This window comes from Ranitomeya imitator, chromosome 2 (assembly GCF_032444005.1).
Source record: "Ranitomeya imitator isolate aRanImi1 chromosome 2, aRanImi1.pri, whole genome shotgun sequence".
Lineage (NCBI taxonomy): Eukaryota > Metazoa > Chordata > Amphibia > Anura > Dendrobatidae > Ranitomeya > Ranitomeya imitator.
The window spans coordinates 643,425,947-643,714,304 of NC_091283.1; the positions used below are offsets into that span (position 1 = coordinate 643,425,947).

Genomic DNA, 288,358 nt, shown 5'->3' on the forward strand with positions numbered 1-288,358 from the left:
TAGCAAGCTGGACAGAAAAATAGCAAACTAAAGAAAAATGAGCAGGAACTTAACTTCTGCTGGGAAGACAGGTCACAAGAACGGTCCAGGAGTGAACTAGACCAATACTGGAACATTGACAGGTGGCATGGAGCAATGATCTAAGAGGAGTTAAATAGAGCAGCCAGCTAACGAATTAACCTCGTCACCTGTGGAAGGAAACTCAGAAGCAGCAGCTCCACTCACAGCCACCAGAGGAAGCCCATGGACAGAACCAGCCGAAGTACCATTCATGACCACAGGAGGGAGCTTGACAACAGAATTCACAACAGGAAACCACCTCTTAAAAGTCAGCCCGCAGGATGGACTTGAGTTCGTTAATCTCTGAATTGCATCTCCACGACATATGGAGGTATCTTCATGTTTCAGAGAAAGATTTTACTTTATTTTCTCCTAGACACAAATCGTATAGTAGAATTGACATGTTTTTGGTAAATAGTCGCTCTGTAGCTAACTGTATATCTGCATCTATAGGGCCATTTACTTAGTCCGACCATGCCCCAATTTCCCTGAAGGTTTCTGATCAGTACTCTCTGAATTGCTCCCCATGCTGGAGACTGAACCCCCCGGTTATTACTAAATCATGGGATGACTTCTGAGATTACAAAAACGCTAACAGATTACTTCTGGGAAAATGACCATGGTGAGAAGTAAATGAGGAGACATTATGGTCTACGCACAAATCTGTGCGTCATCTCATAAAAATAGCTTCCTATCAGAAAAAAATGAGAGATAAAATGCAGTCTGATCTGATCGCTCAAATTCAAAACTAGAGGAGGCAAATAAGTCTCCCATAGTCAAAACTTCAAACAAGATCTGTTATCTTAGATTTAGACTCCGCTCCCATTTAATCGGCCAATAAGAACATGACCTTAAAAAATTGAAACTATCCTTCTATGCGATGGGGGACAGAGCTAGCAAACTTTTAGCTAGACGAGTGAAGAAACAATAAATTCCATCTAAAAAATAATTTCTGAAAGGTCCCAATAATAGCCTCATCAGGAACACCATAGGAAAATGGAAATCCCTTCGCTAACTATTATAAGTCACTATATAACTTAAAAGAGGATCCCTCTACGCCACAGCCCTCCCCCTCACATATTCAAGAATTTTTTGATAGCGGTAACCTACCCTGGTTTCCCCTTCACAACTTAATAACCTTAATTTGCCCATTAATATTGCAGAAATTCATCAGGTTATCCGTCTTAGTAAATCTAATTCGTCGCCAGGTACTGATAGCCTTCTTAATGAATATTATAGGACCTTGGCACAGGTGCTTGCCCCTTTTTTGCTTAGTACATTTAACTTCTGGCAAGGAGCTCAGTCAATTGCTCCCCTCCAATCTTGAGGCCACAATTGTGACCCTCCCAAAGCCTGGCAAGCCGGCTGATACCCCTGGCAATTTCAGACCAATTTCATTACTGAACTGCGATTTGAAACTATATGCCAAATTGATAGCAATAAGACTACACATAGTCCTGCCTGGGCTAGTATCTGCAGATCAGGTGGGGTTTATCCCAGGCTGCCAGGCTAGGGATGGTACTAGATGAATGGTGGACCTTGTGGGGGTGGCGGAGCTCTCGAGGACCCCCAGTGTACTCCTGTCACTAGACGCGTAGAAGGCATTTGACAGGATGCACTGGGGCTACCTGTGGGGGTGCTGGGTAAGTTTGGGATTGAGATCCCTTTATGCTCATCTATTCTTTCTCTCTACTCAAACCCAAACACTAAGATTTTTCTTCGGGCTTTAGGTCGGAAGGGTTCTCTATCTCTAATGGAACCCACCAGGGGTGTCCTGTTTCGCCTGTAATTTTTACTCTGGTTGCGGAATTCCTAGCGGAGGCTATCAGGAGCAACCCGGGGGTGTCTGGCATTTAGGTGGTGGACTCTAACCATGTAATTGGTCTATATGCAGACGATATTATTATCACCTGCACAAATATTAAGCAATCTTTCCCGTCTATAATGTCCACTTTATTAAAAATTTTCCTCAGTTTCTTATTATAAACTTAACTCATCTAAGTCTTTAATCCTTCCAATTGGAGTCCCAACGGAATTGAGCGAAAAATTTAACAGCTACGTTACCTTTTCAGTGGGCCGAGGACAGTATTCCTTATTTAGGGATAAATCTGTCCGCTTCCCTCTCCTGGTTCAATCTAATGTACTCCCTTTACTTAGCACTCTTGAGAAAGAATTGATGAAATAAGCTCCCATAGCCCCAGGAACAGATTGATGTAAGCAGGTGCTTATGAAGTGCCCATTGCTGTGCCCTGGAGCTGTAGGTAGAAGTACTCCTTGAAAATGAAAAAACTGTGCGTCAGACCGAACTCCAGAATATCAGTAATGAAATCGACCATTGCAGGACAGTTAGTGGACATAATGAGGAAACATTTAGTTACATGTATACCATCAGAATGTTTAATGTTGGTATATAATGATTCTACATCGCAAGTGACTAGTATAATATTATCGTCAATATGTAGTCCATCAATCTTTCTTAGGAGGTTGCTGGTTTCACGAGTAAACAAAGGGAGACATTCAACCAGTCGTTGAAGTTTAGAATCAATAAATTTTCCCACATTTTCCAAAAAATTTGAATTACCCGAGACGATTGGTCTACCTGGAGGGAGCTCAAGGTTCTTATGTGTCTTCGGTAAAAGATAGAATGTAGGTATCATGGTTCCTTGATTATTAGTGCTTGGCACAGCTTCTTTGATATGGTACCAACAGTGTTGGCTTTGTTTAGGATGTTTTTGAGTTCAGAAGTGAAAGATGATAGTGGATTATATGTAAGTTTCTTATAGCACTCCTTGTTTTTTAATTGCTTGAATACTTCAGCTTCATACATTACAGTCGGCCAGGTCACAATATTGCCATCTTGTCCGCGGGTTTAATTACGTCAGCCAAATTTTTTAACTTGTCTAAGCTTTTCCTTTCTTCAAAATTTAAATTGCCATTGGTAATATGGCGGGGTATCTTTTTAAACTCTTCGCTAACAATCTTGACAAAAAGGTCAATATTAGTGCCAGTGGAAAAGGGAGTGAATTTTTTGGAGCATGGTGCAATGCCAGGTGGAATCTTACTTCCTTTGGGTACCGAATGTTCCTGAGCAAGCTCATTTAAGGACTGTAGTGCCTCCTGCTTCCGTGTCTGTTGGAATTAGATTGGAAAATATTTCTTAAACATTAAGGACCGTGCAAAAATATGCAAGTCCTTAATGGCAGAAAATGTGTCAAAATAGGAGTCAGGGCAGAAAGAGAGACCCTTACGAAGGGCCTCTAAATCTGTCTGGGAAAGAGAATGAGTACTTAAATTTATTACTAGTGATGAGCAAATATACTCGTTACTCGAGATTTCTCGAGCATGCTCGGGGGTCCTCTGAGTATTTTTTAGTGCTCGGAGATTTAGTTTTTCTTGCCGCAGCTGAATGGTTTACGTCTGTTAGCCAGCATAAGTACATGTGGGGATTCCCTAGCAACCAGGCAACCCCCACATGTACTTATGCTGGCTAAGAGATGTAAACCATTCAGCTGAGGCTAGAAAAACTAAATCTCCGAGCACTAAAAAATACTCAGAGGACCCCCAAGCATGCTCGAGAAATCTCGAGTATATTCGCTCATCACTATTAATTACCTTAAGATGATTGTCATCAGAGGAGTGGTCAGTATTGCACCTATAAGGTGATTTGCGTAAGTTCCATTTACGCTTGAACTTGTCTTTATAGGATACAGAAGAAGAAGCAGAGGCGTCCGAGTATTCGCTAAGTGATGAAATAGAAGACACAGATGCAGTTCGAATACGGGTGGGGTCCGATGTTGGAGATCTTTTCCATCTGTAGATTTTATTAATTTGTCAGTCTTTCAAAGCTCTTGCTAATTTATTGGCATGATTGTCTTGTATTTGTTTAACCCAACCATCCTATTCTTTCTCCATAGATGAAATGATGGATTGGAAATTCTCCATAGTTAATTGGGTTTTTGCCAGACTATATGTGGTTTCAAGCTGTTGGTCAATATTCACAATGCTTTTAGTATTAAGATTAATCAGTAATTCCATACATTTTTTGGAGGTGTTATTACAAACATCCTCCCAGATTTTTACAAACTCATCATCTTCAATAGGGAATGAAGGTATAACCTTAACCCATAAACCCCTAGGAATCAAATCTTTGGTAATATAGTTCGGAAGAAACTCTTTATTCTACCATAGTCATGTACGTTTATGCAAAAGGTTTTTTTTTATGGTAGAATTAAAATCAACTGATCCCTGACCACCTGAGCCATTGGTATTAGACCCACCACTACCCAACAGTTGGTTTACTGATTGGCTAAAGCACAATGAAGAATGTGGAGCTTCCTTTTGGTGCTGTGCTTGTCTTCGCTGCGGCCATAAGCAAGTGTACATTTCAATAAATTTATAAATTTACGGGGTAAAAGTGGGCTGGAGCTCCTAGAGCACCTTTAATTTAGTATGATCCTGTTCTTGATGCCAAAAGATGTAATATCATATGGAAAAGAATGAAATGCAGCACTCATACAGTTTCGAAACAGCAGTCCACTCTTTTCCCTGCATTCCTTCTCCCGTTACCTGTATGCTACTGAAATTGTCCTGGAGTATGGACTAAAGGATTTTTACTTCATGGATTTGGTGAGTTCTGCCTTTCGTTCTTTTCTACTACTGTACTATTAATTAATCCCATAATCCTAAATTAGATTGGCAAATAATAGCACTTCAATCATTGATGCTTACATGAATTACCTAATGAAGGTATGAAGTGACTAAGGAATAGGTATAAAAAAATTCTTTATTGAAACAATATTTAAAATAATTATTTTAAAACAGAAGGTGGAAAAACAGGACCTCCAAAAAATTAGGGTATGACACAATCAGATGGTAAGTACATAATGTATCTGCATTATGGGATAGTATTCTTCTGAATAATTATATGGACTTGCTAGAATGGGTGGACATAAAAATGTCTCATTACTCCCCTTTGCAGTCCTTAACAGAAAAAAGACTAGACCAAAAAAGAAGATAATCACCTCACAACAGGTATCAACAGCGATTTATTAGATATTATTACTTAGTCCAATCCAGAACAGCCTATGTCAACAACCGCTTTACATTGTAAATGTGCTTGCAAATTTGCAATATGGAAAATCTCACTATAGTGCAGAGTGTTTTCAGAAAAGGGCCACTAGATGGCAATCAAGAATTGAAGCAGATGCAGATAAATAGTGAGTACGGCAAATCCAAAACAGTGAGGATGTAATGAAACTGGTCGAAGGGTTGTGCAGTAATCAAGGAGGATTGTGTCATGCCCTGCGCCTGACGAGCGCCGTTTCGCTTTACAGCTTCTTCACCAAAGGGGGCGTGATGGAGACTAGACACTGGTGTGACCTTTTATAGCCTAAATGCCGGTGTGACGTAAATTGAGGGGCGGGGTTATAGGCGGAGTGTGTCGATGTCAGAGGTGTATCTGGCATTATTGCAGCGCATGAAGTCGGTCGGGCGCTCCCTTAGTAAAAGGGACTACTTCCGGTCCTGCGCCTTATGACAGGCGGTGGAACACACTGCGCATCATGGAGATGGCACTGTTCGGAAGTCAGGCGGAGAAACTAAACCGGCACATGCGCACCAACCAGAGTGGAGGAATAGAAGGAGTGCACATATGTAGGACACGTCAGATCTACGGTACCGCCTCCTTTTCCCTTTCAAATCTCCGTGACTTCTGGTGTTAAAGCTGACGGGAGGAGGGAGGAGAAGGACAATTAATTGGAATATGTGCGCTCAGAGTTATTGGAGAGTGATAAATTTGTATAAGCCGAGCATGTAAAAAGACAATATGAGCCGAGCATGTAAAAAGATAATATGTGTGTACACATTATTAAAAAGGGAATGTAAACTAGACATGTGGGAAAAGGAAGGAATACTTTCTAAATTTGTTCAATGAGAAGTGCTGTTATAAGGTACAAAAAGGTACTCATTATATGAAAAAGTGGTATATCGTACAGAATAAAAATATAAAGTGCTATCATGAATGTACAGGGGGGGGGAAATAATGTGTGTTGATTATCATAAATTGATTGTGAACTAATCATGTGAATGAAGTGAGGTGAAAAGGAATATTGAACCAACTAAATTATAATTATTTTAAAAGGGAGGGAAAGTGGGAAAATGGGATGGGAAGTGGAAAAATATGATATCCTACACTATAAAAATAGTGAAGTGCAATACTGCAACTATATTGAGATATATAACATATAATATATAAGTATGAAAAAGTTATGTCCATATCCTAAAATAATTAAAATACAATACAGTAATTAATATTACATGCAGGTGAATTGTCCATATGAGTCCTTATTCAACAAGATTTCTCTCTCATTCTTGTTCTTATGTTCTACTTCTCTTCAGGAGAACTCTCCAAAAGAAGGGACACCCAAGGCTGACCACGAAAAAAAATATCATATGAAAAAGAATGAAATGCAGCACTCATACAGTTGCGAAACAGCAGTCGTCCACTCTTCCCTGCATTCCTCCTCCCGTTACCTGTATGCTACTGAAAATGTCCTGGAGTATGGACTAAAGGATTTTTGGCTATTTTGGCTTCCACTAGTGCTGCAGTGTTGTAGTCCCTTACTGCTAAGCTTCTTATAAGGTCCTCACAACTGTTGCAGATGTTATATCTCTCTCTCTGTCCCCCCAGATAGGATAGGACAGACCCGTATGACTGGAGGCTTGAGGCGGTTTATAGGGACTCTATCATGCCCCAGCCTCTAAGGGGAGTCACCGTGCCTCCTGGGTGTAGGGCGGACAGGTAACATGAAATTAGCTGTCATGCCGGTCTCTGGAGCAAGGCATAAAGGTCATTACTCCCTCGGTGTTCTGGCTACCGGGATCCTGCGCCTCAGAAGGAGGCAGCCTGTGTAGAGCTGGTCCCCTTCTGGTATCCACTCCATTGCTACGACTTCTTTTTCACGCTCACTGCAATACAATTCTGCCTTCGATGTCTCTTTCTAGGAGCTGCAGCTCTGAGGGCATGCACAGCTCCGTGTCCTTCTCCCTCGATCTCTGACAGGATCCCACCCCTGTCAGGTACCAACTACCTGAGCAAAGCTCAGCCAGCAACTCCAACTCACTAAATTTCCCTACAAGTCACCAGTTTTACCAATGTGTGGAGTGACCTAATAAATAGGAGCAAGAGCTCCCCCTGGTGGCCTGGAGTGTGAAATGTGTTGCATGTTTGTGATACCTGGATGCAGTTATCCTTCTTTGCCTCCAAATGTAACACCACTCTCCCCTAGAGTAAAATGACATTACTGCAATGACCAGGACCCTGGGGTGCTGCACTCCCCCTGTTGAATCCAGTACTCCCGGGCTGGGAAAAGAAAACAACAGTTACAGGTTAGCAAAAAGATATACAATTTTTTGAATGCAATAAAACAAGTTAATATAACTGATGCTTCCCTTTATGGGAGGTGAGGACTCTTGAATGTTGCATAACAAAAACATAGATACATAGTAGGCCTACTTTTAGGAATATAAAAATTTAGCAAAACAATACATTAACTCACTATGAAATATGATTACCCTTACAGGTATACTATCTCTTAAGTGCAAATCAGGCATTTTCCCCCGCATGCCACGGCAATTAGGGATCAGCTGATGTCGCACAGTCTGAAGAAGGCAGTGGGAGATGAGTGAGAGGCGAAGATATGCACTGCGCATGCCCATGAATCCCAGCCCCGCAGTGTGAATAAATCAGAAGACATTGCGGGGCGGGATCTCGGGCAGCACGGTCGCACAGGTGCAGTCAGCCTGACATCAAATGATGTCAGAAGATGCGCAGCGCTAACTGCGCATGGCCAAGGTATAACATAACAGTGCAAGCTCCAGGACAGATTCAAACAACGCTCAGGAGGTGGCGCACGGTGCCAAGGGAGTATGAATGACAGCTGTGCCCTGTCTGATTAGGAAGGAAAGTCCCGCATCCGGGACTTTCACGGTATGAGGGGACACATTTTATAAGTGTTTAGTTCAGCGTGTGCAAGGAGCATAACTAAAAGAGCCACCTTTTCCTTGTGCAGCAATAGTGCTGCACAAGGTGACACTTTTACTTACAAACGCCTGGGGGGGACAGGTTCCCTTTAATTTCTATAGTAGTGTGTGGAGGGAGCAGGAGAAATTGCCGGATACACAGCAGGGGATCATCTGACATTACTGAACCCCAATAACATGGCAGCAAGTGTTGACTGTGCAGACAGCACTTCCGAGCAGCAACTGGCAGTGTTGGAGTCCAGGGTCAAAGCTAGAAACTGAGTGGAAAAATTGCTGCACACACAGCAGGGGAGCAGCTGGCGTTACTGAACCCCAATAACAGAGGAGCAACTGTTGACTGCAGACAGCACTTCCGGGCAGCAACTGGCGGTGTTGGAGCCCAGGGTCAATGCTAGAAACTGAGTGGAGAAATTGCCGCACACACAGCAGGGGAGCAGCTGGCGTTACTGAACCCCAATAACAGAGGAGCAACTGTTGACTGTGTAGACACCACTTCTGGGCAGCAACTGGCAGTGTTGGAGTCCAGGGTCATTGCTAGAAACTGAGTGGAGAAATTGCCGCACACAGCAGGGAGCATCTGGCGTTACTGAACCCCAATAACAGAGGAGCAACTGTTGACAGTGCAGACAGCACTTCCGGACAGCAATTGGTGGTGTTGGAGCCCAGGGTCAATGCTAGAAACTGAGTGGAGAAATTGCTGCACACACAGCAGGGAGCAGCTGGCGTTACTGAACCCCAATAACAGAGGAGCAATTGTTGACTGTGCAGACAGCACTTCCGGGCAGCAACTGGCGTTGGAGCCCTGGGATTACAGGAGAAACAGGAGTGTAGGCTGAGGCCTAGTTGGAGCAAGTTTAATATCTGATGTAATGTGAATGTGGAGGGAACAGGAGACATTGCCAGACACACACAGCAGGGGAGCAGCTGACGTTGCTGAACCCCACTAACACATGAGCTAGTGTTTTTCTCTGCAGACAGCACTTCTGAGCACCAACTGGCGGTGTTGGAGCCCAGGGATTACAGGAGAAACAGAGTGTAGGCCGAGGCCTAGTAAGAGCAAGTTTCAAATCAGTAGTAGTGTGAGTGTGGAGGTAGCAGGACCAATTGTTGGCTACACAGTTGGGGATTAGCTGACATTGCTGAACCCCCAATAACACTGCAGCAAGTGTTGACTGTTCAGACAGCACTTCCGAGCAGTAACTGACGGTGTTGGAGCCCAGGGTCAATCAGGGTGTAGACTGAGGCCTAATTTTAGCAAGTTTAATATCTGATGTAATGTGAATGTGGAGGGAGCAGGAGACATTGCCTGACACACAGCAGGGGAGCAGCTGATGCTGCTGAACCCCACTAACACAAGAAAATTTGTATCTCCCTCAAAATTATTTTGGTGCAAAAAAAAAAAAAAAACAACAACACAAACACAGAATTTCCCCAAAGTACATATATTAAACTTTTTTTATATTCATTCTAGCTAAATATAGCAATTTTATTGAGTTTCATTTCAGAGAGCTTTACAAATATTAATAATGTTGTGTTATATACATTTTTCTTAAGAATATACAAGAAAAACAAAATACTCAACATAATAATAATCTAATAATATTTGTTCTGGGTCCGTCCGTATAAAATAACTGGTCAACCAAGCACATCATCTTCTAGGGAACTTACTGTGTCTCCAATAAAAATCATATCCTTAGTGGCCAATTTTTTTTGGGAGAAATTGTTCCTTTCTCAAATATGCGATTCACCTTTCGTGTGTCCAAGCTCCTAAGCAGACCTTCCCACATGTCGGAGATTGATGAAAAACAAAGCTTTGGGAAGATATACTGAATGTTTGACCACGCCAAGGGTGGACCAAATGTCTCATTAGTATATGTGAAGAAATAATCATTTCTATCAAACGCAACAGAGGATTTGGAGTAGTAGGATTTTTATTAGGGCAATGTCACTCGCCGTCATTCTTTTCTGGCAGACCGCCTTTAATAATTGTTATCATTTGTTTATCCCAATTTTTATCAGACGTGCATTCCTCTTGTTGAATTAATAGCCATTATATTTTACCAAGCGTTTCCGCGAGAGATATGTATGGATACTAAAGGCAAAAATCCCCAAACATAAAGCTTAATATTGTACTAGCATGTATTCAACCTGTAAAATAGAATATTATTTAGGTTTTAGGGTACCTTAACATTAGCGTATCAAAGATCCGTATCATTCTTATCCATGAGTTAGAGTTTCTCCCTTGTCATCCGTGTGCTATCCATATACAATCCACTTTATTACTCAGTAGCTATTAATCTTTTACAGGACCATTTACAGTTTCCCATCTTACAGAATTGCAATGTATCAATAAAAATTGGATTCCATACTGATGACCTGCATGACATTTGATTTTTTTCTCACACCCATTAGTGTGAAAAAGCTGCAAGCTGCAATTTTGTTCTCATGCCAAATACAGATATGAAAAATCTGATTTGCGCTGCCTCATTGAATTACATTGCAATCCTATTTTTTCTTGCATTGCACTCACCCGATTTATAAGCTAATGTGAGCGAGCCCTTAGGGTGAGAACATTCTATCATACAGTAATTGCCAAAAGACTCAATACTATGTATCAACCGTCCATACTCTAGGTCATGAGTTTGATTCTTGGCATTGACAAGCTGGGTCTGAAAGCTAATTTTTTATCAATGGATTCAAGACTTTTGTGGTCTTCTTCTGATATGTCATTACTAATTCCTCATCACCTTTACCAAAACTTGTACATCCATCTTGAGAAATTGATACCACACTTGTAAATGCCTAATGAGCCACAATAGTGGATACAAAGCTAATTGAACCATCAAATTGAAGACATTTTGAACTAAGCTATTTTATGAGCAGGCATGTTCATGTTGAAGGGGTTGTTCCATTTCAAATAATGTTTGGCCCAGTCTTCAATTTGCTCCAAAAAAAATCAAACTCTGCTTTATTCACTGGTGGGTTTCCACTGTTGCACCCGATGTCCGGCAGTGGCTGTGGTGTTGACACCACGTCAAAAGTGTGGCAGACAGTCAGTGAGCTATGCTAGAGTAGACAGAATGCCCCCTTCAGAGTCACTGAGCCCATTGATTGGCTGTGGGGTTGACATCACATTACCAGTTCAATTGCCAATGCCATAAACTGAGAGCAGTGGTGGAAACTCGCCTGTTGATCATGGAAGGTGAGTTCAGCGCAGTTTGTTATTTATCAATAAATTCATCCGAGACAAACATTAACTGAAACAGAGAAACCTGTTTAGTAGAAATGGTCTCGAGTCACTTCACCTCGTTATCCTATATTCTCTTTCTGCTGCTCATATAATCTGTGATTACATAAAGGAGAGATACAAACTTGGTGCAAATCTCTAGTGCAAACTTAGACTAGACAGACTAAAAAATGCCCAAAATGTATCAACATCAAGAGTTCCTTTTATACATTTTGCTATATTTAGAGACTGTAAATCAATAGATAATACAATTTTGTACCACCGCCCTAAAGAGAGCCACCCTACAGTGCTCATTTACTGCTCAAGTGGCCATCGACTTGAGCGGGCAACCAGTTCAAAGTGCCCAATAGGAGTAAAAAAGTTAATAAAAAGTAGCTAAGGTTGTGAGCGCTCTTTAGCATGGTGGTACAAAATTGCATTATGTATTGGTTTACATCTGAGTAAAACACCAAAAACGGGTGTGGTATCAATCTGCAGCTTGAGAAGTCAATTAGCATGAGAGCAGATGCACTACACTTCATTACTATAATATTTAGAGACTGTCTAATGTCAGTTTGCACTGACTATCTCCACCACTGAGTCAGTATCAGTAGTGTAGCATATCCATGATCCGTCAAACTCAATCTGACAGGTGCCCCGTCCCTATCAAAGTGTATCAAAGTGTGTAACCCCTCCCCTCCTCCTGTCAGCCAGCTGTCCCTGAGGCTGGCTGATTTCCCCCTTTTGATATCATTTGATATACTTTAATTTGTTGCAGTTTGATATTATTCACGTATTTTGTTTTATATTTTTATACGTAGCTCGAGTTTGATTCTGTAAGCTGTGTTTTATTCACAGTGTATCCATATAGTTCAGAACTTAAAGCTGTTTATTTGTGTCTCTACACGTATTTGTTTTATATTTTTATACGTAGCTCGAGTTTGATTCTGTTAGCTGTGTTTTATTCATGTATCCATATAGTTCAGAACTTAAAGCTGTTTATTTGTGGCTCTACTGAACACTAGTACTAAATGGTGAACATTAACTAAATGTTTATTTTCACAAACAGAGAATCTGCTGTGGGTCAGAGGTTTATAACACCTAGGTCAATTGTTGTTGTATTTGCTTTCCCAATAAATGCTTATTTACACAAAACGAAAAGACAAGAAAAGTTATTGTGTCCTGTAGATGGCATCTGAGAAGTTATTTGTGTTTCAGCTGTGTTATCTGAGGGTCAGATATTTTTGTACAAATTCATGCTGTTTGGTGATCTTTGTGAAGCAGAACTTTGTTTTATAACACATTTGTGCCTGTAGATGTTATCTGTGGGTCATCGGTGTTATCTGCGGGGCAGCTGCCTGGAGGTGTTATGGTATATAATTATATCCTAGGATCTGTATTCTGCAGACTTAAAACATTTTGTGATAAATGCAACCGTTTTGTCCCCAGAAATAGCGAAACAGAGCATAAATGTAATGGTTTGCGGTGTCCTGTATGTCGCAGGCGTGTAAATAAATTCGATGCCCATCTTTGTTACATGCGGAAGTATGTAGCACAGGATGAGTCAGATTGTTATATCTTTTATGATTTTGAATGTATGCAGGAGACAGGCACGCACATCCCGAATTACATTTATGCTACAACGCTGTATGGCCACCCCTCCTGGGAGTTTGAGGGTGATACCTGTACACATGACTTTGTACAGTTCTTTACAAGCGGTAAATTTTCAGATCATACATTTATTGCCCACAATGGCGGACGATACGACGCATACTTTATTGTTAAGGAACTGATTTCTGAAAAACTACAAGTACAGTTGATAACCCAAGGTGGCCGTCTCTTGTGTGTGTCGCTACCCGATTTGTCTATAAGGTTTATAGACTCACTAAATTTTATCCCCATGAAACTCAGTAAATTACCACAGGCCATGGGCTTTTCAGGAGGCAAAGGACATTTTCCACACTTTTTCAATACCCGAGAAAACCAAAACTATGTAGGTCCCATACCTGATGTAAAATATTATGGGGTGGAGTACATGTCACCTGGTGAGAAGGTAGAGTTCCTGGAGTGGTATGAGACACAGGTAAATACAACTTTTGACTTCAAGGCCGAGCTAAAATCTTATTGCAAACAAGATGTTGAAATTTTGAGACACGCCTGCGCGATCTATAGAGAGCGTATTATGCAGATGACGCAGAAAAATGTTAAAAAATACTGTAAACGTCAAAAGCAAAGGATTGTAGTGAGCAGATGTGTTGATCCTTTTCAGCTCATCACCCTGGCCTCGGTGTGTATGACAATGTACCGGTTTAAATTTCTTCCAAAAAAGACAATCGCCATTTTACCTGGTGATAATTATCACAAGGCAAAAAAGCGCTACTCGACACCCGCTATACAGTGGCTCATGTATGTAGCCCACTCCGAGAACATCGACATACAGCACGCTTTGAGAGGCGGTGAAAACAGGTCGGAAAGTATTTTCTAGATGGTTATGCCTATGTTAGCGGCCAGCACATAGCCTTTGAATTTCAGGGGTGTTTTTACCACGGATGTCCCGTGTGCTATAATGAAAACGACACAAATAAGGTCACAAGCACGTCCTACGGCCAGTTATATTACACCTTTTTAGCTAAAAAGCGTTACTTACAGTGTTGCGGGTACACAGTAAGACTGATGTGGGAACATGAGTGGAATGAAATGGTTGAAAATGATTCTAACCTTCAAACATTTCTTCGCCAGAGGGAATTCCCCGTTCCTTTAGACCCCCGTGATGCGCTTTATGGTGGGCGAACTAACGCCATTAAGCTCTATCACCATCTGGAAGAAGGGGAGACTTTACACTACTACGATTTCACCAGTCTGTACCCCTTTGTAAACAAAACTAAAACATACCCTGTAGGCCATCCAGACATCATCTACGACAATTTTGGATTCATTAAAAAATACTTTGGCATTGCTAGAGTCAAGGTCTACCCGCCGAGAGATTTATTTTTTCCAGTTCTACCGGTAAAACTCAACAAAAAATTAATGTTTCCCCTTTGCTACACATGCGCTGCAAATTCCCAGGCAGATATTTGTGCCCACAGTGATGAAGAACGGGCGCTGACAGGCACCTGGTGCACTATAGAGCTCGAGATGGCTATAAAAAAAAAGAGTATCGGATCGCTCACATCTATGAAATATGGCATTTTCCTAAAACCACTGATGATCTGTTTGCGCCTTACATTAAATTACATCTTAAGGTACCGTCACACATAGCGACGCTGCAGCGATACCGACAACGATCCGGATCGCTGCAGCATCGCTGTTTGGTCGCTGGAGAGCTGTCACATAGACAGCTCTCCAGCGACCAACGATCCCGAGGTCCCCGGTAACCAGGGTAAACATCGGGTAACTAAGTGCAGGGCCGCGCTTAGTAACCCGATGTTTACCCTGGTTACCATCCTAAAAAGTAAAAAAACAAACGCTACATACTTACCTTCCGCTGTCTGTCCTCGGCGCTCTGCTTCTCTGGTCTGGCTGTGAGCGCCGGGCAGCCAGAAAGCAGAGCGGTGACATCACCGCTCTGCTTTCCGGCTGACCGACGCTCACAGCCAGAGCAGGAGGAGAGCACAGCGCTGGAGGACAGACAGCGGTAGGTAAGTATGTAGTGTTTGTTTTTTTACTTTTAGGATGGTAACCAGGGTAAACATCGGGTTACTAAGCGCGGCCCTGCGCTTAGTTACCCGATGTTTACCCTGGTTACCAGCGAAGACATCGCTGAATCGGTGTCACACACGCCGATTCAACGATGTCTACGGGGAGTCCAGCGACGAAATAAAGTTCTAGACTTTCTTCCCCGACCAGCGACAGCACAGCAGGGGCCTGATCGCTGCTGCCTGTCACACTGGACGATATCGCTAGCGAGGACGCTGCAACGTCACGGATCGCTAGCGATATCGTCTAGTGTGACATTACCTTTAGGGATAAGCAGGAAGCCTCTGGTTATCCTAGCTGGTGCACTGATGACGCCAAGAAACGGCAGTACATTGACTCTTTTCTTGAAAAAGAAGGTGCCCAATTACGGCCTGAAAATATAGCTGTCAATCCTGCTAAGCGACAGATCTCCAAGCTTTTCTTAAATTCTTTATGGGGAAAGTTTGCTCAGAGATCTAATCTATCATGTACCAGCATTGTTAGGGATCCAGATGAGCTTTTTAAGTATTTGTTCCTGCCTTACTATGACATTTCGATGTTACATTTCCTTGATGATGACACCGCAACCATTAACTGGAAATATGCAAAAGGCCATCACACACTCAACAAAAACACAAACATTTTTATAGCGTGTTTTACAACAGCGTATGCTCGGTTAGAGCTCTATTTGCTGCTGGACCGGCTGCAGGAGAGGTGTCTTTATCACGACACAGATTCAGTTATTTTTGTAGAGAGAGATGGTGAGTGGCAACCGCCTTTAGGCGATTACCTGGGGGAGCTGACCAGTGAAATACCCGATGGTACACACATCACAGAATTTGTATCCGCGGGCCCCAAAACTTACGGCTACAAACTCAACACCGGTAAAACTGTCTTAAAAGTTAAGGGGATAACACTAAATGTTGGTAACTCTCAATCTATTAATTTCAACAGTCTGAAAGATCTAGTTCTGGACTACCCGCGCAATTCTGCCGCAGAAACTCAGAAACGTATTGTCGTACAGCAGGCGTCCATTGTGAGAAATAAAAAGAACTGGGATATTGAAACAAGGCCATTACGCAAAACACAAAAGTGCGTTTATACAAAGCGGCGACTATTAGACGATTTCACAACATTACCTTTTGGGTATTAGTCAAGTATTGTGATGGATACGCGTCTGCAGCACCCTTTCTCTTGCATTCTAGCAGGCCCGTCTAATTCTGGAAAGAGCTATTTTGTAAAACAGCTGCTATATAATATTGAAGCTAATTTTTCTCAGAAACCTGATAATATTGTATGGTTTTATTCGAGTTGGCAAAAACTATATGATGAAATCTCTCTCTCTTTTCCCCACGCCAGATTTGTGGAGGGTCTGCCGAATACATTCGTAGATGACGAATTATTCCCACCGGAGAAGGTGAATTTGGCGATTGTTGATGATCTCATGGAGAGTGCTAGTGAGAATTGTGAGATAGAAAAAGCCTTTACCAAGTATGTGCACCACAGAAATCTCAGCATTTTCTACCTGGTGCAAAACATATTTTGTCAGGGCAAGAAAAGCCGTACGATAAATTTAAACACAAAGTACATGGTGCTTTTTAATAACCCCCGAGATAAATTACAAATTTTAACTCTAGCTCGTCAGATGTATCCCGGAAAAACACGTTTTTTCCTAGAAGCTTTTGAGGATGCCACGCGGGAGCCTTACGGGTATTTGCTTGTAGATTTGAGAGCTAATACTCCTGAGGATCTGCGTTTAAGGACTGGGTTGTTTCCACCCGCGTTGCCCGCTGTCTATGTTCAGAAGAAAAACACTTCTAAAAAGTGAATTTTATGGCATCTGAGAAGTTATTTGTGTTTCAGCTGTGTTATTTGAGGGTCAGATATTTTTGTACAAATTCATGCTGTTTGGTGATCTTTGTGAAGCAGAACTTTGTTTTATAACACATTTGTGCCTGTAGATGTTATCTGTGGGTCATCGGTGTTATCTGCGGGGCAGCTGCCTGGAGGTGTTATAGTACATAATTATATCCTAGGATCTGTACGACTACATACAGCGTGTTATGTTCATTAAAATGTTTTATTGTCGTTTGTGCCTATATATATATATATATATATATATATATATATATATATATATATATATATATATATATATAATATGACCCAATGTTACAACACAAGTAAGAAGCGGTATGTTTTATACGAATATAAATTTTATTTCTCACAATAAAACAACATCTCAAAGACATTTCAATACTATAAAAAATTCTTACAGAATATAAAAAGTAAAAACATTAAATAGTACAATGAACAATTACACTTCTTACAAAATAATTAATATAGCGTTACAAGACGAGTACAGCATTTATCTAGTACATTCTTTACATCGTGAGCCACATGGTTTGTAGCATCGGTAGAGACCTTTTTTTAGGTAGCAAAGTTCCACGTGTGGTACCTAATGACGGGGAATGTAAAGATTGAATTGTACGGGGTGCCGCCGCTAACTTCAGCGGTGTAGATACAGAGCGTGTCTCACTGTTGGTAATTTTTAATTCATCTAAAAGCTTCCTAGTAGCGGGGTTACCCACAACTGTAGACGGCATATTTAGCTCGGCCATAGCCTGCATAAATGAATCCCAACCCGGCGGTAAATTTCTACTGTTCAGAGCATGGCTCTGCGTTGTACTACGTACCAAATCCAGTAAGTTAGACCCTGGTATTACGGATCCTTTGAAAATAAATTCAGCATTATTATTCCATGCTGTGACATTTTTATTCTGCAACAGCCTGTTTAGTAAAAATTCAGCATTCTTTTTATATCTTTGGTTTATATGTCCGACAATTTCAGCGATCTCGCGCTATCTATAATTATGCTTATACCTTAGGCGTGTATTTACATGCCACTGTAATTCGCACTTTTACAGACTATATGTGGATTACAGCCGGTATACAGTAACAGCCGGCATGACTGAGTGTAATATTGTACTCAATACTGTGCAAAGGGTCTGAATACTTATGTCCGTGTGATATTTCAGTTTTTCTTTTTAATAAATTCGCAAAAAAATCTACATTTCTGTTTTGTTCAGGCATGATGGCGTGCAGGGTGTACATTAATATATATATCTCAGAATGCAGCTGAATAGTATTGCTAATTAGTCCATATAAATAGAAAATTATGTAGAAACCCAAAGTTTTGATAAGTGTATGAAAATACACCAATATTAACTATTTGTGCTATTTTAGGCGTAAATTTGGCCTATATGTATAGCAGACAGGAGTTGGGGCGATGAAATATGTGTTACAAGCGTAGTGAATTGCAGACATATTCTACAGTGTATGGCATTTTGAGAAATGTGGGGCATAACCAATTACTCATCACGGTCACTAGATGGCATAATATCATATTAATTATACATTGGGGTATACTTTTGGAAACTTACAAATTCATTGGAAATTTTTAAGCCATCATTGCTTAGGCAAATACAGAATATAAAAAGTAAAAACATTAAATAGTACAAAAATGTTTTATTGTCAGAACTAATTGGAAATAAAGATCACATTTTAAGCTAACCGCACTCACTTTACACAATCAGAAAAAAGGAAACACACTTTAAGTTAGCTAACAGCATGATGCTGACAAATGCATGTTTGCGGAATCTGAAAACAACACATACAACACACACGACAAGCATACACACACAACATACAGAGCACATACAACACATGCGACACACACAACAAACACACATAACATACAAAACACACACATCACATACAACACACACGACAAGCATACACACACACAACATACAGAACACATACAACACATGCGACACACACACAACACACACAACAAATACACATGATTTTTGCAATTTATTAATATGCGGGCCACATATAGTATTTTTTGATATCTCTTATTTCCCTGGTGTTACTTTTGTACATGTATTACTGTTTTTCTTGTTTTTGTGTAAAATCTCGGTCAGGCAGGCACGAACACACACACACACACAACACAGAACCCACACACAACAAACACACATAACATACAAAACACACACACAACACATACAACACACACGACAAGCATACACACACAACATACAGAACACATACAACACATGCGACACACACACACAACAAATACACATGATTTTTGCACTTTATTAATATGATGGCCACATATAGTATTTTTGATATCTCAAAAGGGTGTGACACATTCCCATATATTATTCCAGTTTTCTTTAATTCTACATTATTTTAGCACATATTAATTTTACAGGTGCCTGTGTTGTCTATAATTTGACTCCTTTTTATTCAAAGACATCAAACATATACAGACTTTTAAAGCTTTTTTTACATTTCTATTGGCGTCAATGAACATACATCATTACACTTCTTACAAAATAATTAATATAGCGTTAATTTACATTTCTATTGGTGTTACATTTCTATTGGCGGTACTTTTGCACATGTATTACTGGCGGCTTTAAAAATATGAATATTATCTAGTTTACTTATGTTGCAGATTATGTTACAGTATTTTATTTCCCTGGTGTTACTTTTGTACATGTATTACTGTTTTTCTTGTTTTTTTGTGTATAATCTCGTTGATGGCTTACAAAGACATTTCAATACTATAAAAATTCTTACAGAATATAAAAATGGTTTACTGGCAGTACTATACTGCGACTGGCTTATTTTTGTACAAATTCAGGCTGTTTGCTGATCCCCTTTCTGTATTTGGAAACCGTGCAATATATCTTTATAGAAATAACACTTCTGCACCCACGGGCGCTTCTTAGCCAACCAGGCATCCGGTACTCATCGGGCACTGTGAAATAATGCAAAAATACATCTGTGTGCGGCTGGCTGCATCAACATTTTGCTATTATAAGTTTATGGTTTGTAAAGAACACGCATCACATACAGAACTCACACACACACACACACACACACACAACACACAACACGCACATATGAAAAATGACAATCATTGTATGTGATTTAAAAGACTTTAGTTAGATTTATCAGGTGTGTTCTAGTTTGAAAGCCCGCAGTTCCGCGGTAATGTCAGGTGTTGGACATGCATTTAACAGTCTTTCATATGTATCGCAGAAAGATTTTAGTTCCATCTGTGCGAGTTTGCTTTGAGCGTACTGCGCAGACATGTCAGTAAACATTTTGACATGGGCAGCATCCCACGAAGGACGACCTGTGTAAGGTGTATGTACAGCAACTTTCTGCTTTCTACCTACACGGCGCCGGGATACGGCGCGTTTCTTTAGAGGTAATACAGGGGCAAAAACGCTAGAAGAGCCTGCAAGAGCAGTATCTGCAGATTGCACAGTCTGGCACACAGGTATATTGAGGGGCTCTATGGGTGACCACATACCCTCGGAGAGCTGTTCAATTGTTTTCAGGAGTAACTTGTGGTATGGCGTCTGGGCTATTGGAGGACCGTGTTATGCGGGGCCTAGCGTTCTGCGCTGCCCGTTTCTCTCTTGAAACGCTCGTATATTTCTGATGTGAAATCTTGGGGCTTGGATTCCTGGGTTATTTTGGTGCCGCGTAGCATTCATCACGATCCACAACACAGATGGGCGAAAGAGATGTTGCGCGCACCGCCGTATTAGCTCTTTGTGGTTGATTCTCTGCAGCGCCGTAATTACGCCGTTGCAAAACTCGTTGCTGAAGAGGCGACGTATCTAAAAGAAAAGATACAAGTGGCGGTTAGCCGCGAAACGGAGCAAAATTGGAAAAGCTAAACGGCGACGCATAGCTATGATCCTGCGTAATATTTGAAAAGTTAACGGGGACAGCTACCCATGAAATCATTGTAACAATATTTACATAAACCTGTATAGAGCAGTCCAGATATATACTTACAAGTATGAAGCGGGAATTGTTCCACAACAGCTCCTGATTTAACGGGCGGCGCAATGCTCAAACTCGCAGAGGCGGGAATATTCTCTTTTTCAAGCTGTATTTTCCGGGCAACTAGATTAGCGGGTGTAAGTAAAAATATAACGATTAGCGAACACAGAATTGATTTTCTACACAAAACTGCAGCATTGAGACGGTTATATATGTATATATATATATATATATATATATATATATATATATATATGTATATATATATATATATATATTTATATATATATATATATATATATATATTTTTTTTTTTTTTTTCAAAAATGAATTTTCTGACAGTTAGCTAGCAGCTGTAAGTAAATAAGAGCATTACACAAAAGTGAGAATCGCCTGTATTCCAGGTGAACAGATACCTTTTCTATTCTTGAAACACCTGCGTAACGAGCTGCCGCGTCTTTTAGGAGCATCGGGTGGCGATGAAATTGCAGGGTTCTTGACATCTATGATCTCCACGTCGGAACCCAGCGTATCGCATGGTTCGGGAACATACCAGTTTTCAGGCATATCGTGCGATGTCTCCGTGTCAGTATCTGTATGAGAAATTGCGCGTAGTTCGTGTTTACATACAAAGGATTAAAGCAACTAACATAGTATAATATAGTTTTACGGCATAAACATATTTGCGGTGTAAATTAATATAGCAAGACTTATGCCGCTATATATTAATAATTCAGTATTATATTGGTGGCTACCGCTATTATTTGTTTTATTAATTTAAGCATATATTTATTATGACATAATTTGTGTAATACAATAGATAATAGCGGCTATAGTTTTACGGCATAAACAGTATATATTAACAGATTATATATATACTAGATGGCAGCCCGATTCTAAAGAATCGGGAGTCTAGAATCCATATATACTTTATTTATTCAAATGTAAGAATAATACAATTAATAAATAATAGTAAGAAAGAACAAAAATAATAGGCAGTATATGGAGAAAACACCAAACAAAAGTTCAAAATTGGTGTGAAAATGTCACTGAACCACTTCACAACTAAATATATATAGTTTTGGTAAATGGTATTATCATTTTTTTGACGAAATTCGGCAGGAGCTTGAAGAGCAACGTCACTGGGCCCGCCTCCACGCAGTAGAAACTTGCTGTGAGGTAAAAATTCAAAAATCACACCAAAATGGCGGGCGGAGTGTGTCACAGTACGGCACGTTTCTGATTGGTCGCTCGCAGCAGGCGGCAACCAATCAGACACTGGACACTGTTGACGTCACTTATCTCCGGACATTAGCTCCGGACATTAGCTCTGGACATTAGCTCCGGACAGGAAGTTGGCACAAATTGCAGGAAGTAGTATTCTAGGCAATTATATATTATATATATATATATATATATATATATATATATATATATATATATATATATATATTAGAATGTAGAATGTAAGCCCGCAAGGCCTGGGTCCTCTGTATCAGTCCGTCATTGTTAGTTTGTTTACTGTATGTGCTATTTGTAACGTGTATGTAACCCCTTCTCATGTACAGCACCATGGAATCAGTGGTGCTATATAAATAAATAATAATTATATATATATATATATTTATATTTTAGCTTTCTTACATGTGATACATGAAAGATAAATATCTTTGTACCGTGTTACAATGAAATTTTTCCCTATCTAAAAGCAAAAAGGCGCGCCTAGTTACCCATGATGAGGTGAAGAGCAGGGCCATTATCGGTTAGCGGCTCCACGGCTTCAATGCGCTCATAATTCTGCGTTATGAAATTATTGCGCCAATCGGGCGACATACACGGCTCTTAAATAAGAAAGAATGCATGAATATATAATTAATATAAATTACTTATAATATAATGACTCAATCAGAATGAGTCAATACTCTGTACATTATACGCGTATAATACCTAATTGTGTGCGTGCAAGAAGGGGACTGCATTGATCGCGAGGGTATTGGGATTCCATCTTAAATAAATAGGGGAAAAGTTTTATCTATAACTGCTCCGCCAATAAATACAGTTTAAAACTACGTTACAAAAATATGCGTTACAGGCAATGATAATATTAGGCCGCAAATAAAACAGTAAACACTTACTTTTTCAGAGAGTAGCGCAGCTGTTCAGAGGCCCTACATTAAACACTTACTTTTTCAGAGAGTAGCGCCGCTGTTCAGAGGCCCAGAAAATGGTGTTTAAGATTCTGCTTCTCAAGCTTGGAGGAACTATCCATGTATTTAAAGAGAAATTACTACCCACCGTGACCACACCTACAGGAAAACCGCATTATACTGCACCCGTGACTAATTGCTAGCACATGTCAGATAACAATGGTGGTTATGCCCCAGCCATAAGCCTTTCTATATTAATTATGTCCCACAATTATGGTTTATACAGTAAAAACTATATTATACAGCGCTACTAAATATGCAGTTAGCTTCCAGTATAACACTAACTTATTAAACAAATAACATCCTTAATTATGGTTTAGAGATGCATAGTTAAATATAATTAAGCATTTGCGAATAATAAGACAAGTGTCTTATATACTTACATTTAGAATAGTCCTTCTTTTAGCCTAGTCTGGTTTCTGGTGGATGTGTGTTGTACTGTAGTGGTACAGTCAGGTGTATTTATCCTGAGTGTCAGAAAGCAACTCAGCTGTTAACACCCAGAAACACACCCAGTTACGCCACATCACACGCCTTCTGTTAACACCCAGAACACAGTCATACATGCAATTAATGCATGTATTAACTCAGTATTATACGCGTATAATGTACAGAGTATTGACTCATTCTGATTGAGTCATTATATTATAAGTAATTTATATTAATTATATATTCATGCATTCTTTCTTATTTAAGAGCCGTGTATGTCGCCCGATTGGCGCAATAATTTCATAACGCAGAATTATGAGCGCATTGAAGCCGTGGAGCCGCTAACTGATAATGGCCCTGCTCTTCACCTCATCATGGGTAACTAGGCGCGCCTTTTTGCTTTTAGATAGGGAAAAATTTAATTGTAACACGGTACAAAGATATTTATCTTTCATGTATCACATGTAAGAAAGCTAAATATATATATATATATATATATATATATATATATATATATATATATATTTATTATTATTATTATTTATTTATATAGCACCACTGATTCCATGGTGCTGTACATGAGAAGGGGTTACATACACGTTACAAATAGCACATACAGTAAACAAACTAACAATGACGGACTGATACAGAGGACCCAGGCCTTGCGGGCTTACACTCTACATTCTAATATATATATATATATATATACAGTCACAAGAGGTCAGTCGATCGGCACTGAACAAGCTTTCTAACATTCAGACCTCCACAAATTCTCCTTAGAGACCAGACGAGGTAAGCTTCTTCTGAAGACGGGGCGGTGCATGCACAAGACGCAGCTGAATCACCAAAACATGAGGAGATGAATGAAAGCAGCACTCACCCGTGATCTTCAATGATAATATAGTCCTTTATTGACCGTGGCTCAACATTCCCAGCTAGGAACAAGGCAGGTTACAACATGAGGAGGGAGCGGTGAGGGAGGGTGCAGAGACGAGACAGACGACGTCCAGTGGACCCGTTGAAGCGATTGTTCGCGAAACGGCCGTCGTCTGTCTCGTCTCTGCACCCTCCCTCACCGCTCCCTCCTCATGTTGTAACCTGCCTTGTTCCTAGCTGGGAATGTTGAGCCACGGTCAATAAAGGACTATATTATCATTGAAGATCACGGGTGAGTGCTGCTTTCATTCATCTCCTCATGTTTTGGTGATATATATATATATATATATATATATGTATATATATATATATATTATCTATGTTAATATATACTGTTTATGCCGTAAAACTATAGCCGCTATTATCTATTGTATTACACAAATTATGTCATAATAAATATATGCTTAAATTAATAAAACAAATAATAGCGGTAGCCACCAATATAATACTGAATTATTAATATATAGCGGCATAAGTCTTGCTATATTAATTTACACCGCAAATATGTTTATGCCGTAAAACTATATTATACTATGTCAGTTGCTTTAATCCTTTGTATGTAAACACGAACTACGCGCAATTTCTCATACAGATACTGACACGGAGACATCGCACGATATGCCTGAAAACTGGTATGTTCCCGAACCATGCGATACGCTGGGTTCCGACGTGGAGATTATAGATGTCAAGAACCCTGCAATTTCATCGCCACCCGATGCTCCTAAAAGACGCGGCAGCTCGTTACGCAGGTATTTCAAGAATAGAAAAGGTATCTGTTCACCTGGAATACAGGTGATTCTCACTTTTGTGTAATGCTCTTATTTACTTACAGCTGCTAGCTAACTGTCAGAAAATTCATTTTTGAAAAAAAAAAAAAAAAAAAAATATATATATATATATATATACATATATATATATATATATATATATATATATATATATATATATATATATATACACATATATAACCGTCTCAATGCTGCAGTTTTGTGTAGAAAATCAATTCTGTGTTCGCTAATCGTTAAATTTTTACTTACACCCGCTAATCTAGTTGCCCGGAAAATACAGCTTGAAAAAGAGAATATTCCCGCCTCTGCGAGTTTGAGCATTGCGCCGCCCGTTAAATCAGGAGCTGTTGTGGAACAATTCCCGCTTCATACTTGTAAGTATATATCTGGACTGCTCTATACAGGTTTATGTAAATATTGTTACAATGATTTCATGGGTAGCTGTCCCCGTTAACTTTTCAAATATTACGCAGGATCATAGCTATGCGTCGCCGTTTAGCTTTTCCAATTTTGCTCCGTTTCGCGGCTAACCGCCACTTGTATCTTTTCTTTTAGATACGTCGCCTCTTCAGCAACGAGTTTTGCAACGGCGTAATTACGGCGCTGCAGAGAATCAACCACAAAGAGCTAATACGGCGGTGCGCGCAACATCTCATTCGCCCATCTGTGTTGTGGATCGTGATGAATGCTACGCGGCACCAAAATAACCCGGGAATCCAAGCCCCAAGATTTCACATCAGAAATATACGAGCGTTTCAAGAGAGAAACGGGCAGCGCAGAACGCTAGGCCCCGCATAACACGGTCCTCCAATAGCCCAGACGCCATACCACAAGTTACTCCTGAAAACAATTGAACAGCTCTCCGAGGGTATGTGGTCACCCATAGAGCCCCTCAATATACCTGTGTGCCAGACTGTGCAATCTGCAGATACTGCTCTTGCAGGCTCTTCTAGCGTTTTTGCCCCTGTATTACCTCTAAAGAAACGCGCCGTCTCCCGGCGCCGTGTAGGTAGAAAGCAGAAAGTTGCTGTACATACACCTTACACAGGTCGTCCTTCGTGGGATGCTGCCCATGTCAAAATGTTTACTGACATGTCTGCGCAGCACGCTCAAAGCAAACTCGCACAGATGGAACTAAAATCTTTCTGCGATACATATGAAAGACTGTTAAATGCATGTCCAACACCTGACATTACCGCGGAACTGCGGGCTTTCAAACTAGAACACACCTGATAAATCTAACTAAAGTCTTTTAAATCACATACAATGATTGTCATTTTTCATATGTGCGTGTTGTGTATGTGTGTGTGTGTGTGTGTGTGTGTTCTGTATGTGATGCGTGTTCTTTACAAACCATAAACTTATAATAGCAAAATGTTGATGCAGCCAGCCGCACACAGATGTATTTTTGCATTATTTCACAGTGCCTGATGAGTACCGGATGCCTGGTTGGCTAAGAAGCGCCCGTGGGTGCAGAAGTGTTATTTCTATAAAGATATATTGCACGGTTTCCAAATACAGAAAGGGGATCAGCAAACAGCCTGAATTTGTACAAAAATAAGCCAGTCGCAGTATAGTACTGCCAGTAAACCATTTTTATATTCTGTAAGAATTTTTATAGTATTGAAATGTCTTTGAGATGCTGTTTTATTGTGAGAAATAAATTTTTTTTTACATTTTTACAATATCGTGTCTTTGGTTTTTTATTCATATAAAACACACCGCTTCTTACTTGCGTGTGTTGTATATATATACAGACACAAGGAGAAAATCTGGTGCACTGTGAATAAACACAGCTTACAATGCCCCTGAATTTGTACAAAAATATCTGACCCTCAGATAACACAGCTGAAACACAAATAACTTCTCAGATGCCATCTACAGGACACAATAACTTTTCTTGTCTTTTCGTTTTGTGTAAATAAGCATTTATTGGGAAAGCAAATACAACAACAATTGGCCTAGGTGTTATAAACCTCTGACCCATAGCAGTTTTTCTGTTTGTGAAAATAAACATTTAGTTAATGTTCACCATTTAGTACTAGTGTTCAGTAGAGCCACAAATAAACAGCTTTGTGTGTTATAAGTTCTGAACTATATGGATACACTATGAATAAAACACAGCTAACAGAATCAAACTCGAGCTACGTATAAAAATATAAAACAAATACGTGTAGAGACACAAATAAACAGCTTTAAGTTCTGAACTATATGGATACACTGTGAATAAAACACAGCTTACAGAATCAAACTCGAGCTACGTATAAAAACAAAATACGTGAATAATATCAAACTGCAACAAATTAAAGTATATCAAACGATATCAAAAGGGGGAAATCAAACAAGGAGGGACAGCTGAATACCAGCCGTCAGACAAGGGGAGGGGAGGGGTTACACACTTTGATACACTTTGATAGGGGCGGGGCACCTGTCAGATTGAGTTTGACGAAAGGACCCGATTATACACTACTAGTATCCAATGCTCCCAAAAGCGAGTAAGGTGAAAAGCTGCAGCTGACTACATGCCATTGCATGAAAATTGCATTTAATGAAATTCGGTCATGTTTCCATTGGCTTTGACAACAGAATAAAGTACTCTAATAATAATAATAATAATTTTTATTTATATAGCGCCAACATATTCCGCAGCACTTTACAATTACTCTACTGCACTTATAAAAAGTAATGGAAACCTTGAGTACGTAATCTCCTGTACAAGTTTTTGGGTCTAAAGAAATAATATTTTACATTACAATGAAATATCCTCTAATATACATGAAGAGTCAAGCAATTTTTATATTGAGGATTATGCAGTTTGCTTCCCATTGTTTTCTATTTGGTCCGTGTAAGGAGGAGGTGATGCAGGTGGTGGTGGTTGTGTCTGAGGAAATGTTGGGGCTGAAGTAGAAAATACAGATGGGGGCATTGAAATGACAACATCATTCTGTATCACAAACACCTAAGAAAATTAAAAAAATAAAATTAGAATGTATTATTTTCTAGTTTGCTAACACTAAAAATTTAGGGGTCACTCACACTGACATTCTTTCATATGAGAAAATCTGGCCGATTATGCCAATGACACTTGTCACAACGTCTGTCAGAGTTTGATCCTCAAGTCATCTGAGCTTGATCCTCTGCACAGGTGTGGAGAAGATGGAGAATTTAATTTATACATCTTCTCCATTTTGTCTGTGCGGATACATCTGTGTTAGGTCATCTGAGTGCAGTCCGATCTTTTACACTCATCCATAGACTTGTATGGGTCCGCGTGATCCGATTATTATCAGATGCACTCACGGCGTGTTGAGATTGTTTTCTCAAAACATTTGATAGCACTTGGCCATGTTATACAACAATGTGAGCAAACCCACCAAGTAAATCTGTCATTACATGATTACACCACCACCATGCACTAGGTAAGGCTGCTTTCACACACCAGTTTTTTGCCGTCAGGCACAATCCGTCGAATTTTGCAAAAAACGGATCCGGCAATGGTAGCCGCCGGATCCGTTTTTTTCTCATAGACTTATATTAGCACCAGATTGTGACGGATGGCATAAAGTTTCAACTTTTTTTTGAGAGATCCATCGAAAATTCGTTTTATAGCAGCAGGAAAAAACGGACATAGGAACGTTTTTTTTGTCTGTCAAAAAAACGGACAGCGATGGATGTGGCGAAAAATGGAAGAAATGTGAGGTCAAATGAAGGAACCCGGTAATGGATTAGTTTTTGTTAAAACAAATCCCTCTCCTCCCCAGATTCGAAAAATAGTCGGCAGATCCATATACTCGGATCCGGCAGAAAAAACCGGATCCTTTGCATCAGTTTTTCACATTTTGCAAAGGATCCATTTTTTCTATAATTCGCCGGATTATGCCTGACAGCAAAAAAAATTGATGTGTGAAAGCAGCCTTATTCTTCCCAAACGACACTATCAAAGTGCTTTTCTATTTTATTTTCACTTCCTTTTTGATGATGCTTCATTTAAGAATCGAAGTGCATGCTGAGATACTTAAACGAAGCATCATCAGGGGTCACAGAAAGAAGTCACTGCTGCAGCCTCTGCCCCCTTCACTGAAATGAAGTGTCATCTGTGATGCTTCTTTCAGGAGTTGAGCTAGTTACTACATGATGAGCACTGTGCGAAGTGCACAATGATAGCATAGCGCTCGCTCTCTCGCTGGCATCAGTAACAAGCTGGAAACAGCGCGTGGTCAGAATATCCGGAATGTAGGCACCAGTCACGTCACTTGTGAAGGCAGCATTGGTCTCTACAGGGCCGGCGTCATCACCCGGCGCACCCGGGCAAGTGCCGAGGCCCTGAGCAGGCAGGGGGCCCACTCGCCATCGGGGACACTGGCGCGTTATAGTGCCGACCCCCACGAGTGGACCCCCCGCCTGCTCCGGGTCCCGGCACTTGCGATACTTACCTCTCCCGGTTCCAGCGCTGCAGCGTCTTCCATCCTCTGACTGTGACGTTCAGGTCAGAGGGCGCGATGATGTCACCAGTGTGCACCCTCTGCCTGAGCAGTCGCAGCACAGAGAGCAGGAAGACGCCGACGCTGAGGAGTCCAGAGCAGTGTCAAGCAATGAGAGGTGAGTATTTCATTTTTTTTTATATTTGGAGCAATATATGGGGACCATCAGAAAGGGGCCATATATGTAGCATTATTTGGGGCTAATTCTATATGGAGCATCTTATGAGGCCAATAATATAGGGAGCATCTTATGAAGCCAATTCTATAGGGAGCATTATATGGGGCCAATTTAATATGGAGCATCTTATGGGGCCAATTCAATATGGAGCAGTATATGGGGCCAATTACATATGGAGCAGTATATGGAGCCAATAATATATGAAGCATCTTATGGGACTAATTATATATGGAGTATTTTATATGGCCAATTATATATGGAGCATTATATGGGGCCCATTATACATGGAGCATCTTATGGGGCCAATTTTTGGAGCATTATATGGGGCCCATGCTGTATGGAGTATTATATGAGGCCCATGATATATGAAGCAATAGATGGGGCCCATCATATACTGTATGGAGAATTATATGTGACTCACTATACTGTATGGAGCATTATATGGGGTCAATTCCGTATGGAGCAATATATGCAGCTCATTCCGTATGGAGTACTCTGTGGTGCCCATTATACTGTATGGAGCATTATATGAGGCTCATTATTCTCTTTGGAGCAATATATGGGGCTCATTAATCTGTATAGAGGACTATGTGGTGCGCATTGTACTGTATGGGGCCATTATACTGTATGGGGCAATATATGGGGCTCATTATTCTGTTTGGAGCAATATATGGGGCTCATTATTCTGTATAGAGGACTATACTGTCCGGTTTCTGAGCTAATGTAGAATGTACAATAGATATCACTCATGTAATGTAAGAAGTAAGTGAAATCTTTGGCATTGTACTATACCTTTACTTCTCTGCCGTTTCAGTGCATTATGAATTGTGGTATGTGTTAAAGGGGCCCACTGGGACTCTTTCGCCCAGGGCCCATGAAAACCTGGAGCTGGCCCTGGGTCTCTACACGCCAGATATTCTTACATTGCTCTTATCTTACTCTTTTGTCGTCCCATTATTCCTGATCTGAAAACAACAGACAACAAAGAGCGCTATCATTGTGCACATCGCGCTGCAACCAGCCCCGCACCTGAAAAGAGCATAACTGCAGCCTATGCCTCCTGATAATGTTTCATTTTGAGTATCCCAGCATGAACTGGGATTTCCCAACGAATCATCATAAAAAAGGAAGTGAAAAAATAGAAAAGCAGTTAGAGCATTTAGGGAAGGATATGGAATTTTTAATTCAACTATATTAGAAAACAGTTTAGATTATGGCACTAAACAGGTAGAGATTTAGGGGGAATATTATTTGGGCTTTAAACCACCCCTTTAACAGTGAATCTGTGTGTACTTTTTAGATTCTTATTAAATTTTTTACTTAAAAAACAATTCTTTAGAATGAACCATATCCTATTTAGAGAGGAAAAATCTACTCAAAGACAACAGTGATGCCTGTGGTTCATTTTTAAGATTCTTAGACAAACGTCCTCCATGAAAGTAGCTGAATAAGACATGAGAAGAAAGCAGAAAGGTGGTTGGAGGCAGAATGCTAGAGCTCCTTACCTGAGGAACTATAGAAGATGCATGATTTAAAGCGCGACATCCAAAGACTGACAAGGAAATTGACAAGCAGAACAGCAGAAGATTTGTCACAATAAGAACTGAGTCAATTAAATATCCTCCAATCTGTTAAAAAAAAAAAACATGATGAATGAGAAACCTGACATAATGATAACATGTCATTATGAAAATATCTCACAAGATGCAGTTGTCTGCAGCAATATCCTAAATAGTCAGATCCCAACTCTAGCTTACAAGGGTTTTCAAGTTTATTAAAGTGGCCTATCAGGTCAAATAAGAAAATTAGATAGTACTTAAGGCTATGGGCACACGTTGCAGATTTTGATGCGTTTCCGCAGTGTTTTTGGAGGCGCATCAAATCCGCAGTGTAGAGCACAAGCAATGTTAGGGTGGTTTCACACTTGCGTTTTTGTCTGCAGCATTTTTTGCACAAAAAAACGCATGCGTTTTTTTCCTATACTTAACATTGAAAACGCATGCGTTTTTTTGTGTACGCGTTTGGTCGCGTTTTCAATCGCATGCGTTTTTTTACTGCATGCGTTCATTTTCAAAAATGCAACTTGTAGTATTTTTGAGGCGTTTTTTGGACACAAAAAAACGAATGCGTTATCATGCGTTTTTTTTGGACCAAAAATACATTGGCGTCAATGGGGATGCATGCTTTTTTTGTACATGCGTTTGCATGCGTTTTTTTGACGCATGCGTTTTTTTAAACAAAGGTTGAATAGACTGTACATAAGGTTGTCTAGACACTGATAAGCCTCCCCCATAGCAGCAGGGTTATAAAAGGAAGGTTGGGGGAAGTTTTTGGTCACTTCTCATCAGACTCCAAAGAAGACAAGACCCTGCTCGGACGCATTGGTGGACAAGACCCAGAGCAATGTGAGTATATCCTAGCCAATGCATTTATTTTTTATTTTTTGGATCTACATGTCCTAATTTCTTCTTTTTTTTATTTCAACATGCATCAGACTGTCTTCTGCGGAGTCTTCATCTGATGAGGAGTTTGAGCCACGTCAGTCAGAAGTGGATCATGTCAGTGAGGTTAGTTTTTTGTCCTTCAGCTTGGTAAGTATTGACTGTCACATCGACACATGAGACAATTTGATTTTTTTTTTTTTTTATAGAGCACTTCAACTGAGGGACAGAGAGGGAGGGAGCAGCGGAGTCAAGGTCCGGTGGGAAGACGTCAGCGGGTATGTATACAAGGCAGACTGTCCTCATTGTAATATTCTTGAATCTTCCTTTCTGTACCCTTGATTTTCTTTTAATTTTTCTTGTATGATCCTTTTCTGAAAGTTGACTTTCATATTCCTGCCCTTTCTCATCTTCTTTTTTTTTCTTGTTTCCCAATGTGATTGAGCAAACTTATATGATTTTCTTTTACTTTTAGGTTTCACAACGGGACGATGACTGGATCGATAATGACCTCCTGATCACCCTGGTCCAGGAGCGAGTCCCGTTGTGGGACGGCCGGGATCCACAGTACGCTCCGTCGGTTGTGGAGTGAGCTGGCCCAAGCGTTGTGGGATGGCTGGGAGAATGCCCCGCCACGGGTCCGTAATGCATTTGGTAAGTATTGCACTGCAGTGTGAAGCAGCAGAAACCTTGGCCGGGCTCTCTTGACTGTGTGTGATGAAAGAAACTTTTTGGAGTTTCTGTCATCACACACAGTCAAGAGAGCACGGCCAAAAGTACTTTTTCTGACCATTATATGTTTTTGTTATTTCACAGTGGACAAAATAAGAACACGTTGGCGTTCCATGAAGGACCGCTTCAACAAGGACCTTCGTGCAGAGAAGAGTGCAGCTAGTGGTTCCGGAGCAAGGCACCGGCTCTACAAATACCACCGTGTGCTGGCCTTTTTAAGACCGGTCCTTCTCATGAGAACGTAAGTATTTCTCACATGCTTTCGGTTGTATTGCATTGACATAACCTGTAATTTTAAATTCCACAGGATGTACCGTCTTGTTATATTTTGGTATTAATTTTCTGTGTTCTTTTTTCACAGCACACACTGCACGACTGTCGCAACAGGTTCTGGAGCGGTCCTTCAGCTGGCAGCCACGGACCCGTCCCAGCCATCCAGCAGCGCAGCAGCAGGTGGGTCTTCCACACTCACTGGAGACCAGGGGGCTGGCCCATCAGGTCTTCCCCTTTCACAGTCCTCTTTCACTGCACCCATTTTTGCGGGCTCATCCCGGCAGCAACAGAGGGCTTCGGATAGGTCCCTCATGCCCGAGTTTTTGCACTTGAGCTCGGTTTTACACGAAGCAATCAAGGCTTTAGGTGACAGAATGGATGTGTCCCATAATCTCTTAGATTGCCGCATCCAGGATGTTGCCAAAAGCATTGATCAAGTTAAAGCCGACCTCCAGAAGCCAGCTCATCATTTTTTTAATCAAATACAACAGGGCATATCGGAACACCTTAGCCCTGATCTCCAGCTGAGTGTGATGCAGGCCTGCAATGTTGCTTTTGTGCAGGCTATGCAGCAGAGTTAGAGTCGTAATGTGGCGGCATATCCAACTGTGCCGTCACTGTCACGATTAACCACCATTCCTACCTCTGCTGCATACCACTGCACGGCCACCTCTATTCCCTCCACAGGTGTACTCCACTACAGCGCCAACACGATGACGAGTTCTGTTGGACATCCCACCGCCACCACCGTGACAACCGCTGCTCCGGCTTGGACCTCCTCCGCTGACACCACGATGATGCAGGACCCTGGCGTGGCTTATCGGCCCGGCCCCCTCCCGATGCAGCAGGACCCAGGCATGGCATATCGGACTGGCCCCCCCCCCCCGATGCAGCAGGACCGAGGCATTGCTTTCCGGGCAGGACACCCCCCGATGCAGCAGGACCCGGACCAGGTGTATAGGACGGCCCCCACCCCCATGCAGCAGGACCCAGGCATGGCGTATCGCACCGGCCCCCCCACGATGCAGCAGGACCAAGCCATGGCTTTCCGGGCAGGACCCACCCCGATGCCGCAGGACCCTGCCAGGGCTTTATGTTCCCCCCACCAGCAATGCAGCAGGACCCTGGGAGGGGTTTAGGTCCCCCCCCCCCCCAACGATGCACCAGGACCCTGGTATGGGCTTATGTTCCCCCCCCCCCCCCCCAACGATGCACCAGGACCCTGGGAGGGTTTAATGTTCCCCCCCAAACAATGCACCAGGACCCTGGGAGGGTTTTATGTCCCCCCCCCCCCCCAACGAGGCACCAGGACCCTGGCAGGGCTTTATCTTTCCCCCCCACTGTGATGCAGTTGGACTCTGACGTTGCCGAGCGCTCCACAATGGAGACGGACTGTGTTATTGTGGAGCCGGATCCTGACGTGTCTCCCGCCAACACTCAACATCCAATTAGCCAAAGAAGACATCCCCCTACAAAAAAAATCCAAAATAAAACCCCCAAAACACAAAAAAACAAAAAACTATGAGTATTCCTCCCCCATCACCTACCAATGTGTCTGTATTGTCTGTTGTGTCTCACCCTTCCAGTGTGTCTCAAGCCCCTCATGTTTTAAGCCCCATCCCCGAACTTCCAGACCCTTCCAGTTTTATTGCCCCTTCTCCTGCCACCTCTGCCTCCGCCACGGAGAGCCAGGCTTCAGTTCTCAACACCCCCCGGTTACGTCACTCTACCCCAAGCCGTCGCGGTACAACCCGTCGCGGTACCAAAAAATAAATTTGGTTGTTAAAACTCAATAAAAAAAAAGTTTATTTGCAACAATTATGCTTGGTTTATTGTGTCTTTCACCGCTCTCAATACACACCAATAAACTTCGCCACACACTTATTCTTTTGGCCAAAACTTATCTCCAGTAGTATAAAATACAAGACAACATCTATATGTGTTTCTTCAGTATACAGATATGAGTTGGCCAAAAAAATATTAGTTATTTCCATACTCTTATTATTGTACCTAGTGTAGTGTCACTGTACAAAGAGAAAATGGTGGAAATCAAGTTCAGTACTCAACTGAACTGGTCAGATGTCAAAATAGACACCTGACCTATTGAGTTGATTACTGCCTTGTATATTCACCATATTCTCTTATTTATATAGCACATTATGTGACAATGGTTGTCAAACTGATGGGACAATGGTTGTCACACGCTACATATCTATGCTCACCTGGCCAGGTGTAAGAAATTGTGAATTCATGAGCATGTATATGTTTATCATGAATTCATTATTTCTTACACTTGACTTGATGGGTATAGAGAGCGTGACAGTCTTGACGCAATGACGTCAAGAAGATTACCAATAAATCAACATGGTTACCAATAAATCAACATGGTTGCCATTATTAGAAGTATGCGGCCAGTGTTTTAGATCATTATTTGTAAACCAAAATAGGGAGTGCAACAAGAGGTCAATTATGATAAAAAAAAAAAAAATTACCTCATCATCTATCACCCACTCCTGGTTTTGGATTACAAAATATGATATACATATCTACTGCCCATCTGTGGTCAACCTTTGTTTATAGAGGAAAAAGATAGGAGACATGATTAACACAACCAACACTCAAGTTTATTAATTTTTAAAATTTGTATCAGTATTTAATAATTTGTAAAGATAAACATACAACAGGACATTTAAACAACATTGTCCTGCCATGACACCCGTCCAATATCGGACACAAAATAGGCCGCAAATTGGTCCCGCATAAGACCAACGGCTGCAGTTGACCGCATCGGGTGATGCTGAAAATCAGGCAATGGGTGTGAAACTGGTTCATCAAGTTCAATGTGTGGTCGCTCCTTAGCAATGAGGTAATTGTGTAGAACCACACAGGCTTTGACCACCTCGTCCACTGTTTCCACTTTTAGATTGATGGCAGTTGCAAGAATGCGCCATTTAGCAACCAGAATGCCAAAGGTGCACTCTACGGTTCTTCTGGCCCTGGTCAGTCTGTAGTTGAATATTCTTCTAGTGTGGTCCAAGTCCCTACTAGAATATGGCTTCAGGAGATTTTCACACATCTGGAAGGCCTCATCCCCAACCATAACAAATGGCAGCGGTGGGCCTTGAGTGTTGGGGAGAAGCTGTGGAGTGGGAAAATTAAAATTGTTGCCATACACACGACGGCCCATATCCGAGCTCTTAAAAGTATGGGAATCATTGCCACGGCCAAAAGCTCCAATGTCCATGGCGATGAAGCGACACTCCGCATCCGCTATTGCCATGAGAACTACCGAAAAATATTTTTTGTAGTTAAAAAACTCAGATCCGGTTCTGGCAGGTTTTATAATGCGGATGTGCTTTCCATCCACCGCCCCTATACAGTTGGGGAAATCACACACGTTGAAAAATTTTTCAGAAATTTCCCGCCACATGTCCACGGTGGGTACTGGTATAAACTCCTCACGGAGTACATTCCATAACGCACGACAAGTGTCCATAACAATTCCGGACAGGGTTGAGATTCCAAGGCGGTATTGGAAGTGGAGGGAAGATAAACTCCTGTAGCAAGAAATCTAGAAGAAAAAGAAACAAAAAAAAACATTTAAAATCGGCTCTTTTAATGGTGTGTTTAAAAAAAAAAAGAAAAGAAAAAAACAACATAAAAAACATGTCATAACCAAAAATTTGACGGTCATTGGTTTAATTTTGGAACGTACCGTAATGTCACTAACAGACGTTCCTCAGGTGGAATCGCTCTACGGAGCCGTGTGTCCTGTCGCCGTATGGATCCTTCGACACAAGACAGTAAATCCCGGAAAGATTCTTGAGACATTCTCGTGTAATCCTGGAATTTCTCCGGGTTGGCATTCAGCTCCGCATAGAGCGTGTGATATGCTCCACGGCTCTCACGCACTTCAATGATGGGGTGCCTCCAAAAACGCCGACGCTGTCTCCTCCATCTTTGGCGGTTTCGGTCTTGCTCCCAAGCAAAAACACAGGCAAGGAAAATGTTGAAGCTGAACTCCAGTTTGAAATAAAAGTTCTCCATTGAAAGATCCATCATGACACCGGAAACAGTAGCAAGCTCTGAACATTTCTGTACCCCTAGGGTCTATATATTGAGAGACAATCATATACGCCCTCTCTATTCCCATTGGTTGTGTCTGGTAACCTTTTTTTTTTGCATTTTTTTTTTTGGGGGGGGGGGAATGCTCAAAAAAACGCAAACGCATGCAAAAACGCGTGTAAACGCTGCGTTTTTTGACGCATGCGTTAAACGCGTGTGTCAAAAAAACGCAGTGTTTACACGCATCTACATGCGTTTTTGCACCATGCGTTTTTTTTTTTAAAACACATGCGTTCAAAAACGCAAGTGTGAAACCAGCCTTAGTCACTGAGAAATTGACAATTGGTGTGCACATGCTATGGAAAAACTTGTGTGGATTTGCAGCGTTTTATTTTCTGCAGCATGTCAATTCTTTTTGCGGATCTGCAGCATTTCTGCACTCATTGACTACCATTGAGTCAGGCAAATCTGCAGCAAAACCACAGGTTTAAAAAGATCTGCAGTTTTGCTGCGGAGTTGGGTGCGAGAAACGCTGCAGATAGGGAGGAGGAAGAGTGTGTGGGTGGAGTGTGAGCAGAGACTATGTGTGTGAGCGGAGACTGTGTGTTCGGAGAAGATGTGCGTGTCTGTGTGCTGGTGTTTGTGTGTATCTGTGTGTATCTGTATGCGCGGGGGTGTGGGGCTGTGTGTGTGTGTGCATGTGTGTGTGGGGCTGTGTGTGTGTAGACAGGCATCGTCCGATACTACTAGTCCCATCCAGCTATGCCTGCTACAGTGACAGCTAACACAGCTACTACTGTCCCATCATCCGGCTACTGTGTAAAAATAACACACACACATAAACATACAGTACCGTACATACAGTACATACAACATACAGTATATACTCAACATACACCTAGTCCCCGAAGCCCTCAATCACCTGTAAAAAAATAAAAATAATAAACCAACAGTATACTCCCTGATCCAATGAAATCCATATAATAACGAGTGTCTCACAACGATCCCCCCGTGGAGAGCAGTCACATTGGCAGATGTGACCGCTCTCCAGGGGCTTCGCTGATACAATGACTGCAGGTAATCCTCCACACTGTATCCTTCCACCGAGTTCAGCAGAGTTCATACTGTCACTTGCCGCATCACTACGTGGTAAAATTCTCATGCAGCAGTGCTGTAAAGTGAGAGACTGAACTCATTGAACCCTCAGTGATAACACTGCAGGAGCCATTGTGTCCTGTCACTGTGTCACTGGAGGCCTATAGAACAGTCACATCTCCTAATGTGACAGCTCTATAGGGGAGATCGTCTTCGAACACTCGTTATTAAATGGACTGCATCGGATCTGGGAGTATTTGTGTTGGATTATTTTTTCTTTTTACAGGAGATCGAGGGCGTCACAGGAATTAGGCATAACAATAAAGATGGCAAAACTGTGTTGTGTTTTATTTCATTAAAATACTTTATTCTACCTGTGTCTTTATCTAACCCTCTAACATCTATAGGATTAGTAATGGATATGTGTCTTATTGACACTTCTCCATTACTAAGCCAGCTTGATGTCACCTTACAATACAAAGGTGACATTAACCCCCTATTACCCCATATGCCACCACTACAGGGCAGTGGGAAGAGAGAGGCTAAGTGCTGGAATTGGCGCATCTTACAGCCCACGCCATTTTTTTCCAACTTTTTTTTTAATTAAACAGATATTGCTTTTAAGGCCGGGGTCACACTTGCGAGAAACTCGCACGAGTCTCTCACATCAATTCCCAGCACTGCCACCTGCACTCAGGACCGGAGTGTGCGGCTGTATGTATTTCTATGTAGCTGAAAGCTCCGGTCCGGAGTGCTGGCAGCAGTGACGGGTACTGAGGTGCAAGACTCGTACGAGTTTCTCGCAAGTGTGACCCCGGCCTAATGCAGATTGTGTGTGTGTGTCTTTATTTAACTCTCTATGTACCATTTTATTATGTTTATTACTAAACATCGGGATTGGTGTTCTCTATCTAACAATATATCTATCCATCTATCTATAAATCTATCTATAGATATTTAACTCTCTGTACCATTTTATTATGTTTATTACTAAACATCAGGCTTGGTGTAATCTATCAATATATCTATCCATCTATCTATAGATCTATCTATTATCTATCTATAGATCTATCTATCTGTGTGTGTAAACATTATTCTTTAATGAAGAGGTTGGACAAGAAATGACATCACAATTCTTATTTTTTTTGTTAAATAATAGATCTTTATTTAGCCTACAAAAATGCATAAAAATCTGCATGAAAATCAACATCAAAAACGCATAAAAAATGCATCAAATCTGCGTGGATTTTTACCTGCGTTTTCTGCCAAGAAATGCAGAATCTGCAGAAAATTCTACAGGCAAATCTGCAACGTGTGCACATACCCTAACTCCTCGATCCAGCGTCATAAGACCCCTCCGAGTTGAGCGAGTTACTACGTAACTTTAGGCTGGACAATAAGCTGACGGTCTGACAAACTACAACAATTCCAGTGATTCCAAAAGCAAAAGTTTGGACTTACAATTCTACTGCGGCACAATCTTCTTGGGTAACACCAAATGATCCCCAGGTCTACGCATGTCAGCACTAGTCCAATCACACTAAATGTTATTGTCAATATATTCATGGACAGAGATCCTTTTATCTGTAAAAGAAAAAAGTGGAAAAGTAATAAAAAAAAACAGCATATTGATGTACTGTATGATTTTTATTCTTTAATGGGAAGCCAACCCAAAGGAAGCATGTATCAGGCCCTGGCTGTACGATTTCAGCCATGTATGTTTAACTCTGAAGCACTGTCGCTTTTCAGAGAAGAACATAGTTTAATAGTCACCGGGGACCGAGCTGCACAGGAGACTAGTGAGATAGGCTGGTTCCTGATGGCTTCTCCACGCCCACTACTAGTGATTGGCAGGTCTCTCTCTGCACGCATGTATAGGGAGAGACCTGTCACTCGAGGGCAGCGGGTGGAAAGAAGCCACCGGGACTCACCTATCTGACCAGTTTATCTTCTGGCTCGGTCACCAGTGGCTATTAAAGGATGTTCTCTGAAACACCAAAGTTTTTTAGATTTAAACATACATGTCTGAAATCATGCAGCCGGTGTCTGATACATGCTTCCTTTGGGTTGTCAGGTTCCCTTTAGTATTTTTTTCATATACATAGCTTTGGGTTTTCAATTTCTGGCTATGGCTGGGATGAAAACCACTCGAGGCCTATATCTTGACAGTGACATCATGTCTCATTCACATTTAGAACTGAGATTGTAGAATTATGAACTTGGCTAAATTAAATTCCCATCTTAAGGATTCATTGCTTGTGGTGCTATGTTTCTGTAGCTTCTATTTATTTCAACAGGAGTTATGAAAACAGCATAACACAACTATTTACAACTATTAACCTTCTCCTGTGCTGGCATCCAGAATGATGAGCACGTGACCATAAGTATGTGATTTTCATACTTGCGGTCACATGCCCACTAGACATGTGAAGCCTTGCTCAAAAAGATTTTATTAAGCGAGGCAGGACACGTCTCGTTGGAATGTGGCCAGAAGTATGCAAATTGCATACCTGCCGTCAAATAAGAATCCACCGGCACCAGAGAATCGTCACAGAGTGCAGTGCATGCAATGTGAGGATTCACAAATCTTGCATCCTAAGTCTTGATAACACTTTTAGTCTTTTTGCTGATGGAAATGTTCCTTTTCACATTGCCATGGTCAACTATGTATGTATGTATCTATTCTTTGCTTGCGTCGAGAAACACGTGATGGTGTCTCCGCAGCTTCTTTACATGCATCTGCATATTTCCCATAAGGGATGGGGGCAGTGTTCTGGAATCACTGCGTTGAGAAACACGTGATGGTGTCTCCGCGGTGTTGGATGTTTTGGTCTCCCCGAGGCCAATCATCTGTGCCTTTACAACTATGTATGTTGTTTGTTTTTTTTCCACAATTTTAGATTATGAGTTATTTTTTTGTGAGACAACCTGTGTTCTTTTAGGTGCAATTTTGCCTTCTCATAAGGAAAAGATATTTTTTTATAACATATCCAAAAAAAAACCACCAACTCTGACATTCTTATTTATTCCATTTACAGATAACTATATTATACCTGTTGTTTTTATTGTTGTTATGAATAAGTAGATGATAAATGTTTTTTAATTGTGCGAGAATTTATATAAAGTACTCTGTCAGCACAGAATGACTGTTCAAACCTAGCACAGGCACTTGTCAAACCTTGAAGTACCTTCCAAATTGCTCGTTTCACATCTGTCTCCACCCTTCTTTGGCTCCATGAAGCCAAAGCTGTCAATCAAAGAAGAGGAGGTAGATAGAGGAGCTACAGGGAAAACTAGTCAGTGGGAAGGTGTGTTTAAATGTTTGGCCCCGCCCTGATTTATAGAGCACCTGTGCTTGGTTTGAACAGTCATTCTGTGCTGACAGTGTCCCTTTAACAAAGTGTATTGCAAAAACGAGACTATTGTGATTATTTTTGCACTGGTTTAAGGCAGATAAACATCTCTGGTAAAGATTCTGGTTTCCATATCACAGACCCTGAAAGCAACGGACAGAGATCAGAACTGCCGAGAAACGCTGCTCAGATCAGCATCACGTATGACCCCGAGCAAAACGGTATAATAATATAGCAAAACTAATAAATATCTCTCTTTATGAGTTTACTCACCAGGCAGATGCTAGGTTTAGCCTGAGCTGCTATTGTCAGGGATCCTGCTATGATATACTAAAAAAGGAATATTAGTAATTAAATATAATAAACTGTAAAATGGCATCATAAAGCAACATACAGAATAGGGGATCTCTATATGTGCGCGTGAGGCAAAAATGTAGCTGTCACGTAATATGTTACAGGAGAAATAAATGCTACTTAAAGGTGCCAACTCTAAAAATTGTCCCTTAAAGGGGTTGCCTTATCATCTGATAATACTAGAAAGTGCTTGGAAAAGCAAGTAGCTTTGCAAATTACCCTCTCTATCAGCGGTGACCCATCTTCTAGATAATGAGCACAGTGCTTACGAGCTTTTTGCTGTAGGGCTTGAAAGCACTCCTCTGAAGCGACCTGGCCAGGTTCAGTCCCTGTGTTCCTCCGATGCTTTCTCTGCTTGCTGAGCACACAGGTTCACTGATGTGAACTGTCAGTCAATCAGGAAGCAGGGAGGCAGAGGAGCTGGGCCATCCTGTTAAATTACCTCTAAGTACAGATGTGCAGGTACCCTTGTTCAATCTCCACAGGTGTACTCCTGTTTTCTTGTGTTAGGGTTTCCACTGTTTATGCACATCATGGGCTTTCCAATCGCGACATTGCTTCCACTATCGATTGCAGCCAATATTTGCATTCCAAAAGTCCAATGTTGCCCCTTACCTTCTGAGCCCTACCATGCCCCCAAACAGTAGTTTTCCTCCACATATGGGGTATCAACGTACTTAGAAATTGTACTACAATAAGTATGGTCCATTTCCTCCTGTTAATTTGTGAAAATGCTAATTTGGGGGCTCAGTCAACATTTTTGTAGGAAAAAGTAAAAGTTTGCTTTAATTCCTGGGAAGCACCTGAAGGATTAATAAACTTCTTGGATGTGGTTTTTTGAGTACTTTGAGAGGTGTAGTTTTTAAAATGGTGTCACTTTTGGGTATTTTCTATCACATAAGCCCCTTAAAGTCACTTCCCTAAAAAAAAAGTTGGCTTTGTATAGTCTGCTGCAAAATTAAGACATTGCTCAACTTTTTACCCTTCTAACTAAAATAAACTGTCTTTCAAAAATGATGCTGATGTAAAGTAGACATGTGGTAAATGTTATTTATTAACTATTTTGTGCAATATAACGATCTAGTCTAGGGGCATAACAATTAAAGGTTGGAAAATTGCGAAATTTTCAAAATTGTCACCAAACTTCTGACATTTTCACAAACAAACGCAAAAAATGTCAGCCTAGTTTTATCACGGACATGATGGACAATATGTCACAAAAAAAACAGTCTCCATATCACTGGGATAACTTGAAGCTTTCCAGAGTTATTAGCACATAAATTAACAATGATCAGAATTGTAACATTTGGTCTGGTCAGGAAGGTTCGGGTGTGAAGGGGTTAAATACATGTTTTTGGGGTTAAAAATCATTTTTGTATTTGGGTTTCATTAAAAATGTTGCAGCTTTTGACTTTTTTTTTGCAGATTCAACTCTGATGTGGTCTGTAGTCATAAATCAGCTGATTGGAGCTCAGAAAAACACAGATAAAAGAGATACAAACTCAAGGGATGACTCATGGATTGTCAGTTAACTCATTGTGCGGCAAAACAACAAGCAACATAGAGGCTATAGAAAGCAAATAGTGCAAACATTTTTTATGAAACCCAATTGTAAAATTATTTGTAGCCCCAAATACATACATTAAGGTAAAAAAAAACAACAACTGAATTCTGCACATTTTGCTTTCATTGATAATAGTGGCACTATAAGGATTAAATCACTGGCAAGGACACACATGATAAAAAGTACTCAGAATTTCATACTTACAATGATTGGGCCCCAGAACGGAATTCCACTGGGTAATGAAACTGAAAATGTGGTGAAAATGAGTCCAATCCCTACCATAACTTGCAGTATGGCTGCCAAAATCAGCACAATCTAAAAGTAAAAAAAAAAAACGTTAGATTTCATATTCTACCAAGCATAATTTCCATGTGTCTGGCTAGGAGCTGGGATTGATACATTGCTACACTCAACCAATGACCATTGCTAGGCTACCATTTAGTATTGTCTTAATTTTTTCCTTTGCAATAAAATGAGTCACCTGTTACTGACAAACCCATTATTTGAAGCAGGATCTCCCACTGAAAACCTAACATCAATGTGTCTCAACTCTGAAACCCCCAAGGAATAAGCTGTACTCAAAGGAGAACCAGCAACATGATATCATAGGAAGGATAAAGGAAACAGTACACAAACCGTATGGACATCTAAGGCCTCTTTCACACGTCAGTGTCTCCGGTACGTGGAGTGACAGTTTTCTCACATACCGGAGACACTGACACACGTAGACCCATTAGAATCTATGTGTTTCTGCACATGTGCATGTTTTCACACGGACTGTGTGTCCGTGTGCAAAACACGTAGACTTGTCCGTTTTTTACCGGCAGCACGGACCACAGTATGGGCAGCACACGTGCACACGGAGAACAGTGTGTACTCTCCTCCGTGTGCATGTACTGCCTGTAGAAGAGACAGCACTACAGTAAGCGCTGTCCCCCCTGCGTGTGGTGCTGAAGCCTGCATTCATTCCTTCTCCCCAGCAGCGTTCGCTGCAGAGAAGGAATGAAAAATTTATTTTTTTCCCTTAAAAATAAGTTTGTAAGTCACCAATATAGCGCATATTCATTACTGTAATGAGCGGTACCATGTAACCGCTCACACAGGACCTGCTGCCGGCGCTGAGAGCATACATCGCAGGATCTGGGTGAGTATTTCCCGGCAAGCGGGGGGCGCACAGGGGATGGGAGGCAGGTGGTGAAAAAAAAAAACCTTGATTTTTCATCCCTTCTCTCCAGCGAACGCTGCTCGGGAGAAGGAATGAATGCCGGCTTCAGCACCAAAAGCAGGGACAGCACTTAACTGTAGCGCTGTCTCCTGCACGGTCCGTGTGGTCCTCAACCGGCACACGGGCGGCACACGGCTACCGCTCGTGTGCCACACTGATGTGCCACGTGAGCACACGGACATGGATAATTCCGGTACCGATTTCTCCAGTACCGGAATTATCTGGACATGTGAAAGAGGCCTAAGGGTGCGTGTCCATGTTCCATAATGACTGTGCTTTGAACGGAGCGGAAAACCCGCTCCGCCCTAAGCGGCGCCCCCTTCTGTATGTGCGGTGATTCCGTATGTGTTCATTGCACACATCCGGAATCGCCGCACCCTATACATAGGACCCTGTTATTTACCTTGCAGCGACGGAGCGTCCCTGCGAGGTAAATAGACATGCTGCGTTCTAAAAAGATGTGCCGCATGTCTGTTAACGCAGGGCTGCCGGATGCTTGTTCGCATGCATAGTGGAGACGGGATTTCATAAAATCCCCTCCTCTATGCTGTAACTTCTGGATGCTGCGGATTGAACGCTGCGGCTGTATGCACTTCCCCTGACGAAGCTGCATCTTGCAGCGATACGCGTGGGACTTCCCCCACACTACTTTGGTTCCGGGACTATTTTCCCCTTGACCTCTTGACGGCTGACGCCACGTACTGGACCGCCTAACAAGGTGATCTTTTTTCTACATGCAGCCTCTCGGTTTTACCTTTCGGCATAGGTTCTTCCATTATTTTTTCATTGAGATGGCGTGTGAACCCTAAGTTTCTCCATGCTATTTTTTGGGCTGATATTTCTACTATAATTGTAGCCTTGCTTCCTTAAGCATAGAAGTCGCCTCTTAGATGGTTCATACTTACTTTTTGCTGTTATTCATTAGGCTTATTGGGTCCTTATAGCTAGCATCAGCTCCTTTATCTACACAGGGGCACCTCTCTACTATATGGTTTTCTGGGGACGCCCAGATTATACCTATTGCCTCATTTTGTATATTTATACAAGAATTAGCCATTTTCTGTGAATATGTGGTATTACTTGTGACACATTTTTGTGCCCTAAGGTCGTCTCTATATGCTGATTTATTATAGGACCAGTGGTGTTGTTTGTGTTTTAATATGCTGTTATTGTGTTTCCTGTCTTCTTCAGTAAATTTTGCAATTTTATAATTTTTTTATATTTTTGTATTTTCGGAGTGCACTCTATATGCATGGTTCTTTCTCTTGCTCTCTTGCTGCAAGGTAAACAGACGTGCTGCGTTCTAAAAAGACGCTCCGCATGTCTGTTAACGCAGGGCCGCCGGATGCGTGTTCGCACGCATAGTGGAGATGGGATTTCATAAAAATCCCCTCCACTGTGCTGTAACATCTGGACGCTGCAGGGTTGAACGCTGCGGCTGTATGCAGCGTTCAATCCGCAGTTAATCCGGATATATTCCTGAACGTGGACACATACCCTAAGGATATGTTTCCAAGGTCAGGAATGGCTCAGAATTTGTTCAGAATTTGACGCAGGTAAAATCTGCACCAAATCTGCATCTGAGGTCACTGGCAGGTCACCTGCATTTTTAATGCATTTCCTTACATGCATTTTTATGCGTTTTTTTTGCATGTGTTTTTGATGCCTTTTTTCATTGCATGCGTTTTTTTTTGTCGTTTTAAATAAAGCTAATTGAAATTTGGCTTCTGGGAAGGAAAAAAAAGTGATTTCCTGTTTGCAGATATATTGGGATATGTTCCCACTTTCAGTAAACGCTGCGGGTTGGACGCTGCGTACATCCACGTTTTTCATGCTTTTTTCATGCGGATTTGTGTGTGTTTTTGTAAGCTAAATAAAGATATACAAAAAGATATACAAAAGAATTGTGACGTAATTTCCTTGTCCAACCTCTTCTTTTACATACTCTATTGAAGAATAATGTTTACACACACACAGATAGATACAGTAGATAGATAGATAGATGATTGATAGATAGATAGATAGATAGATAGATAGATAGATGATAGATAATAGATAGATGGTAGATAGATAACAGATAGATAGATAGATAGATGCAATAGATAGATGATAGATATGATAGATAGATAGATGCAATAGATAGATGATAGATACTGTACGATAGATAGATAGATATCATAGATAGATGTTAGATAAATGATAGATAGGTAGATAATAGATATATCTATAGATACATCGATAATATCAAGCCCGATGTTTAGTAATAAACATTATAAAATGGTACATAAAGAGTTAGGCCGGGATCACACATGCAAGAAGCTCGGACGAGTCTCGCATCTTAATACCCGCCACTGCCGCAGGCACTCGGGAGTGGAGCATGCACCTGCATGTATTTCTATGCAGCCACAGGCTCCGCTCTCGAGTGACGGCGGCAGTGCCGGGTATTAAGATGCGAGACTCGTCCGAGTTTCTCGCATGTGTGATCCTGGCCTTAAATAAAGACACACACACGAAATCCCCGTTAGGCTGGGGTCACTCTTGCAAGAAACTTGCATGAGACTTTCACCTCAATACCCAGCACTGCCTCCAGCACTCGGGAGCGGAGTGTGCGGCTGCATGTATTTCTATGTAGCTGAACGCTCCAGACCTGAGTGCAGGCGGCAGTGCCGGGTATTGTTGCGAGAGACTCGTGCGAGTTTCTCGCAAGTATGACTCCGGCCTTAAATGCAGTGTCTGTTTAATCTAAAAAAAAATGGCGTGGGCTCTCGCGCAATTTTCTGCGCCAGAGAGGGAAAGCCAGTGACTGGGGGATCGATGTTTGCAGCCTAGGAAGGGGTCAATACTCATGGAGCTTCCCAGGCTATGAACATCAGCCCACAGCTGTATACTGAGCCTTTACTGGCTATTAAAATAGGGGGACCCCCCAAAAAATGATGTGGGGTCCCCCTATAATTAATAGCCAGAAAGACTATGCAGACAGCCGCGGGCTGATATTCATAGCCTAGAGAGGGGCCATGGATATTGGGCCCCCCTGGCTACAAATACCAGCTCCCCGCCGCCCCAGAAATGGCGCATCTGTATGATGCGCCAATTCCGGCGCTTAGCCTCTCTCTTCCCACTGCCCTGTAGTGGTGGCATATGGGGTAATAAGATGTTAATGTCACCTTTGTAAGGTGAAATTAAGCCGAATTAGTAATGGAGAGACGTCAATAAGACACCTATCCATTACTAGTCCTATAGTTGGTAAAGGGTTAATAAAACACACACGTGCAGAAAAAAGTATTTTAATTAAATAAAACCCCACAAAAAATAATAAACCAACAGTATACTCTCTGTGTCCGACGCAGTCCTTAATAATGAGTGTCCCACAATGAGTCCAGCTCTACTACATCTGGATGCCTTACATCCAGACATAACAGAGCTTGTAGATGACCACCGGAGAGAGCTCTGTGGCGATCACCTATTTGTGTATGTATGTTTGTATATTGGCCACATAGTGTATACAGTGGGGCAAAAAAGTATTTAGTCAGTCAGCAATAGTGCAAGTTCCACCACTTAAAAAGATGAGAGGCATCTGTAATTTACATCATAGGTAGACCTCAACTATGGGAGACAAACTGAGAAAAAAAAATCCAGAAAATCACATTGTCTGTTTTTTTAACATTTTATTTGCATATTATGGTGGAAAATAAGTATTTGGTCAGAAACAAACAATCAAGATTTCTGGCTCTCACAGACCTGTAACTTCTTCTTTAAGAGTCTCCTCTTTTCTCCACTCATTACCTGTAGTAATGGCACCTGTTTAAACTTGTTATCAGTATAAAAAGACACCTGTGCACACCCTCAAACAGTCTGACTCCAAACTCCACTATGGTGAAGACCAAAGAGCTGTCAAAGGACACCAGAAACAAAATTGTAGCCCTGCATCAGGCTGGGAAGACTGAATCTGCAATAGCCAACCAGCTTGGAGTGAAGAAATCAACAGTGGGAGCAATAATTAGAAAATGGAAGACATACAAGACCACTGATAATCTCCCTCGATCTGGGGCTCCACGCAAAATCCCACCCTGTGGGGTCAGAATGATCACAAGAACGGTGAGCAAAAATCCCAGAACCACGCGGGGGGACCTAGTGAATGAACTGCAGAGAGCTGGGACCAATGTAACAAGGGATACCATAAGTAACACACTACGCCACCATGGACTCAGATCCTGCAGTGCCAGACGTGTCCCACTGCTTAAGCCAGTACATGTCTGGGCCCGTCTGAAGTTTGCTAGAGAGCATTTGGATGATCCAGAGGAGTTTTGGGAGAATTTCCTATGGTCTGATGAAACCAAACTGGAACTGTTTGGTAGAAACACAACTTGTCGTGTTTGGAGGAAAAAGAATACTGAGTTGCATCCATCAAACACCATACCTACTGTAAAGCATGGTGGTGGAAACATCATGCTTTGGGGCTGTTTCTCTGCAAAGGGGCCAGGACGACTGATCCGGGTACATGAAAGAATGAATGGGGCCATGTATCGTGAGATTTTGAGTGCAAACCTCCTTCCATCAGCAAGGGCATTGAAGATGAAACGTGGCTGGGTCTTTCAACATGACAATGATCCAAAGCACACCACCAGGGCAACGAAGGAGTGGCTTCGTAAGAAGCGTTTCAAGGTCCTGGAGTGGCCTAGCCAGTCTCCAGATCTCAACCCTATAGAAAACCTTTGGAGGGAGTTGAAAGTCCGTGTTGCCAAGCGAAAAGCCAAAAACATCACTGCTCTAGAGGAGATCTGCATGGAGGAATGGGCCAACATACCAACAACAGTGTGTGGCAACCTTGTGAAGACTTACAGAAAACGTTTGACCTCTGTCATTGCCAACAAAGGATATATTACAAAGTATTGAGATGAAATTTTGTTTCTGACCAAATACTTATTTTCCACCATAATATGCAAATAAAATGTTAAAAAAACAGACAATGTGATTTTCTGGATTTTTTTTCTCAGTTTGTCTCCCATAGTTGAGGTCTACCTATGATGTAAATTACAGACGCCTCTCATATTTTTAAGTGGTGGAACTTGCACTATTGCTGACTGACTAAATACTTTTTTGCCCCACTGTATGTGCACCTGTACATAAATTTAATATAAAGGTGTGCGGGCCCTATATTTTTTTGTGCAGTACATATTGGGGGTGGTCACCTCCAGGGCTCTGCACCCTTATCCACCCATATTTCCCACGCAAGATTATAAATATGAGCTGCGCCTGGATTTCTTTCACTACTTTGTTCAGATGAGGTCTGATTTAGCACAAGAAGAGGTAGGACATTAGTGATAGGGTCCATCAATAGTTAGGTTCAACTTGACGTGGTTATATGGCTTTTGCACTCTGATCAAAGATCACCAACCAAGTACCTTATGTTCTTAACGTTAACATTAATATTGGAGTTCATGTATTCATTAATCGCAGTGAGCTGACGCACATTGTATGTATATGTTTCTAGCAAATCTCTGTCTCTGCTAAAAGATAAGGCTTCAGAATTAGGGACCGCCAAATCATCACAATTTGCTAACTTGTTCAGAAGGTTACTGCAAGAGCATTAAGATAACGTTAGGTTGCACAATCCATTGACCAATGTCAAGTCATGTGTCAAATTGAAGTGATCACATCTAGTGATGAGCGAGCGCGCTTGGCACTGCTTGATACTACTTTGAGCATCAGGGTGCTTGGGCTTTCTCGCTACTTTATCGAGTCACCCTGGTGCTCGTGCACATTGGCAGGGGATTGTCTGCCAATCATGATAAAGCTGGAACTATGTTAGCTACTGGCATTACTGTGGATGGCAGGCCACATAAGGTTATTGGGTCTATATAACGCAAGGTGACGCAATGCTTGCTACACTGTATGTAATTTCCTCACTTCCCAGTGTTATACATTTGGTTCTACTACAAGTAGGCTTTTAGATTGTCAGCTCTTTCTCCTACTGGGAATTCTGTGTGAGGCTGCCGTCATACTAGCAGTATTTGGTCAGTATTTTACATCAGTATTTGTAGCCAAAACCAGGAGTGGGTGATAAATACAGAAGTGGTGCATATGTTTCTATTATACTTTTCCTCTATTTGTTCCACTCCTGGTTTTGGCTTCCAAATACTGATGTAAAATACTGACCAAATACTGCTAGTGTGACAGCAGCCTGAAAGCGGAGGGGAGTGAATGCCCCTTCCCTGGAGATGTGGTATGGATGTGTTATGGATGTTTTCTATGAAACACAGTTTTTAAAATTCTCTCTCGGAGAAAATGGCCACGGACAGTGTCTCGCCTTGCACCACATGTGCACGTACATCCTCTTCTGGGACTAGCCTGCTAATGCGCTGCCAATCACCTTCTTTAACTGAACTGTTCTGACCCTCTGCTCTTCAATGGTTACAGTGAATGCAGCCTTCTACATCCCATCATTGTTTTGGGGTGTTTCTTCTATTTTTCGTACAGCAATAGTGGTAAGAACTTCACTTCGTGTATTCTGAGGCCATCCTCAAAGTGTCTGCCAAGATATATTGTAATCCCTTCTTTAAACTTTTGCATGACTTTGCCTTTGCACAGTACTAAGGCTTTACCAGTTTAGGAGTACCACTGTTTTTTTAATTCTACCTAAATTTATACTGAGGCCATCTTTTACATGTCTTCCAGGGTGTATTGCAATCCCTCCTTTAAATTTTTGTTAGACCTTGCACTTAGTGCATAGGCTTTACCAGTGTAGGAGTCCCATTGTTTTTAACATTCTACCAAAATGTATTCTGAGGCACTCCTCTATGTGTCTTCCAGGGTGTTTTGAAGCCCCTTCTTGAAATTTTTGGAAGCTTCTGCTCTTAGTTAATAACTTATGAGTCTAGGAGTCAAACTACCTAACAATCTTAACAGAATTTGTATGAGGCCCTCCTTTATGTCTAATACAGAATGTATTGGAGTCCCTCTTCATTCAAATTTTTGTCAGTTACTGCATTGTCAGCATAGGCTTTGTAAGTTTTAGAGTCCCTCCTTCATAAATTAAACAGAATGTGTCTCAGCATGTCACACACACACAGTAAAATGTTAAAATTATATTTACCGGAGAATGTTTTATTCAACATTGAAAGCAATGAGAAAGCATTTTTGCTTTGTTTTTGTAATACATGTGAACATAGCCTAAGGGGTGGATGAGGCGGTTTTTTTTTTTTCTTTTCAATTTTGCCTTTTATACACAAGTCATTATACAGGAAATAAATGTTTTCTAGTATTTTTTCATGTAAAATCCATTTCATCTTCTGTTTTTGATGTTTTATTTTCAGTCCATAAAAGTGACGTAATACTCTGACAACATTATTCACAACAGCTACCTGTGAGTCAGAGATGCATCCAGGCATTTTCCCCATTCTTTTTCCATTCTATTTGAGCATTGGTTCCATCCTTTTCAGTGATTTTCCTGCCGCCCAGCCTTCCTGTTAGGGTCTGCAGGAAAAATCCTCGAGTTTCCCATTGACTTCCATCAGGGTCATCTCCAGGTTTTCGTGGGCCCCAGGCAAAGCATTTCAGTGTGCCCCATTAACACATATCATGCTTCATGATGTACAGAAACGGCAGAGAAATATAGATGTTGTACAATGCCAAAGAATTTGCTTCTTACATTACATGAGTGATATCTATTGTAAATTCTACAATAGCTCAGAAACCGGACAGTATAGTACTCTATACAGTATTATGGGCACCACATAGCGCTATATACAGAATAATGAGCCCCATATATTGCTCCATACAGTTTTATGGGCACCACATAATGCTCCATACAGAATAATGAGCCCCATATATTGATCAATACAGTATTATGGGCACCACATAGTGCTCCATAGAGAATTATTAGCACCATTTATTGCTCCATATAGTAGACTGCTCAAAAAAATAAAGGGAACACTAAAATCCCACATCCTAGATATCACTGAATGAAATATTCCGGTTGTAAATCTTTATTCATTGCATAGTGGAATGTGTTGAGAACAATAAAACCTAAAATTTACCAACATAAATCACAACTAATATCCCATGGAAGTCTGGAGTTGAAATGATGCTCACAATTAAAGTGGAAAATGAGGTTACAGGCTGATGCAACTTCAGTTGAAATGCCTCAAGACAAGGAAATGATGCTCAGTAGTGTGTGCGCCCTCCACATGCCTGTATGAACTCCCCACAACACCTGGGCATGCTGCTATTGAGGTGACGGATGGTCTCCTGAGGGATCTCCTCCCAGACCTGGACTAAAGCATCTGCCAACTCCTGGACAGTCTGTGGTGAAACGTGACGTTGGTGAATGGTGCGAGACATGATGCCGAAGATTTGTTCAATCGGATTCAGGTCTGGGGAACGGGCGGGCCAGTCCATAGAGTCAATGCCTTCATCTTGCAGGAACTGCTGACACACTCCAGCCACATGAGGTCAGGCATTGTCCTGCATTGGAGGAACCCAGGGCCAACAGCACCCACATATGGTCTCACAAAGTGTCTGAGGATCTCATCTCGGTACCTAATGGCAGTCAAGCTACCTCTGGCGAGCACATGGAGGGCTGTGTGGCCCTCCAAAGAAATGCCACCCCACATCATTACTGACCCACTGCCAAAGCGGTCATGCTGAAAGATGTTGCAGGCAGCAAATCGCTCTCCATGGCATCTCCAGACTGTCACATGTGCTCAGTGTGAACGTGCTTTCATCTGTGAAGAGCACAGGGTGCCAGTGGTGAATTTACCAATCCTGGTGTTCTGTGGCAAATGCCAAGCATCCTGCACGGTGATGGGCTGTGAGCACAACCCCCATCTGTGGACGTCAGGCACTCAGACCATCCTCATGGGGTCGGTTTCTAACCATTTGTGCAGACACATGCACATTTGTGGCCTGCTGGAGGTCATGTTGCAGGGCTCTGGCAGTGCTCCTATTCCTCCTTGCACAAAGGCTGAGATAGTGGTTCTGCTGCTGGGTTGTTGCCCCCTCCACGTCTTCTGGTGTACTGGCCTGTCTCCTGGTAGCGCCTCCAGCCTCTGGACACTACGCTGACAGACACAGCAAACCTTGCCACAGCGCGCATTGATGTGCCATCCTGGATGAACTGCACTACCTGAGTCACTTGCGTGGGTTATAGAGTCCGTCTCATGATACCACGAGTGTGAAAGCACAACCAACATTTAAAATTGACCAAAACATCAGCCAGAAAGCATTGGTACTGAGATGTGGTCTGTGGTCCCCACCTGCAGAACCACTCCTTTATTGAGTGTGTCTTGATAATTGCCAATAATTTTCATCTGTTTATTCCATTTGCACAACAGCATGTGAAATTGATTGTGAAACAGTGTTGCTTCCTAAGTGGACAGTTTGATTTCACAGAAGTTTGATTTACTTGGAGTTATATTCTGCTGTTTAAGTGTTCCCTTTATTTTTTTGAGCAGTGTATTATGGGCACCGCGTAGCGCTCCATACAGAATAATGAGCCCCATATATTGCTCCATACAGTATTACGAGACCCATGTATTGCTCCACACAGTAAAATGGACCCCATATATTGCTCCATACAGAATATTGAGCCCCATATATTGCTCCATACAGTATAATCAGAATCATATATTGTTCCATACAGTATTATGAGCCCCATACAGCGCTCCATACAGTATAATTGTTCCCATATATTGCTCCACACAGAATGGTGAGCCCCATATTGCTCCGTACAGTATTATGGGCACTACATAGTGCTCCATACAGAATAATGAGCCCCATATATTGCTCCACACAATATTATGAGAACCATATATTGCTCCATACAGTATTATGAGACCCAGGTACTGCGCCACACAGTATAAAGGACCCCATGTATTGCTCCATACAGAACATTGAGCCCCATATATTGCTCCATACATTATAATCAACTTCATATATTGTTCCATACAGTATTATGAGCCCCATATAGCGCTCCATGCAGTATAATGGACCCCATGTATTGCTCCATACAAAATAAGGAGCCCCATATATTGCTGCATACAGAATAAGGAGTCCCATATATTGCTCAATACAGTATTATGAGCCAAATATAGCACTCCATACAGTATAATGGACTCCATATATTGCTCCATACAGTATAATGGGATAAAGAATAATGAACCCCATATAATGATCCATACATAATGGATTCCATATAATGCTGCATACATAATGAGCCTCATATATTGCTCTATAAGTAATGGGCCCCATATAATGTCCCATACAGTATATGATAGGCCCCATATAATGCTTCATACATAATGGACCCCATGAGAAAGATAGCGGACCAAATATTTAACTATAAATAACAAATTCAAATCAAATACAGATATATAGCAAAATATAGAAGTTAAACGCGGCCGCTACAGATCATGAATAGCAGACCATTCAGAGTGCTGAGTAAAAAACAAATATATGGAGATCAAAAATTATATATGAAGGAGATATATAAAAAATGGGAGAGACAATTATTATATGATTATAAAATACCTTTATTAAATATAATTGGTAAAAAAGTGGCACTACAAAGTGTGCCTGTACTTGGAGAAATGCTAAATACAGTATGTGCTATAAAGAAAATTAATTATCTAAATATATAGGAAAATATTTTTAATAAAACTATAGCACAAAGGAGAACGGACACAAAAAAAGGAAAATTAGAAAAAATTGTATCATAGGTAAAAACAATCACTTGGACCATGATGCGTACAACTATGCATATAGAGGCACATATATGTATGCGGATAAAGATGAGCAGCCAACACAATAAAAATCTGATGGTGTATATAGCTATAGACTAAGGGGCATATATAAATGTGCAAAAATGATACTAACAAGCAAATAGGGCAAGCAAGGTGTAGCTGTATAAAAAATATATATAAGTGATCATGTGTAATATATATTTTTATGTGTATATATATATATGTGTGCAAACTGCAACAAAAAAAGTGCATAAGTGCAAGAGAAATATATATATGTACCAGCAGCTACTATAATTGGCAGTGTTCACATAGATCTAAATACTATGTGCTCACACATAGAATAGGAATTGACCGATTGGTATGGATCGTTTTGTGGCTGGTGGATGTGAGGACGAAGCATGTAGGAAGGAATTAACTGCTGTATCTTTACGATACAAGTCCATTTCTTCTGTTCCTCTCATCGGCATCTCTCTCCTGTATATATACATCCTCCGGTTCCTCCTGTACATCACCCCCTGACGAAGGATTGTATCCGAAACGCGTGTCTGGGTGCGCTGTGCTTGGAGAAACGGACCCCTAAAGATATCTATCATACATCTAATTAATATATATTTTTCACTTGGAGCCTGGCGTTCATCACATGTGCTGTGTGAGCACATAGTATTTTTATATACATATATGTGCCTCTATATGCATGGTTGCACGCATCATGGTCCAAGAGATTAATTGTTTTTTCCTATGATACAATTTTTTCTAATTTTCCTTTTTTTGTGTCCGTTCTCCTTTGTGCTATAGTTTTATTACAAATATTTTCCTATATATTTACATAATTAATTTTCATAATGGACCCCATGTGTTGTGAATTCTGTGGTCACGAGTGGTACTGCGGCTTCTGAGTTTCCTTCCTCAGGTGATGAGGTTAAGTCGTTAGGTGCTGCTCTATTTAACTCCACCTAGTGCTTTGATCCTGGCCTCCAGTCAATGTTCTAGTATTGGTCTTGCTTCCTCCTGGATCGTTCCTGTGGCCTGTCTGCTCAGCATAAGCTAAGTTCTGCTTGTGTTACTTTTGTTGCTATATTTTCTGTCCAGCTTGCTTTTTTGGTTTTGCTTGCTTGCTGGAAGCTCTGAGACGCAGAGGGAGCACCTCCGTACCGTTAGTCGGTGCGGAGGGTCTTTTTGCCCCTCTGCGTGGTTGTTTGTAGGTTTTTGTGTTGACCGCAAAGCTATCTTTCCTATCCTCGGTCTATTCAGTAAGTCGGGCCTCACTTTGCTAAATCTATTTCATCTCTGTGTTTGTATTTTCATCTTAACTCACAGTCATTATATGTGGGGGGCTGCCTTTTCCTTTGGGGAATTTCTCTGAGGCAAGGTAGGCTTATTTTTCTATCTTCAGGCTAGCTAGTTTCTCAGGCTGTGCCGAGTTGCATAGGGAGCGTTAGGCGCAATCCACGGCTACCTCTAGTGTGGTTTGATAGGTTTAGGGATTGCGGTCAGCAGAGTTCCCACGTCTCAAAGCTCGTCCTATGTTTTGTGGTATTTGTCAGGTCACTTGTGTGCTCTGAACTTCAAGGTCCATTGTGGTTCTGAATTACCTATTCATAACACCCATGTAATGCTCCATACAGAATGGGCCCCATATAATGCTCCATACATAATGGGACCCATATAATGATCTATGCAGAATGAAGCTCCATATAATGCTCCATATATACAGTAATGTCATCGATGGTGAGTGGGTCTCCCCGCTTCGTGAGGGTCCCAGCACTGCTCAGTTTGAATAAGGAGCACTTGAGCATTTCAGTGCTCGCTCATCATTAACCCCTTTCTACCATTAGACATACTATTCCATCCATGTGGGGTGGACCCTACTTCCCAAGGACGGAATAGTACGTCCAGCGCGATCAGCCGCGCTCACGGAGGGAGCGCGGCCGGGTGTCAGCTACTTATCGCAGCTGACATCAGACACTATGTGCCAGGAGCGGTCACGGACCGCCCCGGCATATTAACCCCCGGCACACCGCGATCAAACATGATCGCGATATGCCTGCGGTGCAGGGAAGCATCGCGCAGGGAGGGGGCTCCCTGCGGGCTTCCCTGAGACCCCCACAGCAACGCGATGTGATCGCGTTGCTGCGAGGGTCTACTACCTTCCTCTCCCTGCAGGCCCCGGATCCAAAATTGCCGCGGCATCCGGGTCCTACAGGGAGGGAGGTGGCTTACCAAGTGCCTGCTCAGAGCAGGCACTTGGTAACGCTGCAGCGCTCTGAGACAGATCGGTGATCTGACAGAGTGCTGTGCAAACTGTCAGATCACTGATCTGTGATGTCCCCCCTGGGACAAAGTAAAAAAAGTTAAAAAAGAAAAATTTCCAAATGTGTAAAAAAAAAAAATCCTAAATAATGAAAAAATATGTATATATTATTCCCATAAATACATATCTTTATCTAAATAAAAAAACAAAAACAATAAAAGTACACATATTTAGTATCGCCGCGTCCGTAACGACCCGACCTATAAAACTGGCCAACTAGTTAACCCCTTCAGTAAACACCGTAAGAAAAAAAAAAAAACGAGGCAAAAAACAACGCTTTATTATCATACTGCCGAACAAAAAGTGGAGTAACACGCGATCAAAAAGACGGATATAAATAACCATGGTACCGCTGAAAGCGTCATCTTGTCCCGCAAAAAATGAGCTGCCATACAGCATCATCAGCAAAAAAACAAAAAAGTTATAGCCCTGAGAATAAAGCGATGCAAAAATAATTATTTTTTCTATAAAATAGTTTTTAACGTATAAAAGCGCCAAAACATAAAAAAATGATATAAATGAGGTATCGCTGTAATCATACTGACCCGAAGAATAAAACTGCTTTATCAATTTTACCAAACGCGGAACGGTATAAACGCCTCCCCCAAAAGAAATTCATGAATAGCTGGCTTTTGGTCATTCTGCCCCACAAAAATCAGAATAAAAAGCGATCAAAAAATGTCATGTGCCCGAAAATGTTACCAATAAAAACGTCTACTTGTCCCGCAAAAAGCAAGACCTCATATGACTCTGTGGACTCAAATATGGAAAAATTATAGCTCTCAAAATATGTTAACGCAAAAAATATTTTTTGCAATAAAAAGCGTCTTTCAGTGTGTGACGGCTGCCAATCATAAAAATCCGCTAAAAAACCCACTATAAAAGTAAATCAAACCCCCCTTCATCACCCCCTTAGTTAGGGAAAAATTAAAAAATTAAAAAAATGTATTTATTTCCATTTTCCCATTAGGGTTAGGGTTGGGGCTAGGGTTATGTTAGGGTTGGGGCTAGGGTTAGGGCTAGGGTTAAGGCTACAGTTAAAGGGAACCTGTCACCCCGTTTTTTCAGATTGAGCTATAAATACTGTTAAATAGGGCCTGCGCTGTGCGTTACTATAGTGTATGTAGTGTACCCTGATTCCCCATGTATGCTGAGAAATACATTACCAAAGTCGCCGTTTTCGCCTGTCAATCAGGCTGGTCAGGTCGGGTGGGCGTGTTCACAGCGCTCTTTTCTTCCCCAGCTTTCCGTTGGTGGCGTAGTGGTGTGCGCATGTCCAAGGTCCGAATTCCCTGCGCCCACGTGAAGACACAGCGCGCGATCTGCGCTGTCATCCCTTTCATTGGTGGGGGCGGCATCTTCCTGGGGCCGCGCGTGCGCAGATGGAGTGCTCTGCTGCACGGGGCTTCAGGAAAATGGCCGCGGGATGCCACGCGTGCGCACAAGAGATCGCGGCGGCCATTTTCCCAAAGCCGAGTTTGCATCTCGGCTTTGGGAAAATGGCCGCCGCGATCTCTTGTGTGCACGTGCGGCATCCCGCGGCCATTTTCCTGAAGCCCCGTGCAGCAGAGCACTCCATCTGCGCACGCGCGGCCCCAGGAAGATGGCCGCTCCCACCGATGAAAGGGATGACAGCGCAGATCGCGCGCTGTGTCTTCACGTGGGCGCAGGGAATTCGGACCTTGGAAATGCGCACACCACTACGCCACCAACGGAAAGCTGGGGAAGAAAAGCGCTGTGAACACGCCCACCCGACCTGGCCAGCCTGATTGACAGGCGAAAACGGCGACTTTGGTAATGTATTTCTCAGCATACATGGGGAATCAGGGTACACTACATACACTATAGTAACGCACAGCGCAGGCCCTATTTAACAGTATTTATAGGTCAATCTGAAAAAACGGGGTGACAGGTTCCCTTTAAGGTTAAGGCTACAGTTAGGGTTGGGGCTAAAGTTAGGGTTTGGATTACATTTACGGTTGGGAATAGGGTTGGGATTAGGGTTAGGGGTGTGTCTGGGTTAGAGGTGTGGTTAGCGTTACCGTTGGAATTAGGGTTAGGGGTGTGTTTTGATTAGGGTTTTAGTTATAATTGGGGGGTTTCCACTGTTTAGGCACATCAGGGGCTCTCCAAACGCGACATGGCGTCCGATCTCAATTCCAGCCAATTCTGCGTTGAAAAAGTAAAACAGTGCTCCTTCCCTTCCGAGCTCTCCCGTGTGCCCAAACAGGAGTTTACCCCAACATATAGGGTATCAGCGTACTCAGGACAAATTGGACAACAACTTTTGGGGTCCAATTTCTCCTGTTACCCTTGGGAAAATACAAAACTGGGGGCTAAAAAATAATTTTTGTGGGAAAAAAAAGATTTTTTATTTTCCCGGCTCTGCGTTATAAACTGTAGTGAAACACTTGGGGGCTCAAAGTTCTCACAACACATCTAGATAAGTTCCTTAGGGGGTCTACTTTCCAAAATGGTGTCACTTGAGGGGGGTTTCAATGTTTAGGCACATCAGTGGCTCTCCAAACGCAACATGATGTCCCATCTCAATTCCTGTCAATTTTGCAGTGAAAAGTCAAACAGCGCTCCTTCTCTTCCGAGCTCTCCCATGCGCCCAAACAGTGGTTTACCCCCACATATGGGGTATCAGCATACTCAGGACAAATTGTACAACAAATTTTTGGTTCCAATTTCTTCTCTTAGTATTGGGAAAATAAAAAATTGGGGGCGAAAAGATAATTTTTGTGAAAAAAAATGATTTTTTATTTTCACGGTTCTGCATTATAAACTTCTGTGAAGTACTTGGTGGGTCAAAGTGCTCACCACACCTCTAGATAGGTTCCTTAGGGGGTCTACTTTCCAAAATGGTGTCACTTGTGGGGGGTTTCAATGTTTAGGCAGATCAGTGGCTCTCCAAACGCAACATGGCGTCCCATCTCAATTCCAGTCAATTTTGCATTGAAAAGTCAAATGGCACTCCTTCGCTTCTAAGCTCTGTCATGCGCCCAAACAGTGGTTTACCTCCACTTATGGGGTATCGGCGTACTCAGGACAAATTGTACAACAACGTTTGGGGTCCATTTTCTCCTGTAACCCTTGGTAAAATAAAACAAATTGGAGCTGAAGTAAATTTTTTGTGAAAAAAAGTTAAATGTTAATTTTTATTTAAACATTCCAAAAATTCCTGTGAAACACCTGAAGGGTTAATAAACTTCTTGAATGTGGTTTTGAGAACCTTGAGGGGTGCAGTTTTTAGAATGGTGTCACACTTGGGTACTTTCTATCATATAGACCCCTCAAAATGTCTTCAAATGAGATGTGGTCCCTAAAATAAAATGGTGTTGTAAAAATGAGAAATTGCTGGGATAACCTTTGCTATATCTGTAACTATAACATGGATTTATGTCTTTTAACATTCTGTGACTTATGACGATAAATTGCAGAGTCATCTATCAAAAACTATGGTATGCCCTAACAGCAATTGTCACAGAAACATTTCTGGGCACCATTATATGGACTTAGGATGCCAAGTAATAAAATGCTATATACCTGCAGACATAGGCTGCCGTCACACTAGCAGTATTTGGTCAGTATTTTACATCAGTATTTGTAAGACAAAACCAGGAGTGGGTGATAAATGCAGAAGTGGTGCATGTGTTTCTATTATACTTTTCCTCTATTTGTTCCACTCCTGGTTTTGGCTCACAAATACTGATGTAAAATACTGACCAAATACTGCTAGTGTGACGGCAGCCATAGTGGTATTCTGCAGGTAAATACCTTTTTAATCATGCTCGACAGTGTACCTGGAAGAGTGGCTACCAAGAGAAAATGAAGTTATATTCTTCTTGCAGCCATCTCCTTCCAGTATTTGGGGCGGTGCAGGAACATGTAAGGCCACCTGTACACATTGAGTATTTAAGCCAAAACCAGGAGTGGAACAATCAGAGGAAAAGTATAATAGAAACACGTCACCACTTCTGTATTTCTGGTTTTGACTTACAAATACTGATGTAAAAAACTCACCAAATAATCAGCGTGTACACATAGCATTACAGTAACTACTTACATTTTAAACACCCCCCTGCAGCTTGACTGACAGCCAGCTTTGCAGCACGTGAGCACAGCGTGTGTGTGTGTGCAGCATCTGTGTGTGCGCAGTGCAGGCTGACAGTCAAAGAGAAGGAGGAGTGATTACAGTGCTCACTGTAAAGTCAATGGTGGCTGTAGCTGCTCCAGCAACTGCCCTGATAACTGAAAAGAAGTGGCTGCATGAAGAATATAACTTAATTATCTCTCTGTGGGCACTTTCCTGTAAGGCTACTTTCACACTAGCATCGGAATCTTCCCGTCGCAATGCGTCGAGCCGAGATTCCGACGCTAGCGTTTGATGCGCCGCACAACGGGTGCAGCGGATGCACTTCTCCGGCGCATCCGTTGCCCCATTGTGAGGTGCGGGGAGGTGAGGGCGGAGTTCCGGCCGCGCATGCGCGGTCGGAAAAAGCGGTCTGTCGGCAGCAAAAAAATTTACATTTAACATTTTTTGCTCCCGGCGGTCCGCCACAACACGGCGCAACCGTCGCACGACTGTTACGACGTGTGGCAATGCGTCACAATGCGTTGCTAATGTTAATCTATGGGGCAAAAACGCATCCTGCAGATAACTTTGCAGGATGCATTTTTTGCCATAAACGACGCATTGCGACATATTGCAAAAAACGCCAGTGTGAAAGTAGCCTAAGTCAGCCACAAATGTTTAAAGTCACCTACCGTGTGCCATTAATGCTGGTGTCTTTTTATAAGGTCTAACGTGATTGCTAATTATGCACTTATTTTTTAATTGCTCGTTTCGGTGAAACAATCAGTATCTTCATGGTTGAATCAGAAAAGGCATTAAGGCCCATCTGGCTACATCACAATTGTGTAGTCCAGAACTCAAAGGGGTCAACTGCAGCAATAGGTCGCATCACTTTCTTGACTTACGAGCAAGCAAAGTTTTTGTATGAGTAAAATATAAGACAGGTTGACAAGAAAGGAAAGAGTTAAGAGTCAACATCCATAGAATTCCACAATGACCGACTGTAGTCATAAGCTATAGAATCAGGTTCTGCTTTATACAATACTCCAGGATAAATGACAAACGACAGCAGCCATCTGTGCATTGGGGTAGAACATCTCATGTGACAGTATTGAATAACAGAGTTTTCAGAGCAAGATTTGTTATTGACCCTTTAAATAGATTTCCTTTAATCTGGAAAAAAAATCATTTTGGGTATGTATCATACACTAATAATAAAATTGTGATTTTTTTTTAAATAAAATAAATTACTTTTACGGCTTTTTTCTAAAAGAATAAATGTGATTCATTACTGTCACCCTGTTTCTAGGCAGGGGGCACAGGGCCTTCAGTTAAAAAATGAATAATAATGATAATAATAATAAAAGGTCAGTACATGGGCTCACAGTGGAGGTGTAACCTTTGTAACAGCAGTATTTTTCAACTTACAGGACGGGAGGCCTTAAAGATAGTGATAAACCCTGCATCACACATGGATGCCTCAGATAGTGTATCAGGTGTCAATAGATTTACTTTTAAAGGGAACCTGTCACCAGGTTTGGTTGATACGAGTTTCGGCCACTCCCCTTCAGGGCTTATATACAGCATTTTATAATGCTGTAGATAAGCCCCCGTTCTGACCGGTATGAGAAGAAAAATAACTTTTATTATACTTACCTGGTGGTGGTCCGGTCCGATGGGTGTCGCTGGTCTTGGTCTAGCACCTCCCATCTTCTTGTGATGCTGTCCTCCTGCTGTCTTCATGTGGATGATGCATCTCTGCGTCATCTGCACAGGCTCCCCGGAATCGCGCTTTGTGCGCAGGTGTACTTATCTGCCCTGTTAAGGGAAGAGCAAAGTAGTGCAGTGCACAGGCACCGGGAAAGGCCAGAGAGGCCCAGCGCCTGCGCACTACAGGACTTTGCTCTGCCCTGAACAGGGCAGATAAGTACACCTGTGCAGAAGTGCGATTCTGGGGAATAAAACATTCAAATTCAAAGAGAAAATGGAGTTTACAGGAAAAAATTGTTAATAAACATTTCCTGTATAATGACTTAGGGTACAGGGTGGGCCATTTATATGGATACACCTAAATAAAATGGGAATGGTTGGTGATATCAACTTCCTGTTTGTGGCACATTAGTATATGGGAGGGGGAAAACTTTTCAAGATGGGTGATGACCATGGCAGCCATTTTAAAGTTGGCCATTTTGGATCCAACTTTATTTTTTCCAATGGGAAGAGGGTCATGTGACACATAAAACGTATTGAGAATTTCACAAGAAAAACAATGTGCTTGGTTTTAACTTAACTTTATACTTTCATGAGTTATTTACAAGTTTATGACCACTTATAAAATGTGTTCAAACTGCTGCCCATTGTGTTGGATTGTCAATGCAACCCTCTTCTCCCACTCTTGACACACTGATGCAACACCGCAGAAGAAATGCTAGCACAGGCTTCCAGTATCCGTCGTTGTTGGAAAAAGTCTACCTCTAGTCACTAGCCTTGGCTGATGGGACTACTGCTCCCATCAGCCGATGCCTGCTGCCACTATCAATATTGAGAGCAGGCAGTGGCCAATGGGGAGTATTCATCAGTCAGCATCGGCTCTGTAAATAAATAATGAAAAAAAAATTTCTGTGGTTCCAGTATTTTTGATAACCAGCCAGACAAATCTGACAGCTGGGGGCTGCAACCCTTAGCTTTCAGCGTTAGCAAGGTTGGTTGTCAAGGATAGAGGGTTCCCTATGCTATTTTTTTTAAATTATTTAAATAAATATTTTTAAAAAATGACGTGGGTGTCCCCTCCCATTTTTGACAAGCAGCCTTGTTAATGCAGACAGCTGGGGCTGGTATTCGCAGGCAGGTAAGGGGCCATTGATATTGCCCCTCCAGCTTAAAACAGCATCCCTCAGCCTCCTAGAAAAGGCTACTAGATGTGCCAATTCTGGTGCTTTGCCCAACTCTTCCCACTTGCCCTTTAGCGGTGGCAAGTGGGGTTCATATTTGTGGGGTTGATGTCACCTTTGTTTTGTCTGGTGACATCAAGCACACGGGTTAGTAATGGAGGGGCATCTATAAGACGCCTATCCATTACTAATCCTATAGTTATATTGAAAATAAACACACAGCAAGTTTAAAGTCTTTTATTTGAAATAAAACAAAACACATTTTTACTTTTTTATTTAAAAACAACAAACACAGTTATACTCACCTGGCATCCATTCCACTGAATCCTTCATCTTCTGTAATAAAACAAAATATAAAACAACAATATCCCTCAGCTGTCCGACATTCTGTCCCATGCCGTAATCCATGTCTGGGGATAAACAGTTTTCAAACTGGATAGTGCGAACCACTGATGAATAAGCTGTTATGAGTGCAGCATCAGTGAGAGGCGGTGACCCCATCAAGGTTACCGCCAGTCACTGAGGCTGTGTTTCCAGCCGGGCGAATGAACTGTGGTGATTGTGAGAAAATAGCATAGTGAGAAAAAGTCTCACGGTGCAGATGCAAGTTCACTGCAGTTCACCGGGAGAATTTCACTGCGGTGAATTTGAACAGTGCTAAACTCGCTTCATAAAAGCTTTGCACACAGTACAAGGCCTGCCAAAAATTACAAGCAGGGCCATCCATACACCCTTAAAGCCATCAACTGGAGTGCCTCATAGAAAAAATTAAGAAAGTGTAGTTGTGGTACTTCTACACTAATAAGATCTCTGCACACAATACAAATCCAGAAAAAAAAAATAAAAGGAGGGTGATCCATACACCTTTGAAGCTACCAACTGGAGTGCCTCATGAAAAAATTAAGAAAGTGTGGTTGTGGTAATTCTATACTCATAAAGACTCTGCACAGAGTGCAATGCCATAAAAAAAATTCTAAGGAGGGGCATCCATAGACGTTTGAAGGCACCATCTGGAGTGCCAGATTCAAATATTGAAGATTAAAAACACTTTATGTGCTGCTGTCCACAGGTGGTGTGGAAAAGTTGTGTCTAATCTAGGCTTTTGTTCATTTTTATAAGTGTGAGCCTGTCAGCATTTTCTGCTGACAGGTGAAAGGGCCTGTCTGTTTTGACCCCCTTGGTGGCAATAAAAACCCGCTCAGACAATGCGCTAGCAGCAGGACAGCACAACACCTCCAAAGTATAGAGGGACAGCTCATGGCAGGTGTCCAGCTTTGAGACCCAATAGTTGAAAATTGCAGAGGAATTAGGGAATAGGCTAATTTGGTAGGCTGGGTATTGATTGACCATCTTTAAAAATGTTTCCCGCTATCAAAAATACATGGTTATCAGGCCCTGGAGGCTGGGAAAGTGTCATGAAATTGGTTCAGGCCTTTGACAGTGTACCTCTGCTTCTGCTGTACCTGATGTGTGCCTCCCTCACTTCTCCTCCTTGGTTGGACTGCCGCTAGCGTTTTGTGATGGTAATTTTTTCAACATATTTTCCACAAGGGCCTTTGGGTATAGCACCATTTTAGATGATCTCTCTGCCTCAGGAAGGAGAGTTGCAAGGTTCTCCTTGTTCAATGAGTCTGGCAGTGTGAACAACCAGTACTCTTTTTCTGGCCAAGATGAATATAACATGAAGTTCATGGGAAAGGCAGTGATACATAAAGTCAACCATATGTATCAAGCTCCCTACAGCCAACACTTCCTTGTCTCCACCATGATGATGATGCACCATCTCTTCCTCTCCCTCCTCACTCTCTTCTTCCTTTTCACCTCCTCAGCCCATTTCATAAGAGAGAAGGGATGAAGCTTGTATGTGTACTAACCTCTGTCGCGCTGAAAATCAGCTCCTTTTCCTCCTCCTACTCAGCCTCCACCTCCTCATTGTTACCCAATGTGCCCTAAGCAGATAAGATGAGGCTGGACTGTGTAGTATATCTCCTTCTCATGTCTTCTTCCATATTCACCTGATCTGCATGCAAAGCTTCATGTTTAATTGTCAGCAGCAACTGTTTAGGCACAGAAGTGGAATCGTTGCGCTCATTATGGCATAATCACCGTTCTCCATCTTTGTAGAGTGCTCAAAGTTTTGAAGAATCACACAAATGTCAGACATCCATGTCCACTCTTCAGTTGTTATGTGTGTAGGCTAACCCGAAAACCGACGGTATGTTGGAGCTAGTATTTTACAACTAGCCTCTGCTGCTCACTAAGCCTTGCCAGCATATGCAGAGTGGAGTTCCAGCGCATGGTCATGTCGCACACCACTCAGCGAGCTGGCAATTGCATGCGCTGCTTTAGCATCAGCAGCAGCTGTAGCTAACTTGAGGAAATGGGCGCTGACAGGGAGTACGCTGACCAGAAACTGACAAATCTGGGTAATTTTTCAGAAACCGCTGAACTACCAAGTTGAGCATGTGAGCCAAACATAGTATGCGTGTGAGCTTCATAGCCACCACCAGGTTATGGCCATTATCAAACATGACCATGTCTGGTTGGAGGTTCAGCAGCAAAAGCCAGAGATTTGTCTGGTCTGTTATTCCATTAATTAACTCTGCCTCTGTGTGCGGTTTGTCTCCTAGACAACTTAGCTTCAGCAGAGCCTGTTGCCACTTCGCTGAGGCAGTACTGCAGAGCTTCCAGCTTCCTGTTAATGTGGACTACATGCACTGAGATAACACATCAGAGATGGAGGATGAAGAGGAGCAGGAGGGGGGGTGCAAGAATTGGTGTAGGAGGTTGAGGAAACCTTGATAGAAGTAGTCATGGTGGGACTTCACAATGTTCATGCAGTGTGCCATCTGGGAAATGTAGCATCCCTGGCCACAAGCACTTTTCCACGTAAGTAAACAATCCCAGTAAGTGCATTGGTAAGAGCATAGGTGATGTTCCTGGACATGCGCTGGTACAATACGGGGACGCCACATAGGGACAAATAGTGGCAGCTGGGGACCGAGTACTGAAGGACTGCTAACACCATTAGTCAGTGGAAATTCTCCATTTCCACAAGCCTAAAAGGCAACATTTCCACTGCAAGCAGTCCGTTTGGGCCTGTGGGTAGATACAGCCGAATGCTGTGCTGGGAAAAGTTTTTGGAAGTGCCTGATGATAGTGCCTTAGAATGTACAAGGGAAAGCCATCTGTGACAGTGTCATGGACATTGGCAAGCACTTAGCACAGGACAAGAGGCAATGGTGTCACCCGTTGGCATCAGTTGTGGACCTAGGCATTCGGCCCACCGAGTCGGGTGGTTAGATGACGTGCCCAATCATGCTGGTGGTCATTAGGCTCTTAGTGGACAAGCTCCTGCTGATCTTGGCATGGCACAGGTTGAAAATGACTTTTTTTTGTCTCAGAACTCTCTTTAAAAAAGTCCCATGTTGAGGAACCACTAACTCTTTGATGGAGAAATTCACTAGTGCCGAGCCAAAAGTATCTTCTGAGCCCCCTAGATTGCAAGTTCAGAGTGCGACTGCCACCCCTGCATCTACTACAATCACGCCCTGTAAAATACATTCACTCATGTCCAAGCAAAGTAAACGCCCAAGCAAAATGGATATGATTTCATGAAAACTGCACTCACTGTGAGTCTAAAGACGCTGCTGAGCTGTGCGGTTTTGGTGCTTCTTTTTCTCTGGAGGCTTCTACGTGGAGTTTTAAAAAAAAGCATGTTAAAAACTGCAGGTACTTTTTAAGTGCAGAATACAAGCTTTTCTGTATTGTATAAAAACACTGCTTCGCATCTGCACCAAAAAAGCATCAATTAAGAAGGAAAAGGCATAAAATGCTGCAAAAAGGCAATAATCAGAGAAGATTATTATTGCTTAGTTTGCCGCGTACACTTACAGAAAACAAAAAACACAGTATATGTCCAATGTATGAACACGGCTTTACGGACAGAAAAAATCCAGATGTCATATAGTGAAGCTACATAAAGATGAAAAAGATATGGCTACTATGAATGAATGAAAAAATAAATAAATCCACAGGTCCCAACTAGAGATGAGTAGGACGCACAGATGACATTGCACCATCCCTGGAAACTCAAATACTGTGCCAGGGACACCAGAAGGTGAGAGATTCATGTGCCTCCTCTTCAGCCACCCGGTATCGGTGACCTGGAAGCAGCACAGGAGTCCCGTGAATCGACCTTCTCATCTCTAGTCCCAAATCTCCCGGATACAGAGAGACAGTTTCAGATTTGGGTCTATGCCCTGCAGTCTCATGCATCTACTGAAAGTCACTTACTCTCATTTCCCCTTTCACATCTCTTCCTGCCAGGTAAGAATGCAATGGTGAATGGATGTGGCTGGGGTTATGGTCATAATTTGCAGCTGTGCAAATTTTATACCAATGGAGGAAAAATGGTTTGTCCAGGACTCTGATATCTGTCACGATCAGGTGCAGCCGCAGATGCAGCCCAGTCCATAGACGCCCCCAAGCCGACCAACCTAGGAAGGCGTGGGGCGTGCGTCCCCTGGGGATGAAATACGGACTCTTTAAACCGCAGAGGGGGACCCAGGCCTACCCGAACTAGGGGAGGGCAGCGACCGGGGTTCTATGGCAGCTGAGCATGTGGACAAGGAAAGAGACACGTAGGACATGATTACACCGATACTTTAGGTATAGAGAAAGTAACATTTACTAAAGCAAAGTCACACAGTGCATAAACAAAACATGACGATGTCAGGCTCCCGATTCCACACCTCAGAAGGGTACCACCCAGTGGACCCCAAGGCACCAACGGATCACCGAGGCACAGATAGTCGGGACATCAGGACCCAGGCAGGACATCAGGGTACATGAGGACATCAGGGTACAGGCAAGACATCAGGATGCAAACAGGACATCTGGACTCAGGAAATACCTCAGGACACCAGGGAGCAGACAGGATATCAGGACATTAGGGTCCGTGGGGTCATCAAGACACAGGCAAGACATCAGGATACAGACAGGACATCTGGACCCAGGGTCACCGGCAGACATCAGACAGGAGTCGTTCGGTTCCGGACATCCGACACGACCTACAGGCACCACCAGAGTCATCAGGCTCCAAGCTCCAGACAGCCGTCATCAGGTTCCAGACTGCGGTTGTCAGGCTCCGGGCATCGGACCTAGGAAGGAACTCAAGCATGATGCTGCAAACACCGCCGTACTGGACATGAGCCAGACAGGGTTAACACCGCATGGTAGTCAGAGCACAGAGTAGTAGATGCTCAGCAGAAACACCGGTTTCAAGAGACTCAAAGTCACTGGGAGTGAGGCTCCAGATGCAGAGGGATTCCAGGAACATAATCACAGCAGACAGTTCAGAGAGGTTCAGGTACAGGCAGGTACAGGATCAAGGATTCGGGCCTGGATATACGGCCTCCAGGACAGGCGCCAGAACAGGACAAAACAGGAATCAAGGTAAGGACTTTGGTACCAAAACATAGACAGGAGAGGTCCAGGAACACAAACACACATAGCAAAGTTCAAGAGCTTTGTGAGTGTAGCTCAGTCCCCCGCCCATAGGGCAGGAGAGCTTTATATATGAGCTGCCCCTCAACAATTGGCTGGGTACACACCCCAACCCTGACAAAAGCAGGGGAGGTGTGGCCGCGCACGCCCTAAGCACAAATAGAAACCATTACAGCACACAGTGCAGGATCTGAGGCTCAGGGCATCTGGCTGAGAATGCAAGAACTGAACCACATGGAAAATCATGCACCAACTGCAAATTACCTCTCAACCCGCGGACAGCTTCAAAGAAACAAACGGACCACACATGAGGAAGGTATGCAGCAGGTCAAATACCTAAAAACCCATGTACGACGGTGCAGCAGAGCAGGGAACTGAGAAGGCTCCATTAAGGTAACAGCCAACAGTATCCCAGCTCAAATTAGGGGGAAAAGAGTAAAGGGTTAAAGCAAACATATGCATTGTCATGCCGAAAACCAGAAACAGGCAGAACGAAATGACAATATCGATTGCTTGTCGTTAGGATAGGTTATCAATAGCAGATTTGCTGGGGTCGAACACCCAGCATTCCCACCATTCAGCTGTTAACAGGTCCAATGGTAACAATAACAAACCAATGTATGAAGCTGAAACACAATAGCACTATACAATGTGCAGTAGCTGTTCTCATATACTGCAGTTCAAGCTCAGTCATGCATACTGTGCATCATTAGCATTACCAATCTACTTAATTAACACTGATCCATGGGTATGTTTCTGAATGAATCAATGAATGAATTTACAAAAATTAACTAGCTTAGGTTTTTTTATCAGACATATTGCTATTAGAGATGGGTGTATTTATTAGAGTTGAAATAAGTTCTATTAAAAAAAAATTTCAAACCTGTAGTCTACAGAATATGGATTTTTGTAATTTGCTTTGCTATATGGCTGAACTGTGGAAAACTGGCAAATGATAAAAAAAATCAAAAAGTCATTGCTCATTTCTCCAACCACCTCACTCCTTGCCATTCAGTCCACTTCTTTTTTCCTGCTGTTGTGTGCCGCATCTCTGGCATCTTCACTCTACAATGCAACTCCTAGTCGTGATCTAGGCTTTAGAGGTCATTGTGTGTCATAAGGTTTCGGCCTACGTTGTGCCATAACTTTGAGACTTTATGATGCACAGGAACATCTTAAGCCTAGTTGTGCCTGGAATTTTCGATCCAGAGTGAAGACACCAGAGATATGGCATCTGACATAGAAAGAAAGGGCCTTGAGGACCAGGAGGTGGGCAGCAAGAAGCGGGTATCCTGAGAAGTGAGCAGGGAGTATTAATTTTTAAGTATTCCACCATCTTACATTCATTATGCTCTGGGGTGTCTTAAGACCCAAGAGTAGTGATGAGCGAATATACTCGTTTTCGAGATTTCTCGAGCATGCTTGGGGGTCCTCCGAGTATTTTTTAGATTTAGTTTTTCTTGCCGCAGCTGAATGTTTTACATCTGTTAGCCAGCATAAGTACATGTGGGGGTTGCCTGGTTGCTTGGGAATCCCACATGTAATCAAGCTGGCTAAGAGATGTAAATCATTCAGCTGCGGCAAGAAAAACTAAATCTCCGAGCACTAAATAATACTCGGAGGTCCCCCGAGCGTGCTCGACAAATTTCAAGTAACGAGTATATTCGCTCATCACTACCCAAGAGCATAAAAAGAAACATTCAATTTGCAAAGAATATCTTTACCGCAAATAGAATTTCCAAGGAAAATCTACATGAGTTGAGAATTCGAATCTCACAAGATTCACTCATCTATGATTATTATATTTTAGCAATTTGTGCTGGACTAATGGGTATATCTCATTCATAATTGTCTTCTATGGTTAGTGTTAGATCTAAAAATCAAATCACTCACCCCAAGAGCCTTAGGTTTGCCTTTTAGAAAGGTTTTGTAAAAGGTTGAGGATTCTGTAATTTGAGGAATGACAGCAGCAAAGCTCCACTGCGGAGCCACGGTGGGGACCTTCCACATCTGGGCATCAGATGGACCATTATATCCAGGAGGAACTGGAGGAACATGATAAAGTGGAAAGCTATGAGGTAGAGCAGTAGGAATTGTCTCGCTGGTTAGAGCTTCATAGCTGTGCATGCCGCCTCCATTCATTGATGACATTATGAAAGCTTAATGGATAATAAAGAAGTGAAGAAAAAGGCACAAATATCATGGAAATAATCGAATGCAAGAGGAATACAATATCCCGAACTATGACAAGGAAGTAAAATAACAACTTGACATCACGCACTGATATTTTATATGTTGCTTCCCTTCCACCTAATTAGCGTTAAAGGTCTGTTCCCTGGGGATCTATTACCAGGGCACAATAACAGTTCGCCATCTGCACCCATGCTGTCATAAGTAACCGTTTCACAGAAACTAAAAGGGTTAGTGAACATTAACTCATTCTTCACGTGATGTTTTCATTACCTGTATAACATTTACAATGTGCTTCAGTGACTGAGAAGATTACTGATTTCTTCAGTGGCCCTGGTATAAGCCACACATTGATGAACATTGCTGCCTTGTAACATTGGTCTTTGAACCTTGTACACACTGCCCTGTACTGTGGATCAAAACCACCATATTGTCCACTGTACTGTGACATATTACAGAAATTTCAGAGGAATCTTGACAGTTATGGTCAAATTACATGGTACAAAAGAATAAGGCAGAGCTTACTTAGCAACTTTGGCTGCAACAAACGTGGTGTGTCCAAACATTTCGATATGTCAATTCTAAATTGTATGGTAATGTAAGTGGATGGGATTCCTCTGCAACCCACAAGTGGCAAAACATCCAAATTATTAGAATTTTTATGAATTTCATGTTGCAAAGCATCCGCAGGCACCTACATTGTGCCGTCAAGTAGCAGCTGTGACATGTGTCATGGCCAGATTTGCTGTGGAGCACAAGTCTTATGGTTATAGTGTCTAAATGAGCTACAAAGTTTTACAGTTAGGCTGAAGTCACACTAAACACATAAAAAAATCGGTCCGATTCTCACTGCCGAGAGTCACACGGGTATAATGCAAGTGTCATGCGAGTACAATCTGATTTACATCAGAATGCAGTGCGATAGCTATCCAATTGCAATGCGATTTTAACCTCTTCGTGATGCCCACGGTAGATACACTGTGTGCAGAATTATTAGGCAAGTTGCATTTTAGAGGATTATTATTGATCAACAACTATGTTCTGAATCAACCCAAATGACTCATAAATATCAAAGCTTAATATTTTTGGAAGTTGGAGTGTTTTTTTTTTTAGATTTGGCTATCTTAGGAGGATATCTGTTTGTGCAGGTAACTATAACTGTGCAGAATTATTAGGCAACTTAATAAAAACCAAATATATTCCCATCTCACTTGTTTATTTTCACCAGGTAAACCAATATAATCCCACAAAATTTAGAAATAAACATTTCTGAGATGCAAAAACAAACCCCCCCAAACTAGTGACCAATATAGCCACCTTTCTTTATGATGACACTCAACAGCCTTCCATCCATAGATTCTGTCAGTTGCTTGATCTGTTTACGATCAACATTGCGTGCAGCAGCCACAACAGCCTCCCAGACACTTTTCCGAGAGGTGAACTGGTTTCCCTCCCTGTAGAGCTCACATTTTATGAGGGACCACAGGTTCTCTATGGGGTTCAGATCAGGTGAACAAGGGGGCCATGTCATTATTTTTTCTTTTTTTAGATCTTTACTGGTTAGCCACGCTGTGGAATAGTTGGAGGCATGTGATGGTGCACTGTCCTGCGTGAAAATCATGTTTTTCTTGAACGATACCAACTTCTTTCTGTACCACTGCTTGAAGAAGTTGTCTTCCAGAAACTGGCAGTAGGTCTGGGAGTTGAGCTTCACTCCATCCTCAACCCGGAAAGGTCCCACAAGTTATTCTTTGATGATACCAGCCCCTACCAGTACCCCACCTCCACCTTGTTGGCGTCGGAGTGGAGCTCTCTGCCCTTTACTGATCCAGCCTCTGGCCCATCCATCTGGCCCATCAAGAGTCATCAGTCCATAAAACCTTTGAAAAGTCCATCTTAAGATATTTCTTGGCTCAGTCTTGATGTTTTATCTTATGTTTCATGTTCAAATGTGGTCATTTTTCAGCCTTCCTTACCTTGGCCATGTCCCTGAGTATTGCACACCTAGTGCTTTTTATTACTCCAGTAACGCAGCAGCTCTGAAATATGGCAAAACTGATGGCATCTTGGCAGCTTCACGCTTGATTTTCCTCAATACATGGGCAGTTATTTTGCGCCTTTTTTGCCCAACACGCTTCTTGCAACTCTGTTGGTTATTTGTCATGAAACGCTTGATTGTTTGGTGATCACGCTTCAAAAGTTTGACAATTTCAAGACTGCTGCATCCTTCTGCAAGACATCTCACAATTTTGGACTTTTCAGAGCCCGTCAAATCTCTCTTCTGAGTTCTGACCCATTTTGCCAAAGGAAAGGAAGTTGCCTAATAATTAAGCACACCTTATATATGGTTGTGATGTCCTTAGACAACACCCCTCCTCATTACAGAGATGCACCTCACCTGATTTACTTAATTGGTAGTTGGCTCTCAAGCCTGACGTTTATGAACGGTGGGTGGTCTAGCAGCGCTCAGCACCCCCAGGGTCCTGCAAGCGCTGTAATTCCTGAGCAGAGCAGTTGCTCTGACAGGTGACATGATCGGGACCTGATTACATCAAGTCCCAGTAATGTAAACCCTTTGCTATCTTCTAGATGCCACGATCGCGGCATTTAGAATATAGCAGAGAGACCCCTGCTATTCTCACCTCTCCGACGCCTCCTGTGATGAAATCTGATCACATTACGGGGGATCCCGCGTTTTCCCGGCAGCCAGAGGTCATGTGTTGACCTCTGGGTCTGCCAGCTACGGTGGCCTGTTAGACTCAGCCTGAGTCTAACAAGCGATTTCACTGTGTAAAACTAATAAATCTCTTGCAAGGCAGTGTATGTGTATTGCCTTGTAAGAGACCAGTGATCAGACAAATAAAAATTGAAGTCCCATAAAGGGACTAAGTAAAAGAATTTAAAAAAAAGTTAAAAAAAAAGGTTTTAAAACCATTTAAAAAAATCACAAAATAAATTAAAAAAAGAAAAAATATTTAACCAATAAATACATATATCTATTTGTAAAAACATAAAAAGTACACATATTTGGTATCGCCGAGTCCAGAAAGAGCCAACCTATAAAATGTTCACACTTGTTAACTCCTTAGTAACCCGATGTTTACCCTGGTTACCAGTGAAGACATCGCTGGATCGGCGTCACACACGCCGATCCAGCGATGTCAGCGGGAGATCCAGCGACGAAATAAAGTGCTGGACTTTCCTCAGCGACCAACGATCTCCCAGCAAGGGGCCTGATCGTTGGTCGCTGTCACACATAACGATTTCCTTAACGATATCGTTGCTACATCACAAAAAGCAACGATATCGTTAACGATATCGTTATGTGTGACGGTACCTTAAGGCTTCCCCAGTCTAGTGTTTCACTGGTTGGGCCCAGTCCTTTTGTCTGCCCTTATTCACACTGAGGTCAACATTGACACAATGTAAGGTTTTAATATTAGACAGTGTAGGACTGTCCCGATCAGAGTTACCGTGACGAGGTGGGATGGCTTTTGTACTATTTTTTTTTATCAAAAAACAGTATTACTAAAAACTCTGTGTTATTTAAATGCACTTTTGCTTTTTTACTTACATCAGGGTTTTCGTTTACTTTTTTCTCTTGTAGGTTTTAATGTTTTGTGGCCAATGTGAACATGCGTTTAACCTCTGCATGTGTACCAACTCAAGTTAAGCTCAATTTGGTGTTTTTTTCCCTCCTACTCCTCCTCCTCCAGAAGCGAAAGCTCGTCCACAGAGCGCAGTCGCACGACCACTCCATCCGCAGCTGCCAGTGTTGCACACGAGGTGTCCCATTATCGAACAGCTAGTGGAAAGCGTCAGCAGGCTATGTTAGAAATTAAGTGTTTGGGCGACAACAGACACACCGCGGAAGTACTGGCCGAGTACTTGCAGCAACAAACTCTGTCATGGCAGGGCAGTGTACATCTTGAGGCAGGCAAGGTAGTCAGTGATAACGGAAAAAATTTTATGGCTGCCATAGCCCTTTCAGAACTTAAACACATACCTTGCCTGGCTCACACCTTGAACCTGGTGGTGCAGTGCTTCCTCAAAAATTATCCGGAGTTACCAGCCCTGCTCCTGAAGGTGCAAGGACTTTGCTCCCACATCCGCCGGTCGCACGTACACTCCAGCCATATGCTGAACCATTAGCGATCGCTGAATCCTCCCCAGCACCACCAAATAATTGATGTTGCAACAAGGTGGAACTCCACACTGCACATGGTTCAGAAGCTGTGCGAACAGAGGCGTGCTGTGATTAATTTGTGGGAGGATACACATACACGGGCAGGCAGTTGGATGGCAGACATGGAGTTGTCTGGTGTGCAGTGGTCGAAGCTCCAAGACCTCTGTCAAGTCCTTCAGTGTTTTGAGGAATGCACATGGCTGGTTAGTGCAGACGACTCCATCATAAGCATGAGCATCCCACTACTGAGTCTGCTGATGCAAAGTTTCACGCACATTAAGGAGCTGGCATCTGCAGCCGAGCAGGAGGAAAGCCTTGATGACAGTCAGCGATTGTCTGCTCAGGGAACTCTCCTGGACAAGGTGGCGAACAAAGAGGAGAAGGAGGATGATGATGGGGATGAATATTTATGGGAGGAGGATGCTTCACAGGAGGCAATAGAAACTGGTGGCATTGCAAGATCAGGTACAGGGTTTTTGTGGGACACAAGTGATGTTGATTTGCAAGAAAGTGCTCCTCAACCCAGCACAAGCAGTGAATTGACACCTGGAACATTGGCCCACATGGCTGACTATGCCTTGCGTATCCTAAAAAGGGACCCCCGCATTATCAAAATGATGACCGATGACAATTAGTGGTTGGCCTGCCTCCTGGATCCATTATATAAGGAAAATTACAAAATATCATGCCACATGAGAACCTTGAGCAAATATTGGCTACCAAACAAGCAACTCTTGTAGACCGTTTGGTTCAGCCATTCCCAGCACACAGTGGCGGTGATGGTTCTCACACGAGCAGTATTGGGCAACATGGCAGAGGTGTTAGAGGTGCACAAATCCGAAGTGGCGTTGGACAGAGGGGTTTTATGACCAGGTTGTGGAGTGATTTCGCAATGACCGCTGACAAGACAGGTAGTGCTGCATCGATTCAAAGTGACAGGAGACAGCATTTGTCCAGTATGGTTACGAACTACTTTTCCTCCCTCATCAATGTTCTCCCTCACAGGTCATTCCCCTTTGATTACTGGGCATCTAAAATAGACACCTGGCCTGAATTGGCAGAATATGCATTACAGGAACTCGCTTGCCCTGCTTCTAGTGTGCTATCAGAAAGAGTCTTCAGTGCTGCTGGTTCAATACTGACCGAATAAAGGACACGTCTGGCTACCCAGAATGTTGATGATCTAACCTTCATTAAAATGAACCAATCATGGATTTCAAATTATTTTGCCCCGCCTCCTCCTGCTGACACATAGCTTGCCTGAAAAATGTCTTGCTTTTGGCCTCCCCTTACTGACTTCTCCAATTCCTCCATTTGCAGCTGCTGAATGTCCACCATAGGCCATTTTTATACCTCCCTAAATGGGCTGACTCCCCCCACAGGGCTGTGGACACCACCTGGCGCAAGCACCCGTGCGAGTGCCATTTGCCTGGACAGGTGGGTGTGCCCACTCTTGGGCGACGGCACTGGCACAGGGTCCCTCATAGTACAATGAGGTGTCTCTGACGGTGGTTGTGCACAACCAACATCAGACACACCATCGTAATATGAGGGGCCCTGTGCCAGTACTGCCACCCACGAGAGAGTGTTCCCCCCAGCTCGAACAGTGCTCTACCACTTGCAATAAAAATTTGGTCTAAAGGAAGATTTTTGTGACAGAAAAGTAAATGTTTATATTTTTCCATCCACAATGGTGTCACTTTTGGGTATTTTCTATCATATTGACCCCCCCAAACTCACTTCAAATGTGAGGTGTTCCCTAAAAAAAGTGGTTTTGTAAATTTTGTTGGAAAAATAAGAAATCACTGGTCAAATTTAACCCTTATAACTTCCTAACAAAAAACATTATGTTTCAAAAATTGTGCTGATGTAAATTATACATGTGGTAAACATTATGTTAGGGTTGGCGGAACGCACCGAATATTTTTATTAAATGAGATAGGTGTGCTCGCAACCTGGGATCCACCATGCAGGAAAGAACCGGCTGCTAAGCAAGGCGGCGAAGCAAATTTCTATAAATGAACGATGTTACTTCACAGAGCCCGTAGCAAAGAGAACGCTGTGCCCTGTTTAGCTTACCGGGGACACAGCTACTGTGTAGAGCCGACAGTGGTCATGCAGTCCAACCAACACGCAGCTCCTCTCCGGTGGAGCCGGAATTCTAATGGCTATTAGCTATCCCTAAATTCAGACATAAACTCCTCGCCGGAGGTGCCAGCATTCTAGGGGCTTATTTCAGCCGGGTCCCTGACCACACACATGACCACACTGGTGCTGAGCTCGTACATATTTGATACTAGCGCATGGCCGTGCGGTCATGAGAACCTTTTATAGCTGTAGCACCTACAGGACCTTCCAAGAAGGACCAATGGAAGGCTGCCACAGAACTTGATCAGGTACAGGACCTTCCTGGAGGACCAATGGAAGTTGCTGCAGTACCTGAGCATGTGACCCTTGATCTCCACTGAGAGATCTTACCCTGGGCATGTGGAGCCCCCCAGACACAGGGCCACGAGTTCTTGGTACCGGGCCTCTCTGGTTCGGTTCTGAAGCTGTCACGGTGGCTAGACCCGGTCCGCGACCCTGCTAAGGGGCGTCCAATAAAGGTGGTGCAGTCTGTCAGGGGTTCGTGACGCCACCTGTGGTGTTCGGTCAGGGTGACCGACGCTGCTGTGGGGTCCGCTGGGGTGATGGAATGGCAGCTGGATGGTATACCTTCCCACAGGTGAAGTATGTCCCCAGGGCTTCCCAGTAAGGTAGATGGTAATGGTTTAGGGTGCAGTCAATAACGAGGACACAGGGTTGCTGTCTCTTTACCGAAGGCTTCAGGATCCACAATCCAGAGCACGTTTAACAGGGCTATCGGAGACCAGCCGGTCCGATGGGCACATCCAGAGTTTCCTTCGCAGATGGAAATCGTTGCCTACCACTAGCGCCTGTGTGTTGTAGTCCTACCCTGCTGAGCATTCGGAATAGTCCTCACAACTGCTGTTCTCGTTCGTTCGTTCTCTACAGCTCTCTCTTTCTTTGGTTCCAGATCTTTCTAGTTCAACGTCCCCCAGGTATGTTGTGGCTAGGATGCACCCATATGACGGGAAGGCCTGGAGGTCTTCCGGGACCCTAGAGACGCCCCTCTCCCACTGATGCCCCCTATGTCTTCATAGGTGTTTAGGTGAGACAGCCAACCTATACTTAACTGTCCTGCGGAGTTTGGAGTAAGGCCTAGAGTCAGTTACTCCCGCGGTGTTCCGGCCACCGGCTACGCGCCTCAGTAGGATGTTGCCTCGGTCTCACGGCACGACTCCTACTGGTACTCCTTTGTGCTTAATCTCGTTTAGACTGTTCCACAATATCCTTCCCTTCGTGTCTCTCTCTTGGATACCGCCGTGGGGTGTGCAGGCGCGGTTCCGTTACGTTCTGTTCTGTTCGCTAGGCACCTGCCAGGTTCCTACGCCTGACAGGGACCCCCCTGTGTCTTCTCCCTGCAACACCCCCTGCCACGGGATGTTGCCTGAATCCAACCCAGTCAGCTTCTGACTAACTTCCTCCCCGACCCCTAGTTTTACCAGTGTGAGGAGTGGCCCAATAAGTAAAGCCTTTTGCTCCCCCTAGTGGCCGGAGTGTGAAGTGTAAAGTGTTCTGGTGATACCTGGTCAGGAGAACTCCTTTAGTGCCATCAGACGAACCATCACTCCCCTTAGTCGCAGAGCGTCATACTGCAACGACCAGGTCTCTGGGGCGCTGCACATGCTCAGTGTGTGCAAAGCAGGACTTAGTCCCAGAAAAGCCTGGTTGCCGCAGACCAGTGCAGGGTACAATAGCAGAGCCTGGAGAGGCAGCAGTAACCCTTTGCACAGTATCAGATTCAGTGAGATGCTGGGACCGACGTGTCTGCTGAGCAGGCTCCACTGCGGCCGATGCAGAATGGGAGACCACAGCAGACATGGATCGAGATTCCCCCTGTGCGGCGGTGGGAACTCGACTCCTAACACGTTATTTATTAACTATTTTGTGGGATATGACTCTCTGATTTAAATGCATAAAAATTAAAAGTTTGAAAATAGAAAATTTTTTTAAATTTTCGCCAAATTTCCATTTTTTTAACAAATAAACGCAAGTCATATCAAATAAATTTTACCACTATCATAAAGTACAATATGTCACAAGAAATCTCAGAACACCGGGATCCATTGAAGTGTTCTAGAGTTATGACCTCATGAAATGACCCTAGTCAGAATTGAAAAATATTGGCCCGCTCACGAAGGAAAAAAAAACCACAAAATTGAGCTTGGCTTGCAGAACTTAAACGCATGTTCACATTTGCCACAAAACATATAAAACCTACTAGAAAAGAGTGAGTTTTTAGGAATACTTTTTTAAAATAAAAAGTAGCATAAAAGCCATCCCACCACGACAAGGTAACTCTGATCGGGACAGTCCTACACTGTCTAATATTAAATGTTGATCTCAGTGTGAATAAGGCCAGACAAAAGGACTGGGCCCAACCAGTGGAACACCAGTTTGTGGAAGCCTTATATACAATTTCCAGCCCAGGATAGGGAGGCCACACCCCAGGTTGCACAGAATGCAATAATGCAAAGAAAAAAACCCACAAAAATTGGTCATGACTTGAGTTGATACACATGCAGAACTTAAACGCATGTTCATATTGGCCACAACATATATAAAACCTACAAGAGAAAAAGTGAGCAAAAAACCCTGTTGTAACTAAGTAAATTGAAAGCAAAAAGTGCATTTAAATAACACAGAGTTTTTAGCAATACTTTTTTTTATCAATAAATAGCATTCCACCATGACAAGTTAACTCTGATCGGGACAGTCCTACACTGTCTAATATTAAAACCACGAAGGCAAAAACAGGCTAGATCACGAAAGGGTTAGAATTATATTTTACATAGAGCAATTCTCTATGTTATTTACACATCATTTTCGAAGGAAATATTCTTTTAAAGATATATACAGTGGGTACGTAAAGGAGTCATACACCTTTCAATTTTTCACTCTTTGTTTCATTGAAACCATTTGGTAAATTCAAAAAAGTTCTTTTTTTTCACATTAATGAACACTCTGCAATCCATCTTGACTGAAAAAAAAAAAGAAATGTAGAAATTTTTGCAAATTTAATAAATTTGCTCAGTTTGGCTGGACGACCAGGTCTACGAACACTTCTGTGCTCTTAGAAACCTTGAGTACTGCATAGAAATTCTGCTGTAACCTTGGCCAGATCTGTGACTTGCCACAATTCTGTCTCTGAGCTCCTTGGCCAGTTCCTTTGACCTCATGATTCTCATTTAGTCTGACATGCACTGTGAGATCTTATATAGACAGGTGTGTGCCTTTCCAAATCAAGTCCTACCAGTTTATTTAAACACAGCTGGACTCCAAAGGAGGAGTAGAATAATCTCAAGGAGGATCACAAGGAAATGGACAGCATGTGACTTAAATATCAGTGTCTGAGCGAAGGGTCTGAATAATTATGACCATGTGATATTTGTTTTTCTTTTTTAATAAATTTGCAAATATTACTACATTTCTGTTTTTATCAGTCAAGATGGGGTGCAGAGTGTACATTAATGTGAAAAAATGAACTTTTTTGAATGTACCAAATGGATGCAATGAAACAAAGAGTGAAAATTTTAAAGGGGTATGAATACTTTCCATACCCACTGTATATATCTGCATTACTAATCTCGGGGCTTGTTGTCACTTGACAATACAAAGGTGACATCAACCCCATCAGCTATCACCCCACTTGCCACCGCTACAGAGCAAGTGGGAAAAGTGAGGTTAAGTGCCAGAATTGGCACTTCTTTTAGATATACCTTATCTGGGGCAGCTGAGTGCTGATGTTTTTAGCCTGAGGAGTGGGGGCACTAACCATGGCCCCTTCCTAGGCTATTAATATCAGCCCACATAGCCTGTCTGCATAGCCCTTGCCGATTATTAATTATAGGAGGACCTTACGTCATTTTTTGGGGGTCCTCCATTTTAATAGCCAGTAAAAGCTAAGTATACAGCTGTTAGCTGATATTAATAGCCTGGGAAGCTCCATGGGTATTAACCCTTCCCACGTTATAAATATCAGTCCCCAGCCATCAGCTTTCCATCTGCTGGTTAAGAATATTATGCGGGAGCCCACGCCATTTATTTTCAGAAAAATAATCTGTTAATAATTAAATACATGTACAGTAAGCTGCACATGCACTGTTCTAATTATATATGTCACAGACATCTATGTATCTATTATATGTGTATACACTTTGTGTAATCCATCTCTTCTATTCTGTCGCGTCCTGCTGTATTTTACTGCACACGGTGGCTGAGTTGCCAGCTTTTATTCTAGCTAACAAAGAAAAAAAAAAAAAATATATATATATATATATAAATATATATATACATACAGTTGTGCTCAAAAGTTTACATACCATGGCAGAATTTTTGCTTTCTTGGCCTTTTTCAGAGAATATGATTGATAACACCAAAACTTTTTCTCCACTCATGGTTAGTGGTTGGGTGAAACAGTTTTTTGTCAAACTACTGTATTTTCTCTTTTTAAATCATAATGACAACCCAAAACATCCAAATGACCCTGATCAAAAGTTCACATACCCCATTTCTTAATACCGTGTATTGCCAGGCGCCGATTGCTCTCACTGTTATTAGAGGCAGCAGGAGAAGGTTGATGGGAGCAGTAGTCCCATCAGCCGACGCCAGTGACCGGAGGTAAACTTTTTACGTCCAATCACAGCTGCGGGCTCATGCTGTCTTTTAACAGCATGGGAACCATGGCCGTCTGACTTTTACTGCTGATCAGAAGCATTGTTTGCCTCACTATCATGCACATGCACTGGATGTTTGGGGCCCCCATTCAAGTGAATGTGGTCTGGGTTCCAGTTCTGGTCCTGTTCTGATGCCCGATCCCAAACTTTTTTAACTATTCGGCAGAACCTGCCAGACTTGAACATCCAGGGGTCCACCCATCTCTATCTAGAACTAGCTGAAAAGTTAAGTTTTGCCAGCAGAAGTGGAACATAGACAGTTATCGAGAGTTAACTAAGTATGGCTGTGTGCCCACGTTGTGTTTTTTATGCGTTTCTGCCGCAGCGGATACAAAATGCTTAAAAATGCATTCCCATGCAAACCTATGGGATTCTGCAGTTGCTGTGCCCATGGTGCGGATTCTCCAGTTGCGAAATCGCATAGCGGTGAAATCCGCAGCATGTTCATTATTTCTGCAGAATCGCAGTGTAAAGTGAGCTTTTCATGTGTGGATGTTACCTGGGTCTGGAGGAGAGGAGACTCTCCTCCAGGCCCTAGGTACAATAGCCCTGTAAAAAAATAATTAAAATAAAAAATAGGGATATACTTACCTTCTGATGGCCCCCGGAGTCCTCCCGGCTCTCAGCGGTGCACGCGGCAGCTTCCATTCGCAGGGATGCATTGCGCAAACCACCTGGGTGATGTCATGGTCACGCGACAGTGACGTCACAAAGGTCCTTCGCGCAAAGCATCCCTGGGAACGGAATGTATCGGGAGCGCCGCTGAGGAGGTCGGGGGCCGTAGGAAGGGTAGAATAAACATATTTTTTATTATTTTTAACATTCTATCTTTTACTATTGATGCTGCATAGGCAGCATCAATAGTAAAAAGTTGGTCACACTTGTCAAGCACTATCAATCACACTGTCAATCACTTTTCCAAGCGATGCTTCAAATCGCTTGGAAAACGCAAGCATTCTGCAAGCTAAAAATGCTTGCAAAACGCTTGTGTTTTGTGAGAAAAACGCATGCGAATTCCGCATGCGTTTTACCCGAAGTAGGGAGTTGCAGAAATGCGGATATTTCCGAAGCATTTCGGAATGTGGGCAGATAGCCTAAGAGGACAGATCATAGTGGGTGGGCACTTTGTGAAATTCTGGATAGTTTCAGGAACAGAAAGAAGTTAGTTCAGCCTAAGAGTGAGATCAGACGAGGAAAGAAGTCAGGACACTCCTATGGTCAAGGTGATCTACACTGGAGAGTGTGTGTGTGTGTGAAGAGGAGAACAGAGAAGCAGACAGACAAAGAAGGAAAATGACTAAGGAGAAGAGCTCAAGTGGTGACTGTGGAAAGGGAGCTCTTGTTCAGCAACTTGTGAGATATCCTATGGGACTCTGGGAACACAATGTGTCATCCAAGGCTTGACAGCTAAGAAGAGACTATTCAGCGAGACTGGGGGGCACATAGAGTAAAGACACTGGCCACAGGTGCTTCATTTACTCAGTTCCTGAAAGTGCTTTAGCTAGAGAAAGTTAGAAGAGGCATCTGAAGATGTAATACTGTTGAGGGAGCTTGAAAACTCATTACTCCGCTAGTGAGAAGTTTCAACACTTGTGCGGTTGAAAAATGTTTGTTGAAGAGATGTCTCTGTACTGCAACCAAAAGAAAGATGTCTGCATCTCCTGCTGTGCTTTGTGAATCAATAAAGTGAACAGTAAAGTTAAACTTGTTTTTATACATCAATGTGGTCTCCCATTCATGGGGTTAAGGGGAACCTTGGCCATGCTAAGCATGGCAGACCATAGGGCACAAGAAGTGTTCACAGCCACAACAGCAACACATACACTGGAAACAGGCGCCTGTTTTTTATAGCACGCCGTGGTGTTGAACTCATGACACTCGAATATGACTATCACCCTAGACAACGTTACAAATGAAAGAAAAATAAATCTACAGGTCTCAACTAGAGATGAGCAGGAAACACTGATGATGTTGCATGAGCCCTGGGACGCCGGAAGGTAAGAGATTCATAAACTCCCATCGAGCCACCTGGTAGCACTGACCTAGACACTGGACTAGAGTCCCTTGAATTGATCCAATGCAGACAGTCCCAGATTTTGGTCTACACCAGAGGTGTCAAACTGCAATCCTCAAGGGCTGCAAACAGGTCATGTTTTCAGGATTTTCTTGTACTGCACAGGTGATAATTTAATCACCTACACACATAATGATTACATCACCTTGTGCAAAGCTAAGGAAATCTTGAAAACACGCATGGTTTGCCCTCGAGGAATGCAGTTTGACACCCCTGGTCTACACCCTGCAGTCTTGGGCAGCTGCTGAATTTCCATCACTGCCAGTGCCCCTCTGACATCTTCTCCAACAAGGGTAGAAAGAAATGGTAAATTTGCGCTCAACATAATTTGTCCCTCTTTCTCTTTTCCAAAATTTGTGAGGTATGTGACTTATCAGCTGCCTGCTAATTCACACTTTTCTAAGCTCCGCTGTTTTCAGAGCAGGAATGGGTGTTGAAATTCAGTCTCACAGCATGTTGCTACTAGAGCTGGGTCCCGCTCAGACCTCTTACAGTAAAACAGACTGTGCCAAGGTCCCACCCCCTCCTTTCCTACTGCTGCTCGATATTTAGACATTCATCTGGAGGCAGCACTTACTTACTTTGGGAAAACGGAAATATATTGGTCATTTTACTGCAAAGTGCCACCCCTTCCTCCCTTATGTCCTAGGTACCTGCTCTCCTATGCCTAGTTATAATAACCTGATTATATGGTGAATGAATACTTATATTGAAATTACGTATGAATAACGTATGAAATTATGATGAATAATTGAACTTTGTATCTAGGATGTCCGAATATTGACAGAGTCTTAACGTCACTTATGAATGGAATAGTATGGCAAAATAAATAGTTTTCTATTTTTTCACTTTAATGAAATTAAAGCAGTTAGTTCAACTAAAATATGTTTATTTTACAGACAATCTCTGAATTTTCTTTTCTAGAAACACTAAAAACATCAGTAGTCTGTATTTTGACACCATCTTCATTTTTGAGTATACATATTAGGTGGAGCAGGGAAGGCTGAAGTGTTTGGTGGATAGGCAGATGGAGGCCCTTGTGCCACATTCTGAATTACAAGCACCTGTAATGATAAAAGTGATAATGGGTTATTGAACAAAGGTTAGCATCCTAAATGCATAAGTTTAAAAATGCAGTACTAATGATAAAATAATAAAATACACTAAAACGTATTCAGCACTTCTTTTCCCATGTAAGCAGAAAGGCAGAACACACTACAGTCTCTTGAATAGAATAGGTCTGTTTTGCAGCACCTAATACACATTGAAGGTAGCTGTGCTGCACCACACCATTAGGGTATGTTTACACATGGCGTATTCCGAGTACTTTGATCACAGCAGACACCTGCCCCGTCCAAAGTGCTTTTGTAAGTGCGGTGATTCCGCATGTGTTCATTGAACCATGCGGAATCACCGCATCCTATACATAGAACGATGCTATTTATCTTGCAGAGACTAAGCATCTCCACAAGATAAATAGACATGCTGCTGTCTATAAAGACGCACCGCATGTGCGTATACACAGGTTTGCCATTTGTGTATTTGTACGCATAGTGGGTGTGGGATTTCATAAAATCCCCTCCACTATGCTGTAACATCTGGACGCTGTGGATTGGACGCTGCGGCTGGAGGCAGCGTCCAATCCGCAGCAAAGACGCCACTTGGAAACATACCCTAAGATGTGTTTACATCTGACCACCACCTGAGCTTGTAATAGCTGATTGGTGGTTTAGAGTATAAGATCCCTACCCATCTGATATTGATGGGATGGCCTATCCGAATGTTAAAGTACGTAATCAATATTTTCTAACTGGACAACCTCTTTAAATACTTTTGTTCCGTAGAACCACAAGTCTCGTGTAGTTGTCCATTGGTACACATTGCAGTTTAATATCAATAGCACTCTGCTTGTAACAGAATCTATTTCTAGCTTTCACTTGGATCCAAAAAGTATCGTTTCTCCTTGCAAAGAGTGACATGATGAGCATGTCGAGGTGATGAGACTTAAAGCCGCAATGCTCCTCTGGGAAATATGCAAATTGTCTCTTCAGAGAGGAAGAGAGGGTTCTAGTCCTCTTCCTCTCTGAAGAGACAAGTAGCTTTCACTTAAAACACTTACTGAGAAACTGCCACAAAAACTGCACTGTCACACAACTATAATTGCTATTTAAATGGATTTTATTACTTCACTAATTCGAAAGAGAGAGAGAAATAGAGAGACTTTTGCAGCCCTCTAGCCTTTACTGTGACCATTTTACAACAGCAATATTCGAGTCTCCATTGAGTTTTATGGGGTTTGGGTTCTGGTAAAAGTTCGGATAGAGTTCTGGTATCTGAACCAAACTTTGGACTAAAGTTCGCTTGTACCCAACAAACTCGAACTTCAATTGGTCCACTCATCCCTAGAGGTGGAGACTCTAATACACTGTTTCTCATGTGTGCATTTAAAGGGATCTGCAAAACTTGTGTGACTCAAATGTTATCCAAAAGGTTAGCATTCTGCAAAAGAAGGCTTTGTGACATTTGTGTGAGTAGCCCCATTTATATGGTAACCTTCATTTTGGCCCTTCAAATTTGATTAGTGTCACCAAAAAGTGTGAGAGAATAGTATGGTGGGGAAGTGTGAGGGAATAGTATGATAGAGAAGTGTGAGGAGACAGTATGGGAGGAAAACAGGATGAAACAGTATGGCGAGAATAGTGTGAAGAGACCTTATGGTGGAAAGTAAGGAAACAATAGGGGGAAGTGTGAGGGGACAGTATGGGGGAGCATAGGAGGAGACAGTATGGGCCAAGTGTGATGGGAAAGTATGGGGGATATGTGCAGCACGGTGGCTCTGTTTAGCACTGCAGGCTTGCAGTGCTGGAGTTGTTGGTTCAAATCCCGCCAAGGACAACATCTGCAAGGAGTTTGTATGTTCTCCCCGTATTTGCGTGGATTTCCTCCGGGCACTCCGGTTTCCTCCCACATTCCAAAGGCATACTGATAGGGAATATAGATTGTGAGCCCCAACAGGGACAGTGATGATAATGTGTGCAAACTGTAAAGTGCTGCGGAATATGTTAGTGCTATATAAAAAATAAATAAATAAAGACGGTGTGAGGGAAATGTGAATGTAGGAGGCAACAATATGGGGAAAAAAGTGTGAGAAAACAGTATGGTGGAGTGTAGTGTGAGGAGACAGTATGGTGAAAAGTGTGAGGGGACAGCATTGGGAAAAGTAGGAAGAAACTGTATGGAGGAAAACAGTGTCAGGGGACAGTAGGGGGGAAAGCAGGAGGAAATAGTATGCGAGAGAATAGTGTAAGGATATGGGAGGGAACATTATGGGGCAGAAATGTGAGGAGACAGAATGGGGAGAAAGCAAAAGGAAAGTGTGAGTTTGCAATGTTGTGGAAAGTTGAGGGGACAATATAGGGGGGAAGTGTGAGGAGACTGTGTGGTGGAAAGGGGACAGTTGTTACTGCACCCCTGGCACTGACAGCCCTAATGATGAGCTGCTGTCAGTCAGTGCCTGGAACGTGGTTCCAGCCTCCTTTCCCTATACATAGATCTGCAAACAAAACTCATGCACGGACGAGGGAATAAAGTTTTACCTCCTGGCTGAAGCTCTAAGTGTCGGCATCGGCTAGGTTCAGAACACTACTAATTTGCAGATTAACCCCATATCTGTAGGTTAATAGTATTTTTTCACATAAGTTTGCTTTAAGCTTTGTATAGGAGAGGATGCTAAATTGAATATTTGCCGTAAAACTTAGATTTCCTTCTGTTTTCAATTTATGCTTTCTCTGAAACCCAGCAGCATTTCAGAGGAAAACATACATTGCTGCAATAAAGCAGTCAGTATCTGATTCATATTGACCATGGTTTGATGACAGTAATGATGATAGGTTCCTTTTAACAGAAAATGCACACAAAACATCACTTTCAGCCTGTCCTTTACAACTAGGAAGAACAGTGTGAACACTTTGGGTTAAACCAATCAATCCTGGATTACACAAAGATAACCGAAAGAACAGAAAACCCTACTAAAATGGTAAAATCTGATTTTCAAAAAAAAAATTTAATGATTGTTTAATAAATGTTGAATCAGCTCAGGTAAAATAAAGAAACATAATCATAATTTTGTTACAACTTTTCATAGTGTCCATAGTTGGATTTGAAAAAACTGTAAATGAACATTGGAATATACTTGATCCCTGCTATTTAACTATACTGTACACTATACTACAGACTATACCTGAACAGCAAAAATAAACAAAACAATTTCTGCAGAGGAAATAAAGAATCTCCCTTCAATACCATCATTCAGAATAATACAGTTGTGATCAAAAGTTTACATACCCTAGCAGAATATTTTCTTTCTTGGCCTTTTTTCAGAGAATATGAAAGATAATGCCAAAACTTTTTCTCCACTCATGGTTAGTGGTTGGGTGAAGCCATTTATTGTCAAACTACTGTGTTTTCTCTTTTTAAATCATAATGACAACCCAAAACATCCAAATGACCATGATCAAAAGTTCATGTATCCTATTTATTAATACTGTGTATTTGCCCCTTCTAACATCAATGACAGCTTGAAGTCTTTTGTGTTAGTTGTGGATGAGGTGCTTTATTTTCTCAGATGGTAAAGCTGCCTGCTCTTCTTGGCATAAAGCCTCCAGTTCTGTAGGGGTACGAAAACTTATGAGTACAACTGTATGACTGCTGGGGGAACAACAGGCAATGCCTGCAAAAAGATCTATTTTTCTTCTGATGTTCACAAGACCCCAAGTAACAGTGACCTTTTCAAGCATTTTATTTTTACCCCAATAGTATAGGACCGTGCATTGTGCCAATTGCCAGGGCGCGATGAAGAGAAGAAACCTCAGGGCCACCAGGGGAGAAAGAAGCAAACTACATCTGGTGTATCAGATCATTATCCATGCCAGGTACATTGAAACTTGAAATGGCACCCAAAAGCGGCTAGAAAAATCGTTAATGATATTATATATACATATACTGGACTTACCTGAGGGACATTTGATGGCAATCGATCCAGGGCTCGGCCAGCAAATACAGCACTTGATACAGTCACACAGAACACCAGCAGATTCAAAAGAAGAAGGATACCCAAAACTATATATGCACCATCCTGAAAAAAAAGAGACAAACATGTCCACTTAGTACAATTGGATTATTAAAACAAGCAGAACGAGTGTTCTAAATTGTTGCAAATGATGCGCCTAGGTTTGCGTGATGCTTATAAATGCAGTATACTATGTATATATATATATATATATATAGTACAGATAGACCAAACATTTGGACACACCTTCCCATTTAAAGATTTTTCTGTATTTTCATGACTATGAAAAATGTACATTCACTCTGAAGGCATCAAAACTATGAATTAACACATGTGGAATTATATACTTAACAAAAAAGTGTGAAACAACTGAAAATATGTCTTATATTCTAGGTTCTTCAAAGTAGCCATCTTTTGCTTTGATGACTGCTTTGCACACTCTTGGCATTCTCTTGATGAGCTTCAAGAGGTAGTCACAGTGAATGGTCTTCCAACAATCTTGAAGGAGTTCCCAGAGATGCTTAGCACTTGTTGGCCCTTTTGCCTTCACTCTGCAGTCCAGCTCACCCCAAACCATCTCGATTGGGTTCAGATCTGGTGACTGTGGAGGCCAGGTCATCTGACGTAGCACCCCATCACTCTCCTACTGTCAAATAGCCCTTACACAGCCTGGAGGTGTGTTTGGGGTCATTGTTCTTGTTCTCTCTCCGCCATCTAATTTGTTACCTCTGACTATCTGTTTCCATAATTTGCAGTTTTCTCAGTAGCCAGTATACAGCAATTGATATAGTCATACCTTTATTTGTCTGTAGTGTTTTGGCTCCCTCTAGTGGTCAGAGTCATGTTCAAAGTTCTATTTTCTAATTTTTTTTTTTCCATGTCTGATTCTCCTCCCTTTTGCAAAGCATTATGGTAGCTCAGCCTACATCTCCCTCCATTTTCTTTTCACTTCCTTCAGTCTGCTTTCAAGGAAAGACGCTTCCACTTTATTCCCCTTGCAATTGCATTGCCGGTATGTCTTTATGCTTTCTGCAGGTAATTTCTGCTCTAGTATTAGCCTAGCTTAGTCAGTTGTACTCCTAGTTCAATTACTAGCCTTGTAAATGTTCATGCATAATGTCCAACATGTTTAGCATGTATTTCTGCTATACCATGCACTGATTTGTATGTATATGATTGTTTACAGTGTCTCTGCTTCAATATACTACTACGTTTAATAAAGCACAGACTCAACCACAGTCTCCATATTGGACTCCGGTATAGCGGTTTAGCTGCATGTATAGCTACATATGAGCCTGCTTCATTTAGTGAGGACAGAACAGTCCCGTTGAAAAATAAATGATGGCCCAACTAAACACAAATCGGATGGAATAGCATGCCACTGCAAGATGCTGTGGTAGCCATGCTGATTCAGTATGCCTACAGTGTCACCAGCAAAGCACCCCCACACCATCACACGTCCTCCTCCATGCTTCTCGGTGGGAACCAGGCATGTAGAGTCCATCCGTTCACCTTTTCTGTGTCGCACAAAGACATGGTGGTTGGAACCAAAGATCTGAAATTTTGACTCATCAGACCAAAGCACAGATTTCCACTGGTCTAATGTCCATTCCTTGTGTTCTTTAGCCCAAACAAGTCTCTTCTGCTTGTTGCTTGTCCTTAGCAGTGGTTTCCTAGCAGCTATTTTAGCTATTTAGTGAGGACAGAACAATTAAATGGCAACCATCCAGCTAGTGGGATTCAGTGAAACAGCAGCCATCCAGCTAGCGGGATTCAGTGAAATTTCAGCCATCCAACTAGTGGGATTCAAGTAACCAGCTACACAGAGACTAAATACAGCTACAGCAATCTCTGCACAGCCAAGCACTTTCGCAAGACACCATGTCTCAAAAATCACATAGGACAATATCTGTTACTTCTGACTCCTCAAAGACAACATCCATCAGCAGCGCGGTCGCCCTTGCCCGCGCGAATGCTGAAGCCGCCAAAATTGCGGTTACCATACTTGTTTATTATTGCAGTGAGGGCGCACTCGCAATAGGCATCTTACTATTTACTATTGTGCAAGAGCCCACAATTTATACCCAGGTGTGCAGTATACACCGCAGGGGGCGAGTAGGGGAGCAGCCCACGTATTAGGTAGCAAGTAGTGTTGAGCGATGCTTTCCGATATTTGAAAGTATCGGTATCGGATGGTATCGGCCGATACCGGCAAAATATCGGATCTCGCCGATACCGAGTTCCGATACCAATACAAGTCAATGGGACACAAATATTGGAATGTATCCTCGATGGTTCCCAGGGTCTGAAGGAGAGGAAACTCTCCTTCAGGCCCTGGGATCCATATTAATGTAAAAAATAAAGAATAAAAATAAAAAATATGGCTATACTCACCCCTCCGAAGAACCCTGGCTGTCACCGCTGCAAGCATCCGCCTCCGTTCCTGAGAATTGCAGAGAGTGAAGGACCTTCGATGACGTCGCGGTCAGGTGACCGGTCACCTGACCGCTCACGTGACCGCTCACCTGACCGTGACGTCTCCGAAGGTCCTTCACTCACTACAGTCTCAGGAACGGAGGCGGATGCTCGCAGTGGTGACAGCCAGGGTTCGCCGGAGGGGTGAGTATATCCATATTTTTTATTTTTATTCTTTATTTTTTACATTAATATGGATCCCAGGGCCTGAAGGAGAGTTTCCTCTCCTCCAGACCCTTGGAACCACACGCACCGCACACTCCGATACCGATTTCCGATATCACAAAAATATCGGAACTCGGTATCGGAATTCCGATACAGCAAGTATCGGCCGATACGATACGGAATGCTCAACACTAGTAGCAAGTAGTTATACTCCGGGCACTTGTAGCGCAGTATTTTACATTCAATCAGTTTATTTTTACCTCGGCAGAGTGGGCACAGGTCTGCCTAAATAGCTGCAGCACTTGGGCCTCCTTCCAGTGTAGCACCAGTGTGTTCCATTATTGTTCTATAAGCAGAAGAGACTTGTTTAGGATAAAGAACACAAGGAATGGACATTAGACCAGAGAAAATCTGTGCTTTGGTCTGATGAGTCCAAATTTGAGATCTTTGGTTCCAACCACCGTGTCTTTGTGCGACACAGAAAAGGTGAACGGATGGACTCTACATGCTTGGTTCCCACCGTGAAGCATGGAGGAGGAGGTGTGATGGTGTGGGGGTGCTTTGCTGGTGACACTGTTGGGGATTTATTCAAAACTAGATGGTGGCCCGATTCTAATGCATCGGGTATTCTAGAATATGCATGTCCACGTTGTATATTGCACAGCCCATTTGGTATATTGCCCAGCCACGTAGTATATTGCCCAACCACGTAGTATATTTCCCAGCCACGTAGTATATTGCCCAGCCATGTAGTATATTGCCCAGCTACGTAGTATATTGCCCAGCTACGTAGTATATTGCCCAGTGACGTAGTATATTGCCCAGTCACGTAGTATATTGCTCAGCCACATAGTATATTGCTCAGTCACGTAGTATATTGCCCAGTCACGTAGTATATTGCCCAGGTACGTAGAATATTGCCCAGCTATGTAGTATATTGCCCAGTCACGTAGTATATTGCCCAGTGACGTAGTATATTGCCCAGCCTCATAGTATATTGCCCTGTCACGTAGTATATTGCCCAGTGACGTAGTATATTGCCCAGTTACGTAGTATATTGCCCAGTGACGTAGTATATTGCCCAGTCACGTAGTATATTGCCCAGTCACGCAGTATATTGCCCAGCCACGTAGTATATTGCCCAGTCACGTAGCATATTGCCCAGTGACGTAGTATATTGCCCAGCCTCATAGTATATTGCCCTGTCACGTAGTATATTGCCCAGTGACGTAGTATATTGCCCAGTTACGTAGTATATTGCCCAGTGACGTAGTATATTGCCCAGTGATGTAGTATATTGCCCAGCCACATAGTATATTGCCCAGTCACATAGTATATTGCACAGCGACGTAGTATACAGCACAGAGCCACATAGTATACAGCACAGACACATAGTATACTGCCCAGTCACGTAGTATATTGGCCAGTCACGTAGTATATTGCCCAGCTACATAGTATATTGCCCAGCCACGTATGTAACAGGTTAAAAAATAAAAAATAAACATATACTCACCTTGCGAGGGCCCTTGTAGTCCTGTCGCCTGTGTGCGGTGCATGTGGCAGCTTCCGGTCCCAGGGTTGGTATGAGCGCAGGACCAACCCTGGTGATGATGTTGCGGTCACATGACCGTGACGTCATAGCAGGTCCTTCTCGCATAACATTCTGAGCACCGGAACCTGCCGCTTGCACTGCCGAGGACAGCGCACATCGGAGGGTGAGAATAACATTTCTTTTTTATTATTATTATTTGTAACATTAGATCTTTTTACTATTGATGCTGCATACGCAGCATTAATAGTAAAAAGTTGGTCACACAGGGATAATAGCTGTGTAACCGGAGTGCGTTACACCACGCTTCGGTAACGCTGGCATTAACCCTGTGTGAGGGCTGACTGGAGGGGAGTATGGAGCGGGCACTGACTGTGGGGAGGAAGGAGCGGCCATATTGCCGCCGGACTGTGTCCATCGCTGATTGGTCGTGGCAATGGTCGTGGGCGTTTTGCCACGACCAATCAGCGACTTGGATTCCATGACAGACAGAGGTCGCGACTAATGAATATCTGAGCCAGACAGAAAGACAGAAGGACAGACGGAAGTGACCCTTAGAAAATTATATAGTAGATTGAAGGCATACTGAACCAGCATGGCTACACAGCATCTTGCAGCGGCATGCTATTCCATCCGGTTTGTGTTTAGTTGGACCATCATTTATTTTTCAACAGGACAATGACCCCAAACACACATCCAGGCTGTGTAAGGGCTATTTGACCTAGAAGGAGAGTAATGGGATTCTGCACCAGATGACCTGGCCTCCACAGTCACCAGACCTGAACCCAATCGAGATGGTTTGGGGTGAGCTGGACCGCAGAGTGAAGGCAAAAGGGCCAACAAGTGCTAAGCATCTCTGGGAACTCCTTCAAGATTGTTGGAAGACCATTCCCGGTGACTTCCTCTTGAAGCTCATCAAGAGAATGCCAAGAGTGTGCAAAGCAGTCATCAAAGCAAAAGGTGGCTACTTTGAAGAACCTAGAAAATAAGACATAATTTCAGTTGTTTCACACTTTTTTGTTAACCCTTTATCTACCAATGTCCTTTTTTTGGGACGCCTAATCTTTTGCTTCTAGCAACTAAGCTTTTATAATTTTTATAATTAGGTCCATTTTTTTGTGTTGTGTTTGTGAAATGAATGTTTTTAAAATGGGAAATCATGTCATTGTCATTTTTAATTGAATATTGTGAGGCCCTTTTCTGAAAAATCCGTATTTGTAAAAATTTGGCAAATTATGTTTCTAATTCTTTAGGACCCAAAACCATAAAAATCTGTCATTTAAAAAAAATGAAAATTGCTAATTTGGCAAGTAATGGGTTAAGTATATAATTCCACATGTGTTCATTCATAGTTTTGATGCCTTCAGTGAGAATGTACAATTTTCATAGACATAAAAATACAGAAAAATCTTTAATTGAGAAGGTGTCCAAACTTTTGGTCTGTACTGTATATATACAGTATATATACAGTATATATATATATATATATATACTGTATATATATATATATATATATATATATACCGTATATACTCGAGTATAAGCCGAGATTTTCAGCCCATTTTTTTGGGCTGAAAGTCCCCCTCTCGGCTTATACTCGAGTCATACCTGGGGGTCGGCACGGGAGGGGGAGCGGGGGCTGTGTAATTATACTTACCTGCTCCCGGCATGGTCCCTGCAGTCCCTGCTTCTTCCAATGCTGCATCTTCTTCCTGTATTGAGTGGTCACATGGCACCGCTCATATACAGTAATGAATATGCGGCTCCACCCACCATAGAGGTGGAGCCACATATTCATTACTGTATATGAGCGGTGACGCTGCCCGCTCTATACAGGAAGAAGATGCAGCGCCGGGGAAGAAGCAGGGACGCAGCACCAGGACTAGGTAAGTATACGGGGAGGGGGAGCGCTGCGCTGCGCGATAGTCACCTGCTCCTCGGTCCCGGTGTCGCTCTGTCTTCAGCAGTGACGCTCAGGTGAGAGGGCGCGGTGACGTAGTCAGTGCGCGCCCTCTGCTGAGCGTCAGTGCCGAAGATGGAGCCACACGAGGAGCAGGTGACAGTGCCGGGGTCCTGAGCGAAGAGAAGTGAGTATGTGATTTTTTTTTTATGGCAGCCACAGCATATGGGGCAAGTGGCTGTGCAGAGCATCTTATGGGGCCTGTTGTGAATTCTGTTGTCGGGCTCCCTCCTGTGGTCATGAATGGTACTTCGGCTGGTTCTGTCCATGGACTTCCTCTGGTGGGTGTTTCTGAGTTTCCTTCCACAGGTGACGAGGTTAATTCGTTAGCTGGCTGCTCTATTTAATTCCACTTAGATCTTTGCTCCATGCCACCTGTCAATGTTCCAGTATTGGGCTAGTTCACTCCTGGATCGTTCTTGTGACCTGTCTTCCCAGCAGAAGCTAAGTTCCAGCTTGTATTTCTTTGGTTTGCTATTTTTCTGTCCAGCTTGCTATTTTTATTGTTGTTTTGCTTGCTGGAAGCTCTGGGACGCAGAGGGAGCGCCTCCACACCGTGAGTCGGTGCGGAGGGTCTTTTTGCGCCCTCTGCGTGGTCTTTTTGTAGGTTTTTGTGCTGACCGCAAAGTAACCTTTCCTATCCTCTTTCTGTTCAGTAAGTCGGGCCTCACTTTGCTAAATCTATTTCATCTCTGTGTTTGTATTTTCATCTTTACTCACAGTCATTATATGTGGGGGGCTGCCTTTTCCTTTGGGGAATTTCTCTGAGGCAAGGTAGGCTTTATTTTTCTATCTAAGGACTAGCTAGTTCCTTAGGCTGTGCCGAGTTGCATAGGGAGTGTTAGGCGCAATCCACGGCTATTTCTAGTGTGTTTGATAAGATTAGGGATTGCGGTCAGCAGAGTTCCCATGTCCCAGAGCTGGTCCTTTATTATCAGTAACTATCAGGTCATTCCGTGTGCTCTTAACCACCAGGTCCATTATTGTCCTGACCACCAGGTCAAAACAGTACAGGTGGCCCAAAGTACTAATGCTTCTCAATAGAGGGATAAGAGAAGTTCTGAGACCATTTTTTTTTCTTTGCACTGTGTTTTGTCTCTTTTCCCCTTTACCTCTGGGTGGTTAAGGACTCAGGTGTAAACATGGACATTCAAGGTCTGTCCTCTTGGATGGATAATCTCACTACAAGGGTACAAAACATTCAAGATTTTGTGGTTCAGAATCCGATGTCAGAGCCTAGGATTCCAATTCCTGATTTGTTTTTTGGTGATAGATCTAAGTTCTTGAATTTCAAAAATAATTGTAAATTGTTTCTTGCCTTAAAACCTCGCTCCTCAGGTGACCCTGTTCAACAAGTAAAGATCATTATTTCTTTGTTATGTGGTGACCCTCAAGACTGGGCATTTTCCCTTGCGCCAGGAGATCCGGCATTGCGTGATGTTGATGCGTTTTTCCTGGCGCTTGGATTGCTTTATGACGAACCTAATTCAGTGGATCAGTGTTGTGAATTCTGTGGCTGAATTAATTCCTGTGGTCACAAGTGGTACTGCAGCTTCTGGGCTTCCTCCCTCAGGTGTTCTGGTGAGCTCGTTGGCTGCCTTGTTATTTAACTCCACCTGATTCTGTCTTCCTTGCTCCTTGTCAATGTTCCAGTGTTGGATCTGAGCTTCTGGATCTTTCCTGTGGCCTGCTGCTCTGCTTAGATAAGTGCTTCTTTGCTTTTGTTGCTGTTTTTTCTGTCCAGCTTGTCTATTCGTTTTTGCTGGAAGCTCTGAGACGCAAAGGGTGTACCGCCATGTCGTTAGTTTGGCACGGTGGGTCTTTTTGCCCCCTTTGCGTGGTTTTTTGCTTTAGGGTTTTTTGTAGACTGCAAAGTTCCCTTTGCTATCCTCGCTCTATCTAGTATATCGGGCCTCACTTTGCTGAATCTATTTCATCCCTACGTTTTGTCTTTTCATCTTGCTAACAGTCATTATATGTGGGGGGCTGCCTTTTCCTTTGGGGTATTTCTCTGAGGCAAGTCAGGCTTGTATTTCTATCTTCAGGCTAGTCAGCTCCTCAGGCTGTGCCGAGTTGCATAGGTAGTGTCAGGCGCAATCCACAGCTGCCTTTAGTTGTGTGTAGGATAGGTTCAGGTATTGCGGTCTACAGAGATTCCACGTCTCAGAGCTCGTTCTATTGTTTTTGGGTTATTGTCAGATCACTGTATGTGCTCTGATTACTGGCACACTGTGTTACTGGATTGCCTTCATAACAGTACAAGGAGCCAAACTAATGATTCTCAATAGAGGGAAAAAAGAAGTTCTGACATCATTTTTTTTTCTCAGCTCTGTGTTCAGTCTTTTTTTTCCCCTAGACATTAGGGTGCTTCAGGACACAGCTGTGGACATGGATATTCAGGCTCTGTGCTCTTCAATGGATAATCTCGTTATAAATGTACAAAAGATTCAAGATACAATTGATCAGAAATCTATGCTAGAACCAAGAATTCCTATTCCTGATTTGTTTTTTGGTGATAGAACTAAGTTTCTGAGCTTCAAAAATAATTGTAAGCTATTTCTGGCCTTGAAACCTCATTCTTCTGGTAATTCAGTTCAACAGGTTTTGATTATTATTTCTTTTTTGCGCGGCGACCCTCAGGACTGGGCATTTTCTCTTGCGCCAGGAGACCCTGCATTGAGTGGTGTCGATGCGTTTTTCCTGGCGCTCGGATTGCTGTACGATGAGCCTAATTCAGTGGATCAGGCTGAGAAAAATTTGCTGGCTTTGTGCCAGGGTCAGGATGATATAGAAGTATATTGTCAGAAATTTAGGAAGTGGTCAGTACTCACTCTGTGGAATGAATCTGCGCTGGCAGCTTTGTTCAGAAAGGGTCTCTCTGAGGCTCTTAAGGATGTCATGGTGGGTTTTCCTATGACTGCTGGTTTGAATGAGTCTATGTCTTTGGCCATTCAGATCGGTCGTCGCTTGCGCGAGCGTAAATCTGTGCACCATCTGGCGGTATTGTCTGAGATTAAACCTGAGCCTATGCAGTGCGATAGGACTATGACCAGAGTTGAACGGCAAGAACACAGATGTCTGAATGGGCTGTGTTTCTACTGTGGTAATTCCACTCATGCTATTTCTGATTGTCCTAAGCGCACTAAGCGGTTCGATAGGTCTGCCGTCATTGGTACTGTACAGTCCAAATTCCTTCTGTCCATTACCTTGATATGCTCTTTGTCATCGTATTCTGTCATGGCGTTTGTGGATTCAGGCGCTGCCCTGAATCTGATGGATTTGGATTATGCTAAACGTTGTGGGTTTTTCTTGGAGCCTTTGCGGTGTCCTATTCCGTTGAGAGGAATTGATGCTACACCTTTGGCCAAGAATAAACCTCAGTACTGGGCCCAGCTGACCATGTGCATGGCTCCTGCACATCAGGAAGTTATTCGCTTTCTGGTGCTACATAATCTGCATGATGTGGTCGTGTTGGGGTTGCCATGGCTACAAACCCATAATCCAGTATTGGATTGGAACTCTATGTCGGTATCCAGCTGGGGTTGTCAGGGGGTACATGGTGATGTTCCATTTTTGTCTATTTCGTCATCCACTCCTTCTGAGGTCCCAGAGTTCTTGTCTGATTATCAGGATGTATTTGAAGAGCCCAAGTCCGATGCCCTACCTCCGCATAGGGATTGTGATTGTGCTATCAATTTGATTCCTGGTAGTAAATTCCCTAAAGGTCGTTTATTTAATTTATCCGTGCCTGAACACACCGCTATGCGCAGTTATGTGAAGGAGTCCCTGGAGAAGGGACATATTCGCCCATCGTCATCACCACTGGGAGCAGGGTTCTTTTTTGTAGCCAAGAAGGATGGTTCGCTGAGACCGTGTATTGATTACCGCCTTCTTAATAAGATCACTGTTAAGTTTCAGTATCCCTTGCCATTGTTATCTGACTTGTTTGCTCGGATTAAGGGGGCTAGTTGGTTCACAAAGATAGATCTTCGTGGTGCGTATAATCTGGTGAGAATCAGGCAGGGAGATGAATGGAAAACGGCATTTAATACGCCCGAGGGTCATTTTGAGTATCTAGTGATGCCGTTCGGACTTGCCAATGCTCCATCTGTTTTTCAGTCTTTTATGCATGACATCTTCCGTGAGTATCTGGATAAATTCCTGATTGTTTACTTGGATGACATTTTGATCTTCTCAGATGATTGGGAGTCTCATGTGAAGCAGGTCAGAATGGTTTTCCAGGTCCTGCGTGCTAATTCTTTGTTCGTGAAGGGATCAAAGTGTCTCTTCGGTGTGCAGAAAGTTTCATTTTTGGGGTTCATCTTTTCCCCTTCTACTATCGAGATGGATCCGGTTAAGGTCCAAGCCATCCAGGATTGGACTCAGCCGACATCTCTGAAAAGTCTGCAAAAGTTCCTGGGCTTTGCTAATTTTTATCGTCGCTTCATCTGTAATTTTTCTAGCATTGCCAAACCATTGACCGATTTGACCAAGAAGGGTGCTGATTTGGTTAATTGGTCTTCTGCTGCCGTGGAAGCTTTTCAGGAGTTGAAGCGTCGTTTTTGTTCTGCCCCTGTGTTGTGTCAACCAGATGTTTCTCTTCCGTTCCAGGTCGAGGTTGATGCTTCTGAGATTGGAGCAGGGGCGGTTTTGTCACAGAGAGCTTCTGGTTGCTCAGTGTTGAAACCATGTGCTTTCTTTTCCAGAAAGTTTTCTGCTGCTGAGCGTAATTATGATGTGGGCAACCGAGAGTTGCTGGCCATGAAGTGGGCATTCGAGGAGTGGCGTCATTGGCTTGAAGGAGCTAAGCATCGCGTGGTGGTATTGACTGATCATAAGAACCTTACTTATCTCGAGTCTGCCAAGCGCTTGAATCCTAGACAGGCCCGTTGGTCGTTATTTTTTGCTCGCTTCGATTTTGTGATTTCGTACCTTCCGGGCTCTAAAAATGTGAAGGCGGATGCTCTGTCTAGGAGTTTTGTGCCCAACTAACCGGGTTTATCTGAGCCGGCGAGTATCCTCAAGGAAGGAGTCATTGTGTCTGCCATCTCCCCTGATTTGCGGCGAGTGTTGCAAAAATTTCAGGCGAATAAACCTGATCGTTGTCCGGCGGAGAAACTGTTCGTCCCTGATAGGTGGACTAGTAAAGTTATCTCTGAACTTCATTGTTCGGTCTTGGCTGGTCATCCTGGAATCTTTGGTACCAGAGAGTTAGTGGCTAGATCCTTCTGGTGGCCATCTCTGTCACGGGATGTACGTACTTTTGTGCAGTCCTGTGGGATTTGTGCTAGGGCTAAGCCCTGCTGTTCACGTGCCAGTGGGTTGCTTTTGCCCTTGCCGGTCCCAAAGAGGCCTTGGACACATATTTCGATGGATTTCATTTCTGACCTTCCCATTTCTCAAAAGATGTCAGTCATTTGGGTGGTCTGTGATCGCTTTTCTAAAATGGTCCATCTGGTGCCCTTGGTTAAATTGCCTTCCTCCTCTGATTTGGTGCCTTTGTTCTTCCAGCATGTGGTTCGTTTGCATGGCATTCCTGAGAATATTGTTTCTGACAGAGGTTCCCAGTTTGTTTCAAGGTTCTGGCGAGCCTTTTGTGGTAGGATGGGCATTGACCTATCTTTTTCCTCGGCTTTCCATCCTCAGACTAATGGCCAGACCGAACGAACCAATCAGACCTTGGAAACATATCTGAGATGTTTTGTTTCTGCAGACCAGGATGATTGGGTGTCCTTTTTGCCGTTGGCTGAGTTCGCCCTTAATAATCGGGCCAGCTCGGCTACCTTGGTCTCTCCATTTTTCTGCAATTCTGGGTTCCATCCTCGTTTCTCTTCAGGACAGGTTGAGTCTTCGGACTGTCCTGGTGTGGATTCTGTGGTGGACAGGTTGCAGCAGATCTGGACTCAGGTAGTGGACAATTTGACCTTGTCCCAGGAGAAGGCTCAACTTTTCGCTAATCGCAGACGCCGTGTGGGTCCCTGACTTCGTGTTGGGGATCTGGTTTGGTTATCTTCTCGTCATATTCCTATGAAGGTTTCCTCTCCTAAATTTAAACCTCGTTTTATTGGTCCGTATAGGATTTCTGAGATTCTCAATCCTGTGTCCTTTCGTCTGACCCTCCCGGACTCCTTTTCCATACATAATGTATTCCATAGGTCGTTGTTGCGGAGATACGTGGCACCTATGGTTCCATCTGTTGAGCCTCCTGCCCCTGTTTTGGTGGAGGGGGAATTGGAGTATATTGTGGAGAAAATTTTGGATTCTCGTGTCTCTAGACGGAAACTCCAGTATCTGGTTAAATGGAAGGGTTATGCTCAGGAAGATAATTCCTGGGTTTTTGCCTCTGATGTCCATGCTCCAGATCTTGTTCGTGCCTTTCATGTGGCTCATCCTGGTCAGCATGGGGGCTCTGGTGAGGGTTCGGTGACCCCTCCTCAAGGGGGGGGGTACTGTTGTGAATTCTGTGGCTGAATTCATTCCTGTGGTCACAAGTGGTACTGCAGCTTCTGGGCTTCCTCCCTCAGGTGTTCTGGTGAGCTCATTGGCTGCCTTGTTATTTAACTCCACCTGATTCTGTCTTCCTTGCTCCTTGTCAATGTTCCAGTGTTGGATCTGAGCTTCTGGATCTTTCCTGTGGCCTGCTGCTCTGCTTAGATAAGTGCTTCTTTGCTTTTGTTGCTGTTTTTTCTGTCCAGCTTGTCTATTTGTTTTTGCTGGAAGCTCTGAGACGCAAAGGGTGTACCGCCGTGTCGTTAGTTCGGCACGGTGGGTCTTTTTGCCCCCTTTGCGTGGTTTTTTGCTTTAGGGTTTTTTGTAGACTGCAAAGTTCCCTTTGCTATCCTCGCTCTATCTAGTATATCGGGCCTCACTTTGCTGAATCTATTTCATCCCTACGTTTTGTCTTTTCATCTTGCTAACAGTCATTATATGTGGGGGGCTGCCTTTTCCTTTGGGGTATTTCTCTGAGGCAAGTCAGGCTTGTATTTCTATCTTCAGGCTAGTCAGCTCCTCAGGCTGTGCCGAGTTGCATAGGTAGTGTCAGGCGCAATCAACAGCTGCCTTTAGTTGTGTGTAGGATAGGTTCAGGTATTGCGGTCTACAGAGATTCCACGTCTCAGAGCTCGTTCTATTGTTTTTGGGTTATTGTCAGATCACTGTATGTGCTCTGATTACTGGCACACTGTGTTACTGGATTGCCTTCATAACAGATCAGGCAGAGAAAATCTTGCTGGCTCTGTGTCAGGGTCAGGATGAAGCGGAGATATATTGTCAGAAGTTTAGAAAGTGGTCTGTGCTCACTCAGTGGAATGAATGTGCCCTGGCAGCAATCTTCAGAAAGGGTCTCTCTGAAGCCCTTAAGGATGTCATGGTGGGATTTCCCATGCCTGCTGGTCTGAATGAGTCTATGTCCTTGGCCATTCAGATCGATCGACGCTTGCGTGAGCGTAAAGCTGTGCACCATTTGGCGGTACTATCTGAGCATGGGCCTGAGCCTATGCAATGTGATAGGACTTTGACCAGAGCTGAACGGCAAGAACACAGACGTCGGAATGGGCTATGTTTTTACTGTGGTGATTCCACTCATGCTATCTCCGATTGTCCTAAGCGCACTAAGGCTACGTTCAGACTAGCGTTGTGCGCCGCTGCGTCGGCGGCACAACGCACGCAAAAACGTGGCAAAACGCACACAAAAACGCTGCGTTTTGCGACGCGTGCGTCGTTTTTTGCCGAAAATCGGACGCAAGAAAAATGCAACTTGTTGCATTTTCTTGGTCCAACGCTTGCGGCAAAAAAGACGCATGAGTCGCAAAACGCAACAAACAAAAACGCATGCGTCCCCCATGTTAAACATAGGGGCGCATGACGCGTGCGTCGCCGCTGCGTCGCCCGACGCTAACCCGACGCACACTAGCACAACGCTAGTCTGAACGTAGCCTTAGCGGTTCTTTAGGTCTGCCACCATTGGTACGGTACAGTCTAAATTTCTATTGTCCGTTACTCTGATTTGCTCTTTGTCATCCTATTCTGTTATGCCATTTGTGGATTCAGGCGCTGCCCTGAATTTGATGGACTTGGAGTATGCTAGGCGCTGTGGTTTTTTCTTGGAGCCCTTGCAGTATCCTATTCCATTGAGAGGAATTGATGCTACGCCTTTGGCCAAGAATAAGCCTCAGTACTGGACCCAATTGACCATGTGCATGGCTCCTGCACATCAGGAGGATATCCACTTTCTGGTGTTGCATAATCTGCATGATGTGGTCGTTTTGGGGTTGCCATGGCTACAGGTTCATAATCCAGTATTGGACTGGAAATCTATGTCTGTGTCCAGCTGGGGTTGCCAAGGGGGTACATGGTGATGTTCCATTTTTGTCTATTTCGTCTTCCACTCCTTCTGAAGTTCCAGAGTTTTTGTCGGATTATCGGGATGTATTTGATGAGCCCAAAGCCAGTGCCCTACCTCTTCATAGGGATTGCGATTGTGCAATTAATTTGATTCCTGGTAGTAAGTTTCCTAAGGGCCGATTGTTCAATTTATCTGTGCCAGAACACGCCGCTATGCGGAGTTATATGAAGGAATCCTTGGAGAAAGGCCATATTCGCCCGTCATCATCACCGTTAGGAGCAGGGTTCTTTTTTGTGGCCAAGAAGGATGGTTCTTTGAGACCTTGTATTGATTACCGCCTTCTTAATAAAATTACAGTCAAATTTCAGTATCCTTTGCCGTTGCTGTCTGATTTGTTTGCTCGTATTAAAGGGGCTAGTTGGTTCACCAAGATAGATCTTCGAGGGGCGTATAATCTTGTGCGTATTAAACAAGGCGATGAATGGAAAACAGCATTTAATACGCCCGAGGGCCATTTTGAGTACCTGGTTATGCCATTCGGGCTTTCCAATGCTCCATCAGTATTTCAGTCCTTTATGCATGACATCTTCCGAGAGTACCTGGATAAATTCCTGATTGTGTATTTGGATGATATTTTGGTCTTTTCGGATGATTGGGAGTCTCATGTGAAGCAGGTCAGAATGGTGTTCCAGGTCTTTTGTGCAAATTCCTTGTTTGTGAAGGGGTCAAAGTGTCTCTTTGGAGTTCAGAAGGTTTCATTTTTGGGGTTCATTTTTTCCCCTTCTACTATCGAGATGGACCCTGTTAAAGTCCAGGCCATTTACGATTGGACTCAGCCGACATCTGTGAAGAGCCTGCAGAAGTTCCTGGGCTTTGCTAATTTTTATCGGCGCTTCATCGCTAATTTTTCTACTGTTGCTAAACCGTTGACTAATTTGACCAAGAAGGGTGCTGATGTGGTCAATTGGTCTTCTGCAGCTGTAGTCTTTTCAGGAGTTGAAGCGTCGTTTTTCTTCTGCCCCTGTGTTGTGCCAGCCAGATGTTTCGCTCCCGTTTCAGGTTGAGGTTGATGCTTCTGAGATTGGAGCAGGGGCTGTTTTGTCGCAAAGAAGTTCTGATGGCTCGGTGATGAAGCCATGTGCTTTCTTTTCTAGAAAGTTTTCGCCTGCTGAGCGTAATTATGATGTTGGTAATCGTGAGTTGTTGGCCATGAAGTGGGCATTCGAGGAGTGGCGTCATTGGCTTGAAGGAGCCAAGCATCGCGTGGTGGTCTTGACAGATCACAAGAATTTGACTTATCTTGAGTCTGCCAAACGGTTGAATCCGAGACAGGCTCGATGGTCATTATTTTTCTCCCGTTTTGATTTTGTGGTTTCGTACCTTCCTGGGCTCTAAGAATTTGAAGGCTGATGCCCTGTCAAGGAGTTTTGTGCCTGACTCTCCGGGTGTTCCTGAGCCGGCGGGTATTCTCAAAGAGGGGGTAATTTTGTCTGCCATCTCCCCTGATTTGCAGCGGGTGCTGCAAAAATTTCAGCCTGATAGACCTGACCGTTGCCCAGCGGAGAAACTGTTTGTCCCTGATAGATGGACTAGTAGAGTTATCTCTGAATTTCATTGTTCAGTGTTGGCTGGGCATCCTGGAATCTTTGGTACCAGAGATTTGGTGGCTAGATCCTTTTGGTGGCCGTCTTTGTCATGGGATGTGCGTTCTTTTGTGCAGTCCTGTGGGACTTGTGCTCGGGCTAAGCCCTGCTGTTTTCGTGCCAGTGGGTTGCTTTTGCCCTTGCCGGTCCCAAAGAGGCCCTGGACGCATATTTCTATGGATTTTATTTCGGATCTCCCCGTCTCTCAAAAGATGTCGGTCATTTGGGTGGTTTGTGATCTCTTTTCTAAGATGGTCCATTTGGTACCTTTGTCTAAATTGCCTTCCTCCTCTGATTTGGTGCCATTATTTTTCCAGCATGTGGTTCGTTTACATGGTATCCCGTAGAACATAGTTTCTGACAGAGGTTCCCAGTTTGTTTCGAGGTTTTGGCGATCCTTTTGTGCAAGGATGGGCATTGATTTGTCTTTTTCCTCGGCTTTCCATCCTCAGACAAATGGCCAAACCGAACGAACTAATCAAACTTTGGAAACATATCTGAGATGCTTTGTTTCTGCTGATCAGGATGATTGGGTGTCCTTTTTGCCGTTGGCTGAGTTCGCCCTTAATAATCGGGCCAGCTCGGCTACTTTGGTTTCGCCGTTTTTCTGCAATTCTGGTTTCCATCCTCATTTCTCTTCAGGGCAGGTTGAGTCTTCGGACTGTCCTGGTGTAGATACTGTGGTGGATAGGTTGCAGCAGATTTGGACTCATGTGGTGGACAATTTGACATTGTCCCAGGAGAAGGCTCAACGTTTCGCTAACCGCCGGCGCTGTGTGGGTCCCCGACTTCGTGTTGGGGATTTGGTTTGGTTGTCGTCTCGTTATAATAATAATAATAATAATCTTTATTTTTATATAGCGCTAACATATTCCGCAGCGCTTTACAGTTTGCACACATTATCATCACTGTCCCCGATTGGGCTCACAATCTAGAATTCCTATCAGTATGTCTTTGGAATGTGGGAGGAAACCGGAGTGCCCGGAGGAAACCCACGCAAACACGGAGAGAACATACAAACTCTTTGCAGATGTTGTCCTGGGTGGGATTAGAACCCAGGACCCCAGCGCTGCAAGGCTGTAGTGCTAACCACTGCGCCACCGTGCTGCCCCTCGTTATGTTCCTATGAAGGTTTCCTCTCCTAAGTTTAAGCCTCGTTTCATTGGTCCATATAAGATTTCTGAGGTTATCAATCCTGTGTCATTTCGTTTTGCCCTTCCTGCTTCTTTTGCCATCCATAATGTGTTCCATAGGTCGTTGTTGCAGAGATACGTGGTGCCTGTGGTTCCATCCGTTGATCCTACTGCCCCGGTGTTGGTTGAGGGGGAGTTGGAGTATGTGGTGGAGAAGATTTTGAATTCTCTTGTTTCGAGACGGAAACTCCAGTACCTGGTCAAGTGGAAGGGTTATGGTCAGGAAGATAATTCCTGGGTTTTTGCCTCTGATGTTCATGCTGCCGATCTGGTTCGTGCCTTTCATTTGGCTCATCCTGGTCGGCCTGGGGGCTCTGGTGAGGGTTCGGTGACCCCTCCTCAAGGGGGGGGTACTGTTGTGAATTCTGTTGTCGGGCTCCCTCCTGTGGTCATGAATGGTACTTCGGCTGGTTCTGTCCATGGACTTCCTCTGGTGGGTGTTTCTGAGTTTCCTTCCACAGGTGACGAGGTTAATTCGTTAGCTGGCTGCTCTATTTAACTCCACTTAGATCTTTGCTCCATGCCACCTGTCAATGTTCCAGTATTGGTCTAGTTCACTCCTGGATCGTTCTTGTGACCTGTCTTCCCAGCAGAAGCTAAGTTCCAGCTTGTATTTCTTTGGTTTGCTATTTTTCTGTCCAGCTTGCTATTTTTATTGTTGTCTTGCTTGCTGGAAGCTCTGGGACGCAGAGGGAGCGCCTCCGCACCGTGAGTCGGTGCGGAGGGTCTTTTTGCGCCCTCTGCGTGGTCTTTTTGTAGGTTTTTGTGCTGACCGCAAAGTAACCTTTCCTATCCTCAGTCTGTTCAGTAAGTCGGGCCTCACTTTGCTAAATCTATTTCATCTCTGTGTTTGTATTTTCATCTTTACTCACAGTCATTGTATGTGGGGGGCTGTCTTTTCCTTTGGGGAATTTCTCTGAGGCAAGGTAGGCTTCATTTTTCTATCTCAGGGCTAGCTAGTTCCTTAGGCTGTGCCGAGTTGCATAGGGAGCGTTAGGCGCAATCCACGGCTATTTCTAGTGTGTTTGATAGGATTAGGGATTGCGGTCAGCAGAGTTCCCACGTCCCAGAGCTTGTCCTTTATTATTAGTAACTATCAGGTCATTCCGTGTGCTCTTAACCACCAGGTCCATTATTGTCCTGACCACCAGGTCAAAACAGTACAGGTGGCCCAAAGTACTAATGCTTCTCAATAGAGGGATAAGAGAAGTTCTGAGACCATTTTTTTTTTCTTTGCACTGTGTTTTGTCTCTCTTTTCCCCTTTACCTCTGGGTGGTTCAGGACTCAGGTGTAAACATGGACATTCAAGGTCTGTCCTCTTGGATGGATAATCTCACTACAAGGGTACAAAACATTCAAGATTTTGTGGTTCAGAATCCGATGTCACAGTCTAGGATTCCAATTCCTGATTTGTTTTTTGGTGATAGATCTAAGTTCTTGAATTTCAAAAATAATTGTAAATTGTTTCTTGCCTTAAAACCTCGCTCCCACGTCCCAGAGCTCGTCCTTTATTATCAGTAACTATCAGGTCATTCCGTGTGCTCTTAACCACCAGGTCCATTATTGTCCTGACCACCAGGTCATAACAGGGGCCATACTTGTGCAGCACTATATGGGGCAAGTGGCTGTGCAGAGCATCTTATGGGGCCATACTTGTGCAGCATTATATGGGGCAAGTGGCTGTGCAGAGCATCTTATGGGGCCATACTTGTGCAGCATTATATGGGGCAAGTGGCTGTGCAGAGCATCTTATGGGGCCATACTTGTGCAGCACTATATGGGGCAAGTGGCTGTGCAGAGCATCTTATGGGGCCATACTTGTGCAGCACTATATGGGGCAAGTGGCTGTGCAGAGCATCGTATAGGGCCATACTTGTGCAGCACTATATGGGGCAAGTGGCTGTGCAGAGCATCGTATAGAGCCATACTTGTGCAGCACTATATGGGGCAAGTGGCTGTGCAGAGCATCTTATGGGGCCATAACACTTGTGCAGCACTATATGGGGCAAGTGGCTGTGCAGAGCATCTTATGGGGCCATAACACTTGTGCAGCATTATATGGGGCAAGTAGCTGTGCAGAGCATCTTATGGGGCCATAACACTTGTGCAGCATTATATGGGGCAAGTGGCTGTGCAGAGCATATGTATGAGGCCATAATGCTTGTGCAGCACTATATGGGGCAAGTGGCTGTACGGAGCACTATAATGGGGCCATAACACTTGTGCAGCATTATATGGGGCAAGTGGCTGTGCAGAGCATCTTATGGGGACATACTTGTGCAGCACTATATGGGGCAAGTGGCTGTGCAGAGCATCGTATAGGGCCATACTTGTGCAGCACTATATGGGGCAAGTGGCTGTGCAGAGCATCATATAGGGCCATACTTGTGCAGCATTATATGGGGCAAGTGGCTGTGCAGAGCATCTTATGGGGCCATAACACTTGTGCAGCATTATATGGGGCAAGTAGCTGTGCAGAGCATCTTATGAGGCCATAACACTTGTGCAGCATTATATAGGGCAAGTGGCTGTGCAGAGCATCTGTATGAGGCCATAATGCTTGTGCAGCGCTATATGGGGCAAGTGGCTGTACGGAGCACTATAATGGGGCCATAACACTTGTGCAGCATTATATGGGGCAAGTGGCTGTGCAGAGCATCTTATGGGGACATACTTGTGCAGCACTATATGGGGCAAGTGGCTGTGCAGAGCATCGTATAGGGCCATACTTGTGCAGCACTATATGGGGCAAGTGGCTGTGCAGAGCATCTGTATGAGGCCATAATGCTTGTGCAGCACTATATGGGGCAAGTGGCTGTACGGAGCACTATAATGGGGCCATAACACTTGTGCAGCATTATATGGGGCAAGTGGCTGTGCAGAGCATCTTATGGGGACATACTTGTGCAGCATTATATGGGGCAAGTAGCTGTGCAGAGCATCTTATGGGGCCATACTTGTGCAGCATTATATGGGGCAAGTGGCTGTGCAGAGCATCTTATGGGGCCATACTTGTGCAGCACTATATGGGGCAAGTGGCTGTGCAGAGCATCTTATGGGGCCATACTTGTGCGGCACTATATGGGGCAAGTGGCTGTGCGGAGCATCTTATGGGGCCATACTTGTGCAGCACTATATGGGGCAAGTGGCTGTGCAGAGCATCTTATGGGGCCATACTTGTGCAGCACTATATGGGGCAAGTAGCTGTGCAGAGCATCTTATGGGGCCATAACACTTGTGCAGCATTATATGGGGCAAGTGGCTGTGCAGAGCATCTGTATGAGGCCATAATGCTTGTGCAGCACTATATGGGGCAAGTGGCTGTACGGAGCACTATAATGGGGCCATAACACTTGTGCAGCATTATATGGGGCAAGTGGCTGTGCAGAGCATCTGTATGAGGCCATAATGCTTGTGCAGCACTATATGGGGCAAGTGGCTGTACGGAGCACTATAATGGGGCCATAACACTTGTGCAGCATTATATGGGGCAAGTAGCTGTGTGGAACATCTGTCTGGGGCCATAACGCTTTTGCAGCACTATATGGAGCAAGTGGCTGTACGGAGCATCTTATGGGGCCATAACACTTGTGCAGCACTATAAGGGGCAAGTGACTGTACGGAGCATCTTATGGGGCCATAACGCTTGTGCAGCATTATATTGGGCAAATATCTCTATGGAGCATCTTATGAGGCCCTTATTACCCTTTATGCAGCATTATATGGGGCATATCTTAATATGGAGCATCTTATGGGGCCATAATGAACTTTATGGAGCATTATATGAGGCTCCTGATTCAATATGGATATTCAAAAACACTTAACCTACTGATGTCTCAATTAATTTTACTTTTATTGGTATCTATTTTTACTTTTGAAATTCACCGGTAGTTGCTGCATTTTTCACCCTAGGCTTATACTCGAGTCATTAAGTTTTCACAGTTTTTTGTGGCAAAATTAGGGGGGTCGGCTTATACTCGCATCGGCTTATACTCGAGTATATACGGTATATACTGTACATATTCCCATCACTGTAGTTATATATGTAAGTACCAAACAATACACAGGAATTGGCCAGTTTGTCAAATAAGTACCTTACTTTTATAAGGATAGTCTATGTAACTGTCAGTTCAAATTTGTTTGTTCAGTACTTGTATAAATGTTGACAAACGCAATGTTCCACAGCATTTTTTTTGTAAATATATTTTAACAATTCTATGAGCAAAGGAAAAAGGAAAAATAACAGCTTACCGGAGATCGATAATAGTAATCACACCCATAATAATAATCACAGTATACGACAAAGAAATCCAATATATTAATGATTATTGCAGCGATGGTAAATATGACTGATACGATGTTCAAACCAAAAGACGCTTTAACCTGAATGAGGGAAAGAAACAACAAAATAATGATAAATACATGGTAGTTTAACATTCTTAGAATAACTGCAATAGACCATCTTACTCCATGGTAGCATTTTAGAATCTTGTTATACATCTTACATCTTCCTATACATCATTCAAAAAAAGTATCTTGTGTTATTATGAGCTCTGCATTGTATTAACACATGCAAAGATATATGCAAAATGCATCACACATGATTTCCTCTGTTTATATCAAGGTTATGCATTATGCTACATAATGTTACTTTTCCCCTGCCATGAACTGTTAACTACGTAGTATTGTTCGGTAGCATATGCATAGTCAGATAATAAAAAGGGTAATCTGGGCTGTCGACTGGTCTGATTCATAGAATCATAAAATGTTAGAGTCGGAAGGGACCTCCAGGATCATCTGGTCTAAGCCCTATCTCAATGTAGGATTCACTAAACCATCCCAGACAAATGTCTGTCCAGCCTCTGCTTGAAGACTTCCATTGAAGGAGAACTCACCACTAGGGTTGAGCGAAACGGATCATTCATTTTTAAAAGTCGCCGACTTTGGGCAAAGTCGGGTTTCATGAAACCCGATCCGACCCTTGTGTGGGGTCGGCCATGCGGTACGCGACTTTCGCGCCAAAGTCGCGTTTCAATGACGCGAAAAGCGCCATTTCTCAGCCAATGAAGGTGGACGCAGAGTGTGGGCAGCGTGATGACATAGGTCTCAGTCCCCACCATCTTAGAGAAGGGCATTGCAGTGATTGGCTTGCTGTCTGCGGCGTCACAGGGGCTATAAAGGGGCGTTCCAGCCGACCGCCATCTTACTGCTGCTGATCTGAGCCTAGGGAGAGGTTGCTGCCGCTTCGTCAGAAGCAGGGATAGCGTTAGGCAGGGTCCATTAACCACCAAAGCGCTGTAGCTCATTGGGCTGCCCTAGAAGGCTCCCTGATAGCTGCATTGCTGTGTGTACGCCGCTGTGCAAACCAACTGCTTTTTTCAAAGCACAAATCCTGTTGTTCCTTCCTTTCTGCACAGCTATCTTGTTTGTTTGTCCACACTTTTTATTTCATTTGTGCATCAGTCCACTCCTTATTGCTGCCTGCCATACCTGGCTGAGATTACTGCAGGGAGATAGTAATTGTAGGACAGTCCCTGTTTTTTTTTTTTTTTGTGGGAGATTAAGATTGGCATTTCTGCTAGAGTGCCATCCCTGTGTGTGCCATCTCTCTCACATAGTGGGCCATAGAACTCCTTTTCCTTTTTCTGTTTTTTTTTGTGGGGTTTATAAATTCTCCCTGATAAAAAAATACAGTGGGAGATTAATATTGGCCTTTGGGCTTCTGTGCCAGTCCTGAGTGTGCCATCTCTCTCTCAAATAGTGGGCCATAGAAAGCCTATTAATTTTTTTTTTATTGGGTTTCTAAATACTCCCAGAAAAAATAAAAAAAAATCAGTGGGAGATTAATATTGCCCTTTCTGCTTGTGTGCCACTCCTGACTCCTGGGTGTGCCATCTCTCTCTTTCAAATAGTGGGCACTGGGCCATAGAAAGCCTATTTTTTTGTATTGTGTTTCTAAATTCTCCCTGAAAAAAATCAAAAAGAAATCAGTGGGAGATTAATATTGCCCTTTCTGCTTGTGTGCCACTCCTGACTCCTGGGTGTGCCATCTCTCTCTCTCAAATAGTGGGCCATAGAAAGCCTATTTTTTTTTTATTGTGTTTCTAAAGTCTCCCTGAAAAAAAAAAAATCAGTGGGAGATTAATATTGCCCTTTCTGCTTGTGTGCCAGTCTTGACTCCTGGGTGTGCCATCTCTCTCTCTCAAATAGTGGGCAGTGGGCCATAGAAAGGCTATTTTTTTTAATTTGGTTTCTAAATTCTCCCTGAAAAAATCATTTTATTTTATTTGGTTCCTAAATTCTTCCTGAAAAAATCATTTTATTTTATTTGGTTTCTAAATTCTTCCTGAAAAAATCATTTTATTTTATTTGGTTTCTAAAGTCTCCCTGAAAAAAAAAAAATCAGTGGGAGATTAATATTGCCCTTTCTGCTTGTGTGCCAGTCTTGAATCCTGGGTGTGCCATCTCTCTCTCTCAAATAGTGGGCAGTGGGCCATAGAAAGGCTATTTTTTTTTTTATTTGGTTTCTAAATTCTCCATGAAAAAAATCATTTTATTTTATTTGGTTTCTAAATTCTTCCTGAAAAAATCATTTTATTTTATTTGGTTTCTAAAGTCTCCCTGAAAAAAAAAAAAATCAGTGGGAGATTAATTATGCCCTTTCTGCTTGTGTGCCAGTCTTGAATCCTGGGTGTGCCATCTCTCTCTCTCAAATAGTGGGCACTGGGCCATAGAAAGGCTATTTTTTTTATTTGGTTTCTAAATTCTCCCTGAAAAAATTTAAAAAGAAATCAGTGGGAGATTAATATTGCCCTTTCTGCTTGTGTGCCACTCCTGACTCCTGGGTGTGCCATCTCTCTCTTTCAAATAGTGGGCACTGGGCCATAGAAAGCCTATTTTTTTTATTGTGTTTCTAAAGTCTCCCTGAAAAAAAAAATCAGTTGGAGATTAATATTGCCCTTTCTGTTTGTGTGCCAGTCTTGACTCCTGGGTGTGCCATCTCTCTCTCTCAAATAGTGGGCAGTGGGCCATAGAAAGACTTTTTTTTTTTTATTTGGTTTCTAAATTCTCCCTGAAAAAATCATTTTAATTTATTTGGTTTCTAATTCTTCCTGAAAAAATCATTTCATTATATCAAGGTTATGCATTATGCTACATAATGTTACTTTTCCCCTGCCATGAACTGTTAACTACGTAGTATTGTTCGGTAGCATATGCATAGTCAGATAATAAAAAGGGTAATCTGGGCTGTCGACTGGTCTGATTCATAGAATCATAATATGTTAGAGTCGGAAGGGACCTCCAGGATCATCTGGTCTAAGCCCTATCTCAATGTAGGATTCACTAAACCATCCCAGACAAATGTCTGTCCAGCCTCTGCTTGAAGACTTCCATTGAAGGAGAACTCACCACTAGGGTTGAGCGAAACGGATCGTTCATTTTTAAAAGTCGCCGACTTTTGGCAAAGTCGGGTTTCATGAAACCTGATCCGACCCTTGTGTGGGGTCGGCCATGCGGTACGCGACTTTCGCGCCAAAGTCGCGTTTCAATGACGCGAAAAGCGCCATTTCTCAGCCAATGAAGATGGACGCAGAGTGTGGGCAGCGTGATGACATAGGTCTCAGTCCCCACCATCTTAGAGAAGGGCATTGCAGTGATTGGCTTGCTGTCTGCGGCGTCACAGGGGCTATAAAGGGGCGTTCCAGCCGACCGCCATCTTACTGCTGCTGATCTGAGCCTAGGGAGAGGTTGCTGCCGCTTCGTCAGAAGCAGGGATAGCGTTAGGCAGGGTCCATTAACCACCAAACCGCTTGTGCTGTAGCGATTTCCACTGTCCAACACCACCTTTTGTTTGCAGGGACAGTGGAAGCTACATTTTTTTTCCTCAGCGCTGTAGCTCATTGGGCTGCCCTAGAAGGCTCCCTGATAGCTGCATTGCTGTGTGTACGCCGCTGTGCAAACCAACTGCTTTTTTCAAAGCACAAATCCTGTTGTTCCTTCCTTTCTGCACAGCTATCTTGTTTGTTTGTCCACACTTTTTATTTCATTTGTGCATCAGTCCACTCCTTATTGCTGCCTGCCATACCTGGCTGAGATTACTGCAGGGAGATAGTAATTGTAGGACAGTCCCTGTTTTTTTTTTTTTTGTGGGAGATTAAGATTGGCATTTCTGCTAGAGTGCCATCCCTGTGTGTGCCATCTCTCTCACATAGTGGGCCATAGAAAGCCTTTTCCTTTTTCTGTTTTTTTTTGTGGGGTTTATAAATTCTCCCTGATAAAAAAAATACAGTGGGAGATTAATATTGGCCTTTGGGCTTCTGTGCCAGTCCTGAGTGTGCCATCTCTCTCTCAAATAGTGGGCCATAGAAAGCCTATTAATTTTTTTTTATTGGGTTTCTAAATACTCCCAGAAAAAATAAAAAAAAATCAGTGGGAGATTAATATTGCCCTTTCTGCTTGTGTGCCACTCCTGACTCCTGGGTGTGCCATCTCTCTCTCTCAAATAGTGGGCCATAGAAAGACTATTTTTTTTTTATTGTGTTTCTAAATTCTCCCTGAAAAAATCAAAAAGAAATCAGTGGGAGATTAATATTGCCCTTTCTGCTTGTGTGCCACTCCTGACTCCTGGGTGTGCCATCTCTCTCTCTCAAATAGTGGGCCATAGAAAGCCTATTTTTTTTTTATTGTGTTTCTAAATTCTCCCTGAAAAAAAAAAAAAATCAGTGGGAGATTAATATTGCCCTTTCTGCTTGTGTGCCAGTCTTGACTCCTGGGTGTGCCATCTCTCTCTCTCAAATAGTGGGCACTGGGCCATAGAAAGGCTATTTTTTTTAATTTGGTTTCTAAATTCTCCCTGAAAAAATCATTTTATTTTATTTGGTTTCTAAATTCTTCCTGAAAAAATCATTTTATTTTATTTTGTTTCTAAAGTCTCCCTGAAAAAAAAAAAATCAGTGGGAGATTAATATTGCCCTTTCTGCTTGTGTGCCAGTCTTGACTCCTGGGTGTGCCATCTCTCTCTCTCAAATAGTGGGCAGTGGGCCATAGAAAGGCTATTTTTTTTTTATTTGGTTTCTAAATTCTCCCTGAAAAAATCATTTTATTTTATTTGGTTTCTAAATTCTTTCTGAAAATATCATTTTATTTTATTTTGTTTCTAAAGTCTCCCTGAAAAAAAAAATCAGTGGGAGATTAATATTGCCCTTTCTGCTTGTGTGACAGTCTTGACTCCTGGGTGTGCCATCTCTCTCTCTCTCAAATAGTGGGCACTGGGCCATAGAAAGGCTATTTTTTTTTAATTTGGTTTCTAAATTCTCCCTGAAAAAATCATTTTATTTTATTTGGTTTCTAAATTCTTCCTGAAAAAATCATTTTATTTTATTTTGTTTCTAAAGTCTCCCTGAAAAAAAAAAAAAATCAGTGGGAGATTAATATTGCCCTTTCTGCTTGCGTGCCAGTCTTGAATCTTGGGTGTGCCATCTCTCTCTCTCTCGAACAGTGGGCACTGGGCCATAGAAAGGCTATTTTTTTTTTATTTGGTTTCTAAATTCTCCCTGAAAAAATCATTTTATTTTATTTGGTTTCTAAATTCTTCCTGAAAATATCATTTTATTTTATTTTGTTTCTAAAGTCTCCCTGAAAAAAAAAAAAAAAATCAGTGGGAGATTAATATTGCCCTTTCTGCTTGTGTGCCAGTCTTGACTCCTGGGTGTGCCATCTCTCTCTCTCTCAAATAGTGGGCACTGGGCCATAGAAAGCCTATTTTGTTTTATTTGGTTTCTAAATTCTCCCTGAACATATAAAAAAAAAAAGTGGGAGATCAATATTGACATTTCTGCTTGAGTGACAGTCCTGCGTGTGTGGCATCTCTCTCATTTGGTGCCACCGAAAACAGAGTGTGTAACATTGTGCCTGATTTTCCTTGCGGTCTCACCCACCTGTAAAGGGATATCTAAATCATACTGAAGTTATAGCTCACCGTGTAAGTTGTTTGACAGCAACAAATACCATTACTTTGGTTACGTTTTTAAAACAATAAGGAAGTCTGGTGGAAGAGGTCGTGGCCGTGGGCGTTCATTGTCAGCTGGTAATGATGGTAGTGGTAGTGGAGCATCAGGTGGTCGTGGGAAAAAAAATATTGCACCTAAGCCTGGAGCTGTGGAGCCAGGTTCGTCGTCTGGCTACAGAAGGCCTCGAACGCTCCCTTTTCTGGGAGTAGGAAAACCGCTTTTAAAGCCGGAGCAGCAAGAGCAAGTTTTGGCTTACCTTGCTGACTCAGCCTCTAGCTCTTTTGCCTCCTCTTTTGAAACTGGTAAATGTAAAAGCAGCGTCGTTAGTGGATGTTCACGGTCAGGGACAAGTCGCTTCCTTGTCCTCTTCAGCAAAAACAACAACAGAGAAGGATGCAGCAGGCGACACAACGGGTTACTCCATGGAGCTCTTTACACATACCGTCCCTGGCTTAGAAAGTGAAGCAGTTAACAGGCCATGCCCATTACAAGTTGAATCTGACATGGAGTGCACTGATGCACAGCCACAGCCAGACTACTATGCTGGTCCTTTGACTCAGACCACAACATTGCTCTCGCAGGGTACTGATCCAGAATCAGACCCTGATGAGACTATGTTGCCCCGTCACGAACGGTCTACCACCGACTTACACGGTGACACAGACGAAGTTGCGCACGAGCTAGAAGAGGAGGGTATAGATGACCCAGTTGTTGACCCCGATTGGCAGCCATTGGGGGAACAGGGTGCAGGCGGCAGTAGTTCTGAAGCGGAGGAGGAGGGGCCGCAGCAGGCATCAACATTGCAACAGGTTCCATCTGCCGGGCCCGTAGATGGGACAAAACGCGTGGCAAAGCCAAAAACTGTTGGAGGACAGCGTGTCCATCCGGTTAAAGCTCAGTCTGCAATGCCTGAAAAGGGATCCGAGGCTCGAAAGAGTGCAGTCTGGCATTTTTTTAAACAACATCCAATTGATCTGCACAAAGTCATCTGTCAAAAATGTTCAACTACCTTAAGCAGAGGGCAGAATCTGAAAAGTCTGAATACAAGTTGCATGTATAGACATTTATCCACCATGCATTTGCAAGCCTGGACTAACTACCAAACGTCCCTTAAGGTTGTAGCACCCTCGGCCAATGAAGCTACTCACCAATGCTACATCCCTGCCGTCACTGTAAGGCCACCATTTTCCGCACCACCTGCAGTATCTGTGCAGATTTCTTTGCCAGGCCAAAGCAGTCAGGGTCAGGGAATCACCAGTTTCATAGTAGGAAACACTGCATCTAGGGCACAGGCGGAAACAATACCATCTCCAACCGTCTCTCAGTCTGCCATGTCCACCGGCACACCCGCTAGTTCCACGATCTCCAGCTCTCCAGTCCAGCTCACCCTACATGAGACTCTGGTTAGAAAAAGGAAGTACTTATCCTCGCATCCGCGTACACAGGGTTTGAACACCCACATAGCTAGACTAATCTCATTAGAGATGATGCCCTACCGGTTAGTTGAAAGTGAAGCTTTCAAAGCCCTGATGGACTACGCTGTACCACGCTACGAGCTACCCAGTCGACACTTCTTTTCGAGAAAAGCCATCCCAGCCCTCCACCAGCATGTTAAAGAGCGCATCGTCCATGCACTCAGGCAATCTGTGAGTACAAAGGTGCACCTGACAACAGATGCATGGACCAGTAGGCATGGCCAGGGACGTTACGTGTCCATCACGGCACACCGGGTGAATGTGGTGGATGCAGGGTCCACAGGGGACAGCAATTTCGGGACAGTTCTGCCTAGCCCACGGTCTAGGAAACAGTTGGCTGTAGGCGTTGGCACCCCCTCCTCCTCGTCCTCCTGCAGAAGCGAGAGCTCGTCCACAGATCGCAGTCGCCCAATCACTCCATCCGCAGCTGCCACTGTTGCACACCAGTTGTCCCATTATGGAGCAGCTACTGGCAAGCGTCAGCAGGCTGTATTGGCTATGAAGTGTTTGGGCGACAACAGACACACCGCGGAAGTTCTGTCCGAGTTCTTGCAGAAAGAAACGCAGTCGTGGCTGGGCACAGTAGATCTTGAGGCAGGCAAGGTAGTGAGTGATAACGGAAGGAATTTCATGGCTGCCATCTCCCTTTCCCAACTGAAACACATTCCTTGCCTGGCTCACACCTTAATCCTGGTGGTGCAGTGCTTCCTGTAAACGTATCCGGGGTTATCCGACCTGCTCCTCAAAGTGCGCGGACTTTGCTCACATATCCGCCGTTCGCCCGTACACTCCAGCCGTATGCAGACCTATCAGCGGTCTTTGAACCTTCCCCAGCATCGCCTAATCATAGACGTTACAACAAGGTGGAACTCAACACTGCACATGCTTCAGAGACTGTGCGAACAGAGGCGGGCTGTTATGTTTTTGTGGGAGGATACGCATACACGGGCAGGCAGTAGGATGGCAGACATGGAGTTGTCAGGTGTGCAGTGGTCGAAGATACAAGACACGTGTCAAGTCCTTCAGTGTTTTGAGGAATGCACACGGCTGGTTAGTGCAGACAACGCCATAATAAGCATGAGCATCCCCCTAATGCATCTGCTGATGCAAAGTTTGACGCACATAAAAAATCAGGCGTCTGCAGCAGAGGAAGAGGAAAGCCTTGATGACAGTCAGCCATTGTCTGGTCAGGGCAGTGTACAGGACGAGGTAGCGGGCGAAGAGGAGGAGGACGAGGAGGATGATGGGGATGAGTATATTTTTAATGAGGAAGCTTTTCCGGGGCCACTGGAAATTGGTGGCGTGGCAAGGCCGGGATCTGGTTTTTTGAGGGACACAAGTGACGTAGATTTGCCTGAAACTGCCCCTCAACCAAGCACAACCGCTGATTTGACAACTGGAAGTTTGGCCCACATGGCGGATTATGCCTTACGTATCCTCAAAAGGGACACACGCATTACTAAAATGATGAACGATGACGATTACTGGTTGGCCTGCCTCCTTGATCCTCGCTATAAAGGCAAATTGCAAAATATTATGCCACATGACCGACTCTTGTTGACCGTTTGCTTCAGGCATTCCCAGCACACAGCGCCCGTGATCATTCTCACACGAGCAGCAGGGGGCAGCAGAACAGAAGTGTTAGAGGTGCAGAAATCCGAAGTAGCGTTGGACAGAGGGGTTTTCTGACCAGGTTGTGGAGTGATTTTGCTATGACCGCAGACAGGACAGGTACTGCTGCATCAATTCAAAGTGACAGGAGACAACATTTGTCCAGTATGGTTACTAACTATTTTTCATCACTTATCGATGTTCTACCTCAACCGTCATTCCCATTTGATTACTGGGCATCCAAATTAGACACCTGGCCAGAATTGTCAGAATATGCATTGCAGGAGCTTGCTTGCCTGGCAGCTAGTGTCCTATCAGAAAGAGTATTCAGTGCTGCAGGTTCAATATTAATCGAAAAAAGGACTCGTCTGACCACCCAAAATGTTGATGATCTAACCTTCATTAAAATGAACCACAACTGGATTTCGAATTCTTTTGCCCCACCTTGCCCGGCCGACACCTAGCTTTCCTATGAAAAGTTATTGCCTGTGGACTACTCTGAATGACTTTACCAATCTCGTAATTTTCAGCACCTGATTGTCCAGCATACGACATGTTTACACCTCCCTAAATGGCCAAACTCCCCACACGGGGCCGTGGTATCGCCACTTGGCGCAAGCACCCGTGAGAGTGCTGTTTGTCTGAAGAGGTGGGTGTGCCTGCTTTTGGTCTACGGCACTGCCACTGGGTCCCTCATGGTACAATAAAGTGTCTCTGGCGGTGGTGGTGCGCACCCAACGTCAGACACACTGTTGTAACATGAGGGGCCCTGGTCATGTACCGTCGGCCACAAGAGAGTTCACCCACCCCCAGCACAAACATTGCTCTACCACTTGCACAATTATCTCTCACAGTTACACCTATGTTTAGTCTATGCGCTGACATCTGTAAATTACTGCCACTGACAATACCATTGTGTTGACATGTATGATGGTACTTAACATAGTCAGGGGCAGTGTCCTATATTTACCCAAGTAAATACTTTGTGCAAAATTACTAGGTCTGAAACTACGCAGAGGAGCCCAACCCTGTACCTAATGATTGCACCCTTTTGGTTTTTCTTTTTGTTGTAATGCGAGACATTAACATGTATTGATTTTTTGGGACTACTAACTGGCAGATACTCATTACAATCGGCCGCCGCTGACAACACCAATGGTGCCCACTGCCTGTGTACCCCTGCAAGAGAATTCAAAGTGCCTACAGCCCAATTTTATTATGTTAGGCCTTCGAAGCCTGTCTGCGGTCCCTCCTTCCACTAGGCCTCCACTGACCTGTCTACTGCTGCCCGTGTACCCCTGGAACCAATGTTAAAATGCCCACAGCCCTAATTTATTATGTTAGGCCTTCGAAGCCTGTCTGCGGTCCCTCCTTCCACTAAGCCTCCACTGACCTGTCTACTGCTGCCCGTACACCCCTGGAACCAATTCTAAAGTGCCAACAGCCATATTTTATTATGTTAGGCCTTCGAAGTCTGTCTGCGGTCCGTTCTTTCTACTACTCCTCCACTGACCAGACCACTGCTGCCCGTGTACCCCTGGAACCTATTTTAAAGTGCCTACAGCCCAATTTTATTATGTTAGGCCTTCGAAGCCTGTCTGCGGTCCCTCCTTCCACTAGGCCTCCACTGACCTGTCTACTGCTGCCCGTGTACCCCTGGAACCAATGTTAAAATGCCCACAGCCCTAATTTATTATGTTAGGCCTTCGAAGCCTGTCTGCGGTCCCTCCTTCCACTAGGCCTCCACTGACCGGTCTACTGCTGCCCGTGTACCCCTGGAACCAATTATAAAGTGCCTACAGCCCAATTTTATTATGTTAGGCCTTCAAAGCCTGTCTGCGGTCCCTTCTTTCTACTACTCCTCCACTAAGCAGACCACTGCTGCCCGTGTACCCCTGGAACCTATTTTAAAGTGCCTACAGCCCAATTTTATTATGTTAGGCCTTCGAAGCCTGTTTGCGGTCCCTCCTTCCACTAGGCCTCCACTGACCTGTCTACTGCTGCCCGTGTACCCCTGGAACCAATGTTAAAGTGCCCACAGCCCTAATTTATTATGTTAGGCCTTCGAAGCCTGTCTGCGGTCCCTCCTTCCACTAGGCCTCCACTGACCAGTCTACTGCTGCCCGTGTACCCCTGGAACCAATGTTAAAGTGCCCACAGCCCTAATTTATTATGTTAGGCCTTCGAAGCCTGTCTGCGGTCCCTCCTTCCACTAGGCCTCCACTGACCAGTCTACTGCTGCCCGTGTACCCCTGGAACCAATGTTAAAGTGCCCACAGCCCTAATTTATTATGTTAGGCCTTCGAAGCCTGTCTGCGGTCCTTCCTTCCAATAGTTCTCCACTGACCAGACCAATGCTGGCCGTGTACCCCTGGAACCCAGCTGAAAGTGCATGGAGCCTCCTTTTTTTCTTTGTTTTATATTTAGAAAGCCCAGATGAACTACGCTGTACCACGGTTCAAGCTACCCAGTCGACATTTCTTTTGCGAGAAAAGCCATCCCAGCCCTCCACCGTCATGAAAAAGTCTGCATTGTCATAGCACTCAGGCAATCAAACAGTAGAAAGGTGCACCTGACAAGAGACGCATGGACCAGTAGGCATGTCCACAAAAAGTTACGTGTCCATTACGGTGCACTGGGTTAATGTGCTGGATGCATGGTCCACAGGGGACAGCCTACAAAGTCTGTCTGCAGTCCCTAATTCAAATTGTCCTCCGCTGACCACACCACTGCTGCACGTGTACCCCTGGAACCAATTTTAAAGTGCCTACAACCTAATTTTGTTATGTTAGGCCTACTACGCCTGTCTGCGGTCCCTCCTTCCAATACTCATCCACTGACCACACCACTGCTGCCCGTGGACCCCTGGAACCTATTTTTAATTGCATAGAGCATCCTTTTTTTAATAGTAGGCGTACAAAGTCTGTCTGCGGTCCACTATTGAAATTGTCCTCCACTGCCCAGAGCAATGATGCCTGTGTACCCCTGTAACCTTTTTTAAACTGCAGTGAGACACATTTTTGGTTTAAGGCCTACTACCTGTGTCTGTCTGCGCCACTCAATACAGCTGTCCTCCTTTGAAAAAAGCAGAGCGTCAATAGTCTTGTTTTCAGCCTCTAGGAATTTTAAAACTGCATTGGGGCTACTACTTTGGTAGGGCCTACTAACGGTGTCTGCCGCCCCAAGGTGTGCCCCAGGTTTCCTCTCCATTGCTTCGATCTTCCTACTCTCGTTTAGTAGTTGTTGCAAACTACACTGCATTAGGCCTACAAATTGGGTATGGGGTGTAGAGAGACGGTGTGTTACACTCCAAGGTGTTCCCCAGGTTTCGTCCACATTGCTTCGATCTTCCTACTTTCATTTAGTAGTTGTTGAAAACTACACTGCATTAGGCCTACAAATTGGGTATGGGGTGTAGAGAGACGGTGTGTTACACTCCAAGGTGTTCCCCAGGTTTCGTCCACATTGCTTCGATCTTCCTACTCTCGTTTAGTAGTTGTTGGAAACTACACTGCATTAGGCCTACAAATTGGGTATGGGGTGTAGAGACGGTGTGTCCCACTCCAAGGTGTTCCCCAGGTTTCCTCGCCATTGCTTCGGTCTTCCGACTCTCGTTTAGTAGTTGTTGCAAACTACACTGCATTAGGCCTACAAATTGGGTATGGGGTGTAGAGAGACGGTGTGTTACACTCCAAGGTGTTCCCCAGGTTTCGTCCACATTGCTTCGATCTTCCTACTCTCGTTTAGTAGTTGTTGAAAACTACACTGCATTAGGCCTAAAGTTGGGTCTGGGTTGTAGAGACGGTGTCCTCCGCTCCAAGGTGTTCTCCAGGTTGCCTCTCCATTGCTTCAATCTTCATGCTCGTGTTAAGTAGTTGTTGAAACAACACTACATTATGCCTACAAGTTGGGTCTGGGTCATAGAGACGGTGTCTTCTGCTCCAAGGTGTTCTCCAGGTTGCCTCTCCATAGCTTCGATCTTCTAGCTCTCGTTAAGTAGTTGTTGAAACAACACTGCATTAGGCCTACAAGTTGGGTCTGGGTTGTAGAGACGGTGTCTTCCGCTCCAAGGTGTTCTCCAGGTTTCCTCTCCATTGCTTCAATCTTAATGCTCTCATTTAGTAGTTGTTGGAAACTACACTGCATTAGGCCTACACATTTGGTATGGGGTGTAGAGACGGTGTGTTCCACTCCAAGGTGTTCCCCAGGTTTCCTCTCCATTGCTTCAATCTTAATGCTCTCGTTTAGTAGTTGTTGGAAACTACACTGCATTAGGCCTACACATTTGGTATGGGGTGTAGAGACGGTGTGTTCCACTCCAAGGTGTTCTCCAGGTTGCCTTTCCTGAGCTTCTATCTTCAGGCTCTTGTTAAATAGTTGTTAAATGGAACAACTGTATTTGGCGTACTAGTTGGTTTGGGGCCTACTAACAGTGTCTGCCGCTCCTTGCTGTTCTCCTGGTTTCCTGTCCTGAAATTCCATTTTCAGGCTCTCGTTAAGTAGTTGTTAATGTTAGACTGCATTTGGCCTACTAGTTGGGTTGGGGCCTACTATCGGTGTCTGCCACTCCTTGCTGTTCTCCTCCACTGAACAAAGCTGTGCCGCCTGTTTACTACTGTTGCCAATTTTGAACTGCATTTCGACTACTTACTGATTTGGGCCTACTCTCTGTGTCAGCCTCTCATTCCAGTTGTCCTCCACTGCAATGCCCCCTGGTTAGTCCTGTGTTACCAATTTTGAACTGCATTTAGCCCACTTTATTCTTTGGGCCTATATCTGTGTTTCCTCCTCATCCTGCCCATTGCCCAGCCAGTGATAGATGAGTCTGCTGGTACATTGACCCATAACGCTACATTCCCCGTGCACGCTACACAGCAAGATTGTGACCCTGCTGAAAGTCAGGTTCCTCTTCCCGCATACCATACCACTTTACACGGGGACAAAGAGGAAGGTGCAGATGAAAGTGCAGGTTCCTTCATCAGGTGGGGGGAGGAATACTAGTTGGCGACGTCACTGGCACAGGGCCTCTCATAGTACGCAAAAGTGTTGCTGCCGGTGGGAGGCGCCCCCGCCGTGCAAACACACCGCTGTACTTTGAGGGGCCCTGTGCCAGTGCCAATGCCAAAGAGTGGGCCCCCCCTGCTTGCTCAGGATCACAGCACTTGCAAAGTTGAAATTCTTACCTCTCCCTGCTCCACTGCCGTGACGTGGTCCAGATGTCCTGGGCCCACTAATTACTTGAACCAGCCCTACCCCGCACAACTTTAGCCAAATGACCCCCAATTTCAAATGCCTTCCACTTATTATAAGCTAAATTACGATTGACAAGCTTCTGTAACAAGAATGGATGTTTTTGCCATTAAAATGGGCAGTGTAGGTGTTTTCCTGGCCTCCACTCACTGCCGACTATGCTCCCCCATTGACTTGCATTGGGTTTCGTGTTTCGGTCGATACCCGACTTTTCGCGATAATCGGCCGATTCCACTCGACTCGACTTTTAAGATAGTCGGGTTTCGCGAAACACGGCTCGACTCTAAAAAGGTCAAGGTCGCTCAACCCTACTCACCACCTCTCGTGGCAGCCTGTTCCACTCAATGATCACTCTCACTGTCAACAAGTTTTTTCTAATATCTAATCTGTATCTTCTCCCTCTCAGTTTCATTCCATTGCTTCTCATGTTTCCATGTGCAAATGAGAACAAGGATGATCCCACTACACTGACATCCCTTCAAATGTTTGTAGACAGCTATTAAGTCTAAACAAAAGCAAAACGTTCCCAGATCCTTTAATCATTCCTCATATGACATACTTTGCAGTCTACTCACCATATTCTCAGCTCTTTTCTGAATGTGCTCCAGTGTTAGGATTTGAACCTGTGACTTTTTGTTTGTTAGTCTGTTCCTTTGCTTGAGGAGCTATTCAAAACTTGCTTGACTTCTGTCTGAAACCATATCAACTTCGTCTGGATAGAGGTCATCACTGCCCTGTTGATTTGTCCCCACCCTGACTGAGCTTGATTGGACCTGTTATATATACCTGGCCCTGTGCAGCATCCTGTTGCTGAGTATTTTGTGTGCTCAGTCTAACTGAGTGAAGCAATCTCTGAGCTCCTGGTTGGAAGGAGTCTTGCTGGCATTTCTCTGTTTCTTACTGATATTCTGCTGGTACTACCCTGAACTCTTGCTGCTCATACTGACTTTGTGCACGTGTAATACAGGCCTGCCCTTGCTCGGGCAGGTGCCTGCATCTGCGGATATATTGAACTATCACTACCATATATTGCATCTCCAGAGGTCTTTCCACGGTCTGTTCACGTGTATACATCTGCTTCGGCCACTGACCTTCAGTCCTGTATCGCTAGTAATGTGACAGGATACTCAGCCCAAAAATGGAGGCTGCTGGCGCAGAAACTATGGAGACACATGTCACAAAACTGCAGGGGCAATGCTCAATCTGCACCCCAACAGATGAATGGAAAAGCACAGATGGACGCAATTATTATACAAAACGACCATAATGTCCAGAATCTCCAACAAATAGTGTTGAGCGATACCGTCCGATACTTGAAAGTATCGGTATCGGATAGTATCGGCCGATACCCGAAAAATATCGGATATCGCCGATACCGATATCCGATACCAATACAAGTCAATGGGACACCAAGTATCGGAAGGTATTCTGATGGTTCCCAGGGTCTGAAGGAGAGGAAACTCTCCTTCAGGCCCTGGGATCCATAGGGATGTGTAAAATAAAGAATTAAAATAAAAAATATTGATATATTCACCTCTCCGGCGGCCCCTGGACATCACGCTGGTAACCGGCAGGCTTCTTTGTTTAAAATGAGCGCCTTTAGGACCTGCGAATGACGTCGCGGCTTCTGATTGGTCACGTGCCGCTCATGTGACCGCCACGCGACCAATCAGAAGCCGCGACGTCATTCGCAGGTCCTTAATTCCTAGAATTAGGAGTTTAGTGAATGAGAATGACGTTGCGGCTTCTGATTGGTCGCGTGGCGGTCACATGAGCGGCACGCGACCAATCAGAAGCCGCGACGTCATTCGCAGGTCCTAAAGGCGCTCATTTTAAACAAAGAAGCCTGCCGGTTACCAGCGTGATGTCCAGGGGCCGCCGGAGAGGTGAATATATCAATATTTTTTATTTTAATTCTTTATTTTACACATCCCTATGGAACCGATACCCGATACCACAAAAGTATCGGATCTCGGTATCGGAATTCCGATACCGCAAGTATCGGCCGATACCCGATACTTGCGGTATCGGAATGCTCAACACTACCAACAAACTATCCAAGATCTGCAGAATACGGTACAGGTGTTGACTGTCTGAATTACACAGCTAGAAGGACAAGCTTCCGTCTCAGGGTCTGACAGGCCCCCCAAATTGCCACTATTTCGTTTTGGGGGTGATCGAGATAAGTTTCATGGATTTTTGAACCAATGCTATCTGTTCTTCGATACACTTCCTAATCAGTTCCCGACTGATAGGTCAAAGGTGTAATTTGTTAACCCACAAAGCGATCGCTTGGGCTAATCCTCTGATTGAGACTAGGGATGCACGTTTAGGCAATTTGAGTTTATCCGGGCAATGCAGCAGATGTTTGATGACCCAAATCGTGCAGCTACAGCTGAATCAACGTTGCTGGCATTACGACAAGGCAAACGTCCCATCACAGATTATGCTATGGAGTATAGGAGGTGGGCCGTCGACACTGAATGGAATAATGCAGCAAAAGTAACCTTCTTTAAAAGAGGACTTTCTAGTGAAGTAATGGACGAACTTTCCCATGGAGAGACCCCTTCAGATTTGGACGATTTCATCAAACATTGCATCCGGATTGATACCCGTCTGTCTGAAATACGAGAGAAGAGAAGAGAAGAGAAGTGGACTTCCATGAATCGCTCAACTAACTCATATAACCATCCCCTGCCATCGGTCATCAAAGAAGTGCCTAGCCGGAATTCCCGGGAGACAAAATCAGAGCCAATGCAAGTAGACGCCATCCAGAGGCGAGCGAGTGCAGAACGAAGACAGCAAAGATTTAAAGAGAATCTATGTCTGTGCTGCGGGGAAGCAGGACTTTTTCTCATTAACTTTCCAAGTCGTCCCACAAGCCGTTCACGAAAAATGGTGGTGGCCATAATGGACCCTGATTAGAGTTGAGCGACCTTGACCTTTTTAGAGTCGAGCCGGGTTTCGCGAAACCCGACTATCTCAAAAGTCGGGTCGAGTGAAATCGGCCGATTATGACGTAAAGTCGGGATCGACCGAAACACGAAACCCAATGCAAGTCAATGGGGCAGCATAGTCGGCAGTGAGTGGGGGCCAGGAAAACACCTAGAGTGCCCATTTTAATGTCAAAACCATCCATTCTTCTTAATGAAGCTTGTCAAGCGTAATTTACCTTATAATAATTGGAAGGCATTTGAAATTGGGGGTCATTTGGCTAAAGTTGTGTGGGGTAGGGCTGGTTCAAGTAATTAGTGGGCCCAGGAAATCTGGACCACGTCACGGCAGTGGAGCAGGGAGAGGTAAGTATTTCAACTTTGCAAGTGCTGTGATCCTGAGCAAGCAGGGGGGGCCCACTTGTTGGCATTGGCACTGGCACAGGGCCCCTCAAAGTACAGCGGTGTGTTTGCACGGCGGGGGCGCCTCCCACCGGCAGCAACACTTTTGCGTACTATGAGAGGCCCTGTGCCAGTGACGTCGCCAACTAGTATTCCTCCCCCCACCTGATGAAGGAACCTGCACTTTCATCTGCACCTTCCTCTTTGTCCCCGTGTAAGGTGGTATGGTATGCGGGAAGAGCAACCTGACTTTCAGCAGGGTCACAATGTTGTTGTGTAGCATGCAGGGGGAATGTTGCGTTATGGGTCAATGTACCAGCAGACTCATCTATCACTGGCTGGGCAATGGGCACGATGAAGTGGAAACACAGATATAGGCCCAAAGAATAAAGTGGGCTAAATGCAGTTCAAAATTGGTAACACAGGAATAACCAGGGGGCATTGCAGTGGAGGACAACTGGAATGAGAGGCTGACACAGAGAGTAGGGCCAAATCAGTAAGTAGTCGAAATGCAGTTCAAAATTGGCAACCGTAGTAAACAGGCGGCACAGCTTTGTTCAGTGGAGGAGAACAGCAAGGAGTGGCAGACACCGATAGTAGGCCCCAACCCAACTAGTAGGCCAAATGCAGTCTAACATTAACAACTACTTAACGAGAGCCTGAAAATGGAATTTCAGGACAGGAAACCAGGAGAACAGCAAGGAGCGGCAGACACCGATAGTAGGCCCCAAACCAACTAGTACGCCAAATGCAGTTGTTCCATTTAACCACAATTTAATGAGAGCCTGAAGATAGAAGCTCAGGAAAGGCAACCTGGGGAACACCTTGGAGTGTAACACACCATCTCTCTCCACCCCATACCCATTTTGTAGGCCTAATGCAGTGTACTTTTCTACAACTACTAAACGAGAGTCGGAAGACTGAAGCAATGGCAAGGAAACCTGGGGAACACCTTGGAGTGTAACACACCATCTCTCTCCACCCCATACCCAATTTGTAGGCCTAATGCAGTGTAGTTTCCAAGAACTACTAAGCGAGAGCCGGAAGATCGAAGCTCAGGAAAGGCAACCTGGGGAACACCTTGGAGTGTAACACACCCTCTTTCTACACCCCATACCCAATTTGAAGGCCTAATGCAGTGTAGTTTCCAAGAACTACTAAACGAGAGCCGGAAGATCGAAGCTCAGGAAAGGCAACCTGGGGAACACCTTGGAGTGGAACACACCATCTCTCTCCACCCCATACCCAATTTGTAGGCCTAATGCAGTGTAGTTTCCAAGAACTACTAAACGAGAGCCGGAAGATCGAAGCTCAGGAAAGGCAACCTGGGGAACACCTTGGAGTGTAACACACCCTCTCTCTACACCCCATACCCAATTTGAAGGCCTAATGCAGTGTAGTTTCCAAGAACTACTAAACGAGAGCCGGAAGATCGAAGCTCAGGAAAGGCAACCTGGGGAACACCTTGGAGTGTAACACACCATCTCTCTACACCCCATACCCAATTTGAAGGCCTAATGCAGCGTAGTTTCCAACAACTACTAAACGAGAGCCGGAAGATCGAAGCTCAGGAAAGGCAACCTGGGGAACACCTTGGAGTGTAACACAACGTCTCTCTACACCACGGAAGGGCTGATTCTTAGGAAGGAAGGCTGTTGGAAATAAGCATTGCGCGTCCGAGGGTGATTATATTCTTATTAGGTATATACTCACCCTCGGACGCGCCCTGCTTCTTTATTTGGAATGAATGTTTATTTGCAATGTGGTGTTGACTTTCTCTATTATTTTGGTAATTAATGATTTTATTATTTTCATTGTTTTGCATCTTCTCGGCAATAATATAAAGAAGACGCGACAGGACAACACTCGGTGGATGCCATATCTGTGTTTTCAATTTAAAAAACCTTTCAGTTAACTACTTGCAGGAGAAAGTAATTGTAGCTGGTGGCCATTTTTAGTACTGTACCAGATTTTAGTTGTGTGTTTGTTTTTAATGTTAAAATGTCTGCATTTGATATCTCACCAGTATTTTCTTTTTTATAAGCAAAATACTTTTTTTTTTATTTTATGATGTTGGTTCAAGGGGTACACGGGCAGCAGTAGACAGGTCAGTGGAGGCCTAGTGGAAGGAGGGACCGCAGACAGGCTTCGAAGCCCTAACATAATAAATTGGGCTGCCTGTAGGCAATGTAAAATTGGTTCCAGGGGAACACGGGCAGCAGTAGACAGGTCAGTGGAGGCCTAGAGGAAGGAGGGAAGAAGAGGGGACGGGAAGAAAAACATTAGACTCGTACAAAGACGACCCAGGAAAACATACTCAGAAGGGAGGTAAGAACATTTCTAAAACAATCCACAGTGAGGAGATTGGAACAAAACAAAATCCTCTAAACTGCATGCTCGCAAACGCCAGAAGCCTGACAAACAAGATGGAAGAACTAGAAGCAGAAATATCTACAGGTAACTTTGACATAGTGGGAATAACCGAGACATGGTTAGATGAAAGCTATGACTGGGCAGTTAACTTACAGGGTTACAGTCTGTTTAGAAAGGATCGTAAAAATCGGAGAGGAGGAGGGGTTTGTCTCTATGTAAAGTCTTGTCTAAAGTCCACTTTAAGGGAGGATATTAGCGAAGGGAATGAAGATGTCGAGTCCATATGGGTTGAAATTCATGGAGGGAAAAATGGTAACAAAATTCTCATTGGGGTCTGTTACAAACCCCCAAATATAACAGAAAGCATGGAAAGTCTACTTCTAAAGCAGATAGATGAAGCTGCAACCCATAATGAGGTCCTGGTTATGGGGGACTTTAACTACCCGGATATTAACTGGGAAACAGAAACCTGTGAAACCCATAAAGGCAACAGGTTTCTGCTAATAACCAAGAAAAATTATCTTTCACAATTGGTGCAGAATCCAACCAGAGGAGCAGCACTTTTAGACCTAATACTATCTAATAGACCTGACAGAATAACAAATCTGCAGGTGGTTGGGCATTTAGGAAATAGCGACCACAATATTGTGCAGTTTCACCTGTCTTTCACTAGGGGGACTTGTCAGGGAGTCACAAAAACATTGAACTTTAGGAAGGCAAAGTTTGAACAGCTTAGCGATGCCCTTAATCTGGTAGACTGGGACAATATCCTCAGAAATGAGAATACAGATAATAAATGGGAAATGTTTAAGAACATCCTAAATAGGCAGTGTAAGCGGTTTATACCTTGTGAGAATAAAAGGACTAGAAATAGGAAAAACCCAATGTGGCTAAACAAAGAAGTAAGACAGGCAATTAACAGTAAAAAGAAAGCATTTGCACTACTAAAGCAGGATGGCACCATTGAAGCTCTAAAAAACTATAGGGAGAAAAATACTTTATCTAAAAAACTAATTAAAGCTGCCAAAAAGGAAACAGAGAAGCACATTGCTAAGGAGAGTAAAACTAATCCCAAACTGTTCTTCAACTATATCAATAGTAAAAGAATAAAAACTGAAAATGTAGGCCCCTTAAAAAATAGTGAGGAAAGAATGGTAGTAGATGACGAGGAAAAAGCTAACATATTAAACACCTTCTTCTCCACGGTATTCACGGTGGAAAATGAAATGCTAGGTGAAATCCCAAGAAACAATGAAAACCCTATATTAAGGGTCACCAATCTAACCCAAGAAGAGGTGCGAAACCGGCTAAATAAGATTAAAATAGATAAATCTCCGGGTCCGGATGGCATACACCCACGAGTACTAAGGGAACTAAGTAATGTAATAGATAAACCATTATTTCTTATTTTTAGGGACTCTATAGCGACAGGGTCTGTTCCGCAGGACTGGCGCATAGCAAATGTGGTGCCAATATTCAAAAAGGGCTCTAAAAGTGAACCTGGAAATTATAGGCCAGTAAGTCTAACCTCTATTGTTGGTAAAATATTTGAAGGGTTTCTGAGGGATGTTATTCTGGATTATCTCAATGAGAATAACTGTTTAACTCCATATCAGCATGGGTTTATGAGAAATCGCTCCTGTCAAACCAATCTAATCAATTTTTATGAAGAGGTAAGCTATAGGCTGGACCACGGTGAGTCATTGGACGTGGTATATCTCGATTTTTCCAAAGCGTTTGATACCGTGCCGCACAAGAGGTTGGTACACAAAATGAGAATGCTTGGTCTGGGGGAAAATGTGTGTAAATGGGTTAGTAACTGGCTTAGTGATAGAAAGCAGAGGGTGGTTATAAATGGTATAGTCTCTAACTGGGTCGCTGTGACCAGTGGGGTACCGCAGGGGTCAGTATTGGGACCTGTTCTCTTCAACATATTCATTAATGATCTGGTAGAAGGTTTACACAGTAAAATATCGATATTTGCAGATGATACAAAACTATGTAAAGCAGTTAATACAAGAGAAGATAGTATTCTGCTACAGATGGATCTGGATAAGTTGGAAACTTGGGCTGAAAGGTGGCAGATGAGGTTTAACAATGATAAATGTAAGGTTATACACATGGGAAGAAGGAATCAATATCACCATTACACACTGAACGGGAAACCACTGGGTAAATCTGACAGGGAGAAGGACTTGGGGATCCTAGTTAATGATAAACTTACCTGGAGCAGCCAGTGCCAGGCAGCAGCTGCCAAGGCAAACAGGATCATGGGGTGCATTAAAAGAGGTCTGGATACACATGATGAGAGCATTATACTGCCTCTGTACAAATCCCTAGTTAGACCGCACATGGAGTACTGTGTCCAGTTTTGGGCACCGGTGCTCAGGAAGGATATAATGGAACTAGAGAGAGTACAAAGGAGGGCAACAAAATTAATAAAGGGGATGGGAGAACTACAATACCCAGATAGATTAGCGAAATTAGGATTATTTAGTCTAGAAAAAAGACGACTGAGGGGCGATCTAATAACCATGTATAAGTATATAAGGGGACAATACAAATATCTCGCTGAGGATCTGTTTATACCAAGGAAGGTGACGGGCACAAGGGGGCATTCTTTGCGTCTGGAGGAGAGAAGGTTTTTCCACCAACATAGAAGAGGATTCTTTACTGTTAGGGCAGTGAGAATCTGGAATTGCTTGCCTGAGGAGGTGGTGATGGCGAACTCAGTCGAGGGGTTCAAGAGAGGCCTGGATGTCTTCCTGGAGCAGAACAATATTGTATCATACAATTATTAGGTTCTGTAAAAGGACGTAGATCTGGGGATTTATTATGACGGAATATAGGCTGAACTGGATGGACAAATGTCTTTTTTCGGCCTTACTAACTATGTTACTATGTTACTTTAGATGCGCCAATGTTTCCCCCATACCAAATTTGTAGGCCTAATGCAGTGTAGTTTCCAACAACTACTAAACGAGAGCCGGAATATCGAAGCTCAGGAAAGGCAACCTGGGGAACACCTTGGAGTGTAACACACCCTCTCTCTACACCCCATACCCAATTTGAAGGCCTAATGCAGTGTAGTTTCCAAGAACTACTAAACGAGAGCCGGAAGATCGAAGCTCAGGAAAGGCAACCTGGGGAACACCTTGGAGTGGAACACACCATCTCTCTACACCCCATACCCAATTTGAAGGCCTAATGCAGCGTAGTTTCCAACAACTACTAAACGAGAGCCGGAAGATCGAAGCTCAGGAAAGGCAACCTGGGGAACACCTTGGAGTGTAACACACCCTCTCTCTACACCCCATACCCAATTTGAAGGCCTAATGCAGCGTAGTTTCCAACAACTACTAAACGAGAGCCGGAAGATCGAAGCTCAGGAAAGGCAACCTGGGGAACACCTTGGAGTGTAACAAACCCTCTCTCTACACCCCATACCCAATTTGTAGGCCTAATGCAGCGTAGTTTCAGACAACTACTAAACGAGAGCATGAAGATCGAAGCTCAGGAAAGGCAACCTGGGGAACACCTTGGAGTGTAACACACCCTCTCTCTACACCCCATACCCAATTTGAAGGCCTAATGCAGTGTAGTTTCCAAGAACTACTAAACGAGAGTCGGAAGATCGAAGCTCAGGAAAGGCAACCTGGGGAACACCTTGGAGTGGAACACACCATCTCTCTACACCCCATACCCAATTTGAAGGCCTAATGCAGCGTAGTTTCCAACAACTACTAAACGAGAGCATGATGATCGAAGCATTGGCGAGGAAACCTGGGGAACAACTTGGAGTGGAACACACCATCTCTCTACACCCCATACCCAATTTGAAGGCCTAATGCAGCGTAGTTTCCAACAACTACTAAACGAGAGCCGGAAGATCGAAGCTCAGGAAAGGCAACCTGGGGAACACCTTGGAGTGTAACACAACGTCTCTCTACACCACGGAAGGGCTGATTCTTAGGAAGGAAGGCTGTTGGAAATAAGCATTGCGCGTCCGAGGGTGATTATATTCTTATTAGGTATATACTCACCCTCGGACGCGCCCTGCTTCTTTATTTGGAATGAATGTTTATTTGCAATGTGGTGTTGACTTTCTCTATTATTTTGGTAATTAATGATTTTATTATTTTCATTGTTTTGCATCTTCTCGGCAATAATATAAAGAAGACGCGACAGGACAACACTCGGTGGATGCCATATCTGTGTTTTCAATTTAAAAAACCTTTCAGTTAACTACTTGCAGGAGAAAGTAATTGTAGCTGGTGGCCATTTTTAGTACTGTACCAGATTTTAGTTGTGTGTTTGTTTTTAATGTTAAAATGTCTGCATTTGATATCTCTCCAGTATTTTCTTTTTTATAAGCAAAATACTTATTTTTATATTTTCTGATGTTGGTTCCAGGGGTACACGGGCAGCAGTGGTGTGGTCAGTGGAGGCCTAGTGGAAGGAGTGACCGCAGACAGGCATCGAAGGCCTAAAATAATAACACATGGCTGTAGGCAATTTTAAATTGGTTCCAGGGGTACACGGGCAGCAGTGGTGTGGTCAGTGGAGGCCTAGTGGAAGGAGTGACCACAGACAGGCATCGAAGGCCTAAAATAATAACACATGGCTGTAGGCAATTTTAAATTGGTTCCAGGGGTACACTGGCAGCAGTGGTGTGGTCAGTGGAGGCCTAGTGGAAGGAGTGACCACAGACAGGCATCGAAGGCCTAAAATAATAACACATGGCTGTAGGCAATTTTAAATTGGTTCCAGGGGTACACGGGCAGCAGTGCAATGGTCAGTGTAGTTGTAGTTGAAAGAATGGACCGCAGACAGGCATCGAAGGCCTAAAATAAAAAAATTGGGCTGGCTGTAGGCAATTTTAAATTGGTTCCAGGGGTACACGGGCAGCAGTGGTGTGGTCAGTGGAGGCCTAGTGGAAGGAGTGACCACAGACAGGCATCGAAGGCCTAAAATAATAACACATGGCTGTAGGCAATTTTAAATTGGTTCCAGGGGTACACGGGCAGCAGTAGTGTGGTCAGTGGAGGCCTAGTGGAAGGAGTGACCGCAGACAGGCATCGAAGGCCTAAAATAATAACACATGGCTGTAGGCAATTTTAAATTGGTTCCAGGGGTACACGGGCAGCAGTGCCCTGGTCAGTGTAGTAGTAGTTGAAAGAATGGACCGCAGACAGGCATCGAAGGCCTAAAATAAAAAAATTGGGCTGGCTGTAGGCAATTTTAAATTGGTTCCAGGGGTACACGGGCAGCAGTGGTGTGGTCAGTGGAGGCCTAGTGGAAGGAGTGACCGCAGACAGGCATCGAAGGCCTAAAATAATAACACGTGGCTGTAGGCAATTTTAAATTGGTTCCAGGGGTACACGGGCAGCAGTGCCCTGGTCAGTGTAGTAGTAGTTGAAAGAATGGACCGCAGACAGGCATCGAAGGCCTAAAATAAAAAAATTGGGCTGGATGTAGGCAATTTTAAATTGGTTCCAGGGGTACACGGGCAGCAGTGGTGTGGTCAGTGGAGGCCTAGTGGAAGGAGTGACGACAGACAGGCATCGAAGGCCTAAAATAATAACACATGGCTGTAGGCAATTTTAAATTGGTTCCAGGGGTACACGGGCAGCAGTGCCCTGGTCAGTGTAGTAGTAGTTGAAAGAATGGACCGCAGACAGGCATTGAAGGCCTAAAATAAAAAAATTGGGCTGGCTGTAGGCAATTTTAAATTGGTTCCAGGGGTACACGGGCAGCAGTGGTGTGGTCAGTGGAGGCCTAGTGGAAGGAGTGACCGCAGACAGGCATCGAAGGCCTAAAATAATAACACATGGCTGTAGGCAATTTTAAATTGGTTCCAGGGGTACACGGGCAGCAGTGGTGTGGTCAGTGGAGGCCTAGTGGAAGGAGTGACCGCAGACAGGCATCGAAGGCCTAAAATAATAACACATGGCTGTAGGCAATTTTAAATTGGTTCCAGGGGTACACGGGCAGCAGTGCCCTGGTCAGTGTAGTAGTAGTTGAAAGAATGGACCGCAGACAGGCATCGAAGGCCTAAAATAAAAAAATTGGGCTGGCTGTAGGCAATTTTAAATTGGTTCCAGGGGTACACGGGCAGCAGTGGTGTGGTCAGTGGAGGCCTAGTGGAAGGAGTGACCGCAGACAGGCATCGAAGGCCTAAAATAATAACACGTGGCTGTAGGCAATTTTAAATTGGTTCCAGGGGTACACGGGCAGCAGTGGTGTGGTCAGTGGAGGCCTAGTGGAAGGAGTGACCACAGACAGGCATCGAAGGCCTAAAATAATAACACATGGCTGTAGGCAATTTTAAATTGGTTCCAGGGGTACACGGGCAGCAGTGCCCTGGTCAGTGTAGTAGTAGTTGAAAGAATGGACCACAGACAGGCATCGAAGGCTTAAAATAATAACACATGGCTGTAGGCAATTTTAAATTGGTTCCAGGGGTACACGGGCAGCAGTGGTGTGGTCAGTGGAGGTCTAGTGGAAGGAGTGACCACAGACAGGCATCGAAGGCCTAACATAACAAAAATGTCAATACAATGGTATTGTCAGTGGCAGGCATTGAAGGATGTCAGCGCATAGACTAAACATTGGTGGAGCTGTGAGATAATTTTGCAAGTGGTAGAGCACTGTTTGAGCTGGGGTGGGGGGAAACTGTCTTGTGGCCGGCGGTACAGGCCCAGGGCCCCTCATATTACAACGGTGTGTCTGACGTTGGGTGCGCACCACCACCGCCAGAGACACTTTATTGTACTAGGAGGGACCCAGTGGCAGTGCCGTCGACCAAAAGCGGGCTCACCCACCTCTTCAGACAAACTGCACTCTCACGGGTGCTGTCGCCAAGTGTCGATACCACGGCCCCGTGTGGGGAGTTTGGCCATTTAGTGAGGTGTAAACATGTCGTATGCTGGACAATCAGGTGCTGAAAATTACGAGATTGGAAAAGGCATTCAGAATAGTCCACAGGCAAGACCTTTTCATAGGAAAGCTAGGTGTCAGCCGGGCAAGGTGGGGCAAAAGATTTCGAAATCCAGTTGTGGTTCATTTTAATGAAGGTTAGATCATCTACATTTTGGGTAGCCAGACGAGTCCTTTTTTCTGTTAGTATTGAACCTGCAGCACTGAATACTCTTTCTGATAGGACACTAGCTGCCGGGCAAGCAAGCTCCTGCAATGCATATTCTGCCAATTCTGGCCAGGTGTCTAATTTTGATGCCCAGTAATCAAATGGGAATGACGGTTGAGGGAGAACATCGATAAGGGATGAAAAATAGTTTGTAACCATACTGGACAAATGTTGTCTCCTGTCACTTTGAATTGATGCTGCAGTACCTGTCCTGTCTGCGGTCATAGCAAAATCACTCCACAACCTGGTCAGAAAACCCCTCTGGCCAACGCCACTTCTGATTTCTGCCCCTCTAACTCCTCTGGTCTGCTGGCCCCTGCAGCTCGTGTGAGAACGATCACGGGCGCTGTGTGCAGGGAATGCCAGAAGCAAACGGTCAACAAGAGTTGATTGTTTGGTTGCTAATATTAGTTCCAAGTTCTCATGTGGCATTATATTTTGCAATTTGCCTTTATAGCGAGGATCAAGGAGGCAGGCCAACCAGTAATCGTCATCATTCATCATTTTAGTTATGCGTGTGTCCCTTTTGAGGATACGTAAGGCATAATCCGCCATGTGGGCCAAAGTTCCAGTTCTCAAATCTGCGGTTGTGCTTGGTTGAGGGGCAGTTTCAGGCAAATCCATGTCACTTGTGTCCCTCAAAAAACCAGAACCCGGCCTTGCCGCGCCACCAATTTCCAGTGGCCCCGGAAAAGCTTCCTCATTAAAAATATAATCATCCCCATCATCCTCCTCGTCCTCCTCCTCCTCTTCGCCCGCTACCTCGTCCTGTACACTGCCCTGGCCAGACAATGGCTGACTGTCATCAAGGCTTTCCTCTTCCTCAGCTGCAGACGCCTGATCCTTTATGTGCGTCAAACTTTGCATCAGCAGACGCATTAGGGGGATGCTCATGCTTATTATGGCGTTGTCTGCACTAACCAGCCGTGTGCATTCCTCAAAACACTGAAGGACTTGACACATGTCTTGAATCTTCGACCACTGCACACCTGACAACTCCATGTCTGCCATCCTACTGCCTGCCCGTGTATGTGTATCCTCCCACAAAAACATAACAGCCCGCCTCTGTTCACACAGTCTCTGAAGCATGTGCAGTGTTGAGTTCCACCTTGTTGCAACGTCTATGATTAGGCGATGCTAGGGAAGGTTCAAAGAACGCTGATAGGTCTGCATACGGCTGGAGTGTACGGGCGAACGGCGGATATGTGAGCAAAGTCCACGCACTTTGAGGAGCAGGTCGGATAACCCCGGATAACTTTTCAGGAAGCACTGCACCACCAGGTTTAAGGTGTGAGCCAGGCAAGGAATGTGTTTCAGTTGGGAAAGGGAGATGGCAGCCATGAAATTCCTTCCGTTATCACTCACTACCTTGCCTGCCTCAAGATCTACAGTGCCCAGCCACGACTGCGTTTCTTTCTGCAAGAACTCGGACAGAACTTCCGCGGTGTGTCTGTTGTCGCCCAAACACTTCATAGCCAATACAGCCTGCTGACGTTTGCCAGTAGCTGCCCCATAATGGGAGACCTGGTGTGCAACAGTGGCAGCTGCGGATGGAGTGGTTGTGCGACTGCGGTCTGTGGACGAGCTCTCGCTTCTGCAGGAGGACGAAGAGGAGGAGGAGGGGGTGCGAACGGCTACAGCCAATTGTTTCCTAGACCGTGGGCTAGGCAGAACTGTCCCAAACTTGCTGTCCCCTGTGGACCCTGCATCCACCACATTTACCCAGTGTGCCGTGATGGACACGTAACGTCCCTGGCCATGCCTACTGGTCCATGCATCTGTTGTCAGGTGCACCTTTGTGCTCACAGATTGCCTGAGTGCATGGACGATGCGCTCTTTAACATGCTGGTGGAGGGCTGGGATGGCTCTTCTGGAAAAAAAGTGTCGACTGGGTAGCTCGTAGCGTGGTACAGCGTAGTCCATCAGGGCTTTGAAAGCTTTGCTTTCAACTAACCGGTAGGGCATCATCTCTAACGAGATTAGTCTAGCTATGTGTGCGTTCAAACCCTGTGTACGCGGATGCGAGGCTAAGTACTTCCTTTTTCTAACCATAGTCTCATGTAGGGTGAGCTGGACTGGAGAGCTGGAGATCGTGGAACTAGCGGGGGTGCCGGTGGACATGGCAGACTGAGAGACGGTGGGAGATGGTATTGTTGCCACCGGTGCCCTAGATGCAGTGTTTCCTACTACGAAACTGGTGATTCCCTGACCCTGACGGCTTTGGCCTGGCAAAGAAACCTGCACAGATACTGCAGGTGGTGCGGAAAATGGTGGCCCTACACTGCCGGAAGGGATGTTGCGTTGCTGACTAGCTTCATTGGCCGAGAGTGCTACAACCTTAAGGGACGTTTGGTAGTTAGTCCAGGCTTGCAAATGCATGGTGGTTAAATGTCTATGCATGCAACTTGTATTGAGACTTTTCAGATTCTGTCCTCTGCTTAAGGTAGTTGAACATTTTTGACAGATGACTTTGCGCTGATCAATTGGATGTTGTTTAAAAAAATGCCAGACTGCACTCTTTCTAGCATCGGATACCTTTTCAGGCATTGCAGACTGAGCTTTAACCGGATGGCCACGCTGTCCTCCAACAGGTTTTAGCTTTGCCACGCGTTTTGGGCAAGATACGGGCCCGGCAGATTGAACCTGTTGCGATGTTGATGCCTGCTGCGGCCCCTCCTCCTCCGCTTCAGAACTGCTGCCGCCTGCACCCTGTTCCCCCAATGGCTGCCAATCGGGGTCAAGAACTGGGTCATCTATTACCTCTTCTTGTAGCTCGTGTGCAACTTCGTCTGTGTCACCGTGTCGGTCGGTGGTATAGCGTTCGTGATGGGGCAACATAGTCTCATCAGGGTCTGATTCTTGATCAGCACCCTGCGAGGGCAATGTTGTGGTCTGAGTCAAAGGACCAGCATAGTAGTCTGGCTGTGGCTGTGCATCAGTGCACTCCATGTCAGATTCAACTTGTAATGGGCATGGACTGTTAACTGCTTCACTTTCTAAGCCAGGGACGGTATGTGTAAAGAGCTCCATGGAGTAACCCGTTGTGTCGCCTGCTGCATTCTTCTCTGTTGTTGTTTTTGCTGAAGAGGACAAGGAAGCGACTTGTCCCTGACCATGAACATCCACTAACGACGCGCTGCTTTGACATTTACCAGTTTCACGAGAGGAGGCAAAAGAGCTACAGGCTGAGTCAGCAAGATAAGCCAAAACTTGCTCTTGCTGCTCCGGCTTTAAAAGCGGTTTTCCTACTCCCAGAAAAGGGAGCGTTCGAGGCCTTGTGTAGCCAGACGACGAACCTGGCTCCACAGCTCCAGACTTAGGTGCAATATTTTTTTTCCCACGACCAGCTGATGCTCCACCACTACCACTACCCTCATTACCAGCTGACAATGAACGCCCCCGGCCACGACCTCTTCCACCAGACTTCCTCATTGTTTTAAAAACGTTACCAAACGAACGGTATTTGTTGCTGTCACACAACTTACACGGTGAGCTATAACTTCAGTATGATTTAGCTACCCCTTTACAGGTGGGTGAGACCACAACGAAAATCAGCCACAATGTTACACACTCTGTTGTTGTTGGCAACAAATGAGATGGCACACACGCAGGACTGTCACTGAAGCGCAAATGTAAATATTTATCTCCCACTGATTTGTGTTTGTTTTTTTTAAAAGGGAGACTTCAGAAAAAATAAAAATTAAAAAAAAATTATTTTTTACAGAAGAATTTATAAAACAAATAAAATGAAATGATTGTTTCAGGGAGAATTTAGGAAAAAAAAAAAAAAAAAGGCTTTGTAGGGCCCACTGAGTGAGAGAGGACGCACACAGGAGTCAGGAGTGGCACACAAGCCCAGAGGCCAATATTAATCTCCCACCGATTGATTTAGTTATTTTTTTTGGTAGATTTTGGAACCCAAATCAAGCAAAAAAATTAATAGGCTTTCTATGGCCCACAATTGGGGAGAGAGAGATGGCACACCCAGGAGTCAAGACTGGCACACAAGCAGAAGGGGCAATATGAATCTCCCACAGATTTTTTTTTTTTTTTTCAGGGAGACTTGAGAGAAAAAAAAATACAAAAAAAATGATTTTTTTCAGGAATAATTTAGAAACCAAAGAAAATAAAATGATTGTTTCAGGGAGAATTTAGAAAACAAATAAAACAAAAAATAGGCTTTCTAGGGCCCACTGAGTGACAGATGACGCACACAGGAGTCAGGAGTGGCACACAAGCCCAGAGGCCAATATTAATCTCCCACTGATTGATTTAGTGATTTTTTTTGGTAGATTTTGGAACCCAAATCAAGCAAAAAAATTAATAGGCTTTCTATGGCCCACAATTGGGGGGAGAGAGAGAGATGGCACACCCAGGAGTCAAGACTGGCACACAAGCAGAAGGGGCAATATGAATCTCCCACAGATTTTTTTTTTTTTTTTTTTTTTCAGGGAGACTTGAGAGAAAAAAAAAATACAAAAAAAATGATTTTTTTCAGGAATAATTTAGAAACCAAAGAAAATAAAATGATTGTTTCAGGGAGAATTTAGAAAACAAATAAAACAAAAAATAGGCTTTCTAGGGCCCACTGAGTGACAGATGACGCACACAGGAGTCAGGAGTGGCACACAAGCCCAGAGGCCAATATTAATCTCCCACTGATTGATTTAGTGATTTTTTTTGGTAGATTTTGGAACCCAAATCAAGCAAAAAAATTAATAGGCTTTCTATGGCCCACAATTGGGGAGAGAGAGAGAGATGGCACACCCAGGAGTCAAGACTGGCACACAAGCAGAAGGGGCAATATGAATCTCCCACAGATTTTTTTTTTTTTTTTCAGGGAGACTTGAGAGAAAAAAAAATACAAAAAAAATGATTTTTTTCAGGAATAATTTAGAAACCAAAGAAAATAAAATGATTGTTTCAGGGAGAATTTAGAAAACAAATAAAACAAAAAATAGGCTTTCTAGGGCCCACTGAGTGAGAGATGACGCACACAGGAGTCAGGAGTGGCACACAAGCCCAGAGGCCAATATTAATCTCCCACTGATTGATTTAGTGATTTTTTTTGGTAGATTTTGGAACCCAAATCAAGCAAAAAAATTAATAGGCTTTCTATGGCCCACAATTGGGGAGAGAGAGAGAGATGGCACACCCAGGAGTCAAGACTGGCACACAAGCAGAAGGGGCAATATGAATCTCCCACAGATTTTTTTTTTTTCAGGGAGACTTGAGAGAAAAAAAAATACAAAAAAAATGATTTTTTTCAGGAATAATTTAGAAACCAAAGAAAATAAAATGATTGTTTCAGGGAGAATTTAGAAAACAAATAAAACAAAAAATAGGCTTTCTAGGGCCCACTGAGTGACAGATGACGCACACAGGAGTCAGGAGTGGCACACAAGCCCAGAGGCCAATATTAATCTCCCACTGATTGATTTAGTGATTTTTTTTGGTAGATTTTGGAACCCAAATCAAGCAAAAAAATTAATAGGCTTTCTATGGCCCACTATTTGTGAGAGAGATGGCACGCTCAGGACTGGCACACAAGCCCAGAGGCCAATATTAATCTCCCATTTTTTTTTTTTTCAAGGGAAAATTTATAAACCCAATAAAAAAAATAATAATAAATAGGCTTTCTATGGCCCACTATCTGAGAGAGAGAGATGGCACGCTTAGGACTGGCACACAAGCCCAAAGCCCAATATTAATCTCCCACTGATTGATTGATTGATTTTTTCAGGTAGAATTATGAACCCAAATCAACCAAAAAAATAAATAGGCTTTCTATGGCCCACTATTTGTGAGAGAGATGGCACGCTCAGGACTGGCACACAAGCCCAGAGGCCAATATTAATCTCCCACTTTTTTTTTTTTTCCAGGGAAAATTTATAAACCCAATAAAATAATAAAAAAATAGGCTTTCTATGGCCCACTATCTGAGAGAGAGAGAGATGGCACGCTTAGGACTGGCACACAAGCCCAAAGGCCAATATTAATCTCCCACTGATTGATTTATTGATTTTTTCAGGTAGAATTTAGAACCCAAATCAAGCAAAAAAATTAATAGGCTTTCTATGGCCCACTGAGTGAGAGATGGCACACACAGGAGTAAGGAGTGGCACACAAGCCCTGAGGCCAATATTTTTCTCCCACTGATTGATGTTGTGATTTTTTCTGGTAGATTTTGGAACCCAAATCAAGCAAAAAAATAAATAGGCTTTCTATGGCCCACTGAGTGAGAGATGACACAGACAGAGATGGCACTCTAGCAGAAATGTCAATCTTAATCTCCCACAAAAAAAAAAAAAAAAAAAGGAACTGTCCTTCAGTTACTATCTCCCTGCAGTAATCTCAGCCAGGTATGGCAGGCAGCAATAAGGAGTGGACTGATGCACAAATTAAATAAAAAGTGTGGACAAACAAACAAGATAGCTGTGCAGAAAGGAAGGAACAAGAGGATTTGTGCTTTGAAAAAAGCAGTTGGTTTGCACAGCGGCGTACACACAGCAATGCAGCTATCAGGGAGCCTTCTAGGGCAGCCCAATGAGCTACAGCGCTGAGAAAAAAAAAAAAAAAAAGGAGCTTCCACTGTCCCTGCACACCGAAGGTGGTGTTGGGCAGTGGAAATCGCTACAGCACAAGCGGTTTTGTGGTTAATGGACCCTGCCTAACGCTATCCCTGCTTCTGACAAAGCGGCAGCAACCTCTCCCTAAGCTCAGATCAGCAGCAGTAACATGGCGGTCGGCGGGAACGCCCCTTTATAGCCCCTGTGACGCCGCAGACAGCAAGCCAATCACTGCAATGCCCTTCTCTAAGATGGTGGGGACCAGGACCTATGTCATCACGCTGCCCACACTCTGCGTTTACCTTCATTGGCTGAGAAATGGCGCTTTTCGCGTCATTGAAACGCGACTTTGGCGCGAAAGTCGCGTACCGCATGGCCGACCACGCACAGGGGTCGGATCGGGTTTCATGAAACTCGACTTCGCCAAAAGTCGGCGACTTTTGAAAATGTTCAACCCGTTTCGCTCAACCCTAACCCTGACTCCTCCGACGAGGAGTCTTTCATTTCAGAGACTGATTATGCTAAGGATGATATCCAGTCCATATCATCCATAGCTGCACATGTTAGGAAAGAGAGCCGAGAATCCCATTATTTTGTAACTATCAAACTGAAGGTTAACTCACTGTGGATCACCGCATCAGCTATGATCGATTCTGGGGCTAGCGGGACTTTCATGGATTCTGCGCTTGCTCAAAAACATGGCATAGAGGTGCAGAAAAGACGTTCACCTATTGTGATTGAGACAGTAGATGGATCTCCACTGAATTCGGGGCCAGTGGACAAGGAGACAGGACTCTTGGAGATTTATATTGAGCCACAGCACCGCGAGATGTTGACATTCCTAATTATTTCTTCCCCACATTTTCCCATTATTTTAGGTCTGCCCCGGTTACAGAAGCAAAATCCTAGTATCGATTTGGAGATGAAAAAGATCAGTTTCCACCTTAATGGACGTCCGGGTGGAAGTTCCAAGTGAGTCAACATTAGAAACAGCCCAGAATTCAGAATTACCTCAGCTACCAGCAGTGTATGAAGATTTTCTAGATGTCTGTGACAAGAGGGGAGCGGATACACATCCCCCTCATCGACTATACGACTGCCCAATAGAGCTACTCCCGGGGGCGGCTATACCTTTTGGAACTATCTACTCTCTAGCAGGTCCTGAACTAAAGGCTCTCAAAGAATTTATTGAACAAAATATAAACAAAAAATTCATTCGTCCATCATCCTCGCCCGCTGGAGCTCCTACATTCTTCGTTAAAAAGAAGGATGGAACACTTCGGCCAGTAGTGGACTACAGGGAGCTTAATAAAGTCATGATTAAAAATCGTTGTCCCATACTGTTGATCCCGGAACTCCTAGAAAAGATGCAATGTGCGAAGATCTTCACTAAGTTAGATTTACGTGGGGCATATAACTTAGTACGTTTAAGACCTGGGGATGAGTGGAAAACAGCTTTCCATACCCGATATGGACACTTTGAGAGTCTAGTGATGCCCTTCGGACTTTGCAATGCTCCAGCTACCTTCCAGCACTTGGTAAATGATATTTTCCGAGACCTGTTGGACCAGTTCATGGTCGTTTATGTAGACGACATTTTGATTTTTTCGAACTGTGTGGAAGAACATCAGACGCACGTAAGACGAGTGCTAGAATGTTTAAGAGAGAATTCATTGTATATTAAATTGGAAAAATGTGAATTCCATCAAGAAGAGATCCAGTTCTTGGGATACGTCATTTCACCTCAAGGATTACGGATGGATGCTAAGAAAACGCAAGCTATCACCGAGTGGCCTATCCCTAAAAATGTGAAAGAAGTCCAGCGTTTTGTGGGGTTCGCCAACTTTTACAGACATTTTATTAAAAAATTTTCAGAAATTGTGGCACCCATTATGCAACTGACAAAAAAAAGGAGTAAATTTCATATTGGCTCCCCAGGCGCAAGAAGCATTCTCTCGTTTAAAAATGAAATTCACGACGGCTCTTATATAATGCCATCCTGACCCAGAATTGGCATTTATCATCGAGGTGGATGCCTCAGACTGTGCTATCCTCTCTCAGAGGACAGGGGAAAAGAAGTTGCTGCATCCATGCGCATTTTTCTCACAATGTATGTCCTTAGCCGAAGAGAACTATAACGTGGGTAATAAAGAATTGCTTGCCATTTTATATCAGCATTCAAAGAGTGGAGACATCATCTTCAAGGGGCTGCACAGAAAATTTTGGTGTTGACTGATCATCGTAATCAAGAGTTTATCAGGTCTGCAAAATGCCTCTCTCTTCGGCAGACCCGTTGGAGTCTATTTTTGAATCAGTTTAATTTTTTAATTTCATATCGACCAGGCTCCCATAACAAGAAGGCAGACGCATTATCCCGAATGTTTTCAAGTGATGTTAACCTCGTAACAACACCCAAACCTATTGTGACCGATACTAAAATCGTGGGAGTAATACATGATGGAGATTTATTGGAAGATCTGAAAGCAGCATACGAAACAGACTCTTTTCTATCACGTCCATCAGGGGACGTACACCTATTTTTAAAAAATCGAATATGGACTGATGATCGACGACTATATGTGCCAGAAGCAGCCCGGTTAAAAGTTCTACAACTAGTGCACGACTCTAAAGTTGCAGGGCATAAAGGGGTACAGAAAATGCAGGAGTTTTTGTCACGTTTCTTTTGGTGGCCAAACTTTCAAGAAGATGTGAAGAAGTACGTCAAGTCTTGTGATATCTATGCCAGACATAAGACCCCACGTGCATCTCCTATGGGACTATTGCAGCCTCTCACCATTCCAACACGGCCATGGAGATCGATTTCAATGGACTTTATAGTGGATCTACCTGATACCAAGGGAAAGACATCCATCCTGGTAGTAGTAGATCGACTTACGAAAGCAGCGCATTTTATCCCGTGTACAGGTCTGCCTTCAGCAAAAGATACAGCTGATCTGATAATTTATTGTAAAAGGAGGAACACAAGTTATAATAGGTATATATCAAGTAAAAAAGTCCAAAATTTATTGAAAGTTCACACAATTCATGTTACACATACATAGTATTCAAAGAAACATACATAAAGTGATACATGTACAGAGACAGGACCTCAGGGTAACCAGAACCCGCCAACCAACCCTAGTCATTAAATGCCTATTAGTTTGCTCTCTAAGGTGCATGTGCAAAGTGCTATGGCATTGGTAAGTATGCCTACCAAAAAGACCTATATGCAGGCATAGTACCGCAGTCAGGCAATAAATATTACATAGGAGGTAGGCAACAACTCACCACTGGCAGGGGTTGGAGGATTCAAGGTTGGGTGTATTAGAAAGCCCACGACGCGCGTTTTGCGTCCCTATTTGGCCGCTTTGTTGACTCCCTTGACAAAGCGGCCAAATAGGGATGCGAAACGCGCATCGGGGGGCTTTCTAACACACCCAACCTTGAATCCTCCAACCCCTGCCAGTGTTGAGTTGTTCCCTACCTCCTATGTAATATTTATTGCCTGACTGCGGTACTATGCCTGCATATAGGTCTTTTTGGTAGGCATACTTACCAATGCCATAGCACTTTGCACATGCACCTTAGAGAGCAAACTAATAGGCATTTAATGACTAGGGTTGATTGGCGGGTTCTGGTTACCCTGAGGTCCTGTCTCTGTACATGTATCACTTTATGTATGTTTCTTTGAATACTATGTATGTGTAATATGAATTGTGTGAACTTTCAATAAATTTTGGACTTTTTTACTTGATATATACCTATTATAACTCGTGTTCCTCCTTTTACAATATGTTGCTCCGAGTGGGTATACTCCGTGTTTGATAGGCTAATTATAGCCCGTATATCTGACGAAATATGTCAGAGAGGTCTTTGTGGTTACTGATCTGATAATTTGCAATATTTTTCATCTCCACTGAGTGCCGGATGAAGTTGTCTCAGATCGAGGTGTGCAATATACATCTAAATTTTGGCGAAGTCTGTGCTCAGCACTAGACATCAAGGTACGATTGTCAACCGCTTATCATCCACAATCTAACGGTCAAACAGAACGTATGAATCAGACGCTTTAGCAGTATCTTTGTTATATTTGCCATCTGCATGACGACTGGGTAGATTTGTTGCCATTTGCGGAGTTTTCATACAATAATTCACAGAATGCCTCTACGAAACAGACGCCATTTTTTGCAAATCTTGGATATCATCCAAACATCCTTCCCAAGAATCCTGTGGCGCCATTAATGCCAGCAGTCGCAGAAAGAATCTCTCTCCTACAGAAAAATATGAATGTCCTGAAAGACACATTGAGGGAAGCTCAGGAGAAATATAAAAAAGCTGCCGACAGGTATCGTAGACCCACTCCCACGTTTAGGATTGGAGATAGAGTGTGGTTATCCACTAAGAATTTGAAATTGAAGATTCCTTCTCCTAAATTAAAACAGAAGTTTGTGGGACGATACAAAATTAATAAGATTGTGAGTTCATTGGCTGTACGCTTACAGCTACCAAATCAATGAAGATTCATCCCGTATTCCACGTGTCTTTGTTGAAAGCCACCACAACCAATCCATTCCCAGAGCGATCCCCTCCGCCTCTTGATACAATTGATGTGGACGGACAGGAACAGTTTGTGGTGGAGGAGATCTTGGTGTTAGGGCTAGCGGAACGCACCAAATAATAAGACAGATAGAGTATGGTGCGTTCGCAGCCCGGGGTCCACCGTGCAGAGATGGAACCTGCTGCCAAGTAATGACGGACTATATGGCGGTACTCATAAGTATACACACGTGGTTTAAACTTCACCCAGCGTGAAGGAAGCGATCCTGTTGCATCACAGGACCGCGGTACCGCACATAGAGCGCAAGCAAGTAGTCAGCAAACTCAAGCCCAACTAGGATTGAAGTCCGATTAGACCCTTGCTGGCACAACACCGCAACTGGGTGTGTAAAGAAACTAAATAACAATTTTAAGGCACAAGAGTGCCTGCGGTGCCGCACTGACGAACGCCACTAACCACCTAGGCTTGGGTAAGGAAAGCACAGAGGAAGTGCACGGCGCCGTACTGGCGGTCACAGCAACTGGACGCTGTAATGTGTGATTAGTGCTGTAGGCTAAGTCGGGCGCTAGATAGCAACCATACTCCTTCCGCGAACAGACAATCAATAGGGTAGGGGTATCCAAGGACGACTTGCACTCACAACATACACACATTAACAATTGTACACAAGCGCATGGCCGTGCGGTCATGCGCAGTTTATATAGTTGCAGCACAGGAAGTGGCCACAGAAACTTTGCCCTTCCAAGACCTGCCAAGAGGACCAATGGAATGTGCTGCAGAGCCTGAGCACATGACCCTCGATCTCCAACGGGAGATCTTGCCCTGGGCATGCTCAGTGTGTGCAGACAAGGACTTAGTCCCAGAGAAGTCCGCTCGCTGCTGACCAGCACTGGCTTTAATGGCAGAAGCTGAAGAAGCAGCAGTAACTCTCTGTACAGAGTGAGACTGAGCAAGACGCTGGGACCGACGTCCTTGCTGAGCAGACTCCACTGCGGCTGGATGAGAATGGGAGACCGCAGCGGAGATGACTCGAGATTCCCCCTGTGCAGAAGCGGGAACTCGAGACCTAACATGACCCCCCCCTCCTTGGGCCTCGCTACGCTCGAAGGCAGCAATGAGCTGTGGGGCCCGAATGTTTTCAGCAGGCTCCCATGACCTGTCCTCCGGGCCATAACCCTTCCAATCCAACAGATAGAACTTTTTGCCGCGTACCACCTTGCACCCCAAAATAGCGTTCACCTCGTAATCGTCCGTAGACGAACCCGATGTCCCGGCAGATGACTCGGAAAACCGGGACATGTATACGGGTTTCAAGAGGGACACATGAAAGGTGTCGGTGATACCCAAGCGTGGAGGAAGAGCCAAACGGTAGACCACAGGATTAACCCGTTCGAGAACCTTGAAGGGACCCAAGTAGCGAGGAGCAAACTTAGTGGACTCAACTCGCAGCCTGATGTTACGGGCGGAGAGCCACACGAAGTCGCCAGGAGCAAAGGACGGAGCGGGGCGCTGATGAACATCGGCGGAGGACCTCATTCTCTCCTTGGAGGCCCGAATGGTATCCTGCGTGCGGTCCCAAATGTCCCGTGCCTCCACAGCCCAGTCTGCCACCCTGGAGTCAGCAGAAGACACAGGCATGGGCACAGGAACACGCGGATGCTGGCCGTAATTTAGGAGGAATGGAGTCTGACCGGTGGAGTCGGCTACGGCATTGTTAAGTGCAAACTCTGCCCACGGTAGCAAGGATGCCCAGTCATCCTGCCTGGCAGAAACAAAATGTAGTAAATATGTGACCAAGGTCTGGTTGGCCCTCTCTACCAACCCATTTGTCTCGGGATGATATGCCGAAGAGAGATTTAACTCAATACTGAGTAGACGACAAAGCTCTCTCCAGAATCGAGACGCAAACTGGGGACCCCGGTCACTAACAATTTTGTCTGGCATACCGTGTAGGCGAAAGATATGCTTGACGAACAAAACAGCCAACGCCCGTGCAGAAGGTAGCCGTGGAAGAGGCACCAAGTGCACCATTATGGAAAAATGGTCGGTGATCACCCAGATAATGGTGCAGTTATGAGACTAGAGTAAGCCCACCACAAAGTCCATCCCGACCATCTCCCAGGGCCTGTCCGCCACCGGCAGAGGATAAAGCAAACCAGCTGGCCGTTGCCGAGGAGTCTTGTTCTTGGCGCAAGAGACACACGCCCGAACACACTCTGCGACATCACGAGCCATATGCGGCCACCAGTATGTCCTCGCCAGTAGCTCAGATGTCCTTTTGGTACCAAAATGTCCACCCACCCTGGATGAGTGTGCCCAAGAGAGAACCTCCGGTCGCAAACTGGATGGAACAAAAGTCTTGCCCGGGGGCACAGACTCTAGCGAAACCGGGGCTACAGTTCTCAAGCTCTCGGTGGGGACAATAAGCCGAGGCTCCTCCTCCTCCTCCGCAGATGACACAACGGAGCGAGAGAGAGCGTCGGCCCGAATGTTCTTCTCCCCAGAAAGAAAATGGAGGGTGAAATAAAACCGGGAGAAGAATAAGGACCATCTGGCCTGGCGAGAATTCAACCGCTGGGCTGTCTGCAGGTACACCAAATTTTTATGGTCTGTGAAGACTTGGAAGGGAAAACGTGCTCCCTCCAAGAGATGTCTCCACTCCAAGAAAGCCAACTTCATGGCTAGCAACTCCCTGTCCCCGATGGAATAATTCCTCTCTGCTGGTGAGAAGATCTTGGAGAAAAAGAAGCAAGGATGCTTCCGACCTTGAGCATCCTTTTGGAAGAGGACTGCTCCAGCACCAACAGAAGAGGCATCCACCTCCATGATAAATGGCTTATCAACATCGGGGCGATGTAGGATGGGAGCGCTAGCGAAGTGTGACTTTATAGAGTTAAAGGCCTTGGAGACCTCCTCAGACCACAATTTGGGATTCGCCCCCTTCTTGGTGAGGGCAACCAAGGGAGCTACCAAAGTTGAGAAGTGCGGAATGAACTGGCGATAATAATTAATGAACCCAATAAAGCGCTGCACCGCTTTAAGAGAACGGGGTTCCTGCCAGTCCATCACAGCCTGTAGTTTAGCAGGATCCATAGCCAATCCCTGGGCAGAGATGATGTAGCCTAGGAAATGTAAGGACTCCTGCTCAAACATACACTTCTCCAACTTGGCATAGAGGGAGTTTGCCCGTAGGAGGTCGAAGACTTTGCAAACATCTCTCCGGTGGGAGTCAATATCTGGAGAGTAGATGAGAATATCATCCAGATAGACTACGACCGAGGTGGAAAGCATATCCCGGAAGATATCGTTCACAAAGTCTTGGAAAACGGCCGGGGCATTACAGAGCCTGAAGGGCATCACCAGATATTCATAGTGCCCATCCCTGGTGTTAAAAGCCGTCTTCCATTCGTCCCCCTCACGGATGCGAATCAGGTTGTAAGCACCCCGCAGATCTAGTTTAGTAAATACCCTTGCTCCCCGAAGCCTATCGAAGAGCTCAGATATCAAGGGCAAAGGATACTTATTTTTAACGGTGATGGCGTTAAGACCCCTGTAGTCTATGCATGGATGTAGTTCCCCATTCTTCTTCTGCACGAAGAAGAACCCTGCCCCAGCAGGTGACACTGACTTCCTAATGAATCCTCTTGCCAGATTTTCCTGGATGTACTGTGACATTGCCTCTGTCTCCGGGAGAGATAGCGGATAGACTCGACCCCGGGGAGGCTCAGCACCAGGCAAGAGATCAACAGGACAGTCATAGGGGCGATGGGGCGGAAGGATCTCCGACGCCCTTTTGGAGAACACGTCTGCATAAGACCAATACTGCTTGGGGAGAGAGGAAAGATCTGCGGGTACCTCAGTAGTAGCAACCTGAACGCACTCCCTCTGACCCCTACCCCCACAAGATTCGCCCCATCCCAGGATTCTGCCAGAGGACCACTCGATATGAGGAGAGTGGTACCGTAGCCAAGGTATTCCCAACAGGCCCTCATCAATTCCCTCAGGAATGACGAGCAGAGATATAATCTCCTGATGAGATGGCGACATGGACAGAGTAAAAGGGATGGTCTGGTGTGTTATCTGTGAGGGCAGTGTCGACCCATTCACCACTCGTACCATTACTGGTTGAGCTAGCATAACCAGGGGTATTGCGTGACATTGGGCAAAGGCAGAAGACATAAAATTGCCCTCCGCCCCAAAATCCACGCAGAGCTCTACCGAGTGGGAGAATGAGCCTATAGTAATTGTCCCCTTAAAGGACAATTTAGAGGCAAACGTCGCCGTGTCTAGTGCACCTCCACCTACTACCACTAGACGCTGACGTTTCCTCGACCGCTGAGAAAATCTGGTGGCTAGATGTCCCGGCTGCTGGCATACATGACAGACCTTGAGTGAACCTGCGGTCCGGGACTTAGATCCCGCTTGTGACACTTCCCTGGCCTCATGTGACTCAGGAACCAGAACCGGAGATTCCAGAGGTTTGGCGAAGGTAGGTGTTAGGAGTCGAGTTTCCTCTGCTGCACAGGGGGAAACTCGATCCGTCTCCGCTGCGGTCTCCCATTCTCCTCCAGCCGCAGTGGAGTCTGCTCAGCAGGGACGTCGCTCCCAGTGTCTTGCTCGCTCTCACTCTGTACAGAGAGTTACTGCTGCTTCTTCAGCTCCTGCCATTAAAGTCAGTGCTGGTCAGCGGCGAGCGGACTTCCCTGGGACTAAGTCCTCGTTTGCGCACACTGAGCATGCCCAGAGCAAGATCTCCCGTTGGAGATCGAGGGTCATGTGCTCTGGCTCTGCAGCGTATTCCATTGGTCCTCTTGGCAGGTCCTGGAAGGGCAAAGTTTCTGTGGCCACTTCCTGTCCTGCAATTATATAAACTGCGCATGACCGCACGGCCATGCGCTAGTGTACAATTGAATACGTGTGTTTGTTGTGAGTGCAAGTCGTTCTTTAAATACCCCTATCCTATTGTATGACTGTTCGCATATGGAGTATGGCTGCTATCTAGCGCCCGACATATCACTCAACGTGTCACACACGTATCAGCGTCTATTGTTGTGACCGCCAGTGCGGCGCCACGCGCCAGTAGTGCGCTTCCTGACCCACGTCTGGGTGTTTAGTGGTGCCTGCCAGCACGGCACAGTTCGCACTTTGGTGCTCTAATTATAGAGTTGCCTAACACACCCTCTTGCGGTGTTGTGTCAGCAAGTGGTCTAATCGGACTTCAATCCTAGTTGGGGTTAAGTTCGCTGACTGCTTGCTCGCCTTCTATGTGCGGTACCGTGATCCTGTGACGCAACAGGATCGCTTCCTTCACGTTGGGTGAAGTTTAACCCACGCGTGTATATTTATGAGTACCGCCATATAGTCCGTCATTACTCAGCAGCAGGTTCCATCTCTGCACGGTGGACCCCGGGCTACGAACGCACCGTACACTATCAGTCTTATTATTTGGTGCGTTCCGCTAGCCCTAACATTACACTAGCGCCAGGGTCTGGCTAGTGATGACGGACAAACAGCAATCCCTGCGGTATATACAGCAGCTGGAGGGTAGGTTGGCGGCTCTCGAGAGCGCAACCTCAGCTGTGGATGTTACCGCAGTTGCTGTACAGGCTGCCAGCGTGGCTGCAGCAACTTTGTCCATTGCCACCCCTGTTCCGACATTTTCTCGCCTCCCGCTGCCAGAAAAATCTTCTGGTAATAGCAAATTTTGTAGGGGATTCGTGAGTCAGTGCTCTATTCATCTCGAGCTTCTGGCTGCACGTTTCCCCACAGAGCGGGCTAAGGTGGGATTTATTGTGTCTCTATTGTCGGACAGGGCGTTGGAATGGGCTACGCCGCTGTGGGAGCGTGGCGATCATGTGGTGCAGAGTGCTCCCCTGTTTTTGAGCACTTTAAAACAGGTCTTTTTAGGACCTCAAGTCACCCATGACACTGCGCTCCAACTGCTGGCATTAACTCAGGGTGAGTCCTTGGTCAGTCATTTTGCCGTCCAATTCCGCACTTTAGCATCTGAGCTGGAATGGTCGGATAAAGCTCTTATCCCCATATTTTGGAGGGGCTTGGCTGACCATGTAAAGGACGCTCTGGCCACTAGGGAGATTCCTGCCACACTGGAGGAGTTAATAACAGTCTCCACTCGAATTGACCTCCGTTTTAACGAGCGGAGGTTAGAGCGAGCCCAGTGTAGGCAGAGGTTTCGGCTGGCTCCTACTTTCGCCAAACCTCTGGAATCTCCGGTCCTGGTTCCTGAGTCACATGAGGCCAGGGAAGTGTCACAAGCGGGACCTAAGTCCCGGACCGCTTGTGCACTCAGGGTCTGTCATGTTTGCCAGCAGTCTGGACATTTAGCCACCAGATGTCCTCAGCGGTCGAGGAAACGTCAGCGTCTAGTGGTCGTAGGTGGAGGTACACTAGACACGGCGACGTTTGCCTCTAAATTGTCCTTTAAGGGGAAAATTACTATAGGCTCATTCTCCCACTTGGTAGAGCTCTGCGTGGATTCTGGGGCGGAGGGCAATTTAATGTCTTCTGCCTTCGCCCAACGCCACGCAATACCTCTGGTTATGCTAGCTCAACCTGTAACGGTACAAGTGGTGAATGGGTCGACTCTGCCCTCACAGATAACTCACCAGACCATCCCTTTTACTCTGTCCATGTCGTCATCTCATCAGGAGATTATTTCTCTGCTCGTCATTCCAGAGGGAATTGATGAAGTCCTGTTGGGAATACCTTGGCTACGGTACCACTCTCCTCATAGCGAGTGGTCCTCAGGCAGAATTCTGGGATGGGGTGAATCTTGTGGGGGTAGGTGTCAGAGGGAGTGCGTTCAGGTAGCTACAACTGAGGTACCCGCAGATCTTTCCTCTCTCCCCAAGCAGTATTGGTCGTATGCAGACGTATTCTCCAAAAAGGCGGCAGAGACCCTTCCGCTCCATCGCCCCTATGACTGTCCTATTGACCTCTTGCCTGGTGCTGAGCCTCCCCGGGGTTGAGTCTATCCGCTATCTCTCCCGGAGACGGAGGCAATGTCACAGTACATCCAGGAAAATCTGGCAAGAGGGTTCATCAGGAAGTCAGTGTCACCTGCTGGGGCAGGGTTCTTCTTCGTGCAAAAGAAGAGTGGGGAATTGCGTCCATGCATAGACTACAGGGGTCTTAACGCCATCACCGTTAAGAATAAATACCCTTTGCCTTTGATATCTGAACTGTTCGATAGGCTTCGGGGAGCAAGGGTATTTACTAAATTAGATCTGCGGGGTGCTTACAACCTGATTCGCATCCGTGAGGGGGACGAATGGAATACGGCTTTTAACACCAGGGATGGGCACTATGAATATCTGGTGATGCCCTTTGGGCTCTGTAATTCCCCAGCCGTTTTCCAAGACTTTGTGAATGATATCTTCCGGGATATGCTTTCCACCTCGGTCGTAGTCTATCTGGATGATATTCTCATCTACTCTCCAGATATTGACTCCCACCGGAGAGATGTTTGCAAAGTCTTCGACCTCCTACGGGCAAACTCCCTCTATGCCAAGTTGGAGAAGTGTATGTTTGAGCAGGAGTCCTTACCTTTCCTAGGCTACATCATCTCAGCCCAGGGATTGGCTATGGATCCTGCCAAACTACAGGCTGTGATGGACTGGCAGGAACCCCATTCTCTTAAAGCGGTGCAGCGCTTTATGGGGTTCATCAATTATTATCGCCAGTTCATCCCGCATTTCTCAACTTTGGTAGCTCCCTTGGTTGCCCTCACCAAGAAGGGGGCGAATCCCAAATTGTGGTCTGAGGAGGTCTCCAAGGCTTTTATCTCTATAAAGTCACACTTCACTAGCGCTCCCATTCTTCATCGCCCCGATGTTGATAAGCCATTTATCATGGAGGTGGATGCCTCTTCTGTTGGTGCTGGAGCAGTCCTCTTCCAAAAGGATGCTCAAGGTCGGAAGCATCCTTGCTTCTTTTCCTCCAAGACCTTCGCACCAGCAGAGAGGAATTATTCCATCGGGGACAGGGAGTTGCTACCCATGAAGTTGGCTTTCTTGGAGTGGAGACATCTCTTGGAGGGAGCACGTTTTCCCTTCCAAGTCTTCACAGATCACAAAAATTTGGTGTATCTGCAGACAGCTCAGCGGTTGAATTCTCGCCAGGCCAGATGGTCCTTGTTCTTCTCCCGGTTTCATTTCACCCTCCATTTCCTTTCTGGGGAGAAGAACATTCGGGCCGACGCTCTCTCTCGCTCCGTTGTGTCATCTGCGGAGGAGGAGGAGGAGCCTCGGCTTATTGTCCCCACCGAGAGTTTGAGAACCGTGGCCCCAGTTTCGCTGGAGTCTGTGCCCCCGGGCAAGACTTTTGTTCCATCTAGTTTGCGACCGGAGGTTCTCTCTTGGGCGCACTCGTCCAGGGTGGGTGGACATTTTGGTACTAAAAGGACATCTGAGTTACTGGCGAGGACATACTGGTGACCGCATATGGCTCGTGATGTTGCGGAGTACGTTCGGGCGTGTGTCTCTTGCGCCAGGAACAAGACTCCTCGGCAACAGCCAGCTGGGTTGCTTTATCCTCTGCCCGTGGCTGACAGGCCCTGGGAGATGGTCGGGATGGACTTTGTGGTTGGCTTACCCAAGTCTCGTAATTGCACCATTATCTGGGTGATCACCGATCATTTTTCCAAAATGGTGCATTTGGTGCCTCTTCCACGGCTACCATCTGCACGGGCGTTGGCTGTCTTGTTTATCAAGCATATCTTTCGCTTACACGGTATGCCAGACAAAATTGTTAGTGACCGGGGTCCCCAGTTTGCGTCTCGATTCTGGAGGGAGCTATGTCGTCTACTCAGTATTGAGTTAAATCTCTCTTCGGCATATCATCCCGAGACGAATGGGTTGGTAGAAAGGGCCAACCAGACCTTGGTCACATATCTGCGACATTTTGTTTCTGCCAGACAGGATGACTGGGCATCCTTGCTACCGTGGGCAGAGTTTGCACTTAACAATGCCGTAGCCGACTCTACCGGTCAGACTCCATTCCTCTTAAATTACGGCCAGCATCCGCGTGTTCCTGTGCCCATGCCTGTGTCTTCCGCTGATCCCAGGGTGGCAGACTGGGCTGTGGAGGCACGGGACATTTGGGATCGCACGCAGGATGCCATTCGGGCCTCCAAGGAGAGAATGAGGTCCTCCGCCAATGTTCATCGGCGCCCCGCTCCGACTTTTGCCCCTGGCGACTTGGTGTGGCTCTCCGCCCGTAACATCAGGCTGCGAGTTGAGTCCACTAAGTTTGCTCCTCGCTACTTGGGTCCCTTCAAGGTTCTCGAACAGGTTAATCCTGTGGTCTACCGCCTGGCTCTTCCTCCACGCTTGGGTATCACTGACACCTTTCATGTGTCCCTCTTGAAACCCGTATACATGTCCCGGTTTTCCGAGTCATCTGCCGGGACATCGGGTTCGTCTACGGACGATTACGAGGTGAACGCTATTTTGGGGTGCAAGGTGGTACGCGGCAAAAAGTTTTATTTGGTGGATTGGAAGGGTTATGGTCCAGAGGACAGGTCTTGGGAGCCTGCTGAAAACATTCGGGCCCCACAGCTCATTGCTGCCTTCGAGCGTAGCGAGGCCCAAGGAGGGGGGGGCCCTAGAAGCGGGGGTAATGTGAGGAGTCGAGTTTCCTCTGCTGCACCGGGGGAATCTCGATCCGTCTCCGCTGCGGTCTCCCATTCTCCTCCAGCCGCAGTGGATTCTGCTCAGCAGGGACATCGCTCCTAGTGTCTTGCTCGCTCTCACTCTGTACAGAGAGTTACTGCTGCTTCTTCAGCTCCTGCCATTAAAGTCAGTGCTGGTCAGCGGCGAGCAGACTTCCCTGGGACTAAGTCCTTGTTTGCGCACACTGAGCATGCCCAGAGCAAGATCTCCCGTTGGAGATCGAGGGTCATGTGCTCTGGCTCTGCAGCGTATTCCATTGGTCCTCTTGGCAGGTCCTGGAAGGGCAAAGTTTCTGTGGTCAATTCCTGCCCTGCAATTATATAAACTGCGCATGACCGCACGGCCATGCGCTAGTGTACAATTGAATACGTGTGTTTGTTGTGAGTGCAAGTCGTTCTTTAAATACCCCTACCCTATTGTATGACTGTTCGCGTATGGAGTATGGCTGCTATCTAGCGCCCGACATATCACTCAACGTGTCACACACGTATCAGCGTCTATTGTTGTGACCGCCAGTGCGGCGCCACGCGCCAGTAGTGCGCTTCCTGACCCACGTCTGGGTGTTTAGTGGTGCCTGCCAGCACGGCACAGTTCGCACTTCGGTGCTCTAATTATAGAGTTGCCTAACACACCCTGTTGCGGTGTTGTGTCAGCAAGTGGTCTAATCGGACTTCAATCCTAGTTGGGGTTAAGTTCGCTGACTGCTTGCTCGCCTTCTATGTGCGGTACCGCGATCCTGTGACGCAACAGGATCGCTTCCTTCACGTTGGGTGAAGTTTAACCCACGCGTGTATATTTATGAGTACCGCCATATAGTCTGTCATTACTCAGCAGCAGGTTCCATCTCTGCACGGTGGACCCCGGGCTACGAACGCACCGTACACTATCAGTCTTATTATTTGGTGCGTTCCGCTAGCCCTAACAGTAGGAGCCAGCCGAAACCTCTGCCTACACTGGGCTCGCTCTAACCTCCGCTCGTTAAAACGGAGGTCAGTTCGAGTGGAGACAGCTATTAACTCCTCCAGTGTGGCAGGAATCTCCCTAGTGGCCAGAGCGTCCTTAACGTGGTCAGCCAGGCCCCTCCAAAATATGGGGATAAGAGCTTTATCCGACCAATCGAGCTCAGAAGCTAAAGTGCGGAATTGGACGGCAAAATGACTGACCAAGGACTCACCCTGAGTTAATGCCAGCAGTTGGAGCGCAGTATCATGGGTGACTTGAGGTCCTAAAAAGACCTGTTTCAGAGTGCTCAGAAACAGCGGAGCACTCTGCACCACATGATCGCCACGCTCCCACAGCGGCGTAGCCCATTCCAACGCCCTGTCCGACAAGAGAGACACTATAAATCCCACCATAGCCCTCTCTGTGGGAAAACGTGCAGCCAGGAGCTCGAGGTGAATAGAGCACTGACTCACAAATCCCCTACAAAATTTGCTATCCCCAGAAAATTTTTCTGGCAGCGGGAGGCGAGAAAATGTCGGAGCAGGGATGGCAATGGACAGGGTTGCTGCAGCCACGCTAGCAGCCTGTACAGCAACTGCGGTAACATCCACAGCTGAGGTTGCGCTCTCAAGAGCCGCCAACCTACCCTCCAGCTGCTGGATATACCGCAAGGATTGCTGTTTGTCCGTCATTACTAGCCAGACCCTGGCGCTAGTGTAATGTTAGGGCTAGCGGAACGCACCAAATAATAAGACAGATAGAGTATGGTGCGTTCGCAGCCCGGGGTCCACCGTGCAGAGATGGAACCTGCTGCCAAGTAATGACGGACTATATGGCGGGACTCATAAGTATACACACGTGGGTTAAACTTCACCCAGCGTGAAGGAAGCGATCCTGTTGCGTCACAGGACCGCGGTACCGCACATAGAGCGCGAGAAAGTAGTCAGCGAACTCAAGCCCAACTAGGATTGAAGTCCGATTAGACCCTTGCTGGCACAACACCGCAACTGGGTGTGTAAAGAAACTAAATAACAATTTTAAGGCACAAGAGTGCCTGCGGTGCCGCACTGACGAACGCCACTAACCACCCAAGCTTGGGTAAGGAAAGCACAGAGGAAGTGCACGGCGCCGTACTGGCGGTCACAGCAACTGGATGCTGTAATGTGTGATTAGTGCTGTAGGCTAAGTCGGGCGCTAGATAGCAACCATACTCCTTCCGCGAACAGACATTCAATAGGGTAGGGGTATCCAAGGACGACTTGCACTCACAACATTAACAATTGTACACTAGCGCATGGCCGTGCGGTCATGCGCAGTTTATATAGTTGCAGCACAGGAAGTGGCCACAGAAACTTTGCTCTTCCAAGACCTGCCAAGAGGACCAATGGAATGTGCTGCAGAGCCTGAGCACATGACCCTCGATCTCCAATGGGAGATCTTGCCCTGGGCATGCTCAGTGTGTGCAGACAAGGACTTAGTCCCAGAGAAGTCCGCTCGCTGCTGACCAGCACTGGCTTTAATGGCAGAAGCTGAAGAAGCAGCTGTAACTCTCTGTACAGAGTGAGACTGAGCAAGACGCTGGGACCGACGTCCTTGCTGAGCAGACTCCACTGCGGCTGGATGAGAATGGGAGACCGCAGCGGAGATGGATCGAGATTCCCCCTGTGCAGAAGCGGGAACTCGAGACCTAACACTTGGATTCTCAAATTCATAGAAATGGTTTACAATATTTGATCGAAATGCAGGGCTACGACATGGAAGAAAATTCATGGGAACAGGTAGGCAATGTCAATGCTACTTGTTTGATAAGACAATTCATCAGCGGTATCCTGCAAAGCCTGAGCGAATTGCATCCAGAGGTCACCGATAAGATGGGAGTATTGTTAGGATTTGAACCTGTGACTTTTTGTTTGTTATTCTGTTCCTTTGCTTGAGGAGCTATTCGGAATTTGCTTGACTTCTGTCTGAAACCATATGAACTTCGTCTGGATAGAGGTCATCACTGCCCTGTTGATTTGTCCCCGCCCTGACTGAGCTTGATTGGACCTGCTATATATACCTGGCCCTGTGCAGCTTCCTGTTGCTGAGTATTTTGTGTGCTCAGTCTAACTGAGTGAAGCAATCTCTGAGCTCCTGGTTGGAAGGTGTCTTGCTGGCATTTCTCTGCTTCTTACTGATATTCTGCTGCTACTACCCTGAACTCCTGCTGCTCATACGGACTTTGTGCACGTGTAATACAGGCCTGCCCTTGCTCGGGCTGGTGCCTACATCTGCGGATATATTGAACTATCACTGCCATATATTGCATCTCCAGAGGTCTTTCCACGGTCTGTTCACTTGTATGCTTCGGCCACTGACCTTCAGTCCTGTATCGCAAGTAACGTGACATCCAGTTTTTCAATGTCTTTTTTTAAATGTGGTGACCAGAACTGGACACAGTATTCCAGATGAGGACTGACCAAGGAGGAGTAGAGGGGGATATTTCACATCATCTACACTCTATGCTTTTCTTAATACATCTAAGAACTGTGTTTGCCTTTTTTTGCTGCTGCATCACACTGTTGACTCATGTACAGTCTGTTATAATAATAATAATAATCTTTATTTTTTATATAGCACTAACATATTCCGCAGCCCTTTACAGTTTTGTACACATTATCATCACTGTCCCCGATGGGGCTCATAATCTAGAATCCCTATCAGTATGTCTCTGGAATGTGGGAGGAAACCGGAGAACCCGGAGGAAACCCACACAAACTCTTTGCAGATGTTGTCCTGGGGGGATTTGAACCCAGGACCCCAGCGCTGCAAGGCTGCTGTGCTAACCACTGAGCCACCGTGCTGCCCATGCCCGTGCTGTTATCTATTAGTATACTCAAGTCTCTTTCACACTTGATGTTGCTTAGTTCTATTCTTCTTATTCTGTAGATGTCATTTTCGATTTTCTTGCCTAGATGTAGAATCTTGCATATCTCCCTGTTAAATTGCATTATATTAGTCACTGCCCATTTTCCAGATTCTTCTGAAGCTGTCTCTGTCTTCTCTATTGTTAGCTGTCCCTTCTAGCTTTGCATTGTCTGCAAATTTGATTATTTTACTTTCAGTTCCCTTATCTAGATCCTTTATAAGAAATATTGAACAGCATTGGGGCCAGGACAGATTCTCGTGGTGCCCCACCATCTCTGTGTGTATAAAGGGTGTGGATTCTTTTATTCCTTCGATGGGACAATGAAGATCAGTTGATGTTGCATTTGCTTTGTTAGACATCATTTATGACCACTTCAACCTTTTCATCCTGCAAAAATCCTATAGCATCTTTGACTTTTCTTTTTCTTTTCCCTCACTATAATATTTTTTGCATCATCATTGGCTATGTGGGGTCTCATAATGTACTGTATAAAGGAGGCTATGTGGGGCTCAAACTGTATCTAGGGAGCTATGTGGAGGCTCATATTGTATATAGGGAGTTATGTGCAGGCCCATACTGTATAAAGTGAGCTGTATGCGGGCTCACACTGTATACAGAGGCTATATGAGGGTTTGTACTGTATATAGGAGTCAGTGTGAGGGCTTATATTGTCTTTAGGGAGCTGGACAAAGTACTGCAGTGCTCTGGCATCGGGAAAGGACAGAGAGGCCCGGCACCTGCACACTGCAGCACTTTTCTCTGCCCTCAACAGGGCAGATAAGTACACCTGCACAGAAGTGCGGTGCTGGGGAGCCATGAACCAAGCAGGAGGGCGGCAATCATAAGAAGATGGGAGGCGCCGGACCTGGACCTGCGACACCCATCGGAACGGACCTCCCCAGCATGAGTATAAAGAAACTTATTTTTCTTATCTTTCAGGTCAGAACGGGGGCTTATCTACAGCATTATAGAATGCTGTAGATGTTACGGATCTGCAACTCAGGACTAGGGTAGAAGGGGGAAAACCTGACCCTGTACTAGGACTAGGCTGAAACCCTATGATGGAGTAGGCGACCTATTCCTTGTGAATAGACCCACCAATGTTTCCTGAGCTAAACTCAAGCGAAGACATACCATATGGGGGAAGGGTATCCCTGAACGATCTAGGGACTGGGAACAAAAACAGGTAACCTCCTAGTAGGAAAATAGAGGAAGCTGCAGAAAAGAATGGAAAACCAAAAACAAAACTGGCAGAACTAGAGACCCCAGAACTGCACAATACCATATACAAAAAGCTAACAAGGCAACACGCCAGAACACTAGCAGATTAACACTGTTGTCCAGCAAGGACTGGGAGGCAGGTGCTGGGTAATAAAGGGTGAAGCAATCACCTGACCTAGGACAAACCCAGCACCAGAGGAAAAAGACCAGCAGCCTGAAAACCACAACAAGATGACAGATCAAACCGAAATAGATTCTAACAGTACCTCCCCTTTTATGAAGATCCTCTGGATCCTCTTGACCAAGGCTTATTCGGAAATCTCCTATGAAAAGCCTTAATCAGCCTTGAGGCTGAGACGTCCTCAGCCTTCATCCAGGAGTTATCCGCGGGACCGAAAACCTTCCAGGACATGAGATACTGCAGCCTTCATCTGTGCCACCTGCAATCTAGAATGCGTGAAATCTCAAACTCACCATCCTCATCAAATGGAGGAACAATCGGCATTGTCTCCTTATCTGGTGTGTCAACTCTCTTCAGTAAAGATACATGAAAAACGGAATTAATTCTCCAGGACGAGGGGATGACCAATCTCGCCGCTGCCGAGTTGACAACCTGGACCACTTTGAAGAGTCCTACAAACTTGGGCCCCAGTTTTTTAGAAGGGATCTTCAAACACAGATTCCTAGAGGGCTACCAGACCATGTTCCCAACTGCAAACAACAACTCCCTTCTTTTCTTCTCAAAATATTTCTTTGACCTCTTTCAAATTATGGTGTACACTGGTCCAAAACCTTTCCAAATGTCCAGAAAAACTCCCCTCCTCAGGCACCGCTGCCCCAATCTTAGAAAACGGACCAAAAGATGGATGTCTCCCTGTACTGCAAAAAAAGGAGAACACCCAGCCGAGGAAGACGTATGATTATTAAGAGCAAACTCAGCTAGTGGTAGTTATTCCAACCACATCTCATGATTGTCTGCTACAAAACATCTCAAAAACTGCTCGACGTCCTGGTTCTTCCTTTCGGTCTGTCCATTGGACTCCGGATGATAACCTGACGAAAATTACAAGTGAACCTTTAATCTGTTGCCAAAAGCACACCAAAATTGAGCCACAAACTGTGGTCACCTATTGGAAACAATGTCCGTGGGAACACCATGGAGCCTGACAATCTCTTTCACAAATGTCTTAGCTAGAGTCTTGGCGCAGGGTAATTTATTGAACGGAACCAGATGATACATCTTACTAAACCGATCCACAACAACCCAGATGACAAAAAACCCTCAGAGACTGGCAGATCTGTGATAAAATCCATAGAAAGATGCGTCCATGGTGAGCTAGGAACCTCCAAAGCGCAAAGCAATCCAGCAGCCGGGGCATGTGAGGCCTTTGACCTAGCGCACACGGTACACTGACGCACCCACTTGATGATTTCTCTTTGCCACCCTGGTAAGTCGACCGATCGACTTTCTATTTTCCGAAGTCCCTGGATGACTCACCAAACGAGACTCATGACATTCAGCAAAAAAAAGCTCTCCTCAAGGCTCTAGGCACAAATAATTTACCATACGGAGTGTTTGTTGGTGCAGCATTCTGGGCTTCTAGGATGCTATTTTCCAATTCAGAATCCAATGCTGCCACCACCAACCCTCTCTGCAAAATACATTCCTCCTTCTCAGTATTAACAGCTGGAGAAAAACTATGAGAAAGTGTTCTTTGTCCCAGGGATATAAGTTACAGAGAAATGGAAGCGGGCAAAAATCAGTGCCCACCTAGCTTGACGGGCATTCAAACATTTAGCAGCATAAAGATATATCAGATTCTTATGATCAGTACAAACCTGTATTCGATGTCTAGCCAGCTCCAAAAAATGTCGCCAATGCTCAAATGCGAGTTTAATAGACAGCAACTCTTGGATTCCAACATCATAGTTCAGCTGAGTCTCCAAAAATTTTAAAAAAAAGAAAGCACAGGGATGCCCTACATCCTCTCCCTCTTGGGACAGAACTGCCCCGACCCCTACTGATGAGGCATCCACCTTTACCAGAAACGGCTTAGTCTCATCTGTCTGGATCAAAACATGAACAGAGCTAAATCTCTCCTTGAGATGCTCAAAAGCCTTAACAGCCTCAGTAGACCATTGGACAGTATTAGAACCCTTCTTGTTGAGGCCAGTTATAGGTTTAGCGATTCTTAATGAATTTTCTATAATAGTTAGCAAACCCTTTAAATCTTTGAACCGACTTTAAACATTTAGGCCTAGGACACTCCAAAACTGCCTAAACCTACACCGGGCCCATCTCAAACTCATCACTTGAGACAAAGTATACCAAAAAAACTAATTTTCTGTACCGCAAACTCGCACTTCTCCAATTTAGCAAAGAGTGTGTTTTCGCTCAAAATCTGTAGAGCTTCGTGGACTCTCTGCCAATGTGACTCCAGATCAAGTGAGTAAATCAAAATATCATCCAAATAAACAATAACACTTCTACCGATCAACGGCCTCAGTATGTCATTAATGAAATTTTGAAAAAATGCAGGCGCATTAGTAGGCCAAAAGGCATCACTAGACACTCAAAATTACATTCCGGGGTATTAAAAGCTGACCACTTTGCTCCGGCTAGTTGGCTAAACAAATCAGGAATTAGCAGCAACGGGTAAGGATTGCGCACAGTGATCTTATTAATCTCCCTAAAATCCAGACACGGCCTAAGACCCCATCCTTTTTTTTGACAAAAAAAAAAATCCTGCGGCCACAGGGGACTTAGAGGGTCTTATATAACCTGCAGCTAAACTAGTCTGTAGGTATTCCTTTAAGGTCTCCCTCTCGGGAATCGTCAGATTAAATAAACGACTCTTAAGGAGTGCAGCACCTGGAACAAACTCAATAGCGCAATCGTAATCTCTATGGGGTGGTAGAGCTTGCGACTCAACTTCCGAAAATACTCTCCAGAAATCCTGAATGGCTTCAGGTAGCTCCCTCTTCACAATAGCAGCAACATGAACATTACAACATTTATCAAACAACCCCTGACCCCAGGACCTTATAGTACTAGACGACCAGTCCAGCAAAGTATTGTGCATTTTTTAACCAGGGTAAACCCAGGATGACTGGGAAAGGCTATTTAGCAAGAACAAACAAGTCTAAACACTCCTGATGTTTCATATTCACAATAAGTGGAAACCCGGTGACCTTTTGAGAAACGCACCGATGCTCCAGGGGAGTGTTATCAATCGCCACAACAGGAAAAGGAGATGACAATGGTTTAGAATCAAACTTATATTTGTCTAGAAATTGTTGATCAATCAAATTAAGTGCAGAACCACAATCCACCATTACCTGAAAATCAATGGAATGATCACGATAGGTGGTATTACCAGAAAAAAACTCCTGCGAAATGTAAAAACGCAATACGAACGGGAGTGTTGCTCCTACTGACCTTTTTTTTCCTCCTTATGCAACCCTCACATTGCTTAATAAATTGGTCAGCCTTACCACAATACAAGCATAGACCCTCAGAGAACCTACTCTCCCTCTACTGGGAATGAGAGGACATCGCCCCAAGTTGCATCGGTTCCCCGCTGTCGAAGAGGGTATCCTGAGGGGCAGCAAGGGACTTAGAACACTGCGCATAAATGAAGGCTTCCAACCCCACCTGGCTAGGGGGATTCCAAATCGCTTCCAGGCTGCCCGGATACCAAAGACCACCTGTAACCTGTACCTGAACTGCATCAGTAAAAGGTAGAGAGACTGTAACCTTGTGTCCTCCAATTCTTTCCTGCACTTTACCATCTTTCTCATCATTTCTAACTACACCAGGAGCCCTGGGGACTAAGGTCTACCTGTGGGGAGCTGTACCATCTAAGCTGCAAAATCATCATCTCAGGTGGACCCCGTTAAGCTGCTTCAGCCATCCCTTTCCGAGTACCACAGGTGGAGTCACGAACATACTACATTAGACTTTATTTCCATTTCCATTAACCCCCTTTTACTGGATGCCTAGGGCCATGGATTGGGTCATTGCCACGGTGACTACATCCCTTTAAGAACCAGCCCAGTACCGAGTACCACACGGTCCTAGCGGGCGCTCCATAAGTAACCTCTCTTCATGTGACAGCACCATAGAATCACTGATGCTCTAAAAAATTACTAATAACAATAATCCTCCACATGATGTTCCACCCAGTCCTCACCTCCTGCCCTCCTTGCCAGACTACAAACAGCAGAAAGCTGCAGCAGTTGGCACTTGTTTTTCATTACCATCAGAGATGTGCTACTGTTGTCTGCTGATTGTTTGCACTACTCTTCCCACATACTTATACTCCAACAGAAAAAGTGGTCGTGAACACAATTTCTTCCAATTGTAGGCCAGGATCAGGTGGATGGCCCATAGAACTACAGACAGCAGAATCATCAAAAGGCAGAAGTGATAGCTGCATGACTGGGACTAAGCCTGCTTTTTTGATTTGAATGGGAGTAAGGTGAAAGACAGATGTCCATGGGCTTTAGGCGCAAAATCTGCACTTTCAGCAGGCAACTGTGTGAAAGACCAAGCAAAGGAATTGAAGGCAATCTCAGCCAACCAATTTAAAACCATCTTTATGTGATCTTGTCTCACTTTTTGTCCAGCTGTGCTTGTTCCTATGACATTTTGTGGAAGATCCTGAGGCCTGCATGCACCAAAGAAAGGTGTTTCATTTGGGCATGTAGACGGCAGGGCTGTGGAGTCGATAAGCCAAACCTATGACTCTTCAATTTCTCTGACTCACGACTACACGACTCAGACTCTACAACACGGCCTCACTACTTGCATGTACATAAAGTGCAGCACAGATTCATCTACACTAAATGACTACATTATTATATCATGAATAAAACAGAGATTTATAGGACATTTCATAACTTTCCCAAATTTTTATGGAAAAAATTTACAGCACATAATGCATTGCTTTTTTATTATTCTGTTTTATTTTATAGAATTGCCCTATTCACATTTGTTTGCAGGGCAGTTGTCCTGCTCTTACACCAATTTCACTTCCTTTTGCAGCCCCTTAGCCCTGATTGTGACAATTTTACAGCCACCGAAGTTCAGGTCCCCATTGACTTCTCTTGGGATTGAGTCTCGGGTCAAGTTCAAGGTGAAGTTTGGCCCCAAACAAACTTTTTACTGTATGATCAGCAAACCCGAACATGCACAGGTTTGCTAGTGCGTACCTATGACATTGGACAAATGGTGAAAGAAAAAGTTTAAACTTTTGTGTGCCAATGGTATGGTGTTAAAACCACCATGATGAATGTTATTTTTGTGTTGTAAAGATTAAAGGCTTTGATCGTTACAAGAAAGCTTGGCGGGTTTATCCTGATTTAAAATCAGCAAGATGACCTGTTTCACATGGCAATGATGTTCCCATACCAGTGTTTACTAAACTACCAGATCATCCACTCTCAGCTTATAAAGAGAGGCAGGGATTGGAGTGTACAGCAGGTTGTAGCAGTGGAAGTGAATTTGAGGGAAGCTCTTCTAGATCTAAACCATTAAGCCAAGATGAACTCAATGACCAGATTCAAAACTCTTTCCAAGCAAGCATCTGATCTTTTAGCGTCCAAACTTAATGAGCAAAATCTGATAAAAGCGGAAGTTAAAATTACAACCTATCGGACAAGTGAAGAGAGGCTTCTCAAATATTTCAACCAAGAGAAAAAACTTGTATACTGCAATGATATCCCACAAATTCAAATGGAACTAACGGAATATCAACCAGAAGACTGGTGACTTTTTATAGTCAGCTCCATTAGAATCTTGAAACATGTTCTCTTGCACAAAAGGGTAACAGTTATGCATCTCTTCCCATTGCTCACTCAACAAATCTTAAAGAAGAATATGAAAATTTAAAAATCATATTACAAAAAATCTCTTATTATGAACATCAGTGGTCGATTTGTGTTGATCTGACGATCGTGAACTTTTTGCTTGGACAGCAATCTCGATGCACAAAATACCTATGTTTCATGTGTTTCTGGGATAGCAAGGCAAAGCAAGATCATTGGACAAAAGTGTCATGGCCTACAAGGGAAGAAATAATTGTTGGTGCTGAAAATATCATCAACAACCCACTGATGGACAAGAACAAAATCATTCCCCCACCGCTTCATATTAAGCTAGGATTAATGAAGCAATTTGTTAGGGCTTTGGACGAATCAGGTAATTGTTTCAAGTACACTAAAAGCTGGATTTGGTGGCCCTCATATTCGTAAACTCATGAACGATTCAAATTTTTTCCACATGCATGAATGACACTGAGTCTTCGTCCTAGAAGCATTTTGTCTCTGTTGTGAAGAACTACTTGGGTAATCACAAAGCTGACAATTATGAAGAACTGGTGCAAGATAACCTCGCTATCTTGACAAATTTGGGAGTTGATATGAGCATAAAGATGCACTTTATCCATAGCCATTTACACAGATGTCCTGATAACTTTGGAGACTTCACCAAGGAACAAGTCGAGAGGTTCCACCAGCATATGAAGTTAATGGAGGAGAGATATCAAGACAGATGGGACATACACATGATGGCAGCCTACTGTTGGATTCTGCAAGATGATTGTCCTGATGACACATATTAAATCGTATATACACAGCGTTTTTTGAAGCATTGACATTAATAACAATTAATAACTAATATAGTATTAATTAATCATATCATGCATAACTTTTTCCTGTCACAGATATTTTTAATTTCTTTTCTGTATAATTGTATACTGTTTACTTACTAGTTGTGACAAAAATAATAATATTCTCGCAATTTGTAATGCTTTTAAATTGTGTTGCGTTAATTAATTAACCATTAAATAGCTAAGAAACCAGAAACAATCTTACAAAACCGAAGTCGTATTCTTAATTAACATCATACAAGTAATATAAAACCATTCAGACTTTGTTGGCACAATAATCACCATATACCAGTTGCAAAAATACATTTGCCGGCTTTCCGAATCTTTATCAGCTTGGAAAATTGTTCAAGGCAAGGTTTTTTTTTTGCAAACCACTTATTTTGTATTAAAGTGTTCAAATTCACTTGAAACCTCAAATTTCAAGAAATTCATCATGAACTTGATCTTCCATGCATCAATTTTCTCATTTTTATTTAAAATCTTCCTTATGGAGTAACATTCCTAAACCGATCATTAATTGGTCCCACGTGAAACATTCAAGCATATGATTTATTTAGTGAATTACACATAATTTACCGTGTGAATGGATGGGAATTTTACGGCCATCAGATGTTTGCCATTGTTGCCAAAACACACCTTCATAAATATGTAATTTATTGCATATATTATTATATTTATTTAGTATTTAGCCCACCCCCCTAAAAAATGAAATAAAAATGCTAAAATGCAAGCTGGATACTATCTGTTCTAGGCCCTGAAATATACACAAGCAGTGGGTAAGATGAATACATGGAGTAACCCCATGTTGAGTTTGAGGAAATGAATATACTGTTTATTCATATTGTTTCTTTGAGCTCTATACAATGTATTCCAAAAACATTATCACTAAAAGTTTATTTAAGAATACTTTAATGTTTTGTTATCATAAGGAGACAGCAAATGTAATGTCGTCTAAAATTAAACCTTTGCCAAAATGCAAGGAAAAAGCCTAAATTCATAGGTAGAAATCTTTTTTCTTGTGGTCAAAGCCCCCATACTGCCTGTTGTTATTCTTCCAGTATTGTTTTGGTTGCATTGGAAATGAAGGCTTATCTATAAACATTTGTCTGCCTTCATTATCCTAGTGTGGTGGGGATTTATACAGAAGTTTATGGTAAGTCTACATTTTGTCTGTCTTTTTTATGTGTTTTTGTTTTTAATGTATATCTAATAAATCATATTTTAAGGAGGAGTTATATGTTAATGCAGTGCCCCAGGGTCCTGGTCGTTGCAGTAATGTCATTCTCCTCTAGGGGGAGTGATGCTACATTTGGAGGCAATAAAGGAGATCTCTTTACCAGGTATCGCAAACATGCAACACACTTCATACTCCAGTCCACCATGGGGAGCTATGCTCCTATTTATTAGGGCACTCTTCAAAACTAGGTAAAACTGGTGGTCTGGATAGGTCACCCAGTGAGCTGCTATCTGAGCTCTGCTCAGTTAGTTGGTCCCTGACAGGGGTGGGATTCTGTCAGGGGCCTAGACAGAAGGCCACAGAGCTGCACCTGCCCCACGTGCGGCAGCTCCCAAGAAAGAGACACGAACAGCAAACTGTATTGTAGAGAGTGAGAAGAAGTCTTAGCAAAAGGAGTGGAAACCAGAATGAGTTCTGCCCTGCACAGGCTGCCTCCTTCTGAGGCACAGGATCCGGTAGCCAGAACACCGAGAGAGCAACAGTCCTTTATGCCTTGCTCCAGAGACTGGCAGGACAGCTAATTTCAAGTTACTGATCCGCCCTATACCCAGGAGACATGGTGGCAACTTATGGGGGCCGGGGAGTGCTAGAGTCCCTGTAAAAAGCCTCAGGCCATCAGTCATATGGGTTTGTTACTATCCATCTGGGGCACCGAGAGAGACATAACATCTAGAACATCTACAACAGTTGTGAGGACCTTATGAGAAGCTCAGCAGGAAGGTACTACAACACCCAGGTGCTAGAGGATGGCTACTGATTTCCACCTGGATAAGGGGTCTCTGGATTTGCCTCCAAACCGGCTGGACTCTGCCTGCTCTGTGATCTGGTGCTCTGGACTGTGGATGCTGAACCCTCAGTAAAAAGGTAAAGAGACTGCAACCTTGTGTCCTCATTCTTCACTGCGCCTCACACCATCCACTATCTACACACTGGGAAGCCCTGGGGACATACTTCACCTGTGGGAAGGTATACCATCTAGCTGCCATAACATCACCCCAGCAGACCCCTAAGCAGTGTCGGTCACCCTGACCGAACACCACAGGTGGCGTCACGAACATTTCCCCTTTAAATACCTTTCCCCTTTTATCAGCGGACCTCCCGAGGGTCACGGACCGGGTCAGCCACTGTGACATCCCCCTTGAGAACCGGTACCGAGTACTCCACTGCCCTACGCGGGGGCGATCCATTAAAGCTTACTGGATAATCCTCACATTACCATATATAAGGTCAAATGGCAGATCAGAAATATGCCGTCTCCTTACTTTCTGGTTTCTGATGAATGCTGGGATGCTCAAACAAAATGCCATGAAGGGGCATTGGCTGCAGTCTTGTCCCATCCTGAAACGAGGATTCATCAATGACGTCCATTTCAGGGGCTAGGCTAGTCCCTGCTCTATTGAGCATTCATTGGTTGTCAAGTCCAACATATGCTCAGTAGGATATTGTCACTGTGCAATATTTTTTTTAAGGCACAATGACCATGCACTAAATCGCCGACTCTGACGAAAAGTGACAAACCTTTAAGAGAGGGTGATGTTAGGCTACGTTCACACTAGCGTTGTGCGCCGCTGCGTCGGCGACGCAACGCACAACGCACGCAAAAACGCAGCGTTTTGCGATGCATGCGTCGTATTTTGCCGAAATTTGGACGCAAGAAAAATGCAACTTGTTGCGTTTTCTTGGTCCAACGCTTGCGGCAAAAAAGACGCATGCGTCGCACAACGCAGCACAAAAAGACGCATGCGTCCCCCATGTTAAATATAGGGGCGCATGACGCATGCACGCATGCACGCTAGTGTGAACGTTACCTTAGTGCGCAGTGTAAGGAGATAACCTGGCAAGTTACAAAAGCAGAGACCAATCCTGCCCCAAATTAATTCCACTTGTTGAGGCCGGGCTGGTTCTGCTCTTTTTCCAATATACAGTATACCTGTAATTTGTCATAGTAAACTTTGTTACATCTTAATTAGGAAATATTTCATGTGCATATTTAAAAATTACAGAAGAACTCACCTGATGGATGCTCTGTCTTTTCTGAGCACTGATTGTAAGAGATCCAGTAATTATGTACTAAAAAAACACAAAAAATCAAAATAATAAAGTGAGCCTATGTATGTTTATTAGAAGATGGGCAATCAGTCACTGAAGGAGATAACTAGAATCATTGGTCATCCTATGTGTGAACCAACGCTCAATTTTGCTTATATTTTTTATAAACTGAGAATGGGTGGCATGATAAATTTGGCAAGATTTATGTTTTCATGTAAGACACATCTCCTTGATTCAGGGGTGGATATTATCATAAGGAATTGTCTAACCATAAGTAACTAGAAATAAGCAGATAATGTAAAATTCGAATTTGCCAGCTTTGCTGTGGCATGTATCACTGAAAAGCATTTGGAACATGCAAGTTAGCTTATACATTTGATAAACATGTGTACTAAGAAAACATAACATGTTCATATTTGAAACGCAGAATTCCGAGATCCAGGTTAAGCGGGAACTCAGAACAGGACCTAGAAATCACAACAATAAACAAATCACAAAAAGAGTCATAATTTGCAAAGATATGCAGCTCAAGTAAAACAAAATATAGCCAAAATATAATAAAGTAAAAAAAATAATTAGTAATAATTACAGTATTAAACCAAGTGAAATTTTGGAGATAACTACAACCATTGGTCAGCCTCTGCGTGAGCCCATACAAACCCTCAATTTTGCAATTGGCTTCTTATTTGATAAACTGAATACATTTGGCAAAATGTATGTTTTTCATGTTATACACATTTACAAGTTTCAGTGGTGGACATACCAAAAGGAATTAACTAACCAAATGTAGCTAGAAATAAGTAGATAACATAAGATTTGAATTTCCGGCTTTGATTAATTTTGGCCCGAAATTTGATTTAATGACCTCCTATACGCATTAAAATGGTGGTCCTTAAGGAGCCTTAACGGTGGCAATTTCCACTGGTGTCAGCTGTACATGACAGCTGACACGGTGCAGTCTTGGAAACGGCTGGTTTTGCCATTTGATCGAGGCCGATTAACCCCTCAAATACCGCTGTCAGTCACAACAGCGGTAATTAAGCTGTTGCAAGGGGTTCCCTTAGTGACCATCGGACCACTGCAATGAGAATCGCAGATCTTGATAGTTACCATGGTACCCTGAGATCATGTGATGAGTGATGACCACAGGGTATGGTGGCCTGTGAGATCCAGCTATTAGTTGGGTCCCAGAGGCTGAGTCAGTGACTCACTGACAGTCTCATGCACTGCTGTACACTAGTACTGCAGTGTGTGAGACCAGAGATCAAAACAAAAATTCTACATGTCTCACAGTGAAAACGTGCATATGAACAATGAAAAGTCATTTCACCACTCAAAGCACAGCGTTTGTGATAAAACAAAAATAAACAAAAAGAATTACACATAATTAGTTTTTCCGCATGTGGAATAACCTGCTCTATATAACTGGCATGTTATTAATTCCATTTGGCAAAAGTCGTAAAAAGTTTAAAAAAAACATGCCAAAAGATGTCACTTTTTCATCATACTGACTCACAAAAAAGTGAATAAAAAGCGATCAGAAAGACGTATGTAAAAAAAAATGGTATAAATGAAAACGCCAAACCATCTCACAAAAAACAAGCCCTAAAATGAACAAAGACTGGGAAACGACATAGTTCCTCCCACTTTCTAATAAAATCCAGTCAGTATTGCGCTCCCAAATCTAAATCCCTCCTTCTGAACCCCACTGTGCCTAAACCACAGTAAGCGGCCACATGCTTGGCATTATTGTAGTGGGGAAAGAGGACTTAATTTATGGGGTGCCTGTCACCGAAGCACAAACTGGGCACAATGTATGGAGGCACTACAATATATGGGAGCTCTACTTTGTATGAGGGCAGAATATATGGGCACTAAACTGACATATTTGCAATTCTCGAGAAAAAGGCCTGGAATGGATGTTGCAAAATAGTCACTACAGCCATAGATCATCGAGAGATGCAATTTCTACAATGGAGTCACTTTGGGGGGTTTTCTGCTGTTCTGACACCTTTGGGGCTCCGCAAAATCGTGCTCCAAAAGCCGAATAGCACTTCTTCCTTCTCAGCCCTGACGTGTTGCCTAACAGTAATTTCTGATGACATATAGGGCATCACTGTGTCCGGGAGAAATTGCGCAATTGTGGCGCCCCTGAAGGTCCAGACGCTACAGAGATACTGCATCTCAGCCAGAGGTGTAGTATCCTAACTATCTGGCAAGAAGGGAATATTGTACAGAACTCACACCCATCTAAACTGGTCTAAACTGGTGTCTCTGGGTGAACCCTAAAGGAGGATGGCCTCATCCCAGTCTAGATAGGAAAGGGTGTTGGGAGTGGTTGGAGAATGTAGGAAAAAAGGGAGGAGCTAATCAGGCGGAAAGGAGTGTGAGAGAGCTGTTGGTTCTGAGAGACCAAAGGAGAAGGAAGTCTAAGGAGTGGGAGAAAGGAAGTGGAGCTGGACAGACGTGCAGGTCTGAAGCTCCTGACAGACACAGAAAGAGCAGGAGAATTGAGAGGGATGAGAAGAAGATCCCAGAAAAAAGGGGTTCCAGGGACACGGAAAGTGCGGACCCATTTCCAGGCTTTCCAGCGCCAGTCGAGGGACCAGTAGGGGATCCTGCCCTGAATTAGTGGGAACACTCCGGGCTCCAGCTAAGAATCCGGAGGCTGCTGTGAATGCAGGTGCAGCAGCCACATTTGTACCTACTCGCTGAAAAGGTGAATACATAGGGTCAAGGGGGCACTGAGTACATCGCCCGACCAGGCCCGCTTTCACTGGCTTCGGACACTGGGTGGCAAGGGCTGGGCAGGAGAGGCGATAGCCAGCGCAGAAAGATGGCCAGGAGAGACATACATATAAGAGGAGTTCTGGACAGGTGCCTGACTTGCTGGAGAGTTTCCTGGACTTCTTACCTGGAGGACACAGCACCCCGGCTGGGGGCCCAAACTGTAAGTAAAACTGTGAAACCTGCAACATGCTGTGTACCTCTGTTTCTTTCTGGCATCGCTTACTCTGTACCTCTACATGTCCCTAGCAACATTGCCACCCGCATCACTAACGGCCCTGGGGACCAAGCTCTACCTGTGGGGAGCTATACCATCTAAGCTGCAAAACCTTTAGCCCCAGAGGATCCCTTTAAGCAGCATCGGCCACCCCTGACTGAATACCACAGGTGGCGTCATGAACATTACTATATTAGACTTTATTTCCATTTTCATTAACCCCTTTTTACAGGACGCCCAGGGCCACGGACCGGGTCACTGCCACCGTGATCACTCCTTTAAGAACAGAACCAGCCCGATACTGAGTACCCCACGATCCTAGCGGGTGCTCCACAATAATTATGAGGTTTAGTTTCACCTATTAACACCCATGCACATGAAAAATTTGCAGCAAATACAATAATTACATTTTTACCAATATGTATAATAATTTCCATTAACAGATGACGGACCTGAGTGGGGACCTGCTTTTTTGTGAATTGAGTTGATGCTTTTACTGGGAATATTTCACATAGCACTTACTTTGGAGTTTCCATCTAAATCTCCAAGTGAATTGACAGATGAAACCCCCAATGGATCTATTCACTATAATGAGGCAGCAGAGTTATTGTTGACTCTGGTCTCTGTTCAGCATTGTCCTTTTCAGAAATGCAAAAATTATAAAATCTTAGTTGCTAGAAGCTAAAGATTAGGCGTCCCAAAAAATGGACATTGGTAGATAATGGGTTAATACTGTTCTGCGTATGGTAAAATAGGTAAGGCAGTTTTATTCTTCGGGTCAGTATGATTACAGCGATACCCCATTTATTTATTTTTTATAAATGCAATAAATAAGGATTAAATTCCAAAACGTGTACGCTAGATTTGCACATTTTTTCTGCCTATGTACACTTGTGCGACTTTTTATTTCTTCAATAAAGACTTCTGAATTTTATTCAACACGTTGGATATTTTTCTATTTTCTAAAAATGGTTTCCTTACTGCGACACTGCAGGTTTCCTTAGGCCGGTTTCACACGTCAGTGGCTCCGGTACGTGAGGTGACAGTTTCCTCACGTACCGGAGCCACTGACAAACGTAGACACATAAAAAATCAATGCATCTTTTCAGATGTCATTGATTTTTTGCGGACCGTGTCTCCGTGTGCCAAACACGGAGACATGTCAGTGTTTGTGGGAGCGCACGGAATACACGGACCCATTAAAGTCAATGGGTCCATGTAAAACACGTACCGCACACGGACATTGTCCGTGTGCAGTCCGTGTGCTGTGCAGGAGACAGCGCTACATTAAGCGCTGTCCCTCCCACTAGTGCTGAAGCCGCGATTCATATCTTCTCTCCAGCAGCGTTTGCTGTAGAGAAGATATGAATATTAGTGTTTAAAATGCAGATCCAGGTCCCCCCCTCCCACCCCCTGTACGCCCCCCCCGCGCTGTGATTAAAATACTCACCTAGCTTCCGGATCCCTCGCCGCAGCTTCTCCTGTATGCGGTCACGTGGGGCCACCGATTACAATCATGAATATGCGGCTCCACCTCCCAAATGGGTGGAGCCGCATATTCAGTACTATAAAGGCACAGATGATTGGCCTCGGGGAGACCAAAACATCCAACACCACGGAGACACCATCACGTGTTTCTCAATGCAGTGATTCCAGAACACTGCCCCCATCCCTTATGGGAAATATGCAGATGCATGTAAAGAAGCTACAGAGACACCATCACGTGTTTCTCAACGCAAGCAGTGAATAGCCAGGCCTTTTCCCGGGAAGGAACAACCACGGGAAGGGCAGCATCCTATGAAGGAAAGCCACCTATGCCAAGCATGGTATCCATCCACAGACAGCTGTTTCGGGGTTTTTGCCCCTCATCAGTGTGGAGTAGGAATCTGGCTATTAGGAGCAGTGCCTAGTAAAAAGGCTATAAAGGCACAGATGATTGGCCTCAAGGAGACCAAAACATCCAATACCGCGGAGACACCATCACGTGTTTCTCAACGCAGTGATTCCAGAACACTGCCCCCATCCCTTATGGGAAATATGCAGATGCATGTAAAGAAGCTGCAGAGACACCATCACGTGTTTCTCAACGCAAGCAGTGAATAGCCAGGCCTTTTCCCGGGAAGGAACAACCACGGGAAGGGCAGCATCCTATGAAGGAAAGCCACCTATGCCAAGCATGGTATCCATCCACAGACAGCTGTTTCGGGGTTTTTGCCCCTCATCAGTGTGGAGTAGGAATCTGGCTCTTAGGAGCAGTGCCTAGTAAAAAGGCTATAAAGGCACAGATGATTGGCCTCGGGGAGACCAAAACATCCAACACCGCGGAGACACCATCACGTGTTTCTCAACGCAGTGATTCCAGAACACTGCCCCCATCCCTTATGGGAAATATGCAGATGCATGTAAAGAAGCTGCAGAGACACCATCACGTGTTTCTCGACGCAAGCAGTGAATAGCCAGGCCTTTCCCTGGGAAGGAACAACCACAGGAAGGGCAGCATCCTATGAAGGAAAGCCACCTATGCCAAGCATGGTATCCATCCACAGACAGCTGTTTCGGGGTTTTTGCCCCTCATCAGTGTGGAGTAGGAATCTGGCTATTAGGAGCAGTGCCTAGTAAAAAGGCTATAAAGGCACAGATTATTGGCCTCGGGGAGACCAAAACATCCAACACCGCGGAGACACCATCACGTGTTTCTCAACGCAGTGATTCCAGAACACTGCCCCCATCCCTTATGGGAAATATGCAGATGCATGTAAAGAAGCTGCAGAGACACCATCACGTGTTTCTCGACGCAAGCAGTGAATAGCCAGGCCTTTCCCCGGGAAGGAACAACCACGGGAAGGGCAGCATCCTATGAAGGAAAGCCACCTATGCCAAGCATGGTATCCATCCACAGACAGCTGTTTCGGGGTTTTTGCCCCTCATCAGTGTGGAGTAGGAAACACGTGAGGGGGGGTTGGGACCTGGATCTGCATTTTAAACACTAATATTCATATCTTCCCTGCAGCAAACGCTGCTGCAGGGAACATATGAATGGGGCTTCAGCACGATGCCGGGGACAGCGCTAAACTTTAGCGCTGTCAACGGCACGGTGCGTGTGGTACCCAGTGGGCACACGGGCGGCACGCGTATGCCGCACGTGTGCCACACTGATGTACCACAGAAACGCACCGGGACACGGATAATTCCGGTACTGATTTTTCCGGTACCGGATTTATCTGGACGTGTGAGACTGGCCTTACGTGGTATCCATTGAGAAGGTGAGCTGATATTTTTCTTTCTTTTGTGCCATTAGTGCTCTGCTCCTGAGTGCCGGCAGCAGCGCCGGGTATTAACATGCGAGACTCATCCCGAGTTTCTCGCAGGTGAGTATGAGCCCTTTGAAGAATTTCATGAGCTTTTTTTCTTTGCTAAATGATGTAGCAAAAGGTTTTTCACAACACATCCCCTAATTATCCCTTTATTTAGGGGGTAAAAACAGGTGTGGTCAGTAGAAAGGATAGGGCCAATCTGCAGAGCAACAGCTTCTAGTTGAATTTCCTTAAATTTGCAGATGCTTGCAAATTCTAACACTTTGCAACGCCATTTGGAAGGATCCTCCAAAAAATGGCAAGAGCTATTTTACACATTGCTGAAGACTCGGGCTATTGACTACTCCTTCGGCCAGTCTCACACGTCTAGATAATTCCGGTACCGGAATTATCCGTGTCAGTGTGCCCGTGCGTTTCTGTGGCACATTAGTGTGGCACACGTGCGGCACACGTGTGCCGCCCGTGTGCCGACTGGGTACCACACGCACCATGCAGGAGACAGCACTAGAGATAAGCGCTGTCCCCTCCATGTGGTGCTGAAGCTGCTATTCATATCTTCTCTGCAGCAGCGTTTGATGTAGAGAAGATATTAATAATCCTTTTTTTTTTTTGTTTCTCTGGTTTAATATAAAGATCCATGTCCCCACCCCCATTCATTACTGTAAATGAGCGGCCCCACGTGACCGCTCGTACAGTAGAAGGTGCAGCCAGGACAGGAAGCAGCGCCAGCCAGCGAGGGAGCCGGGTGAGTATTTTAATAACAGCGGGCGGGCGCACAGGGGGTGGGAGGCTTATTCATATCTTCTCTACAGAAAACGCTGCTGCAGAGAAGATATGAGTCGCAGCTTCAGCACCAGTGGGGGGGACAGCGCTTACTGTAGCGCTGTCTCCTGCACGGCACACGGACTGCACATGGACGTTGTTGTTTTACACGGACCCATTGACTTTAATGGGTCCGTGTAATCCGTGCTCTCCCACGAACACTGACATGTCTCCGTGTTTGGCACACGGAGACACGGTCCGCAAAAAATCAATGACATCTGCACAGATGCATTGATTTGAGTGTGTCTACGTGTGTCAGTGGCTCCGGTACGTGAGGAAACTGTCACCTCACGTACCGGAGCCACTGACGCGTGAAACCGGCCTTAGTGTCCTGCAACTATGGCATTACATGAATACCATACTTAGTCCCAAAATATTCAATATGCCCAAAATCAGTGGGCTGCACTTCATATAGAGATAATTTTATATACACATTTTTTTGCTTCTGCTCTAGTAGTCAGGTGCAAAATAGAAGTGACCAATAACAATGATTTTGTAATTAAAAAATAACATTTATTATGTAAAGAATAAAATATTAAAATCTCAGAAAAAGGTGTTGAAATGGGAAATCAATATGTAGCATCCTGGTATACAATGTTCATAAATTTATATTCCCCAAATATTTTTATTCAATCATATAAGCCAAAATATAAATAAAGGATTTTTAAACAGAAAATTCTAATTATTACTGAAAGTGTTGGTGCAAAATAAAGTGCCAAAAGTGATAAAATGTTAATTGAATTCAAGATTTAATCTACCGTAATTTAAAAAAAAAAATCTAAAAAAGCAAGTGCTAATAAATAGTCCACCACTAGATGGCATAAAATCCAAATCTCATTTTTTGACCCTAGTGCAAAGTATACAACCAAGACCCAGAATTTCCTCCTCCTAGACATTCCTTATTAGGCCTGGGTCATATTAGCGATGAATACGGGCAAATGCTATTCAATAAAACGTCGCATAGCACTCGGACTAGTATTCATCTATGGGGCAGCTCACGTCAGCGTTTTTAATCATGGCCGTTTTCAACGTGCGAGTGAAATTGCAGCATAATGTGATTGTCACTGACACTCGGCCGAGTCTCGGCTCACTCGCACCCATATAAGCCTGTGGGTGCGAGTGACACAGCGCACATCACTCAGATATCATCTGAGTGCGGTGCGATATGTGCTGACCCCAGCAATGGAGGAAATGGAGAAATTTGTCTCTCCGCCTTCTCCGCAGCTGTGCTCCGATCTGCTCTGTGCTAGAGGCTCGGAGCACAGACAAATGACACTCGGCTCCCGCTCGCAGCAGAGCAGGAGCCGCGGGTCATTAGCATAACATAGCCAATGCTCTCTCATCGGATGCCATACGTTTGTCTGACCCCGGCCTTAGCGACATCCTATTTGCAATGAATGCATTACTTAGTGTCTAAAGCTAATTCTGTCCAGGGAAAAGATATCTGGGATATGGAAAAGTCTATCACCTTATGGAATTATAAACATGATATACCTACAATATCATTGCTATACAAAGTTGTCTACAAACCTGTATCCTTCTGACACCGACATGCATGTTTCACCCTGCTTCTTCGGGGAGGGGGATGTGCTGGTTGTAGTACAGCCAATAAAGGGGAGGCTATTATAGAAGTGCTATTGTGGCACCCCAGGAGTCCGGTTACTACAGTGGCATTGCCTCTCTCACAGAGAGTGATGTCATGCCTGTAAGCAAGAAGGGATCCCCTTAGCAGGTAACACTGGCATGCAACACTTTCCTGACTCCAGACCAGTAGAGGGAGCTCTAAACCCAGTTTCAGGGGAGCTGCAGTATAAGTTCTGGCCTGGAGGCAGGGTTAGTCAGTCAGAGTTAGTCTGAGGAAGAGGCAAGTGAGGAGAATCTGTTGTGAATTCCGCTCTTGGGCTCCCTCCGGTGGTTGTGAGTGGCACTTTTGTGAGTTCTGCTCTTGGGCTCCCTCCGGTGGTTTTAAGTGGTATGGCTGCTCCTTGGATTTAGCAGTCTGCAGCTGCTTCCTCTGATTGTCTTTCTGCTCGGCTATTTATGCCTGGCTCTTCCCTTCAGCCAGTGCCACTTGTCAATGGTTCCTGGTTGGATTCACATCTCTCTTGGATTTCCCTGATATCCTGACCACTTCAGCTAAGTTAAGTCCTTGCTTGCTCTTTTCTGTCCACAGGTTGTGGACTTATTTGTTCTGTGCTTTCTATGTTTTGTCCAGCTTGTCAGTATGGATTAATTCAGTTAAGCTGGAAGCTCTGGGAAGCAGATTTACCCTCCACACCTTTAGTCAGGTGTGGAAATTTTTGTAAACTCTGTGGGGATTTTTGTAGTTTTTAATACTGACCGCACAGTATTCTATCCTGTCCTATCTATCTAGCTAGACTGGCCTCCTGTGCTACATCCTGGTTTCATTCTGTGTATGTCTTTTCCCTCTCCACTCACAGTCATTACTTGTGGGGGGCTATCTATCCTTTGGGGATTTTCTCTGAGGCAAGATAGTTTTCCTGTTTCTATCTTTAGGGGTAGTTAGTTCTCAGGCTGTGACGAGGTGCCTAGGGAGTGACAGGAGCATCCCACGGCTACTTCTAGTGTTGTGTTGAGCTTAGGGACTGCGGTCAGTACAGGTACCACCTCCTTCAGAGCTCGTCCCATGTTGCTCCTAAACCACCAGTTCATAACAAGAATCTGTGGGATAGGAGCTGCGATTGAGATCATCGGGACTGAGCGCCGAAGATTGGACACCATACATGGTTGTATGGGCACTGCAGGTCCTTTAATCAAATCTGGAGGACAGGAGATTGCAGGTCTCCTTGCCCAATTGGACACCTGAAGGCCCAGAGTCACCACGAGGGAGTGACGCCAGGAACAAGCTCAAGCTGCCTGCCATGCGGGAAGTGTTTCACTTAGTGGACAGACTGAGAGAGGGACTTGAGGAGAACTAAGAGCATTAAGCACCCAGAGAACAGCAGGGAGGCCTCCAACCCCACCTGACTAGGAGAATCCTGAATTGCTTCCTGGCTGCCCGAATCTCCATCACCAGCTGTGACTTGTGCCCCGGACAGCACCTGCAACCTGGGATTAAAGATAAAGGAAACTGCAACCCTTGAGTCCTCTAATTATTCCTGCACCCTCATTCCTGCACTCCAACGACCATCACCCCTCATAAACTGTTCTGGTAACCCTGGGGCCCCGCTCCACCTGTGGGGAGCAGAACCATCCCAGCTGCATCACCATTGTCCCCAGCGGTCCCTTTAAGCAGCGTCGGCCATCCCTGGACGAGTACCACGGGTGGCGTCACGAATAATCCCCTTTTCCTATATAAACTTTATTATTTTCCTGCATCCACCCCTTTTAATTGCGGTCCAAGGGCCACGAACCAGCTCACTTCTGCTGTGACAATTCCTTTAAGAACCAGCTGACCCGGTTCCGAGTACCCCACGGCCCTAGTAGGTGTTGCACTATTTTTATTTATGCTTGTTCAGAATAGGGATAGGAAATCAGATCGCACAGCTCTTTCCATTTGGGGGATGGAAAAGGCCTAATCTGATTTAGATATACTAAGGCTGTGTGCACACGATGCAGAATTAGTGCGGATCCGCAGCGGATTGTTCCGCGCAGAAACGCTGCAGCTCCGTAAATGATTTACAGTACAATGTAAATCAATAGAAAAAAAATGTTGTGCTTAATGGTGCGGAAAAATCCGCATGAAAACCGCTGTGGATCAAAAAGAAGTAGCATGCTACATATTTTGTGCGGAACTGCAGCGTTTCTGACCCCTTCCATTATAGAAATGCACTGGGGTAAAAAACGCATGAAATCCGCATCAAATCTGCAACAAAAACGCACAAAACCCGAATAAAATCCTCAGCAAATCTGCACCTGCGTTTTCCGCCAGGAGATGCAGATTTTGTGGGGAAAATTCTGCACCCCAATCCGTAACGTGTCCACATAGCTTATCGCTGTACTGAATCACATTGGAAATGAGAGTGCGAGTTTCATTCTGTGAATAATAATCCAAATATTCAAGTGATTTATGGGGAAGTGATCTACCTGAGTAGTGTCACTCGGTGTGACTGAATTGATTTATCTGTTATTTAGTAATAAACTTCAACCTTTTTTTTATTTGTATTCTTTACACAATTCAAAAGAGTAGGGCAGTATTAAAGCTTCTAATTCGGTCTCTCTCTCGTATAGTTAGTGGCTATTCAGAGTGCGATTAGCGGCTCACTTATTTTACGCATATCTATTTTTTGGGGGAGAAATTCGGTAAACAAGGTAATTTCTAAACATCTTTTCATCTGTAGTGCTCAACAATTTTGAAAGTGAAGAAGTCCGGTTTCACATTAGCATTTCCCTGATCTGCGGAGGGCTGCGGACTTCCTCCGTGAAGCCCCGCCCTCGGCCGCACCTCCGCCGCTAGCTCCACCTACTTCTGCATGCGCCCCGCATGCGGCCTGCGTACCTATCTTTAACATTAGGTACGCAGGTCGTGCGGCTGCATGCGGATGCTGCCGCATGCGTCGTTTTGACGATGCGGCGACCAGCGTAGACGTAGCCTGTAGCATTTCTTTTTTTCCGCATCGTCAAAACGATGCATGCACTATCCACATACAGCCGCACAAGGGCGCATGCAGAAGTAGGCGGAGCTAGCGATGGAGGTGTGGCAGAGGGCGGGGCTTCACATAGAAGTCCGCAGCCCGCTGCAGATCAGGTAAACGCTAGTGTGAAACTAGCCTAAGGACATTTTAACTAAGGGCTCACTCAGGAAAGTGGGGCGATTTTTTTTCTCACCGTGTGGAATCCGTGTGCAGTATCCAATCTGTGTTTTTACTCAGCAGTTGTTCATCCTGTATAGGATCATTTACAGTTTCCTATTCTACAGAATTGTAATGTATCCATAAAAAATGAGATGCCATACTGAAGGCCCATATGGCATGCGATTTTTTTTTTTTCACACACCCATCTGATTTCGGAGTCAAATCGCAGCATGTTGCAATTTCTTTCTCACGCCGAATACAGCTTATAAATACAGTATATGCATATCTGCACACAATGCTGCCAGTTTTTACTGTACCAAAAAATTATGAAAAAATACAAAAAATTTTAGAAAATAAAAAAAAAACACATTTCTTTAGTGCTGTGAGACGGTTGGGTTTCTTTCCCTGCTGGTGCTCTGTTGTGATTACTGTGCAGTATTACTTGTAGCAATTTTGGATGGTTGACTGGTCTTATCTTATCTCTTGCACTACTGTTTATAGCATTCTTAATTACATTAAGATAATTTTACAACTATTTTTGGCTACTTTTTTTTACTCTTTTAAAAAGTTTTAAATGTATGAATTTGAACCTTACTTACAACGATACCTGTAAAATGGGATACAAGGATACAAATAACTTAAAATAGATGCTAAGTCCTACTTACAAAAAATGTTGACCAGTACTCGATTCCGCTGTAGAAAGTAATACTGCCCAATGAAATAAATGGCAGCACAATTCCAAGAGCTATCTGACAGATGGCTGTGATGATCAGCACTATCTGAAAAAAAAAGAATACAAGTCAAGTAACTCTTCATTGCTCAAAAGGAGTCTACTTATATATATTCTGTTCAGGATGTATTTCCTTTTGCCATATATATATTTATATATATATATACACACAGGGTAGGCCATTTATACACCTAAATAAAATGGGAATGGTTGGTGATATCAACTTCCTGTTTGTGGCACATTAGTATATGGGAGGGGAAAACTTTTCAAGGTGAGTGGTCACCATGGTGGCCATTTTGAAGTTGGCCATTTTGGATCCAACTTTATTTTTTGCAATGGGAAGAGGGTCATGTGACACATCAAACGTATTGAGAATTTCACAAGAAAAACAATGTTGTGCTTGGTTTTAACGTATCTTTATTCTTTCATGAGTTATTTACAAGCAGTCCACAGCATTCGTTCTAGCACAGTGTTATGGAGGAGGGGGGAGGATTTGCTGAGGGAGATTATCCCTGTTACACAATTTATTAAGGGTACTTATCTTCCTGAAAAAATACAAATAAAAGGGTTAGTGTCTGCTCACCACCTCCCAGCGCACGGATCCTGCTGTGCAGCAAGTTTTTCAGAACTTGAGAGAAATAAGTCCAGCGCTGTATGTCCATAAAATCCATTTTATTTTAATCCATAGCTTCAAATAACATTAAAACAATTAATTCATGATCCAGACATTAAAATCATACACGTTTCAACGCAAGAACGTGCATAGCTGTCCCTATCAGGCAGCAGGATCTGGTGGGCTGGGATTGTACTGTGAACTAGCTTAAAATGTTCAGTCTACCATGAGATCCTTGCCAATGATTAAGACCCACGTTCTTGCGTTGAAACGCATATGATTTTAATGTCTGGACCATGAATTAATTGTTTTAATGTTACTTGAAGCTATGGATTTAGCAGAAAATGGATTTTATGGACATACAGTGCTGGGCTTATTTCTCTCAAGAACTTATCTTCCTGCTCCTGATAGACTTTCTCAACTCACTGTGCAGGGGATAGCCCAGCTCCACTCTGTAATGGAATCCTGTGTCTCTCTATTGTTCACTTGCCTGAACATTTTTGAGAGAGATCACATACACACACCACCAATACCTCCGGCTGCTGCCAGAACAGTCAACAATAAACCAATAGACTTTTGTTAAAACGGAGGACAGATGGCAAGAGGAGGAAGGCTGGGATGATTTTTATTACATGTATTTTAGAGCCTTTGTTTTTTTTACTTAAAAAAGATTCAGTTCCTACAATTGCAACTCAGAATACATGGCTAGAATAGTTTGCACTTCAGATAAAATAATCAGGAAGCAGGAAATACTGAAGAGGGATGAAAATAAGCTTGCCAAACCATGCATATATTACCAAATCAGATCACTGACTTTATATGTAAGGTGTATCCCTACTAGTTTTGACTTCAAGGTTGATCTATTAGGTCATAAAAGACACATATCATATCAGTCTAAATTAAAGTTAAAGCTTAAGTTGTCACATTTGATAGACCCTATGGCCATTTTATTTTTATTTATTTATTTTACTCACTTATATAGCACCATTAATTCCACAGTGCTTTACAGACATTATTGGCACTGTCCCCACAATCACAATCTAGAATCAGTATGTCTTTGGAATGTGGGACAACATCTGCAAAGAGTTTGTATGTTCTCTCCGTGTTTGCGTGGGTTTCCTCCGGGTTCTCCGGTTTCCTCCCACATTCCAAAGACATACTGATAGGGAATTTAGATTGTGAGCCCCATCGGGGACAGTGATGATAATGTGTGCAAAATGTAAAGCGCTGCGGAATATGTTAGCGCTATATAAAAATAAAGATTATTATTATTATTATGTGGGAGGAAACCGGAGAACCAGGAGGAAACACGGGGAGAACATACAAATTCCTTGCAAAAGTTGTCCTTGGTGGGATTTGAGCCCAGGACCCCAGTGCTGCAAGGCTGCAGTGCTAACCACCGAGCCTCCATGCTGCCCCTCCAAAAAAAATATAAAATAAATGGCCATGCCATGCTTTTTGTTGCTATGATGGTGGAAATGTTACTTTGGAGATATGTTAATGCATGTGATACAGTATAGTGCCTAAATGTTTCTGAATATATTACTTTCACAAAGTTTTATTTGCACAATGTTTCTTATTCAAAACCCTCTGAAAAAACTATTTAATGGACTAAAAGCCATCCTCAGACCTTCTGGAAACTACTCCTTTGCTAAACAAAGGATTATATATAAAGACCCGGCACATCCATAATCAAAATAGTGTTTCTTCCAGTGTAACAATAACACCCTTACTTATAGTCTATGAGTAGAGATGGGCGAACCCGTGGATGTTTGGGTCCGACAGATTCGGCTGAACATCTAAAGAAAAAGTTTGGTTCAGATAGCAGAATGGTACCTGAACTCAGGCCCATTCAGATGACAGGGAAGATCGAACATCTGTATGACAGAACGGCAAACACGGCTCTGATTGGCGGTAAGATCATTACCGCCTATCAGAGAAATGTGGTTCCCATGCTGTCAGATGCCAGCATGAGCAAGTAATAATAGTAATAATAATAATAATAATAATAATTTTATTTATATAGCGCCAACATATTCCGCAGCGCTTTACAAATTATAGAGGGGACATGTACAGACAATAGACATTACAGCATAACAGAAATCAGTTCAAAATAGATACCAAGAGGAATGAGGGCCCTGCTCGCAAGCTTACAAACTATGAGGAAAAGGGGAGACACGAGAGGTGGATGGTAACAATTGCTTTCAGCGTCGGACTGGAGCACCTTGGGCCCACCAGAGAAAATCATTCTTGGGGCCCACTATGTAGCTACATAGAAATAGATACAAGACCACCAATTGTGCAGTGAAAAAGTGCTAATATCAGTGTATAATATAAGGTAGTTCACATCTTAATAATGTAGCAGGGGCTGGGGTAGCCCCCTCATAGAATATAATTTAGCCCCCTCACAGAATATAATTTAGCCCCCTCATAAAATATAACGCAGTCCCCTCTCATAGAATATAATGCAGCACCCCACAAAATATAATGCAACCCCCTCAGGTATAATGCAGTCCCCACCATAGAATATAATGTAGGCATGTAGCACCCTCATAGGGTATAATGCAGCCCCCCTCATATAGTTTAATGCAGCCACCACAGAATATAATGTAGTCAACTGAGAGAATGCAGCCCCACCACAGAATATAATGCAGCCCCCCATAGAGTATACTGTAGCCCCCTCACACAGTATGATGTAGCCTCCCATAATATAATGTAGTCTCCTGAGAATGCAGTCCCCCCACATAATATAATGTAGCCCCCTCATAAAGTATAATGCAGCCCCTCTCCACCCCATCATTGTCCTCATCACCACCTCCATCATTGCCTTCTCCCCCACCACCTCCATCACTGCCCATTCCACCACCTTCATCATTGCCTCCTCCACCACCATCATTGTCCATTTCATCACCTCCATCATTGCCCATCACGTCCATCATTGCCCCCCCACCACCATTGCCTCCCACCTCCATCATTGCCTCCCCCACCACCATCATTGCCCATCACCTCCATCATTGCCTCCCCACCATCATTGCCCATCACCTCCATCATTCCCTCCCTCACCATGATTGCCCATCACCTCCATCATTGTCTCCCCAACATCATTGCCCATAACTTCCATCATTGCCTCCCCACCACCATCATTGCCCATCACCTCCATCATTGTCTCCCCTGTTGTGAATTCAGCTTTTGGGCTCCCTCCGGTGGTTGTAGAGGATAATGCAGTTGTGCCTGGATTGCAGGAGTGGACATGTGTATCTACTAATTGCAGGACTGACTGGGGTATATAGCTTTGCAGGATCCTTTAGTCAGTGCCAGTTGTTCATTGTTCTTGCAGGATTTACTTCCCTGCTGGTCTCTCCAGTTTGCTGTGCTTTTCTGCAAAGATTAGTCCTGGCTTTGTTTCTGCTGTCCACCTGCTGTGGACCTTAATTGTTCTGTGCATGTTCATGTTTTTGCCTTGTCCAGTTTTGTCTGTGAAGGATTTTTTGCCGCCTGACTATTTCTCTGGAGATGCAGATATACCCCCCATGTCTTTAGTCAGATGTGGTGATTCGTATCTTCTCTGGTGGATATTTTCTAGCGTTTTTATACTGACCGCATGGTACTCTGTTCTTTTCTTTCTTTTTAGCTAGTATGACCTCCTATGCTAAAATCTGATTTCATATCTGCGTATGTTATTTTCCTCTCCTCTCACAGTCAATATTTGTGTGGGGCTATCTATCCTTTGGGGATTTTCTCTGAGGCAAGATAGGTTTCCTGTTTCTGTCTTTAGGGGTAGTTAGATATTAGGCTGTGCCAAGGGGTCTAGGGAGTGTTAGGTACCCCCCACAGCTACTTCTAGTTGCGCTGCTAGGTTCAGGGTTTGCGGTCAGTACAGGGACCACCTTCTCCAGAGTCCGTCTCATGCTGCTCCTAGGCCACCAAATCATAACAGTACAGCTGGCCTACAATGAGTTAAACACATCTCAGAAGAAGGGAAGGAAAGTGCTGAGCCATTTTTTTTTTCTGTAGTCTGTTGTGTCTTTCCTTTCCTCTTTATCTCTGGGTGGCTACGGAATCTAGTATTAACATGAATGTTCAGGAGTTAGTTTCTCGGGTGGATCAGCTTGTTGCTAGGGTACAGGGTATTTCAGATTATATTGTTCAAACTCCTGCCTTAGAACCTAAGATTCCCACTCCTGATTTATTCTTTGGTGACAGATCCAAATTTTTGAGTTTCAAAAATAACTGTAAACTGTTTTTTGCATTAAGACCCCGGTCTTCTGGTGATCCTATTCAGCAGGTTAAAATCATCATATCTCTGCTGCGTGGGGACCCACAGGATTGGGCATTTTCCCTGGAAACTGGCAATCCTGCTTTGCTTAATGTTGATTCGTTCTTTCAGGTATTGGGGTTATTGTATGATGAGCCTAATTCTGTGGATCAGGCTGAGAAAATTTTGTTAGCCCTGTGTCAAGGTCAAGAAGCGGCAGAATCGTATTGCCAGAAATTTAGAAAATGGTCTGTACTGACTAAATGGAATGAGGATGCCTTGGCAGCAATTTTCAGAAAGGGTCTTTCTGAATCCGTTAAAGACGTTATGGTGGGGTTCCCCACGCCTGCTGGTCTGAGTGATTCTATGTCTCTGGCCATTCAGATTGATTGGCGCTTGCGCGAGCGTAGAGTTGTGCACACTGTGGCGTTGTCCTCTAAGCGGAGCCCGGAGCCTATGCAGTGTGATAGGATTTTGTCTAGAGCTGAACGTCAAACATTCAGGCGTCAGAATAGGTTGTGTTTTTACTGCGGCGATTCTGCTCATGTTATTTCTGATTGCCCTAAGCGTACTAAGAGAATCGCTAGTTCTTTTGCCATCAGTACTATACAACCTAAATTTCTGTTATCTGTGACCTTGATTTGCTCATTATCATCATTTTCTGTCATGGCATTTGTGGATTCAGGTGCCGCTTTGAACTTAATGGACTTAGAATTTGCCAGACGTTGTGGTTTTCCCTTGCAGCCTTTGCAGAACCCTATTCCTTTGAGGGGCATTGATGCTACACCGTTGGCTAAAAATAAACCTCAGTTTTGGACACAGCTGACCATGCGCATGGCGCCAGCCCATCAGGAAGATTGTCATTTTCTGGTGTTGCATAATTTGCATGATGATATTGTGCTGGGTTTTCCATGGTTACAGCTACATAATCCGGTGTTAGACTGGAAATCCATGTCTGTGACTAGTTGGGGTTGTCAGGGGGTTCATGATCAGGTTCCTTTGATGTCAATTTCCTCTTCCCCCTCTTCTGAAGTTCCTGAGTTTTTTTCAGACTTTCAGGATGTATTCGATGAGCCCAAATCCAGTTCCCTTCCACCGCATAGGGACTGTGATTGTGCTATTGACTTGATTCCAGGTTGTAAGTTACCTAAGGGTCGACTTTTCAACCTGTCTGTGCCTGAACATGCCGCCATGCGGAGCTATATTAAGGAGTCTTTGGAGAAAGGGCATATTCGGCCATCTTCTTCACCGTTGGGAGCGGGGTTCATTTTTGTTGCCAAGAAGGATGGATCCTTGAGACCCTGTATTGATTATCGCCTCTTGAATAAGATCACGGTCAAATTTCAATACCCCTTGCCTTTGCTTACTGATTTGTTTGCTAGGATTAAGGGGGCTAGCTGGTTTACTAAGATTGACCTTCGAGGGGCATATAATCTTATTCGTATCAAGCAGGGTGACGAATGGAAAACTGCATTTAATACGCCTGAAGGCCATTTTGAATACCTTGTGATGCCATTCGGACTCTCTAATGCCCCATCTGTGTTCCAATCCTTCATGCATGATATCTTTCGGAGTTATCTTGATAAATTCATGGTTGTATATTTGGATGATATTTTGATTTTTTCCAATGATTGGGAGTCTCATGTGAAACAGGTCAGGATGGTATTTCAGATCCTCCGTAATAATGCTTTATTTGTGAAGGGGTCAAAGTGCCTCTTTGGAGTGCAGAAGGTTTCTTTTTTGGGCTTCATTTTTTCTCCCTCATTTATAGAAATAGATCCGGTTAAGGTTCAGGCCATTCATGATTGGATTCAGCCCACATCTGTGAAGAGCCTTCAGAAATTCTTGGGCTTTGCTAATTTTTATCGTCGTTTCATTGCCAACTTCTCCAGTGTGGTTAAACCTCTGACCGATTTGACCAAGAAAGGCGCTGATGTGATGAATTGGTCCTCCGCGGCTGTTTCTGCCTTTCAGGAGCTTAAACGCCGATTTACTTCTGCCCCTGTGTTGCATCAGCCAGATGTTTCTCCTCCATTTCAGGTTGAGGTTGACGCGTCTGAGATTGGGGCAGGGGCCATTTTGTCTCAGAGGAATTCTGATGGTTCCTTGATGAAACCGTGTGCCTTCTTTTCTCGGAAGTTTTCGCCTGCGGAACGCAATTATGATGTCGGCAATCGGGAGTTGTTGGCAATGAAGTGGGCATTTGAGGAGTGGCGACATTGGCTTGAGGGGGCCAAGCACCGTATTGTGGTCCTGACCGATCATAAGAATCTGATTTACCTCGAGTCTGCCAAACGGCTGAATCCTAGACAGGCTCGATGGTCCCTGTTTTTCTCCCATTTTGATTTTGTGGTCTCGTACATTCCTGGTACTAAGAATGTTAAGGCGGATGCCCTCTCTAGGAGTTTTTTTCCTGATTCCCCTGGGGTTCTTGAGCCGGTCGGCATTTTGAAGGAAGGGGTGATTCTTTCTGCCATCTCCCCTGATTTGCGACGGGTTCTTCAGGAATTTCAGGCTAATAAGCCTGACCATTGTCCTGTGGGGAAACTGTTTGTTCCTGATAGATGGACTACTAAAGTGATTTCTGAGGTTCATTGTTCTGTGTTGGCTGGCCATCCTGGGATTTTTGGTACCAGAGATTTGGTTAGTAGGTCCTTTTGGTGGCCTTCTTTGTCGCGGGATGTGCGTTCTTTTGTGCAGTCCTGTGGGATTTGTGCGCGGGCTAAGCCTTGCTGTTCCCGCGCTAGTGGGTTGCTTTTGCCATTACCAGTCCCCGAGAGGCCCTGGACACATATTTCTATGGATTTTATTTCCGATCTTCCTGTTTCCCAAAGAATGTCGGTTATCTGGGTTGTCTGTGACTGATTTTCTAAGATGGTTCATTTGGTGCCTTTGCCTAAATTGCCTTCTTCTTCTGATTTGGTTCCGTTGTTTCTTCAGCATGTGGTGCGTTTGCATGGTATTCTGGAGAATATTGTGTCCGACAGAGGTTCCCAGTTTGTTTCTAGGTTTTGGCGGGCATTTTGTACCAAGCTGGGCATTGATTTGTCTTTTTCTTCTGCATTTCATCCTCAGACAAATGGCCAGACTGAGCGAACTAATCAGACCTTGGAGACCTATTTGAGATGCTTTGTGTCTGCTGATCAGGATGATTGGGTGGCTTTTTTGCCATTGGCCGAGTTTGCCCTTAATAATCGGGCTAGTTCGGCTACTTTGGTTTCGCCTTTTTTTTGTAATTTTGGTTTTCATCCTTGTTTTTCTTCTGGGCAGGTTGAGCCTTCTGACCTTCCTGGTGTGGATTCTGTGGTCGACAGGTTGCAGCAGATTTGGGCTTATGTGGTGGACAATTTGGTGCTGTCTCAGGAGGAGGCTCAACGTTTTGCTAATCGTCGTCGGTGTGTTGGTTCCCGGCTTCAGATTGGGGATCTGGTTTGGTTATCTTCCCGTCATGTTCCTATGAAGGTTTCTTCCCCTAAGTTTAAGCCTCGATTTATTGGTCCTTATAGGATTTCTGAGATTATTAATCCGGTATCCTTTCGTCTGGCGCTTCCGGCCTCATTTGCTATTCATAATGTCTTCCATAAATCTTTGTTGCGGAAATATGTGGAGCCTGTTGTTCCCTCTGTTGATCCTCCGGCCCCTGTATTGGTCGATGGGGAGTTGGAATATGTTGTTGAGAAGATTTTGGATTCTCGTTTTTCGAGGCGGAAGCTTCAGTACCTGGTCAAGTGGAAGGGTTATGGCCAGGAGGATAATTCTTGGGTTTCTGCCTCTGATGTCCATGCCGTTGATTTGGTTCGTGCCTTTCATCAGGCTCATCCTGATCGGCCTGGGGGCTCTGGTGAGGGTTCGGTGACCCCTCCTCAAGGGGGGGGGGGGTACTGTTGTGAATTCAGCTTTTGGGCTCCCTCCGGTGGTTGTAGAGGATAATGCAGTTGTGCCTGGATTGCAGGAGTGGACATGTGTATCTACTAATTGCAGGACTGACTGGGGTATATAGCTTTGCAGGATCCTTTAGTCAGTGCCAGTTGTTCATTGTTCTTGCAGGATTTACTTCCCTGCTGGTCTCTCCAGTTTGCTGTGCTTTTCTGCAAAGATTAGTCCTGGCTTTGTTTCTGCTGTCCACCTGCTGTGGACCTTAATTGTTCTGTGCATGTTCATGTTTTTGCCTTGTCCAGTTTTGTCTGTGAAGGATTTTTTGCAGCCTGACTATTTCTCTGGAGATGCAGATATACCCCCCATGTCTTTAGTCAGATGTGGTGATTCGTATCTTCTCTGGTGGATATTTTCTAGCGTTTTTATACTGACCGCATAGTACTCTGTTCTTTTCTTTCTTTTTAGCTAGTATGGCCTCCTATGCTAAAATCTGATTTCATATCTGTTTATGTTATTTTCCTCTCCTCTCACAGTCAATATTTGTGTGGGGCTATCTATCCTTTGGGGATTTTCTCTGAGGCAAGATAGGTTTCCTGTTTCTGTCTTTAGGGGTAGTTAGATCTTAGGCTGTGCCGAGGGGTCTAGGGAGTGTTAGGTACCCCCCACGGCTACTTCTAGTTGCGCTGCTAGGTTCAGGGTTTGCGGTCAGTACAGGGACCACCTTCTCCAGAGTCCGTCTCATGCTGCTCCTAGACCACCAAATCATAACACTCCCCCACCACCATCATTGCCCATCATCTCCATTATTGCCTCCCCCACCACCATTGCCCATCACCTCCATCATTGCCTATCACCTCCATCATTGCCTCCCATACCATCATCATTGCCCATCACCTCCATCATTGCCTCCCCTGTTGTGAATTCTGTGGCTGAGTTCACTTCTGTGGTCACAAGTGGTATTGCAGTCTCTGGGCTTCCTCTCTCAGGTGTTTTGGTGAGCTCGTTGGCTGCCTTGCTATTTAGCTCCACCTGAGTCTGTCTTCCTTGCTCCTTGTCAATGTTCCAGTGTTGGATCTGAGCTACTGCATCTTTCCTTGGGCCTGCTGCTCTGCTAGATAAGTGCTTCTAGTTTGTTTTCTGTTTTTTCTGTCCAGCTTGTTATTATCTTTTGCTGGAAGCTCTGAGAAGCAAAGGGGTGCACCGCCGTGCTGTTAGTTCGGCACGGTGGGTCTTTTTGCCCCTTTGCGTGGTTTTCGTTTTAGGGTTTTTTGTAGACTGCATAGTTCTCTTTGCTATCCTCGCTCTGTCTAGAATATCGGGCCTCACTTTGCTGAATCTATTTAATTCCTACGTTTGTCTTTTCATCTTGCTAACAGTCATTATATGTGGGGGCTGCCTATTCCTTTGGGGTATTTCTCTGAGGTAAGTCAGGCTTGTATTTCTATCTTCAGGCTAGTCAGCTCCTCAGGCAGTGCCGAGTTGCATAGGTAGTTGATAGGCGCAATCCACTGCTGCTTCCAGTTGTGTGAGGATAGATCAGGTACTGCAGTCTACAGAGATTCCACGTCTCAGAGCTCGTCCTATTGTTTTGGGTTATTGCCAGATCTCTGTATGTGCGCTGATTACTGCACGCTGTGTTGCCTGATTGCCAGCCATAACAGTACAAGGAGCCTTTCAATGATTTCCAATAGAGGGAAAAAAGAAATCCTGACATCATTTTTTTTTCTTAGCTCTGTCTTCAGTCTTTTTTTTCCCCTAGACATTAGAGTGCTTCAGGACACAGCTGTGGACATGGATATTCAGGCTCTGTGCTCCTCAATGGATAATCTCGTTGTAAATGTACAAAAGATTCAAGATACTATTGATCAGAAATCGATGCTAGAACCAAGAATTCCGATTCCTGATTTGTTTTTTGGTGACAGAACTAAGTTCCTGAGCTTCAGAAATAATTATAAGCTATTTTTGGCCTTGAAACCTCATTCTTCTGGTAATCCTATTCAACAGGTTTTGATTATTATTTCTTTTTTGCGCGGCGACCCACAGGACTGGGCGTTTTCTCTTGCACCAGGAGATTCTGCATTGAGTAATGTTGATGCATTTTTCCAGGCGCTGGGATTGCTTTACGATGAGCCTAATTCAGTGGATCAAGCTGAGAAAAATCTGCTGGCTTTATGCCAGGGTCAGGATGATGTAGAAGTATATTGTCAGAAATTTAGAAAATGGTCAGTACTCACTCTGTGGAATGAATCTGCACTAGCGGCTTTGTTCAGAAAGGGTCTCTCTGAAGCTCTTAAGGATGTAATGGTGGGATTTCCTATGCCTGCTGGTTTGAATGAGTCTATGTCCTTGGCCATTCAGATCGGTCGTCGCTTGCGCGAGCGTAAATCTGTGCACCATCTGGCGGTATTGTCTGAGAGTAAGCCTGAGCCTATGCAGTGCGACAGGACTATGACTAAAGTAGAACGGCACGAACACAGACGTCTGAACAGACTGTGTTTCTATTGTGGTGATTCTACTCATGCTATTTCTAATTGTCCTAAACGCACTAGGCGGTTCGATAGCTCTGCCGTTATTGGTACTGTACAGTCCAAATTCCTTTTGTCCATTACCTTAATGTGCTCTTTGTCATCATATTCTGTCATGGCGTTTGTGGATTCAGGCGCTGCCCTGAATCTGATGGATTTGGATTATGCTAAACGTTGTGGATTTTTCTTGGAGCCTTTGCGGTGTCCTATTCCGTTGAGAGGAATTGATGCTACACCTCTGGCCAAGAATAAGCCTCAGTACTGGGCCCAGCTGACCATGTGCATGGCTCCTGCACATCAGGAAGTTATTCGCTTTTTGGTACTGCATAATTTGCATGATGTGGTCGTGTTGGGGTTGCCATGGCTACAAACCCATAATCCAGTATTGGATTGGAACTCTATGTCGGTAACCAGCTGGGGTTGTCAGGGAGTACATGGTGATGTTCCATTTTTGTCTATTTCGTCATCCATTCCTTCTGACATCCCAGAGTTCTTGTCGGACTTTCAGGATGTATTTGAAGAGTCCAAGTCTGATGCCCTTCCTCCGCATAGGAATTGTGATTGTGCTATCGATTTGATTCCTGGTAGTAAATTCCCTAAGGGTCGTTTATTTAATTTGTCCGTACCTGAACACACCGCTATGCGCAGTTATGTGAAGGAGTCCCTGGAGAAGGGACATATTCGCCCATCGTCGTCACCATTGGGAGCAGGGTTCTTTTTTGTAGCCAAGAAGGATGGTTCGCTAAGACCGTGTATTGATTACCGCCTTCTTAATAAGATCACTGTTAAGTTTCAGTATCCCTTGCCATTGATTTCTGACTTGTTTGCTCGGATTAAGGGGGCTAGTTGGTTTACTAAGATTGATCTTCGTGGTGCGTATAATCTGGTGAGAATCAGGCAGGGAGATGAATGGAAAACGGCATTTAATACGCCCGAGGGTCATTTTGAGTATCTGGTGATGCCGTTCGGACTTGCCAATGCTCCATCTGTTTTTCAGTCTTTTATGCATGACATTTTCCGTGAGTATCTGGATAAATTCTTGATTGTTTACTTGGATGACATTTTGATCTTCTCAGATGATTGGGAGTCTCATGTGAAGCAAGTCAGAATGGTTTTCCAGGTACTGCGTGCTAATTCCTTGTTCGTGAAGGGATCAAAGTGTCTCTTCGGTGTGCAGAAAGTTTCATTTTTGGGGTTCATCTTTTCCCCTTCTACTATCGAGATGGATCCGGTTAAGGTTCAGGCCATCCAGGATTGGACTCAGCCGACATCTCTAAAAAGTTTGCAGAAATTCCTGGGCTTTGCTAATTTTTATCGTCGCTTCATCTGTAATTTTTCTAGCATTGCCAGACCATTGACCGATTTGACCAAGAAGGGTGCTGATTTGGTTAATTGGTCTTCTGCTGCCGTGGAAGCTTTTCAGGAGTTGAAGCGTCGTTTTTGCTGTGCCCCTGTGTTGTGTCAACCTGATGTTTCTCTTCCGTTCCAGGTCGAGGTTGATGCTTCTGAGATTGGTGCAGGGGCGGTTTTGTCACAGAGAGGTTCTGGTTGCTCAGTGTTCAAACCATGTGCTTTCTTTTCCAGGAAATTTTCTGCTGCTGAGCGTAATTATGATGTGGGCAACCGAGAGTTGCTGGCCATGAAGTGGGCATTCGAGGAGTGGCGTCATTGGCTTGAGGGTGCTAAGCATCGCGTGGTGGTTTTGACTGATCATAAGAACCTTACTTATCTTGAGTCTGCCAAGCGCTTGAATCCTAGACAGGCCCGTTGGTCGTTATTTTTTGCTCGTTTTGATTTTGTGATTTCATACCTTCCGGGCTCTAAAAATGTGAAGGCGGATGCTCTGTCTAGGAGTTTTGTGCCCGACTCTCCGGGGTTATCTGAGCCGGCGAGTATCCTCAAGGAAGGAGTCATTGTGTCTGCCATCTCCCCTGATTTGCGGAGAGTGTTGCAGAAATTTCAGGCTAATAAACCTGATCGTTGTCCGGCCGAGAAACTGTTCGTCCCTGATAGGTGGACTAGTAAAGTTATCTCTGAACTTCATTGTTCGGTGCTGGCCGGTCATCCAGGAATCTTTGGTACCAGGGAGTTGGTTGCTAGATCCTTCTGGTGGCCATCTCTGTCACGGGATGTGCGTGCTTTTGTGCAGTCCTGTGGAATTTGTGCTAGGGCTAAGCCCTGCTGTTCACGTGCCAGTGGGTTGCTTTTGCCCTTGCCGGTCCCGAAGAGGCCTTGGACACATATTTCGATGGATTTCATTTCTGACCTTCCCGTTTCTCAAAAGATGTCTGTCATTTGGGTGGTCTGTGATCGCTTTTCTAAAATGGTCCATCTGGTGCCCTTGGTTAAATTGCCTTCCTCCTCTGATTTGGTGCCTTTGTTCTTCCAGCATGTGGTTCGTTTACATGGCATTCCTGAGAATATTGTTTCTGACAGAGGTTCCCAGTTTGTCTCGAGGTTCTGGCGAGCCTTTTGTGGTAGGATGGGCATTGACCTATCTTTTTCCTCGGCCTTCCATCCTCAGACTAATGGCCAGACCGAACGAACCAATCAGACCTTGGAAGCATATCTGAGATGTTTTGTTTCCGCTGACCAGGATGATTGGGTGTCATTTTTGCCGTTGGCTGAGTTCGCCCTTAATAATCGGGCCAGCTCGGCTACCTTGGTCTCTCCATTTTTCTGCAATTCTGGGTTCCATCCTCGTTTCTCTTCAGGACAGGTTGAGTCTTCGGACTGTCCTGGTGTGGATTATGTGGTGGACAGGTTGCAGCAGATCTGGACTCAGGTAGTGGACAATTTGACCTTGTCCCAGGAGAAGGCTCAGCTTTTCGCTAATCGCAGACGCCGTGTGGGACCCCGACTTCGTGTTGGGGATCTGGTTTGGTTATCTTCTCGTCATATACCTATGAAGGTTTCCTCTCCTAAATTTAAACCTCGTTTTATTGGTCCGTATAGGATTTCTGAGATTCTCAATCCGGTGTCTTTTCGTCTGACCCTCCCAGACTCCTTTTCCATACATAATGTATTCCATAGGTCGTTGTTGAGGAGATACGTGGCACCTATGGTTCCATCTGTGGAGCCTCCTGCCCCTGTTTTGGTGGAGGGGGAATTGGAGTATATTGTGGAGAAGATTTTGGATTCTCGTGTCTCTAGACGGAAACTCCAGTATCTGGTCAAATGGAAGGGTTATGCTCAGGAAGATAATTCCTGGGTTTTTGCCTCTGATGTCCATGCCCCAGATCTTGTTCGTGCCTTTCATGTGGCTCATCCTGGTCGGCCTGGGGGTTCTGGTGAGGGTTCGGTGACCCCTCCTCAAGGGGGGGGTACTGTTGTGAATTCTGTGGCTGAGTTCACTTCTGTGGTCACAAGTGGTATTGCAGTCTCTGGGCTTCCTCTCTCAGGTGTTTTGGTGAGCTCGTTGGCTGCCTTGCTATTTAGCTCCACCTGAGTCTGTCTTCCTTGCTCCTTGTCAATGTTCCAGTGTTGGATCTGAGCTACTGCATCTTTCCTTGGGCCTGCTGCTCTGCTAGATAAGTGCTTCTAGTTTGTTTTCTGTTTTTTCTGTCCAGCTTGTTATTATCTTTTGCTGGAAGCTCTGAGAAGCAAAGGGGTGCACCGCCGTGCTGTTAGTTCGGCACGGTGGGTCTTTTTGCCCCTTTGCGTGGTTTTCGTTTTAGGGTTTTTTGTAGACTGCATAGTTCTCTTTGCTATCCTCGCTCTGTCTAGAATATCGGGCCTCACTTTGCTGAATCTATTTCATTCCTACGTTTGTCTTTTCATCTTGCTAACAGTCATTATATGTGGGGGCTGCCTATTCCTTTGGGGTATTTCTCTGAGGTAAGTCAGGCTTGTATTTCTATCTTCAGGCTAGTCAGCTCCTCAGGCAGTGCCGAGTTGCATAGGTAGTTGATAGGCGCAATCCACTGCTGCTTCCAGTTGTGTGAGGATAGATCAGGTACTGCAGTCTACAGAGATTCCACGTCTCAGAGCTCGTCCTATTGTTTTGGGTTATTGCCAGATCTCTGTATGTGCGCTGATTACTGCACGCTGTGTTGCCTGATTGCCAGCCATAACAGTACAAGGAGCCTTTCAATGATTTCCAATAGAGGGAAAAAAGAAATCCTGACATCATTTTTTTTTCTTAGCTCTGTCTTCAGTCTTTTTTTTCCCCTAGACATTAGAGTGCTTCAGGACACAGCTGTGGACATGGATATTCAGGCTCTGTGCTCCTCAATGGATAATCTCGTTGTAAATGTACAAAAGATTCAAGATACTATTGATCAGAAATCGATGCTAGAACCAAGAATTCCGATTCCTGATTTGTTTTTTGGTGACAGAACTAAGTTCCTGAGCTTCAGAAATAATTGTAAGCTATTTTTGGCCTTGAAACCTCATTCTTCTGGTAATCCTATTCAACAGGTTTTGATTATTATTTCTTTTTTGCGCGGCGACCCACAGGACTGGGCGTTTTCTCTTGCACCAGGAGATTCTGCATTGAGTAATGTTGATGCATTTTTCCAGGCGCTGGGATTGCTTTACGATGAGCCTAATTCAGTGGATCAAGCTGAGAAAAATCTGCTGGCTTTATGCCAGGGTCAGGATGATGTAGAAGTATATTGTCAGAAATTTAGAAAATGGTCAGTACTCACTCTGTGGAATGAATCTGCACTAGCGGCTTTGTTCAGAAAGGGTCTCTCTGAAGCTCTTAAGGATGTAATGGTGGGATTTCCTATGCCTGCTGGTTTGAATGAGTCTATGTCCTTGGCCATTCAGATCGGTCGTCGCTTGCGCGAGCGTAAATCTGTGCACCATCTGGCGGTATTGTCTGAGAGTAAGCCTGAGCCTATGCAGTGCGACAGGACTATGACTAAAGTAGAACGGCACGAACACAGACGTCTGAACAGACTGTGTTTCTATTGTGGTGATTCTACTCATGCTATTTCTAATTGTCCTAAACGCACTAGGCGGTTCGATAGCTCTGCCGTTATTGGTACTGTACAGTCCAAATTCCTTTTGTCCATTACCTTAATGTGCTCTTTGTCATCATATTCTGTCATGGCGTTTGTGGATTCAGGCGCTGCCCTGAATCTGATGGATTTGGATTATGCTAAACGTTGTGGATTTTTCTTGGAGCCTTTGCGGTGTCCTATTCCGTTGAGAGGAATTGATGCTACACCTCTGGCCAAGAATAAGCCTCAGTACTGGGCCCAGCTGACCATGTGCATGGCTCCTGCACATCAGGAAGTTATTCGCTTTTTGGTACTGCATAATTTGCATGATGTGGTCGTGTTGGGGTTGCCATGGCTACAAACCCATAATCCAGTATTGGATTGGAACTCTATGTCGGTAACCAGCTGGGGTTGTCAGGGAGTACATGGTGATGTTCCATTTTTGTCTATTTCGTCATCCATTCCTTCTGACATCCCAGAGTTCTTGTCGGACTTTCAGGATGTATTTGAAGAGTCCAAGTCTGATGCCCTTCCTCCGCATAGGAATTGTGATTGTGCTATCGATTTGATTCCTGGTAGTAAATTCCCTAAGGGTCGTTTATTTAATTTGTCCGTACCTGAACACACCGCTATGCGCAGTTATGTGAAGGAGTCCCTGGAGAAGGGACATATTCGCCCATCGTCGTCACCATTGGGAGCAGGGTTCTTTTTTGTAGCCAAGAAGGATGGTTCGCTAAGACCGTGTATTGATTACCGCCTTCTTAATAAGATCACTGTTAAGTTTCAGTATCCCTTGCCATTGATTTCTGACTTGTTTGCTCGGATTAAGGGGGCTAGTTGGTTTACTAAGATTGATCTTCGTGGTGCGTATAATCTGGTGAGAATCAGGCAGGGAGATGAATGGAAAACGGCATTTAATACGCCCGAGGGTCATTTTGAGTATCTGGTGATGCCGTTCGGACTTGCCAATGCTCCATCTGTTTTTCAGTCTTTTATGCATGACATTTTCCGTGAGTATCTGGATAAATTCTTGATTGTTTACTTGGATGACATTTTGATCTTCTCAGATGATTGGGAGTCTCATGTGAAGCAAGTCAGAATGGTTTTCCAGGTACTGCGTGCTAATTCCTTGTTCGTGAAGGGATCAAAGTGTCTCTTCGGTGTGCAGAAAGTTTCATTTTTGGGGTTCATCTTTTCCCCTTCTACTATCGAGATGGATCCGGTTAAGGTTCAGGCCATCCAGGATTGGACTCAGCCGACATCTCTAAAAAGTTTGCAGAAATTCCTGGGCTTTGCTAATTTTTATCGTCGCTTCATCTGTAATTTTTCTAGCATTGCCAGACCATTGACCGATTTGACCAAGAAGGGTGCTGATTTGGTTAATTGGTCTTCTGCTGCCGTGGAAGCTTTTCAGGAGTTGAAGCGTCGTTTTTGCTGTGCCCCTGTGTTGTGTCAACCTGATGTTTCTCTTCCGTTCCAGGTCGAGGTTGATGCTTCTGAGATTGGTGCAGGGGCGGTTTTGTCACAGAGAGGTTCTGGTTGCTCAGTGTTCAAACCATGTGCTTTCTTTTCCAGGAAATTTTCTGCTGCTGAGCGTAATTATGATGTGGGCAACCGAGAGTTGCTGGCCATGAAGTGGGCATTCGAGGAGTGGCGTCATTGGCTTGAGGGTGCTAAGCATCGCGTGGTGGTTTTGACTGATCATAAGAACCTTACTTATCTTGAGTCTGACAAGCGCTTGAATCCTAGACAGGCCCGTTGGTCGTTATTTTTTGCTCGTTTTGATTTTGTGATTTCATACCTTCCGGGCTCTAAAAATGTGAAGGCGGATGCTCTGTCTAGGAGTTTTGTGCCCGACTCTCCGGGGTTATCTGAGCCGGCGAGTATCCTCAAGGAAGGAGTCATTGTGTCTGCCATCTCCCCTGATTTGCGGAGAGTGTTGCAGAAATTTCAGGCTAATAAACCTGATCGTTGTCCGGCCGAGAAACTGTTCGTCCCTGATAGGTGGACTAGTAAAGTTATCTCTGAACTTCATTGTTCGGTGCTGGCCGGTCATCCAGGAATCTTTGGTACCAGGGAGTTGGTTGCTAGATCCTTCTGGTGGCCATCTCTGTCACGGGATGTGCGTGCTTTTGTGCAGTCCTGTGGAATTTGTGCTAGGGCTAAGCCCTGCTGTTCACGTGCCAGTGGGTTGCTTTTGCCCTTGCCGGTCCCGAAGAGGCCTTGGACACATATTTCGATGGATTTCATTTCTGACCTTCCCGTTTCTCAAAAGATGTCTGTCATTTGGGTGGTCTGTGATCGCTTTTCTAAAATGGTCCATCTGGTGCCCTTGGTTAAATTGCCTTCCTCCTCTGATTTGGTGCCTTTGTTCTTCCAGCATGTGGTTCGTTTACATGGCATTCCTGAGAATATTGTTTCTGACAGAGGTTCCCAGTTTGTCTCGAGGTTCTGGCGAGCCTTTTGTGGTAGGATGGGCATTGACCTATCTTTTTCCTCGGCCTTCCATCCTCAGACTAATGGCCAGACCGAACGAACCAATCAGACCTTGGAAGCATATCTGAGATGTTTTGTTTCCGCTGACCAGGATGATTGGGTGTCATTTTTGCCGTTGGCTGAGTTCGCCCTTAATAATCGGGCCAGCTCGGCTACCTTGGTCTCTCCATTTTTCTGCAATTCTGGGTTCCATCCTCGTTTCTCTTCAGGACAGGTTGAGTCTTCGGACTGTCCTGGTGTGGATTATGTGGTGGACAGGTTGCAGCAGATCTGGACTCAGGTAGTGGACAATTTGACCTTGTCCCAGGAGAAGGCTCAGCTTTTCGCTAATCGCAGACGCCGTGTGGGACCCCGACTTCGTGTTGGGGATCTGGTTTGGTTATCTTCTCGTCATATACCTATGAAGGTTTCCTCTCCTAAATTTAAACCTCGTTTTATTGGTCCGTATAGGATTTCTGAGATTCTCAATCCGGTGTCTTTTCGTCTGACCCTCCCAGACTCCTTTTCCATACATAATGTATTCCATAGGTCGTTGTTGAGGAGATACGTGGCACCTATGGTTCCATCTGTGGAGCCTCCTGCCCCTGTTTTGGTGGAGGGGGAATTGGAGTATATTGTGGAGAAGATTTTGGATTCTCGTGTCTCTAGACGGAAACTCCAGTATCTGGTCAAATGGAAGGGTTATGCTCAGGAAGATAATTCCTGGGTTTTTGCCTCTGATGTCCATGCCCCAGATCTTGTTCGTGCCTTTCATGTGGCTCATCCTGGTCGGCCTGGGGGTTCTGGTGAGGGTTCGGTGACCCCTCCTCAAGGGGGGGGTACTGTTGTGAATTCTGTGGCTGAGTTCACTTCTGTGGTCACAAGTGGTATTGCAGTCTCTGGGCTTCCTCTCTCAGGTGTTTTGGTGAGCTCGTTGGCTGCCTTGCTATTTAGCTCCACCTGAGTCTGTCTTCCTTGCTCCTTGTCAATGTTCCAGTGTTGGATCTGAGCTACTGCATCTTTCCTTGGGCCTGCTGCTCTGCTAGATGGATTATGTGGTGGACAGGTTGCAGCAGATCTGGACTCAGGTAGTGGACAATTTGACCTTGTCCCAGGAGAAGGCTCAGCTTTTCGCTAATCGCAGACGCCGTGTGGGACCCCGACTTCGTGTTGGGGATCTGGTTTGGTTATCTTCTCGTCATATACCTATGAAGGTTTCCTCTCCTAAATTTAAACCTCGTTTTATTGGTCCGTATAGGATTTCTGAGATTCTCAATCCGGTGTCTTTTCGTCTGACCCTCCCAGACTCCTTTTCCATACATAATGTATTCCATAGGTCGTTGTTGAGGAGATACGTGGCACCTATGGTTCCATCTGTGGAGCCTCCTGCCCCTGTTTTGGTGGAGGGGGAATTGGAGTATATTGTGGAGAAGATTTTGGATTCTCGTGTCTCTAGACGGAAACTCCAGTATCTGGTCAAATGGAAGGGTTATGCTCAGGAAGATAATTCCTGGGTTTTTGCCTCTGATGTCCATGCCCCAGATCTTGTTCGTGCCTTTCATGTGGCTCATCCTGGTCGGCCTGGGGGTTCTGGTGAGGGTTCGGTGACCCCTCCTCAAGGGGGGGGTACTGTTGTGAATTCTGTGGCTGAGTTCACTTCTGTGGTCACAAGTGGTATTGCAGTCTCTGGGCTTCCTCTCTCAGGTGTTTTGGTGAGCTCGTTGGCTGCCTTGCTATTTAGCTCCACCTGAGTCTGTCTTCCTTGCTCCTTGTCAATGTTCCAGTGTTGGATCTGAGCTACTGCATCTTTCCTTGGGCCTGCTGCTCTGCTAGATAAGTGCTTCTAGTTTGTTTTCTGTTTTTTCTGTCCAGCTTGTTATTATCTTTTGCTGGAAGCTCTGAGAAGCAAAGGGGTGCACCGCCGTGCTGTTAGTTCGGCACGGTGGGTCTTTTTGCCCCTTTGCGTGGTTTTCGTTTTAGGGTTTTTTGTAGACTGCATAGTTCTCTTTGCTATCCTCGCTCTGTCTAGAATATCGGGCCTCACTTTGCTGAATCTATTTCATTCCTACGTTTGTCTTTTCATCTTGCTAACAGTCATTATATGTGGGGGCTGCCTATTCCTTTGGGGTATTTCTCTGAGGTAAGTCAGGCTTGTATTTCTATCTTCAGGCTAGTCAGCTCCTCAGGCAGTGCCGAGTTGCATAGGTAGTTGATAGGCGCAATCCACTGCTGCTTCCAGTTGTGTGAGGATAGATCAGGTACTGCAGTCTACAGAGATTCCACGTCTCAGAGCTCGTCCTATTGTTTTGGGTTATTGCCAGATCTCTGTATGTGCGCTGATTACTGCACGCTGTGTTGCCTGATTGCCAGCCATAACACTCCCCACCATCATTGCCCATCACCTCCATCATTCCCTCCCTCCCCATCATTGCCTATCACCTCCATCATTCCCTCCCTCACCATAATTGCCCATCACTTCCATCATTGCCTGCCCATCACCTCTATCCAGAGGCGTAACTACAAAGTTTTGGGCCCCGATGCGAATTCATTTCACACACTATAGTTTTGTTGCAATTTTTTACAGTGCAATATTTAATAAGTATAGGCTCCTATGTTTAATTTCTTAGAAATAACAAATGACAGTACAAAAAATGCGTATAATCTGAAAAATGCAACATGAATTGACATGCTCTTTTTTTGTGAGGATCAGTTTTCTACCAAAAAATACGGATTCTCACAAAAGGTCATGTCTGAATAGCAATTCTGGGAAACTCATTGACTTTGTTGGGAGGTCAGTGCAGTGCATTGCAAAAAAATGATCCGTAAAAAAACGCCTAAGGCTACGTTCACACACAGCATTTTGACTGCATCCTCACAAAGCGCAGTCTTGTGTGTGTGAATGCTGCTATGCTAAGTACTCACCTTCCCCGCACCCCCACGGTGATGTCCAGCGATGTCCCCTCGTCTCGGAGGCTGCAGCATTCTGTGCCTCTAGGTCCCTGCTCAGTCACATAGTGTTGTGCCAGGTCATCTCAAAGGTCCTACAGCCTCCGGACCTGCGAGATCACTGTGGGAGCGCAAGGAAGGTGAGTAAAAGCACATCCAAAAAGCACAAAAAGAATTTAAATGCTCATTCTTTTTACGGATCCGTTCTTGAGCCCACGAACAAATCTGTAAAAAGCACAGTGTGTGATTGCAGAATTGTGAAATGCACTGACTTGGCTGTCACAGCCAACGTCACTGCATGCCACTGCAATAGCGGATCCGTACAAAAATGGACACTGCCACACACACATACACACAATACAACACTGCCACACACAGTACAACACTGCCACACACAGTACAACACTGCCACACACAGTACAACACTGCAACACACACAGTACAACACTGCAACACACACAGTACAACACTGCCACACACACAGTACAACACTGCCACACACACAGTACAACACTGCCACACACACATACACACACAGTACAACACTGCCACACACAGTACAACACTGCAACACACACAGTACAACACTGCAACACACACAGTACAACACTGCCACACACACAGTACAACACTGCCACACACACAGTACAACACTGCCACACACACATACACACACACAGTACAACACTGCAACACACACAGTACAACACTGCCACACACACAGTACAACACTGCCACACACACAGTACAACACTGCCACACAGTACAACACTGCAACACACACAGTACAACACTGCCACACACACAGTACAACACTGCCACACACACAGTACAACACTGCCACACACACAGTACAACACTGCCACACACACACACAGTACAACACTGCCACACGCACACACAGAGTACAACACTGCCACACACAGTACAACACTTCCACAAACACACACACAGTACAACACTGCCACACACACACACACACACACAGTACAACACTGCCACACACACAGTACAACACTGCCACACACACACACAGAGTACAACACTGCCACACACTATAAAAGGCTCACTCACACAAGCGTATAACATGGCCGAGTACTATGTGGTATTTTAATGTTACACTATGGGGAATTGTAGATCTGCAACTCTTTTTTCATGCATAATGCAAATTGCTGCCCAAGTCGGATGGCATACACCGACTCATTCAAGCCTATGGGTGCGTGTATAAAATTGATCTGCACTTGGATGACACTGAAGTGCAGTCAGATTTCCGCAGACTGACAAAATGGAGACATTTGCTTTTCCATCTTCTCTGAGAGAAGTGTGATTGGAGTATTTCCATAACTGAGCCGATGCTCTTAGAAGAGACAATATGCACAGGTGTTGCCCCGGCCTAAGAGGAGACAGACTGCTGCGCTAGGACACATCTCCTGATGTGATGAACGGGGCAGGAATCTGGAGTCACTGAAGTCCAGGCTGGATGATTCCACTATCACTGATCTACAGTGACACAGAACATTGGGGCACAGAGGAACATGATGGCTGCCAATGTTTATAAGAGCACTATGGACTGGTGCAAACTATGGGGGCAGTCACTATCGGGTACTATGTATGGTGCCATTTTTTTCTAGTTCACATGGTGCATAGGGGCGTTTGGTATAAGGGGAACTCCTCACTGGCGCACACTAAATGTGAGGCTCTGTAGCTGGTATTACTTACAGGGGGCTCCTCTCTGCCTCGCACCGCACATGCAGGGGGCACCCTTCTTTGCCCCGCCACCACACACGCAGGGGGCGCCCCTCTCTGCCCACGTCTCAATGCCACACAGGGGACGCCTCGCTCTGCTTTGCCACCTCACAGATGGTGTGCCCCTCTCTGCCCACATCTTAGCACCACACAGGGGGCCCCTCTCTGCCCTGCCACCTCAGAGTGAGCGCCCCTCCCTGCCCCACCACCTCACACAGGGGGCCCCTCTCTGCCCCAACACCTCACAGAGGGAGCGCCACTCTCTGCCCCGCCACCTCACACAGGGGGCCCCTCTCTGCCCCAACGCCTCACACAAGGGGCCCCTCTATGCACACGTCTCCAGGATTTATCTCACGACACCAGGGGGGGATGATGAGCCAGCACCCACACACACAGGCACACAGCACAGCTCACCTCCCTGCAGCACACACACACACACACACACACCTCACCTCCCTGCAGCACACACACACAGCACAGCTCACCTCCCTGCAGCAGCACACACACACACACCACACGCACACAGCACAGCTCACCTCCCTGCAGCAGCAGCACACACACACCACAGCACAGCTCACCTCCCTGCAGCAGCCGCTCACCCCAACAGCCTCTTCATTCCAGGAAGCTTTCTGACGGAGACAGCAGCACGCAGGATGATGACGTCATCCAGCTGGGCTGCCTCAGACAGGAAGCAGGACGCTGGAAGCCAGTGAGCTGCTCTGTGTGAGTCTGTGTGCCTGCGTGTGTTTATGTGTGCAGTGTGTGTGTTACTTTGTGAGTGTGTGTGTGGTGGGGCTTTACATGCGGGCAGTGTTAGCAGCACCCTGCGGCTAATGCTGCCTGCTATTAAAGAGAAATGGAATTCACTCCTCCACGCCCATAGGGGCGTGGGGAAGGGTGAATATTCATTCTGCTTTAGCAGCGGGGACACATCCTGTCCCTGGCTGCTGCTACTGGCACAGGGCGGGCCCCCTTGACCCAGGGGCCCTATAGCCACTGGCAAGAGGCCCCTGGAGCAGTGGGGGCCCTAGGCAGCTGCTGGTCAGTATGCCAGCAGGTGTCAGTGCCAGGGCCCACCGGAGAATCCTCCGGTTCTCCGGTGGGCCAGTCCGAGCCTGATTGCTTTAATTATTCAGACCAGCCAGAATGTAAAGGTACCGTTACACTAAACGATTTACCAACGATCACGACCAGCGAAACGACCTGGCCGTGATCATTGGTAAGTCGTTGTGTGGTCGCTGGGGAGCTGTCACACAGACAGCTCTCTCCAGCGACCAATGATCCGGGGAAAGACTTCGGCATCGTTGAAACTGTCTTCAACGATGCCGAAGTCCCCAGGTAACCAGGGTAAACATCGGGTTACTAAGCGCAGGGCCGCGCTTAGTAACCCGATATTTACCCTGGTTACCATTGTAAAAGTAAAAAAAAAACCACTACATACTTACATTCTGATGTCTGTCATGTCCCCCGCCGTCAGCTTCCCTGCACTGTGTAAGCGCCGGCCGTAAAGCAGAGCGGTGACGTCAATGCTGTGCTCTGCTTTACGGCCGGCCGGCGCTGACACAGTGCAGGGAAGCTGACGCCGGGGGACGTGACAGACATCAGAATGTAAGTATGTAGTTTTTTTTTTTTTTTTACTTTTACAATGGTAACCAGGGTAAATATCGGGTTACTAAGCGCGGCCCTGCACTTGGTAACCCGATGTTTACCCTGGTTACAGGTGAACACATCGCTAGATCGGCGTCACACATGCCGATCTAGCGATGACAGCGGGGTGATCAGCGACCAAAAAAAGGTCCTGATCAATCCCCACGACCAACGATCTCCCAGCAGGGGCCTGATCGTTGGTCGCTGTCACACATAAAGATATTGTTAGCGGGATCGTTGCTACGTCACAAAAAAGCATGATGTTGCAACAATATCGTTAACGAAATCGTTATGTGTGAAGGTACCTTAAGGATCAGGTGTTCATGTAAAGCTGCATGAACCAGTTAACTGCCTAATTATGTAGCAGTAAAGACACAGAGGGCTATTAACTGCATAAAGTGTATGAGAACATGATGCGAGGAACCTGATTATGTTTTTTTTTTAATGGCCCATACAGGGATAGTTAGGTTAATGCGTTGAGGCGGTAGGCCAATCTGAACAGATGAGTTTTTAGGACACGCTTAAAACTGTGGGGATTGGGGATTAATCGTATTAACCTGGGTAGTGCATTCCAAAGAATCGGCGCAGCACGTGTAAAGTCTTGGAGAAGGGAGTGGGAGGTTCTGATTATTGAGGATGCTAACCTGAGGTCATTAGCGGAGCGGAGGGCACGGGTAGGGTGCTAGACTGAGACCAGAGAGGAGATGTAGGGTGGTGCTGAGCCATGGAGTGCTTTGTGGATGAGGGTAGTAGTTTTGTGCTGGATTCTTGAGTGGATGGGTAACCAGTGTAATGACTGGCACAAGGTAGAGGCATCGGTGTAGCGGTTGGTGAGGAATATGATCCTGGCTGCAGCATTCAGAACAGATTAGAGTGGGAAGAGTTTGGTAAGAGGGAGGCCGGTTAGTGGAGAGTTACAATAGTCCAGACGAGAATGAATGAGTGAAACAGTGAAAGTTTTGCAGAGTCGAAAGTAAGAAAAGGGCGAATTCTAAAAATGTTTTTGAGATGCAGATAAGAAGAGCGAGCCTGTGATCGGATGTGGGGGGTGAATGAAAGCTCAGAATAAAGTATGATTCCAAGGCAGCGGGCATGTTGCTTTGGAGTAATGGTGGAACCGCACATGGAGATGGCAAGTAGCTGTGACCAGCAGTAAAACGTTTATCACAGAGTACTACTCTCATCAGCCTACGCCTGATGTCACTGAAACCAGAAAGTGAAGGCGCCACTATGGGAGGATTAATCAGCTAGCACCTGTGCTATAAATAAATGAAAAAAAAATGATGTGGGGTCTGTTCTATTTTTGATAACCGGCACAGGCAAAACTGACAGCTGCGGGCTGCAACTATCAGCTGTCAGCTTTATCATGGCTGGCTATCAAGAAAAAATGGGTCCCCATGCCATTTTTTAAAATTATTTAAATAAATATTTTTAAAAAATGATAAAGGGTCCCCCCCATCTTTGACAGGCAAGCTAAAGCAAACAGCTGGGGGTTGGTATTCTCAGGCTGGTAAGGAGCCATAGAAAATACTAAACGACTATGATACTCACCTTACACCTAATCCACTAATCCCCTTGTCACCTGTAAAAAAAGAAAAATAATAAACAACCATATCCCTCACCTGTCCAATAAGAACATTATCCATACTGTCCCACAACGATCTGGATGATTTGGATAGCAGTCACATCAATTATTTGAACTCCATCCCTGCCAGCTGGATCACGTTGACAGGAGCATAACTAGTCTTGCTGTGTCTAACGCTGAGCTGCCATGAGAAAGTTCACCGGAGTTCAAACCTGATGAACTCCTTAGTTCACAGGATCCAGGAGTTCCAGCAACTGGAAACTTCAGTAACCGTAAAATGTCCCTCAAAGTTTGCTATGTGGTTTCTGGGCATCGCAGCTGCCGGGACACCTAAGGCTGTGCACCTTAGTAACCTAAAAGGCGGGGTACGCAAAGTTACTGTGGTTCATCTGTTTTGAACTCCGGTAATTTTTCTCATGGCAGCTCAGTGTTAGACATTGCAGGAGCGATTCCTGATGTGACCGCTATCCATATAATGCATATCGTCGTTGGACAGTATGGATTATCTTCACGTCAGACCAGTGAGATATGTTTGTTCATTATTTTTCTTTTTTACAGGGGCAATGGGCAAAAATGGGGGGTACTCTACAGTATGTTGCTGTTCTTAAATGATTTATTTAAATACTTTAAAAAAAAAAACTGCGTCGGAACCCCTCTGTTCTTTATAACCAGCCGTGAAAAATCTGACAGCTGGGGGATGCACCCCGCAATTGTCATTTTTGCCTTTCCTTGTCATTTTTAATTTATTTATAGCACAGGTGCTGATGATGAATACTCCCGTCAGTGGCACCTGTACTCAGCAACGGTAGGCATAGACTGATGAGAGCAGTACTCTCTCATCAGCTGACACCTATGCCCAGAGGTAAAAATTTTATCGCTGGTCACAGCTGCTTACTCACATTGTCATCTGATAACATGGGAACCTCAGCTCTGTGACCATCAGTAATGATCTTACCGCTGATCAAAGCCGCCGGTGTTTCTCGCACTGTCATGCAGCTAAGAGTGTCGGAAACACCCAATGTTCGGAGTGCCAAACCCAAACAGTAACATTTCCTTGTGAAATCTGTTTTCAGGGTCTGTGCCCGAATACTAGTTGTTCATTACGGACTCTGAACTTAAGTCTTCAGGTTCACCCATCGCTATCTGTGAGTAACAGCATTATTGTTACATCAGAAATTAGTCATATTTTTCTCTATACTCCTTTTCTGAAACTTCTTTTTCTAAATGTAGATTCTAAAGTTCTCCAGAGTTAGGATATGTCAACCCTCTCCATCCCTCTGGGTTGAAGCTCAGCACTGCAGTCAGTTGTCCCTGATCTCCCCTTCTGAATAGTAGTTACTGAATTAGCTAACTCTGTATAACATTATCTCCATTCCCCTCATAGAAATCATTGTGATTTCTGCAGACCTCAGTGTAGGAATTTCAGCTTTGTCAGGTTCCAGCACACCATACCTGTAGAAGTAAATTAAGCATCAGGTCTAAACATCTAGTGGTCTACTTGTGGATCCAGTAGATTTCAAACTCAACCTTCCCCTTTTGATGCCAAACTTAGCTTTTTATTCACAACTCATTACTCCTTCCAGACATAATGCACTGGTGTCACCTAATACATCTTCCCTCTTTAGGATCAGTTGCTTTCATCATGGGGAGCAATGGGAAAACAGGAGATAAGGAACCTGAACCCCTGAACTGCCCCTCAGGCTAGGGGAGCTCTGTCTTTCCTTAACTCAGGGGTACCCATGATGGTAGGGAGGCCTGCATCACCGACCTGTCCCTATCTCCTGTCCAGCCCTGAGCTAAACCCCCAACCCCCACCTCAGGAGGTGAGGCGTAAAGAAAAACACTGATAAAGACCGACAGGGATAAAATAAACTGCACCAGAAAGCAAACTATCAGGATGACACAATATGTGTGATGAGAGAACACAATACAAAAAGAGAAATAAACAAACAACAAAGTATAGTTCACCAGACTCCAAATTAAGATTTGAGTATAAACCGCTACTCCAATACAGGACCGGTAAGCAAGAGGCACGCAAATTCTATATTCGGCATCCAAGAATGTTCTGGGCCATACTTAAAGGGGGAAGGCATTCCCAGCACCATCAGCCTACAATTGACACTAATCAAAAAGTTAACTCCTGCAAAGCTGAACATCAGAGAACAAACCACCGTCAACGCACAAACTGAGGCTGAGCAACAGGAAGGTCTAAGACTGCTCATCAGACTCTCCAGTGTTAACAGAGTCCAAAGCCGGCATGACACTTAGCCCTACCTAAGCACTACAACTTTTACCCTATGATTTACAGCTAGGTTAATCGTTTATTCAGTAGCCTGTCATGGCAAATTTAAAGACGCCACAACTCTTTATCTGGACAACTCAAACTAAATAAATTGGTAAGCAATAATAAAGATTATAGTTGATGTTCATTTTGTTACAAAAGATGTGAGTTCACAATTCATCCTCTGTGACTTTTAATTGTGGTCATACATTAATCACCTTTTATGGGGAAAATCAATGAAAGTGACCACTGCTACATTTCAGTGGGATGATTTTTTACTTGTACAGTCAATTAAAACACAAAACTTACCCCTAAAGCTTTTGGTTTTCCTTTTTCAAACGTCTGAAGCCATGATGTGGGATTTGTAAGTTGAGGTATGATATAATTTGGATTACTTTGCATTGCCATTCCAGGCTGAGCATTCCATTGGTGTGCGGTCATTGGGGTAAAATGTTGATGCTCAACGTTTGTTGTCACATTCCATAGTGGCATTGATGAATACTGATTGGGTGCATTTTGTCCAGGAATCATGTTCGACTGGAACTGATAAGGTATTGAATTTGGAGGAGGACTATTAGGTTGAGCCACAAAGCCATTGACAGGTGTCATTGGCGACATCGTTGGCTTTTGCATCTTAAAAAGTTACTGAAAAAGAAATGAAGCAGAAAAATCACAAATATTAGTCATGAATGAAACACTACTATATACAGTAGATAAGAAAATATGGTTAAATACTGCAGAACATTTTTTAAACAGTTAGAGGAATATTTAGGATTTTTTGCATGCAGGTCATCAACACTAATATAAAAAACTATAGTCTGAAGAAATAGGAGATCGGGGAATATAAGTTAATCTGTTATTAGTTATTTGTTATTAAGAGTAGTGATAAATGAACCTGATCTGGAAAGTTCGGGTTCTTTACCGGATTCCTAGTATCCGTGCTCAGACCCTGAACACGAACTTTTAACCGAAAATCCGGTTTCCTGTTTGGGCTTTCAAGCCGAATAAAGCATGTTAAAAGGCTGCAGAAAAGTGAATCTGCAAACTTTTAGGCTGTGGGCACATCTGGAGTCATCACAGACATGCCAAGCACTGGCATGGCTGTGATTGGCTGTCTCACCAGTCTGGTTCTCTGTGCCATTTCAGGCTCCTGTTATGTGCCATATATGCCTCATGCTCTGTGTATGAAAACACTGTTCCTGTGTGCCATAGTAGCATTGTAGGAAAAACCCAACAAAAATTGAAGTGATATATAAACAAAAGTGAAAGCGGCGCTGGTGATATAGGGTATGTAGATACCTGCAGCGAATTAAAACAATCACCACCAGATTGTAAAAAGGAAACAAAATATTAAAAGATTATTCGCGCTGGTATACCCTAAATATTAGATAACAATCCAATTGCCAAGGTAAGTTTTATAAATTTTAATCGCATATGCAGTGTAGTCTGGATGTTCACATGGGTGTATTCCCACAACTCGTTCTTTCTAATCAATAGTCCAATGTCCGATTATCATACAGTCAATACCCCTGTCAGACTATCAATGTTGTTTGCCAAATAAAACGTACTACAGTCCCCTGTTAAAATATACACTCAAATAATGGTCAATACCTTAAACGGTGAAGATCAGTCATCTCCTGACTGGAAGAAGTTTTCCGGCTGTACTAAACAGCTCGTGCAGACATTTGTAGAAAGGCGTGATGCCGGAGAGCTGCCCCGGCCGGTGGCAGCTAACTTCGGGTGTTGGATTCCAGTAGGTGGCGGAGATCCTGCGTCCTGGTTCGGCGCCGCCGCGAGGTGCGAATAGTGTAAGCGGCGCATCTAGGACCTGCGTGACGTCAGTGATCAGGTGACCGCCCCACGTGACCGTGAAACTCCGTACGGATCGCTGTAAGGACCAAAACTAACCAACGCGTTTCGAAAACAACTGTTTTCTTCCTCAGGGCTGAGACCAGCCCTGAGGAAGAAAACAGTTGTTTTCGAAACAACTGTTGAGACCAGCCCTGAGGAAGAAAACAGTTGTTTTCGAAACGCGTTGGTTAGTTTTGGTCCTTACAGCGATCCGTACGGAGTTTCACGGTCACGTGGGGCGGTCACCTGATCACTGACGTCACGCAGGTCCTAGATGCGCCGCTTACACTATTCGCACCTCGCGGCGCCGCCGAACCAGGACGCAGGGTCTCCGCCACCTACTGGAATCCAACACCCGAAGTTAGCTGCCACCGGCCGGGGCAGCTCTCCGGCATCACGCCTTTCTACAAAAGTCTGCACGAGCTGTTTAGTACAGCTGGAAAACTTCTTCCAGTCAGGAGATGACTGATCTTCACCGTTTAAGGTATTGACCATTATTTGAGTGTATATTTTAACAGGGGACTGTAGTATGTGTTATTTGGCAAACAACATTGATAGTCTGACAGGGGTATTGACTGTATGATAATCGGACATTGGACTATTGATTAGAAAGAACGAGTTGTGGGAATACACCCATGTGAACATCCAGACTACACTGCATATGCGATTGAAATTTATAAAACTTACCTTGGCAATTGGATTGTTATCTAATATTTAGGGTATACCAGCGCGAATAATCTTTTAATAAAAAATTGAAGTGACATTGTAAATCTCAGGTCATCATTTTTAAAAATAAACATAATCCAAATGTCACTGAAATAGGACAATCAGAAGACCAAATCATCAATAACTTATAAAGCGAAACAACAGAAGAACAAAACGATGATGCATAGGTCAAGGTAAGTATAAAAGTAACAAAACTTTATTTAGAAAAATATACAGGACAAAACGTGAAAAAGTGGATGCAACCACAGTGCATGTAGACAATCCAAAGAAACGGGATGGTTAGACCGTGGCAAAAATATCATAAGTACTGAGTATCCCTTAATTAAAGTGCAATCATGCATATAATATCAATGGGTACGAATCATGCTGTTGGTCCCTAGTATAAATAAGTAAATCACAAGCCAGGTGTACCAGCCTACACTAAGTCAGGAGGCATGTCACATCGCCAGGGACCGTCACTGGGGGGACGCAACAGGAGGCCAGCGGTCTGGGGTGATGTGGTGACCGCTGTCCTCCTGTTGCGTCCCCACCCAGTGATGGTCCCTGGCGATCCACTTCACCGAGAATTGGGTATGTTACTTCTCTATTGTATTGATCTGCCTGTGACATGCCTCCTGACTTAGTGTAGGCCGGTACACCTGGCTTGTGATTTACTTATTTATACTAGGGGCCAACAGCATGATTCGTACCCATTGATATTATATGCATGATTGCACTTTAATTAAGGGATACTCAGTACTTATGATATTTTTGCCACGGTCTAACCATCCCGTTTCTTTGGATTGTCTACATGCACTGTGGTTGCATCCACTTTTTCACGTTTTGTTCTGTATATTTTTCTAAATAAAGTTTTGTTACTTTTATACTTACCTTGACCTATGCATCATCGTTTTGTTCTTCTGTTGTTTTGCTTCATAGCAGCATTGTGTAGACTGCACCAAAAGTCTGTTCCTGTGTGCAATACCATAGTTGTGTATCCTGGTGCTCTGTGTTATAAAAGCCTTGTGGTCTGTGCCATAAAAGCCTTGTGGTCTGTGCCATAAAAGCCTTGTGGTTTGTGCCATAAAAGCCTTGTGGTCTGGCCATAAAAGCCTTGTGGTCTGTGCCATAAAAGCCTTGTGGTCTGGCCATAACACCTGTAGCGCTATGTGAAAAAATCCTATTACTCGGTAGCATAAAAATCTTGTTCTCTGACAAAAAATCCTATTGGTCTGTTGCATAAAGATACAGTTCCCTGACAAAAAATCATAATGCTCTGTTGCATAAAAATCTAGTTTTCTAACTAAAATTGCTATTAGTTTGTTGCATAAACATCTAGTTCTCTGACAAAAAATCCTATTGTTCTGTTGCATAAAAATATTGAATACACAAAAGAGCACAATGAGGTCAAAAATACTCTGTTGTAAAAAAAATCACAGTAATTAGCAAGTGCTAGTCAAAAGATGGAAAAAAACAGGGTATTTAGTTGATACTTTTTTTGCAAAAAAATGTATACTAAGCTGTCTCCACCAATCGTCAAGGTATACCAATATAGAGCAGTCCTACCTAATGTATATAATCCCTTTCTGATGTATTTAAAAACCTGATCATCTGTTTAGTACCTTTATAAGCAGGGTCCAGAGAGGGAATTTTCATGTGGACATGCTGGATGGAACAGCTTTGATGCAAATGACCCCTAAGGAGTGGTGGACTCCCTAGTCTTGTAGAAACAAGAGAACAATTACAGAACCAGAAACAAATGGGCTACTTGCACAATGAACAAGTCTGTAGGAACCTGTTCACACACCACCAAGAAACTTGATGACACAAAAGAGCACAATGAGGTCAAAAATACTCTGTTGTAAAAAAAATCACAGTAATAAGCAAGTGCTAGTCAAAAGATGGAAAAAACAGGGTATTTAGTTGATACTTTTTTTGCAAAAAAAATGTATACTAAGCTGCTCCACCAATCATCAAGGTATACCCATATAGAGCAGTCCTACCTAATGTATATAATCCCTATCTGATGTTTCTGGTTTCTGTTTCTGGTTTCTGCATAAAAATATTGTTCTCTGAAAAAAAATCCTATTGGTCTGCTGCATAAAAATCTAGTTCTCTGACAAAAATTTCTACTGGTCTTTACATAAAAATATTGTTCTCTGGAAAAAACCATATTGGTCTATTACATAAAAATCTAGTTCTCAGAAAAAAAAATACTATTGATCTGTTGCATAAACATCTAGTTCTCTGACAAATCGTCTGCTACTGACCTCCACACCAATGGGATGAGCTCCCAAAATCTAGCTCCCTGAGATTTCTTCAGATTTCTTTATGCAATGTACTGATAACAGCAGTGGCGTAACTTGAAACTCATGGGCCCCGATGTGAAAGCTCCAACGGGGCCCCCAAATATTTTAAATCTTTAATGGCAATAGTCTTTTTCTATAGGCCAAAAGGGACTTTTAGGGCCCCCTAGGCTCCAAGGCCCAGGTGCAATTGCAACCCCTGCACCTGTTGTAGTTACACCCCCCGAATGACAGGCAACAGGTGGCTTGCAGGCCATGCCATCAGAGCCTCAAGTGAGGCGTAAATGTTCCAATCCTGAGTACCACCTGCATGATGAGGCATCTCAAATCCAAGCACAAAGTGCAGTGGAGTACATATTTTAAAAGTCATGCCAAATCTGAGTATCCTCCTGCTCTCTCTTTTGCTATGCTCTCGGCCTCTTCCTCTAGATTCAACAGGGCCACCTGCCATGTCACAAACAGGGTGTGACAGCAACACCACCACCAGCAGTGTCACTGACCATATCTCCACTGTCACATGGAAGTTTTCAGCTCTCAATCCCTGAAACCATTGAGAGAAAGAGGAAATTCCATGCTACACACCAAAGAACCATGTGCCTGAATGTCAGCATTTTTAAAATACCAGTGTTTAAAATAATGCCATTACAGATGGTGGAGACCACAGTTTAAAAAACCGATGTTGGTGGCTGTCCTGCAGTACATTGTTCCCAGCCACCACTACTTTGACAGGTGTTCCATCCTTGCCCTGCAGACACATGTCTCTGACGAGATAATGTGTGCACTGCACAATGCTATCACAAGCAAAGTCCATGTTACAACAGACATGTGAACAGGTTAGCATAGGAAGGGACATTACATCTTACTAATGAACTGCCCCCAGGGTCAATGTAGAGGCTGCTGGGACAGAGTGGAGAGGCAACAGGGAACAAACAGTAGACAGATGAGTGGTTTGTGCCCATGAACCTGAATCCCAGTCTGGTGGTTTGTGATATAGACCTAAATCTGGTATAAGATCTGGGCCTAGCCAGATTGACGCATATCCCTTGCCTGGCGCACGTGCTGAACTTGGTGGCAGATGTTCATGAAGAATTACCCAAATTTGTCTGATTTGCTTCTGAAAGTGCGTGCATTGTGTGTGTGTGCTTTCAGCGTTCTCAACCTGCTTCTACTCGTTTATCAGCACTGTAGCATCACTTCTGCCTTCCAGCTCATCGCCTCATACAACACATGAGCACAGTTTAACACAGGACATTTTTTTCTCATGTTCACAGTGACCTCAGTCAGGTCATAGGAGTTCACCATGAGATACTGAGCAGCGGAAGCACATGCTGCTCAGTGTCTCTGCTGGATGGCAGGCTGTATAGTCACATCAAGAAACAATGCAGCCTGCCATCTAAATGTGTGTGTTTTTTAATACAGTATGACTATGGGGGTTAGCAATGGAGGGCGTTTTATAGATGCCTCTCCCTTACAAACCTCTGGGCTTGATGTCACCTGACAATACAAAGGTGACATTAACCCCCCCCAACTATCACACACTTGCCAATGCACCAGGGTAAGTGGGAAGGGTGTGGCAAAGTGCCAGATTTGGCGCATCTTATGGCTGATAGCCGATGGTTTTAGTCTGGGAGGGGCCAAAATTCATGGCCCCTTTCTAGGCTTTTAATATCAGCACACAGCTGTCTGCCTAGCCTATGCTGGTTATTAAATACAGGGGGACTCCACTTCATTCTTTTTAGAGGGTCTCCCCTGCAGTTCAGGGGCCCGGCTGGAAATGCAGCCTCAGTGCCTGAGGTAACCTCAGTGATGTCACCGCTAGTCATTGAGGCTGTGCTCCCCGAAGCTCATTTATCAGTGGTTCTCTGCCTGGACAGTCACATCTTGGCACTGTCCAGGTTGAAAACTGTTTTCCCCAGACATGGATTACGGCGTGGGACAGAATGACGACAGCTGAAGGATATGGTTGTTTTCTATTTTTTATTTTATTACAGGAGACCATAGCTTCAATGGAATGGATGTTGACGTGATTCATTAAATGATTCTGTGGCATTCATTTAAGTAAAGGACTTTATTCTGGCTGTGTGTTTGTTTACAATATAACTATAGGATTAGTAATGGAGAGGCGTCTTATAGATGCCTCTCCATTACTAAAGGCCCCTTCACATTAAGCGACGCTGCAGCGATACCGACAACGATCCGGATCGCTGCAGCGTCGCTGTTTGGTCGCTGGAGAGCTGTCACACAGACCGCTCTCCAGCGACCAACGATGCCGGTAACCAGGGTAAACATCGGGTAACTAAGCGCAGGGCCGCGCTTAGTAACCCGATGTTTACCCTGGTTACCATGCTAAAAGTAAAAAAAAACAAACACTACATACTTACCTACCGCCGTCTGTCCTCCAGCGCTGCGCTCTGCTTCTCTGCTCTCCTCCTGTACTGTCTGGGAGCCGGAAAGCAGAGCGGTGACGTCACCGCTCTGCTTTCCGGCTCACAGACAGTACAGGAGGAGAGCAGAGCACAGCGCTGGAGGACAGACAGCGGTAGGTAAGTATCTAGTGTTTGTTTTTTTTTACTTTTAGCATGGTAACCAGGGTAAACATCGGGTTACTAAGCGCGGCCCTGCGCTTAGTTATCCGATGTTTACCCTGGTTACCAGTGAAGACATCGCTGGATCGGTGTCACACACGCCGATCCAGCGATGTCAGCAGGAGTCCAGCGACGAAATAAAGTTCTGGACTTTATTCAGCGACCAACGATCTCCCAGCAGGGGCCTGATCGTTGGTCGCTGTCACACATAACGATTTCATTAACGATATCGTTGCTACGTCACAAATAGCAACGATATCGTTAACGATATCGTTATGTGTGAAGGTACCTTTAGCCATGGCTTGATTTCACTGGACAATACAAAGGTGACATCAACCCCACTAGCCACTGCCACAGGGCAAGTGGGATAAGCCATGTAAAAGGAACAGAAATGGCACATCTAATAGATGCGTCTTTTGTGGGGTGGCTGCAGGCTACTATTTTTAGACTGGGGGAGCATATATCCATATCCCCCATTACCAGCCTGAGAATGCAATGTCCTAGCTGTTAGTTTTAGCTTGGCTGGTTGTTAAAAATGGAGGGGACCCCACACCAGTTTTTTAAATTATTTATCTAAATAATTAAAAAAAGAGCATGGGAACCCCTCTATTCTTGATAGCTGTCAGCGTTAGCAAGGATGGTTAAGGGTTGCAGCCTATTTTGCCTGGCTGGCTATGAAAAATACATGTACATTTTTTTTAAATTATTTATTTATAGCGCAATTGATGGGTTAATTGATGCCACTTTTCCCGGTGCCTGCCCTTAATTGTAGCTGTTTTGGCAGCCTTTTGCCCCCCCCCCCCTAAAAGGTGTTGTCTATGCATTTGGTTTTGCCTCCCATTGAAGTCAATGTGGTTCTGTATGTTCAATGAACATGTTCGGCGAACACTGGGATATTTTCCTATGTGATCCAAAATGTGAAAGGTTTGTTCATTTCTACTTGCCATTTTTCAGCACACAATTCAGATACCCATTGCATCTAGGGGTGAATTTGAATCCGTGTCTGTGGGGGTATTGTGCCCCAAGGTATGTGGCTGAAATTTGGTGTAATCTTCTGTGTAGGTATTGTTTCCCATGCTCTGTGGATTAAATATTAAGGGGCCCAACAATAAAGGTGCATAATCGCCTTATCCAGACAAATGCTAATAAGCCCTAATTCAGGCCTGGTTGCCTGCTTTAACCTATTCACTCCGAAGACAGTTTTCACCTTCCTGACCAGGCCAATTTTACAATTCTGAACACTGTCACTTTATGAGGTCACAACTCCGAACTCTGGAACACATTAATGGATCCCACTGATTCTGAGACTGTTTTCTCATGGCATACTGTACTTTATGATAGTGATAAAATGTATTTGATAGGACTTGCATTTATTCATGAAAAAATGGAAATTTGGTTAAAATTTAGAAAATTTTGCAATTTTCAAACTTTTCATTTGTATGCCCTTAAATCAGAGAGTCATATCATATCGCACAAAATAGTTAATAAATAACATTTCCCACATGTCTACTATACGATAGCCACCATTCTAAAATCTGCACCCTTCAAGGTACTCAAAACTACATTGAAGAAGTTTATTAACCCTTTAGGTGCTTCACAGGAATTTTGGGAACGTGGAAGGAAAAAATAAACATTTACTTTTCTTTCACAAAAATTTTCCTTTACACCTAATTTTTTAAACTTCCATGAGGGTAACAGGAGAAAATGGACCATACAATTTGTTGTGAAATTTCTCCTGAGCATGCTGATGCCACATATGTGAATTGAAATCTATTGTTTGGGCACATGGCAGGGCTCGGAAGGGCAGGAGCGCCATTTCACTTTTTTGAATGCAAAACTTAATGGAATAATTACCAGACACCGTGTTGCATTTGGAGAGCCCCTGATGTGCCTAAACAGTGGAAACCCCCAACAAATGACACTATTTTGGAAACTAGACCCATTTGGGACCTTGTCTAGATGTGTATTGAGCACCTTGAACCCCCAATCTATTTAAGCTTCAAATTTTGTATTTTCACAAGGGCAAAAGGAGAAAATGGACCCCAAAGTTTGTTGTTCAATTTCTCCTGAGTTCATCGATAGCTCATATATGGTCGAAAACTGCTTTTGAGCCACAGTGCAAAGCTCAGAAGGGAAGTAACACCATATTTCAGTGCAGATTTTGCTGCACTTGTGTGAGGGTGCCCCCCTATGAGGCTGTGACCCCTGTTACAGCTAAGGGAGCACTGTTTGTGCTCCCCAGAATGTGCATGGAGACGGATGAAGTCCATAGGTGTGCATGGCAGTCGCAGGTGTAGCTGTGATTGCAATGTGAGGCAGTGACTCATGTCAGAGGTAGGGGTCGCTGTCTTCTTCCCAGGTTGTGCATGCAGACGGATGAAGTCCATAGGTGTGCATGGGAGTCAATGGATTTCCGATAAGGGTTTTCCATGTGGCCACAGGTTTGTGTGTGTTAAAAGCCCTGTAGTAAGGGGTATGGGTGGGTTGTGTCAGGTGTGCGAGGTGCACATCAGTGTAAGTCTGGTGTGTGCTGCTGTGCAGAGCAGAGGCCTGCAGAGAGCTGGCTGAGTGCATGGAGGCACAGGCCAGCAGAGCCAGCATTTAGGGCAGCTGAATAGCCTGGCACCCGCAGCGTATACAGTGATCCAAGTTGTCCATGGTAACTGGTCTCGGATGTGGACAGTCATGTGCCAGAAGGTGGATGTTCTGTGCCTGAAAGAGGACTAGCATGTGTAACAATTTCAAACAGGTGGATATGGTGCCCGGCTGCTATCCGGTGGATATCCTGGACTGTATATGGCTGTGTGAGTAAAGAGACTGTGATACAGCGATGCAGGACACCCACGAGAACTAGTCAGAGGAGGGCTGGCATGTGTAATGTCTGCAACATATGAGGCTGTGTGTATGGAGACTGTAATATGGCGTGCGGTCACCAAGGGAAACTGGACAAGCGAAGTCTGACCTGTTTAGGGACCGCAAATCTAAATAACATTATATGTATTGCTATGAACTGGTGTGAACTGAACACTGTTAATATACACTGAAGTTATATTCATTTATGTGAATTGGACTTTAATGCTGTGAGGAAACACATTAAAGAGACTTTTGTGTGGGAATTTTGTGGGTCACTACCTCTTCACTGCGTATGATGCTACTACAATCTTACACCCCCCATAAGTGGCCCTATTTTACCAATTAAACCTCTCAATGAATTCATCTAGGGGTGCAGTGATTATATTGACACAGCAGGTGTGTCATAGACTTTTATACCATTGGGCAGTGAAGACATTTTTTTTACATTTTTACCACCAAAATTTCGCGCTAGCCTCAAGTTTTACTTTTCAATACTGTGAAGTAAGTAAAAAATGGCTCCAAAATTTCTCCCACAATTTCTGCTGAATGTAGAAATACCCCATATGTGGATGTACAGTACTACTTTGCCATACAGAGAGACTCGGGAGGGACGGAGTGCTATTTGCCTACTAGAGTGCAGACTTTCATAGAATAGTTTGCGGATTCCATATGAAAAGCCCCTAAGTGCTAGAAAAGCAGAAACCCCCCTCAAGTGACCACATTTTGGAAATTATAACCCTTTGGGAATTTATCTACAGATGTAGTGACGATTTTGACTCCATACGTGTTTTCCACAAACAAGCAGCAGAGCATGTTGCTAAGTGAAAATTGCAAACTGCTGTTGTAGTGACCAGTACGTTGCAGTCACCACCAGTCCATTATGCCCAGATCATGCGTCTGGAGACACACACCTACAGTCATGGCCAAAAGTTTTGAGAATGACACCAAAATTATATTTTCACATGATCTGCTGCCCTCTGGTTTTTATTAGTGTTTGTCTGATGTTTATATCACATACAGAAATATAATTGCAATCATATTATGAGTACCAATAGGTTATATTGACAGTTAGAATGAGTTAATGCAGCAAGTCAATATTTGCAGTGTTGACCCTTCTTCTTCAAGACCTCTGCAATTCTCCCTGGCATGCTATCAATCAACTTCTGGACCAAATCCTGACTGATAGCAGTCCATTCTTGCATATTCAATGCTTGCATTTTGTCAGAATTTGTTGGTTTTTGTTTGTCCACCCGTCTCTTGATGATTGACCACAAGGTCTCAATGGGATTAAGATCTGGGGAGTTTCCAGGCCATGGACCCAAAATCTCTATGTTTTGTTCCATGAGCCATTTAGTTATCACCTTTGCTTTATGGCAAGGTGTTCCATCATGCTGGAAAAGGCATTGTTGGGCGCCAAACTGCTCTTGGACGGTTGGGAGAAGTTGCTCTTGGAGGACATTCTGGTACCATTCTTTATTCATGGCTGTGTTTTTAGGCAAGACTGTGAGTGAGCCGATTCCCTTGGCTGAGAAGCAACCCCACACATGAATGGTTTCAGGATGCTTTACAGTTGGCATGAGACAAGACTGGTGGTAGCGCTCACCTCTTCTTCTCCGAATAAGCTGCTTTCCAGATGTCCCAAACAATCGAAAAGGGGATTCATCAGAGAAAATGACTTTGCCCCAGTCCTCAGCAGTCCACTCCCTGTACCTTTTGCAGAATATCAGTCGGTCCCTGATGTTTTTTCTGGAGAGAAGTGGCTACTTTGCTGCCCTCCTTGAAACCAGGCCTTGCTCAAAGAGTCTCCGCCTCACTGTGCGTGCAGAAGCACTCACACCAGCCTGCTGCCATTCCTGAGCAAGCTCGGCACTGCTAGTAGTCCGATCCCGCAGCTGAAACAGTTTTAAGATATGGTCCTGGTGCTTGCTGGTCTTTCTTGGGCGCCCTGGAGCCTTTGTGACAACAATGGAAGCTCTCTCCTTGAAGTTCTTGATGATGCGATAGATTGTTGACGGAGGTGCAATCTTTGTAGCTGTGATACTCTTCCCTGTTAGGCCATTTTTGTGCAGTGCAATGATGGCTGCACATGTTTCTTTAGAGATAACCATGGTTAACTGAAGAGAAACAATGATACCAAGCACCAGCCTCCTTTTAAAGTGTCCAGTGATGTCATTCTTACTTAATCATGACTGATTGATCGCCAGCCCTGTCCTCATCAACACCCACACCTGTGTTAATGGATCAATCACTAAAACGATGTTAGCTGCTCCTTTTAAGGCAGGACTGCAATGATGTTGAAATGTGTTTTGGGGGTTTAAGTTCATTTTCTGGGCAAATATTGACTTTGCAAGTAAGTAATTGCTGTTAAGCTGATCACTCTGACATTCAGGAGTATATGCAAATTGCCATTAGAAAAAATGAAGCAGTAGACTTTGGAAAAATTAATATTTGTCTCATTCTCAAAATTTTTGTCCATGACTGTATAAAGTAGATGGGCTCACAGAAATGGCAAATATGTGGGCACTAAATGTAGTTTAGTCACAATAATTTGCTGGATTTCTTTTGGAGAACGAGGAGCCATTTAGCTTTTCCAGAGCCCTTCTGCTACCAGTAACTTGGAAGCCCTCTATATTTTCGTTAACAAATGACAGATCTGAGTGGTGACTTGATTGTTTTGTAGACTGAGTTGAAGCTTTTATTGGGAACATTTTACATGTTGAGCACTTACTATGGGGACGTGAGGGACATGATTCAGTTGAATCCCCCGAGGGATCCATTCACTATAATGAGGCAGCAGATTTACTCTGGACCTTGTCTGGCTTCTGTTCAGCGGTGTCCTTTTCAGAATTGCATAAAACTGTGGCCAATGGCACTTTTATGCAATCTTCAAAAGAACAGGTCCTATGGCGTCCACAGTGCCTGCATCTGCCTTATTATAGGGAATCTTCCACCGTGGGTTCTGTCTGAATCTCTTATTTCAGTGATTTACATAGAAACTCGGGTGTAAGCGCTCAGCATAGAGCACAATAAATGTGCGCCAAGCCTTACTGTGATCTTTGGGAGGCAGAATAAAAAAAATCAACAGCATGTGAAGAATTGGTTTTATTTATTTTTTACACCATTCCTCATGTAGTATAAGTGATTAGGTAACTTTATTCTTCAGGTTGGTGCGATTACAGTGATACCAGATTTATATCAGGTTTTTATGTTTTGCTGCGGTCACACATTATCAGACGCTTTTTATTGCGAAAGCTAGTTATTGCATCACCATATTTTGAGCGTTTCCTATTTTACCATGATCACTATGGCGAAAGAACCCCTTTAAGTGATTTTTTTTTCCACATTTGTTTGCAGGGAAATTGTACTGGCCTCACCCACAGTTGCAGCCCCTTAGCACTTACTACGACCATTATATAGCTATTGTACAGCACAGTAGTTTGGATTCCCATTGACTTAGATGTGGTTTGGAGTTCAGGATCAAGTTTCGGTCAAATTCACGACCCAAACCGGACTTTAACCCCTTCCCGACCTGTGACACAGCGTATGCGTCATGAAAGTCGGTGCCAATCCGACCTGTGACGCATATGCTGTGTCACAGAAAGATCGCGTCCCTGCAGGCCGGGTGAAAGGGTTAACTCCAATTTCACCCGGCCTGCAGGGACAGGGGGAGTGGTAGTTTAGCCCAGGGGGGGTGGCTTCACCCCCCCGTGGCTACGATCGCTCTGATTGGCTGTTGAAAGTGAAACTGCCAATCAGAGCGATTTGTAATATTTCACCTAAAAAACTGGTGAAATATTACAATCCAGCCATGGCCGATGCTGCAATATCATCGGCCATGGCTGGAAACACTGATGTGCCCCCACCCCACCCCACCGATCGCCCCCCCAGCCCCCAGATCTGTGGTCCGCTCCCCTCCGTCCTGTGCTCTGCTCCCCCACCCTCCTGTCCTCTCCCCCCGTGCTCCAATCAAACCCCCCCGCACTCCGATCACCCCCCCGCACAGCGATCCCCCCTGTGCTCCGATTCCCCCCCCCCGTGCTCCGATCCACCCCCCTGCACAGCGATCCCCCACCCCGTGCTCCAATCCACCCCCCCTGTGTTCCGATCCACCCCCCCATGCTCCGATCCACCCCCCCGTGCTCCGACGCTCCCCCCGTGCCCTGATCTCCCCCCCCCCCTTATACTTACCTCCCGGGATCCGTCCGTCTTCTTTCCTGGGCGCCGCCATCTTCCAAAATGGCGGGCGCATGTGCAGTGCGCCCGCCGAATCTGCCGGCCGGCAGAATCGTTCCAAAGTGAGTTTTGATCACTGAGATAGGTTATATCTCAGTGATCAAAATAAAAAAAAAATAGTAAATGACCCCCCCCTTTGTCACCCCCATAGGTAGGGACAATAAAAAAATAAAGAATTTTTTTTTTTTTTACACTAAGGTTAGAATAGGGTTAGGGTTAGGGGTAGGGTTAGGGGTAGGGTTAGGGTTAGGGGTAGGGTTAGGGGTAGGGTTAGGGGTAGGGATAGGGTTAGGGGTAGGGTTAGGGGTAGGGTTAGGGTTAGGGGTAGGGTTACGGGTAGGGGTAGGGCTAGGGGTAGGGTTAGGGTTTCGGTATGTGCACACGTATTCTGTTCCTCTGCGGATTTTTCCGCTGCGGATTTCATAAATCCGCAGTGCTAAACCGCTGTGGATTTATTGCGGATTTACCGCGGTTTTTCTGCGCATTTCACTGCGGTTTTACAACTGAGATTTTCTATTGGAGCAGTTGTAAAACCGCTGCGGAATCCGCAGAAAGAAGCGACATGCTGTGGAATGTAAACCGCTGCGTTTCCGTGCAGTTTTTCCGCAGCATGTGTACAGCGATTTTTGTTTCCCATAGGTTTACATTGAACTGTAAACTCATGGGAAACTGCTGCGGATCCGCAGCGTTTTCCGCAGCGTGTGCACATACCTTTAGAATTAGGCTATGTGCACACGGTGCGGATTTTGCTGCGGATCTGCAGCGGATTGGCCGCTGCGGATTCGCAGCAGTGTTCCATCATGTTTGCAGTTCCATGTAAACATATGGAAAACCAAATCCGTGCCCATGGTGCGGAAAATACCGTGCGGAAACGCTGCGTTGTATTTTCCGCAGCATGTCAATTCTTTGTGCGGATTCCGCAGCGTTTTACACCTGTTCCTCAATAGGAATCCGCAGGTGAAATCCGCACAAAAAACACTGGAAATCCATGGTAAAACGCAGTGCCCTTTACCCACGGATTTTTCAAAAATGATGCTGAAAAATCTCACACGAATCCGCAACGTGGGCACATAGCCTTAGGGTTAGGGTTGGAATTAGGGTTGTGGTTAGGGGTGTGATTAGGGTTATGGCTACAGTTGGGATTAGGGTTAGGGGTGTGTTGGGGTTAGTGTTGGAGTTAGAATTGAGGGGTTTCCACTGTTTAGGCACATCAGGGGTCTCCAAACGCAACATGGCGCCACCATTGATTCCAGCCAATCTTGTATTCATAAAGTCAAATGGTGCTCCCTCAATTCCGAGCCCCGACGTGTGCCCAAACAGTGGTTTACCCCCACATATGGGGTACCAGCATACTCAGGACAAACTGCGCAACAATTACTGGGGTCCAATTTCTCCTGTTACCCTTGTGAAAATAAAAAAATGCTTGCTAAAACATAATTTTTGAGGAAAGAAAAATTATTTTTTATTTTCACGGCTCTGCGTTGTAAACGTCTGTGAAACACTTGGGAGTTCAAAGTGCTCACCACACATCTAGATAAGTTCCTTGCGGGGTCTAGTTTCTAAAATGGGGTCACTTGTGGGGGGTTTCTACTGTTTAGGCACACCAGGGGCTCTGCAAACGCAACGTGACGCCCGCAGACCATTCAATCAAAGTCTGCATTTCAAAAGTCACTACTTCCCTTCGGAGCCCCGACGTGTGCCCAAACAGTGGTTTACCCCCACACATGGGGTATCGGCGTACTCAGGACAAACTGGACAACAACTTTTGTGGTCCAATTTCTCCTGTAACCCTTGGGAAAATAAAAAATTCTGGGCTAAAAAATTATTTTTGAGGAAAGAAAACGTATTTATTATTTTCACGGCTCTGTGTTATAAACTTCTGTAAAGCACTTGGGGGTTGAAAGTGCTCACCACATATCTAGATAAGTTCCTTTGGGGGTCTAGATTCCAAAATGGGGTCATTTGTGGGGGGTTTCTACTGTTTAGGCACACCAGGGGCTCTGCAAACGCAACGTGACGCCCGCAGACCATTCCATCAAAGTCTGCATTTCAAAAGTCACTACTTCCCTTCGGAGCCCCGACGTGTGCCCAAACAGTGGTTTACCCCCACATATGGGGTATCAGCGTACTCAGGAGAAACTGGACAACAACTTTTGGGGTCAAATTTCTCCTGTTACCCTTGGGAAAATAAAAAATAGCGGGCTAAAAAATCATTTTTGAGAAAAGAATTTTTTTTTTTAATTTTCATGGCTCTGCGTTATAAACTTCTGTGAAGCACTTGAGGGTTCAAAGTGCTCACCACACATCTAGATTAGTTCCTTTGGGGGTCTAGTTTCCAAAATGGGGTCATTTGTGGGGGATCTCCAATGTTTAGGCACACAGGGGCTCTCCAAACGCGACATGGTGTCCGCTAATGATTGGAGCTAATTTTCCATTTAAAAAGCCAAATGGCGTGCCTTCCCTTCTGAGCCCTGCCGTGCGCCCAAACAGTGGTTTACCCCCACATATGGGGTATCTGCATACTCAGGACAAAATGGACAACAACATTTGTGGTCCAATTTCTCCTATTACCATTGGCAAAATAGGAAATTCCAGGCTAAAAAAATCATTTTTGAGAAAAGAAAAATTATTTTTTATTTTCATGGCTCTGCATTATAAACTTCTGTGAAGCACCTGGGGGTTTAAAGTGCTCAGTATGCATCTAGATTAGTTCCTTGGGGGGTCTAGTTTCCAAAATGGGGTCACTTGTGGGGGAGCTCCAATGCATAGGCACACAGGGGCTCTCCAAACGCGACATGGTGTCCGCTAACAATTGGAGCTAATTTTCCATTCAAAAAGTCAAAAGGCGTGCCTTCCCTTCCGAGCCCTGCCGTGTGCCCAAACAGTGGTTTACCCCCACATATGAGGTATCGGCGTACTCGGGAGAAATTGCTCAACAAATTTTAGGATCCATTTTATCCTATTGCCCATGTGAAAATGAAAAAATTGAGGCGAAAATAAATTTTTTGTGAAAAAAAAGTACTTTTTCATTTTTACGGATCAATTTGTGAAGCACCTGAGGGTTTAAAGTGCTCACTAGGCATCTAGATAAGTTCCTTGGGGGGTCCAGTTTCCAAAATGGGGTCACTTGTGGGGGAGCTCCAATGTTTAGGCACACAGGGTCTCTCCAAATGCGACATGGTGTCCGCTAACGATGGAGATAATTTTTCATTCAAAAAGTCAAATGGCGCTCCTTCCCTTCCGAGCCTTACCATGTGCCCAAACAGTGGTTTACCTCCACATGTCAGGTATCAATGTACTCAGGAGAAATTGCCCAACACATTTTAGGATCCATTTTATCCTGTTGTCCATGTGAAAATGAAAAAATTGAGGGTAAAATAATTTTTTTGTGAAAAAAAAGTACTTTTTCATTTTTACGGATCAATTTGTGAAGCACCTGGGGGTTTAAAGGGTTCACTATGCATGTAGATAAGTTCCTTGGGGCGTCTAGTTTCCAAAATGGGGTCACTTGTGGGGGAGCTCCAATTTTTAGGCACACGGGGGCTCTCCAAACGTGACATGGTGTCCGCTAAAGAGTGCAGCCAATTTTTCATTCAAAAAGTCAAATGGCGCTCCTTCCCTTCCAAGCCCTGCCGTGCGCCCAAACAGTGGTTTACCCCCACATATGAGGTATCAGCGTACTCAGGACAAATTGGACAACAACTTTCGTGGTTCAGTTTCTCCTTTTACCATTGGGAAAATAAAAAAATTGTTGCTGAAAAATCATTTTTGTGACTAAAAAGTTAAATGTTCATTTTTTCCTTCCATGTTGCTTCTGCTGCTGTGAAGCACCTGAAGGGTTAATAAACTTCTTGAATGTGGTTTTGTGCACCTTGAGGGGTGCAGTTTTTAGAATGGTGTCACTTTTGGGTATTTTCAGCCATATAGACCCCTCAAACTGACTTCAAATGTGAGGTGGTCCCTAAAAAAAATGGTTTTGTAAATTTCGTTGTAAAAATGAGAAATCACTGGTCAAATTTTAACCCTTATAACTTCCTAGCAAAAAAAAATTTTGTTTCCAAAATTGTGCTGATGTAAAGTAGACATGTGGGAAATGTTATTTATTAACTATTTTGTGTCACATAACTCTCTGGTTTAACAGAATAAAAATTCAAAATGTGAAAATTGCGAAATTTTCAAAATTTTCGCCAAATTTCCGTTTTTATCACAAATAAACACAGAATTTATTGACCTAAATTTACCACTAACATGAAGCCCAATATGTCACGAAAAAACAGTCTCAGAACCGCTAGGATCCATTGAAGCGTTCCTGAGTTATTACCTCATAAAGGGACACTGGTCAGAATTGCAAAAAACGGCAAGGTCTTTAAGGTCAAAATAGGCTGGGTCATGAAGGGGTTAAAAAAAAATGTCCTCCTGAACCAGCTGAACAGACATCCATGGGTTTGTTTATCTCTAATTAATAAATTATTCATCTCACCAACCTTAGCATGACTACTGCATAATGTATTATTAACCCCAGAAATGTAAAAGAATTATGTCTCCAATATTTTACCCTGCCTTGCAACAGCATTATATTTGGAAATTAAAATTTTCTTTCCCATTCTGTAATTTAGTACTTATGAAAATTTTGAATTGCTTTGTGATGCTAATAACATTCAGAAACGTTAGGGCAGAGTTAGGACGGGGCTTCTCCCGGGACTCTTATAATAACATAATACAAGTTCACAGTCTCTAAATGATATGAATATGCAGTGCAGAAAATTTTCATACTTCGCACTGCTATCTCCGAGACTTACTTTTATTTACAGAGTGAAAACACTGAAAAAGGACTGACTCCTAGTAATTACCAATTAATACAATTATTAATAAGTGCAATACACTGTACATCGTGGGAGGATTGACAAAATTAAGGGGACATCTAGCTGATATGATCTTTAGCTAGCAATACATTATAGCTATATAATGATTTATTAGGTTGTTTTATGCAACCAAGTAAAAATGTAATTACTGCATCACTTTTTTCTCAAATTCTTCATTTCCTTACCCTATAATATTCACATGGAGTACACACAGACCTTGTAAGCTTGGATAACAAGATATATTTTAGAACTCTGAAACAATATTTTGGAATACATCAAAATCGGAAACATATATACACACTAAAAGCCATACATTGAATCGATATAATACACACAGGCACTGCTTACTCACATTGAGGTGTCTTCCTCTTTTGTGTCTCCTCGGTGTGAAAGTCCCTGCTCACATTAATGGTATCTGATCTTGATCCCAGTTTTACTGCTGTACAGCATGACGTTAGTCCTTAACGACCAGGAAGAAAGAAAAATCCAACCTTTGAACAGCAATAAAAAAAATGATATCTGGAATTGTATTACAAAGAGATAAGAGACCACTAAAAATAACATTTATTCATATATAAAAGTACAACACTCAAAAAAATATTTCTAAGCATAGAGGAGGTACAATCAATTAGTTCCATACAAGGTTACACATCAATAAAGACATAAATGTATATGCACAATAGTGGGGACTATCAATTCCCTAGAGATCACCCTACCTATCTGTGGGGAATATTGTTACCCCCACTAATGGCAGGTGTAGGAGGTATACCTGGCATTGTCATTTCTATGAATTAATGAACTTATATATCCCTGACTACTGCCAAATATTTGTAAATCAATATACTTTTTTTTACATGTTTTTAAGGCCGTAAATTCATGATTCAAACTGAGGCCTTTTTTGTGTATATACAATTTTTTTTGAGCTATCTCCTTTTTGTATTGCAGGGGTTTAATAAAGCATTCAGGGATAACGTGGAGCAGGGGCACCATATTGTGACTATTAGGTTTCTTTTCCACTTACCGTGGTTTTTGCAGCCCGTTATTGAGGGCCTTTTTTGCGGGCCGTATTGCTGCAATTTTCACGGTCTGCTGCAATAACGGACGCAAAAAACTTGAGGATCGCCGTTTTTCGGGTTTCCAATACTATGGCAAAAGTTTTGGAAAAAAAATGGCGTTTTGCAAAACTGGAAGTTACGGTGCACCGCAAAAACAAGCTTCCGTTTTTTTTGTTTTTTTTTCAATGGGGGCCGTGTATGTAAGCCGTGAAAAATATTGAGCACGCTCGATATTTTTTCACGGCCATAAATACGGCCCTCACAGCCATATGGCGTATGGCGTTCCATGGAATTATTGCAGCCCGTTTTTGCGGCCCCATCTAAATCTATAGGGGCCACAAAAACGGGACGTAAAACCACAGTAAGTGCAAAAAAAGCATTAGGGTGTTAGCTAGAGATGAGCGAATATGTACAGAAAATGATCGCCAAACATAAATTCGACAAGAATATGGCACATTCAGATTCGTGATCGTAAATCCAAGCAAAATATCATAAAATCAGTAACATTTGGTAAAAGTGCGGGAAAATATTTGCATTGCCACCAAAATATTTTTTGCACTTTAGCAACGATAATGGTGGTGTATCATGAGTGTTTGGCACATGTTTGATAAGGGGAGGGGGTTTGTAGAGCTCAGAGGTACGACATTTTTTGTAGGCACAGCAGTAACTTTTTTTTTCCCAACTTTATGTGTGCACATTGCGGCTAGCCAATCAGGGAGCAGGAAACACAGACAGTGTCCTGACAAAATGGCTTGTGTCATTGGCTGCTGAAATCACATGTTGCTCTGCATATAAATAGCAGACATGTTTTAGCTCCATTTTGACACTGATACAGTGCAGAGAGGCTGCTCCTGAAGCAGCCGGCACTGTTTGCATCAAGATTTCAGCTATTTAGTTAGGTGGTTGTATATCATTCAGATAATGTAGCTAGATGGTGTCCAATGTGGCTGTAAAATTTACCTTGCATGTACTTGAGTGGATGGCAAGTGCTGCTTCAAGTGGCCTCTCCTCCTCTTCCTCCACCTCAACATCACACCTAGTGCAGTCCACAGATGTGACACCCAAATTTCCCTTGCTTCCCCCTGTGTCCCAACTATCCAAGCATTCAACTGACTGCACGGAACCACAGATGGGTGATTCTGAAGTGCTGTTCCCACATTCTATGCCATGTTCATCGGATGTGTACTCAAAAGCTTTGCAGAGACAAAATGAGGAAATCTGCACTGATGCCCAAAATTTTTTTAGGTTGGATCCGGGGCAGGAAGAAGTACGGTCCCAACAGGATCCTGACTCACGTCATCAGATGTGATCCAGGGTGATCCTGATGAGACTCAAATATCTGAGGCTCATGCAGACTGTATTGTGCTGTCAGGGAAAGAAGAGGAGGAGACTGACTCCAATGGCCAGGAATGTGATAACACTGAGGATGATGCTGAGGTGTTAGATCCCAGTTGTTGTGAACATAGAGGCACACAGCTGAGTACGTCATCTGAGGAGGAGGATGAGGAGGTTATGTTGCACCATCCATCGCAGACACGTAGTGATGCAGACACAACGAGCGATGCAGTCTCAGCCACAACTGTGGCTCTGATCAGCAGCATCCGTAGGACTGCAGCTCGCAGGGGTGGCAAGGGTTGCCTAGCCTGGGCCTTTTTTGACACTTTGCAAAAGAAAAACTGAGTAGAGGAAAAAATGCAATAAGTTGACTACTACATGTATGAACCTTCACATGCGCAATCAACATGCTTTAGTGTGAGAATACCACTGCGTAAAAATGCAGACCAGTGGATATCAACCACCATCAGCTGCCCCATCAAATCTGCTGCTTCTTCCTCTTCCTCTGTTACCATGCCAACTATTGAGACGCAGGTCTTTGGCTGTAGAACCTCGGGTTCTTTACTCGATTGAGTCACACTGACTGATAGGTCACCTTCAGCTGTAATGGAAGTGGACATGCCTGTTGTTTTTGACCAATCTTAGAGAATGATCAAACCCAAGTTTCTTAATCCACAGTAACATCTCCACCTGCACCTCTCTCATGGTCCAGCAGTTTGTCTGGTTCACTGTACTCTGCCGTCTCACAGCACTGCATCCAGCCCATGGTTCCACAGTTGTGGTCTCTCACAGTATATACTATAAATGCTTAGGGTAGCTTGAAACTCAACTCACAGAAAAATACCCAAAAGAAAATTCAGAAGTAACCATAAAATATAGCTTTTATTTAATATATTAAAAACATACATGTGCACTTGCCAAACACCATCACCAATAAATAAGCGTACTATAGGAAAGGCCGGAATAGTGCCAAGCCCTACGTTCACTATGTGTTCCCTACCTGCCTGCGGAGGTTGGCACCCTATTTTCCTGCGCCTTGGCGCCCCCGCTCCACGCCGGCTATCCCTACTAATCCCTATAACACCCTAATAGGTTAGGGGGAGAGACATATCACACATACAATGATAAATGTGAATAGCTTGAAGGGACAAAAATATGTCAGTATGGCTAGCTAGCTATATCTAGGGTTCTAAACTCGCTTGGTAATCTGTGTCCCTTTACTGACATATATACCATTTCTAGCCAGCGTAAATATTGTAACGGCAGATAGGAACTCAAAAACTAGGGCTAAACATACATGTACTTTTGGTCTGTTACAGCATGTAATTTGCACTGGGGAAATGTATGTGTTGTAGTGTCAGACATACACCATGCCACCTTCTGATATCTCAGTACCACGCTGTAGCATTAGATATACAATACGTGCCTAGACAGCCATAGTTTACCGCATTCATTAGTGGCATCATTAATATTTTAAATCCAGATGCAGACCAAAAGTTCAAATCTCCTAATACCGTTATGCAGAAAATTCCTTTAAACTCTCTTTGTACAGAGTATCCCTTTAAACTCAACGCGTTTCTCCCCTTCTAATTCCAAGAGGTTCATCAGGAGTATATTCTGATAGCAAAGGGTTACTTAGCTCATATCCAAATTCAGTATGTCAGATGTAGATGGCTGCACCACCGGGCCGATACCCTATCCTTGTAGCGCTTACAGACAAGTGCTAAATGCTGTGCATTATATGGGCTCTAAATCATCACTGCACTCATCTCACCTGGGTGTTTGGGACGCCATATTCCTTTCCGGCGTTACTAAGTCCACGCACCTATGACGTCATCTAATAGTGACGCACCCGCGTCATACCAATGCGCTGCCGCCAACACGGGCCGATTGTACTGCGCAGGCGCCGTCTTTTTCTCAGCAGCGCATGCGCAACAGCGTTATGTTTACTTATGGCGTTATTACTGTGACGCTTACAGAACAGGGACGCACCCGCTTCATACCAATGCGCTGCCGCCAACACGGGCAGATTGTACTGCGCAGGCGCCGTCTTTTTCTCAGCTGCGCACGCGCAACAGCGTTATGTTTACTTACGACGTTATTACTGTGACGCCTACAGAATAGGGACGCTCAAGCGTAATCAAAATGCGCCACCGCTCAGAAGAGGCCGATGAAATTACGCAAGCGCCGGCTTCTTCTCAATAGCGCATGCGCCCCAGCTAACCAGACATGGATCCATTACTCTGTATTAAAGATACCAAACGTACCCATGTCCTTCAGCATAGCGCTAATGTGCAATAATACTACACCGTTCCTGCGCAATAATACAATGCGTCACGTACGTCGGATAGACCATAGTTCCGCCTATATCCATTTTTTACAGGCCGTCCCTTATAGCCAAATGCTATATGCATCTACACATCTACACCCAGCGGCAGTGATGCTGGTACTCAGATCCTATAATGGTATACATGAGATCACGAAGTCATTAGTGTCCTATATTCACAGGCAACACTTTATCCAACTATTTTTCAAAAGGCAACAATAGCTACAAGAATAAATTAGGCGTTTTTCATTATTTCTTAAGCCAAGCATAAATATGCTGTATATATTAAAGGTTCGCCTAACAGCAATCTGCAAATTTATTTTTATTGATGAAATAAACCACTAACCCTTCCCCGATATTTCTCTGAGACCCATTTCTATATAATGCACTAAAATTTTTTTTATATATATATATAACCATCAAGATATGATAGGTGTCAACAAAATCCTTTGTCCACAATATGGACCAATAGTTATTATATCTGACCCATTCGGGTCGATACGACAGGTTTTCCCTAACCACTTATCTCTCAACCTTTATGCATAGAGAGTCATAGATAACAGCCAAAGTTCATTTGTTCGTTTAGTCCTGCCGGAGATACCGTGTCCAATCTATGGATCCACTTGAGTTCTTTTTGTAAGATTCTACGATCCCAATCACCTCCTCGAATAGAGGGGGTGACCACCTCAACGGCACAGAACGAAAAAGATTTTAAATCCCCCTGATGTACAGACCGTACATGTCGAGAGATTGGGGTATCCTTCGCATGTTTAATATCCCCCACATGATCACCTATTCTCCTACGGAATTCCCTTCTCGTTTTTCCGACATAATTAACTGGGCAAGTGCAACTGAAGAGATAGATAACTCCGCTAGTTTTGCAATTTGCAAAATGTCTAGTTTCAAAAATCCGTCCCGTACTGGCACTTGAAAAATGATTGCCTGTAGCCACATAGCCGCAAAAAGAGCACCCGCCACAGCGAAAAGTACCTAATTGTCTCCTGTCAAGCCATGTACCCGTAGTTAAGGGGGGAGTGAAGGTGCTATGCACTAGTTGGTCCTTTAGGGATCTCCCTCTTCTATAAGTAATCATGGGTGTCTCAGATAGGTACTCCTTAATGTCCGTGTCTGCACGTAGTATACCCCAGTATCTACTGATGATCTTCCTAACCTCCTGAGAGCAGTCATCAAAACCCCCAATGAGCCTCACCAGGGCCTCTGAATCGTCCCTGTCCATTGACCGCAGTAGATTAGATCTAGGGATCTTCTCTATCTGTTTGAATGTATTCTGGAGAATGTTTTTTGGGTATCCTTTCATCAGGAATCTATCCCTTAGTTCCCGTGACTCAGCATAGAAGGAAGAATCCGAGGAACAATTTCTCCTGACCCTCATGTATTGTCCTTTTGGAATCCCTTTTTTAAGGCCATAGGGGTGATGACTGCTCCAATTCAATAGATTATTAGTCGAAGTGGGCTTCCTATATATCGTGGTTGCAAGATGACCCTCATTATCCTTACTTATTGTAATGTCCAAAAAGTTGATTTTGTCTTTATCAATTTCAGATGTAAATGTAAGACCTATGTCATTTATATTGAGATCCCGAACGAAAGCATGGAAAGAGGCAACATCCCCCGTCCACAGAATTAGGACGTCATCTATGAAGCGCCCCCAGAATAATATCTGGGAGCCCCATAGTGCCAGCTTTTCTTCCCCGAACACAACCGTATCCTCCCACCAGCCCAGGAGCAAATTTGCATATGTGGGGGCACATGGGCTCCCCATAGCAGTGCCCCTGAGCTGGTGGTAGAACCTCCCCTCAAACAAAAAATAATTGTGAGTCAAGATGAAAAGTAGGAGGCGGTTAATAAATCGATTGTGTTCATTAAATTGGATCCCTCTAGATCTTAGAAAGAAATCAACAGCTTTTAGACCAGCCTCATGTGGGATACTGCTGTACAGGGCTTCGACATCTATTGATGCCAGCAAGGTGTTCTCTCCCACAGAAATCCCCTCAATTTTTTGCAACAGGTCAGATGTGTCTCGTATATAAGACGGTAAGGCTATAACGAAGTCTCTCAAAACCTTGTCAATATATGTCCCACAATTCTGTGTGATGGAATCATTTCCCGAGACAATTGGCCGACCCTTCAAAGGTACCAGGCCCTTATGCACCTTCGGAAGGGCGTAAAACACCGGTATTACAGGTGTCTTCTGCCTCATGAATCTCCTCTCACCATCAGAGATAAGCCCCCTTTCATACGCCTCATCCAGAATGCAACTCAGTTCGAGATTAAAGGCCACAGTGGGGTCATCTCGTAGCGGTCCATAGGTGGTTCCATCTCTCAGAATCCTGAGACACATCTCCCTATATTTCTCGCGATCTAGTATCACAAGGTTCCCACCTTTATCAGATGGTTTGAACACCAATTCTGCCTTTTCTGATAATGAATCCAAAGCCCTTCTTTCATCAGGAGTTAAGTTAGATGGACTCTTTCTTTTCTTCATGCTCAATTGTTTAAGATCAGTCGATACCAATTGCATAAATATATCAATACTGGTATTTGTGGATACAGGGGGCATTCTAATGCTGTTTGGTTTCAAATCTGTAAATGGTCCAGCTCCCATCGGTCTAGAGCTCTCCTCCAACATGTTGGTAAGAATCCTTACATCTGAGAGCTCAGATAAATCAATACCCAAGTTGAGACATTCGGCTTGATCATGATTTTTAAAAAACTTTTTCCACTTCAGTTTTCGGGCAAAAAGGTTCATATCCTTAATCCAATCAAACTCATTAAACTTATTAGTTGGTACAAACCCAAGGCCTCTTTCAAGAACTGCCACTTCAGTATCAGAAAGATGATAGGATGAGAGATTTAATATCCTATTTTCCTTATTTCTATTTAAAGGGGAGCCCCCAACCGCTCCCTTAGATAATATGGCATTGTTCCTCTCTCTAAAAAAGAGGAGGAAGAGGAGGACGAGGAGGAGGATGGAGGTGGACCTGTTGGATTCCCTGCTGTAGCATTGTGACCGGAAAAAGTATGATAATTGTTTCCACCTCTTGCATATGTATATCTCTTCTTTCCTGATCTCCCCCATTTTTCCCTACGCGGTTTGAACGCTGGGTTAATGAAATTCCTACCTCCGCTCCTATTGTGATCCCCTCTCTCACTATCCGAAACTTCGGCCTCAGATGAAAAACAGCTTGAGACGTCCCCTGTTCGGGTTAATTGTTCCTCTAATAGAAATCCGAATACTCTATTTTCTTTAAAATCCCAGCTATTACGACTAAACTGTTTGTGCTTTCTATCCTTAATATCAGCTTGAAATTTCTCAATGTTAGTCTGGAGTGTTGATTCTCTCCTACTGAAGTCTGGGTCACTTTTATGTTTAGTGATATTGTCTATTAGTTCAGTAAGTCTCTTGCTAGTTCTATCGAATGTGTTCTTCTCTTCTTGTAATAGAATTTGCATAAACCTTATTGAACTCTCCACCAACTCATTCTTCCACTTTTGTAGCAGTTCAGGTGTTCTGGCCCTACGTGCTGGTACAATACTAAGTCTCAACCCTTTGGGTACAATTTTAGTTCTGATGTAATTTTCCAATGATTGGACCTCCCACCACGATTTAATATTGTCCCTATAACAATTGGTCAGCTCATGAAACAAGTCCTTTAGATCTGGTGTTTTAGCTGGATCATTTGTACCTCTGGGGTCACAAAAAATATCCCTGGCGTCAAATGCCCATGCCTCTCTGTTGATTGGTCCGGTAAGAAAACCTGCCATAGAAACTCACTAATCTCTCACAGTATATACTATAAATGCTTAGGGTAGCTTGAAACTCAACTCACAGAAAAATACCCAAAAGAAAATTCAGAAGTAACCATAAAATATAGCATTAATTTAATATATTAAAAACATACGTGTGCACTTGCCAAACACCATCACCAATAAATAAGCGTACTATAGGAAAGGCCGGAATAGTGCCAAGCCCTACGTTCACTATGTGTTCCCTACCTGCCTGCGGAGGTTGGCACCCTATTTTCCTGCGCCTTGGCGCCCCCGCTCCACGCCGGCTATCCCTACTAATCCCTATAACACCCTAATAGGTTAGGGGGAGAGACATATCACACATACAATGATAAATGTGAATAGCTTGAAGGGACAAAAATATGTCAGTATGGCTAGCTAGCTATATCTAGGGTTCTAAACTCGCTTGGTAATCTGTGTCCCTTTACTCACATATATACCATTTCTAGCCAGCGTAAATATTGTAACGGCAGATAGGAACTCAAAAACTAGGGCTAAACATACATGTACTTTTGGTCTGTTACAGCATGTAATTTGCACTGGGGAAATGTATGTGTTGTAGTGTCAGACATACACCATGCCACCGTCTGATATCTCATTACCAGGCTGTAGCATTAGATATACAATACGTGCCTAGACAGCCATAGTTTACCGCATTCATTAGTGGCATCATTAATATTTTAAATCCAGATGCAGACCAAAAGTTCAAATCTCCTAATACCGTTATGCAGAAAATTCCTTTAAACTCTCTTTGTACAGAGTATCCCTTTAAACTCAACGCGTTTCTCCCCTTCTAATTCCAAGAGGTTCATCAGGAGTATATTCTGATAGCAAAGAGTTACTTAGCTCATATCCAAATTCAGTATGTCAGATGTAGATGGCTGCACCGCCGGGCCGATACCCTATCCTTGTAGCGCTTACAGACAAGTGCTAAATGCTGTGCATTATATGGGCTCTAAATCATCACTGCACTCATCTCACCTGGGTGTTTGGGACGCCATATTCCTTTCCGGCGTTACTAAGTCCACGCACCTATGACGTCATCTAATAGCGACGCACCCGCGTCATACCAATGCGCTGCCGCCAACACGGGCCGATTGTACTGCGCAGGCGCCGTCTTTTTCTCAGCTGCACATGTGGAACAGCGTTATGTTTACTTACGGCGTTATTACTGTGACGCTTACAGAACAGGGACGCACCCGCGTCATACCAATGCGCTGCCGCCAACACGGGCAGATTGTACTGCGCAGGCGCCGTCTTTTTCTCAGCTGCGCACGCGCAACAGCGTTATGTTTACTTACGGCGTTATTACTGTGACGCTTACAGAATAGGGACGCTCAAGCGTAATCAAAATGCGCCACCGCTCAGAAGAGGCCGATGAAATTACGCAAGCGCCGGCTTCTTCTCAATAGCGCATGCGCCCCAGCGAACCAGACATGGATCCATTACTCTGTATTAAAGATACCAAACGCACCCATGTCCTTCAGCATAGCGCTAATGCGCAATAATACTACACCGTTCCTGCGCAATAATACAATGCGTCACGTACGTCGGATAGACCATAGTTCCGCCTATATCCATTTTTTACAGGCCGTCCCTTATAGCCAAATGCTATATGCATCTACACATCTACACCCAGCGGCAGTGATGCTGGTACTCAGATCCTATAATGGTATACATGAGATCACGAAGTCATTAGTGTCCTATATTCACAGGCAACACTTTATCCAACTGTTTTTCAAAAGGCAACAATAGCTACAAGAATAAATTAGGCGTTTTTCATTATTTCTTAAGCCAAGCATAAATATGCTGTATATATTAAAGGTTCGCCTAACAGCAATCTGCAAATTTATTTTTATTGATGAAATAAACCACTAACCCTTCACCGATATTTCTCTGAGACCCATTTCTATATAATGCACTAAAAATGTTTTTATATATATATAACCATCAAGATATGATAGGTGTCAACAAAATCCTTTGTCCACAATATGGACCAATAGTTATTATATCTGACCCATTCGGGTCGATACGACAGGTTTTCCCTAACCACTTATCTCTCAACCTTTATGCATAGAGAGTCATAGATAACAGCCAAAGTTCATTTGTTCGTTTAGTCCTGCCGGAGATACCGTGTCCAATCTATGGATCCACTTGAGTTCTTTTTGTAAGATTCTACGATCCCAATCACCTCCTCGAATAGAGGGGGTGACCACCTCAACGGCACAGAACGAAAAAGATTTTAAATCCCCCTGATGTACAGACCGTACATGTCGAGAGATTGGGGTATCCTTCGCATTTTTAATATCCCCCACATGATCACCTATTCTCCTACGGAATTCCCTTCTCGTTTTTCCGACATAATTAACTGGGCAAGTGCAACTGAAGAGATAGATAACTCCGCTAGTTTTGCAATTTGCAAAATGTCTAGTTTCAAAAATCCGTCCTGTACTGGCACTTGAAAAATGATTGCCTGTAGCCACATAGCCGCAAAAAGAGCACCCGCCACAGCGAAAAGTACCTAATTGTCTCCTGTCAAGCCATGTACCCGTAGTTAAGGGGGGAGTGAAGGTGCTATGCACTAGTTGGTCCTTTAGGGATCTCCCTCTTCTATAAGTAATCATGGGTGTCTCAGATAGGTACTCCTTAATGTCCGTGTCTGCACGTAGTATACCCCAGTATCTACTGATGATCTTCCTAACCTCCTGAGAGCAGTCATCAAAACTCCCAATGAGCCTCACCAGGGCCTCTGAATCGTCCCTGTCCCTTGACCGCAGTAGATTAGATCTAGGGATCTTCTCTATCTGTTTGAATGTATTCTGGAGAATGTTTTTAGGGTATCCTTTCATCAGGAATCTATCCCTTAGTTCCCGTGACTCAGCATAGAAGGAAGAATCCGAGGAACAATTTCTCCTGACCCTCATGTATTGTCCTTTTGGAATCCCTTTTTTAAGGCCATAGGGGTGATGACTGCTCCAATTCAATAGATTATTAGTCGAAGTGGGCTTCCTATATATCGTGGTTGCAAGATGACCCTCATTATCCTTACTTATTGTAATGTCCAAAAAGTTGATTTTGTCTTTATCAATTTCAGATGTAAATGTAAGACCTATGTCATTTATATTGAGATCCCGAACGAAAGCATGGAAAGAGGCAACATCCCCCGTCCACAGAATTAGGACGTCATCTATGAAGCGCCCCCAGAATAATATCTGGGAGCCCCATAGTGCCAGCTTTTCTTCCCCGAACACAACCGTATCCTCCCACCAGCCCAGGAGCAAATTTGCATATGTGGGGGCACATGGGCTCCCCATAGCAGTGCCCCTGAGCTGGTGGTAGAACCTCCCCTCAAACAAAAAATAATTGTGAGTCAAGATGAAAAGTAGGAGGCGGTTAATAAATCGATTGTGTTCGTTAAATTGGATCCCTCTAGATCTTAGAAAGAAATCAACAGCTTTTAGACCAGCCTCATGTGGGATACTGCTGTACAGGGCTTCGACATCTATTGATGCCAGCAAGGTGTTCTCTCCCACAGAAATCCCCTCAATGTTTTGCAACAGGTCAGATGTGTCTCGTATATAAGACGGTAAGGCTATAACGAAGTCTCTCAAAACCTTGTCAATATATGTCCCACAATTCTGTGTGATGGAATCATTTCCCGAGACAATTGGCCGACCCTTCAAAGGTACCAGGCCCTTATGCACCTTCGGAAGGGTGTAAAACACCGGTATTACAGGTGTCTTCTGCCTCATGAATCTCCTCTCACCATCAGAGATAAGCCCCCTTTCATACGCCTCATCCAGAATGCAACTCAGTTCGAGATTAAAGGCCACAGTGGGGTCATCTCGTAGCGGTCCATAGGTGGTTCCATCTCTCAGAATCCTGAGACACATCTCCCTATATTTCTCGCGATCTAGTATCACAAGGTTCCCACCTTTATCAGATGGTTTGAACACCAATTCTGCCTTTTCTGATAATGAATCCAAAGCCCTTCTTTCATCAGGAGTTAAGTTAGATGGACTCTTTCTTTTCTTCATGCTCAATTGTTTAAGATCAGTCGATACCAATTGCATAAATATATCAATACTGGTATTTGTGGATACAGGGGGCATTCTAATGCTGTTTGGTTTCAAATCTGTAAATGGTCCAGCTCCTATCGGTCTAGAGCTCTCCTCCAACATGTTGGTAAGAATCCTTACATCTGAGAGCTCAGATAAATCAATACCCAAGTTGAGACATTCGGCTTGATCATGATTTTTAAAAAACTTTTTCCACTTCAATTTTCGGGCAAAAAGGTTCATATCCTTAATCCAATCAAACTCATTAAACTTATTAGTTGGTACAAACCCAAGGCCTCTTTCAAGAACTGCCACTTCAGTATCAGAAAGATGATAGGATGAGAGATTTAATATCCTATTTTCCTTATTTCTATTTAAAGGGGAGCCCCCAACCGCTCCCTTAGATAATATGGCATTGTTCCTCTCTCTAAAAAAGAGAGTGAGTTTCTATGGCAGGTTTTCTTACGGGACCAATCAACAGAGAGGCATGGGCATTTGACGCCAGGGATATTTTTTGTGACCCCAGAGGTACAAATGATCCAGCTAAAACACCAGATCTAAAGGACTTGTTTCATGAGCTGACCAATTGTTATAGGGACAATATTAAATCGTGGTGGGAGGTCCAATCATTGGAAAATTACATCAGAACTAAAATTGTACCCAAAGGGTTGAGACTTAGTATTGTACCAGCACGTAGGGCCAGAACACCTGAACTGCTACAAAAGTGGAAGAATGAGTTGGTGGAGAGTTCAATAAGGTTTATGCAAATTCTATTACAAGAAGAGAAGAACACATTCGATAGAACTAGCAAGACACTTACTGAACTAATAGACAATATCACTAAACATAAAAGTGACCCAGACTTCAGTAGGAGAGAATCAACACTCCAGACTAACATTGAGAAATTTCAAGCTGATATTAAGGATAGAAAGCACAAACAGTTTAGTCGTGATAGCTGGGATTTTAAAGAAAATAGAGTATTCGGATTTCTATTAGAGGAACAATTAACCCGAACAGGGGACGTCTCAAGCTGTTCTTCATCTGAGGCCGAAGTTTCGGATAGTGAGAGAGGGGATCACAATAGGAGCGGAGGTAGGAATTTCATTAACCCAGCGTTCAAACCGCGTAGGGAAAAATGGGGGAGATCAGGAAAGAAGAGATATACATATGCAAGAGGTGGAAACAATTATACTTTTTCCGGTCACAATGCTACAGCAGGGAATCCAACAGCTCCACCTCCATCCTCCTCCTCGTCCTCCTCTTCCTCCTCTTTTTTAGAGAGAGGAACAATGCCATATTATCTAAGGGAGCGGTTGGGGGCTCCCCTTTAAATAGAAATAAGGAAAATAGGATATTAAATCTCTCATCCTATCATCTTTCTGATACTGAAGTGGCAGTTCTTGAAAGAGGCCTTGGGTTTGTACCAACTAATAAGTTTAATGAGTTTGATTGGATTAAGGATATGAACCTTTTTGCCCGAAAATTGAAGTGGAAAAAGTTTTTTAAAAATCATGATCAAGCCGAATGTCTCAACTTGGGTATTGATTTATCTGAGCTCTCAGATGTAAGGATTCTTACCAACATGTTGGAGGAGAGCTCTAGACCGATGGGAGCTGGACCATTTACAGATTTGAAACCAAACAGCATTAGAATGCCCCCTGTATCCACAAATACCAGTATTGATATATTTATGCAATTGGTATCGACTGATCTTAAACAATTGAGCATGAAGATAAGAAAGAGTCCATCTAACTTAACTCCTGATGAAAGAAGGGCTTTGGATTCATTATCAGAAAAGGCAGAATTGGTGTTCAAACCATCTGATAAAGGTGGGAACCTTGTGATACTAGATCGCGAGAAATATAGGGAGATGTGTCTCAGGATTCTGAGAGATGGAACCACCTATGGACCGCTACGAGATGACCCCACTGTGGCCTTTAATCTCGAACTGAGTTGCATTCTGGATGAGGCGTATGAAAGGGGGCTTATCTCTGATGGTGAGAGGAGATTCATGAGGCAGAAGACACCTGTAATACCGGTGTTTTACACCCTTCCGAAGGTGCATAAGGGCCTGGTACCTTTGAAGGGCCGGCCAATTGTCTCGGGAAATGATTCCATCACACAGAATTGTGGGACATATATTGACAAGGTTTTGAGAGACTTCGTTATAGCCTTACCGTCTTATATACGAGACACATCTGACCTGTTGCAAAAAATTGAGGGGATTTCTGTGGGAGAGAACACCTTGCTGGCATCAATAGATGTCGAAGCCCTGTACAGCAGTATCCCACATGAGGCTGGTCTAAAAGCTGTTGATTTCTTTCTAAGATCTAGAGGGATCCAATTTAACGAACACAATCAATTTATTAACCGCCTCCTACTTTTCATCTTGACTCACAATTATTTTTTGTTTGAGGGGAGGTTCTACCACCAGCTCAGGGGCACTGCTATGGGGAGCCCATGTGCCCCCACATATGCAAATTTGCTCCTGGGCTGGTGAGAGGATACGGTTGTGTTCGGGGAAGAAAAGCTGGCACTATGGGGCTCCCAGATATTATTCTGGGGGCTCTTCATAGATGACGTCCTAATTCTGTGGACGGGGGATGTTGCCTCTTTCCATGCTTTCGTTCGGGATCTCAATATAAATGACATAGGTCTTACATTTACATCTGAAATTGATAAAGACAAAATCAACTTTTTGGACATTACAATAAGTAAGGATAATGAGGGTCATCTTGCAACCACGATATATAGGAAGCCCACTTCGACTAATAATCTATTGAATTGGAGCAGTCATCACCCCTATGGCCTTAAAAAAGGGATTCCAAAAGGACAATACATGAGGGTGAGGAGAAATTGTTTCTCGAATTCTTCCTTCTATGCTGAGTCACGGGAACTAAGGGATAGATTCCTGATGAAAGGATACCCAAAAAACATTCTCCAGAATACATTCAAACAGATAGAGAAGATCCCTAGATCTAATCTACTGCGGTGAAGGGACAGGGACGATTCAGAGGCCCTGGTGAGGCTCATTGGGAGTTTTGATGACTGCTCTCAGGAGGTTAGGAAGATCATCAGTAGATACTGGGGTATACTACGTGCAGACACGGACATTAAGGAGTACCTATCTGAGACACCCATGATTACTTATAGAAGAGGGAGATCCCTAAAGGACCAACTAGTGCATAGCACCTTCACTCCCCCCTTAACTACGGGTACATGGCTTGACAGGAGACAATTAGGTACTTTTCGCTGTGTCGGGTGCTCTTTTTGCGGCTATGTGGCTACAGGCAATCATTTTTCAAGTGCCAGTATGGGACGGATTTTTGAAACTAGACATTTTGCAAATTGCAAAACTAGCGGCGTTATCTATCTCTTCAGTTGCACTTGCCCAGTTAATTATGTCGGAAAAACGAGAAGGGAATTCCGTAGGAGAATAGGTGATCATGTGGGGGATATTAAACATGCGAAGGATACCCCAATCTCTCGACATGTACGGTCTGTACATCAGGGGGATTTAAAATCTTTTTCGTTCTGTGCCGTTGAGGTGGTCACCCCCTCTATTCGAGGAGGTGATTGGGATCGTAGAATCTTACAAAAAGAACTCAAGTGGATCCATAGATTGGACACGGTATCTCCGGCAGGACTAAACGAACAAATGAACTTTGGCTGTTATCTATGACTCTCTATGCATAAAGGTTGAGAGATAAGTGGTTAGGGAAAACCTGTCGTATCGACCCGAATGGGTCAGATATAATAACTATTGGTCCATATTGTGGACAAAGGATTTTATTGACACCTATCATATCTTGATGGTTATATATATCCCCTCTGTGACCTTAGACGTACTATCCCGTCGAGGTGCCCTGGGCTTATCTGACCCTGGACGGGATAGTACGTCATAGCCGATCGGCCGCGCTCACGGGGGGAGCGCGGCCGATCGCGGCCGGGTGTCAGCTGCTTATCGCAGCTGACATCCGGCACTATGTGCCAGGAGCGGTCACGGACCGCCCCCGGCACATTAACCCCTGGCACACCGCGATCAAAGATGATCGCGATGTGCCGGCGGTGCAGGGAAGCACCGCGCAGGGAGGGGGCTCCCTGCGGGCTTCCCTGAGACCCCCGGAGCAACGCGATGTGATCGCGTTGCTGCGAGGGTCTCACCTCCCTCCCTGCTCCCTCCAGCCCCGGATCCAAGATGGCCGCGGATCCGGGTCCTGCAGGGAGGGAGGTGGCTTCACAGAGCCTGCTCAGAGCAGGCACTGTGAAGCCTGCAGCGCTGCATGTCAGATCAGTGATCTGACAGAGTGCTGTGCAAACTGTCAGATCACTGATCTGTGATGTCCCCCCCTGGGACAAAGTAAAAAAGTAAAAAAAAATTTTTCCAAATGTGTAAAAAAAATAAAAAAAAATATTCCAAAATAATGAGAAAAAAAAAAATATTATTCCCATAAATACATTTCTTCATCTAAATAAAAAAAAAAAACCAATAAAAGTACACATATTTAGTATCGCCGCGTCCGTAACGACCCGACCTATAAAACTGTCCCACTAGTTAACCCCTTCAGTAAACACCGTAAGAAAAAAAAAAAAAAAACGAGGCAAAAAACAACGCTTTATTATCATACCGCCGAACAAAAAGTGGAATAACACGCGATCAAAAGGACAGATATAAATAATCATGGTACCGCTGAAAGCGTCATATTGTCCCGCAAAAAAAGAGCCACCATACAGCATCATCAGCAAAAAAATAAAAAAGTTATAGTCCTGAGAATAAAGCGATGCAAAAATAATTATTTTTTCTGTAAAATAGTTTTTATCGTATAAAAGCACCAAACCATAAAAAAATGATATAAATGAGGTATCGCTGTAATCGTACTGACCCGAAGAATAAAACTGATTTATCAATTTTACCAAACGCGGAACGGTATAAACGCCTCCCCCAATAGAAATTCATGAATAGCTGGCTTTTGGTCATTCTTCCTCACAAAAATCGGAATAAAAAGCGATAAATAAATGTCACGTGCCCAAAAATGTTTTCAATAAAAATGTCAACTCGTCCCGCAAAAAACAAGACCTCACATGACTCTGTGGACCAAAATATGGAAAAATTATAGCTCTCAAAATGTGGTATTGCAAAAAATATTTTTTGCAATAAAAAGGGTCTTTCAGTGTGTGACGGCTGCCAATCATAAAAATCCGCTAAAAAACTCGCTATAAAAGTAAATCAAACCCCCCTTCATCACCCCCTTAGTTAGGGAAAAATAAAAAAAAATGTATTTATTTCCATTTTCCCATTAGGGCTAGGGTTAGGGCTAGGGCTAGGGTTAGGGCTAGGGTTAGGGCTAGGGTTAGGGCTAGGGTTAGGGTTAGGGTTAGGGCTAGGGTTAGGGCTAGGGTTAGGGCTAGGGCTAGGGTTAGGGCTAGGGTTAGGGCTAGGGCTAGGGTTAGGGTTAGGGCTAGGGTTAGGGCTAGGGTTAGGGCTAGGGCTAGGGTTGGGGCTACAGTTAGGGTTGGGGCTAAAGTTAGGGTTAGGGTTTAGATTACATTTACAGTTGGGAATAGGGTTGGGATTAGGGTTAGGGGTGTGTCAGGGTTAGAGGTGTGGTTAGGGTTACCATTGGAATTAGGGTTAGGGGTGTGTTTAGATTAGGGTTTCAGTTATAATTGGGGGGTTTCCACTGTTTCGGCACATCAGGGGCTCTCCAAACACGACATGGCGTCCGATCTCAATTCCAGCCAATTCTGCGTTGAAAAAGTAAAACAGTGCTCCTTCCCTTCCGAGCTCTCCTGTGTGCCCAAACAGGGGTTTACCCCAACATATGGGGTATCAGCGTACTCAGGACAAATTGGACAACAACTTTTGTGGACCAATTTCTCCTGTTACCCTTGGGAAAATACAAAACTGGGGGCTAAAAAATAATTTTTGTGGGAAAACAAAAAGATTTTTTATTTTCACGGCTCTGCGTTATAAACTGTAGTGAAACACTTGGGGGTTCAAAGTTCTCACAACACATCTAGATAAGTTCATTGAGGGGTCTAGTTTCCAATATGGGGTCACTTGTGGGGGGTTTCTACTGTTTAGGTACATTAGGGGCTCTGCAAACGCAATGTGACGCCTGCAGACCAATCCATCTAAGTCTGCATTCCAAATGATGCTCCTTCCCTTCCGAGCCCTCCCATGCGCCCAGACGGTGGTTCCCTCCCACATATCGGGTATCAGCGTACTCAGGACAAATTGGACAACAACATTTAGGGTCCAATTTCTCCTGCTAACCTTGGAAAAATACAAAACTGGGGGCTAAAATATAATTTTTGTGGAAAAAAAAATATTTTTTATTTGCATGGCTCTGCGTTATAAACTGTAGTGAAATACTTGGGGGTTCAAAGCTCTCACAACACATCAAGATGAGTTCCTTAGGGGGTCTACTTTCCAAAATGGTGTCACTTGTGGGGGTTTCTACTGTTTAGGTACATTAGGGGCTCTGCAAACGCAATGTGACGCCTGCAGACCATTCCATCTAAGTCTGCATTCCAAATGGCGCTCCTTCCCTTCCGAACCCTCCCATGCGCCCAAACGGTGGTTCCCCCCACATATGGGGTATCAGCGTACTCAGGACAAATTGGACAACAACATTTAGGGTCCAATTTCTCCTGCTAACCTTGGAAAAATACAAAACTGGGGGCTAAAATATAATTTTTGTGGGAAAAAAATTTTGTTTTATTTTTATGTCTCTGCATTGTAAACTTCTGTGAAGCTCTTGGTGGGTCAAAGTGCTCACCACACATCCAGATAAGTTCCTTAGGGGGTCTACTTTCCAAAATGGTGTCACTTGTGGGGGGTTTCAATGTTTAGGCACATCAGTGGCTCTCCAAACGCAACATGGCGTCCCATCTCAATTCCTGTCAATTTTGCATTGAAAAGTCAAACGGCGCTCCTTCCCTTCCGAGCTCTCCCATGCGCCCAAACAGTGGTTTACTGCCACATATGGGGTATCAGCGTACTCGGGACAAATTGGACAACAACTTTTGAGGTCCAATTTCTTCTCTTACCCTTGGAAAAATAAAAAATTGGGGGCAAAAATATAATTTTTGTGAAAAAATATGATTTTTTATTTTTACGGTTCTGCATTATAAACTTCTGTGAAGCACTTGGTGGGTCAAAGTGCTCACCACACCTCTAGATAAGTTCCTTAGGGGGTCTACTTTCCAAAATGGTGTCACTTGTGGGGGGTTTCAATGTTTAGGCACATCAGTGGCTCTCCAAACGCAACATGGCGTCCCATCTCAATTTCTGTCAATTTTGCATTGAAAAGTCAAACTGCGCTCCTTCCCTTCCGAGCTCTCCCATGCGCCCAAACAGTGGTTTACTGCCACATATGGGGTATCAGCGTACTCAGGACAAATTGGACAACAACTTTTGAGGTCCAATTTCTTCTCTTACCCTTGGAAAAATAAAAAATTGGGGGCAAAAATATAATTTTTGTGAAAAAATATGATTTTTTATTTTTACGGTTCTGCATTATAAACTTCTGTGAAGCACTTGGTGGGTCAAAGTGCTCACCACACCTCTAGATAAGTTCCTTAGGGGGTCTACTTTCCAAAATGGTGTCACTTGTGGGGGGTTTCAATGTTTAGGCACATCAGTGGCTCTCCAAACGCAACATGGCGTCCCATCTCAATTTCTGTCAATTTTGCATTGAAAAGTCAAACTGCGCTCCTTCCCTTCCGAGCTCTCCCATGCGCCCAAACAATGGTTTACTGCCACATATGGGGTATCAGCGTACTCAGGACAAATTGGACAACAACTTTTGAGGTCCAATTTCTTCTCTTACCCTTGGAAAAATAAAAAATTGGGGGCAAAAATATAATTTTTGTGAAAAAATATGATTTTTTATTTTTACGGTTCTGCATTATAAACTTCTGTGAAGCACTTGGTGGGTCAAAGTGCTCACCACACATCCAGATAAGTTCCTTAGGGGGTCTACTTTCCAAAATGGTGTCACTTGTGGGGGGTTTCAATGTTTAGGCACATCAGTGGCTCTCCAAACGCAACATGGCGTCCCATCTCAATTCCTGTCAATTTTGCATTGAAAAGTCAAACTGCGCTCCTTCCCTTCCGAGCTCTCCCATGCGCCCAAACAGTGGTTTACTGCCACATATGGGGTATCAGCGTACTCAGGACAAATTGGACAACAACTTTTTGGGTCCAATTTCTCCTGTTACCCTTGGTAAAATAAAACAAATTGGAGCTGAAGTAAATTTTTTGTGTAAAAAAGTTAAATGTTCATTTTTATTTAAACATTCCAAAAATTCCTATTAAACACCTGAAGGGTTAATAAACTTCTTGAATGTGGTTTTGAGCACCTTGAGGGGTGCAGTTTTTAGAATGGTGTCACACTTGGGCATTTTCTATCATATAGACCCCTCAAAATGACTTCAAATGAGACGTGGTCCCTAAAAAAAAATGGTGTTGTAAAAATGAGAAATTGCTGGTCAACTTTTAACCCTTATAACTCCCTAACAAAAAAAAAATTGGTTCCAAAATTATGCTGATGTAAAGGAGACATGTGGGAAATGTTACTTATTAAGTATTTTGTGTGACATATCTCTGTGATTTAATTGCATAAAAATTCAAAGTTTGAAAATTGCGAAATTTTCAAAATTTTCGCCAAATTTCCGTTTTTTTCACAAATAAACGCAGGTACTATCAAAGAAATTTTACCACTATCATGAAGTACAATATGTCACGAGAAAACAATGTCAGAATCACCAGGATCCGTTGAAGCGTTTCGGAGTTATAACCTCATAAAGGGACAGTGGTCAGAATTGTAAAAATTGGCCTGGTCATTAACGTGCAAACCACCCTTGGGGGTAAAGGGGATATATAAAAAAAAATTTAGTGCATTATATAGAAATGGGTCTCAGAGAAATATCGGTGAAGGGTTAGTGGTTTATTTCATCAATAAAAATAAATTTGCAGATTGCTGTTAGGCGAACCTTTAATATATACAGCATATTTATGCTTGGCTTAAGAAATAATGAAAAACGCCTAATTTATTCTTGTAGCTATTGTTGCCTTTTGAAAAATAGTTGGATAAAGTGTTGCCTGTGAATATAGGACACTAATGACTTCGTGATCTCATGTATACCATTATAGGATCTGAGTACCAGCATCACTGCCGCTGGGCGTAGATGTGTAGATGCATATAGCATTTGGCTATAAGGGACGGCCTGTAAAAAATGGATATAGGCGGAACTATGGTCTATCCGACGTACGTGACGCATTGTATTATTGCGCAGGAACGGTGTAGTACTATTGCGCATTAGCGCTATGCTGAAGGACATGGGTGCGTTTGGTATCTTTAATACAGAGTAATGGATCCATGTCTGGTTCGCTGGGGCGCATGCGCTATTGAGAAGAAGCCGGCGCTTGCGTAATTTCATCGGCCTCTTCTGAGCGGTGGCGCATTTTGATTACGCTTGAGCGTCCCTATTCTGTAAGCGTCACAGTAATAACGCCGTAAGTAAACATAACGCTGTTGCGCGTGCGCAGCTGAGAAAAAGACGGCGCCTGCGCAGTACAATCTGCCCGTGTTGGCGGCAGCGCATTGGTATGACGCGGGTGCGTCCCTGTTCTGTAAGCGTCACAGTAATAACGCCATAAGTAAACATAACGCTGTTGCGCATGCGCAGCTGAGAAAAAGACGGCGCCTGCGCAGTACAATCGGCCCGTGTTGGCGGCAGCGCATTGGTATGACGCGGGTGCGTCACTATTAGATGACGTCATAGGTGCGTGGACTTAGTAACGCCGGAAAGGAATATGGCGTCCCAAACACCCAGGTGAGATGAGTGCAGTGATGATTTAGAGCCCATATAATGCACAGCATTTAGCACTTGTCTGTAAGCGCTACAAGGATAGGGTATCGGCCCGGTGGTGCAGCCATCTACATCTGACATACTGAATTTGGATATGAGCTAAGTAACCCTTTGCTATCAGAATATACTCCTGATGAACCTCTTGGAATTAGAAGGGGAGAAACGCGTTGAGTTTAAAGGGATACTCTGTACAAAGAGAGTTTAAAGGAATTTTCTGCATAACGGTATTAGGAGATTTGAACTTTTGGTCTGCATCTGGATTTAAAATATTAATGATGCCACTAATGAATGCGGTAAACTATGGCTGTCTAGGCACGTATTGTATATCTAATGCTACAGCGTGGTAATGAGATATCAGAAGGTGGCATGGAGTATGTCTGACACTACAACACATACATTTCCCCAGTGCAAATTACATGCTGTAACAGACCAAAAGTACATGTATGTTTAGCCCTAGTTTTTGAGTTCCTATCTGCCGTTACAATATTTACGCTGGCTAGAAATGGTATATATGTGAGTAAAGGGACACAGATTACCAAGCGAGTTTAGAACCCTAGATATAGCTAGCTAGCCATACTGACATATTTTTGTCCCTTCAAGCTATTCACATTTATCATTGTATGTGTGATATGTCTCTCCCCCTAACCTATTAGGGTGTTATAGGGATTAGTAGGGATAGCCGGCGTGGAGCGGGGGCACCAAGGCGCAGGAAAATAGGGTGCCAACCTCCGCAGGCAGGTAGGGAACACATAGTGAACGTAGGGCTTGGCACTATTCCGGCCTTTCCTATAGTACGCTTATTTATTGGTGATGGTGTTTGGCAAGTGCACAGTTGTGGTCACAGAAAAGATTGCTTCCTCCTATGCATGACAAAGCTTCCCAACTGTACCCTGTACTGCATCGGTGCTCAGGAAGGATATAATGGAACTAGAGCGAGTACAAAAGAGGGTAACAAAATTAATAAAGGGGATGGGGGAACTACATTACCCAGAGAGATTAGCAAAATTAGGATTATTTAGTCTAGAAAAAAGACGACTGAGGGGGCAATCTAAAAACCATGCATAAGTATATAAGGGGACAATACAAATATCTCTCCAAGGATCTGTTTATACCAAGGAAGGTGATGTTCACAAGAGAGCATTCTCTGCGTCTGGAGGAGAGAAGGTTTTTCCACCAACATAGAAGAGGATTCTTTACTGTTAGGACAGTGAGAATCTGGAATTCCTTGCCCAAGGAGGTGGTGATGGCGAACTCAGTTGAGGGGTTCAAGAGAGGCCTGGATGTCTTCCTGGAGCATAACAATATTGTATCTTACAGTTGGTAGGTTCTTTAGAAGAACGTAGATCTGGGTATTTATTCTGACGGAATATAGGCTGGACTGGATGGACAAATGTGTATTTTTGGCCTTGCTAACTACAGTATGTTACTATGTTACTTCTATACCTGGAAAGATCTTTGAACAAATTATTAAACAACATGTATGTAAGTGTTTGGATAAGAATGCAGTAATTACCTAGAGCTAGCATGGGTCTGTAGCAAACAAGTCAAGCCAGATTAATCTAATTTCCTTCTATGATGCAATTACTGACTGGGTGGATCAGGAAAACCCGGTAGATATAGTATAGCTTGATTTCAGCAAAGCATTTGATAAAGTATCTCATACTACCCTTATTGAAAAAATGACCAAGTATGGGATTGACAAGGCTATGGCTAGGTGGATTCATAACTGGCTCAGTGATCGTTCTCAAAGAGTGGTAATAAATGGTTGTACATTCAATTTGAAGAGTGTTGCAAGTGGGTTACTTCCACTGCCTGACGCTAGTTATTACATCAGCTGCTACATGCATGCCAGAATGCTGTAGATAACCCCCGCTGCTGGTGGGCTTAGCTCATCGTCAATTTTTGGGGGTGACAGGTTCCCTTTAAAGGAGATATATAAAAACAAAATATTTTAAAATAAAATAATATCAAAGAAAAAGGGAAAAACATTGAATAATGTAACATGATTTGTCTTCTAAGGTTTAAACCCGAGGGGACCCTAGTGACCAAGGCAAAAATCCAATATGCCTCTCTATTATGAAGTATATTTCCTCTTTTACCACTATCAATGTGTTTTAGAATTTGCTCAATGGCATAGGTAGAGAAGCTAGCTGTTTGTCTGTTATGACTATTGCTGAAATGTTTTGAACCATTATACATAGTGCAATTAGATGATGTTCCATATAATTTTCCACAAAATTATAAATCAATCTGCACTGTTCCAGCTGCTCTATAGCATGATGTCTGCAGAATTGATGGCATTATCATAGTGACAGGGTCTCTCTAATAGCCTGATAAGCCTGACACTGCAGTATTGCCTGTTAGTTACCAATGGTTATCACCTAGTCAGATATTCTGAGTTAGCTTGGATGTTTACAAGGCTGTGTAGGAGACCTTTAAGAGTTATACAAGATGCAAGATCAGCAATAAACATGCACAATGTCAGCAAACATCATTTTTATGGACTGGCACACCATAATTCATTAAGCAGTACTACTACAAGAATATTTTCATATTAAAACTGATTCAGCATATTTCCAAATATCCTCCAAGCATTTCCGCCTTGCTGGTCAGACTTATCTAATCAAAAACACATGCCTCTGACTAAATCAATTGGTCTTACCTAGTGGAATATTGCTTCACATGATAAGATGTGATTGCACATTTTACCTTATACTCTTATGATAAACTAGCTATTGAACCCGTTCTACGCCCGGGTGGCGAGCATTTATATTGGTATATGGTCTCCATCCTGGTATGTGCTGCTCCATCCTGCGTCCCCATTCTGTCATGTGCTGCTCCATCCTGCGTCCCCATCCTGTCATGTGCTGCACCCATCCTGCGTCCCCATCCTGTCATGTGCTGCACCCATCCTGCGCCCCCATCCTGTCATGTGCTGCACCCATCCTGCGCCCCCATCCTGTCATGTGCTGCACCCATCCTGCGTCCCCATCCTGTCATGTGCTGCACCCATCCTGCGTCCCCATCCTGTCATGTGCTGCACCCATCCTGCGTCCCCATCCTGGTATGTGCTGCACCCATCCTGTGTCCCCATCCTGTCATGTGCTGCACCCATCCTGCGTCCCCATCCTGGTATGTGCTGCACCCATCCTGCGTCCCCATCCTGTCATGTGCTGCACCCATCCTGCGTCCCCATCCTGTCATGTGCTGCACCCATCCTGCGTCCCCATTCTGGTATGTGCTGCACCCATCCTGCGTCCCGATCCTGGTATGTGCTGCACCCATCCTGCATCCCCATCCTGTCATGTGCTGCACCCATCCTGAGTCCCCATCCTGGTATGTGCTGCACCCATCCTACGTCCCCATCCTGGTATGTGCTGCAATCATCCTGCGTCCCCATCCTGGTATGTGCTGCAACCATCCTGCGTCCCCATCCTGGTATGTGCTGCAACCATCCTGCGTCCCCATCCTGTCATGTGCTGCACCCATCCTGCGTCCCCATCCTGTCATGTGCTGCACCCATCCTGCGTCCCCATCCTGGTATGTGCTGCAATCATCCTGCGTCCCCATCCTGGTATGTGCTGCAACCATCCTGCGTCCCCATCCTGCGTCCCCATCCAGGTATGTGCTGCAACCATCCTGGGTCCCCATCCTGGTATGTGCTGCACCCATCCTGCGTCCCCATCCTGGTATGTGCTGCACCCATCCTGCGTCCCCATCCTGGTATGTGCTGCAATCATCCTGCGTCCCCATCCTGGTATGTGCTGCAATCATCCTGCATCCCCATCCTGGTATGTGCTGCAATCATCCTGCGTCCCCATCCTGGTATGTGCTGCAATCATCCTGCGTCCCCATCCTGCATCCCCATCCTGGTATGTGCTGCAATCATCCTGCGTCCCCATCCTGGTATGTGCTGCAACCATCCTGCGTCCCCATCCTGGTATGTGCTGCAATCATCCTGCGTCCCCATCCTGCGTCCCCCATCCTGGTATGTGCTGCAATCATCCTGCGTCCCCATCCTGGTATGTGCTGCATTCATCCTGCGTCCCCATCCTGGTATGTGCTGCAATCATCCTGCGTCCCTATCCTGGTATGTGCTGCAATCATCCTGCGTCCCCATCCTGGTATGTGCTGCAATCATCCTGCGTCCCCATCCTGGTATGTGCTGCAATCATCCTGCGTCCCCATCCTGGTATGTGCTGCAATCATCCTGCGTCCCCATCCTGGTATGTGCTGCAATCATCCTGCGTCCCCATCCTGGTATGTGCTGCAACCATCCTGCGTCCCCATCCTGGTATGTGCTGCAACCATCCGGGGGCCTGAGCAGGCGGGGACACCGGCGCGCTGTGGGGGTCAGGTGCCCCCCCCAGCACTTCCTATACTCACCTGTCTGTCCCGTTCCAGCGCTGCGCGCCGCCATCTTCCCGGTCTCCTGGCTGTGACTGTTCAGTCAGAGGGCGGCGCCGGCGCGCATTAAGCGTGTCATCGCGCCCTCTGAACTGAAGGTCACAGACCGAAGACCGGGAAGATGGCGGCGCTCAGCGGTGGAACGGAGGACAGGTGAATATAGCCGATACTTACCCTCCTGGCGGTCCCTGCTTCTCTGTTGGAGATCGCGGTGTGCGTTCAATGTGAACGCATACCGCGATCTCCCGGGAGCGTCACTCTGTGAGGCCCAGACTGCGCCGGCGCTTGCGCCTGCGCAGTCTATAAAGGCTTCGGACAGAGTGACGCTCCCAGCGTTATATTATAGATGAGCAAAGTACATGATTTCTATGGTGAGGAATCCAAGTGCACATAAAGCACAAATAACTTTGTTCTCTTGCTTTATTGCAGAGGCGTGCTTATTAGCAAAAAAAATTATTGGCATCACAGAAGAGCATATCTCACACTTTCCAACAATTACATACTGTAGTAATTTTCTCCTGCTGAAGTCCTAGATTTCTCTTTCATTGCCCCCATAAAGTATGATGCCAATAAAAGTGCCCCCCAAACACAGTATGATATGGTGAAGTCCTCCGCATTAGCCTCTTCATTCACAGCATGATGACCCTGCTATACACCACCTCAACTCCAAAGGCAAAGTATGGCCAACTGTGACCCCCATACAGCCCTCCATGCAGTATAATGGGCCTAAATACAGTATAATAGCCCCACACAGTATAATGGCCCACATTAGCCCTCCAAATAGTATATTGGCCCACACACAGCCCTCCACACAGTATGATGGACCTCACACAAACCTTCACACTGTATGATTGCTTGCATACAGTATAATGGCCCCCATATAGCCCTCCAAATATTATAATGGCCCTGTATAACCTTCCACATACTATAAAGCATGCCCCATAATCCGCCACATAGTATAATGAGCCCGCATAATCCTCCATATAGTATTGTACACCCCCATGATCTTCCATATAGTATAATGCACTTCACATGATCCTCCATACAATATAATGCATCCCCCATGGTCTTCCATACAATATAATGCACTTCCCATAGATCTCCATACAACATAATGCTGTCCCCATGGTCCTCTATACCATATAATACATCCCCCATGGTCCTCCAAACAATTTAATGCACCCCCATGGTCCGTTATACAAAATAATGCTATCTCCATGGTCCACCATAGAATATACTGCACTCTTATGGTCCTCCATATAATATATACACTGCTCAAAAAAAAAAAAAAGAAACACTTAAACAACAGAATATAACTTCAAATAAATCAAACTTCTGTGAAATCAAACTGTCCACTTAGGATGCAACACTTTTGGACAATCAATTTCACATGCTGTTGTGGAAATGGAAGTGACAATAGATGGAAATGATTGGCAATTATCAAGACACACTTAAAAAAGGAGTGGTTCTGCAGGTGGGGACCACATCTCAGTACCAATGCTTTCTAGCTGATGTTTTGGTCACTTTTGAATGTTGGTTGTGCTTTCACACTAGTGATAGCATGAGACGGACTCTACAACCCACATAAGTGGCTCAGGTAGTGCAGCTCTTCCAGGATGGCACATCAATGTGAGCTGTGGCAAGAAGGTTTGCTGTGTCTGTCAGCGTTGTGTCCAGAGGCTGGAGGCGTTACCAGGAGACATGCCAGTTCACCTGGAGATGTGGAGGGGGCTGTAGGAGGACAACAACCCAGCAGCAGGACCACTACCTCAGCCTCTGTGCAAGGAGGAATAGGAAGAGCACTGCCAGAGCACAGCAAAATGACCTACAGCAGGCCACTAATGTGCATGTGTCTGCACAAATGGTTAGAAACCGACTCCATGAGGATGGTCTGAGTGCCCGATGTCCACAGATGGGGGTTGTGCTCACAGTCCAACACCGTGCAGGATGCTTGTCATTTGCCACAGAGCACCAGGATTGGCAAATTCGTCATTGGTGCCCTGTGCTCTTCACAGATGAAAGCAGGTTCACATTGAGCACATGTGACAGACGTGACAGAGTGTGGAGATGCCGTGGAGAGCGATCTGCTGCCTGCAACATCCTTCAGCATGACAGGTTTGGCAGTGGGTCAGTAATGGTATGGGGTGGCATTTCTTTGGTGGGCCACACAGCCCTCCATGTGATCATCAGAGGTAGCCTGACTGCTATTATGTACCGAGATGAGATCCTCAGACCTCTTGTGAGACCACATGCTGGTGCGGTTGGCCCTGGGTTCCTCCTAATGCAGGACAATGCCAGACCTCATGTGGCTGGAGTGTGTCAGCAGTTCCTGCAAGATGAAGGCATTGAAGCTATGGACTGGCCCGCCCGTTCCCCAGACCTGAATCCGATTGAACACATCTGGGACATCATGACTCACACCATCCACCAACATCACATTGCACCACAGACTGTCCCGGAGCTGGCCGATGTTTTAGTCCAGGTCTAGGAGGAGATCCTTCAGGACACCATGCACCGCTTCATCAGGAGCATGCCCAAGTGTTGTAGGGAGGTCATACAGGCATGTGGAGGCCACACACACTACTGAGCATTATTTCCTTGTCGTGAGGAATTTCCACTGAAGTTGGATCAGCCTGTAACTTCATTTTCCACTTTGATTTTGAGCATCATTCCAACTCCAGACCTCTGTGGGATATTAGTTGTGATTTACATTGATCATTTTCAGGCTTTATTGTTCCCAACACATTCCACTTTGTAATGAATAAAGATTTACAACTGGAATACTTCATTCAGTGATATCTAGGATGTGGGAATTTAGTGTTCCCTTTATTTTTTTGAGCAGTGTATAATGCATCTTCATGGTTCTACATACAATATAATGCACCCACCATGGTCCTCCATATAATATAATGCAAACCCCATGGTCCTCCATAGAATATACTGCACCCCCATTGTGCTCCATAAAATATAATTCACCTCCATGGTCCTCCATACAATATAATGCACCCACCGTGGTCCTCCATATAATATAATGTACCTCCATACAAGATAATGCACTCCCATGGTCCTCCACACAATATAATGCACTTCCATAGCCCTTCAAACATCATAATGCATCCCCTATGGCCTTGCATACTCTATTATGGCCACCAGTCACTGATTTCATTAAATTAATATTATAATCAACCCTCCTCGTTCTATACAATGCTCCAGTGCTCCATTCTCCTGAGTGTGTGGTGTGAAGCTCTACATGTCAGAACAGTGGGCTGTAAAGTCGCCATCGCGCTCACTGCTCTGACATGTCAGACAGCGAGCAACTATGATGGAGAAAGGAGCATCAGTAAACGTTTCAACATCCATCATTCTGTGCTGATGGACAGTGGGGATCCGTTGCAGATACTGACTGGCTGAGGATGGGACCAATGCGGGTGCTGACACCGGTTCTTATTGGGGTGGTGTGGCTTTCCGCCATAGGACCATGTAGGCGCATTATATTATACTGTATGGTGGACCATGAGGGTGCAGTTTATTCTATGGTGGACCATGTAGATAGCATTATATTGTATGGAGGACGGGAGAAAATGACCTCAGAGTGGACCTTAAAATGAATCTGTTGCTACTAGTGATGGGCGAGCACTAAAATGCTCGGGTGCTCGTTATTCGGGTCGAGAAAATTGGAATACTCGTGTACTCGACCCGAGCAACGAGTCCAATGTAAAGGTACCATCACACTTTAGCGACGCTGCAGCGATACCGACAACGATCCGGATCGCTGCAGCGTCGCTGTTTGGTCGCTGGAGAGCTGTCACACAGACAGCTCTCCAGCGACCAACGATCCCGAGGTCCCCGGTAACCAGGGTAAACATCGGGTAACTAAGCGCAGGGCCGCGCTTAGAACCCGATGTTTAACCTGGTTACCATCGTTAAAGTAAAAAAAACAAACGCTACATACTTACCTACCGCTGTCTGTCCCCGGCGCTCTGCTTCTCTGGTCTGGCTGTGAGCACAGCGGCCGGAAAGCAGAGCGGTGACGTCACCACTCTGCTTTCCGGCTGCCCGGCGCTCACAGCCAGACCAGAGAAGCTGAGCGCCGGGGACAGACAGCGGTAGGTAAGTATGTAGCGTTTGTTTTTTTTACTTTAACGATGGTAACCAGGGTAAACATCGGGTTACTAAGCGCGGCCCTGCGCTTAGTTACCCGATGTTTACCCTGGTTACCAGCGAAGACATCGCTGAATCGGCGTCACACACGCCGATTCAGCGATGTCAGCGGGACCTCAACGATCAAAAAATGGCCCAGGCCATTCCGACACGACCAGCGATCTCACAGCAGGGGCCTGATCACTGCTTCGTGTCACACATAGCGAGATCGCTACTGAGATCGCTGTTGCGTCACAAAACTTGTGACTCAGCAGCGATCTCGCTAGCGATCTCGCTATGTGTGACGGGGCCTTAAGTCTTTGGGAAACCTGAGCATTTTTGCCGTGATCCCCTCGGGGGTCCTTTTAGGGTCTAAAAACATCTTAAATCGATGGAAACAGTGCTCAAGTGACAAGGAAACATAATTGGGAAGACCCTTGGAAGCATTTCTGACTCCTAGGTCACAGCTGTGATCAATGTTTTCAGAGTGTGACGCCACTTTTACAGGCGCACACTAAAACATACAAAAACGAAACCAAAATGGATTTTCCTGACAAATATGTTAAGGAACATCCTTTCCAGGATAATAATTTTTATGTAAGGCAAAATAAAGATCCCCCCCCCCAAAAAAAAAAAATGTACCTCCACTACTTGGGCTATGTTCACACGTAGCATTTTTGATGTGTTTTTCATCTTTTAACATTGCTTTCAACCAATACAAATGCATTCACTGGGAAATGTCATAGTAACATTTAACAACCTTAGCTGGCCATGAGGTGTGTGACACATCATCAGACACATCTTGTTTCATTTATGAAAGAGGGACTCTTAAAGTCACAAAGCCTATTTTTATAGTGGCATCAGGCGGCATTAATATTCTTAAAGGGCCAATATTATACAGGGGGTCTCCTATGCAGTTATTGCCTATGCAGTGAGTGGCTGGGCTGCCAAAAATTAGGACACACCCCAATACCTCTTTCACGAGACGTACAAGAGGGTCTCTTGAAAAAATGTTCCCATTTTAAGAAAGTGGGTCTCCCATAGTGTTTGCTTATGCATTGAATGCAAGGCCTGCCCTGCCCCACAGTTACAGGCACCACAATAACTTTGAATCCACGAACTGGATGGCCATAGGAAAACCAAGTTCACATTATTCATTTGTTACTGCCATACTGTTAGCCTTGGTATTGAATGTAAGGCCTACCCTGCCCTAAAGTTACACGCACCCCAATAAGCCTTTGAGCCCACGTACTGCATGGACACAGGAAAACCAAATTCATATTATTCATTTGAACTGCCATACTGTTTGCTTAGGCATTAAATGCAAGGCCTGCCTTGCACCAAATTTAAACATACCACAGTAAGCCTTGGAAGAGACATAGAGGTGGGCCTCCTGCAAAAAATGTTTCCATTTTTAGGAAGTGGGTCTCTCATAGTTCTTGCTTATGCAGTGAATGCAAGGCCTGCAAAAAATTAGGAGGCACTCCAATGCCCCTTGAAAGAGATATGAAGGAGGGTCTCATAAAATGTGTTCCTATTATAAAGGAGCGTGTCTCCTATACTTGGAATGCCCATACATTAAGTGTATGGGCTGACAAGCATTTCCACCTGGGGTGTACACTTTTTTTTAAATTATTTACGAGCATTATAAATACCATAGCAAAAAAATAGATTGGCTGTGGCATCACGGAACACGTTCATCCTGGTGTTCTACGTAGTGGTGGTGTCTGAAGAGATGTGGAGGATGTGCTCCTATGAATCTATTCTCAATTTAAAGGAGTGGGTCTCCTATATTTGGAATGCTCATACACTAACTGTATGGTCTGACAAACATTTCCCCCTGGAGGGGTACACATTTTTTTAAAATTATTATTTAGGGGCATCATAAACACCCTTGCAAAGAAAAAATAGAGGTGCTGTAGCATCACGGAACATGTTCACCCTGGTGTTCTAGTGGTGGTGGATGATGAGGATGAGGAGAAGGAGGAGGTTTGCACCAAATAGCCAAAATCAGGAAGCGTATACCCATGTGTGGGTTTGAAGAGGTGCATGGAAATACACCTCCCAAAAAAAGATGCTGTATTGGAGGTTATGTTTCGCTGTTATCATTCGATGGTGTACAAAAGTCTGACCCAGTTGTGCCCTTGTTCATTTTTATAAGAGTTAACCTGTCAGCATTTTCAGTTGACAGGTGGATGTGCTTATCAGTTATAATTCCACCAGCGGCACTAAAAACCCGCTCTGACAAAACGCTAGCTGCAGGGCAGGCCAGGACCTCCAAGGCGTAGAGAGCCAGTTCATGCCACGTGTCCAGCTTGGACACAAAATAAATAAAAGGCACATAGGAATCATGGAGGATGTCTAACACTTATACTGGAGAACTCTGGAGTCTCTTTGCGTGGAACCAGACAATACAGAACACAGTTTGTAGGAGAAAAAAGTCTATATTGAAAACACACGGTCCATAACGCTTAACCCCTTAAGCCCCGAGGGTGGTTTGCACGTTAATGACCGGGCCAATTTTTACAATTCTGACCACTGTCCCTTTATGAGGTTATAACTCTGGAACGCTTCAACGGATCTTGGCGATTCTGACATTGTTTTCTCGTGACATATTGTACTTCATTTTAGTAGTAACATTTATTCGATATAACTTGCGTTTATTTGTGAAAAAAACGGAAATTTGGCGAAAATTTTGAAAATTTCGCAATTTTCCAACTTTAAATTTTTATGCCCTTAAATCACAGAGATATGTCACACAAAATACTTAATAAGTAACATTTCCCACATGTCTCCTTTACATCAGCACAATTTTGGAACCAAAATTTTTTTTTGTTAGGGAGTTATAAGGGTTCAAAGTTGACCAGCAATTTCTCATTTTTACAACACCATTTTTTTTTAGGGACCACATCTCATTTGATGTCATTTTGAGGGGTCTATATGATAGAAAATACCCAAGTGTGACACCATTCTAAAAACTGCACCCCTCAAGGTGCTCAAAACCACATTCAAGAAGTTTATTAACCCTTCAGGGGTTTCACAGGAATTTTTGGAATGTTTAAATAAAAATGAATATTTAACTTTTTTTCACACAAAATTTATTTCAGCTCCAATTTGTTTTATTTTACCAAGGGTAACAGGATAAAATGGACCCCAAACATTGTTGTACAATCTGTACTGAGTACGCTGATACCCCATATGTGGGGGTAAACCACTGTTTGGGCGCATGGCAGAGCTCGGAAGGGAAGGAGCGCCATTTGACTTTTAAATGCAAAATTGACAGGAATTGAGATGGGACACCATGTTGCGTTTGGAGAGCCACTGATGTGCCTAAACATTGAAACCCCCCACAAGTGACACCATTTTGGAAAGTAGACACCCTAAGGAACTTATCTAGATGTGTGGTGACCACTTTGACCCACCAATTGCTTCACAGAAGTTTATAATGCAGAGCCGTAAAAATAAAAAATCATATTTTTTCACAAAAATGATCTTTTCGCCCCCAATTTTTTATTTTCCCAAGAGTAAGAGAAGAAATTGAACCTCAAAAATTGTTGGCCAATTTGTCCTGAGTACGCTGATACCCCGTATATGGGTGTAAACCATTGTTTGGGCGTATGGCAGAGCTCGGAAGGGAAGGAGCGCCATTTTACTTTTCAATGCAAAATTGACTGGAATTGAGATGGGATGCCATGTTGCGTTTGGAGAGCCCCTGATGTGCCTAAACATTGAAATCCCCACAAGTGACACCATTTTGGAAAGTAGACCCCTTAAGGAACTTATCTAGAGGTGTGGTGAGCACTTTGACCCAACAAGTGCTTCACAGAAGTTTATAATGCAGAGCCGTAAAAATAAAAAATCATATTTTTTCACAAAAATAATCTTTTCGCCACCAATTTTTTATTTTCCCAAGGGTAAGAGAAGAAATTAGACCACAAAAGTTGTTGTGCAATTTGTCCTGAGTGCGACGATACCCCATATGTGGGGGTAAACCACTGTTTGGGCGCATGGCAGAGCTCGGAAGGAAAGGAGCGCCATTTGACTTTTCAATGCAAAATTGACTGGAATTGAGATGGGACGCCATGTTGCGTTTGGAGAGCCCCTGATGTGCCTAAACATTGGAACCCCTCACAAGTGACACCATTTTGAAAAGTAGACCCCTTAAGGAACTTATCTAGATGTGTGGTGAGCACTTTGACCCAACAAGTGCTTCACAGAAGTTTATAATGCAGAGCCGTAAAAATAAAAAATCTTATTTTTTCACAAAAATGATCTTTTCGCCCCCAATTTTTTATTTTCCCAAGGGTAAGAGAAGAAATTAGACCACAAAAGTTGTTGTGCAATTTGTCCTGAGTGCGACGATACCCCATATGTGGGGGTAAACCACTTTTTGGGTGCATAGCAGAGCTCGGAAGGGAAGGAGCGCCATTTGACTTTTCAATGCAAAATTGACTGGAATTAAGATGGGACGCCATGTTGGTTTGGAGAGCCCCTGATGTGCCTAAACATTAAAAACCCCCACAAGTGACACCATTTTGGAAACTAGACCCTCTAAGGAACTTATCTAGATGTGTTTTGAGAGCTTTGAACCCCCAAGTGTTTCACTACAGTTTATAACGCAGAGCCGTTAAAATAAATTTATTTTTTTTTCGCAAAAATTTTTTAGCCCCCAGTTTTGTATTTTCACAAGGGTAACATAATAAATTGGACCCCAAAAGTTGTTGTCCAATTTGTCCTGAGTACGCCGATACCCCATATGTGGGGGGGAACCACTGTTTGGGCGCATGGCAGAGCTCGGAAGGGAAGGAGCGCCATTTGGAATGCAGACTTAGATGGATTGGTCTGCAGGAGTCACGTTGCATTTGCAGAGCCCCTGATGTACCCAAACAGTACAAACCCCCCACAAGTGACCCCATATTAGAAACTAGACCTCCCATGGAACTTATCTAGATGTGTTGTGAGAACTTTGAACCCCTAAGTGTTTCACTACAGTTTATAACGCAGACCCGTGAAAATAAAAATTCTTTTTTTTTTCACAAAAATGATTTTTTAGCCCCCAGCTTTGTATTTTTACAAGGGTAACAGAATAAATTGGACCCCAAAAGTTGTTGTTCAATTTGTCCTGAGTACGCTGATACCCCATATGTGGGGGGGAACCACTGTTTGGGCTCATGGCAGAGCTCGGAAGGGAAGGAGCGCCATTTGGAATGCAGACTTAGATGGATTGGTCTGCAGGCGTCACGTTGCATTTGCAGAGCCCCTGATGTACCCAAACAATAGAAACCACCCACAAGTGACCCCATATTGGAAACTAGACCTCCCATGGAACTTATCTAGATGTGTTGTGAAAACTTTGAACCCCCAAGTGTTTCACTACAGTTTACAACGCAGAGCCGTGAAAATAAAAATCCTTTTTTTTCCCACAAAAATGATTTTTAGCCCCCCAAATTTTTATTTTCCCAAGGATAACAAGAGAACTTGGACCCAAAAAGTTGTTGTCCAATTTGTCTCGAGTACGCTGATACCCCATATGTTGGGGTAAACCCCTGTTTGGGCGCACGGGAGAGCTCGGAAGTGAAGGAGCACTGTTTTACTTTTTCAATGCAGAATTGGCTGGAATTGAGATCGGACGCCATGTCGCGTTTGGAGAGCCCCTGATGTGTCTAAACAGTGGAAACCCCCCAATTATAAATGAAACCCTAATCCAAACGCACCACTAACCCTAATCCCAACTGTAACCCTAACCACACACCTAACCCAGACACACCCCTAATTCTAATCCCAACCCTAATCCCAACCGTAAATGTAATCCAAACCCTAACCCTAGCCCCAACCCTAGCCCTAACCCTAACCCTAACCCTAACCGGAAAATGGAAATAAATACATTTTTTTTTAATTTTATTATTTTTCCCTAAGGCTAGGTTCACATTGCGTTAGGGAAATCCGTTTAGCACTAGCGGATTGCGCTAACACAATGTCTTTTTAGGTGTCGTGTTTAGTGGTCGCGTTAACGTCCCCGCTCTGGAAGATCGGGGATCGGACCTCGGGCGCGCCGCGGACGCTGCAAGCAGCGTCTGAGGCGCGCCACAAAAGAATGGCACCTTGCTAGCGCGAGCCGAAAATGGCACGCTCTAGCGATGCGCTACACCTGAAAATCACATTGCTGTCAATGGTTGTGCTAACGGACCCGTTGCACGGCGTTAATTGTGACATTTTCGCCGTGCAACGCTGTCCGTTAGCGTTAACCCATTAACGCAATGTGAACCTAGCCTAACTAAGGGGGTGATGAAGGGGGGTTTGATTTACTTTTATAGCGAGTTTTTTAGCGGATTTTTATGATTGGCAGCCGTCACACACTAAAAGACGCTTTTTATAGCAAAAAAGTTTTTGCGTCTCCACATTTTGAGACCTATAATTTTTCCATATTTTGGTCCACAGAGTCATGTGAGGTCTTGTTTTTTGCGGGACGAGTTGACGTTTTTATCGGTTACATTTTCGGACACGTGACAGTTTTTGATCGCTTTTTATTCCGATTTTTTTGTGAGGCAGAATGACCAAAAACCAGCTATTCATGAATTTCTTTTGGGGGAGGCGTTTATACCGTTCCGCGTTTGGTAAAATTGATGAAGCAGTTTTATTCTTCGGGTCAGTACGATTACAGCGATACCTCATTTATATCATTTTTTTTATGTTTTGGCGCTTTTATACGATAAAAGCTATTTTATAGAAAAAATAATTATTTTGGCATCGCTTTATTCTGCGGACTATAACTTTTTTATTTTTTTGGTTATGATGCTATATGGCGGCTCGTTTTTTGCGGGACAAGATGACGTTTTCAGAGGTACCATGGTTATTTATATCCGTCTTTTTGATCGCGTGTTATTCCACTTTTTGTTCAGCGTTATGATAATAAAGCGTTGTTTTTTGGCTCGTTTTTTTTTTTTTTTTTCTTATGGTGTTCACTGAAGGGGTTAACTAGTGGGCCAGTTTTATAGGTCGGGTCGTTACGGACGCGGCGATACTAAATATGTGTACTTTTATTGTTTTTTTGTTTTTTTTTTATGTAAAGAAATGTATTTATGGGAATAATATTTTTTTTTTTCTGCTTTATTTAGGAATTTTTTTTTTATTTTTTTTTTTACAAGTGTGGAAATTTTTTTTTTTACTTTTTCACTTTGTCCCAGGGGGGGACATCACAGATCACCGATCTGACAGTGTGCACAGCACTCTATCAGATCGGTGATCTGACATACAGCCGGGCAGGATTAGAGCTGCAGCTGCAGCCTGATCCTGACCCGGAAGTGCTCCCTGCAGGACCCGGATGCAGCCCGGCGGCCATTTTGGATCCGGGGACTGCAGGGAGAAGACGCTCGGTACACGGTGAGCACATCACCGTGTACCGATCGTCTCAGGGAAGCCCGCAGGGAGCCCCCTCCCTGCGCGATGCTTCCCTGCACCGCCGGCACACCGCGATCATCTTTGATCGCGGTGTGCCGGGGGTTAATGTGCCGGGAGCGGTCCGTGACCGCTCCTGGCACATAGTGCCGGATGTCAGCTGCGATAGGCAGCTGACACCCGGCCGCGATCGGCCGCGCTCCCCCCGTGAGCGCGGCCGATCGCATATGACGTACTATCCCGTCCATGGGAATTAAGTCCCAGGTCACCTGGACGGGATAGTACGTCATATGGGATTAAGGGGTTAAATAACTTAACAAGTTTGTAGGAAATCTCAGAGAGAAATGCAATCAGCAGAAAGTCTGTAAAGCACAGTCTATACTTGAGAACGCTGGAAACAAATAAGTCCATGTCTAGTCCATGCACGTGTAGTGAGCTGGCCGGCTGTGACTGTTCTGTTATCATTGACATAGAATCTGTGACAGACACTGCCCCCGTGTGGCCAGAAGTTATACCTATGCCAAATGTGATTACAGAGGGACAAACTGTATTAGCAAAACTTTCCCCTGGGGTGTCATGTGAACAGGAAGGGGAGGGAAAGAGGAAGCCCGGGAAACTGGTGTGTGCAGAGAGAGGTCGGTGTGTGCTGGCGTCCTCCTGTAGAGGCGATATAGAAGATTGCCTGGATGACCTCTCTCTCTTGAAAGCTGACATCCAGATTGTTCCCAGCTCCAACACTGCGGAGCACTCAACGGTGACATCCTCACAGATCCTGGAGCCCATGAACTGTAAGCGGGTCCTCTGTTGAGAGGCCGAACCTTCCACCCTTACCTGTTGAACCCCAAGGACTACAGTCTGGACCTGAGAGACGGTGTTTTGTTTAATCCTTGTTGTTTTCTCTTCGGCCGGAGCGTCCCCCTGCAGTGACAGACAGGCCTGTGACGTGGGAAGATAGCCTCTTGGAGCAAAGGAACTGGTAACGTGTGGATAGGGAAAGTGAGGGACAGTTTGTTATTACACGTTATCTCTGTGAATAGGCATATTTTGTATTGTCTATTATTGTGTTCCGCCGTGTTAAGGAAAAATGTATAACAGTAAAGATACGATTGTTAAAATGGAATCTGAGTGTGGAAGTTTTGCTGGGCCAGATCATAGATATACATGGGCGACCTTGCCCTCGGTCACTTCATCTGGCGTAGTCGGCAGGATCTGTGCCCAGCAGGATTCCCACCCAGGCCCAGTGTACAGTCAGAAACCGCCGCCGGTGTCCATTGTAAACCAGGTCAGGAAGTTTGGCGGGCGAAACTACCCCGTACCAGAATGGGCGGAACAAGTGCGGATACTGGGAGAAATGTATAATATTGACCCTAAGACCTTGGCAGAAATGGCGGTACTGACGCTAGAGGGGGAGGCATGGACGACAGTCAGACTGGAGACGGTCAGGGGGCAGTGTACGTTGGAGGATTTGGTGCGGGTGCTGGAAAAGACCTATGGGCCTACTACGTACCAGGGAACACTGTGATACCTGTTCTTCAGACGAACACAGCTTGAATGGGAAGATATTCCCCAATATGCAAATGCCCTTCAGGTACTCCTTGAACAAGTCTGTGCAAAAGGGGAACAACTGGCTACTATAGCTCCTCGTGACCTGGTACTGAGAGACCAATTTGTTATAGGGCTGAGAGACCAGTATCTTAACCGTACGCTACAGGACTTGATTCGGATGACGCCGACTCTCACCTTCGCTGAAGTCAAGCAGGAGGCCATAGAACGTTCTAGGGGACCCGTCATGGATGTGGGGACTCAAGGCGCTGCGTGCAGATCCATATTAGACGTTAAACAGCCCAACAGTGACACCGAGGAGCTGAAACAGATGGTAGCAGATTTACAGCAACAGGTGTCACAGTTAACACTAGAACGACAGAGAGACCAGCGGATGCAACCTAGCCGTCCCGCAGTTCCGTGTTGGTCATGTGGTGATCCTCGTCATAGGGCGAATCGTTGTCCTCAACGAACAAACCATCAGTTACCACGACGAACAGAATATCAGCTACATCCACGAGCAGAGCCGCCACGCCAGGTCTCACCACAATGGCCGCCGTTAAACTAGACACCCCTGCAGCTGAGGTTCGAGCAGCAGGGGGGGACAGAGAATGGGGTGTAGAAAAACAGAGCCAGCAACGGAGTACTCTTGCCTCGAGTAGTCCTACACTTGAAGTTATTCTGGAGGGAGTTGCAGTACAAGGTTTGATGGACACTGGGTCACAAGTGACCACGATCTCTGAACAGTTTTATGAAAAGTACCTCAAACCAAGGACTGCTTGTGATCCAGATACCACCATTAAGATAATTGCGGCTAATAACCTACCCATTCCAGTAACCGGAGTCGCCTGGATGGATACGAAGGCCTGCGGGCAAGACCTAGGGAAACGAGGAATCGTCATTGTCAAGGAAGGCTTCGGCTCCGAGACCCCAGTAATAATCGGAATGAATATCTTGAAAGACCTGGATCTCATGCTGTCGACAAGAAAAGGACCCAAGTACTGGCAGAAACTTACGAAACATAAACCGACTCGTCTGGCGTTCCAGCACGTAATCCAGACCGTTGGACTCCAACAGATGGCAAAGGAACAACTACCCCTAGCAGCCATTAAAGTGCCCCGCTGTACCCGGATCACTTTGCCCACTGAAAAAGAGACAGTCATTTCCCTGCCTCTTAACACCAACCGACAGCTTGAAGGAGTTGAAGTGTTAATCGAGCCGAGGGCTCCAAGTGGGGGTAAGCTAAACCCACTAGTCACCCGCACCCTAGCCGTCGTGAGGAACGGAAGAGTCCCTGTCCGGCTGAACAACACCGCAGACGTAGGTGTAGCCCTTGAAGCTGGCACGCAACTTGATAAAAATATATGCCCTACCCACAGAAGTGAACCCCATGGGGCCCTTACAATTCACCCCGTCTACAGAAGATGGCTGGACGGTAACTGTCTCAGCCATAAATGCTCAAGCAGATGATGAAGACATTGGGCGAAAACTACTGGAAAAAGTGCAACTGGACCCGTCCCAGTACACCAAACAGGAAGTGTCTCAAGTGGAGAGACTACTGCGAGAACACCAAGACTCCTTTGCAAAGCATGACACCGACTTCGGGTACACCACCAGTATCCAGCACGAGATTCCCACGGGCGATACTGCCCCTATTTGCGAGAGGTACCGACAAATACCACCTCAACAATACCAGGAGGTGAAAAGCCTCTTAGAGTCTATGCTACACGCCGGAGTGGTGCGGGAGAGCCAGAGCCCATGGGCTGCACCCGTGGTGATAGTCAAAAAGAAAGATGGATCCCTGAGATTTTTCGTAGACTACCGTCGGCTGAACGCTTGCACGATCCGGGACTCCTATCCACTCCCCCGGATCGAAGAGTCACTGACCGCCCTGAAAAAGGCCAAATATTTTTCGTCTCTAGACTTGACCAGTGGATATTGGCAGGTCCCCATGAGTGAGAAGGACAGACAAAAGACCGCCTTCATCCTTCCCATGGGCCTGTACGAGTTTGACCGTATGCCATTCGGCTTGAGTAACGCACCCGGAACCTTTCAGAGACTGATGGAACGCTGTCTGGGAGATTTCAACTTCGAATTCACGCTGATATACCTTGATGACATCGTGGTATACTCCGCCACCTTTGAGGATCATCTTCACAAGCTTGGCAAGGTGTTCCAGCGCTTGAAGAGACACGGCTTGAAGTTGAAGCCCAGCAAGTGCCGTCTATTCCAGCAGGAGATCGATTACCTGGGACACCGGATCTCGGCCGAAGGTGTCCAACCCTCTCCAGAGAAGATAACAGCTGTCCGAGAGTGGCCACAACCAACTTCCATCAAAGAAGTCCAGGCTTTCCTGGGGCTAGCGGGCTATTACCGCCGATTTGCCAAGGACTTTGCCCGGCTTGCGGAACCACTGCATGAAACTCTCCGAGGGACCGTGAACAGTCCCAGAGGACGACGCATCAGCTGGGGGCCCGACCAAGAAAAATCCTTCCGGGCGCTTCAAGCTGCCCTGACATCACCCCCTATTCTGGCATTTGCAGATTACACGTGGCCGTTCCAGTTATACACCGACGCCAGCCTTCAAGGTCTCGGGGCGGTCCTCTCCCAAGTCCAAGATAACAAGGAACGCATAATAGCCTATGCCAGTAGATCCCTCCGTGACACCGAAAAAAACCCCGTCAACTACAGCTCTTTCCGCCTGGAACTCCTGGCCCTGACCTGGGCTATGACAGAGAAATTTGCTGGCTACCTGACAGGGGCGGAGGTGCTGGTCGTAACAGACAACAATCCTCTTGCCCACCTAGAAAATGCCAAACTAGGGGCAATGGAACAGCGCTGGATGGCAAGGCTCTCTAGATTCCAATACAAAATTAAATACAGAGCGGGGACGGAGAATCAGAATTCTGACAGCCTTTCCAGAGTGACATCATCCCCGCCAGTGGGGAACCGGGATGAAGAGTTGGAGGAAGATGAATTGCCTGACTTTGCCCGGTTAGCTAAGCAAATAGAAGATAGCCGCCAGTATGCTGTAGGCGGGATCGAAGCCATAGTGGGGTCCCCCCAACAAGAATGGGCCAAGCTTCAAGATCGAGACCCTGAACACGTCTTACTGAAACAGTACGTGAAGACACAAGAGAAACCACCCTCCGAAGTAAGAGCCCGACTATCAACCAGGACCTCCGCCCTACTTGCCCAATGGGATCGGCTGATCGTGAAGGATGGAGTCTTGTATTGCAGGGCCCTGTTATCCCATATGCTGGAAGAATGTTTGCAGATTGTCGTCCCGGAGCAGCTGGCCCATGAGATGGTTGCTGAAGCCCACAGAAGGAACGGCCACTTCGGCATAGACAAGACCCTCCGGTGGACCCAGCAATTCATTTTTTGCCCAGGACTCCGTAAGCTGGTTGAAAACGTCTGCCTAAGGTGTCGTACATGTGAACTCCACAAGTCTACTGAGCAGCGTGCACCCGTCCAGACTATTAGCACATCCAGGCCCCTCGAATTGTTGATGGTGGACTATCTGTTGATTGGAACGGCGAATAGTGGCTACCAGTACTGTCTGGTGATGGTGGACCACTTCACGAAATTCGCCGTCGCTGTTGCTACCAAAGATCAGACTGCCGAGTCAGCTGCACAGGCCATCTGTCAACACTTCGTTCGGGTTTACGGGTGTCCGGAGCGACTGCACTCCGATCAGGGGGCGTGCTTCGAAGGGCGAGTCATTGAGGAACTTCAGCAGATGTATGGAATCAAGAAGTCCAGGACCACCCCGTATCATCCACAAGGGAATGGCGCGTGTGAACGTTTCAACCGGACCCTCTTACAACTGATCCGAACCTTAGCAGAAGACAAAAAGCCCGACTGGCCTCGATTCCTCCCAGAACTGCTGTGGGCCTATAACAATCAAGTCCATTCTGTCACCGGATACACGCCTTACACCCTCCTTTTTGGCCGCCCAGGCAAAGGCATCCATGAGCTACACCTGTCTAACCCTGACACCTGTGGTACCTATCCTTCCTGGCTACAAGCACACCGTCAAAGGATGGAAACTGTCTACCGGCTGGTGGAACAGCAGATCCAGGACCAGGTCCACGCTGATCCACTTCCAGTACAAGAAGACCTACTGAGTGTGGGTCAACTGGTACTAGTTCGTATAAAGAAACAGCAAGGAAAACTCCGGCCCAAGTGGGAGACCGAAGTCTATCGAATAATTGGACACCCGTACCCTGGTGGCCCCGTCTACCAAGTACAAGGCGAAGACAGCGGCAGCCTCCGCACCCTGCACCGCAACATGTTGCGCCCCTGTCGTTCTCAGCCTGACTCCCCTCCTGTGATACCTAGAGAGATGGATATCACTAATACTGTGGGAGACACCGATACCGGGGATGTAGAGGTGGAGGACATCCCTACCCCTGCTCGCCTGACTGAAGCGTCTGAACCCCTTACCTCCTCGACTGACTTACCGACTGGGGCAGAGAGTGGGGTGACTGATCGGGAAGAGAGGTTAGCACCCGTTAGGCGGACAACGAGGACCACCGCAGGAGTGCCCCCGGGACAGTCCTACAGAGACCAATATGTGTGGCCCTTTTCGCAGCCGGGTCCTACAGCCTCCACAGCCATCACCGCCCTGGAGACAGTCTTTGACAGGGACTGCCAACCTTTAAGCGGGGGGGCGTGTAGTGAGCTGGCCGGCTGTGACTGTTCTGTTATCATTGACATAGAATCTGTGACAGACACTGCCCCCGTGTGGCCAGAAGTTATACCTATGCCAAATGTGATTACAGAGGGACAAACTGTATTGGCAAAACTTTCCCCTGGGGTGTCATGTGAACAGGAAGGGGAGGGAAAGAGGAAGCCCGGGAAACTGGTGTGTGCAGAGAGAGGTCGGTGTGTGCTGGCGTCCTCCTGTAGAGGCGATATAGAAGATTGCCTGGATGACCTCTCTCTCTTGAAAGCTGACATCCAGATTGTTCCCAGCTCCCACACTGCGGAGCACTGAACGGTGACATCCTCACAGATCCTGGAGCCCATGAACTGTAAGCGGGTCCTCTTTTGAGAGGCCGAACCTTCCACCCTTACCTGTTGAACCCCAAGGACTACAGTCTGGACCTGAGAGACGGCGTTTTGTTTAATCCTTGTTGTTTTCTCTTCGGCCGGAGCGTCCCCCTGCAGTGACAGACAGGCCTGCGACGTGGGAAGATAGCCTCTTGGAGCAAAGGAACTGGTAACGTGTGGATAGGGAAAGTGAGGGACAGTTTGTTATTACACGTTATCTCTGTGAATAGGCATATTTTGTATTGTCTATTATTGTGTTCCGCCGTGTTAAGGAAAAATGTATAACAGTAAAGATACGATTGTTAAAATGGAATCTGAGTGTGGAAGTTTTGCTGGGCCAGATCATATATATACATGGGCGACCTTGCCCTCGGTCACTTCACACAGATAAAAAAAAGTCCGAACAAGGTGTTAAATTATCCAGGAAGGCCTGAGTAGAAGTTTTAGATTAAGCAGAGCAGTCCAGATCTTTGAAGCTAATTAAATGAAGCAGAATCAGAGCAGCAACCAGCTTACGTGTATAGCAATTGCAGGTGTAGGTCAGTGGCATAGAAGAAATAACACGAGCATTTAGGAGCAGGAGGTACGCTGGCACAGATGCATGCAGTAGGATCTCAGAGAGCGAGGAGCAGAATATTCACACAGGTTTGCAGGAGCAGACAGGAAGCCACCAGGAGCAAGACACACCAGCAGAATACTCTGGCACAGACTAGAGTATGGGGTGGAGTTATAAGGCAGGAAGACAAGGGGCACATGAAACAAAAGACTCCATCTTGAAAAAGTGCAGGCATGCCCAAAATGTAACCAAAACATTCAGAGTCCTGACAGGATTTTGGTACGGTCAGCAAGGTACTCCCTCAGCATCTTCCCAAACATTGCACTCCTTGTGACAGTACCCCTTGCCTCTGGGCCAGGGCGATGGGAGGGTCTGAGAAAACTCTCACAGAAGTTTCCAGTGTTCCCCTGCCTCTGCTGGATTGGATTTGTGACTCTCTTGCCTGTACTTCTTGGTTCCAGCGAACTATGACGTCTGCCACCAGCGTTCTCAGAAGGGAATTATTTTAGTAATTCTGCAACAAGGGCCATCTGGTACTGCACCATTTTAGTACACCTGTTTTCCTCTGGAAGAAGAGATTGAAAGTTCTCCTTGTAGCGATGGTCTAGGAGTGTCACCAACCAGTAAGGAGTGTCACCGAAAATTTTAATAATGCGAGGGTCATGGGAAAGGCAGCGTAACATAAAGTCAGCCATGCATGCCAGACTGCTAACAGGCAAGACTTCCGTGTCGTCACCAACAGAATGTACTGACCATGCTGTCCTCCTCCTCATCCCTGTCCTCAGGCCATCTATGTTGAACAGAAGGTATGACAGTTGTGCATGTAGTAAGGTCTATAGCGCATGAAAGTAGCTCTTGTTCTTCCTCTTCTCCCTCTCCCTCATTGTCTGCCAATCCACGTTGGGACAACATGAAGCTGGGCTGTGTGTAATCACCCTGTATGTTTCCTTGCTCCAAGTCATCGTGCTCCGCCTGCAATGCATCCTCTTTCATTGTGAACAGAGAGCTTTTCAGAATGCAGAGAAGCGGGATGGTGATGCTAATTATGGCATAATCGCAACTCACAATCTTGGTGGAGTCCTCAAAGTTTTGTAGGATGATACATATTTTTGACATCCGTGTCCATTCCTGAGGTCTTATGTGTGGAGTCTGTTGGAGTGTTATGCCTCCTTTCCCATGTGTGCTGCTGTCCTCGCTCTACATGCCCTCCTGCCAGGTTGGGTCAGTTACTATATCATCCACCATTTCATCTTCCACATCTGCACCCTGGTCCTCCTCCTGACTTTCTGACAATTGTGTCTCATCATCGTCCACCTAGTGTGACACTTTCCCACCGTCGCCTTCATGTGACCGTGGCTGCTCAAATATTTGGGCATTGCTACATGCGATCTCATCTTGCCCTTCTTCAAGAGGACCTGCCAAGAGTCCCAAATCTATAAATGGAAAGTGAACAGCTCATTCGAGTGTGTAATATGCGGTTCAGACTCATGGCTACTCAGACTTGGCCGTGAGGAAGATGTGGTGGTGGCAAAGTGACTGAAATTATTATCCGCTTTCCAGCCAACAACCTTTTGACGCTGCTCTGGGTTCAATAGTGGTGTTCTGCAGTCCCCTAGTAATTGGGACAGGAAGGTCGAGCGAGAAGATGTGGGTGTTTGTTGTGTCCCAATTTCAGCTTGTCCACGGCCTTGGCCTCTGCATGCACCAGCAACATCACGTTCACTTCCCCGTCCCTTGCCACGAGCCTTGCAAATTTTAAATGGTCTGCTACAATATTTTCCACATTCACTACAAATGGCTGAATTTGGAGCAAACTTATATTTAATCAGTGTGAGTAAAATCAACAGTTTAAATTATCTGGACTGTAGGTAATTTTTTTTTTAACTGTTGTTAATAACTAGGGTAAGACACAGCAAAACCAGTTCAAAGCAGCCACAATGCCACAATTTTTAGCCGACACATAAAGTAGGCATTTGACAGAGATAGCACACTGTTCAATATGTGGCTTGTATATTTTTAATTTAAACAGAAAAATGCTCAATATGTGGCCTGTATTTTTGTATTTTTTTTTACCCCAAAATACTATATAGAATGAGGGTAACAGACAGGAAATACAGTGGAATGTAGGCCTGAAATGCTCAAATTTGTAGCCCAGATCTTGCGTCTGACAGAGGACCATACTGTTCAATATGTGGCCTGTATTTTTTTTACCAGAAATACTGCATAGAACTAGGGTAACAGACAGCAAATACAGTGGAATGTAGGCCTGAAATGCCCAAATTTGTAGCCTACAGATCAGTAGCGTAGCTACTGGGGGGGCAGAGGGTGCAGGCCCGCTGCGACTGTAACTGTATCGGTGCGCGTAGCCCTGAGCAGGTGGGGTGGCCCGGTGCAAGCAGTGGGCCCCCGCCTGTCATCGCAAGGTCAGCTGTAGCGGCATTTAACCGATACAGCTGACCGCAATGATGAGGGAAGGAGCGCTACGCTACGCATCTTCCCTCATCATCCCCCTATCAGTGTCTGATGTCGGCGGCGCTGACAGCGGGCTCGATGACGTCACTGCCCTGGGCCCTCTATCAGGAGATCAGCGGGCGCTCAGAGCAGCGCAGGAAACAGGAAGACGAGAGGTGAGTATTTATTTTTTATGGGGTGCTGCCTATGGGGGGTCTGTTTTATACTACATGGTCTGCCTATGGGTGGTCTGCCTAATACTAAAGGATCTGCCTATGGGGGCTCTGCCTAATACTACAGGGTCTGCCTATGGGGGGTCTGTTTTATACTACAGGGTCTGCCTATGGGGGTCTGCCTAATACTACAGGGTCTGCCTATGGGGGTCTGCCTTATACTACAGGGTCTGCCTATGGGGGTCTGCCTTACACTACAGGATCTGCCTATGGGGGTCTGCCTAATGCTACAGGGTCTGCCTATGTGGGGGTCTGTCTTATACTACAGTGTCTGCCTATGGGGGGTCTGCCTAATGCTACAGGGTCTGCCTATGGGGGGTCTGTCTTATACTATAGGGTCTGCCTCTGGGGGTCTGCCTTACACTACAGGATCTGCCTATGGGGGGGTCTGCCTAATACTACAGGGTCTGCCTATGTGGAGCTCTGTCTTATCCTACAGTGTCTGCCTATGGGGGTCGTCTGCCTAATACTACATGGTCTGCCTATGGGGGAATATGTTTAGCCCTACAGGGTCTGCCTATGTGGGGTCTGCCTTATACTACAGGATCTGCCTATGGGGGGTCTGCCTAATACTACAGGGCCTGCTTATGGGGTGCTGTCTTATACTACAGGGTCTGCCTGCAGGGTGCTACCTTACACTGCAGGGTCTGTCTATGGGGTGCTGTTTTATACTACAGGGTCTGCCTATGGGGATGCTGCTTTATACTACAGGGTCTGCTTGCGGGATGCTGCCTTATGCTACAGGATCTGCCTATGGGGGTGCTGTCTTATACTACAGGGTCTGCCTATGGGCATGCTGCCTTATACTACAGGGTCTGCCTATAGGGGTGCTGCTTTATACTTCAAGGTCTGCCTATGGGGTGCTGCCTTATACTACAGGGTCTGCCTATGCAGTGCTGTCTTATACTACAGAGTCTGCCTATGGGTGCTGCATTGTGCTATAGAGTCTGCTTATGGGGGGTGCATTATACAATATAGAGTAGGCCTATGGGGAGTGCATTATACTATATTGAGGACTATCTGCTGCATTATTCTATATTAAGGACTATTTGGTGCATTATACTATATTGATGAGTATCTGGTGCATTATACTATATGGAGGCTATCTAGAGGCCATCATACAGTGTGGAGATTACAGTGAAGGTCCATCATACAGTGTTGGAGCCATCAAACAGTTTGGGGGCTTCGAAGGGGTCTGTATACTGTGTGGGTGGTACTATACAATGAGGGGGCATTATACTGTGAATAAGAAAGCATCATGATGTGTATAAGGGAGATGTACAGGGGGGAGACTCGGGACATTATTAAATGTAAAGTGGGTATTTATTGTTATAGAGGAACTCAGGTTACTGTGACTATCAAAGGGGGACACAGGGTTATTATTACTTTCTAGGGGGCAAAATATGGGCTCTATTTTCCAGGGCACTTGTACCTGGCATTACTATATTATAGAGGGGTGCTTTAGAATTTAGAGGTCACAGAGAACCACACAGTAGGTGCAGTAATAGAAACACATACGGTAGCAGCGACTCAGTATTGGGGTATAAGGTGCAGTAGTAGGGACACATACGGCAGAAGCAGCTCAGCATTGGGGATTCAGGTGCAGTAATAGGGACACATACGGCAGCAGCGGCTCAGTATTGAGATATCAGGAGGATGAGGAGTTTGTGATGGTTGGGAATAGATGGTGATAGCTGGAATATGAGAAGTGAAATGTGTCTCTGTTGTATTCTCTGCCACCAAGTCGTGGCTGGAAGAAGTTGTCTTGACGGTCTGGGCCAGATGGAAAAGACGGGAAAAATGAACGATTCCATCATGAAGAACGTCAGCGCTAAGTCATTATCTGTAACTGTGCTGTGATCTCTTATATGTTCTGTAGGAGTGGTATCTACTATCTACCACTGACCATATGGCGGTAATATCAATATTGGTCTTTATTTAGGTATTATTTTCAGTAACACCTGTCATCTGCTGAGGTTCTCCACTATTAGGTTACCTGGTTAGGGGCCCTCTCAGAAGGTTCGCCCCCCCGAACCAAAACCCTAGCTACGCAGGGCCGGTGTCAGCACTCGGCGTACCTGGGCAAGTGCCGGGGCCCTGGCGAGACAGGGGGGCCCATTCAAGGCCGGCGTTAAGGGCAGGCAGCTGCCAGTGCCTAGGACCACCGCTCCCCAAGGGGCCCTCAGCTAGCGGCACATCATGGAGCTGACTCGGTAGGGGAGGGGGAGCGGCCGGGGGCTGTCTAATTATACTCACCTACTCCTGGTGGCTGGCGCGGTCCCTGCAGGTCCCCAGCTCCCCAGCTTCTTCCTGGACTGAGCGGTCACATGGTACCGCTCATTACAGTAATGAATATGCGGCTCCACCTCCCATAAGGGTGGAGCCGCATATTCATTACTGTAATGAGCGGTAACGGTGATCGCTCAATACAGGAAGAAGCTGCGGCGCCGAGGAATCAGGCACTGCACCGCACCAGGAGCAGGTGAGTATAACGGGGAGGGGAGCGCTGCGCGATATTCACCTGCTCCTCGTTCCAGCCGTCGCTCCGTCTTCCACGTCCTCTGCAGTGACGCTGAGGTCAGAGGGCACAGTGACGTGGTTAGTGCGCGCTCTCTGCCTGAGCGTCAGTGCAGAAGACACTGAAGAAGATGGAGCGGCGGCTGGAACGAGGACAGGTGAATATTGAAAGTGCTGGGGGCCTGAGCAATGGAGAGGTGAGTATGTGATTTTTTTTTTTTATCGCAGCAACAGTAAATGGGGCAAGTGTCTGTATGGAGCATCTTATGGGGCAATAACGGTTGTGCAGCACTATATGGGGCAAGTGTCTGTATGGGGCCATAACGTTTGTGCAGCACTATATGGGGCAATTGTCTGTATGGGGCCATAACGTTTGTGCAGCACTATATGGGGCAAGTGTCTGTAAGGGGCCATAACATTTGTGCAACACTATATGGGGCAAGTGTCTGTATGGGGCATAACGTTTGTGCAGCACTATATGGGGCAAGTGTCTGTATGGGGCCATAACGTTTGTGCAGCACTATATGGGGCAAGTGTCTGTATGGAAGCATCTATGGGGCCATAACGTTTGTGCAGCACTATATGGGGCAAGTGTCTGTATGGAAGCATCTATGGGGCCAGTGTCTCTATATACTACATGGCTGTCCTATATACTACGTGGGCTGCTATATGCTACGTGGGCTGTGCTATATGCTAGATGGCTGTTCTATAGAATACATGGGCCGTGTTATAAACTATGTTGCTGTGCTATATACTATATGGGCTGTGCTATATACTACGTGGCTGTGTTATATGCTACGTGGGCTGTTATATACTACATGGCTGTGTTATATGCTTCGTGGCTGTGCTATATACTACGTGGGCTGTGTTATATACTACATGGCTTTGTTTATTTGCGATCATGAATCGTGGTATGTGTTAAAGCCCACTGAGACTCTTTCGCCCGGGGCCCTCAAAAACCTGGAGCCAGCCCTGGTGAGTATGACACTATTGGCAGTGACTTTGCCATAAATCGCTGATGTGAAAGTAGCCTTTTGCCGCAGATCCGGCAGTTTTTCCGCATCTGTCGTGTAACGGATCACTTACGGCAACACTGCGTTCGGCCCCATGCATTCCCTATGGGACTTGCAGACATGTGCGGCACTTGCGGTTTTGCCGCGATCCGGCAAATACGGTACTTGCAGCAATGGAAAAAAAACACCGCTAGTGTTGAGCATTCCAATACTGCAAATATCGGGTATCGGCCGATATTCACTGTATCGGATTTCCGATACAAGTCCCATCGGGCTATGCCTGCTACAATGGCAGTGATTGACACATTAGTTAATGATGGGACAGTAGTAGTCCCATCATCCAGCTAATGTGTTGAATGTAAAAAAAGACAAAAAAAAAACTTGTGGCCATCAGTAGGGTTGAGCAAAACGGATCGGACAAATTCAAAAATTGCCGACTTT

General features: G+C 44.5%; 2 protein-coding genes across 2 annotated transcripts; both read right to left on the minus strand.

The window, feature by feature from the left end:
• Window positions 1–26,826: 26,826 nt before the first annotated feature.
• On the minus strand, window positions 26,827–72,772 carry LOC138667661 (membrane-spanning 4-domains subfamily A member 4D-like). The gene is made up of 6 exons (XM_069755786.1): window positions 72,423–72,772; window positions 43,982–44,092; window positions 42,133–42,189; window positions 39,968–40,090; window positions 31,406–31,528; window positions 26,827–28,200 (listed from the first exon to the last, which is right to left on the minus strand). Exons 1-6 carry the CDS (start codon window positions 72,678–72,680, stop codon window positions 28,048–28,050), a joined length of 825 nt encoding a protein of 274 aa, XP_069611887.1. The 5' UTR covers window positions 72,681–72,772; the 3' UTR covers window positions 26,827–28,047.
• A 13,879-nt stretch (window positions 72,773–86,651) lies between these two features.
• Window positions 86,652–236,625, minus strand: LOC138667662 (membrane-spanning 4-domains subfamily A member 4A-like). Its single transcript, XM_069755788.1, has 7 exons — window positions 236,495–236,625; window positions 217,057–217,392; window positions 187,785–187,898; window positions 175,190–175,246; window positions 112,429–112,560; window positions 90,791–90,913; window positions 86,652–86,843 (listed from the first exon to the last, which is right to left on the minus strand). The coding sequence occupies exons 2-7, from the start codon at window positions 217,378–217,380 to the stop codon at window positions 86,745–86,747; spliced, it is 849 nt and encodes a 282-aa protein (XP_069611889.1). The 5' UTR covers window positions 217,381–217,392; window positions 236,495–236,625; the 3' UTR covers window positions 86,652–86,744.
• Window positions 236,626–288,358: the final 51,733 nt, after the last annotated feature.

Excerpts from the sequence above, each read along its gene's own strand:
- LOC138667662 (XM_069755788.1), bottom strand. The coding sequence starts at position 217,380 with ATGCAAAAGCCAACGATGTCGCCAATGACACCTGTCAATGGCTTTGTG. Across the intron at positions 90,914-112,428 it reads ATTACTATTATCGATCTCCG|GATGGTGCATATATAGTTTT; the intron begins GTAAGCTGTTAT and ends CTTTTTTTTCAG. Across the intron at positions 86,844-90,790 it reads TGCCATCAAATGTCCCTCAG|GTGCTTGTAATTCAGAATGT; the intron begins GTAAGTCCAGTA and ends TTATCATTACAG.
- LOC138667661 (XM_069755786.1), bottom strand. The coding sequence starts at position 72,680 with ATGTCATCAATGAATGGAGGCGGCATGCACAGCTATGAAGCTCTAACC. Across the intron at positions 40,091-42,132 it reads CTAAACCTAGCATCTGCCTG|ATAAAAGGATCTCTGTCCAT; the intron begins GTGAGTAAACTC and ends TTTCTTTTACAG. Across the intron at positions 28,201-31,405 it reads CATCTTCTATAGTTCCTCAG|GTGTTTGTGATACAGAATGA; the intron begins GTAAGGAGCTCT and ends TAATTTTCTTAG.